General features: G+C 45.9%; 2 protein-coding genes and 1 pseudogene across 2 annotated transcripts; all 3 read right to left on the bottom strand.

The window, feature by feature from the left end:
- Positions 1-105654: 105654 nt before the first annotated feature.
- LOC134971325 (5S ribosomal RNA) lies at positions 105655-105773 on the bottom strand (annotated as a pseudogene).
- An 18751-nt stretch (positions 105774-124524) lies between these two features.
- Positions 124525-255847, bottom strand: PYGM (glycogen phosphorylase, muscle associated). The gene is made up of 20 exons (XM_063945209.1): positions 255436-255847; positions 246025-246126; positions 244537-244615; positions 242649-242752; positions 212973-213104; positions 211542-211653; positions 199214-199296; positions 181686-181829; positions 181505-181597; positions 158368-158514; positions 158013-158176; positions 157816-157930; positions 142731-142832; positions 141016-141163; positions 139323-139381; positions 132776-132917; positions 132167-132374; positions 126160-126294; positions 125948-126014; positions 124525-125607 (listed from the first exon to the last, which is right to left on the bottom strand). The coding sequence occupies exons 1-20, from the start codon at positions 255676-255678 to the stop codon at positions 125455-125457; spliced, it is 2532 nt and encodes an 843-aa protein (XP_063801279.1). The 5' UTR covers positions 255679-255847; the 3' UTR covers positions 124525-125454.
- On the bottom strand, positions 166332-171368 carry LOC134969323 (uncharacterized). Its single transcript, XM_063945208.1, has 2 exons — positions 170713-171368; positions 166332-168354 (listed from the first exon to the last, which is right to left on the bottom strand). Exons 1-2 carry the CDS (start codon positions 171005-171007, stop codon positions 167450-167452), a joined length of 1200 nt encoding a protein of 399 aa, XP_063801278.1. The 5' UTR covers positions 171008-171368; the 3' UTR covers positions 166332-167449.
- Positions 255848-288358: the final 32511 nt, after the last annotated feature.

Here is a 288358-nt window from a genome sequence, read left to right as displayed (position 1 = left end):
TATACCCCCACAGTTATGCCCCGTCACCATATTATGCCCCACACTGTAATACCCCTGACACCATGTTATGCCCATCACCATATTACATGCCCTCCAACATTTTACACATAAAAATCGGTACAAAGTAGAAAAGCGGGCGTGGCTGCAGGTAAAGGGTGCCCCTTTTCTGTTGCGGGGTACACTGGGCTCCACAAGTATGGACAATGGGGTGTATAGTAGGATCTTGATCCGAGGCACCAACAGGCTCAAAGCTTTGACTGTTCTCAGAATGCACAGCGCTGCCTCCTCTATAACCCCGCCTCCCTGCACAGGAGCTCAGTTTTGTAGTTGGTGCTGCAATAAGCAGGCACATAACAGAGGGGCTGCTCCAGGCAGCCCTAAGAAGAGCTTTTTTTTGAAGAAAAAAGTGAAGACTTCAAGGGCAGCAGCGGTGGTAAATGTCAGAAGACATTCACTGCTGCAGCTCCAGCTCTCCCCAGCGGCGCTGTACACTCCCGAGCCCTGGCTGCCGGGTAACTACAGCAGGAGGCTCCGGTTTTCTTCACGTCAGGCACACACGACGGGAGCTCTCCGGGATCGCGTGGCCGCGCTTCGGTAGGTGGTGAGTGGGTCCCGCTTGCGGGACCCGGTCTTTATCGCTATCTGGCGCGGTCAGTGGGAGGCGGGCCGCGTGCGCTGTCAGTGGACACTTTGGCAGTACAGGCGATCCCTCTAGATCACCAGGGCATGGGTGCAGGTCAGGTTTTCACTCTAAACCATTTTCAGTAGCTCACAGTACCCAGTTGTTTTGCCAGCAAGGGGATAAGGCTTAGATCTGAAGCCCCAGCCCCAGGGCGCCATTTCCTGCAAATGTTCCCGCCCTGGAGCTGCATATCTGTCTCTCCCTCACTCCCTGTCAGTGTCTGGGCGCCATTATCCCTCAGCTTCACTGTTCCTGGGACTGCTTGGGCAAATCCTCCTGTGTAAAGCCGCCTGGTTGTCACTTAAGTAGTGATGAGCGGGTTCGGTTCCTCGGAAACCGAACCCCCCCGAACTTCACCCATTTTACACGGGTCCGAGGCATACTCTGATTCTTCCGTATGGCTCGGTTAACCCGAGCGCGCCCGAACGTCATCATCCCGCTGTCTGATTCTCGCGAGGTTCGGATTCTATATAAGCAGCCGCGCGTCGCCGCCATTTTCACTCGTGCATTGGAAATGTTAGGGAGAGGACGTGGCTGGCGTCCTCTCCGTTTATTAATCTTGAATTCTTGATGCAAAAATATTTGTGCTCACACTGCTTAATTGTGGGGACTGGGGAGCAGCTGTATTATATAGGAGGAGTAGAGTGCAGAGTTTTGCTGACAGTGACCACCAGTATACGTTGTCTGCCTGAAAAACACTCCATATCTGTGCTCAGTGTGCTGCATATATCTGTGCTCACACTGCTTAATTGTGGGGACTGGGGAGCAGCTGTATTCTATAGGAGGAGTACAGTGCAGAGTTTTGCTGAGAGTGACCACCAGCAGTGCCGTAACTAGGCATTTTAGCGCTGTGTGCAAGGAACGGCATTGGCGCCCCCCATACAGTGGCAGTGCGCGCCGTAGTTGCGCGAAAAATATATAGGGCGTGGCTTCATGGGGAAGGGGCGTGGCCACAAAATAATACCAATTCATACTACGGTGCACAGTAGTCTCCATTATTCAAATTACGCTGCACAGTAGCACCACTACACCAGGTAGAGCCCCTTTTACCCATTACGGCAGACAGCGTCCCCCTTTGTACACATTACGGCAGACAGCATCCCCCTTTTTACACATTACGGCAGAAGACAGCGTCCCCCTTTTTACACATTACGGCAGACAGCGTCCCCTTATTACACATTACGGCAGACAGCGTCCCCTTTTTTTAACACATTACGGCAGACAGCGTCCCCTTTTTACACATTACGGCAGACAGCGTCCCCTTTTTACACATTACGGCAGACAGCATCCCCTTTTTACACATTATGGCAGACAGCGTTCCCCTTTTTACACATTACGGCAGACAGCGACCCCTTTTTTACACATTACGGCAGACAGCGTCCCCTTTTTACACATTACGGCAGACAGCGTCCCCCTTTTATGGGAGATACAGAGAGAGAGAGAGAGAGTTATACTCACCTGCGATCTGGCAAGAACGGCAGAGGAGGCAGAGACCCGGGAGCTGGCGGCTGCGGCATAATCAGAGGCGGCAGCGGGAGTCAGGCATCAGCGAGACTCGGAGACCAGAGATGGCTCCGACGGCTGGCGGGAGACAGGCAGCACAGGACAGAGAGCAGTGGCTGCGGCTTTTTGCCCTGCTCAGAATGCGCCAGTCAGGGGGCGGCTCCGGTGGCTGGAGGGAGGCAGACAGTGCAGGAGCGCTGGTCTGAGAGTAGTGGCTGCGACTTTGGGGGGACGGTTGGTGGGAGGCAGAAGGCAGCACAGAAGTGACTGCGGCCAGGGCCGGATTAAGCCTACAGGGGGCCCAGGGCACTGAAAACACCAACACCCCAATCTTTAAATACAGCCACATTCACATAACTGCACTAAGCACTTGTTACTGCCCGAGCTGTGAGTGTGCCCTCCTGTGCTGCACTGCAGCCTGCACCAGGCACTCTCCCCCTCAGTCCCCTCTAATCTAACCTGCTGTTGCTCCTCACCTAAAATTTTAGCACGAGCTGCTGCTGCGGCGGGACGCGGGAGTTCGGGAATCGGGACAGACTGCACTGAACTGAGGCAGATAGCAGTGCAGAGAGGAGGCGGGTGCACTGACGGCAATCCCCGCCTCCCCCTCCACTCGAATGATTGATGTGGGCTGGGGCAGGGTCGCAGACACTGGCAACGGGCACAGCGGGCAGACTGTATGCCGCCCACCCCTACAAACATCAAGGGTGCAGGCATTGCGGATGATTCTATTTCTCTCCAGGCTCCGTCGTTGGCAGTAGCACTCCCAGCAGCTGCCGCTGCTACTGGGAGTGCTGCTGCTGGCGGTGGAGCCTGGAGACAGGCAGAATTGTCAGTAGACCACAACTTCGGCCGGGGGCCCCTTGAGATTGGGGGGCCGGGGGGGTACTGACTGCGGCCGTGCGGAGTGGGGGGGGAGGTGTGCTGCCGATGGTGCGCCTTCAGTGCATGTGCGCTGTGGGCAAGGCACCATCGGCACACACCTAGTTACGGCACTGACCACCAGTATACGTTGTCTGCCTGAAAAACACTCCATATCTGTGCTCAGTGTGCTGCATATATCTGTGCTCACACTGCTTTATTGTGGGGACTGGGGACCACCAGTATATTATATAGAAGGAGTACAGTGCAGAGTTTTGCTGACAGTGACCACCAGTATACGTTGTCTGCCTGAAAAACACTCCATATCTGTGCTCAGTGTGCTGCATATATCTGTGCTCACACTGCTTTATTGTGGGGACTGGGGACCACCAGTATATTATATAGGAGGAGTACAGTGCAGAGTTTTGCTGACCAGTGACCACCAGTATACGTTCTCTGCCTGAAAAACACTCCATATCTGTGCTCAGTGTGCTGCATATATCTGTGCTCACACTGCTTTATTGTGGGGACTGGGGACCAGCAGTATTATATAGGAGGAGTACAGTGCAGAGTTTTGCTGACAGTGACCAACAGTATATATAGCAGTACGGTACGGAAGGCCACTGCTCTACCTACCTCTGTGTCGTCAAGTATACTATCCATCTAGATTCTATACCTGTGGTGCATTTTAGTTTGCTGACAGTGACCACCAGTATATATAGCAGTACGGTACGGAAGGCCACTGCTCTACCTACCTCTGTGTCGTCAAGTGTACTATCCATCCATACCTGTGGTGCATTTCAGTTGTGCGCAGTATATATAGTAGTAGGCCATTGCTATTGATACTGGCATATAATTCCACACATTAAAAAATGGAGAACAAAAATGTGGATGTTAAAATAGGGAAAGATCAAGATCCACTTCCACCTCGTGCTGAAGCTGCTGCCACTAGTCATGGCCGAGACGATGAAATGCCATCAACGTCGTCTGCCAAGGCCGATGCCCAATGTCATAGTAGAGAGCATGTAAAATCCAAAAAACAAAAGTTCAGTAAAATGACCCAAAAATCAAAATTGAAAGCGTCTGATGAGAAGCGTAAACTTGCCAATATGCCATTTATGACACGGAGTGGCAAGGAACAGCTGAGGCCCTGGCCTATGTTCATGGCTAGTGGTTCAGATTCACATGAGGATGGAAGCACTCATCCTCACGCTAAAAAAATGAAGACTTAAGCTGGCAAAAGCACAGCAAAGAACTGTGCGTTCTTCTAAATCACAAATCCCCAAGGAGAGTCCAATTGTGTCGGTTGCGATGCCTTACCTTCCCAACACTGGACGGGAAGAGCTTGCGCCTTCCACCATTTGCATGCCCCCTGCAAGTGCTGGAAGGAGCACCCGCAGTCCAGTTCCTGATAGTCAAATTGAAGATGTCACTGTTGAAGTACACCTGGATGAGGATATGGGTGTTGCTGGCGCTGGGGAGGAAATTGACAAGGAGGATTCTGATGGTGAGGTGGTTTGTTTAAATCAGGCACCCGGGGAGACACCTGTTGTCCGTGGGACGAATATGGCCATTGACATGCCTGGTCAAAATACAAAAAAAAATCACCTCTTCGGTGTGGAATTATTTCAACACAAATGCGGACAACAAGTGTCAAGCCGTGTGTTGCCTTTGTCAAGCTGTAATAAGTAGGGGTAAGGACGTTAACCACCTAGGAACATCCTCCCTTATACGTCACCTGGTCCGCATTCATCAGTAGTCAGTGACAAGTTCAAAAACTTTGGATGACAGCGGAAGCAGTCCACTGACCACTAAATCCCTTCCTCTTGTAACCAAGCTCCTGCAAACCACACCACCAACTTCCTCAGTGTCAATTTCCACCTTACACAGGAAAGCCAATAGTCCTGCAGGCCATGTCACTGGCAAGTCTGACGAGTCCTCTCCTGCCTGGGATTCCTAAGATGCATCCTTGAGTGTAACGCCTACTGCTGCTGTCGCTGCTGTTGTTGCTGCTGGGAGTCGATCGTCATCCCAGAGGGGAAGTTGGAAGACCACTTGTAGAAAAACAGAACAAAAAACTGCTAAAAAAGCGCCTAATCATCAAGTTATATGAAATATACTAATGATGTTACACGTCTGAAAATAACAATTCCTGAGATACTGCGCTTGCCGGAATACTATGTGTAGTATTGTGATAGCAACAGAGGAAAAAAGAGAAACGGCTGCGCTGTATGTCAGGAAGATAATGAATATACTGAACAGAGAGCCAACGTATACAATAACAATATTTATTAATAAAAAATAAAGTTTAAAATATTATGCAGATGATATAATTAAAAAGAGTCACTAATATAGTGAACCTATGGTGACTTAAATAGCTCAGGGTCAATAGGTAAACGTAACCTTGATGGAGAAGTTCCGTTTTCCACTTGGTGCAGTTGGTTACTGTTGAGAAACAAGGTGCACAGGGAATGTCCCAGTAGAATGTGAGTACCTCAATTTAGGGTGAATCTCTATAGCTCTCCGGTGGGCTGGTAAACCCAAAGGTAGAGGTACCTTTGAAAAAGTCACGTGGAGTATGACGAAACGCGTCAGGACCCGCCCCCATTCACACCTAGCTCAGGTGTAACCATCAGGTGCACACCGATCCCCACTGCACCCTCCGTTCACAGCTTCCGTTATCAGCGGCTTCAGAACACACGCCGCAACAGCCAGTGTGTGAGAAAGATGGTAATCTCCCCTCCTGCTGCATAGCGTATGTGGGCACCGCAGGACACTTAAGCCGAGGACGCTCGGCTTTTACCAGCCCACCGGAGAGCTATAGAGATTCACCCTAAATTGAGGTACTCACATTCTACTGGGACATTCCCTGTGCACCTTGTTTCTCAACAGTAACCAACTGCACCAAGTGGAATACGGAACTTCTCCATCAAGGTTACGTTTACCTATTGACCCTGAGCTATTTAAGTCACCATAGGTTCACTATATTAGTGACTCTTTTTAATTATATCATCGGCATAATATTTTAAACTTTATTTTTTATTAATAAATATTGTTATTGTATACGTTGGCTCTCTGTTCAGTATATTCATTATCTTCCTGACATACAGCGCAGCCGTTTGTCTTTTTTCCTCGGAAGACCACTTGTACTACTTCCAGTAAGCAATTGACTGTCCAACAGTCCTTTGCGAGGAAGATGAAATATCACAGCAGTCATCCTGCTGCAAAGCGGATAACTCAGGTCTTGTCAGCCTGGGTGGTGAGAAACGTGGTTCCGGTATCCACCGTTAATTCAGAGGCAACTAGAGACTTGTTTGAGGTACTGTGTCCCCGGTACCAAATACCATCTAGGTTCCATTTCTCTAGGCAGGCGATACCGAAAATGTGCACAGACCTCAGAAAAAGAGTCACCAGTGTCCTAAAAAATGCAGTTGTTCCCAATGTCCACTTAACCACGGACATGTGGACAAGTTGAGCAGGGCAGACTCAGGACTATATGACTGTGACAGCCCACTGGGTAGATGTATTTCCTCCCGCAGCAAGAACAGGAGCGGCGGCACCAGTAGCAGCATCTCGCAAACGCCAACTCGTTCCTAGGCAGGCTACGCTTTGTATCACCGCTTTCCATAAGAGGCACACAGCTGACAACCTCTTACGGAAACTGAGGAACATCATCGCAGAATGGCTTACCCCAATTGGACTCTCCTGGGGATTTGTGACATCGGACAACGCCACCAATATTGTGCGTGCATTACATCTGGGCAAATTCCAGCACGTCCCATGTTTTGCACATACATTGAATTTGGTGGTGCAGAATTATTTAAAAAACGACAGGGGCGTGCAAGAGATGCTGTCGGTGGCCCGAAGAATTGCGGGCCACTTTCGGCATTCAGCCACCGCGTGCCGAAGACTGGAGCACCAGCAAACACTCCTGAACCTGCCCTGCCATCATCTGAAGCAAGAGGTGGTAACGAGGTGGAATTCAACCCTCTATATGCTTCAGAGGATGGAGGAGCAGCAAAAGGCCATTCAAGCCTATACATCTGCCCACGATATAGGCAAAGGAGGGGGAATGCACCTGACTCAAGCACAGTGGAGAATGATTTCAACGTTGTGTAAGGTTCTGCAACCCTTTGAACATGCCACACGTGAAGTCAGTTCAGACACTGCCAGCCTGAGTCAGGTCATTCCCCTCATCAGGCTTTTGCAGAAGAAGCTGGAGACATTGAAGGAGGAGCTAAAACAGAGCGATTCCGCTAGGCATGTGGGACTTGTGGATGGAGCCCTTAATTCGCTTAACCAGGATTCACGGGTGGTCAATCTGTTGAAATCAGAGCACTACATTTTGGCCACCGTGCTCGATCCTAGATTTAAAACCTACGTTGTATCTCTCTCTCTCCGGCAGACACAAGTCTGCAGAGGTTCAAGGACCTGCTGGTGAGAAAATTGTCAAATCAAGCGGAACATGACCCGTCAACAGCTCCTCCTTCACATTCTCCCGCAACTGGGGGTGCGAGGAAAAGGCTAAGAATTCCGAGCCCACCCGCTGGCGGTGATGCAGGACAGTCTGGAGCGAGTGCTGACATCTGGTCCGGACTGAAGGACCTGGCAACGATTACTGACATGTCGTCTACTGTCACTGCATATGATTCTGTCACCATTGAAAGAATGGTGGAGGATTATATGAGTGACCGCATCCAAGTAGGCACGTCAGACAGTCCGTACGTATACTGGCAGGAAAAAGAGGCAATTTGGAGGCCCTTGCACAAACTGGCTTCATTCTACCTAAATTGCCCTCCCTCCAGTGTGTACTCTGAAAGAGTGTTTAGTGCAGCCACTCACCTTGTCAGCAATCGGTGTACGAGGTTACTTCCAGAAAATGTGGAGAAGATGATGTTCATCAAAATGAATTATAATCAATTCCTCCGTGGAGACATTCTCCAGCAATTGCCTCCAGAAAGTACACAGGGATCTGAGATGGTGGATTCCAGTGGGGACGAATTAATAATCTGAGAGGAGGGGGATGTACACAGTGAAAGGGGTGAGGAATCGGAGGATGATGATGAGGTGGACATCTTGCCTCTGTAGAGCCAGTTTGTGCAAGGAGAGATTGATTGCTACTTTTTTGGTGGGGGCCCAAACCAACCAGTCATTTCAGTCACAGTCGTGTGGCAGACCCTGTCGCTGAAATGATGGGTTCGTTAAAGTATGCATGTCCTGTTTATACAACATAAGGGTGGGTGGGAGGGCCCAAGGACAATTCCATCTTGCACCTTTTTTTTCTTTCATTTTTCTTTGCATCATGTGCTGTTTGGGGACAATTTTTTTGAAGTGCCATCCTGCCTGACACTGCAGTGCCACTCCTAGATGGGCCAGGTGTTTGTGTCGGCCACTTGTGTCACTTAGCTTAGTCACACAGCGACCTTGGTGCGCCTCTTTTTTTCTTTGCATCATGTGCTGTTTGAGGACAATTTTTTTGAAGTGCCATCCTGCCTGACACTGCAGTGCCACTCCTAGATGGGCCAGGTGTTTGTGTCGGCCACTTGTGTCGCTTAGCTTAGTCACACAGCGACCTTGGTGCGCCTCTTTTTTTCTTTGCATCATGTGCTGTTTGAGGACAATTTTTTTGAAGTGCCATCCTGCCTGACACTGCAGTGCCACTCCTAGATGGGCCAGGTGTTTGTGTCGGCCACTTGTGTCGCTTAGCTTAGTCACACAGCGACCTTGGTGCGCCTCTTTTTTTCTTTGCATCATGTGCTGTTTGGGGACAATTTTTTTGAAGTGCCATCCTGACTGACACTGCAGTGCCACTCCTAGATGGGCAAGGTGTTTGTGTCGGCCACTTGTGTCGCTTAGCTTAGTCACACAGCGACCTTGGTGCGCCTCTTTTTTTCTTTGCATCATGTGCTGTTTGGGGACAATTTTTTGAAGTGCCATCCTGCCTGACACTGCAGTGCCACTCCTAGATGGGCCAGGTGTTTGTGTCAGCCACTTGTGTCGCTTAGCTTAGCCATCCAGCGACCTCGGTGCAAATTTTAGGACTAAAAATAATATTGTGAGTTGTTCAGAATAGACTGAAAATGAGTGTAAATTATGGTTATTGAGGTTAATAATACTATGGGATCAAAATGACCCCCAAATTCTATGATTTAAGCTGTTTTTTAGGGTTTTTTGAAAAAAAAACACCCGAATCCGACAAAAAATTTTCAGGGAGGTTTTGCCAAAACGCGTCCGAATCCAAAACACGGCCGCGGAACTGAATCCAAAACCAAAACCTGAAAAATTTCCGGTGCACATCACTACACTTAAGTATTCTACCTGCCTTTAAAGACAGTGCTAGTTAAGAAAGAGTGCATTTAGTCAGGGTTTTCTAGTACAATTACCCTGTGATATACATCCAGTTCTTACTGTGCAGTGTTATATCTATTGACTATATAGCCATATATATAAGCTAGTCCAGTGCAGTATTATTGTTAGTAATAACCTCTGCATTGTACAAACTGTGACTATCTGTGTGTGCATTAGATAGCTGAGTGGTGTCCATTTCGTGTCTTTCACTCAACTTGCTATCCCTATATTCTATAACCTTAGGGGGCTTGGTGCGTCAGGTTTTATATTGATAATAAGATTTTAAACCTACCGGTAAATCTATTTCTCCTAGTCCGTAGAGGATGCTGGGGACTCCGTAAGGACCGTGGGGTATAGACGGGCTCCGCAGGAGATAGGGCACCTAAAAAGAACTTTGACTATGGGTGTGCACTGGCTCCTCCCTCTATGCCCCTCCTCCAGACCTCAGTTAGAGAACTGTGCCCAGAGGAGATGGACAATACAAGGCAGGATTTAGCAATCCAAGGGCAAGATTCATACCAGCCCACACCAATCATACCATGTAACCTGGAACATACATAACCAGTTAACAGTATGAACAAACGACAGTAACGGTCCAAGACCGATGTCAACTGTAACATAATCCTTATGTAAGCAACAACTATATACAAGTCTTGCAGAGTTTCCGCACTGGGACGGGCGCCCAGCATCCTCTACGGACTAGGAGAAATAGATTTACTGGTAGGTTTAAAATCTTATTTTCTCTTACGTCCTAGAGGATGCTGGGGACTCCGTAAGGACCATGGGGTTTATACCAAAGCATCGAATCGGGCGGGAGAGTGCGTATGACTCTGCAGCACCGACTGAGCAAACGCTAGGTCCTCATCAGCCAGGGTATCAAACTTGTACAATTTAGCAAAAGTGTTTGACCCCAACCAAGTCGCCGCTCGGCAAAGTTGTAATGCCGAGACACCTCAGGCAGCCGCCCAAGAAGAGCCCACCTTCCTAGTGGAATGGGCCTTAACCGAATTTGGTACCGGCAATCCAGCCGTAGAGTGAGCCTGCTGAATCGTATTACAGATCCAGCGAGCAATAGTCTGCTTCGAAGCAGGAGCGCCAATCTTATTGGCCGCATACAAGACAAACAGAGCCTCTGTTTTCCTAATTCTAGCCATCCTGGCTACATACATTTTTAAGGCCCTGACTACGTCCAGGGATCTGGAATCCTTCAGGTTACCTGTAGCCACAGGCACCACAATAGGTTGATTCATATGGAACGAAGAAACCACTTTAGGCAAAAATTGCGGACGTGTCCTCAATTCAACTCGATCCACATGAAAAATCAAGTAGGGGCTCTTGTGTGACAAAGCCGCCAATTCTGACACTCGCCTTGCTGATGCTAAGGCCAACAACATGACCAACTTCCAGGTAAGAAATTTCAACTCAACCTTGTTAAGTGGTTCAAACCAGTGTGATTTTAGAAACTGCAACACCACATTCAGGTCCCATGGTGCCACTGGAGGCACAAAAGGGGGCTGGATGTGCAGCACTCCCTTCACAAACGTCTGGACTTCTGGAAAAGAAGCCAATTCCTTCTGAAAGAAAATCGAGAGGGCCGAAATCTGTACCTTAACCGAGCCTAATTTCAGGCCCATATCCACTCCTGTCTGTAGGAAGTGGAGAAGACGACCCAGATGAAAATCTTCCGAAGGTGCATTCTTGGTCTCACACCAAGACACATACTTTCGCCAGATACGGTGATAATGTTTTACCGTCACCTCCTTCCTAGCCTTTATTAAAGTAGGGATGACCTCTTCCGGAAACCCCTTCTTCGCTAGGATTCGGCGTTCAACCGCCATGCCGTCAAACGTAACCGCGGTAAGTCTTGAAATACACAGGGCCCCTACTGCAACATGTCTTCCCTCAGAGGAAGAGGCCAGGGATCTTCTGTGAGCATCTCTTGTAGATCCGAGTACCAGGCCCTTCGAGGCCAGTCTGGGACAACGAGTATCGTCTGTACTCTTCTTCGTCTTATGATCCTCAACACTTTCGTGATGAGAGGAAGAGGAGGAAACACGTAGACCGATTCGAACACCCACAGTGTTACCAGTGCGTCTACTGCTACTGCCTGAGGGTCCCGAGACCTGGCGCAATACCTCCGAAGTTTTTTGTTGAGGCGTGACGCCATCATGTCTATTTGAGGAGTTCCCCAAAGATGTGTTACGTCTGCAAAGACTTCTTGATGAAGTCCCCACTCTCCTGGATGGAGATCGTGTCTGCTGAGGAAGTCTGCTTCCCAGTTGTCCACTCCCGGAATGAAGACAGCCGACAGAGCGCTTACATGATTTTCCGCCCAGCGAAGGATCCTTGTGGCTTCCGCCATCGCGACTCTGCTTCTTGTCCCGCCTTGGCGGTTCACATGAGCCACTGCTGTGACATTGTCTGATTGAATCAGAACCGGTAGGTTTCGAAGAAGACTCTCCGCTTGTCGAAGGCCGTTGTAAATGGCCCTGAGTTCCAACACATTGATGTGTAGACAGGACTCCTGGTCTGACCAAAGCCCCTGAAAAGTCTTTCCCTGTGTGACCGCTCCCCATCCTCGGAGGCTCGCGTCCGTGGTAACCAGGATCCAATCCTGAATTCCGAACCTGCGACCCTCCAGGAGGTGAGCACTTTGCAACCACCACAGGAGGGACACTCTGGTCCCTGGGGACAGAGTTATTTTCCGATGTAAGTGCAGATGGGACCCGGACCACTTGTCCAGAAGGTCCCATTGAAAAGTCCTTGCATGGAACCTTCCGATGGGAATGGCCTCGTAGGCCGCCACCATTTTCCCCAGAACTCGAGTGCATTGGTGAACTGACACCCTTTTCGTTTTAGCAGGTCTCTGACCATGTTCTGGATGTATTGGGCTTTCTCTATTGGGAGGAAGACCTTCATTTGTTCCGTATCCAGTATCATACCTAGGAACGGTAGTCGAGTTGTCGGAATCAACTGTGACTTCGGTAGATTTAGAATCCAACCGTGTTGCTGGAGCACTCTCAGAGAGAGCGCCACAATGCTCAGCAATTTGTCCCTTGATCTCACTTTTATCAGGAGATCGTCCAAGTATGGGATAATTGTGACTCCATGCTTGCGCAGGACCACCATCATTTCCGCTATTATCTTGGTGAAAATCCTCGGGACCGTGGAAAGTCCAAACGGCAACGTCTGAAATTGGTAAAGACAATCCTGTACAGCGAATCTCAGGTATTCCTGATGGGGGGCATATATGGGGACATGAAGGTACGCATCCTTTATGTCCAGAGACACCATAAACTCCCCCTCCTCCATGTTGGCTATTATCGCTCTGAGAGATTCCATTTTGAATTTGAATCTTTTTATGTACAGGTTTAGGGATTTCAGATTCAAAATAGGTCTGACCGAACCGTCCGGTTTCGGGACCACAAATAGGGTTGAATAGTAACCTCTTCCCTGCTGGTGCAGGGGAACCTTGATTATCACTTGCTGTATACATAGCGTTTGAATTGCAGCTAACACTACATCCCTTTCCGATGTGGAAGCTGGTAGGGCCGATTTGAAAAATTGGCTCGGGGGCACCTCCTCGAATTCCAATTTGTAACCCTGGGAAACTATTTCCAACACCCAGGGATTCAGGTCCGAACTGACCCAGGCCTGACTGAAAAGTCGAAGACGTGCCCCCACCGGTGCGGACTCCCTCAGGGGAGCCCCAGCGTCATGCTGTGGGTTTTGGAGCAGCCGGGGAGGACTTTTGTTCCTGGGCACCTGCCAAAGCAGGTGCTCTCTTGCCTCTGCCCTTACCTCTGGCGAGGAAAGAGGATCCCCAACCTCTTTTGGACTTGTGTGACCGAAAGGACTGCATCTGATAGGGTGTTACTTTCTTTTGCTGTTGGGGAATATATGGTAAAAAATTTGATTTACCTGCTGTAGCTGTGGAAACCAGGTCCGTCAGCCCATCCCCAAACAATACATCCCCCTTATAGGGTAGTACTTCCATATTTTTCTTGGAATCCGCATCACCCGTCCATTGGCGAGTCCATAAGGATCTTCTCGCTGAGATAGACATGGCATTGGCCCTAGAAGCTAGCAATCCAATGTCCCTTTGAGCATCCCTCATAAATAAGACTGCGTCTTTAATATGGGCTAGAGTTAGGAATATAGTATCCTTATCCATATTATCAAATTGATCTGTCAGCTCATCTGTCCATGCTGCAATTGCGCTACACACCCATGCCGACGCAAGTGTCGGTCTTAACACAGCACCCGTATGAGAATAAATACACTTTAAGGTAGTTTCTTGCCTGCGATCTGCAGGGTCCTTAAGGGCCGCTGTGTCAGGAAACGGTAGCGCCACTTTCTTGGACAAGCGCGTCAGGGCCTTGTCCACAGTGGGGGGTGATTCCCAAATCTCCCTGTCCTGCTTAGGGAAAGAGTATGCCATATAAATTCTTTTGAGGATCTGCGGTCTCTTATCCGGAGTCTCCCAAGCTTTTCCAAAGAATTCATTTAATTCATGAGATGTGGGAAAATTAATAATCTGTTTCTTTTCCTTAAACATGTGTACCCTTGTGTCGGGGACCGAGGGTTTATCCACAATATGCAACACATCCCTTATTGCTACAATCATACACTGAATGGTTTTAGTCACCCTAGGGTGCAATTTTACTTCATCATAGTCGACACTGGAATCAGAATCCGTATCGGTAGTAGTGTCTTGTGTTAAGGGACGCTTTTGAGACCCCGACGGGCCCTGTGAGTCGGTCCAATCTGAGGATTGACCCCCTGATGTCCCCCCTAAACCAGCCTTATCAAGCCTTTTATATAAAGATGCCACACTTGCATTCAACATATGCCACATGTCCATCCAATCTGGAGTCGGCACAACCGACGGGGACACACCACTCATTTGCTCCACCTCCTCCTTGGAGAAGCCTTCCGCCTCAGACATGTCGACACACCCGTACCGACACCCCACACACACAGGGATTAACCTATAAGGGGACAAAACCCCAACCAGGTCCTAAGGAGAGACAGAGAAAGAGTATGCCAGCACACACCAGCGCTTAAAACACTGGAAAAAAATATGTCCAGATAGCGCTTTTTTATATATATATTATGCCAATTCCCACTCACTGCGTCGCTAATGTGCCCCCCTCCTCTTTTTTCCAGCCTGTGTTCAGCAGGGGAGAGACCAGGGAGCCAGCGTTTTCTCTCATGCAGCTTCTGTGGAGAAAATGGCGCTGGTTAGTGCTGAGGATCAAGCCCCGCCCACCCGACGGCGGGCTTCGGTCCCAGTGATTTTTCAATAAAATGGCGGGGGATCATAGATTTACTGCCTCAGCAGTCTAATCCAACTGTATTTGTGCCAAAATGTGAGGTTTATTGCTGCCCAGGGCGCCCCCTCCTGCGCCCTTCAGTGCTGCTGTGTGTGTGTGTGACTGGGAGCAATGGCGCGCAGCTTACCGCTGCGCGCCTTACCTCATGAAGATCTGATGTCTTCTACCGCCTAAGATGTCTTCTGCCTTCTCTATCCGGCTTCTATCTTCGGCATCTGTGAGGAGGACGGCGGCGCGGCTCCGGGACGAACCCCAGGTGAGACCTGTGTTCCGACTCCCTCTGGAGCTAATGGTGTCCAGTAGCCTCTGTCCCACGATGCAGGGAGCCTGTTGCCAACAGGACTCCCTGAAAATAAAAAACCTAACAAAATTATTTTTCCACAGAAAACTCTGGAGAGCTCTCTGCAGTGCACCCATTCTCCTCTGGGCACAAGATCTAACTGAGGTCTGGAGGAGGGGCATAGAGGGAGGAGCCAGTGCACACCCATAGTCAAAGTTCTTTTTAGGTGCCCTATCTCCTGCGGAGCCCGTCTATACCCCATGGTCCTTACGGAGTCCCCAGCATCCTCTAGGACGTAAGAGAAATACGATTTTCACAAAGATATACTTTAATACGTATTTTTCTCTGTGATTTAGTCACCATATCTCTTCTTTATCTCTGCTAGTGCTGACTACACTGCGCAGGGGTTTGGGTAAGAGGTATTGTGCTGCTGCCAATTGTACTGTGTTACCTGATACTGCAAGTTATATCATGTCTGCTTCTGAGGGTAACGGTTCTGGGGCTGAACACACTGTCGGTGTTACTGAAGCCGCAGATCCCTATGAGGGGAATATAGCAGCTGTGGGCTCAGGTTCTGGGGGCTCCTTGCCCCCCAGTGGGACTGTGGCAACGGAGGTACATAATGACCCGCCGTGGGCCGCTTTTTCCACGCTTCTGCATACGCTAGTTCATAAACTAACACCCCCTATGGGACCTCCAATGCCGGTACAACCGTATGTGGTCCCTGCAGCTAACCCGCCGTGGGCGGACGATTTATCTGCTCAATTGAAGAAGTTGAACCAGTCCCTGCTTACAAAAAAGTCTGACCATCGCTCGCCTAAGTCCAAGGGGTCCTCTAAGCGAGCGCTTGTCTCCTCACAATCCACTGCTGTCACTGACACCTCGTCTGATGAAGACAGCACTTACACTGACCCCACAGGTTCTGACTCAGATACTGCTGATGGGGAGGGTAGTTCACATGTGGATGTTCCTGATCTTTTGGAGGCTATTAAGTTAATTCTACAGATTACGGATGATCCCGAGCCATCCGTCCCTCCTAAGAAACCAGATAGGTTCAAGCGTCAGAAGGTGGTTAAACAAGTTTTACCTCACTCTGATCACCTAGTGGATATACGTCAGGAACCCTGGGAAAACCCGGGTACGAAGTTTGTGCCTCAAAAGAAGATGCTGGCTCACTATTCCCTCGCGCCAGAGCTGTCTAAGAATTGGGAAACGCCTCCTCCAGTAGACTCACATGTGGCTAGGATGGTGGTTTCCTCAGCTCTGCCTGTCACTACCGTCACGTCTCTAAAAGAGCCTACGGATAAACGTGTGGAGGGTTGTGTATAAGCGATTTACACCCTCATGGGTGCTGCACAAAGGCCCACTTTTGCAGCAACATGGGCTGCAGAGGCTATTGAAGCATGGGCCTTGGAGTTAGAAGCTGAAATCTCTTCTGACCATGCTAGACAATGCTTGTCATATATGGTCACAGCTTCTCACTATATTAAAGAGGCGGCTTCTGATGCTGGTATCCTAGCAGCCAAGGCCTCTACTACGTCAGTCCTGGCTCGCCGGATATTGTGGCTGAGATCCTGGTCTGTAGATCTGGACTCTAGAAAAACCCTGGAGGTACTCCCTTTCAAGGAAGATATTCTGTTTGGGGAGAACTTAAATAAGATAGTGGCTGACTTGGCTACTGCCAAAACTGCCTGTCTGCCAAGTACCGCACCTTCTGTGTCGAAGGCTAAAGGTACTTCCTTTCGCCCCTTTCGTCCTTCAGGTAAAGCAAAAGGTCAGGCGTACAACGAGCAGGCCGCACTTCCAAACCTGGTAAGCCAAAGCCAAAAAGAGCCTGGGTGGCCCGTCAGCCAGCTTCCAAGGCCGATAAGCCTACCGCATGACGGGGCAGGCCTCCCCCTGTGGGATCACAGGGTGGGGGCCCGGCTTCTAGGGTATACCCAGGAATGGTTGAAAACAACTTCAGATGCCTGGGTACGGGAAGTCGTCAATCGAGGTTACGCCATAGCCTTCAAAAACCGAACCCTCATCGATTTTGCCAGACAGACGTCCCGTCAGACCAGACAAAGGCAAACACTCTGCATTTGGTGGTACAGACCCTCCTGGATACAGGAGTCGTAGTACAGGTGCCTCTTGCGCAGAGGGGCTGGGGGTATTATTCTCTGCTGTTTCTAGTCCCGAAACCGAATGGGTCCTCCCGGCCCATTCTCAACCTCAAGGCATTGAACAAGTTTGTGAAAGTTTCCAAGTTCCATATGGAAACTCTTCACTATAGTTCTGGCTTTGGAACCTGGGGACTACATGGTCTCCCTGGACATACAGGATGCTTACCTGCATATTACTATAGCAGCGTCACATCAGCAATACCTGAGGTTTGCTATTGGCAACCTCCATTACCAGTTTCGGGCGTTACCTTTTGGTTTAACAACGGCTCCGCGAGTCTTCACCAAAGTAATGGCGGTAATGACGGTGGTACTTCGTCGTCAAGGGGTCAGGATACTGCCGTATCTGGACGACTTGTTAATCCTGGCAAATTCCCCAGAACTTCTCCTACGTCATCTAGATATGACGGTCTGGTTTCTACAAGCCCACAGGTGGCTCATCAACTGGAAGAAATCCTCCCTGATCCCTGCTCAGAGCATGGTGCATCTGGGAGCGCTATTGGACACTCACAACCAAAGGTTGTTCTTGTGTCAGGAGAAAGTCCTGAAGCTTCAGGACAGGATTCGTTGCTTCCTTTCTCGTCCGCAAGTGTCGATACATTCGGCGATGCAGGTGCTGGGCCTCATGGTAGCAGCATTCGACATGGTGGAGTATGCTCAATTCCATTCTCGCCCCCTCCAGAGGCTGATTCTAGCCAAGTGGGACGGCCTGCCTCACCGGATCAGGTCTCAAATGATCTCATTGACTCCGGAGGTCCGTCTGTCGCTGCTCTGGTGGCTCCAGGACCAACAATTGTGCAGGGGCCATCCCTTCTGGATATCCAACTGGGTCCTGTTGACGACAGATGCCAGTCTAAGAGGTTGGGGTGCGGTGCTGGAGCAACACTCCCTTCAGGGTCGGTGGACCAAGGAGGAGTCCCTCCTCTCAATCAACATTCTGGAATTGCGGGCGGTCTTCAATGCATTGAACCTAGCCCAGCATTTGATTCACAACCGTCCTGTTCAAGTGCAGTCGGACAACGCCACCACAGTGGCTTACATAAATCATCAAGGCAGAACTCTAAGCCGTCTGGCAATGAAGGAAGTTTCACGGATTCTACATTGGGCGGAACGCCATCTACCGGCCATATCGGCAATCTTCATTCCTGGAGTCCTGAATTGGGAAGCGGACTTTCTCAGTCGTCAGGACGTGCATGCCGGCGAGTGGGGCCTCCATCCAGAAGTGCTTCAACTCCTAGTGGAAAAGTGGGGTCTTCCAGATGTAGATCTGATGGCGTCTCGACACAATCACAAGGTTCCGGTCTTCAGAGCAAGGACAAGGGATCCTCAAGCAGCATTCGTGGATGCGCTGGCGGTGCCGTGGAGATTTCGGCTGCCGTACGTGTTCCCTCCGATGACGCTCCTGCCCAGGGTAATTCGGAAGTTCAAGCAAGAAAAAGGAATTCTGTTTCTCATAGCTCCAGCATGGCCCAGACGGCACTTGTTCTCAGACCTGCAGGGCCTATCATCAGAGCGTCCAATTCTACTTCCACAACGCCCAGACCTCCTCGTTCAGGGCCCGTGTGTCTACCAGAACCTAGCCCGGCTGTCTTTGACGGCATAGTTCTTGAAGCTTCCATCTTGAGGGCTAAGGGTTTTTCTGAGGAGGTCATTAAAACTATGTTGCGGGCCCGGAAACCGGCTTCTGCCCGAATTTACCATAGGGTCTGGCATTCCTACTTTGTTTGGTGCGCATCTAACAATTATGACGCTTCCAAGTTTAGTACAGCCAAACTTTTGGCTTTTCTGCAGCAGGGCCTGGATTTAGACCTGCGTCTGGCCTCCCGTCAAGGTTCATATTTCTGCCTTGTCGGTGTGGTTTCAGAGAAAAATTGCGACTTTGCCTGATGTTCATACTTTCACTCAGGGTGTGTTGCGTATCTAACCTCTCTATGTCCCGCCTGTGGCTCCTTGGGACTTGTCGGTGGTTTTGGAGGCATTGCAGGAGCCTCTGTTTGAACCCCTTGGTTCAGCTGATCTTAAGTGGCTTTCCCTTAAGGTGGTGTTCTTGCTGGCTATTGCCTCTGCTAGAAGAGTGCCGGATTTGGGCGCCCTTTCCTGTAGTTCCCCATATCTGATTTTTCACCGTGACCGGGCGGTACTTCGGACTCGTCCCGGTTATTTACCGAAGGTGGTTTCCTCGTTCCACCTTAATCAGGAGATTGTGGTTCCGGCCTTTGTCTCTCCTGACTTGTCTTCCAAAGAGCGGTCTTTGGATGTGGTACGGGCTCTCCGTATCTATGTGAAGAGAACTGCTTCTATTCGAAAATCTGATTCTCTGTTTGTTTTGTTTGGATTTCACAAACGTGGCTGGCCTGCTCACAAGCAGACCCTGGCCAGGTGGATTAGAATGGTGATTGCACATGCTTATGTGAAGGCTGGTCTGTCAGATCCTGCTCACATTACGGCCCATTCTACTCGGTCTGTTGGACCTTCTTGGGCGGCCCAACGTGGTGCGACCCTTGAACAATTGTGCAAGGCGGCTACGTGGTCCTCCGTGAACACGTTCATAAGGTTTTATGCCTTCGATACTGCCGTTTCCCAGGATGCTTCCTTTGGACGCCGGGTTCTTGTGCAAGCTGCAGTGCATCTCCTCCCATAAGGAACTGCTTTAGGACATCCCCATTGTCCATCCTTGTTGTGCCCAGTGTACCCCGCAGCAGAAAACGAGTTTTATGGTAAGAACTTACAGTTGTTAAAACTCTTTCTGCGAGGTACACTGGGCTCCGCAAGGCGCCCACCCTGACGCACTTAGCTTCTTTGGGTTGGTATGGCATTAGCCGCTGACACTTCTCCTGTCGTGAGTGTGTGGTGTATGTGGCTACTAACCGTTGTCGTCTCTTTTCCTGCTACTGCATTGGGCTGGTTAACTAAAAACTGAGCTCCTGTGCAGGGAGGCGGGGTTATGGAGGAGGCGGCGCTGTGCATTCTGGGAACAGTCAAAGTTTTGAGCCTGTTGGTGCCTCGGATCAAGATCCTACTCTACAACCCATTGTCCATCCTTGTGGAGCCCAGTGAACCTCGCAGAAAGAGTTTTAACAACGGTAAGTTCTTACCATAAAACTCGTTTTCCTATACTTTCAATGGAAGTTTGAAGAGCCAAAATCAGTACAGGCCATAAAAATTAGAGATGAGCGGGTTCGGTTTCTCTGAATCCGAACCCGCCAGAACTTCATGTTTTTTTTCACGGGTCCGAGCGACTCGGATCTTCCCGCCTTGCTCGGTTAACCCGAGCGCGCCCGAACGTCATCATGACGCTGTCGGATTCTCGCGAGGCTCGGATTCTATCGCGAGACTCGGATTCTATATAAGGAGCCGCGCGTCGCCGCCATTTTCACACGTGCATTGAGATTGATAGGGAGAGGACGTGGCTGGCGTCCTCTCCGTTTAGAATTAGAATAGATTAGAGAGACACTTGATTTACTAATTTTGGGGAGCATTAGGAGTACTCAGTAGTGTACAGTGCAGAGTTTTGCTGATAGTGACCAGTGACCACCACTTTTATTTATAATCCGTTCTCTGCCTGAAAAAAGCGATACACAGCACACAGTGACTCAGTCACATACCATATCTGTGTGCACTGCTCAGGCTCAGGCCAGTGTGCTGCATCATCTATTATCTATATATAATATTATATATATCTGTCTGACTGCTCAGCTCACACAGCTTATAATTGTGGGGGAGACTGGGGAGCACTACTGCAGTGCCAGTTATAGGTTATAGCAGGAGCCAGGAGTACATAATATAATCCGTTCTCTGCCTGAAAAAAGCGATACACAGCACACAGTGACTCAGTCACATACCATATCTGTGTGCACTGCTCAGGCTCAGGCCAGTGTGCTGCATCATCTATTATCTATATATATAATATTATATATATCTGTCTGACTGCTCAGCTCACACAGCTTATAATTGTGGGGGAGACTGGGGAGCACTACTGCAGTGCCAGTTATAGGTTATAGCAGGAGCCAGGAGTACATAATATATTATATAGTGAGTGACCACCAGACACACAGTGCAGTTTATTTAATATATCCGTTCTCTGCCTGAAAAAAGCGATACACACAGTGACTCAGTCAGTCACATACCATATCTGTGTGCACTGCTCAGGCTCAGGCCAGTGTGCTGCATCATCTATATATATTATATATCTGTCTGACTGCTCAGCTCACACAGCTTATAATTGTGGGGGAGACTGGGGAGCACTACTGCAGTGCCAGTTATAGGTTATAGCAGGAGCCAGGAGTACATAATATTATATTAAAATTAAACAGTGCACACTTTTGCTGCAGGAGTGCCACTGCCAGTGTGACTAGTGACCAGTGACCTGACCACCAGTATATAATATTAGTAGTATACTATCTCTTTATCAACCAGTCTATATTAGCAGCAGACACAGTACAGTGCGGTAGTTCACGGCTGTGGCTACCTCTGTGTCGGCACTCGGCAGCCCGTCCATAATTGTATATACCAGTGACCTAACCGTGGTTTTTTTTTCTTTCTTTATACATACATACTAGTTACGAGTATACTATCTCTTTATCAACCAGTCTATATATTAGCAGCAGACACAGTACAGTGCGGTAGTTCACGGCTGTGGCTACCTCTGTGTCGGCACTCGGCAGCCCGTCCATAATTGTATATACCACCTAACCGTGGTTTTTTTTTCTTTCTTTATACATACATACTAGTTACGAGTATACTATCTCTTTATCAACCAGTCTATATATTAGCAGCAGACACAGTACAGTGCGGTAGTTCACGGCTGTGGCTACCTCTGTGTCGGCACTCGGCAGCCCGTCCATAATTGTATATACCACCTAACCGTGGTTTTTTTTTCTTTCTTTATACATACATACTAGTTACGAGTATACTATCTCTTTATCAACCAGTCTATATATTAGCAGCAGACACAGTACAGTGCGGTAGTTCACGGCTGTGGCTACCTCTGTGTCGGCACTCGGCAGCCCGTCCATAATTGTATATACCACCTAACCGTGGTTTTTTTTTCTTTCTTTATACATACATACTAGTTACGAGTATACTATCTCTTTATCAACCAGTCTATATATTAGCAGCAGACACAGTACAGTGCGGTAGTTCACGGCTGTGGCTACCTCTGTGTCGGCACTCGGCAGCCCGTCCATAATTGTATATACCACCTAACCGTGGTTTTTTTTTCTTTCTTTATACATACATACTAGTTACGAGTATACTATCTCTTTATCAACCAGTCTATATATTAGCAGCAGACACAGTACAGTAGTTCACGGCTGTGGCTACCTCTGTGTCGGCACTCGGCAGCCCGTCCATAATTGTATATACCACCTAACCGTGGTTTTTTTTTCTTTCTTTATACATACATACTAGTTACGAGTATACTATCTCTTTATCAACCAGTCTATATATTAGCAGCAGACACAGTACAGTGCGGTAGTTCACGGCTGTGGCTACCTCTGTGTCGGCACTCGGCAGCCCGTCCATAATTGTATATACCACCTAACCGTGGTTTTTTTTCTTTCTTTATACATACATACTAGTTACGAGTATACTATCTCTTTATCAACCAGTCTATATATTAGCAGCAGACACAGTACAGTGCGGTAGTTCACGGCTGTGGCTACCTCTGTGTCGGCACTCGGCAGCCCGTCCATAATTGTATATACCACCTAACCGTGGTTTTTTTTTCTTTCTTTATACATACATACTAGTTACGAGTATACTATCTCTTTATCAACCAGTCTATATATTAGCAGCAGACACAGTACAGTGCGGTAGTTCACGGCTGTGGCTACCTCTGTGTCGGCACTCGGCAGCCCGTCCATAATTGTATATACCACCTAACCGTGGTTTTTTTTTCTTTCTTTATACATACATACTAGTTACGAGTATACTATCTCTTTATCAACCAGTCTATATATTAGCAGCAGACACAGTACAGTGCGGTAGTTCACGGCTGTGGCTACCTCTGTGTCGGCACTCGGCAGCCCGTCCATAATTGTATATACCACCTAACCGTGGTTTTTTTTTCTTTCTTTATACATACATACTAGTTACGAGTATACTATCTCTTTATCAACCAGTCTATATATTAGCAGCAGACACAGTACAGTGCGGTAGTTCACGGCTGTGGCTACCTCTGTGTCGGCACTCGGCAGCCCGTCCATAATTGTATATACCACCTAACCGTGGTTTTTTTTTCTTTCTTTATACATACATACTAGTTACGAGTATACTATCTCTTTATCAACCAGTCTATATATTAGCAGCAGACACAGTACAGTAGTTCACGGCTGTGGCTACCTCTGTGTCGGCACTCGGCAGCCCGTCCATAATTGTATATACCACCTAACCGTGGTTTTTTTTTCTTTCTTTATACATACATACTAGTTACGAGTATACTATCTCTTTATCAACCAGTCTATATATTAGCAGCAGACACAGTACAGTAGTTCACGGCTGTGGCTACCTCTGTGTCGGCACTCGGCAGCCCGTCCATAATTGTATATACCACCTAACCGTGGTTTTTTTTTCTTTCTTTATACATACATACTAGTTACGAGTATACTATCTCTTTATCAACCAGTCTATATATTAGCAGCAGACACAGTACAGTGCGGTAGTTCACGGCTGTGGCTACCTCTGTGTCGGCACTCGGCAGCCCGTCCATAATTGTATATACCACCTAACCGTGGTTTTTTTTCTTTCTTTATACATACATACTAGTTACGAGTATACTATCTCTTTATCAACCAGTCTATATATTAGCAGCAGACACAGTACAGTGCGGTAGTTCACGGCTGTGGCTACCTCTGTGTCGGCACTCGGCAGCCCGTCCATAATTGTATACTAGTATCCAATCCATCCATCTCCATTGTTTACCTGAGGTGCCTTTTAGTTGTGCCTATTAAAATATGGAGAACAAAAATGTTGAGGTTCCAAAATTAGGGAAAGATCAAGATCCACTTCCACCCCGTGCTGAAGCTGCTGCCACTAGTCATGGCCGAGACGATGAAATGCCAGCAACGTCGTCTGCCAAGGCCGATGCCCAATGGCATAGTACAGAGCATGTCAAAACCAAAACACCAAATATCAGTAAAAAAAGGACTCCAAAACCTAAAATAAAATTGTCGGAGGAGAAGCGTAAACTTGCCAATATGCCATTTACCACACGGAGTGGCAAGGAACGGCTGAGGCCCTGGCCTATGTTCATGGCTAGTGGTTCAGCTTCACATGAGGATGGAAGCACTCAGCCTCTCGCTAGAAAACTGAAAAGACTCAAGCTGGCAAAAGCACCGCAAAGAACTGTGCGTTCTTTGAAATCCCAAATCCACAAGGAGAGTCCAATTGTGTCGGTTGCGATGCCTGACCTTCCCAACACTGGACGTGAAGAGCATGCGCCTTCCACCATTTGCACGCCCCCTGCAAGTGCTGGAAGGAGCACCCGCAGTCCAGTTCCTGATAGTCAGATTGAAGATGTCAGTGTTGAAGTACACCAGGATGAGGAGGATATGGGTGTTGCTGGCGCTGGGGAGGAAATTGACCAGGAGGATTCTGATGGTGAGGTGGTTTGTTTAAGTCAGGCACCCGGGGAGACACCTGTTGTCCGTGGGAGGAATATGGCCGTTGACATGCCAGGTGAAAATACCAAAAAAATCAGCTCTTCGGTGTGGAGGTATTTCACCAGAAATGCGGACAACAGGTGTCAAGCCGTGTGTTCCCTTTGTCAAGCTGTAATAAGTAGGGGTAAGGACGTTAACCACCTCGGAACATCCTCCCTTATACGTCACCTGCAGCGCATTCATAATAAGTCAGTGACAAGTTCAAAAACTTTGGGTGACAGCGGAAGCAGTCCACTGACCAGTAAATCCCTTCCTCTTGTAACCAAGCTCACGCAAACCACCCCACCAACTCCCTCAGTGTCAATTTCCTCCTTCCCCAGGAATGCCAATAGTCCTGCAGGCCATGTCACTGGCAATTCTGACGAGTCCTCTCCTGCCTGGGATTCCTCCGATGCATCCTTGCGTGTAACGCCTACTGCTGCTGGCGCTGCTGTTGTTGCCGCTGGGAGTCGATGGTCATCCCAGAGGGGAAGTCGTAAGCCCACTTGTACTACTTCCAGTAAGCAATTGACTGTTCAACAGTCCTTTGCGAGGAAGATGAAATATCACAGCAGTCATCCTACTGCAAAGCGGATAACTGAGTCCTTGACAACTATGTTGGTGTTAGACGTGCGTCCGGTATCCGCCGTTAGTTCACAGGGAACTAGACAATTTATTGAGGCAGTGTGCCCCCGTTACCAAATACCATCTAGGTTCCACTTCTCTAGGCAGGCGATACCGAGAATGTACACGGACGTCAGAAAAAGACTCACCAGTGTCCTAAAAAATGCAGTTGTACCCAATGTCCACTTAACCACGGACATGTGGACAAGTGGAGCAGGGCAGGGTCAGGACTATATGACTGTGACAGCCCACTGGGTAGATGTATGGACTCCCGCCGCAAGAACAGCAGCGGCGGCACCAGTAGCAGCATCTCGCAAACGCCAACTCTTTCCTAGGCAGGCTACGCTTTGTATCACCGCTTTCCAGAATACGCACACAGCTGAAAACCTCTTACGGCAACTGAGGAAGATCATCGCGGAATGGCTTACCCCAATTGGACTCTCCTGTGGATTTGTGGCATCGGACAACGCCAGCAATATTGTGTGTGCATTAAATATGGGCAAATTCCAGCACGTCCCATGTTTTGCACATACCTTGAATTTGGTGGTGCAGAATTTTTTAAAAAACGACAGGGGCGTGCAAGAGATGCTGTCGGTGGCCAGAAAAATTGCGGGACACTTTCGGCGTACAGGCACCACGTACAGAAGACTGGAGCACCACCAAAAACTACTGAACCTGCCCTGCCATCATCTGAAGCAAGAAGTGGTAACGAGGTGGAATTCAACCCTCTATATGCTTCAGAGGTTGGAGGAGCAGCAAAAGGCCATTCAAGCCTATACAATTGAGCACGATATAGTAGGTGGAATGCACCTGTCTCAAGTGCAGTGGAGAATGATTTCAACGTTGTGCAAGGTTCTGATGCCCTTTGAACTTGCCACACGTGAAGTCAGTTCAGACACTGCCAGCCTGAGTCAGGTCATTCCCCTCATCAGGCTTTTGCAGAAGAAGCTGGAGGCATTGAAGAAGGAGCTAAAAGGGAGCGATTCCGCTAGGCATGTGGGACTTGTGGATGCAGCCCTTAATTCGCTTAACAAGGATTCACGGGTGGTCAATCTGTTGAAATCAGAGCACTACATTTTGGCCACCGTGCTCGATCCTAGATTTAAAGCCTACCTTGGATCTCTCTTTCCGGCAGACACAGGTCTGCTGGGGTTGAAAGACCTGCTGGTGACAAAATTGTCAAGTCAAGCGGAACGCGACCTGTCAACATCTCCTCCTTCACATTCTCCCGCAACTGGGGGTGCGAGGAAAAGGCTCAGAATTCCGAGCCCACCCGCTGGCGGTGATGCAGGGCAGTCTGGAGCGACTGCTGATGCTGACATCTGGTCCGGACTGAAGGACCTGACAACGATTACGGACATGTCGTCTACTGTCACTGCATATGATTCTCTCAACATTGATAGAATGGTGGAGGATTATATGAGTGACCGCATCCAAGTAGGCACGTCACACAGTCCGTACTTATACTGGCAGGAAAAAGAGGCAATTTGGAGGCCCTTGCACAAACTGGCTTTATTCTACCTAAGTTGCCCTCCCACAAGTGTGTACTCCGAAAGAGTGTTTAGTGCCGCCGCTCACCTTGTCAGCAATCGGCGTACGAGGTTACATCCAGAAAATGTGGAGAAGATGATGTTCATTAAAATGAATTATAATCAATTCCTCCGCGGAGACATTGACCAGCAGCAATTGCCTCCACAAAGTACACAGGGAGCTGAGATGGTGGATTCCAGTGGGGACGAATTGATAATCTGTGAGGAGGGGGATGTACACGGTGATATATCGGAGGGTGAAGATGAGGTGGACATCTTGCCTCTGTAGAGCCAGTTTGTGCAAGGAGAGATTAATTGCTTCTTTTTGGGGGGGGGTCCAAACCAACCCGTCATATCAGTCACAGTCGTGTGGCAGACCCTGTCACTGAAATGATGGGTTGGTTAAAGTGTGCATGTCCTGTTTTGTTTATACAACATAAGGGTGGGTGGGAGGGCCCAAGGACAATTCCATCTTGCACCTCTTTTTTCTTTTCTTTTTCTTTGCATCATGTGCTGATTGGGGAGGGTTTTTTGGAAGGGACATCCTGCGTGACACTGCAGTGCCACTCCTAGATGGGCCCGGTGTTTGTGTCGGCCACTAGGGTCGCTAATCTTACTCACACAGTCAGCTACCTCATTGCGCCTCTTTTTTTCTTTGCGTCATGTGCTGTTTGGGGAGGGTTTTTTGGAAGGGACATCCTGCGTGACACTGCAGTGCCACTCCTAGATGGGCCCGGTGTTTGTGTCGGCCACTAGGGTCGCTAATCTTACTCACACAGTCAGCTACCTCATTGCGCCTCTTTTTTTCTTTGCGTCATGTGCTGTTTGGGGAGGGTTTTTTGGAAGGGACATCCTGCGTGACACTGCAGTGCCACTCCTAGATGTGCCCGGTGTTTGTGTCGGCCACTAGGGTCGCTAATCTTACTCACACAGCTACCTCATTGCGCCTCTTTTTTTCTTTGCGTCATGTGCTGTTTGGGGAGGGTTTTTTGGAAGGGCCATCCTGCGTGACACTGCAGTGCCACTCCTAGATGGGCCCGGTGTTTGTGTCGGCCACTAGGGTCGCTAATCTTACTCACACAGCTACCTCATTGCGCCTCTTTTTTTCTTTGCGTCATGTGCTGTTTGGGGAGGGTTTTTTGGAAGGGACATCCTGCGTGACACTGCAGTGCCACTCCTAGATGGGCCCGGTGTTTGTGTCGGCCACTAGGGTCGCTAATCTTACTCACACAGTCAGCTACCTCATTGCACCTCTTTTTTTCTTTGCGTCATGTGCTGTTTGGGGAGGGTTTTTTGGAAGGGCCATCCTGCGTGACACTGCAGTGCCACTCCTAGATGGGCCCGGTGTTTGTGTCGGCCACTAGGGTCGCTAATCTTACTCACACAGCTACCTCATTGCGCCTCTTTTTTTCTTTGCGTCATGTGCTGTTTGGGGAGGGTTTTTTGGAAGGGCCATCCTGCGTGACACTGCAGTGCCACTCCTAGATGGGCCCGGTGTTTGTGTCGGCCACTAGGGTCGCTAATCTTACTCACACAGCTACCTCATTGCGCCTCTTTTTTTCTTTGCGTCATGTGCTGTTTGGGGAGGGTTTTTTGGAAGGGACATCCTGCGTGACACTGCAGTGCCACTCCTAGATGGGCCCGGTGTTTGTGTCGGCCACTAGGGTCGCTTATCTTACTCACACAGCGACCTCGGTGCAAATTTTAGGACTAAAAATAATATTGTGAGGTGTGAGGTATTCAGAATAGACTGAAAATGAGTGTAAATTATGGTTTTTGAGGTTAATAATACTTTGGGATCAAAATGACCCCCAAATTCTATGATTTAAGCTGTTTTTTAGTGTTTTTGGAAAAAAACACCCGAATCCAAAACACACCCGAATCCGACAAAAAAAATTCGGTGAGGTTTTGCCAAAACGCGTTCGAACCCAAAACACGGCCGCGGAACCGAACCCAAAACCAAAACACAAAACCCGAAAAATTTCAGGCGCTCATCTCTAATAAAAATAAGGTACTGTACCTGCTAAAAAGGTAGAGGTGGAGGGTATGATATTATGCCCCACACAGTAATGCCTCTGACACAATATTATGCCCCCACATGAATACCCTTTGTCATCATATTATGTTCCACACAGTAATTATAACAGTACCTGCTCATTGCCAGGGGCTCTGCTCGTTGTCAGGGGACTCCCCACCCTCCACTCCCGCTGTTCACGTCTACCTGCCTGCTTCAAATTAAAGCTATTGAAAATGTCCATCCCAAAGTGGCTGCCGCCTCAGAGGAGACAGTTATTAAATATATTAGAGGTGCCTCCTCTGGTATCTTTCATAACTGTCTTCTGTGAGGCGGCAGCAATTTTGGAAGGGACATTTTCAATACAGCGCTGCGGACGGTGGTGGTTGGACGGGGAAAGCTGTGGCGGGTAGACGACGGCATGAGCAGCCCCGGGCCCTCCCTTCTCTGTCAGAGAGGCTGGGCCCAGGACGGCAGTTATCCCAGTAACCCCTGATGGCGGCCCTGGTTGTTAGTGTTATTATAGGTGGGCTAGGGATTGGCTACATTCTCTTGTAGAAAAGATAATTTTTCATGCCCGATGCACGATTTATGGACTAATTCTGTAAAAATAGGGGTTGATTCTAAGATGGACGCAGTTACACCTGTGTCTGTGTCTTTTGAAGCAGCTGTGTATTTAATACCACAACAGTTGTCTTTCCCTGAATGGCCTGGTGTACAGTCGTGAGTCTGAATGTGCCGGGACTGAGACTCCCACTGTGGGTGCCTTTAAGCTGGGTACACAATAGACGATGTGCAAATTACGCGATGGTCGTCCTGATTTTCCTTGAACTAACGGACAAACGATGTAGGGGCTAATTCAGACCTGATCGGTGCTGTGCGTGTTCGACAGCTGACAGCAGTCTTAGCCCTGCGATCGCCTCTGCCTGACTGACAGGAAGAGGCAGTCGCTGGGCAGGAGGGGACGGGCCCGCGGCATTTGGGCGCCGTTTAGGGGGCGTAGTCCAGGCAACACAGGCATGCCCGGACCATTGGGGGGAGGGCCGCGGTGGCTGCGTGACGTCACTTGCAGCCGCTGCGACCCGGGCAGCAACGAGTAGCTCCCTGCCAGCACGCAGGAGCTGCGCTGGCTGGGAGCTACTCTTACAGTACAAAGGCATCTCCACTGTGCAATGCTTTTGTACTTGTACGATGGGGTAGGGCCAAACATGCGGGGCAGACTAGCCCTGTGCTGGGCGTCCTCCCGCATGTCAGGGAAGCTGATCGTAGATGTGCTAAATTTAGCACACCTACGATCAGGTTTGAATCACCCCTACAGTGAATACACACTGTGCAATTTTACAAACGGCCGAACGATATCTTGTGTCGTTTGGTCATCTGGTCATTAACGATATATCAGGTATATATGTAGGTAGGATGTACACACTAGACCACAGGTTCTCAAACTCGGTCCTCAGGACCCCACACAGTGCATGTTTGCAGGTAACCCAGCAGGTGCAAAGGTGTATTAATTACTCACTGACACATTTTAAAAGGTCCACAGGTGGAGCTAATTCTTTCACTCGTGATTCTGTGAGGAGACCTGCAAAACATGCACTGTGTGGGGTCCTGAGGACCGAGTTTGAGAACATGTGCACTAGACCACAGGTTCTCAAACTTGGTCCTCAGGACCCCACACAGTGCATGTTTTGCAGGTCTCCTCACAGAATCGCAAGTGAAATAATTAGCGCCACCTGTAGGCCTTTTAAAATGTGTCAATGAGTAATTAATACACCTGTGCACCTGCTGGGTTACCTGCAAAACATGCACTGTGTGGGGTCCTGAGGACCGAGTTTGAGAACCTCTGCACTAGACTATTTGCTGCTAATTGTTGACAATGGCCCTCATTCCGAGTTGTTCGCTCGCTAGCTGCTTTTAGCAGCATTGCACACGCTAAGCCGCCGCCCTCTGAGAGTGTATCTTAGCTTAGCAGAATTGCGAACGAAAGATTCGCAAAATAGCGAATAGAAATTTCTTAGCAGTTTCTGAGTAGCTCGACACTTACTCTGCCACTGCGATCAGTTCAGTCAGTTTCGTTCCTGGTTTGACGTCACAAACACACCCAGCGTTCGCCCAGACACTCCCCCGTTTCTCCAGCCACTCCCGCGTTTTTCCCAGAAACGGCAGCGTTTTTTTCACACACACCCAGAAAACGTCCAGTTTCCGCCCAGAAATACCCACTTCCTGTCAATTACACTCCGATCACCAGAACGAAGAAAAATCCTCGTAATGCCGCGAGTAAAATACCTAACTTTTGAGTAAAATAACTAAGCGCATGCGCTCTGCGAGCATTGCGCATGCGCAGTAAGCGACTAATCGCAATATAGCGAAATTCGGCAACGAGCGAACAACTCGGAATGAGGGCCAATATCATCAGATCTTTAGATACCACCATCAGTCGCACCATGGAAACTTGCGCCAGCCCTGTGCTTGGTGCAGATTTTCCATCTGAGTATGGCTCCCAATGTGAGCAATGAAGGATCATTGGGGGTCATTCAGACCTGATTGCAAGCTAGGATTTTTCTCTGCGCTGTGATCAGGTCAGAACTGTACATGCGTATGCACCGTAATGCGCAGGCACATCGTACGGGTACAAAGCGGATCGTTGCTGGGCGATGGATTGTACGAAGAATCCATTGGCACAGCCGATCGTAAGGAGATTGACAGGAATAAGGCGTTTGTGGGTGTCAACTGACCGTTTTCTGGGAGTGTTTGGAAAAATGCAGGCATGTCCAAGCGTTTGCAGGGCGGGTGTCTGACATCAATTCCGGTCCTGAACAGGCTGAAGTGATCGCAGCGGCTGAGTAAGTCCTGAGCTACTCAGAAACTGCACAAACTCTTTTTGTACCACTCGGCTGCACATGCGATCGCACATTTGCAAAGCTAAAATACACTCACCTGTAGGCGGCGACTATCTGATCGCTGCGCTGCAAAAAATAGCTAGCGAGCGATCAGGTCTGAATTACCTCCTTTGTTCGCAACCACTTTCAGCAACACAGCAGCGACACACCCATAATACTCCCATAAGACTCAGCGCCTCCATGCGTATGATTAGTCGTTCTCCTCTTACTGCCCAGGAACCCCGAGTACATTTTTAATACAGTTCAGACTGAGTTTGAACTAGTACTGCAACTGAGAGCTAACAGTCAGGAAGTAGGTGCAGTGCAGCCTAGATGTACACGTAGTAGTAAAGTATCGCTCCACTGCATCCGAAATCAGGCCATGATGTATGTTAATCAGTACAAAAGTCACAATGCTGCAGCAGCGAATTACATACCCGGTTCCCTTCCAACACTGTTGTCTCTTGCGTTGGATTTTCAGTTTTTTGGCTTTTTTTTAACTCCATATGCGCAATCACTGTCTGACCCTTAACGGTGCATGTGTCAATATAATATTTATTTCAGAAAATATCAATATATTTTGCAGCAAGGTACACTGTGTTCCACAGGGAAAACATCGGGTGTAGAGTGGATCTTAATCCAGAGGCACCAACAGGCTAAAGCTTTAGGCTGTCCCAGGATGCATTGGGGCCTCCTCTGTAACCCCGCCTCCAGGCACTATGACCTCAGTTTTTCAGGTGGTCCTGCAGTAGCAGGTCACCATAACAGGAGGGCTGCACTTGGCAGCCCTGAAAAAGCTTTTTCTGACAGAAAATCTCTTCAAAACTGGGCTGACAGCGCTGTATGTCATGGTGACACTTCAGCGCTGCAGCTCCATCACCTCCCAAGCGGCGTCGCATACTCCCGCGGCCTGTTCCCAGGTACTTGCAGCGGAGACTCTCTGGCTTTAGGCACACGGTCGCAGATGCTCTCCTGGTTCGCGTGGCTGCTACGGGGAGGAGGTAAGAGGGTCCCCCATGCGGGACTGGCCATTAAATCGCGTTCCCATCGCATGTCTAGGGAGACGGACTGTGACGCTGGCGTGGACACTGTCACTGAGCAGGACTGGCGGTGAGGCCCAGCAGAGGGGAGTCGGCGCTTGACCTGTAGCCCCTCCCTGGCCCATGGCGACATCTACTGCACATTTTCCCGCCCTGGAGCTTCCTCACACTCTTACTCACTCCCTTACTGAGACGCTGGGCGCCATCTTAGGTATAGCTGCAGCTGGTCTCCGGGACTGCAGGGCAAGGTCTCCCTTGTAAAGCCACCTGTATACAGCGCTGTGACTTTTCAAACACTTAAGTATTCTACATGTCTTTATACAGACAGGGTTAGTTAAGAAAAAGTGTACTGATTACAGAATATATTGTACGAGTATTCTGATATATACCTCCGGCCTAGGACCGCGCTGTGTTTTATATATATATATATATCTATATATCTATATATATATATATATATATATATACACACTGCTCAAAAAAGTAAAGGGAACACTTAAACAACACATCCTAGATCTGAATGAATGAAATATTCTTATTAAATACTTTGTCCTTTACATAGTTGAATATGCTGACAACAAAATCACACAAAAATTATCAATGGAAATCAAATTTATTAACCTATGGAGGTCTGGATTTGAAGTCACACTCAAAAATAAAGTGGAAAAACACACTACAGGCTGATCCAACTTTGATGTAATGTCCTTAAAACAAGTCAAAATGAGGCTCAGTAGTGTGTGTGGCCTCCACGTGCCTGTATGACCTCCCTACAACGCCTGGGCATGCTCCTGATGAGGTGGTGGATGGTCTCCTGAGGGATCTCCCAGACCTGGACTAAAGCATCCGCCAACTCCTGGACAGTCTGTGGTGCAACGTGGCATTGGTGGATGGAGCGAGACATGATGTCCCAGATGTGCTCAATTGGATTCAGGTCTGGGGAACGGGCGGGCCAGTCCATAGCATCTACCAACAAATGAGGTTAAGCTCACAGCGCTGAACCCAGCAATGGAAATGTATAAAAATCACAAACACCGTGTTCAGGAGTTGTTTCAGGGGTTTCCCATAAGTGTATTTTTCCTCTCTTATAGACTGACACTTACTTTTTAACCCCTTGGAGCGTTCATCAAAAGGTTTCTTTTTAGGTGTCCCTGATTCCTTCAATCCCGTTCCCACTGTTCAGACCCGACTCAGCGCATCAGCAGTGATACAGACACCATAGGGATATAAGATGGGAAAATTCCCAGCAGGGATATTTAATGTATGAACAATATAAAATGTGTCAAGATAATACGTCCTATTAAAACAATGTGACAGATGGAGAGGATCGTACCCGCTGACGGTTGAGGCTGTGCGCTACCGCTGAGAGGATCCGGAGTATCTCAGCGTGCTGTTCTGGCAACAGCCTCAGACATGCAAACGGGCTGTATTCTCCTCACGTCCTTACGTCACAGTCCAAGTCCTGCAGAATCAACGCGTTTCGGGGTACCGCCCCTTCCTCAAGATCTGTTGCAGGTGACTCGGTCCTCCATAGAAATACCCAGTCCTACATCCTGATTGGTTGGGTAATATATCACAGGTGCTTTCATCAATCACACCGTCCTTTCATGCACATTTAAAGCTCCTTTTAATTTATATCAGAACATTTGCCTATCTGTTTGTAATATATTAAATCTCTACAAAGTATTCCATAATTTACACATATAACAAGTTGATTAAAATAATTTACAATAATATTCACATATATTTTACATTGCATTACAACACAGTCCTAACCTACATGGTATTCACAATCATTCATTATTATACAATTTTTGCAAATGTATGCATTTAACCATCACACAATCGTCATAATGTGGGGATGGAGAGAAGAGGTGAAAAAAAGGAAAATATTAGTAATGACATAAAGACTCCTTATAAAAACCATTTTGTCTCAAAGTCTTTGTTTAACCCGTCGGGTACTAGTGTCTTTGCTTCAAAAATAGTTCTCATTTCCAGTTTGGCTAATCTTTCAGTTCTATCATTGGTTCTCCAATTGGGGTCAACCTTCTTAATACCAGCAAAGAATTTAATGCATTTTGGGTCACAATTATGTCTGTTTTTGAAATGCATGGATACATTGTGGTTTTCATAACCCCTCTTTATGTTACGCACATGTTCTGCTAACCTTTCTTTCAATGTGCGTATAGTCCGTCCTATGTATTGCATACCACATTGACATTCCAAAATGTATATTATATACTTGCTATGGCACGTGATACATTCTCTTATAGGGACCTTCTTTCCTGTATTGTTGAAAGTGATTTCTGTAATTTTCCGATCTGTTTTACATACTTTGCACATTGGACAATCCCCACATCTTTGAAATCCCTGTGTTAGAATACGGGTTTCTTTCTTAGATTGAGATGTGGCGCTACTCACTAATAAATCTTTTAGATTGTCAGCTCTCCTATATACAAAGGAGGGGGTTCTGGAAATATACTCCTTTAAGTATGGATCAGCATATAGGACTCCCCAATGTTTTTTAATAATCTGTTCCAATTCTTTATGTTGATTGGTGTATCGGGTAATAAAGGGGATATCATGTCTATTTCTCTTAGTTGTTACTTTACCCTTGAGTATACTAGACCTGTCCATTTTCCTACATTTGTCAATTGTATAATCCACATGCTGTTCATTATAACCTTTATTAATAAATTGTTCTCGCATTCCCACTGCTTGGACCTCAAATGTTTCTATACTTGTACAATTCCGGCGTAACCTCTGAAATTGACTGTTGGGTATGCTTGTAATCCAATTAATATGATGATTACTTTCAGAATTTATATAAGAGTTGCAATCCGTGGGTTTTCTATAATTTTTGGTATATAATTGACCCTCCTGTACATATACTGTAAGGTCTAGAAAGTGTATACTTTCATTGCTGATCTGGAAGGTGAGTCGTATGTTCCTATCGTTATCATTCAGATGTTTACAAAATAAGTCCAGGGAAGACCTGTCCCCTTTCCAGACGAAGATAATATCGTCTATAAACCGGCTGTATAGCACCAGGCTGGCACCAGTCGGTTGATGATTCCAAACCGCTGTCTCTTCCCAATGCGCCATGAAGAGATTGGCGTAACTTGGTGCCAGCCTGGTGCCCATCGCTGTGCCGTTACATTGGAGGTAAAAGTCGTCACTGTACCAAAAAAAATTATTTTTAAGTATCATGGAAATACCTTCAAGTATGAACTGTTTATGGGTGACGGAATGATCACTCTTATTAAGAAAAAATTCAGTCCCTTCTAAACCTTGTTCGTGCTGGATGCTAGTGTATAGTGACGCTACATCGGCTGTTACTATCCAATAATCTGATTCCCATTTAATTTCGGATATTTTTTTGATGATGGATAAAGTGTCCTTTAAGTAGGATTTCGTATTCGTTACTAAAGGTTGTAGCTGGTAGTCGAGATAACATGACAAATTGGAGGTGATGGAATTAATTCCTGCCACTATTGGGCGCCCTGGAGGTTTATTCAGGCTTTTATGAACTTTCGGTAGTATATATAGAACCGGTATGGAGGGGTTATCGATTGTGATGTATGCTGCTATATCTTCTGTGATGGTATTGTTGGAAGTATATATATTAAGGAAGACTTCCATTTTTTTGGATACACTTTCACTAGGGTTCCCCCGTAGTTTCTTATATGTCTTACAATCTGCAAGTTGATTCATTATTTCCATGTGATAGTCATCCCTATTTAAAATGACTACCCCTCCCCCCTTATCTGCCGGTTTGATGATTATTTGATTATTGCCTTTTAGTGTTTTTATTGCTTCTCTTTGTTTTCTACTTAGGTTTAAATTCTTACAAGGTTTGAAAGTCGTTCTTTCAAGATCTTCCTTCACTAGTTTTTCGAAAGAGTCTATAAAACACCCCTTCTTATGTTGGGGAAAAAAGGTTGATTTCTTTTTAAATATTTTAACTGAGGGGTCGTAAATTTCAGTATTTTCAGTTTGTTGATCAGAAAAAAACTTTTTTAAAGTAAGTCTCCTAATAAATTTTTGGAGGTCTACGAAAGTTTCAAAATTGTCTACTTTATTTGAGGGAGCGAATTTTAAACCCCTCTCCAAAACATCTTTCTCATCTTCATTTAATGTATAGTCACTAAGATTGTATATCGTAGTGCCACCCTCTTTCTTTTTCTGATCTGTTGTTTCTATATCAGTTACTGGAGTGTTATTCCCCTGATTGTTTTTCACCCTATTACGTCTTTTTCTAGAGAATTTTAAGTGAACGCCTCCCCTTTTTCCCCTTTTTCTATGTTTCTTGGGGTGATTGGTTTGGTCGTCCACTACTTTCCTAAAAAACGCCCCCTGTCATCACGATTCCTAGTTAAGGTTCTCCTATGGTTTGGTCTGGGAGTGTCTGGTCTGTTGGTTTGACTTATATTCTCCCTATTTTTGGATGAGGGGGGATTTCTATTTTCCATCTCTCGATCAGTGACGTCCTCATATGGTCGTGACTGATGAAAAGAGTTCTGTTTTTCATGCCTCCTTCCTTCTTCATATTGTTTTCTCCGACTTTTATAAATGGTTCTATCATCTTGGAAAGTCCTTGCCCATCTACGTGTATTCCTAAAATTGGGGGTGTGGTTTATTTCATAATTTCTATTTTCTCCTCTCCAATTTGTATGTGTATATATTTCCCCAAATCTATCCTCCTTTCTTTTATTATAAATGATGGGATTTTTATTTATCTCCCCTAGTGGTTCTTTATTTACCCCACTGGTAGTTTGTTCAGTGTGATGTCTATTATTGTACCTTTGTTCCCTCTGAGTAATATTATGTTCAATACCTTCCCTGTAATCCTGCTTATCTCGCTGATATTTTCTCCGCTTTTTTTGAGTGAGATCCTTTTCATTTTTCTCTACTTTCATAACTAATATCTCCTCTAGTTCTTTATATTCTTTTGAATTGGAATAAGGTTTTACCAATGTTTGTAACACCTCTATCTCTTGTTCTAAATTCTTCCTTATTTTATTTCTTTCTTCTATAATATGTGACATAAGTTTTAACGAGCAATCATCTAAAATCTGAAACCAGCCCTGTCTAAATGTTTCAGACTCATTATCAAAAGTGGGAAGTTTATCAATGCGTAGACCTCTTGGTATAATGCTCTCCTTAATGTATTGTTCTAAGGTCGCTGTCTCCCACCAGATCTTTCCTTCCCTAATGAGAAGTTTTTCCAATTTCTCTGACGTCCTAGTGGATGCTGGGGACTCCGTAAGGACCATGGGGATATAGCGGCTCCGCAGGAGACAGGGCACAATAATAAAAGCTTTAGGATCAGGTGGTGTGCACTGGCTCCTCCCCCTATGACCCTCCTCCAAGCCTCAGTTAAGATTTTTGTGCCCGGCCGAGAAGGGTGCAATCTAGGTGGCTCTCCTGAGCTGCTTAGAATAAAAGTTTAAGTTAGGTTTTTTTCTTTCAGTGAGACCTGCTGGCAACAGGCTCACTGCTACGAGGGACTTAGGGGAGAGAAATAAACTCACCTGCGTGCAGGATGGATTTGCTTCTTAGGCTACTGGACACCATTAGCTCCAGAGGGAGTCGGAACACAGGTCTCACCCTGGGGTTCGTCCCGGAGCCGTGCCGCCGACCCCCCTTGCAGATGCCGAAGTTGAAGAGGTCCAGAGGTCCAGAAACAGGCGGCAGAAGACTTTCAGTCTTCATAAGGTAGCGCACAGCACTGCAGCTGTGCGCCATTGTTGTCAGCACACTTCACCAACAGTCACCAACTGTCACTGAGGGTGCAGGGCACTGGGGGGGGCGCCCTGGGCAGCAATGTATAATACCTTTTTATGGCTAAAATACATCACATATAGCCCTTGAGGCTATATGGATGTATTTAACCCCTGCCAGATCTCACAAACTCCGGGAGAAGAGCCCGCCGAAAAGGGGGCGGGGCCTATTCTCCTCAGCACACGGCGCCATTTTCCTGCTCAGCTCTGCTGTGAGGAAGGCTCCCAGGCTCTCCCCTGCACTGCACTACAGAAACAGGGTTAAAACAGAGAGGGGGGGCACTGATTTGGCGATATAAATATATATTAAATGCTATAAGGGAGGAACACTTTTATAAAGGTTGTCCCTGTATAATTATAGCATTTTGGTGTGTGCTGGCAAACTCTCCCTCTGTCTCCCCAAAGGGCTAGTGGGTCCTGTCCTCTATCAGAGCATTCCCTGTGTGGGTGCTGTATGTCGGTACGTGTGTGTCGACATGTATGAGAAAAATGTTGGTGAGGAGGCGGAGCAAATTGCCTGTAATGGTGATGTCACTCTCTAGGGAGTCGACACCGGAATGGATGGCTTACTTGTGGAAGTACGTGATCATGTCAACACGCTGCGAGCCGGTTGACGACATGAGACGACCGGCAAACAAATTAGTACCTGTCCAGGCGTCTCAGACACCGTCAGGGGCTTGTAAAAACGCCCATTTACCTCACGGACACTGACTCCAGTGTCGACGGTGAAGAAACAAACGTATTTTCCTTTAGGGCCACACGTTACATGTTAAGGGCAATGAAGGAGGTGTTACATATTGTAGGGTGTGAATAAACTACTTGTAGTTTTGCCTGAATCAGATAAATTAAATGAAGTGTGTGATGATACGTGGGGTTCCTCCGATAGAAAGTTATGGGCGGTATACCCTTTCCCGCCAGAAGTAAGGGCGAGTTGGGAAACACACCTTAGGGTGGATAAGGCGCTCACACGCTTATAAAACAAGTGGCGTTACCGTCTCCAGATACGGCCGCCCTCAAGGAGCCAGCTGATAGGAAGCTGAAAAATAGCCTAAGAAGTATATACACACATACTGGTGTTATACTGCGACCAGCAATCGCCTCAGACTGGATGTGCAGCGCTGAGGGGGCTTGGTCGGATTTCCTGACTGAAAATTTTGATACCCTTGACAGGGACAAGATTTTATTGTCTATAGAGCATTTTAAGGATGCATTTCTATATATGCGTGATGCGCAGAGGGATATTTGCATTCTGGCATCAAGAGTAAATGTGATGTCCATATCTGCCAGACGAAGACACGACAGTGGTCAGGTGAGGCAGATTCCAGACGGCACATGGAAGTATTGCCGTATAAAGGGGCGGTCCATCGGACCTGGTGGCCATGGCAACAGCTGAAAAATCCACCTTTTGTTCCCCGAGTCACATCTCAGCAGAAAAGGACACAGTCTTTTCAGTCTCAGTCCTTTCGTCCCCATACGGGCAGGCGGGCAAAGGCCAGTCATATCTGCCCAGGGGTAGAGGAACGGGAAGAAGACTGCAGCAAGCAGCCCATTCCCAGGAACAGAAGCCCTTCACAGCTTCTGCCAAGTCCGCAGCATGACGCTGGGGCAGTACAAGCGGACTCAGGTGCGGTAGGGGGTCATCTCAAGAGTTTCAGCACGCAGTGGGCTCACTCGCAAGGGGACTCCTGGATCCTACATGTAGTATCCCAGGTGTACATTGGAAATTCGAGACGTCTCCCCCTCACAAGTTCCTGAAGTCTGCTTTACCAACGTCTCCCTCCGACAGGGAGGCAGTATTGGGAACAATTCACAGGCTGTATTCCCAGCAGGTGATAATCAAAGTACCCCTTCTACAACAAGGGAAGGGGTATTATTCCACACTATATTGTGGTACTGAAGCCAGACGGCTCGGTGAGATCTGAAATATTTGAACACTTACATACAAGCGTTCAAATCAAGATGGAGTCACTCAGAGTAGTGATAGCGAACCAGGAAGAAGGGGACGATATGGTGTCACTGGATATCAGGGACGCTTACCTACATGTCCAAATTTGCCTTCTCACCAAGGGTACCTCAGGTTCGTGGTACAGAACTGTCACTATCAGTTCAGACGCTGCCGTTTGGATTGTCCACGGCACCCCGGGTCTTTACCAAGGTAATGGCCGAAATGATGATTCTTCTTAAAAGAAATATGGACGCTTTCCTGATAAAGGCAAGGTCCAGAGAACAGTTGGAGGTCGGAGTAGCACTATCTTAAGTAGTTCTACGACAGCACGAGTGGATTCTAAATATTCCAAAATCGCAGTTTTTTCCGACGACACGTCTACTGTTCCTAGGGATGATTCTGGACACAGTCCAGAAAAGGATGTTTTCTCCCGGAGAAGAAAGCCAGGGAGTTATCCGAGCTAGTCAGGAACCTCCTAAAACCAGGAAAAGTATCAGTGCATCATTGCACAAGGATCCTGTGAAAAATGGTGGTTTCTTACAAAGCGATCCCATTCGGTAGATTTCACGCAAGAACCTTTCCGTGGGATCTGCTGGAAAAATGGTCCGGATCGCATCTTCAGATGCATCAGCGGATAACCCTGTCTCCAAGGACAAGGGTGTTTCTTCTGCGGTGGCTGCAGAGTGCTCATCTATGAAAGGGCCGCAGATTCGGCATTCAGGACTGGGTCCTGGTGACCACGGATGCCAGCCTGAGTGGCTGGGGAGCAGTCACACAAGGAAAAAATTTCCAGAGAGTGTGATCAAGTCTGGAGACTTCTCTCCACATAAATATACTGGAGCTAAGGGCAATTTACAATGCTCTAAGCTTAGCAAGACCTCTGCTTCAAGGTCAGCCGGTATTGATCCAGTGGGACAACATCACGGCAGTCGCCCACGTAAACAGGGCGGCACAAGAAGCAGGAGGGAAATGGCAGAAACTACAAGGATTCTTTGCTGGGCGAAAAATCATGTGATAACACTCTCAGCAGTGTTCATTCCGGGAGTGGAAAACTGGGAAGCAGACTTCCTCAGCAGGCATGACCTCTACCCGGGAGAGTGGGGACTTCATCGGGAAGTCTTCCACATGATTGTAAACCGTTGGGAAAAACCAAAGGTGGACATGATGGCGTCCCGCCTGAACAAAAAACTAGACAGATATTGCGCCAGGTCAAGGGACCCTCAGGCAATAGCGGTGGACGCTCTGGTAACACTGTGGGTGTACCAGTCAGAGTATGTGTTCCCTCCTATGCCTCTCATACCAAAAGTACTGAGAATCATAAGAGGGAGATGAGTAAGAACGATACTCGTGGTTCCGGATTGGCCAAGAAGGACTTGGTACACTGGCTGCCTGTAAGATGGCGAATCATCTTCAAGATTGGCTTACTGAGTTTCAAAGCATTACATGACCAAGGCCCAAGGTACCTGAAACAGCTTCTGACCCCATACTGCCCCACTCGATTACTGCGATCTGTAGATGAAGGACTTTTAGCAGTACCTAGAATCTACCGTAATTCATCTGGGGGGCGAGCTTTTAGTCATGCGGCTCCGACTCTATGGAACTCACTTCCCCGCACAGTGCGAGAGGCCCCAACTATAGAATCCTTCAAAAGTAGACTCAAGACTTTTCTGTTTACTAAAGCATTTCCATAGTGTCCCTTTTAGTATCTTCATGCTTCTGTATTTTATGAAAATGTACTTCATTATTTTCTGTACTATATTATGCAATGTATCTGTTAAGCGCCTTGAGTCCTATTGGAGAAAGAGCGCTATATAAATAAAATTATTATTATTATTATTATTATTACCCGAAATTTCAAGAGATGTTCACGGAAGACCCGTGGCCTCTACCTTTAAGAAAGGACCTGCTCCAGCAGGGGCCTTGTCTGTTCCAAGACTTACCGCGGCCGCGTTTGACGGCATGGCGGTTGAACGCCGGATCCTGAAAGGGCATTCCAGATGAAGTCATCCCTACCCTGGTCAAAGACAGGAAGGATGTAACCGCAAAACATTTTCACCGCATTTGGTGAAGATATGTTGCGTGGTGTGAGGCCAAGAAGGCCCCTACAGAGGAATTCCAACTGGGTCGTTTCCTACATTTCCTGAAAACAGGACTGTCTATGGGCCTAAAATTAGGGTCCATTAAGGTTCAAATTTCGGCCCTGTCGAATTTCTTCCAGAAAGAACTGGCTTTAGTGCCTGACGTTCAGATGTTTGTAAAAGGGGTACTGCATATACAGCCTCATTTTGTGCCCCAGTGGCACCTTGGGATCTCAATGTTGTTTTGAGTTTCCTAAAGTCACATTGGTTTGAACCACTCACCACTGTGGACTTAAAATATCTCACATGGAAGGTGACGATGCTATTAGCCCTGGCTTCAGCCAGGCGTGTGTCAGAATTGGCGGCTTTATCATATATAAAGCCCTTACTTAATTTTTCATTCTGACAGGGCAGAATTGAGGACTCGTCCTCAATTTCTCCTTAAGGTGTTTTCTGTTTTTCACATGAACCAACCTATTGTGGTACCTGCGGGTACTAGGGACTTGGAGGACTCCAAGTTACTTGACGTTGTCAGGGCCCTGAAAAATATGTTTCCAGGACGGCTGGAGTCAGAAAATCTGACTCGCTGTTTAGCCTGTATGCACCCAACAAGATGGGTGCTCCTGCTTCTAAGCAGACGATTGCTCGCTGGATTTGTAATACAATTCAGTTTACACATTCTGTGGCAGGCCTGCCACAGCCAAAATCTGTAAAAGCCCATTCCAAAAGGAAGGGGGCTCATCTTGGGCGACTGCCCGAGGGGTCTCGGCTTTACAACTTTGCCGAGCAGTTACTTGGTCAGGGGCAAACAAGTTTGCTAAATTCTACAAATTTGATACCCTGGCTGAGGAGGACATGGAGTCTCTCATTCGGTGCTGCAGGGTCATCCGCGCTCTCCCGCCCGTTTGGGAGCTTTGGTATAATCCCCATGGTCCTTACGGAGTCCCCAGCATCCACTAGGACGTCAGAGAAAATAAGATTTTACTTACCGATAAATCTATTTCTCGTAGTCCATAGTGGATGCTGGGCGCCCATCCCAAGTGCGGATTGTCTGCAATACTTGTACATAGTTATTGTTACAAAAATCGGGTTATTCTTGTTGTGAGCCATCTTGTCAGAGGCTCCTTCGTTGTTATCATACTGTTAACTGGGTTCAGATCACGGGTTGTACGGTGTGATTGGTGTGGCTGGTATGAGTCTTACCCGGGATTCAATATCCTTCCTTATTATGCACGCTCGTCCGGGCACAGTATCCTAACTGAGGCTTGGAGGAGGGTCATAGGGGGAGGAGCCAGTGCACACCACCTGATCCTAAAGCTTTTATTATTGTGCCCTGTCTCCTGCGGAGCCGCTATATCCCCATGGTCCTTACGGAGTCCCCAGCATCCACTACGGACTACGAGAAATAGATTTATCGGTAAGTAAAATCTTATTTTAAACATAATGCTATCCACATTTTCATCCCCTAAATTAACATTCTGGGTTTCTGATTGATTGTTAAATACATCATTAAAAACATCTTTGCGTAAATTTCTATGACGTAACATGATAGGCAGCAGTTAGAGAACTTTGGTGTAGAAACAATAATACAAAAAGGTTTTGTTCTCTTATGCAGCGCCTATTGGATTAGCAGCTGGTCTTTCCCTCGTGGTGTACACCTGCACCAATAATCAACATATACCAACAAATGAGGTTAAGCTCACAGCGCTGAACCCAGCAATGGAAATGTATAAAAATCACAAACACCGTGTTCAGGAGTTGTTTCAGGGGTTTCCCATAAGTGTCTTTTTCCTCTCTTATAGACTGATACTTACTTTTTAACCCCTTGGAGCGTTCATCAAAAGGTTTCTTTTTAGGTGTCCCTGATTCCTTCAATCCCGTTCCCACTGTTCAGACCCGACTCAGCGCATCAGCAGTGATACAGACACCATAGGGATATAAGATGGGAAAATTCCCAGCAGGGATATTTAATGTATGAACAATATAAAATGTGTCAAGATAATACGTCCTATTAAAACAATGTGACAGATGGAGAGGATCGTACCCGCTGACGGTTGAGGCTGTGCGCTACCGCTGAGAGGATCCGGAGTATCTCAGCGTGCTGTTCTGGCAACAGCCTCAGACATGCAAACGGGCTGTATTCTCCTCACGTCCTTACGTCACAGTCCAAGTCCTGCAGAATCAACGCGTTTCGGGGTACCGCCCCTTCCTCAAGATCTGTTGCAGGTGACTCGGTCCTCCATAGAAATACCCAGTCCTACATCCTGATTGGTTGGGTAATATATCACAGGTGCTTTCATCAATCACACCGTCCTTTCATGCACATTTAAAGCTCCTTTTAATTTATATCAGAACATTTGCCTATCTGTTTGTAATATATTTAGGGGATGAAAATGTGGATAGCATTATGTTTAAATTGGAAAAACTTCTCATTAGGGAAGGAAAGATCTGGTGGGAGACAGCGACCTTAGAACAATACATTAAGGAGAGCATTATACCAAGAGGTCTACGCATTGATAAACTTCCCACTTTTGATAATGAGTCTGAAACATTTAGACAGGGCTGGTTTCAGATTTTAGATGGTTGCTCGTTAAAACTTATGTCACATATTATAGAAGAAAGAAAGAAAATAAGGAAGAATTTAGAACAAGAGATAGAGGTGTTACAAACATTGGTAAAACCTTATTCCAATTCAAAAGAATATAAAGAACTAGAGGAGATATTAGTTATGAAAGTAGAGAAAAATGAAAAGGATCTCACTCAAAAAAAGCGGAGAAAATATCAGCGAGATAAGCAGGATTACAGGGAAGGTATTGAACATAATATTACTCAGAGGGAACAAAGGTACAATAATAGACATCACACTGAACAAACTACCAGTGGGGTAAATAAAGAACCACTAGGGGAGATAAATAAAAATCCCATCATTTATAATAAAAGAAAGGAGGATAGATTTGGGGAAATATATACACATACAAATTGGAGAGGAGAAAATAGAAATTATGAAATAAACCACACCCCCAATTTTAGGAATACACGTAGATGGGCAAGGACTTTCCAAGATGATAGAACCATTTATAAAAGTCGGAGAAAACAATATGAAGAAGGAAGGAGGCATGAAAAACAGAACTCTTTTCATCAGTCACGACCATATGAGGACGTCACTGATCGAGAGATGGAAAATAGAAATCCCCCCTCATCCAAAAATAGGGAGAATATAAGTCAAACCAACAGACCAGACACTCCCAGACCAAACCATAGGAGAACCTTAACTAGGAATCGTGATGACAGGGGGCGTTTTTTAGGAAAGTAGTGGACGACCAAACCAATCACCCCAAGAAACATAGAAAAAGGGGAGGCGTTCACTTAAAATTCTCTAGAAAAAGACGTAATAGGGTGAAAAACAATCAGGGGAATAACACTCCAGTAACTGATATAGAAACAACAGATCAGAAAAAGAAAGAGGGTGGCACTACGATATACAATCTTAGTGACTATACATTAAATGAAGATGAGAAAGATGTTTTGGAGAGGGGTTTAAAATTCGCTCCCTCAAATAAAGTAGACAATTTTGAAACTTTCGTAGACCTCCAAAAATTTATTAGGAGACTTACTTTAAAAAAGTTTTTTTCTGATCAACAAACTGAAAATACTGAAATTTACGACCCCTCAGTTAAAATATTTAAAAAGAAATCAACCTTTTTTCCCCAACATAAGAAGGGGTGTTTTATAGACTCTTTCGAAAAACTAGTGAAGGAAGATCTTGAAAGAACGACTTTCAAACCTTGTAAGAATTTAAACCTAAGTAGAAAACAAAGAGAAGCAATAAAAACACTAAAAGGCAATAATCAAATAATCATCAAACCGGCAGATAAGGGGGGAGGGGTAGTCATTTTAAATAGGGATGACTATCACATGGAAATAATGAATCAACTTGCAGATTGTAAGACATATAAGAAACTACGGGGGAACCCTAGTGAAAGTGTATCCAAAAAAATGGAAGTCTTCCTTAATATATATACTTCCAACAATACCATCCCAGAAGATATAGCAGCATACATCACAATCGATAACCCCTCCATACCGGTTCTATATATACTACCGAAAGTTCATAAAAGCCTGAATAAACCTCCAGGGCGCCCAATAGTGGCAGGAATTAATTCCATCACCTCCAATTTGTCATGTTATCTCGACTACCAGCTACAACCTTTAGTAACGAATACGAAATCCTACTTAAAGGACACTTTATCCATCATCAACAAAATATCCGAAATTAAATGGGAATCAGATTATTGGATAGTAACAGCCGATGTAGCGTCACTATACACTAGCATCCAGCACGAACAAGGTTTAGAAGGGACTGAATTTTTTCTTAATAAGAGTGATCATTCCGTCACCCATAAACAGTTCATACTTGAAGGTATTTCCATGATTCTTAAAAATTATTTTTTTTTGTTACAGTGACGACTTTTACCTCCAATGTAACGGCACAGCAATGGGCACCAGGCTGGCACCAAGTTACGCCAATCTCTTCATGGCGCATTGGGAAGAGACAGCGGTTTGGAATCATCAACCGACTGGTGCCAGCCTGGTGCTATACAGCCGGTTTATAGACGATATTATCTTCGTCTGGAAAGGGGACAGGTCTTCCCTGGACTTATTTTGTAAACATCTGAATGATAACGATAGGAACATACGACTCACCTTCCAGATCAGCAATGAAAGTATACACTTTCTAGACCTTACAGTATATGTACAGGAGGGTCAATTATATACCAAAAATTATAGCAAACCCACGGATTGCAACTCTTATATAAATTCTGAAAGTAATCATCATATTAATTGGATTACAAGCATACCCAACAGTCAATTTCAGAGGTTACGCCGGAATTGTACAAGTATAGAAACATTTGAGGTCCAAGCAGTGGGAATGCGAGAACAATTTATAAATAAAGGTTATAATGAACAGCATGTGGATTATACAATTGACAAATGTAGGAAAATGGACAGGTCTAGTATACTCAAGGGTAAAGTAACAACTAAGAGAAATAGACATGATATCCCCTTTATTACCCGATACACCAATCAACATAAAGAATTGGAACAGATTATTAAAAAACATTGGGGAGTCCTATATGCTGATCCATACTTAAAGGAGTATATTTCCAGAACCCCCTCCTTTGTATATAGGAGAGCTGACAATCTAAAAGATTTATTAGTGAGTAGCGCCACATCTCAATCTAAGAAAGAAACCCGTATTCTAACACAGGGATTTCAAAGATGTGGGGATTGTCCAATGTGCAAAGTATGTAAAACAGATCGGAAAATTACAGAAATCACTTTCAACAATACAGGAAAGAAGGTCCCTATAAGAGAATGTATCACGTGCCATAGCAAGTATATAATATACATTTTGGAATGTCAATGTGGTATGCAATACATAGGACGGACTATACGCACATTGAAAGAAAGGTTAGCAGAACATGTGCGTAACATAAAGAGGGGTTATGAAAACCACAATGTATCCATGCATTTCAAAAACAAACATAATTGTGACCCAAAATGCATTAAATTCTTTGCTGGTATTAAGAAGGTTGACCCCAATTGGAGAACCAATGATAGAACTGAAAGATTAGCCAAACTGGAAATGAGAACTATTTTTGAAGCAAAGACACTAGTACCCGACGGGTTAAACAAAGACTTTGAGACAAAATGGTTTTTATAAGGAGTCTTTATGTCATTACTAATATTTTCCTTTTTTTCACCTCTTCTCTCCATCCCCACATTATGACGATTGTGTGATGGTTAAATGCATACATTTGCAAAAATTGTATAATAATGAATGATTGTGAATACCATGTAGGTTAGGACTGTGTTGTAATGCAATGTAAAATATATGTGAATATTATTGTAAATAATTTTAATCAACTTGTTATATGTGTAAATTATGGAATACTTTGTAGAGATTTAATATATTACAAACAGATAGGCAAATGTTCTGATATAAATTAAAAGGAGCTTTAAATGTGCATGAAAGGACGGTGTGATTGATGAAAGCACCTGTGATATATTACCCAACCAATCAGGATGTAGGACTGGGTATTTCTATGGAGGACCGAGTCACCTGCAACAGATCTTGAGGAAGGGGCGGTACCCCGAAACGCGTTGATTCTGCAGGACTTGGACTGTGACGTAAGGACGTGAGGAGAATACAGCCCGTTTGCATGTCTGAGGCTGTTGCCAGAACAGCACGCTGAGATACTCCGGATCCTCTCAGCGGTAGCGCACAGCCTCAACCGTCAGCGGGTACGATCCTCTCCATCTGTCACATTGTTTTAATAGGACGTATTATCTTGACACATTTTATATTGTTCATACATTAAATATCCCTGCTGGGAATTTTCCCATCTTATATCCCTATGGTGTCTGTATCACTGCTGATGCGCTGAGTCGGGTCTGAACAGTGGGAACGGGATTGAAGGAATCAGGGACACCTAAAAAGAAACCTTTTGATGAACGCTCCAAGGGGTTAAAAAGTAAGTGTCAGTCTATAAGAGAGGAAAAAGACACTTATGGGAAACCCCTGAAACAACTCCTGAACACGGTGTTTGTGATTTTTATACATTTCCATTGCTGGGTTCAGCGCTGTGAGCTTAACCTCATTTGTTGGTATATGTTGATTATTGGTGCAGGTGTACACCACGAGGGAAAGACCAGCTGCTAATCCAATAGGCGCTGCATAAGAGAACAAAACCTTTTTGTATTACAGTCCATAGCATCAATGCCTTCGTCTTGCAGGAACTGCTGACACACTCCAGCCACATGAGGTCTAGCATTGTATTGCATTAGGAGGAACCCAGGGCCAATCGCACCAGCATATGGTCTCACAAGGGGTCTGAGGATCTCATCTCGGTACCTAATGGCAGTCAGGCTACCTCTGGCGAGCACATGGAGGGCTGTGCGGCCCCCCAAAAAAATGCCACCCCACACCATTACTGACCCACTGCCAAACCGGTCATGCTGGAGGATGTTGCAGGCAGCAGAACGTTCTCCTTGGCGTCTCCAGACTCTGTCACATGTGCTCAGTGAGAACCTGCTTTCATCTGTGAAGAGCACAGGGCGCCAGTGGCGAATTTGCCAATTTTGGTGTTCTCTGGCAAATGCCAAACGTCCTGCACAGTGTTGGGCTGTAAGCACAACCCCCTCCTGTGGACATCGGGCCCTCATACCACCCTCATGTTGTCTATTCCATTTGCACAACAGCATGTGAAATTGATTGTCAATCAGTGTTGCTTCCTAAGTGGACAGTTTGATTTTACAGAAGTGTGATTGACTTGGAGTTACACTGTGTTGTTTAAGTGTTCCCTTTATTTTTTTGAGCAGTGTATATATATATATATATATTAGTTCAGTGCAGTTTTTTTGTAATATAATAATTATCTGCATTGCTAATGTGACTGTGTGTGCCTGCATCTGCTGTGAGGTTTCACTTTCAGTGTTTCCCAGAGATCTATCACTATATTCTGTAGCTTTATGCACTAGGTGCATCAGGGTCGTTTATATAGTGCGTCATAGTATTTACCTATTACGTGTATTCTACTATGTACTCAGTCACATAATACAGGATTTATTCGCAGGTGTTGTGTCCTGGGGACTCAGTTACATACTATTGGTTTTATTCACAGGTATTATACTCTGGCTTCATCGTATTAAACCGCTTTGTGTTGCAGGTCTAACAGAAAGGGAAATAACTCTGTGGACGCTCGTGCATCATGCAGAGCATGCACCAAGGATTACCATAGGGGGAAGCTGTGTATGATGGTCTGTGTACTATGTGCCATACACCACCCTAGTCAGTCTGCGGCTCCTGTAACCAATCAAGAGCCACCCTGGGCCACGTTTTCAAACCTACTGGGTACTCTAATGGAATGCCGAACGCCTCCTATGGGACGACCTGTACCATTACAGCCTCAAATAGTCCCTATGGTCAATCCGCCTTGGGCGGACAACCTGTTTAACCAGTTGCAGCAGTTGACTCATTCCTTGGTCAGAAAAAAATCTACCCCAGGTCTATCCCGTGTCTCTGAGTCATCTAAACGGGCTGCTTCCTCCTCACAATCCACAAATCGCTCAGATATTTCATCTGAAGAGGAGGGGGAACATACTGTCCTGTGAGACACTGAATCAGGCGTTTCTGACGAGGATTCTACATTGCAAGTTGACGTCCCTGCTCTAGTGGTTGCTATTAAGCAAATCCTACAAATCAGTGATGATGACGATTCCACTACTGTCGCCAAGAAAACTTACATGTTTAAACAGCAGAAGGTGGCTAAAAATCTATTACCCCATTCTGACCATTTGGTAGACATCAGACAGGCTGTACCTTGGACCCTGGTGTTCCGGTGGGAGATAGACTGTTTTCCAGTAACCAGATGAATGCACCCGATTGTCCACCCGGGAGGACCGCTGTGGTGATCATTCACATAACACGCTTCTGTTGAGGACTGTTTCAAACCAGTTCTCACATCATTCTGGTAATTGTTCTAGCTACAGCATCTCCAACAGAACAGGGGGACATTGTACTTTGTTCTTTTACTCTGTGTTTTTAAATTGTGTATGTCATTAAAACATAAATTGTACTACACATGATGTTGATTTGCTCTTTCCACATGTGCTGAGATCAATACATGCAACAGTGGGAGGAACCTCTGAGGATTCGACCTTATTCTCAGGAACGTATCATGTTTTGATATTTTCATTGAATTGTGACCATATTGTATAAGTGGCGCCTGGTAACAACTACAACCTATTTTTTTCTATTTTTGCATTTGTAATCCACGAGTGTCTTGGGGAGGCACTCACATTGGTTGTTGCAGTGTCCAGGAAACCTTTTGCGCAGTTGAAGGTATAACTCATCATTCTGTTCACAAATTACGTATGTTGAAAGCCCGTAAGCTGACGTCTGCTCGGATCTATTATAGAGTCTGGAATTCTTACTTTACCTGGTGTGCTGATAAGAACTATGATGCGTACAGATTCAAAACATCCAGAATCTTGGCTTTCCTGCAACAAGGCCTGGACTTAGGCCTTAGTCTGGCCTCCCTCAAGGTTCACATATCTGCCTTGTTGGTGTGGTTTCAGAGAAAAATTGCATCTTTACCTGACGTTCATACATTCACTCAGGGTATTTTACGGATTCAGCCTCCCTATGTCCCACCTGTGGCTCCATGGGATCTGTCTGTTGTCCTGAATGCCCTGCAAGAGTCTCCATTTGAACCTCTTGAGTCAGTGGACCTTAAATGGCTCACAGCCAAGGTCCTGTTTCTGCTGGCTATTGCCTCTGCTAAAAGGGTGTCGGACGTAGGCGCTTTGTCCTGTCATCCACCCTTTCTAAAATTCCAATGTGATCGGGCAGTTCTGAGAACTCGCCCAGGTTACTTACCTAAGGTGGTGTCATCTTTTCACCTTAACCAAGAGATTGTGGTTCCGGCCTTTATCTCTTCTGACTTGATCTCTAAAGAACGGCCTTTGGATATGGTAAGGGCTCTCCATATATATGTGGAGAGGACTGCCTCTATCAGGAGGTAAGATACCCTTTTTGTACTGTTTGGTTTCCACAAACGTGGCTGGCCTGCGAATAAGCAAACCTTGGCCAGATGGATTAGAATGGTGATTGCACAAGCTTATGCGCAGGCTGGACTCCCAGCTCCTGCTGCTATTAAAGCCCATTCTACTTGGTCTGTTAGACCTTCTTGGGCGTCCCGCCGTGGCGCGCCCGCAGAACAATTATGCAAGGCGACTACGTGGTTCTCAGTGAACACGTTCATTAGGTTCTATGCCCTTGATACTTCCGCCTCCCAGGATGCTTCCTTTGGACGCCGGGTTCTCATACCCACAAATGCACGTCCCCTCCCTTGAAGAACTGCTTTAGGACATCACCCTATGTTTTTCCTGTGGAACACAGTGTACCCTGCTGCAGAAAGGGAGAGTTATGGTAGACTTACCATGGTTAACTCTCTTTCTGCGAGGTACACTGGGTCCCATAGGGCGCCCACCTAGCTTCTATGGGTTTGTATGGCATTAGCCGCTGGTCCCTTCTCCTGTCATGAGAATGTGGTTCTATGTGACTAACATCTGCCTTCTCTCTTACCTGCTCCTACATTGGACTGGTTAATGAAACTGTGCTCACAGTGCCTGGAGGCAGGGTTACAGAGGAGGCCCCAATGCATCCTGGGACAGACTAAAGCTTTAGCCTGTTGGTGTCTCTGGATCAAGATCCACTCTACACCCAATGTTTTCCCTGTGGAAGCCAGTGTACCTCTCAGAAAGAGAGTTAACCCTGGTAAGTCTACCATAACTCTCCTTATTTTGGCAATTATCTTGTGCATTAAATGCAGACATGTCGTTCACACATTGATCTAGTGTTGATTGGCCATCCCCAGAACAAGGACCATATAAGCTTGGGGCTGAAAATGTTCAAGGGCCTATACAGAGAAGGGGAGGAGCTGAGACCAGTGCTGTGTGGGGGTGACCAGAGCTGTGTGGACGTGTACACCCCCCTACACTATCTGCCCTGCTGTTTCCCTAAATACATAAAAATAGAGAAATTGCTGAATTTTGTGAGAAAACTACAAATACCATTTTAATACTTGATGATGGGCCAATTTTTTGTGGAGGCCTGGAGCTGTAGCTCCATCCGCCCTATTAATAATATGGTCCTGGCCATTCCTACCCTAAGGTGTGCCACTGTGATAGTTACCTGCTGCAATGGGAACAATTGGGAAATTTGGTGTATTGAATAGAAAACATTATCAATTATACTTGTTTCCTGTATCAGAATGTCCAGGAGACTTCCCAATGTCTCCTGAACTCCTGAGTACTGACAGAATAAATCAGCCTCTTGGATCTTCCCCAGCAAAGTTGTCAGTCCAGTGGCTCGACTTGCTTTGTAGTGAAACGAATCATAACAAAGCCACAAATCACTACATTGTACAGTGGGGGCTGGGCACTGACATAAACTATAAATTAGGTTCCCCATCAGTCCGTCATAACTGGAAGTCTGCTGTCATTATTTCTAAATAGTTACAACTATTATGGGGCTTATAGGAGATTTCCCCTCCTATTCCATTAGTGTTGATAGCCCCCCTGTCCTGTGTGCTGCATCACGCTAGAATCCACGATAAGCCGCGGGTATCTTAGATACAGATTTTGGTAATTATGCTAGCTTGTATAAATACATTCTTCTATTTATAACTTATGTCTTGGTAATCTTTTTTTGCTTTTAATTTTTTTTCCACAATTTTTTCACTTTTGAATGAGGGGCAGAGTCTAAGAGAGGTGTAAGGGGTAAGTAAGAAAAGGAGGGAGTAATAGGTGCAGGGGTAAGAGATGGAAGGACAGTGTGAAAGGTGCAAAGGTGAGAGATGGAAGGAGAGAGTGAAAAGTACAGAGGTAGAGAGGCATAGATCTATGAGAGGGGAATGAGGAAGTGGAGTAGGGTGACATGTGAGACATTAACGGGGAAATAAAACATGGGGTAGGGGAGGCTGGACACAGGAGGTAGGGAACACAGGTTGGATAACTTTATGTAATGAAATATGGTTTCTTTTATACTCTATAGCAGGGGTGAGGAACCTTTTTTCTACCAAGGGCCATTTAGATATTTATAAAATCCTTCGGGGGCCATACAAAAATTATCAATTTAAAAATTAGCCTGCCCCCAGTCAGTAGTTATGCCCCCAGTCACTTGTTATGCCGATTAGATTTGCCCCCAGTCAGTTGTTATGCCCCATTAGATTTGCCCCCAGTCAGTTGTTATCCCCCATTAGATATGCCCACTGTCAGTTGTTATCCCCCATTAGATATGCCCACTGTCAGTTGTTTTGGCCCATTAGATATGCCCCATTAAATATACCCCCTGTAGTTATGCCCCTTGTAGTTATGCCCCATTAAATATGCCCCCTGTAGTTATGTCCCATTAGATATGCCCCCTGTAGTTATGCCCCATTAAATATATCGCATAGTAGTGCCACTTACACACACACATTAAAAGAAAGAAAAAAAAACCCACAATGCTCACCAGCCCTGCTCCTGCTTCCGGACGGCTGTCCTCCCTCTCCTCGAAACTATGGGAGAGATGTCATGACGTCTCTCCCATAGCGCCACACAGCCACACATGTACACTGCCTGAGCCAGAAGCTGGAGCTCAGGAGTGAGCTCTGCCTCCAGCTGCTGCTGAGGAGCAGGGCGCCCGCTGGTGGTAAAATCTCAGCGGGCGCTCGGCATCTCCTCTCGTTTAGGTGAGCCTGGGCGGGCCGGATCAAGTGGCTTTGAGGGCCTTATACGGCCCTCTGACTTGAGGTTCCCCACCCCTGCTATATAGCATTAAATAAATAATAATAATAATAATACAGGTTGAGAATCCCTTATCCAAAACGCTTGGGACCAGAGGTATTTTGGATATCAGATTTTTCCGTATTTTGGAATAATTGCATACCATAATGAAATATTATGGCGATGGGACCTAAGTCTAAGCACAGAATGCATTTATGTTACATATACACCTTATACACACAGCCTGAAGATAATTTTAGCCAATATTTTTGTGCATTGAACAAAAGTGTGTGTACATTCACTCAATTCATTTATGCTTCATATATACCTTATACACACAGCCTGAAGGTCATTTAATACAATATTTTTAATAACTTTGTGTATTAAACAAAGTTTGTGTACATTGAGCCGCAGAAAACAAAGGTTTCCCTATCTCACTCTCACTCAAAAAAGTCCGTATTTCGGAATATTTGGATATGGGATACTCAACCTGTAATAAGTATCTAAAATTGATTTTATATCAAAATCCCTAAAGCTTCTAGAGTTCTAGGTTTACACCAGATCCCCGGCCATTCTATTGCATTTTCCATAGCCCCATTTCTAAATTCCCACTTCAACCAAAGTGTATATTTTTTATATATATATTAGAGATGTGTGGTTCGGATTTTAGGAAATTGAGGCAAAACGTCATCATCGTCAGATAATCGCATATATAAGGCCCTCTCATGGTGACTTGAGTGCCGTTTGAATCCAGTCACGCTGCTGTGTGCTCTGCTCTGCTGTGTCCATCCACAAGGGACTGTGCTGTGTCCATCAACAAGTGGCTGCGTTATTTCCATCAAGTAGCTGCGCTGTGTCCATCCAAATGCGAACGATAATTGCGAACGAAAGATTAGCAAAATAGCGAATAGACACTTCTTAGCAGTTTCTGAGTAGCTCCACACTTACTCGGCATCTGCGATCAGTTTAGTGCTTGTCGTTCCTGGTTTGACGTCACAAACACACCCAGCGTTCGCCCAGACACTCCTCCGTTTCTCCAGCCACTCCCGCGTTTTTTCCAGAAACGGTAGCGTTTTTTCACACACTCCCATAAAACGGCCAGTTTCCGCCCAGAAACACCCACTTCCTGTCAATCACATTACGATCACCAGAACGAAGAAAAAACCGTGAGTAAAATTCCTAACTGCATAGCAAATTTACTTGGCGCAGTCACTGTGCGGGCATTGCGCATGCGCACTAAGCGGAAAATCGCTGCGATGCGAAGAAATTTACAGAGCGAACAACTCGGAATGACCCCCATTGTTCTATTGTTTGTACTGTTCTGCACACTGTACTCTAATGCGTTTGTTCACATATATATAAAAGCACTTTGAATCACCGCAGTGTGAGCTGAGCTGCGAACTGAAAAAAAATTTATATATTTTGTTTGTACTATTCTGTGCACTGTACCGCAGTGTTTTTGTTCATGTACATTGTTGCCATATAGGTAATTGTCCGCACTCAATATAATATTAGGGCAATGGATGTTGTCTGAATTAAAATAATTCATTATAAATAAGTGATGTAACCATAGTGTATAGTGGATATATATAGTAAGGAATAGATTTGAAATAAATTTGAATGTATGAGGTAATGTTTAGCTGATTTAAGAGATTAGGTTTGTGTATGTGTTTATATAGATATACTGTATATTTGTGTTTTACTGCAAGATGGTAAAACAGTGTAGGGAACAGGTTTATTCTGCTCTAGCCATAAATAAGGCTAGAGAGGTCACAGTAAGATCAAGAGTCATTGTAGAGAAAAGGTATTAGGCCATAAATGATAATAGGTGTGTGACAGAGCTCTGTTGGTCATTGGAATTCACAGGTGTGCTTACAGTAGATCAGAATCAAGATTGCAATACCTTTAGCAATTATAAAACTGGTTTGTCTATTGTTTAGTAAAGGTTAAAGCTAGGGACCATAAATTAACTACTATGAAAAGAGATCACATCCATTGATAAAACATGGTGTAACCCACCCCAGGAAAACTTGTCAATACAACAGAACTTTGGATGAAAAGACATTCCAGATTTTACAATACTATACTTGCTTAAGGCAGTGTGGACACCACACTTTTATGACACCATGCCTCTGTGAACAGGACACGACAGCCCAGTTCAATGTTTGTTTTATTACACCTTGGAATCTGACAAACCTATAATTATATTTTGCACTGAGAACTATGAGAATGTGTTAGTTTGAATTGGTAAAATATAGGATAAAAAGAGGTAGGTCTGATAGTTAGGGGTTAGAAGGAAGAGGGAGAAGGAAGAAGGAGAAGGAGGAGAAGGAAGGAAGTCAGTCAGGAGGAGAAGAAGTCATGGAGAAGATGCAGGAGCAAAGGATCTGTAACTTGCAAGTATAAATATGATAGTAATTGAAACTGTTTGTGAAACTTATGTCATGTTGTTTTATGTTATGTAACGAAGGAAGCATAGCATAGCTTAATATAATAATTAGTATATATATCACTACTGTGTATATCTTATTCTGTACGATTTGATCTGCCTGTAAATAAATAATCATATAAAAAGAGCGGTAATATTCAAGCTTGAACTCTCTTTAAGGAATCTTAACTTCATAATTTCATAAGTCATATATATAAGGACTGCATATATTTTTCAGCCACTTAGTAAGCCTGACATAATATATTTGCAGATATATATGATAAATGCATATTAATTGAAATAGATCAATATATTAAATATCATATATGATATATTAAATATTAATATTCATAAATATGATTCCATAAATCAATAACATGTAAAAGCCCTGTGACTCCAGTGTGAGCTGAGCTGCGAACTGAAAAAAATATATAGTTCTATTGTTTGCACTGGTCTGTGCACTGTGCCCTAGTATTATTGTTCACGTATGTATAAGAGCCCTACGGATCCCAGCAGTGTGAGCTGAGCTGGCATCTTGGCACTGCAGAGCTGTTAGCTTATCTGTCTTAAACCCATTGGTAGATTGTTTTGTGGGGGCCCAAACAAACCAAGAACTACAGCACAAAAATAGCAGTTTCTTTCGCTGAAATGCTTGGTCTGTTAAGCTGTGCATGTCCTTTTTAATATCCAACATAAGGGTGGTGATTGACAGGCAGAGGTGAACGCATTTTCTGTGGCCCCCCTCAGAAAATGCGGGCGTATGCATAGGACGGCGCTGCGCATGCACCCGCATCTTTTTCTCAGTTTTTGAGGTTGGATCGCGCACTGCGATCCAACCTGAATCAGCCCCATAGTTTGTAGTTGGGTGGCACTCACAAATTTGGTAAAATGCTGGGGTGCAAAATCTCAAGCATCACAGGTTTTCCACATACTGAGGGGTAAATTTACTAAGATGGGAGTTCTATTTAAGATGGGATGTTGCTCATAGCAACCAATCAGATTCCTGGTATTATTTTCTGGAAGGTGCTAGATAAATGAGAAGTAAAATCTGATTGATTGCTATCGGCAACAGCCCATCTTAAATAGAACTCCCATCTTAGTAAATTTACCCCTGAGTGCCTTAATATATAAGATATGTAGATGGAGAGATCTCACCAGGCTTCTTCATAATGCCGTCTATATACAACGACATGGCAACCAGTATTGTCAACGTTTTGAGCCTCACATGGCCCTTTGTCAAGACAGGACAATCAAAGTGGATATATTTGCAGCCTCTTTTGCATGCGAAACATAGAGCCTTAAAAATACCCCATTGTAATGCTACTGCCTAAACCAGAGGTTCTCAAACTCGGTCCTCGGGGGCCCACACAGTGCATGTTTTGCAGGTCTCCTCACAGAATCGCAAGTGAAATAATTAGCTCCACCTGTGGACCTTTTAAAATGTGTCAGTGAGTAATTAATACACCTGTGCACCTGCTGGGTTACCTGCAAAACATGCACTGTGTGGGCCCCCGAGGACCGAGTTTGAGAACCTCTGGCCTAAACTCTTATACCTATTTAGAACCATACCGCAAATAGTACCCAAATCTCTTTTAAATAAATTCCATACCACCTTTATCAAATATATCTGGAAAGGGAAAAAACAACAGACTAGCTAGGGAAATTCTCTCACTCCCTAAGCAAGAAGGTGGAGTTGCATACCCAGATTTGCATAGTTACCAACTTGTGAGCATTCTTTCCCAAGCAGTGGCTTGGTTCGCCTCAGATGATTCTAAAGTTTGGGTGACCCTAGAACAGGATTTGGTCTCTCCCTTTCCTGTGACAGACTGCTTATGGCTTCCTTTATCGGTAGACCTGCAATCATTAATCAAGGTTACATCGGTTTTGAACACAAGAAAGGTATGGCTGGAGTTTGCTAATGCTAGCCCAGGCGTCTCGCTCCCCTATACTCACCTCTCCCTTACGGGAGTGGCTTCTCTGATCCCAAATCTTTCTTACGACTTCTGGATTTCCCGGGGTTTAATTTCACTAGCTGAAGTATCCTCATCAGGAGCTTTACTCTCATATACCCAGATCCAAACACAATGCTCCCTCTCCCATAGTGATTTTTTCAAGTAACTTCAGCTTAGACACTGGTTGTTTATTATTACTCAGACTCCACATATGATATTAGCATTCCCTAAATTTATTTATGATAGATTGAAACGAGTAGATCGTAAAGGTGCTATTACATGGTGGTACACCCTCTTGATAGAGCCCCAGGAATTTATAAAATTTTCTTACTTATTGAAATGGGAGAGTGATTTATCTGTACCCATGACAGATGGTGATTGGCGTATAATCTTTAGGGCATGTTTTCAATTATCCAAATGTATTTCCCATTTGGAACAATTTTTTAAATTACTGCATTGTTTATGCCTCACACCGGTACTACTCCATAAAATTTGGCCATCTCTAGCGAAACTCTGTTGGCGTAACTGTGGCAATGTGGGTTCAATCTTACATATTTTTGGGCATGCCCCACCTTATCCCAATTGTGGTCTTTAGTTTTTGCTCTTATTTCTAAAGTTTTACACATTTCAATCACCCCGAACCCAGTTTTGGCATTGCTCCACCTGTATCGTGGTGACCTACCCAACAATGATAGATATATAATGGCTCATATCCTCATCACAACAAAATCCCTGATTGCGCAAACTTGGTATATACACATATTCCAACGATTGCCCAAACTGCACAAAATGTTCACTCTTACTATGAAAATGAAACAGCAGGTAGTACATACTCCCCCTCAGCCTTCTACCCCTTGATTAGATGGTTTTCATGGAATGACTACTGGACTACCAGACCATAGAATCAATATATATCACCGCCCTTTCATTTGTTGTAACCTTGAGGTAGGTTGGTACTGAACCTTTCTTTTATTGGTATCAGTGACAGCTGAGCTTGTCGCTATCTATCCTTGAGGACCCTTTAATTTCATTTACCTTTTTGACTTCTTTATTATTAGACAAATGCTATTATTCTGCATGTGTATTACAAGTTGTCAGTTGCAGCACTGTGTCTCCTTTGGGTGTAGTATGGTATGCCGGCGGCCGGGCTCCCGGCGACCAGCATACCGGCGCCGGGAGCCCGACCGCCGGCATACCGACAGCGTGGCGAGCGCAAATGAGCCCCTTGCGGGCACGGTGGCGCACGTAGCGCGCCACGCTATTTTATTCTCCCTCTAGGGGGGTCGTGGACCTCCACGAGGGAGAAAAAGTGTCGGTATGCCGGCTGTCGGGATTCCGGCGCCGGTATACTGTGCGCCGGGATCCCGACAGTCGGCATACTGAAGACCACCCGTCTCCTTTGTTCTGCTCTTTTATGTACAATGAATATCTAAATGTGTGCTCCCTTCCCGTTTCCCTCCCTTTTTGGTTTTTGTATCCCATCCCCCTGATTCTTGTCTTGAAAAATGTAATAAAAATGTAATATTGAAGAAAAAAAATACTCCACTGTGATCTTTTGAAACCTAGTAAGAAAAAGAGCTCTGGAGCTACAATGCCTTGGGTCAATCACTTTAATGTGGTCAGTAATACTATTAACAGCATAAGTAAAAAGTTATCTCCCATTGTGAAATTGGATCATGATATGAATTTATCTTATGTTGATGTGATATCTTGTTAAACACATGGTCTCAACATTGGTGACTGAGTTATGAAAACTATGTGACCGATATGGATGTACAAGATACTGAGACATAATTTTTAGGACGTCAGAACGGATGCTTTAAATGCCTTAATTGTACAACTTGCCATTCCCTGAAGGTGGGCGACAGTTTTTGTCACCATTACAGTGGTAAGAGGTTTTACATCTAGCATAGCGTTTCTTGCATAACTCGCTACATCGTATATATGATAACATGCCCTTGCAAGCTTAGTTATATGGGTAAAACTGATTGCACCCTCACAGTATGGTTGCGCATCGAAATGGAATACACAACGCCATTTTAAAGACACATAATTACCAACCGGATGCCCGCTATTTCATGGAGTCAGGACACAGTCTGGCTACATTACGTCACATAATTATTGATCATGTCCCCATTAATAGGAGGAGTGGTGATAAGACCCTTAATTTAATGAAGTGTGAATCTAGGCGGATATATAGATTGAACACTTTGTCACCAAAAGGACTTAATGAACATCTGGGCATACAGGCATACATTTGATCCAGTAGCAGAGAATGTTTTCAGTGGTTTGGAATGTAGGAATCCATAGCATTAACAATTAAGGGGGATATCCAATTATCCCAGGTAAAACATCGGGTCCGAAAAACTGGCATTTTCTGACTTTTTCCGAGATTTCACTGTTTTTTTTTTTTACCGGCTATCCAGATGGATCGCCTGTAAAAAAAAAAACAAAAAAAAAAACCTTCTCCCGAAAACACACAAGTTCAGTGAAATCTATATGTTTTCGTGTGAAACAGCCCAGTTTCGGACGAAAACAGAGCTATTTCCAGGGATACTGCTTCGCCTGCCGGAGGCAGGTGAAACAAAATCCCAAATAAGCCGGCGCGTGCCGCAGCTTATCAGGGTTAATTAGCTAGCCCCCGGCGGTACAATTAGCCCCGGTAAATTACCGGGGCTAATTGGATATCCTCCTATATATTATTTATGTTACATTTTATCTAGTGATTTTTGAATGTTTGCAACAAGGGGCCTAATTCAGACTTGATCGTAGCCGTGCAAAATACGATCAGTTACTCAGACATTCGGGGGGACACCCAGCAATGGGCTAGTCCACCCCGCATGTCTGGCTCTGCCCCGCCGCACAAGTACAAAAGCATCGCACAGCGGCAATTCTTTTGTACTTGACGAGTAACTCCCTACCAGTGCAGCTCCTGCACGCTGGCAGGGAGCTACTCGTTGCTGTCTGGGTCGCAGAGGCTGCGTGTGACGCCATGCAGCCGTCACGGCCTGCCCCCCGTGCGGTCCAGGCACGCCTGCATTGCCCGGACCATGCCCCTGTCAATCAGGCAGAGGCGATCGCGGGGCTGAGATGGCTGTTGGCTGTCTGGCATGTGCCGCCGCATGCGCAGTCCAGGCCTGATCGGCTGCTGTGCGATAACGCACAGCAGCGGTCAGGTCTAAATTAGGCCCAATGTATCTTTAATACTGATACTATACTGTTTATTGTGTGAATAGTGTTACCAAATATTGTGATCATCCAGCGCTCTTATCTCTGCCCATGTTTTAATTTACTTGTTTTAAATCTGACTGGTTGATATGGTCACAGGTGGACTGTGATGATGTAATTCTTGGGCGTCATCATTCCGTGTCCGGACACCACCTCCACCACATGTGGTCTTTTTTGCATGTGTATTGTACCTGACAACGATGCAATAAACATCAAAACATTGCAGAAGTCTGCTGGTGTCGACCAATTTATTCAGCGTGTGCCGCTGTACCATTTGGCTTATATATATATATATATATATATATATATATATAGTAGACAATTTTTTCTGGCACTCTAGTTATACAATTACTGGCTCCGGTGCCATCGTCTGGGGTGCAATCGCCGATAACATGAATATCCAATGCAACAGGCGGCACTCAGAGACTTGTATTGGACTGTAAGTATGCATGAATACCCCGTAGGGTGTGCTTTATTGTCACAATAAAGCACACCCTACGGGGTATTCATGCATATTTACAGTCCAATACAAGGCTCTGAGTGCCCCCATACACTTGTGCGATGCTCCACGATGCAACATCGCAGGGCATCACACGGGCATTTCAGGTGCGATAATATCACACCTGAACTGCCAAAGTGATTACCATGTAATCATGTGATAGATCGCATGGTAATCACGTGATGGGTACGTCACCGCCGAGTGGGAGCGGCCACATCACACATCGCAGCAGGGACATGCAGTCAGGGGAGGTAGTGCCTCCCCTGTCATTAATGATTAAAATAATACAGAGAAGCTATTTATGACACATATTCTGTGTCATAAGTAGAGATGTGCACCGGAAATTTTTCGGGTTTTGTGTTTTGGTTTTGGATTCGGTTCCACGGCTGTGTTTTGGATTCGGACGCATTTTGGCAAAACCTCCCTGAAAATTTTTTGTCGGATTCAGGTGTGTTTTGGATTCAGGTGGTTTTTTTTTTCAAAAACCCCTCAAAAACAGCTTAAATCATAGAATTTGGGGGTAATTTTGATCCCATAGTATTATTAACCTCAATAACCATAATTTCCACTCATTTCCAGTCTATTCTGAACACCTCACAATATTATTTTTAGTCCTAAAATTTGCACCGAGGTCGCTGGATGACTAAGCTAAGCGACCCAAGTGGCCGACACAAACACCTGGCCCATCTAGGAGTGGCACTGCAGTGTCAGACAGGATGGCACTTAAAAAAATTAGCCCCAAACATCACATGATGCAGAGATAAAAAAAAAAAAGAGGTGCAAGATGGAATTGTCCTTGGGCCCTCCCACCCACCCTCCCTTATGTTGTATAAACAGGACATGCACACTTTAACAAACCCATCATTTCAGCCACAGGGTCTGCCACAAGACTGTGGCTGAAATGACTGGTTGGTTTGGGCCCCCACCAAACAATAAGCAGTCAATCTCTCCGTGCACAAACTGGCTCTACAGAGGCAAGATGTCCACCTCCTCCTCATCGTCCGATTCATCACCCCTCCTCACAGAGTATTAATTCGTCCCCACTGGAATCCACCATCTCAGGTCCCTGTGTACTTTCTGGAGACAATTGCTGGTGAATGTCTCCACGGAGAAATTGATTATAATTCATTTTGATGAACATCATCTTCTCCACATTTTCTGGAAGTAACTTCGTACGCCGATTGCTGACAAGGTGACCGGCAGGACTAAACACTCTTTCGGAGTACACACTGGAGGGGGGGTAACTTAGGTAAAATAAAGCCAGTTTGTGCAAGGGCCTCCAAATTGCCTCTTTTTCCTGCCAGTATACGTATGGACTGTCTGACGTGCCTACTTGGATACGGTCACTCATATAATCCTCCACCATTCTTTCAATGGTGACAGAATCATATGCAGTGACAGTAGACGACGTCAGTAATCGTTGGCAGGTCCTTCAGTCCGGAACAGATGTGAGCACTCGCTCCAGACTGCCCTGCATCACCGCCAGCGGGTGGGCTCGGAATTCTTAGCCTTTTCCTCGCAGCCCCAGTTGCGGGAGAATGTGAAGGAGGAGCTGTTGACGGGTACGTTCCGCTTGACCTGACAAGTGTCTCACCAGCAGGTCTTTGAACATGTGCAGACTTGTGTCTGCCAGAAAGAGAGATACAACGTAGGCTTTAAACCTAGGATCGAGCACGGTGGCCAAAATGTAGTGCTCTGATTTCAACAGATTGACCACCCGTGAATCCTGGTTAAGCGAATGCAGGGCTCCATCCACATTCCACAAGTCCCACATGCCTAGCGGAATCGCTCCGTTTTAGCTCCTCCTTCAATCTCTCCAGCTGCTTCTGCAAAAACCTGATGAGGGGAATGACCTGACTCAGGCTGGCAGTGTCTGAACTGACTTCACGTGTGGCAAGTTCAAAGGGTTGCAGAACCTTGCACAACGTTGAAATCATTCTCCACTGCGCTTGAGTCAGGTGCATTCCCCCTCCTTTGCCTATATCGTAGGCAGATGTATATGCTTGAATGGCCTTTTGCTGCTCCTCCATCCTCTGAAGCATATAGAGGGTTGAATTCCACCTCGTTACCACCTCTTGCTTCAGATGATGGCGGGGCAGGTTCAGGAGTGTTTGCTGGTGCTCCAGTCTTCGGTACACGGTGGCTTAATGCCGAAAGTGGCCCGCAATTCTTCGGGCCACCGACAGCATCTCTTGCAAGCCCCTGTCGTTCTATAAAAAATTCTGCACCACCAAATTCAATGTATGTGCAAAACATGGGACATGCTGGAATTTGCCCACATGTAATGCACGTACAATATTGGTGGCGTTGTCCGATATCACAAATCCCCAGGAGAGTCCAATTGGGGTAAGCCATTCTGCGATGATGTTCCTCAGTTTCCGTAAGAGGTTGTCAGCTGTGTGCCTCTTATGGAAAGCGGTGATACAAAGTGTAGCCTGCCTAGGAAGGAGTTGACGTTTGCGAGATGCTGCTACTGGTGCCGCCGCTGCTGTTCTTGCTGCGGGAGGCAATACATCTACCCAGTGGGCTGTCACAGTCAAATAGTCCTGAGTCTGCCCTGCTCCACTTGTCCACATGTCCGTGGTTAAGTGGACATTGGGTAAAACTGCATTTTTTAGGACACTGGTGACTTTTTTTCTGACGTCTGTGTACATTCTCGGTAATGCCTGCCTAGAGAAAAGGAACCTAGATGGTATTTGGTAGCGGGGACACAGTACCTCAAGCAATTCTCTAATTCCTTGTGAATTAACGGTGGATACCAGACACACGTTTAACACCAAAGGACCTGTTGGACAGTCAATTGCTTACTGGAAGTAGTACAAGTGGTCTTCCGACTTTCCCTCTGGGATGACAATCGACTCCAAGCAGCAACAACAGCAGCGCCAGCAGCAGTAGACGTTACACTCAAGGATCCATCTTAGGAATCCCAGTTAGGAGAGGACTTGTCAGACTTGCCAGTGACATGGCCTGCAGGACTATTGGTGTTCCTGTCTAAGGAGGAAATTGACAATGAGGGAGTTGGTGGTGTGGTTTGCAGGAGCTTGGGTACAAGAGGAAGGGATTTAGTTGTCAGTGGACTGCTTCCGCTGTCACCCAAAGTTTTTGAACTTGTCAATGACTTCTGATGAATGCGCTCCAGGTGACGTATAAGGGAGGATGTTCCTAGGTGTTTAACGTCCTTACCCCTACTTATTACAGCTTGACAAAGGCAACACACTGCTTGACACCTGTTGTCCGCATTTCTGTTAAAATAATTCCACACCGAAGAGGTGATATTTTTTTTGTAATTTGCCAAGGCATGTCAATGGCCATATTCATCCCACGGACAACAGGTGTCTCCCCGGGTGCCTGACTTAAACAAGCCACCTCAACATCAGAATCAATTTCCTCCTAAGCGCCAACAACACCCATATCCTCATCCTGGTGTACTTAAACAGTGACATCTTCAATTTGACTATCAGCAACTGGACTGTGGGTGCTCCTTCCAGCACTTGCAGGGGGCGTGCAAATGGTGGAAGGCGCCACCTCTTCCTGTCCAGTGTTGGGAAGGTCAGGCATCGCAACCGACACAATTGGAATCTCCTTGGGGATTTGTGATTTAGAAGAACGCACAGTTCTTTGCTGTGCTTTTGCCAGCTTAAGTCTTCATTTTTCTAGCGGGAGGATGAGTGCTTCCATCCTCATGTGAAGCTGAACCACTAGCCATGAACATAGGCCAGGGCCTCAGCCATTCCATGCCACTCCGTGTCGTAAATGGCATATTGGCAAGTTTATGCTTCTCCTCAGACGCTTTTAATTTAGATTTTTGGGTCATTTTACTGAACTTTTGTATTTTGGATTTCACATGCTCTCTACTATGACATTGGGCATCGGCCTTGGCAGACAACATTGATGGCATTTCATCATCTCGGCCATGACTAGTGGCAGCAGCTTCAGCACGAGGAGGAAGCGGATCTTGATCTTTCCCTATTTTACCCTCCACATTTTTGTTCTCCATTTTTTAATGTGTGGAATTATATGCCAGTAATATATCAATAGCAGTGGCCTACTGTACTGTACTATATGTGTATGTATACTGTTGGTCACCAAAATGCTGCACTGTACTGCTATACAGTATATACTGCTCACAAAAATGCAGCACAGATATGGAATGGATACTTGCAGTGACACAGAGCTGCAAGATACAGCAATGGCCTACTATACAACTATATACTGTTGGTCACCAAAATGCTGCACTGTAATACTATATATACTGCTCACAAAAATGCAGCACAGATATGGAATGGATACTTGCAGTGACACAGAGCTGCAAGATACAGCAATGGCCTACTGTACTGTACTACTATAATTATATACTGGTGGTCCCCAGTCCCCACAATGCAGCACACTGAGCACAGATATGGAGCGTTTTCAGGCAGAGAACGTAGATATTTGCAGCACACTGAGCACAGATTACGGAGCTTTTCAGGGAGAGAACGCAGCCATGTCCTCTCCTATCAATCTCCAATGCACGAGTGAAAATGGCGGCGACGCGCGGCTCTTTATATAGAATACGAATCTCGCGAGAATACGACATCGGGATGACGACGTTCGGGTGCGTTCGGGTTAACTGAGCAAGGTGGGAAGATCCGAGGCTGCCTCAGAACCGTGTAAAATAGGTGAAGTTCGGGGGAGTTCGGATCTCAGAGAACCGAACCCGCTCATCTCTAGTCATAAGTATCTCCTTTATATTAATCTAATCATTAAAAGTAGTTTAAATGTGTTTGGGAGGCACCGATCGTGGTGCCTCCCGTTGTGAATAGGAAAGGGGCTGGAGCGGGGGGCGGGCGGGGCCAAGTCATGGGCAGTAAAAGCCCATTGAAAATGTATTACAAAGCGGAACCTACTAAATTGCCGCTTTGATACAGGGACGTGTTTTCAACCCATGAAAGCACGCCCCTGTCAGTGAGGCCAGAGTAATTGGCCAGCGGATCCGTCACTGGATCCGTGCGCTGTCACCACTGGGTGGGTGCGGCGGGACGCGGCAGAGGTGCAGTCATCAGTGGCGGCGGAGGTGCGGGCGTCATTGGCGGTGGGACGTGGCGGAACGGGATGTGGCGTAGGTGATAGCAATAGTGGCAGTCAGGGATCCGAGATCCATACCTGCCATTCTGCATAATTTGGCAGCGGAGCGGTACCAGTTTAAAAAATGGCACCTCAGCGTAATTTTTTTAATTCAAGATGGCCGCCGCGAGCCAATCACGGCTCGCCTCGTCATCGCCCCCACCCCCTCTGGCTGACTTATATGTCTGCGCGAGGCAACACAGTCAGACCGACGGCAGAGGAGGAGCAATGAAGAGCTCCTGAAGTTAGAAAACGGCGAAAGTCCTGGTGAAGACACCGGAAGCCCTGGGGAGGCGGCGGCCATGCAAAAGAGCTTAAAGGCCGCCGCCCCCAGGAGACGACCCTGAATAATACATTTATTTTTTTTAATACGTGTGGTGTTTTATTTTAATATTTTCTTTATAGGTGGACTACAGGTGCATGCTGACACTTGTGGTTCTCCAAGTGCCAGCATGCTGGGGCAGGCATGCTGGGACCTGTAGGCCAGCTGTAAAGAACAATATTAGCATACATTGAACCCCGCACCCACCGTCACCAGGGGTGCGGGGCATAGCACTGGCTATCAGCCCAGTGCTGGTTAATGCTCGGGAGGGGAGACCCCAATTTTTTTTTTGGGGGGGGGGCACTTTCGGAGGAATTCCAGCCCTGGGCTGACTGGCTTGGGGGGGGGGGGGGGGGGGCTGTTGAATGCTATAGCAGGGGGACCCCACACTGAGTGTCTACCCTGCTATGGCATTCCCCCCCTGGCTGGATCAGCCTAGTGCTGGTTTTAGTGATGTATGAGGGGACTACACTTTTTTTTTCCAATTTGGGGGGGGGGGGTTAGCTGCAGTGAGGTCAGTGCCTCCCCAGCAACTGACCTCACTGCACGTCACTGCATCGCAGTGCGATATATTGCATGTGTTTAAAAAACACATGCGATCGCACTTCAATGTGATAAATATTAAGTGCAGCACATAAGATCCTGAGACGCGAGATTCGACCGGCGTGCCCGCGCATCACGTCGCATGGTGCACAATATGTGCATACATTCATGCGATTGATCGCAAAGATGCGATCGAAATCGCATGATTGTATGCCATATCGTATAAGTATATGGGGGCCATTACAGCTACAGGAAGTGGAACTGTGATATTGTATGATGGAGTTGTCCATATTATTAAACATACTGATTAGCAATAGTAGTTTGTGAACTGGAGCTGTGGCTAGTTTTCTGGCATTTATAGGTATAAACAGGAAACAGTATAATATGTCTGAATTGTATTTATTTATACAGAGCGAAATAGATTGCTATACAGTATGTTTACTGACTAGCTAATGGAGTATATATACCACTATGTCTATCTGTTATTACCCAGTTATATGCAGCGCTATATAAGAAACTGTTAATAATAATAAATAAATAAATAAATAAATAATGATATACTGTGTGATTAATATTATAGCCTATTGATAATGGTGTTGTACTCAATGTCATTATTAGTGTAATGCAAGGAGTGTGTGTATGTGTACACACACACACACACACACATATATATATATATATATATATATATATATATATATACAGGGGTTAAAGTGAGCTGGAACGGGGCGGAACTGCGTTCCGTCAGTTCCACTTGGAGACGGAACGCAGTTCCGCCTCCTCCGGCTCACCTAACTAGGCGATGTGTCCCCTTCGCTGCAGGGAGATGACGGGCACCCGCTGAGATTGTGTTACCAGCGGGTGCCCTTCTCCTTCACTACAGCGGTAGCCGGAGGCAGGAGCTCAGTACTGAGCTCCGGCTTACGGCGCTGTCACTGTGCGCTATGCAGGGACGTGCGGTGAGCTAAATGGCTCAGGAGGCACTGGCTAACCCCAGAGCCAGATTTACATGCAATATGTGAGTATAAACTCCTGGAAATCTGGTGAGTTTTGATTAGAGATGTGTGGAAAGGATACACAGGTGAGGCACTGCCTCACCTGCCATAGACTTTTTACTCCAGAGTTTTGGCTATAAAAATTATTAGAATAATGCAAAGAAGATATTTCACACAAATTATCAGTATTTTTCATATATTCTATTCAGTCAAAACTTTAAACGTAAGCATGACAAGAAAGGCTCTGCCTCACCTCACCGCACGTCACCTGCGCTATGGGAGAGACGTCATGACGTCTCTCCCATAGTTCCGAGAAGCGGGCGCCCAGAGGACTGCAGCGGCCGGACACGGAGCGGGGTTTGGTGAGTATGGTCTGTGTTTTGTCTGTTTTTTTTTTCCTTTGTAGCGGGGCATTACTACTAAGGGGCATCTACTGAGGACATTACTACTGGGGAGGCATCTACTGGGGGGCATTACTAATAAGGGGCATCTACTGGGGGCATTACTACTGGGGGGCATCTACTGGGGGCATTACTACTGGGAGGCATCTACTGGGGGACATTATTACTGGGGGCAAGCTACTGGGGGCAAACTTCTGGGGCAAGCTACAAGGGAGCAAACTACAAGGGGGCAAGCTACTGGGGGCCAACTACAAGGGGGCAAGCTACTGGGGCAAGCTAAAAGGGAGCAAACTACAAGGGGGCAAGCTACTGGGGGCAAACTTCTGGGGCAAGCTACAAGGGAGCAAACTACAAGGTGGCAAGCTACTGGGGCAAACTACAAGGGGGCAAGCTTCTGGGAGCAAACTACAAAGGGGCTAACTACTGGGGGCAAACTACAGGAGGGCATTACTACTGGGGGCGTAACTACAGGGGCATTACTACTGGGGGCGTAACTATTGGGGCATTACTACTGGGGGGGCATCTACTGGGGGTAAACTACTGCGGGGCATTACTACTAAGGGGCAAACTACTGGGGGGCATTACTACTGGAGGGCATCTACTGGGGGGCATTACTACTAAGGGGCATCTACTGGGGGCAAACTACTGTGGGGCATCACTACTGGGGGGCATCTACTGGGGGGCATTACTACTAAGGGGCATCTACTGGGGACAAACTACTGGGGGGCATTACTACTGGGGGGGCATCTACTGGGGGGCATTACTACTAAGGGGCATCTACTGGGGGCAAACTACTGGGGGGCATCTACTGGGGGAAAACTACTGAGTGGCATCTACTGGGGGCAAACTCCTGGGGCGCATATCTACTGGGGGCATTACTACTGGGGGGCATCTACTGGGGGCAAACTATTGGGGGACATTATTACTGGGGGCCAAATACAAGGGGGCAAACTTCTGGGGCAAGCTACAAGGGAGCAAAGTACAAGGGGGCAAGCTACTGGGGGCAAACTACAAGGGGGCAAGCTACTGGGGGCAAACTTCTGGGGCAAGCTACAAGGGAGCAAGCTACTGGGGCAAACTACAAGGGGGCAAGCTTCTGGGGTCAAACTACAAAGGGGCTAACTACTGGGGGCAAACTACAGGGGCATTACTACTGTGGGCGTAACTACAGAAGGGCATTACTACTGGGGCCATTACTACAGGGGCATTACTACTGTGGGCGTAACTACAGGGGCATTACTACTGGGGGCATAACTACAGGGGTATTACTACTGGGGGGGCATCTACTGGGGGCATTACTACTGGGGGGGCATTACTACTAAGGGGCAAACTACTGGGGGACTTTACTACTGGGGGGCATTACTACTAAGGGGCATCTACTGGGGGCAAACTACTGGGGGGCATTACTACTGGGGGGCATCTACAGGGGGAAAACTACTGAGTGGCATCTACTGGGGGAAAACTCCTGGGGCGCATATCTACTGGGTGCATTACTAATAAGGGGCATCTACTGGGGGCATTACTACTGGGGGAGCATCTACTGGGGGCATTACTACTGGGGGGCATCTACTGGGGGACATTATTACTGGGGGCCAACTACAAGGGGGCAAGCTACTGGGGGCAAACTTCTGGGGCAAGCTACAAGGGAGCAAACTACAAGGGGGCAAGCTACTGGGGGCCAACTACAAGGGGGCAAGCTACTGGGGCAAGCTAAAAGGGAGCAAACTACAAGGGGGCAAGCTACTGGGGGCAAACTTCTGGGGCAAGCTACAAGGGAGCAAACTACAAGGTGGCAAGCTACTGGGGCAAACTACAAGGGGGCAAGCTTCTGGGAGCAAACTACAAAGGGGCTAACTACTGGGGGCAAACTACAGGAGGGCATTACTACTGGGGGCGTAACTACAGGGGCATTACTACTGGGGGCGTAACTACAGGGGCATAACTACAGGGGTATTACTACTGGGGGGGCATCTACTGGGGGCAAACTACTGCGGGGCATTACTACTAAGGGGCAAACTACTGGGGGGCATTACTACTGGAGGGCTTCTACTGGGGGGCATTACTACTAAGGGGCATCTACTGGGGGCAAACTACTGGGGGGCATCACTACTGGGGGGCATCACTACTGGGGGACATCTACTGGGGGGCATTACTACTAAGGGGCATCTACTGGGGGCAAACTACTGGGGGGCATTACTACTGGGGGGGCATCTACTGGGGGGCATTACTACTAAGGGGCATCTACTGGGGGCAAACTACTGGGGGGCATCTACTGGGGAAAACTACTGAGTGGCATCTACTGGGGGCAAACTCCTGGGGCGCATATCTACTGGGGGCATTACTACTGGGGGGCATCTACTGGGGGCAAACTACTGGGGGACATTATTACTGGGGGCCAAATACAAGGGGGCAAGCTACTGGGGGCAAACTTCTGGGGCAAGCTACAAGGGAGCAAAGTACAAGGGGGCAAGCTACTGGGGGCAAACTACAAGGGGGTAAGCTACTGGGGGCAAACTTCTGGGGCAAGCTACAAGGGAGCAAACTACAAGGGGGCAAGCTACAAGGGGGCAAGCTTCTGGGGTCAAACTACAAAGGGGCTAACTACTGGGGGCAAACTACAGGGGCATTACTACTGTGGGCGTAACTACATAAGGGCATTACTACTGGGGCCATTACTACAGGGGCATTACTACTGTGGGCGTAACTACAGGGGCATTACTACTGGGGGCATAACTACAGGGGTATTACTACTGGGGGGCATCTACTGGGGGCATTACTACTGGGGGGGGCATTACTACTAAGGGGCAAACTACTGGGTGACTTTACTACTGGAGGGCATCTACTGGGGGGCATTACTACTAAGGGGCATCTACTGGGGGCAAACTACTGGGGGGCATTACTACTGGGGGGCATCTACAGGGGGAAAACTACTGAGTGGCATCTACTGGGGTCAAACTCCTGGGGCGCATATCTACTGGGTGCATTACTACTGGGGGGCATCTACTGGGGGCAAACTACTGGGGGATATTATTACTGGGGGCCAACTACAAGGGGGCAAGCTTCTGGGGGCAAACTACAAGGGGGCAAACTACATAGGGGCTAACTACTGGGGGCGTAGATATATATATATATATTAGAGATGAGCGGGTTCGGTTTCTTTGAATCCGAACCCGCACGAACTTCACTTTTTTTTTCACGGGTCCGAGCGACTCGGATCTTCCCGCCTTGCTCGGTTAACCCGAGCGCGCCCGAACGTCATCATGACGCTGTCGGATTCTCGCGAGACTCGGATTCTATATAAGGAGCCGCGCGTCGCCGCCATTTTCACACGTGCATTGAGATTGATAGGGAGAGGACGTGGCTGGCGTCCTCTCCATTTAGATTAGATTTAGAAGAGAGAGAGAGAGAGAGATTGCTGTGATACTGTAGATTAGAAGAGAGTGCAGAGTGCAGACAGAGTTTAGTGACTGACGACCACAGTGACCAGTGACCACCAGAGACAGTGCAGTTGTTTGTTTTATTTAATATATCCGTTCTCTGCCTGAAAAAAACGATACACAGTCACACAGTGACTCAGTCTGTGTGCACTGCTCAGCCCAGTGTGCTGCACATCAATGTATTGTATATAAAGCTTATAATTGTGGGGGAGACTGGGGAGCACTGCAGGTTGTTATAGCAGGAGCCAGGAGTACATGATAAATAATATTATATTAAAATTAAACAGTGCACACTTTTGCTGCAGGAGTGCCACTGCCAGTGTGACTAGTGGTGACCAGTGCCTGACCACCAGTATATTAGTAGTATTGTATACTATCTCTTTATCAACCAGTCTATATTAGCAGCAGACACAGTACAGTGCGGTAGTTCACGGCTGTGGCTACCTCTGTGTCGGCACTCGGCAGGCAGTCCGTCCATCCATAATTGTATTATAATATATACCACCTAACCGTGGTTTTTTTTTCGTTCTTTATACCGTCGTCATACTAGTTGTTACGAGTATACTACTATCTCTTTATCAACCAGTGTACAGTGCGGTAGTTCACGGCTGTGGCTACCTCTGTGTCGGAACTCGGCAGGCAGTCCGTCCATCCATAATTGTATTATAATATATACCACCTAACCGTGTTTTTTTCTTCGTTCTTTATACCGTCGTCATACTAGTTGTTACGAGTATACTACTATCTCTTTATCAACCAGTGTACAGTGCGGTAGTTCACGGCTGTGGCTACCTCTGTGTCGGCACTCGGCAGGCAGTCCGTCCAACCATAATTGTATTATATACCACCTAACCGTGGTTTTTTTTTCATTCTTTATACCGTCGTCATACTAGTTGTTACGAGTATACTACTATCTCTTTATCAACCAGTGTACAGTGCGGTAGTTCACGGCTGTGGCTACCTCTGTGTCGGCACTCGGCAGGCAGTCCGTCCAACCATAATTGTATTATATACCACCTAACCGTGGTTTTTTTTTCATTCTTTATACCGTCGTCATACTAGTTGTTACGAGTATACTACTATCTCTTTATCAACCAGTGTACAGTGCGGTAGTTCACGGCTGTGGCTACCTCTGTGTCGGCACTCGGCAGCCCGTCCATAATTGTATATACCAGTGACCTAACCGTGGTTTTTTTTTCTTTCTTTATACATACATACTAGTTACGAGTATACTATCTCTTTATCAACCAGTCTATATATTAGCAGCAGACACAGTACAGTGCGGTAGTTCACGGCTGTGGCTACCTCTGTGTCGGCACTCGGCAGCCCGTCCATAATTGTATATACCACCTAACCGTGGTTTTTTTTTCTTTCTTTATACATACATACTAGTTACGAGTATACTATCTCTTTATCAACCAGTCTATATATTAGCAGCAGACACAGTACAGTGCGGTAGTTCACGGCTGTGGCTACCTCTGTGTCGGCACTCGGCAGCCCGTCCATAATTGTATATACCAGTGACCTAACCGTGGTTTTTTTTTCTTTCTTTATACATACATACTAGTTACGAGTATACTATCTCTTTATCAACCAGTCTATATATTAGCAGCAGACACAGTACAGTGCGGTAGTTCACGGCTGTGGCTACCTCTGTGTCGGCACTCGGCAGCCCGTCCATAATTGTATATACCAGTGACCTAACCGTGGTTTTTTTTTCTTTCTTTATACATACATACTAGTTACGAGTATACTATCTCTTTATCAACCAGTCTATATATTAGCAGCAGACACAGTACAGTGCGGTAGTTCACGGCTGTGGCTACCTCTGTGTCGGCACTCGGCAGCCCGTCCATAATTGTATATACCACCTAACCGTGGTTTTTTTTTCTTTCTTTATACATACATACTAGTTACGAGTATACTATCTCTTTATCAACCAGTCTATATATTAGCAGCAGACACAGTACAGTGCGGTAGTTCACGGCTGTGGCTACCTCTGTGTCGGCACTCGGCAGCCCGTCCATAATTGTATATACCAGTGACCTAACCGTGGTTTTTTTTTCTTTCTTTATACATACATACTAGTTACGAGTATACTATCTCTTTATCAACCAGTCTATATATTAGCAGCAGACACAGTACAGTGCGGTAGTTCACGGCTGTGGCTACCTCTGTGTCGGCACTCGGCAGCCCGTCCATAATTGTATACTAGTATCCAATCCATCCATCTGCATTGTTTACCTGAGGTGCCTTTTAGTTGTGCCTATTAAAATATGGAGAACAAAAATGTTGAGGTTCCAAAATTAGGGAAAGATCAAGATCCACTTCCACCTCGTGCTGAAGCTGCTGCCACTAGTCATGGCCGAGACGATGAAATGCCAGCAACGTCGTCTGCCAAGGCCGATGCCCAATGGCATAGTACAGAGCATGTCAAAACCAAAACACCAAATATCAGTAAAAAAAGGACTCCAAAACCTAAAATAAAATTGTCGGAGGAGAAGCGTAAACTTGCCAATATGCCATTTACCACACGGAGTGGCAAGGAACGGCTGAGGCCCTGGCCTATGTTCATGGCTAGTGGTTCAGCTTCACATGAGGATGGAAGCACTCAGCCTCTCGCTAGAAAACTGAAAAGACTCAAGCTGGCAAAAGCACCGCAAAGAACTGTGCGTTCTTTGAAATCCCAAATCCACAAGGAGAGTCCAATTGTGTCGGTTGCGATGCCTGACCTTCCCAACACTGGACGTGAAGAGCATGCGCCTTCCACCATTTGCACGCCCCCTGCAAGTGCTGGAAGGAGCACCCGCAGTCCAGTTCCTGATAGTCAGATTGAAGATGTCAGTGTTGAAGTACACCAGGATGAGGAGGATATGGGTGTTGCTGGCGCTGGGGAGGAAATTGACCAGGAGGATTCTGATGGTGAGGTGGTTTGTTTAAGTCAGGCACCCGGGGAGACACCTGTTGTCCGTGGGAGGAATATGGCCGTTGACATGCCAGGTGAAAATACCAAAAAAATCAGCTCTTCGGTGTGGAGGTATTTCACCAGAAATGCGGACAACAGGTGTCAAGCCGTGTGTTCCCTTTGTCAAGCTGTAATAAGTAGGGGTAAGGACGTTAACCACCTCGGAACATCCTCCCTTATACGTCACCTGCAGCGCATTCATAATAAGTCAGTGACAAGTTCAAAAACTTTGGGTGACAGCGGAAGCAGTCCACTGACCAGTAAATCCCTTCCTCTTGTAACCAAGCTCACGCAAACCACCCCACCAACTCCCTCAGTGTCAATTTCCTCCTTCCCCAGGAATGCCAATAGTCCTGCAGGCCATGTCACTGGCAAGTCTGACGAGTCCTCTCCTGCCTGGGATTCCTCCGATGCATCCTTGCGTGTAACGCCTACTGCTGCTGGCGCTGCTGTTGTTGCCGCTGGGAGTCGATGGTCATCCCAGAGGGGAAGTCGTAAGCCCACTTGTACTACTTCCAGTAAGCAATTGACTGTTCAACAGTCCTTTGCGAGGAAGATGAAATATCACAGCAGTCATCCTACTGCAAAGCGGATAACTGAGTCCTTGACAACTATGTTGGTGTTAGACGTGCGTCCGGTATCCGCCGTTAGTTCACAGGGAACTAGACAATTTATTGAGGCAGTGTGCCCCCGTTACCAAATACCATCTAGGTTCCACTTCTCTAGGCAGGCGATACCGAGAATGTACACGGACGTCAGAAAAAGACTCACCAGTGTCCTAAAAAATGCAGTTGTACCCAATGTCCACTTAACCACGGACATGTGGACAAGTGGAGCAGGGCAGGGTCAGGACTATATGACTGTGACAGCCCACTGGGTAGATGTATGGACTCCCGCCGCAAGAACAGCAGCGGCGGCACCAGTAGCAGCATCTCGCAAACGCCAACTCTTTCCTAGGCAGGCTACGCTTTGTATCACCGCTTTCCAGAATACGCACACAGCTGAAAACCTCTTACGGCAACTGATGAAGATCATCGCGGAATGGCTTACCCCAATTGGACTCTCCTGTGGATTTGTGGCATCGGACAACGCCAGCAATATTGTGTGTGCATTAAATATGGGCAAATTCCAGCACGTCCCATGTTTTGCACATACCTTGAATTTGGTGGTGCAGAATTTTTTTAAAAACAACAGGGGCGTGCAAGAGATGCTGTCGGTGGCCAGAAAAATTGCGGGACACTTTCGGCGTACAGGCACCACGTACAGAAGACTGGAGCACCACCAAAAACTACTGAACCTGCCCTGCCATCATCTGAAGCAAGAAGTGGTAACGAGGTGGAATTCAACCCTCTATATGCTTCAGAGGTTGGAGGAGCAGCAAAAGGCCATTCAAGCCTATACAATTGAGCACGATATAGGAGATGGAATGCACCTGTCTCAAGTGCAGTGGAGAATGATTTCAACGTTGTGCAAGGTTCTGATGCCCTTTGAACTTGCCACACGTGAAGTCAGTTCAGACACTGCCAGCCTGAGTCAGGTCATTCCCCTCATCAGGCTTTTGCAGAAGAAGCTGGAGGCATTGAAGAAGGAGCTAAAAGGGAGCGATTCCGCTAGGCATGTGGGACTTGTGGATGCAGCCCTTAATTCGCTTAACAAGGATTCACGGGTGGTCAATCTGTTGAAATCAGAGCACTACATTTTGGCCACCGTGCTCGATCCTAGATTTAAAGCCTACCTTGGATCTCTCTTTCCGGCAGACACAGGTCTGCTGGGGTTGAAAGACCTGCTGGTGACAAAATTGTCAAGTCAAGCGGAACGCGACCTGTCAACATCTCCTCCTTCACATTCTCCCGCAACTGGGGGTGCGAGGAAAAGGCTCAGAATTCCGAGCCCACCCGCTGGCGGTGATGCAGGGCAGTCTGGAGCGACTGCTGATGCTGACATCTGGTCCGGACTGAAGGACCTGACAACGATTACGGACATGTCGTCTACTGTCACTGCATATGATTCTCTCAACATTGATAGAATGGTGGAGGATTATATGAGTGACCGCATCCAAGTAGGCACGTCACACAGTCCGTACTTATACTGGCAGGAAAAAGAGGCAATTTGGAGGCCCTTGCACAAACTGGCTTTATTCTACCTAAGTTGCCCTCCCACAAGTGTGTACTCCGAAAGAGTGTTTAGTGCCGCCGCTCACCTTGTCAGCAATCGGCGTACGAGGTTACATCCAGAAAATGTGGAGAAGATGATGTTCATTAAAATGAATTATAATCAATTCCTCCGCGGAGACATTGACCAGCAGCAATTGCCTCCACAAAGTACACAGGGAGCTGAGATGGTGGATTCCAGTGGGGACGAATTGATAATCTGTGAGGAGGGGGATGTACACGGTGATATATCGGAGGGTGAAGATGAGGTGGACATCTTGCCTCTGTAGAGCCAGTTTGTGCAAGGAGAGATTAATTGCTTCTTTTTTGGGGGGGGTCCAAACCAACCCGTCATATCAGTCACAGTCGTGTGGCAGACCCTGTCACTGAAATGATGGGTTGGTTAAAGTGTGCATGTCCTGTTTTGTTTATACAACATAAGGGTGGGTGGGAGGGCCCAAGGATAATTCCATCTTGCACCTCTTTTTTCTTTTCTTTTTCTTTGCATCATGTGCTGATTGGGGAGGGTTTTTTGGAAGGGACATCCTGCGTGACACTGCAGTGCCACTCCTAAATGGGCCCGGTGTTTGTGTCGGCCACTAGGGTCGCTAATCTTACTCACACAGTCAGCTACCTCATTGCGCCTCTTTTTTTCTTTGCGTCATGTGCTGTTTGGGGAGGGTTTTTTGGAAGGGACATCCTGCGTGACACTGCAGTGCCACTCCTAGATGGGCCCGGTGTTTGTGTCGGCCACTAGGGTCGCTAATCTTACTCACACAGCTACCTCATTGCGCCTCTTTTTTTCTTTGCGTCATGTGCTGTTTGGGGAGGGTTTTTTGGAAGGGACATCCTGCGTGACACTGCAGTGCCACTCCTAGATGGGCCCGGTGTTTGTGTCGGCCACTAGGGTCGCTAATCTTACTCACACAGCTACCTCATTGCGCCTCTTTTTTTCTTTGCGTCATGTGCTGTTTGGGGAGGGTTTTTTGGAAGGGACATCCTGCGTGACACTGCAGTGCCACTCCTAGATGGGCCCGGTGTTTGTGTCGGCCACTAGGGTCGCTTATCTTACTCACACAGTCAGCTACCTCATTGCGCCTCTTTTTTTCTTTGCGTCATGTGCTGTTTGGGGAGGGTTTTTTGGAAGGGCCATCCTGCGTGACACTGCAGTGCCACTCCTAGATGGGCCCGGTGTTTGTGTCGGCCACTAGGGTCGCTAATCTTACTCACACAGTCAGCTACCTCATTGCGCCTCTTTTTTTCTTTGCGTCATGTGCTGTTTGGGGAGGGTTTTTTGGAAGGGCCATCCTGCGTGACACTGCAGTGCCACTCCTAGATGGGCCCGGTGTTTGTGTCGGCCACTAGGGTCGCTAATCTTACTCACACAGCTACCTCATTGCGCCTCTTTTTTTCTTTGCGTCATGTGCTGTTTGGGGAGGGTTTTTTGGAAGGGACATCCTGCGTGACACTGCAGTGCCACTCCTAGATGGGCCCGGTGTTTGTGTCGGCCACTAGGGTCGCTTATCTTACTCACACAGCGACCTCGGTGCAAATTTTAGGACTAAAAATAATATTGTGAGGTGTGAGGTATTCAGAATAGACTGAAAATGAGTGTAAATTATGGTTTTTGAGGTTAATAATACTTTGGGATCAAAATGACCCCCAAATTCTATGATTTAAGCTGTTTTTTAGTGTTTTTGGAAAAAAACACCCGAATCCAAAACACACCCGAATCCGACAAAAATAATTCGGTGAGGTTTTGCCAAAACGCGTTCGAACCCAAAACACGGCCGCGGAACCGAACCCAAAACCAAAACACAAAACCCGAAAAATTTCAGGCGCTCATCTCTAATATATATATATATATATACATACATACATACATACATACATACATACATACATACATATACAGGTTGAGTATCCCTTATCCAAAATGCTTGGGACCAGAGGTATTTTGGATATGGGATTTTTCCGTATTTTGGAATAATTGCATATCATAATGAGATATCATGGTGATGGGACCTAAATCTAAGCACAGAATGCATCTATGTTTCATACACACCTTATACACACAGCCTGAAGGTAATTTTAGCCAATATTTTTTATAACTGTGCATTAAACAAAGTGTGTTTACATTCACACAATTCATTTATGTTTCATATACACCTTATACACACAGCCTGAAGGTCATTTAATACAATATTTTTAATAACTTTGTGTATTAAACAAAGTTTGTGTACATTGAGCCATCAAAAAACAAAGGTTTCACTATCTCACTCTCACTCAAAAAAGTCCGTATTTTGGAATATTTGGATATGGGATACTCAACCTGTATATATATATATATATATATATATATATATATATATATATACACACGCACACGCACACGCACACGCACACGCACACACACACTGCTCAAAAAAAAGGGAACACTAAAAGAACACATCCTAGATCTGAATGAATGATATATTCTTATTAAATACTTTGTTCTTTACATAGTTGAATGTGCTGACAACAAAATCACACAAAAATTATCAATGGAAATCAAATTTATTAACCCATGGAGGTCTGGAATTGGAGTCACACTCAAAATTAAAGTGGAAAAACACACTACAGGCTGATCCAACTTTGATGTAATGTCCTTAAAACAAGTCAAAATGAGGCTCAGTAGTGTGTGTGGCCTCCACGTGCCTGTATGACCTCCCTACGACGCCTGGGCATGCTCCTGATGAGGTGGCGGATGGTCTCCTGAGGGATCTCCTCCCAGACCTGGACTAAAGCATCCGCCAACTCCTGGACAGTCTGTGGTGCAACGTGGCGTTGGTGGATGGAGCGAGACATGATGTCCCAGATGGGCTCAATTGGATTCGGGTCTGGGGAATGGGCGGGCCAGTCCATAGCATCAATGCCTTCGTCTTGCAGGAACTGCTAACACACTCCAGCCACATGAGGTCTAGCATTGTCTTGCATTAGGAGGAACCCAGGGCCAACCGCCTCAGCATATAGTCTCACAAGGGGTCTGAGGATCTCATCTCAGTACCTAATGGCAGTCAGGCTACCTCTGGCAAGCACATGGAGGGCTGTGCGGCCCCCCAAAGAAATGCCACCCCACACCATTACTGACCCACTGCCAAACCGGTCATGCTGGAGGATGTTGCAGGCAGCAGAACGTTCTCCTTGGCGTCTCCAGACTCTGTCACGTCTGTCACATGTGCTCAGTGAGAACTTGCTTTCATCTGTGAAGAGCACAGTGCGCCAGTGGCGAATTTGCTAATCTTGGTGTGCTCTGGCAAATGCCAAACGTCCTGCACGGTGTTGGGCTGTAAGCACAACCCCCACCTGTGGACGTCGGGCCCTCATACCACCCTCATGGAGTCTGTTTCTGATCGTTTGAGTAGACACATGCACATTTGTGGCTTGCTGGAGGTCATTTTGCAGGGCTCTGGCAGTGCTCCTCCTGTTCCTCCTTGCACAAAGGCGGAGGTAGCGGTTCTGCTGCTGGGTTGTTGGCCTCCTCCACGTCTCCTGATGTACTGGCCTGTCTCCTGGTAGCGCCTCCATGCTCTGGACACTACGCTGACAGACACAGCAAACCTTCTTGCCACAGCTCGCATTGATGTGCCATCCTGGATGAGCTGCACTACCTGAGCCACTTGTGTGGGTTGTAGACTCCATCTCATGCTACCACTAGAGTGAAAGCACCGCCAGCTTTCAAAAGTGACCAAAACATCAGCCAGAAAGCATAGGAGCTGAGAAGTGGTCTGTGGTCACCACCTGCAGAACTCCTTCTTTATTGGGGGTGTCTTGTTAATTGCCTATAATTTCCACCTGTTGTCTATTCCATTTGCACAACAGCATGTGAAATTGATTGTCAATCAGTGTTGCTTCCTAAGTGGACAGTTTGATTTCACAGAAGTGTGATTGACTTGGAGTTACATTATGTTGTTTAAGTGTTCCCTTTATTTTTTTTGAGCAGTGTGTATGTATATATATATATATATATATATATATATATATAAATAAAAAAGAAAATTATAGCACTCTCCAGTCTTTAAGATGCAAAAGAAAAAAAGGCTTTTTATTTAAAAAAATAAAAAATAAAAAAATAGCAACTGGGGATCACAAGGTGGTCATACCTTGATTTGGCACCCCAGCCGGTGTACAGAGCCGGCCCTAACCAATATGATGCCCTAGGCAAGATTTTGGCTGGTGCCCCCTAGCACCACCACTGGTTCTGCCTCTGACCTTGCACCTCTTTGCCAGCACCATCACCCCTCACCCATAGCAGTCCTTATTTTGGTGTTTGTACCCCCTATATTTTAAATAGGAACAGTTCGCACATTTGGCATTCAGCCCAAAAATGGGTGTGTTTTTGCTGGCAAGGGGCATGGCCACACAATAGGCACCCCAATTAAAATTACGCCACACAGTACTGCAACTTTATTCACATTTGATCATGCGATAGTGTCCATAATTCATATTATATCCCACAGTAGTATTACTTTACCTTATAAACGTTACTCCTCACAGTAGTGCCCCCCTATTCACATTACATCACACTGATTTGCTCCTTATTCACATTACACCATACCCTATTGCTCTTTATTCACATTAGACGACACAGTAGTGCCCTTCCTATACGCAACGCCACATAGTAGAGCACCTTATACACATAATGCCACAGAGTAATGCCCCTTACACATATGAGAGACATTATTAATGTCCTTATAAACATAATGCACCTTACACATTATGACAACCTTTATTAATGCCCTTTTACACATAATGTCCCTTACACATATGCCGCACATTATTAATGCCCTTATACACATGACACACATAGTGACCCTTACACATATGTTGCACATTATTAATGCATTTTTACATGACACACACAATGCTCCACAGCACTCACACTGCCACTAACACTGTGACCTCTGCCTCTGCTTGGATACAGAGGTGTCCTCATAAATCTTGCCTCAATGCTAACGTTGGGCACCTTTTTATGAAAATGCATCTTATTTGCATTGCTATGTGGCTAGGATGCAGAAGCAGCTTCTGCTGATTAAAATGATATGCAGCATGCCTATATGCTGTGTGACACTGTGGCTGTATCTACATATGAAATGCTACACACAGAATATGGGGATGCCGCATATCGTTTTAATCAGCAGAAGCTGCTTGTGCATCCTAGCCACATAGCAATGCAAATAAGATGCATTTTCATAAAAAGGTGCCCAACGTTAGCATTGAGGCAAGATTTATGAGGACACCTCTGTATCCAAGCTGCTGATGCCCCTAGGCATATCAAATGCCCTAAGCAATTGCCTAGTTTGCCTATGCCTATGGCCGGCTCTGCCGGTGTATGTCAATGGGTAAGAGTGCAGGACACCTCCTCTGTATGTGTCTGTACACACACTCACATAAACAACCACTTCTAAGGCATTGCAGTAACCAATAACTTACATTTCCCTGTTCTCCTTTTCATTCGGAAGATGTTCAGTTTGTTGACTTGTTCTTTTAAAGTTGCCTTTTTTATTCACATTGTCAGCAACTGGGACCCAACAAAAGTCTTTCTGGCTTCAGTAAAACCTTCTAGACTTTACTATGTCCATCGCTGGGTTATTTAAGTTTAATGAGCATGAACAGACAGCCATTGTGCCTGCCCTTTAGTGAGCAACCCATCTCTCGCAGAGGTTGGCTGCCAGGAGATGGACCGAGGACGCCACTTTTAATGTTAAATACCAGCAGAATATTCAGAAATATTACTCTAATACTAAACAATATTTCTCTTATGTCCTAGAGGATACTGTTGTTCTATTTAGGACCATGGGGTATAGACAGGTCAACTAGGAGCCATGGGCACTTTAAGAATTTGATAGTGTGGGCTGGCTCCTACCTCTATGCCCCTCCTACCAGAGTGTGTCTCTTGTACAGTGGAGTGTTCCTCTTCACCAGGGGGCTCACTACTGGGTTCTCAGGGCAATGCACCTTCACAGAATAGCGGGGCTGAACCGGAGTGGGTTAATTCCATTAAGAGAATGATTTCAAATATTTCTACAAAACTATCCCACAACGAGAAAGAGGCGCAATACTTATGACATACTGTGGATGAGTTTATGAAGAGAGACTCAGTCTCCAAACCAGCGTCTCAATCCCCTCCCATTTGTCCGCAAAAACGATCTCTGGCCCATATCCTGCAGTCTGACTCTGACGCTGATGGGTCAGACATGGAGGAGGGTGAGCTGGATTTGGAGGGGGGGGGGGGATGCTACTCTGTCACAGGGAAAAGAGGCTCTTATAGAAGCTATCAGAGATGTTCTGCAGATTCCTGATAAGGTGTCAGAGGAGTGTGAGGAATCTTATTTTAATGTAAAAAAAAGTCCTCAGTCACTTTTCCTGCGTCAAAGGAATTGAATACCCTGTTTGAAGAACGGTGGGTTAATCCTGATAAAAAAAAAATTCAAATCCCTAAAAGGTTGCTCTCATCTTTTCCTTTTCCTCTGGAGGTTAGGAAAAAAATGGGAAAATCCGATAGTGGACGCATCAGTCTCTAGGCTGTCACGAAAAATTGTTTTGCCTGTTCCTGGTGCAGCCTCCCTAAAAGATACGGCTGATCGTAAAATTGAGACTACACTCAAATCATTGTACACAGCTGCTGGGGTGGCCCAGAGACCCACTATTGCATGTGCGTGGATCACAAAAGCCATTGCTAAATGGTCAGGTGACCTAATTGAGGGGTTAGAATCCTTGTCTAGGGGGGATGTTGTTTTACTCCTGCAGCATATACAGGACTCTGCAAACTTTATGGTGGAAGCCATAAAAAAGATAGGCTTGCTTAATGCACACACCACCGCTATGGCAGTGTCAGCACACAGGGGCTTGTGGCTACACCAGTGGACTGCTGATACGGTCTCCAGGAAAGGCGTGGAAGGCCCACCATTCACAGGAGAAAACTTGTTTGAAGACGAATTAGACAAATGGATCTCCAAAGCTACTGTGGGTAAGTCTACGTATCTTTCTTCCGCAGCATCTCCAGCCAGGAAGGATTATTCAGCTTCAAATTTAGGCCTTTCGGACAGCCAAGTTTAAGGGAAAATACAGTGGTGCTTCTACAGCCTCCAGAGGCGCAAGAGGTAAACCACGCAAACCAGCAACTGCAGGTGCTCAGGAACAGAGCTCAGGCTCTACTTCCTCAAAGCCTTCAGCATGACGGTGGACCGTGATGCCTGGAGGACTATCACGTGGGAGCCTGACTAAAATTCTTCAGTCACATCTGGTCAAGTTCGTGCCAGGATCCCTGGGTCATAGGTCTTATTTCCCATCGCTACAGACTGGAGTTCCAAGAGCTCCCACCTCACAGATTCTTCAAATCAGGCTTTCCAGCTTCAAAAGAGGCAAGTATAACTTTACAGCAGGCCATCCAAAAACTAGTACAGACTCAAGTCATTGTTCCAGTTCCACCTCATCTGCACAACAAGGCGTACTATTCCAACTTGTTTGTAGTACCGAAACCGGACGGTTCAGTACGACCTATTCTGAACCTCAAATCCTTCAACGCGTTCAAGTTCAAGATGGAGTCTCAGAGAGGTGAACTCAGGTCTGGAGGAAGGGGAATTCCTAGTGTCTTTGGATATCAAGGATGCATACCTTCACATGCCGATCTGGCTGCCTCATCAGGCTTATCTACGGTTTGCACTGCAGGATTGTCACTACCAGTTCCAGGCCCTGCCATTTGGTCTCTCCACGGCACTGAGGGTGTTCACCAAAGTGATGGCAGAGATGATGTTTATTCTCCGCAAGCACAGAGTGAACATAATTCTGTACCTGGACGATCTTCTAATAAAGGCGCCATCCAGGGAGAGGTTGCTGGACAGCATTGGTCTCTTAACCAAACTTCTCCAGGATTATGGGTGGATTCTGAACCTTCTGAAATCTGTCCTTAAGCCAACACGGAGGCTTCCATTCCTGGGAATGATACTGGACACGGAGACGCAGAAAGTGTTCCTTCCATTGGAAAAGGCATTGGTAATCCAGTCAATGGTTCAGGATGTCCTGAAGTCAACCCGGATATCGGTGCATCTATGCATTTGCCTTCTGGGGAAAATGAGGCGCTTCAATACAGGAGGTTTCACGCAAGACCCCTCCAGCTCGATCTATTGAACAAATGGTCCGGATCGCATCTTCACATGCACCAGAGGATCCAACTGTCGCCAAAAGCCAGGATCTACCTTCTGTGGTGGCTACAGATTCCTCACCTCATCGAGGGCCGGAGGTTCGGAATTCATGACTGGATCCTGTTAACCACAGACGCAAGCCTCAGAGGATGGGGATGTAAATTTTCCATTAATTCAAATAACAATTTAAAGACCAGCTTTAATATATATTGCAAACACAAGGTGCATCTTATTACCATATACGAAAATAGTGCACTAAATGTTGCAGCACTATGTCCCTTAAGAGAAAGCAAGTAGCCGCACACATGGTATACTGAGGTCCAACGCTCAGAGATATACAGTGGGGTTTGAAAGTTTGGGCACCCCAGGCAAAAATTCATTTTAATGTGCAAAAAGAAGCCAAGGAAAGATGGAAAAATATCCAAAAGGCATCAAATTACAGATTAGACATTCTTATAACATGTCAAAAAAAGTTTGAATTTATTTCCATAATTTACACTTTCAAAAGAACAGAAAACAAAAAATGGCATCTGCAAAAGTTTGGGCACCCTGCAGAGTTAATACCTTGTACTGCCCCCTTTGGACAGCTGAGACCTGGCAGTGTCATGGATTGTTCTCAATCATCGTCTGGAAAGACCAGGTGATGTCAATCTCAAAGGTTTTAAAAGCCCAAACTCATCTGACCTTGCTCCAACAATCAGCACCATGGGTTCCTCTAGGCAGTTGTGTAGAACACTGAAACTGAGAATAGTTGACGCTCACAAAGCAGGAGAAGGCTATAAGAAGATAGCAAAGCGTTATCAGATGCCCATATCCTCTGTTCGGAATGTAATTAAGAAATGGCAGTCATCAGGAACAGTGGAAGTTAAAGCAAGATCTGGAAGACCAAGAAAAATATCAGACAGAACAGCTCGCAGGATTGTGAGAAAAGCAAGTCAAAATCCACGTTTGACTGCACGATCCCTCCAGGAAGATCTGGCAGACACTGGAGTTGTGGTACATTATTCCACTATAAAGAGATACTTGTACAAATATGGTCTTCATGGAAGAGTCATCAGAAGAAAACCTCTTCTACATCCTCACCACAAAAATCAGCGTTTGAAGTTTGCAAATGAACATATAGACAAGCCTGATGCATTTTGGAATAAAGTTCTGTGGACCGATGAGGTTAAAATAGAACTTTTTGGCCGGAATGAGCAAAGGTACGTTTGGAGAAGGAAGGGCACAGAATTTAATGAAAAGAACCTCTGTCCAACTGTTAAGCATGGGGGTGGATCAATCATGCTTTGGGGTTGTATTGCAGCCAGTGGCACAGGGAACATTTCACGAGTAGAAGGAAAAATGGATTCAATAAGATTCCAGCAAATTTTGGATGCTATCTTGATGCCATCTGTGAAAAAGCGGAAGTTAAAGAGAGGCTGGCTTTTACAAATGGATAATGATCCTAAACACACCTCAAAATCCACGGTGGACTACATCAAAAGGCGTAAACTGAAGGTTTTGCCATGGCCTTCACAATCTCCTGACCTCAACATAATTGAAAATCTATGGATAGACCTTAAAAGAGCAGTGCGTCACAGACAGCCCAGGAATCTCAAAGAACTGGAAGACTTTTGTAAGGAAGAATGGTATAAGATACCTCAAATAAGAATTGAAAGACTCTTGGCTTGATACAAAAAGCGTTTACAAGCTGTGATACTTGCCAAAGGGGGCAGTACAAGGTATTAACTCTGCAGGGTGCCCAAACTTTTGCAGATGCCATTTTTTGTTTTCTGTTCTTTTGAAAGTGTAAATGATGGAAATAAAATCAAACTTTTTTTGACATGTTATAAGAATGTCTAATCTGTAATTTGATGTCTTTTGGAGATTTTTCCTTGGCTTCTTTTTGCACATTAAAATGAATTTTTGCCTGGGGTGCCCAAACTTTCAATCCCCACTGTATATGTATTTGATATTAAAAGTTATAAATACAAAATAACATATGTACAGTATATCATTCAGTATAATATATATAAGCCTAAGTGAGTGGTACAGAGTTACAGTTACATAAGAAATAGTTACAGCCAGTATACATCACCCTATCCCATAGGACCTTCCTCCATGTCTTCCTCTCTGCAAGCAACTAACTCTCTAAGGCCTAGAAACTACATATATCAAACTGTGGGCATTCACAGGTTGTTGGTTTCGGTCTCCTTCCATTGGTCCAGGAGAGTGAGGTTTCTCATTCATTGTGTGTTATTGGTCAGTTCATAAGTAAGCAATGTCTAGTTTCAAGACACAGGTGCAGGGGTTAACCACTGGGATTCTGCCCACATGCTCTCTCAGGAAGTCCTTTGTTCTCGTAGAATGCGACTTTATATTCATAATTTTGATCATAACTAATCATCGCAATGTGCTACAATTTACCCATAGCTATCAAGTTAATCCACACATTCTCCTGACCATTTTGACACTAAGCATGATATAATTAACTTGTTCCGTCCTCATAATACATATATATCTGATTTTACACTCTATTATACAAATACAATATAATACAAGTCTGGTGCTGGACATTTTGTCTATGTGTAATTTATGTGTTGTATGAATATGTGTCTGTGTGCGTCATTATGGCGTTTCTCAGTAATTGCGCCTTTTACCGTATATACACCCACCATGCTGCAACATGCACGCCATGCGACTCTATGCATGATGTACGGTAAAGAAGCATGGTGCATCCACATATGTCAGTTGCGTCCTTACACCACCATCGAGAAGCGCCACTCTGTGTGTAGTTTGTATTGTCTTCTTTTTCCGACTTCGACAGGGAGCAGTCACCCAGGCGGTGCAGTTTCAAGGAAGATGGTCAAGTCAGGCAGTCATCCTTCCAATCAACATTCTGGAACTCAGGGCCATATGCAACGCCCTTCTTGCAGGCCTCTTATCTTCTTCACGATCGGGCCATTCAGATCCAGTCGGACAATGCGACGGCAGTGACATACATAAACCGACAGGGTGGAACGAAAAGCAGAGCAGCAATGTCAGAGTTGTCAACAATCCTCCTCTGGGCAGAAAAAAATGCTGTGGTGTTGTCAGCGGCCTTCATTCGGAGAGTAGACAACTGGGAAGCAGACTTCCTCAGCAGACACGACCTGTACCCCGGGGTGTGGGGCCTTCACCTGGAAGTATTCAGTTGCTTGACACGTTGGTGGGGATATCCACAGATCGATATGATGGCCTCTCGTCTCAACAAGAAGCTCAAGCGGTATTGCTCCAGGTTGAGAGACCCACAGGCAGTGGCAGAATATGCCCTGACGACTCCATGGGTCTTTCAGATGGTGTGCGTATTTTCTCCACTTCCTCTGATCCCAAGAATTCTCAAAAGAATAAAAAGGGAAAAGGTTTAAGCAATACTCATTGCTCCGGACTGGCCAAGAAGGGTCTGGTACGTGGACCTTCTTGGAGATGCTCCTCGAAGATCCGTGGCCTCTACCTCTTCGCGAGGATCTTCTGCAACACGGCCCTTTCGTCTATCAGGACTTACCATGGCTACGTTTGACGGCATGGAAGTTGAACAGCTGATTCTAGCCAGAAGAGGGATCCCTAACAAAGTTATCCAAGCCAGGAAGGGGGTTACGTCTAAACATTACCACCATATTTGGAAGAAATATGTTTCCTGGTGTGAGAGCAGAACTTGTCCCAGGTGAAATTCCTCCGCAGAATGTTTCCTGCTTTTTCTGCAGGCAGGTGTGGATGTGGGCCTATGTCTGGGCTCCATAAAAGTCCAGATTTCGTCCTTATCCATTTTCTTACAGAAACAATTGGCTTCTCTACCTGAGGTCCAGACGTTTTTGAAAAGGGTTCTGCGCATCCACCCTCCCTTTGTGCCTCCCACGGCACCTTGGGATCTCAATTTGGTGCTGCAGTTTCTCCAATCGGACTGGTTTGAACCATTACAGGAGGTGGACGTAAAATATCTTACGTGGAAGACCGTCACACTGTTGGCCTTGGCTTCAGCAAGACGTGTGTCGGAGCTGGGGGCTTTGTCTCACAAGAGCTCCTATTTAATTTTTCATGAGGACAGAGCTGAACTCATCATCAGTTTCTTCCGAAAGTGGTGTCTGTGTTTCACATCAACCAACCTATTGTGGTTCCGGTTATCACTGACACTTCCGCTACTTCAAAGTCTTTGGATGTTGTGAGGGCTTTGAAGGTATATGTGAAGAGGACAGCACGTCACAGGAAATCTGACTCGCTGTTCGTTCTATATGATCCCAATAAAATTGGGTGTCCTGCTTCAAAGCAGACAATTGCATGCTGGATCAGGATCACTATCCAGCATGCTTATTCCACGGCAGGTTTGCCGGTTCCAAGATCTGTACAGGCCCACTCTACTAGGTCGGTGGGTTCTTCATGGGCGGCTGCCCGGGGTGTCCCGGCTTTACAGCTCTGTTGAGCGGCTTCTTGGTCTGGTTCGAACACGTTTGCTAAGTTCTACAAGTTCGATACTTTGACCAAACTGAAGGTCCTCAGAGGCCAATCAGTTCTGCAGGAACCTCAGCACTCTCCCACCCAGTTTGGAAGCTTTGGTACATCCCCATGGTACTAAATGGAACCCCAGAATCCTCTAGGACATAAGAGAAAATAGGATTTTAATTACCTACTGGTAAATCCTTTTCTCGTAGTCCTTAGAGGATACTGAGCGCCCGCCCGGTGCTTCGTTCTTTCTGCCCTGTTACTTGGTTAAGTATTGTTGGTTCAGCTGTTGCTGTTCCTGTTTAAAGTTGGGTTAGCATAGCTTTCCTCTGTTTTGTGTGTGCTGAGTTTGGTAGGAGGGGCATAGAGGGAGGAGCCAGGCCACACTATCAAATTCTTAAAGTGCCCATGGCTCCTAGTGGACCCGTCTATACCCTATGGTACTAAATGGGACCCCAGTATCCTCTACGGACTATGAGAAAAGAATTTATCGGTAGGTAATTAAAATCCTATTATCCCTATATTATATGTAAAAAAAAGTCTATGGGCATAATTCAGACCTGATCGTAGATGTGCTAGTCCGCCCCGCATGTCAGGCCCTACCCCCCGCACAAGTGCAAAAGCATTGCACAGCGGTGTACTTGTACTTTAGGAGGAGCTCCCTACCAGCGCAGCTCCTGCGCGCTGGCAGGGAACTACTTGTCGCTGTGAGGGTCGCAGCGGCTGCGTGTGACATCACGCAGCCACTGTCGCCCGCCCCTCTGCACAATCCGGGCACGCCTGCGTTGCCCAGACCGCGCTCCTAAAACGGAGGCCAAATGCCGCCTGCCCGCCCAATGACTGTCTGCCTGTCAATCAGGCGGTTGCAGGGCTGAGACGGCCGTCGGCTGTCTGGCATGCGACGACGCTGTGGGGCTGGCGCATGCGCAGTTCAGACCTGATTGGATGCTGTGCAATAACGCACATCACTGATCAGCTCTGAATTAGGCTCTTTGTTCATATACAAAAAGGTCAAGGCAGTGTCACCGAAGTTGACAAGGGTAAGTGCATTGCGCAAGAGCGGGACGCCGCTAAACACTACCACATAGACTGAATAACAGCATTGGCATTAGTCATCCACATTAGGGTCAGGTGCAATCACCATCAGGGGATATATGCCCCGGTATAAGGGGCTTGTGTGGGTCAACTAAAAGAATCCCTTTTAGAGGGGCTCCTGTCAATGAGTGACACTGCCTTGACCTTTTTGTTTATGAACAAATAAGAATTTACTCACCGGTAATTCTATTTCTCATAGTCCGTAGTGGATGCTGGGTACTCCGTAAGAACCATGGGGTATAGACGGGCTCCGCAGGAGACTGGGCACTCTTAAAAGAAAGATTAGGTACTATATCTGGTGTGCACTGGCTCCTCCCTCTATGGCCCTCCTCCAGACCTCAGTTAGGGAAACTGTGCCCGGAAGAGCTGACATTACTAGGAAAGGATTTGGAATCCAGGGTAAGACTCATACCAGCCACACCAATCACACTGTACAACTCGTGATAACTATATCCAGTTAACAGTATGAACAATAACTGAGCCTCTCTCAACAGATGGCTCATACAATAACCCTTTAGTTAAGCAATAACTATATACATGTATTGCAGAGAGTCCGCACTTGGGACGGGCTCCCAGCATCCACTACGGACTACGAGAAATAGAATTACCGGTGAGTAAATTCTTATTTTCTCTGACGTCCTAGTGGATGCTGGGTACTCCGTAAGGACCATGGGGATTATACCAAAGCTCCCAAACGGGCGGGAGAGTGCGGATGACTCTGCAGCACCGAATGAGCAAACTCAAGGTCCTCCTCAGCCAGGGTATCAAACTTGTAGAATTTTGCAAAAGTGATTGAACCCGACCAAGCAGCAGCTCGGCAAGTTGTAAAGCCGAGACCCCTCGGGCAGCCGCCCAAGAAGAGCCCACCTTCCTCGTGGAATGGGCTTTTACTGATTTGCAGTCCAGCCGCAGAATGTGCAAGCTGAATGATGCTACAGATCCAGCGAGCAATAGTCTGCTTTGAAGCAGGAGCACCCAGCTTGTTGGGTGCATGCAGGATAAATAGCGAGTCAGTTTTTCTGACTCTAGCCGTCCTGGAAACAAAGTTTCAGGGCCCGGACTACGTCCAGCAACTTGGAATCCTCCAAGTCCCTAGTAGCCGCAGGCACCACAATAGGTTGGTTGAAATGAAACGATACCACCTTAGGGAGAAATTGGGGACGAGTCCTCCATTCTGCCCTTTCCAAATGGAAGATCAGATATGGGCTTTTACATGACAAAGCCGCCAATTCTGACACACGCCTAGTCCAAGCTAAGGCCAAAAGCATGACCACTTTCCACGTGAGATATTTTAGCTCCACGGTCTTAAGTGGCTCAAACCAGTGGGATTTTAGGAATCCAACACACGTTAAGATCCCAAGGTGCCACTGGAGGCACAAAAGGGGCTGAATATGCAGCACCCCTGTAACAACGTCCGAACTTCAGGCAGTGAAGCCAGTTCTTTTTGAGGGAAAAAGGGATAGGGCCGAAATCTTGGCCTTTATGGATCCTAATTTTAGGCCCATAGTCACTCCTGACTGTAGGAAGTGCAGGAATCGACCCCCCTGGAATTCCTCTGTAGGGCCTTCCCGGCCACATACCAAGCAACCTATTTTCGCCATATACAGTGAAAAAGTCTTGCTGTCACGTCTTTCCCAGCCTTTATCAGCGTAGGAATAACTGCATCCGGAATGCCCTTTTCCGCTAGGATCCGGCGTTCAACCGCCATGCCGTCCAACGCAGCCGCGGTAAGTCTTGGATCAGACAGGGTCCCTGTTGCAACATGTCCTGACTGAGAGGCAGAGGCCATGGGTTCTCTGAGAGCATTTCTTGCAGTTCCGGGTACCGAGTCCTTTTTGGCCAATCCGGAGCAAAGAATATTGTTCACAGTCCTCCGTTTATTACAATTCTCAGCCCTTGGGTCTGAGAGGAAGAGGAGGGAATATATAGACCGACTGGAACACCCACGGTGTTACTAGTGCGACCACAGCTATCGCCTGACCCAGCGTAAAACCTTTTTTATCTTTTTATTGAGGTGGGACGCCATGTAGTCCACCTGAGGCAGTTTCCATCCATTTGCAAAACTGCGTGAAGACTTCCTGATGAAGTCACCACTTTCCTGGGTGGAGGTCGTGTCCACTCCCGGAATGAACACTGCTGACAGTGCGCTTACTTGATTCTCCGCCCAGCGAAGAATTCTGGTGGCTTCTACCCTCGCCACCCTGCTCCTTGTGCCGCCCTGGCGGTTTACATGAGCCCCTGCGGTCTGACTGGATCAGAACCGGTTGGTCGCGAAGCAGGAACTCCGCTTGACTTAGGGCGTTGTATATGGCCCTTAGTTCCAGGATATTGATGTGAAGGCAAGTCTGTTGGCTTGACCACAAACCTTGGAATTTTCTTCCCTGTGTAACTGCCCCCCACCCTCGGAGGCTTGCATCCGTGGTCACCAGGACCCAGTCCTGAATGCCGAATCTGCGGCCCTCGAGAAGGTGAGCACTCCGCAGCCACCACAGGAGAGACACCCTGGCCCTGGGGGATAGGGTGATTAACCGATGCATCTGAAGATGTGATCCGGACCACTTGTCCAGTAAGTTCCATTGTCCTTGCATGGAACCAGCCGAAGGGGATGGCCTCGTATGATGCCATCATCCTTCCCAGGACTCGAGTGCAGTGATGCACTGACACCTGTTTTGGTTTTCAATGGATTCCTGACCAGTGTCATGAGCTCCTGAGCTCTCTCTATCGGGAGATAAACCCTCTTCTGGTCTGTGTCTAGGATCATGCCTAGGCGAGGCAGATGAGCTGTAGGAACCAACTGCGACTCTGGAATATATAGAATCCAGTCGTGTTGCCGTTTCACTTCCAGAGAAGGTGATACGCTGTCCAGCAACTGCTCTCTTGATCTCGCTTTTATGAGGAGATCATCCAAGTATGTGATAATAGTGACACCTTGCTTCCGCAGGAGCACCATCTTATCCGCCATTATCTTGGTGAAATTGGTAATGACAATCCCGTAAGGCAATTCTGAGGTACGCCTGATGAGGTGGATAAATGGGGACACGAAGGTATGCATCCCTTATGTCCCGATTCATTTCAGGCATGCAATGACCGCTCTTAGCGATTCCATCTTGAACCTGAACCTTTTCAGGTATATGTTCAGGGATTTTAATTCAATATGGGTCTAACCGAACCGTCTGGTTTCGGGATTATAACATGGTCGAATAATAACACCCTCTTGTTGAAGGAGGGGACCCTTGACCACCACCTGTTGAAGATACAATTTACGAATTGCAGTTAACACTGGCTCCCTCTCTTGGGGGGGAAGCCCGCTGGGTCCTCGGTGAGGGGGCATCTTCTCACAGTCCAGCCTGTATCCCTGCGATACAATTTCTATTGCCCAGGGATCTAACAGGGAGTGAACCCACTTGTGGCTGAACTTACGAAGGCGTGTCCCCACCGGGCCTAGCTCCGCCTGTGGAGCCCCAGCGACATGCGGTGGATTTTTGTAGAGGCCGGGGAGGACTTCTGTTCCTGGGGACTAGCTGTGTTGTACAGCTTCTTTCCTCTGCCCCCGGCTCTGACAAGAAAGGACGCACCTCAGACTTTCTTGTTTCTTTATTCGAAAAGCTGCATTTAATAATGTCGTGCTTTCCTAGGCTGTGCAGGAATATAAGGCAAAATATCAGAATTACCAGCTATAACTGTGGAGACCAGGCCCGAGAACCTTTCTCCACACAATCCTCAGCCTTCCATATGCCTCTTAAGTCGGCATCATCTGTCCAATGTATATTCTACAGGACACGTCAAGCAGAAATCGACATAGCTTTTGTCTCTAGGATCCAGTATACTCATGTCCCTTTGGGCATGCTTTATAATTATATATCTATCACTTAAGACAGCATCTTAAAATATTTATATGCATACTAGGGTCTCAATCTCTGCTGATAAGGTACCTGTCCACGCTGCCACAGCGCTATAAACCCATGCCGACACAATCGCCGGTCTGGGTAGTATACTAGAATGTGCACGCTATCTGCAGGATCCCTGAGAATAGCTAGTGCAAACAGGACACCCAAGGGGAAGATTCTCAACACATCCTGGCCCTAGTGGGGAAAGGATACAGCCTGAGAATTCTCTTGTGGGAAGCTGCCGTCTCTTGTCTGTAGATTCCCGCTCTTTTTCCTCATGAGAGGAGGGAAATTTACCTCAGCATTCTTCCCCTTAACATGTGTACTCTCGTGTCAGGGACAGATGAGTCATCAGTGATATGCAAATCATCTTTTATTCCAATAATCATATATTGAATATCTTTTAGCCCTCTTGGCTGTAACTTTGCATTATCGTAGTCGACAGTGGAGTTAAACTCCGTGTCGATACTTTGTTATTTTGGATAGTAAACATAGAGAGACTCTGAAGGACTCTGTGACATAGGGACAGACCAGGGTAGATTTCCTTTCTGTTCCCTAACCTTTTGTGCAATAATTTTACCTCCGCACTTACACATATCCAAACAGGTGTCGGCGTTGTTGACGGAGACACCCTCCCACACACTTATCCGCTCTATCACCTCCTTAGAGGAGCCTTTTACCTCAGACATGTCGACACACGTGTACCGACACACCACACACACAGGGGATGCTCTATTTGAAGACAGTTCCCCCACCAGGCCCTTTGGAGAGACAGAGAGAGAGTATGCCAGCACACACCACAGCGCTATATAATACAGGGATGTACACTATACTGAGTGATTTTTCCCCTATAGCAGCTTATATACACAGTTTTTCGCCTAAATTTATGTGCCCCCCCTCTCTTTTTTACCCTTTGTGTACCAGGATACGGCAAGGGAGAGCCTGGGGAGCTTCCTTCCAGCTGAGCTGTGAAGAGAAAATGGCGCCGGTGTGCTGAGGAAGAAGGCCCGGCCCCCTCAGCGGTGGGCTTCTGTCCTTTTATGTACTTTAATGGCGGGGGTTAATGCACATATACAGTTTATCAGACTGTATTATGTGCTTTCTGCCAAGTAAGGTAATCTAATTGCTGCCCAGGGCGCCCCCCCCCCCCCAGCGCCCTGCACCCATCAGTGACTGGAGTGTGTGGTGTGCTAAGGGAGCAATGGCGCACAGCTGCAGTGCTGTGTGCTACCTTAATGAAGATCGGAGTCTTCAGCCGCTGATTTTCAACTTCTCTTCGTTCTTCTGGCTCTGCAAGGGGGACGGCGGCGCGGCTCCGGGACCGGACGACCGAGGACTGGGCCTGTGTTCGATCCCTCTGGAGCTAATGGTGTCCAGTAACCTTAGAAGCCCAAGCTAGCTGCAAGCAGGTAGGTTCGCTTCTCTCCCCTCAGTCAGGGCCGGATTAAGCCTTGGGGGTGCCCGGGGCACTTAAGACAGGGGGGCCCTGGTTGCAGATGGGGGGTGTATATTAGATTGTGCATACCTCCTAACATGACCCATTCCAGGAGGGACAAAATGCTCTTTATCTGGACTTCCCTCTTAATATATGATTGGCGTCACCTGTGTTGAACAATTTAATTGATAACAAAAGGCATTTCAACACAGGTGATTGCAATCATAAATCAGGACGGAAGTCTAGGTAGAGAGCATGTTGTCCCTCCTGTAATGGGTCATGGTGGGAGGTATGGATTGTGTATAATACATTTAAACCAATGGTGTATATAAGTTTGAAACTAATAGTTTCATAATGCCTGGGTACTGTTTATAGCTCCACCTAATTGAAAGACAACTATTTTATAAACTTTTATTGTAGTGGAGCAAAGACAACTTAACCTAAAAATACACATAGAAAAATAAAATAATTTATCTTGTCACATGCAAGAATAGCAGCAGCCTCTGTACTACTTACACACTGGGACAGGACTCAGGAGGACTGTGTGTCTCTATCTCTAGACCCAAATGGTTTAGTTGCATAACAGTTTACTCAAGACTCAGACACCCAGGTGGGGAGGAGGAGAAGCTGGGACCCCTGCGTCACTTACAGCTTTCTCCACCCTTCTATCTCTCCTCTGGTCGGAAAGCTCTGTTGGTAACTCATGAAACATGATATCCCTGTGTCTCTGCCTTCACTGCATACTGTCCTGCTAGCATTCTGGCTGCTGGTTCGGCTGCTGGTTCTGCTGCTGCTTAAGAGGGAAAGCTAGTGATGTCAGTGTGTTCTGGTCGGGGGGGCCCCTGACAAAGGGGGGCCTGGGGTACAGTATGCCCTGCATCCCCCCTTTAATCTGGCTATGCCCTCAGTCCCACGTAGCAGTGAGTCTGTTGCCAGCAGATCTCACTGAAAATAAAAAACCTAACAAATACTTTCTTTTCTAGGAAGCTCAGGAGAGCCCCTAGGGTGCATCCAGCTCTGGCCGGGCACAGATACTAACTGAGTTCTGGAGGAGGGGCATAGAGGGAGGAGCCAGTGCACACCAGATATAGTACCTAATTTTTCTTTTAAGAGTGCCCAGTCTCCTGCGGAGCCCGTCTATACCCCATGGTCCTTACGGAGTACCCAGCATCCACTAGGACGTCAGAGAAAATACTTTTTTTACACCATTGTTTTTAATTGACTCTTTTCACAATTTTTGTAGCAGCAGGGAGCATTATGACTTCCCTACCTACAGTGTACAGCTAAATAAAACCTCCCCTTTTTTCACTACATTCCTCATTGTATTGATTGCTTCATACAGGTATATACAAGTATCACATTGCCCATACCCTCATTCTATTCTCTATACATATAATATACAAATTCCATTCAATACAGGTATTAATATATTGTACTATTTTTCATGTCATTCTATTCTTATACACATTTGGGTGAGCGCTTCTACACCATCCCCTGCTGTAATATTACCTATAGAGTTCCTCTATACTGAGAATTGGACTACTCAGGGTGTTCGAGCTGCCCCCATACTGATAATTTACTTTGCGCTAGTGCCTAAATAATTTCTTGTTACCATCTCCTATATAATTGCCCAGATCTGTCACTCTGTGACTGTATGGATAACGCTGGGCTTGGCTAGGAGCTCTCATTGGTTTAGCAGCAGGTCTATCACTCCCAGTCCACAGCTGATTGGGCGAGAAATGCCCTCCCACACAGGTTACATCCAATGGGAGGCTCTGCCCTTTGGCTGCTGTGTCTTCCCAGAGCAGAATTAACAATGGGGCAGATGGAGCTGCAGCTCCAGGTCCACACCCCAAAATAGGTCCACTGCATACTTGCCTACCTGACCCTCTCCATGAGGGAGAAAATGCTCTGTTCCTGGACTTTCCTGGTAATGTATGATTGCCATCACCTGTGGTGAAACACCTTTCTTATCAATTAACTAGCTCACCACAGGTGATGGCAATCATACATTACCAGGAAAGTCCAGGGACAGAGCATTTTCTCCCTCATGGAGAGGGTCAGGTAGGAAAGTATGGTCCACTGCATCTGCAGCAACATGCCCTCCAACAATTTACACATAAAGAATCGGTACAAATTTGAAAAGGGGGCGTGGTCACGGCACAGTGGTCACGCCCCTTTTCCTGTACTTCAATAGAAGTTTGGAGAGCCAAAAATCAGTAGAGACCATAAAAAAAAGGTACTGTACCTGCCAAAAAGGTACAGTTGGAGGGTATGCCATTGCATCTGCAGCAAGTCTCTGTGCTGTAGATGGGGGTGAAAAAAATCCTTTTACTGCAGCGTCCTGTGTCCTGCTGCCAGTCCGCCTGCCCCCTCCGGCATCAACAATCCCCGCTCCCTAGCCGCAGCACAGGTGGAACAAAAGCTGCTGCGGCCACCAACATAGGTGTGTATGAAAGCGGTGCAGCGGAGGGCTTTCATAGCCTTCCCTGCACCGCATACTCTCTGAGCCCCGGATCCTCCTCTGCGCGTGATGTCACAGAAGTGCCTCCCCACCACAGCCGCGCCCAGATCCCCAGAGGCTCTGACTCCGCAACACAGCACCTGGGCTGCCGACCTGGAACCTCCGAGATGGCTAATGTAATGGATAGAGTGGGTGATATCGCAGAGGGTAATGTCTGGATGCTGAATCAATGTAAAAGATGACAGTGCTGTGCAGTGCAGTGGGTGTGCACAGCACTCTCATCTTTTACATTGATTCAGCGAGTCAGTCAGTTCTGCCTGCCAGTCTCTATTATTAGCGCCGATGTCTCAATCTTGCGCATTACAGGGAAGTAGACGCACAAAATAAACTACACCTCCCAGCAGCCCTTAGTGCTAAAGCATTCAAGCGCTAAGGCCTGCTGGGAGCTGTAGTTTATTGAGTATCTTCTTCCCTGTAATGTGGCACGTTGGGACATTGGCGCTAACAATAGTTACTGGCTGCTTGGCTGCTGTGTGAGTCTCCAGGAGAGCCACTGCCAAAGGGAGGACACCAGTTTAGCTGCTTCCAGTAGGTGAAGCAGGAGAAGCATTATCCGCCCCTCCCCCACTCACAGTACCTCCGGGCCCCATCTGCGGCACCCCCCTCACCCTCTCCACCACCCGCGGTGGCTCCGGACACCCTCCCCCACCCGCAGCACCCTTGCAACCACCCCTCCCCCACCCGCAGCACCCCCGGACACCCTCCCCTATTCGCGTCTCCCCAGCACCCGCTACTCCCCTCAACCACAGCACCTACTAGGTGATTCATCAGGCCCTGCGTACGCTGTTCACTCCGTTGCAAAGGGCTACGACCCCTTAACAATTGCAGGCCCTTTGTCCGTTCAATATTTAACCACTCACACAATTATGATTGGAGGTAATACTCCATATAATACAAATATTGCACGCCACAAGGGCGTGCAAGGGTTAAGTGGGCATAGCCCCTTACGACGGTGTGAAGAGCACCCGTAGGGCACAATGAATCACCTAGTAAACAATATATTCGTTATGGTAAGAACTTACCGTTGATAACGGTATTTCTCCTAAGTCCACAGGATTTACAGGATAACATTGGGATATGATGAAGCGACAGCAGATTTGTACCAGTCGGTCAAAGCTTTCGGCCTCCCAGCATGCAACGGGCCTGTCCATATATCCCCACCTCCTAAAATCAGTTGTTTTTCCAAAGGTCAAGGCAGGAGCATCAAACAGAGCCCTAATCAGGCGGGAAGAACACACATACACACCCTTCCGTACAAGAAGGAAGAGGTTAGTGAGTAAAAGGATCCTCAAATCAGGGTGCGATCCCTGTGGATCCTGTGGACTTAGGAGAAATACTGTTATCAACGATAAGTTCTTACCATAATAAATATTTCTCCGTCAGGGTTCACAGGTTATCCACAGGATAACATTGGGATGTCCCAAAGCAATTTAGTGGTGGGGATACTTCTGATTGGACAGGAGAACATTTTGCCCAAATTCAGCGTCCTGAGAGGCAAAGGTATCAAAGGCAAAATGTCTAATGAATGTGTTAATGGAGACCATGTAGCTATCTAATATATCTACTCTGCTGAAGCACCACGTTGTGCAGCTCATACAGGACCTACCTTACAAGTAGAATGAGCAGAGACATTAGCCGGAACAGGGAGATCAGCTTGAGAGTATGCTTCTGAAATTTTCATCCGAAGCCACTTAACCAGTGTCTGCTTATCAGCAGGCCATCCTCTCTTGTGAAATCCGTAGAGAACGAAGCGAGTGTGTCTTTCTGATGGCACTGGTACGATCCATGTAGATCGTTAAAGCACAGATTATGTCCAACGATGCATCTCCCGCAGAAAGGACCGGCCCCTGGAAGACCGAGACTACAATTTCTTCGTTAAGGTGGAATTTAGACACCACCTTAGGAAGACAACCAGATTTGGTTCTGAGAACCACTCTATCTGGATAAAAAATCAGAAATGGAGGGCGACATAACAATGCCCTTAAATCTGAAACCCTTCTAACTGAAGCAATAGCTAGTAGAAAGAGAACTGTAGCTGTCAACCATTTAAGAGCCACTCTTTTTAGTGGTTCAAAATGGGGCAACTTGGAGGGCCTTTAGGTTTAAACTTAAGTCCCAAGGCACTGTAGGAGAAACAGAGGGGGTTGAATGTGCAACATTCCCTGGAAAAGTTTGCACATTCTGCAGGTTAGCAATTTTCTTTTGGAACCATACAGTCAATGCTGACAATTGTACTCTCAAGGAAGACACCCCTAAACCTTTATGCATTCCTGCTTGAAGGAATGCTAAGACTCTGGAGATTCTGGAAACTCTGAAAAACCAAGGGTCAAATTTTTGAAATTATTGAATATAGGCTTGCCATATTCGTTGATAAATGCGAGCTGAGGAAAGTTTCTCTGTTTTGAGCATAGTTTGAATTACCTGTTGTGAGAATCCTCTTGACTTCAGGATGGAAGTCTCAAGAGCCACGCCATCAAAGACAGTCCATCCAGGTGTTTGTGATAACCAGGACCCTAGATCTGTACGTTGAAGTAGATCTGTATGTTGAAGGAGTAGGAATGGAGCATCCATCGACATCCTCTGCAGATCTGTGTACCAATGTCTTCTGAACCAAGCTGAAGCTATTAGTAACACAGCACCCTTACCTTGTCTTACCTTTTGCATCACCCTTGATCAAAAGGTGATTGGTGGAAACACATGAGCCAGACGAAAGTTGACAAGTCATCCACAAAGGTCACTCTGGGATCCTTTGTTCTTGACCCATATGCGGAAACTTTGTTGTTCTGACGGGATGCCATGAGATCTATCTCCAGTAGCCCCCATTATCTACCAGAGTTGTGTAAGACCTTGGGGTGTAAAGACCATTCATTTGCATGAATGGCGTGTCGACTGAGAAAATCCGCTTCCCAGTTTAGTACTCCCGCAATGAATACTGCGGACAAGGCTGGATAATAAAGTTCTGCCCACATTAAGGTGTGACTTACCTTCTTCATTGTGTTTTGGCTGCAAGTTCCTCCCTGATGGTTGAGGTACGCTACTGCCATTGCAATGTCCGAGCGGATTCGAACTGGTTTCATCAAAAGGATATTCTTTGCCTGAATAAATGCCATATATATGGCCCGAAGTTCCGATATATTTATTGGCAGGCAACTTTCTTCCTTGGCCCTTGGAAACAACTTCTTCCTGACACTTCTCCCCAACCCCGCAGGCTGGCATCCATTGTCAGAGTTTCCCAATCTGATATCCAAAGGAGCCTCCCTTTGTCCAAATAGGATGTCTGTAACTACCAAGCTATTGACCTCCTAACATCCAGAGAAAGACCATAATCTGGGCTATTATTGTCTGATGAAAAAACCTTTCCTCTTGAAAAGGATCAGAGGTTGCAGATGTATCGAGTGGAACCGAGTATATTCAATCAAGTCGAATGTCTACACCAGGGGTCCGGTCCTTTGGCCGTATAAGGCCCGCAAAGCCGTTTGTTCCGGCCCACCCACTTGTGTCAGTGTGACACGCTGCCGCTCAGTCCAGCGGCGGTGTGTCTCAGCTGTCAGGGCAGGGAGGAGAGAGCAGCTACATGTCTGGCGGCGGGTAGGATCTCAAACCAGCCACCGGTTCAAGAGCCAATCAGAGCTTGCGGACCGGCAGCCAACCAGGAGCCACCGCTGCTGGTCTGCGAGCTCTGATTGGCTCATGAACCGGCGGCTGGTTTGAGATCCTACACGCCGCCACCGCCCGACATCGCTGCGCTCTCCTCCCTGACCTGACTGGACGGAGCAGCAGTAGCAGCGGTGAGCAGAACAGTGGGGTGGGGGGGGGGGGGCACTGTAGAGACATTTGTATACCTGGCACTGTGGGGGCATTTGTGGATCTGGCACTGTGGGGGCATTTGTGGATCTGGCACTGTGGGGGCATTTGTGGATCTGGCACTGCGGGGGCATTTGTGTATCTGGCACTGCGGGGGCATTTGTGTATCTGGCACTGCGGGGGCATTTGTGTATCTGGCACTGCACTGGCATGTGTATCTGGCACTGCACTATTGGGGGCATATGTGTATCATGTCCCATTTGAATTGGCCACACCCATTTTTTGGCGCACGCGCCTTCAGCACACGCACTCAGTACCTCTAAGGGGCAGAACTACTGGGGAGCAGGGTAATTTTTAAGTTGATAATTTTTGTATGGCCCCCAAAGGATTTTATAAATATCCAAATGGCACTTGGTAGAAGAAAGGTTCCCCACCCCTGGTCTACACCATCAAACCCATCACACACATTATTGCGTAAATGGATAATAGTCGACTGTGTAGCAACTTCTGAATCCTTAAGTGAATTATGGATATTTTGTTCAGAGGTAAAATTACTCTCTGAAAACCCAATTCCAACACAGCCCCCAAGGGAGTCATACGTTGTGACGGAACCAGAGACGACTTTGCCCAATTTATGAGCCAACTGCATCTCTGTAAGAAGCTGTTGTTTGTTGCAGATGACACTAAACAATTCCTGAGACTGTGCCAGGATTAATAAGTCGTCGAGGTATGGATTTTTAAAAATCCTTATCCACTGCTAACGGAGATAAGATGACATCACCGCCATTTTGGTGAATACTCTGGGAGCTGTGGTCAATCCAAACGGTAGGGCCTGAAACTGAAAATGATGCTGGAGGACAGCAAACCCAACATAGTGCTGATGGGACAGTGCTACAGGAACATGTAGATAAGCATCATGGATATCCTCCTGCTCCATGGCCAAAATAATGGAACGTAAAGTCTCCATATGAAACCCGAGGCACCCAAATGTACTTGTTCACCGCTTTCGAGATTGAGTATGGGCCGGAACGACCCATTTAGCTTCTGGACTAAAAACAGGTTTGGAATAAAAACCTTGTCTTCATTGTGCAGGAGGACCTGGAATTATCACTCCTGACTGAAGCAACTCCTGAACTGCTTCTTGCAAAACTCTGGTCTTTGTTTCCACTGAAGACGGGCTGGTACAAACTTTTAATGAGGGTGTTTCTTGAAAACACCTACAACACCTGGTATTCAAAGGTGGTTTACCATCCAAGTACTAACCAGGACCAACACTGCTTAGCTTCCAAAATCAGATAAGACTGGGCATGTCCAGTGTGGTGTGGCTGTAGATCATAACCGTGATATACCACTTCTTGCAGCCAGGCATCTGTAGTAGACTGCAGCCAGATCTGTGCAAACTGAAAAAGTCAGCCTCCCACCCTGGGTTCCCCCAGGTGGAGGCCCGCACCATCAGGCTGATGGCTTATCGTCAGATTTGAAAACCGGTCCTCTGGTAGCCCAATACCTTTTAGTCTTACCAGACTTGTTGGATTGGGACTGTTTGCCATTACCCTTCCTTTTGCTTTTCCTTGATTCCAAAAGGACCGAAAAGCTGGAAGCTAGGCTTGAATTTATGTGTGAATGAAAACTTCACTATCTTGGAGTCTGCTTCTGACTCCAAAATACTGATTCATTCTTTACCAAAAAGAATATGTCCAGTAAACAAGAATTAGACTCCAGAACCTTCCTGGATTCTGAGGCAGCTTATCATGTACATAGCCAACCCGCTCTGCGAGCTGCTACTGCTGAAGCTGATGCCTGAGAGGCAAATGTACCCATACCCAGGGCCGCTTATCAATGCCTGCTTGGTATGTGCAATATGGGATTTTTGCACTCTATATGCCATTGGAATATCCTCCTTCAGTGCATTAGCACAGGCTGTCACTGCTTACGCCATCCAGGCAGAAGCCATGGCTGGTCTAATAATTGCCCAAGACAAGGAAAAAATGGTTTTAGAAAACCATCAACTCCATGACATTTACTTATGTTGAAAGCATAAGTAATGTAGATTTTCGCACCAATCTATGACATGTGAATCTACTTTGGGAGCCACCTCCCTTTTTTAAACAGTCCCCAGCTGGTGGAGGATAATTGGAATTCCATTGCTTACTGGGAATAACCCAAACCTCTTGCATAATGCCATCAGCTGTTTTGGGATGTTTAAACACAGGTGCCTCAGTTTTTAACTAAAGCACTGCTGCGTCTTCTAAGAATATAATGGCCTACATAGAGCTAATTAGCTCAGGTATGTCCACTGAGCCGAGACCTTCCTCCGAAGTGCAATGAGTCCTCATCCTCTGACAAATCCTCATCTAAAACAAGTGTAGACTGTGAAGATGTTGTATCATATCTATGTGATTTACTTACCACTGGCCTTTCACCCTGCTTTTGTTGAGAGGCTGCCACTACCCGAGGTGGATAAACCTCAGAATGAAAGTTGCATGTAAGGGTTAATAGGGTAACCTATCCCTGGTATAGGAGCTAGCATTATCTGCTCAGCTATATTGGATAATGTCTGTGCAAAGTAGCCCATGAAGGTTCAACTAGAACCTGTGCTTGCCTCGGTTATTTAAGAGGCTGTGGTGACAGCTAAAAACATTTTGCACATAATCCCTTTTGAACCAGATCTTGATAGGTTAACCCAGATTCGCAAGACAAACATGAAGTGAGTGTTGGTGCTGCTGTGGAAAGTGTATTTTCCTCACCCTTGCCGCTCTTAGACATGATAAATAAATCACACCCCTACATGATAAATAAATCGCACACCTGTACAGTGTTACTACACAATTTGTGACTGTAATCACTTTCAAATTTGTTAAAGTGACACACAGTTCGACCTTACCCTGCTTTGCACCAGCACTGAGGATCGGAATACACAGTAAAAACTGACAGAATTATAGTAAGGTCAGCAATCTCACTAGCAATCAGTCACAGGTTATACATTAGTATAATAAGCAATATGAGCACATAATCAACTACAAATACATTTCAAGTATGTAGGAGAAACACATTACTGCATTACCTTATATAGGATTTAACCGTATTCAGTCGTACAGGCGAAAACAACAGCAATAGTTATCAGACTCATATGCATCAGGCACTTAACCAACTATTCGTACTCAAAGGTAGATAGAGACTTAGTGCTGTATTACCCGACTCAGTAGAGTGGGATACAAGGAGACTTACCCTGCTTCCAGATTCAATCAATACGTTAGCGAATGCTGAGTGATCCAGACGCTAATAGTGTACATACTCACCCCGTGAACCTACAGTGAACACAGATGCCCAAGTGAACATTGATGCACCAGTCACACAGCCGCCTATGCTGCAACTGGGTCCCCTTAGATACACAGTGTCTCAGACGGAAGTGGGAAATCAGTTCATGGCAGGAGACTCGGAGGAAACTGGTCATGAACCGGGGGGAGGGACGACCAAGGGAGCATCTGACTCCCCACTGCTGACATCATCCCTAAGGATTGCGGCCTCATACTACCCCTGGAGCCTATGATCCCTCGGGGCCTAGCGCTGGTGCACCCTAGAGAGCAGCCGCATCAGCAACTGTTTGGTAGTCTCCTCCCAAAACAGCGTGACTGTGTCCATGTTCCGTCTCAAAAGAGAACCGATGCCTTACCTTCTCCCTGTGCTCCGGCCACAGCCTGGTAATGTCTGCTGGACTTGCTAGTACATCCGACAACGACACCCGCCGAAACAGCACTGTACTCATGGGTAAGCACAGTCGCAACCCAGTGGAGAGTTGTTGGAGTGACTCTTTCTAAGGTATGTATAAAACGCTTTTTAGAAAGATCGCTCAAAAAAATAGTAAGACTATAAAAATAAAATAAAAAAGCTTATAACTGCTAAAAACCACCGGCCCTCTGACCATGGTCCGGCTCCTGCCTCACCAAATAATAATAAACTGATTTGCCTGGGCCAGGAGGTGGATACATAGACAGCTTTATTGCAAGCTGGGAGGCCGAAAGGTTTGACCAACTGGTGCAAATCCACTGTCGCGTCATCATATCCCAATGTTATCCTGTGGATAACCTGTGGACCCTGCCGGAGAAATATGCCACTAATATTTAGTATTAGTAATAAATGAAGTGTGTGGTCCTGAGCAAGTTCTTCAGGAATAGGAATGTAAGCACAACTACATTTACAGGCGTCGCATTCCAGTGAGGCACCGATGTTCTGCATGAGCTATTGTGGCGAATATTAAACCTGTGCTTGCTGCAGAGAGTATATTTCATTGAGGCACGGTTTAACTCAGTTTGCATAAGTGGAAGTGGAAGTAAACAATAAGAAAATTGTGGTAATAGCAACCCTAAGTATGGAGACTTTAAGGAGACTTACTCCGATAGCAGCAGAGAGGAAATATTGTCTGACAGAGAAACCTGTGTACAACATACATCGTTAATTATCATCAGTGTGAGAATTCATGGTAAATATCAGTGATCACAGTGCAAATAAGGTTTACAGCAGCTATAGGTTGTGAACAGAAATTGTCCAATATTCTTGTAACAAATCATACCGAAGTCTAATGCTGGGTACACAATAGATGATAAAGTGGCCAATACCGATACATCGTTCACAGAATCGCCCAGTGTGTATGCACTATGTCACTGGCAGTGCACGCTCCAGCGTGTCGTCAGTGACATCGGCCGTGCATGCATGCCCGATGGGTGATATCGCCAGTGAGGGCCAAGCTGTCACTCATCGTTGGTGGCATTGGCAAGTATGTATGCACATGTCGATGCCTGGCCCACAGCCGTGTCCCACCGCTAATGACATCGCTGGGTACACACGTCGTCTAGTGTGTACCCAGCTTAACATTACACATCATGTACAATAACAAACTTTTGGACAAGTTATACTACAGTAAGTGACTGCTAAACAATTATTGTTTATATTGCATTATTGAAGCAGTTATTTACTGGAGTACGAGTAGGGTGAGTGAGGGGTAAATGATGTTTGGGATTTCGCATGATGGGTTGTAATAATTTAGCATAATTAATAACAAACATTAACATAAATTAGGGATTTGGGGAAGTGTTACTTATGGGGGTATTCTAACTGAAAGGTTGAGAGGCTATATACCAAAATTACTACTAATAATAGGGACTTTCTATTTAATATTTCTTATTGTAAGATTCATGTATAAGTGTATTTACAATTAATATTCTGGACGGTATGCAGTTATATTCCCGACTGTCAGGATCCCGGTGGTCAAAATCCTGCTGCCAAAATACCGACAGCCATTGAAATGCCGACGGTCGTAATCCCGACCGCTGGCCAGAAACCCCCTTGGGTGGTGGTCCACACCACCACCCAAAGGAGAATCGAGCCGAAGGTCACCACCGGGCTCAATGCATGGCGAATGCAGTGTGCCCGCAAGGGGACACGCTGCACTCGATGTCAGGATCCCATCAGTCGGGAAATCATACTGATCCCTTTTGGACATAACCTTAGTAATTTGCTTGTAAAGTTGTTTATACTAGCACTTTAAGACTTATTTGGAAATTATTTATTCATTAAGTCTGTTTTAATAGTTATTTGTGATTTTATCAGAGTTATCTCTTTCTATGCTTTGATAAAATACAACTACCCTATTGAGTAAAACATTTTCATGTAGTATTGGTTTATTAGTATTAGTATTGTTATTGGTTTATTGTGAGTAGAGGGAACATTGCCGACCGTATCTACACAAAAGGACACAGGGTTTGCTTGAGCCGACCCCTGGTGGAAAGAAAGATGAAGGCATGGGTGTAGGCTGTGCCAAGCTACAAGACATGCACCAAAAGCCAGTTTCTATTATGCATGGGTAGGTAGGCAACAGTGTCAAGACATATTGGCTACTGGTGTTTGTCTTGACCCTGTTGCCTAACTAGCTATAATAGAAGTGAGCCAATGTTACACTATACATGTCAGTATTGTCGTATTACCAGCAGTGGAGTTGGTGCGGTCTATTCACACACATTTTTTAAAATTGTACAATAAAATGGCCCCACCCTTAGGTGGAATCACAAACTGATCACCTAGCCAGCGTGCAACCCCTGATGCTGCTGCACATTATGAGGAAGAGCATGCAGCTGGGACTATTTTCCCCTCACACATCATCAAAGGAGAGGAACTCCCTGCCTTCCGAATGACACTGAGATTTAGCTACTAAGATAACCCTGCTGATGTGAGCAGTGTCTTGGATCTTGTATGGAGGAACTATGGTGAGTGTGGCCATCTACCTGAAATAAAGACCCAGCTAAGGGCTGCAGACTGTGGTAAGCTGAGCTTAGATCAAACTGCTTTCACAGCAAAAATGTAAGTAAGAATGTTATGTCCATCAGAAAGTTTTTGTTTTTCATATTGGGCTGTATCTTTAGTTAGCAGTACTGTGGCCATGGGTTCAACTTCTCACAAGGTGCTATCAGTGTGAAGAACATAAGGACATGCACTGAAACTGGAGTGATATAGGTTCAGGGCAAATCTGAGAAAGGGTAGTGGACAACTGGAATAGCCTCCCATCAAAGGTGGTAGAGGCCAATACAGTAGAGCAAGTTAAACATGCTTGGAATAGACAAAGATATCCTTACAAAGAACTAAGGATTAAATAGGGTTTGAGGTTACTATAAGGGGCAGACTAGATTGGCCAGGTGGTTCTTATCTGCAGTCACATTCTATATTTCTCTGACGTCCTAGTGGATGCTGGGTACTCCGTAAGGACCATGGGGTATAGACGGGCTCCGCAGGAGACTGGGCACTCTTAAAAGAAAGATTAGGTACTATATCTGGTGTGCACTGGCTCCTCCCTCTATGCCCCTCCTCCAGACCTCAGTTAGTATCTGTGCCCGGCCAGAGCTGGATGCACCCTAGGGGCTCTCCTGAGCTCCTGACTCACTGCTACGTGGGACTGAGGGGAGAGAAGCGAACCTACCTGCTTGCAGCTAGCTTGGGCTTCTAAGGCTACTGGACACCATTAGCCGCCGTCCCCCTTGCAGAGCCAGAAGAACGAAGAGAAGTTGAAAATCGGCGGCTGAAGACTCCGGTCTTCATTAAGGTAGCGCACAGCACTGCAGCTGTGCGCCATTGCTCCCTTAGCACACCACACACTCCGGTCACTGATGGGTGCAGGGCGCTGGGGGGGGGGGGCGCCCTGGGCAGCAATTAGATTACCTTACTTGGCAAAAAGCACATAATACAGTCTGATAAACTGTATATGTGCATTAACCCCCGCCATTAAAGTACATAAAAGGACAGAAGCCCGCCGCTGAGGGGGCCGGGCCTTCTTCCTCAGCACACCGGCGCCATTTTCTCTTCACAGCTCAGCTGGAAGGAAGCTCCCCAGGCTCTCCCCTGCAGTATCCTGGTACACAAAGGGTAAAAAAGAGAGGTGGGGCACATAAATTTAGGCACAAAACTGTGTATATAAGCTGCTATAGGGGAAAAATCACTCAGTATAGTGTACATCCCTGTATTATATAGCGCTGTGGTGTGTGCTGGCATACTCTCTCTCTGTCTCTCCAAAGGGCCTGGTGGGGGAACTGTCTTCAAATAGAGCATCCCCTGTGTGTGTGGTGTGTCGGTACACGTGTGTCGACATGTCTGAGGTAAAAGGCTCCTCTAAGGAGGTGATAGAGCGGATAAGTGTGTGGGAGGGTGTCTCCGTCAACAACGCCGACACCTGTTTGGATATGTGTAAGTGCGGAGGTAAAATTATTGCACAAAAGGTTAGGGAACAGAAAGGAAATCTACCCTGGTCTGTCCCTATGTCACAGAGTCCTTCAGAGTCTCTCTATGTTCACTATCCAAAATAACAAAGTATTGACACGGAGTTTAACTCCACTGTCGACTACGATAATGCAAAGTTACAGCCAAGAGGGCTAAAAGATATTCAATATATGATTATTGGAATAAAAGATGATTTGCATATCACTGATGACTCATCTGTCCCTGACACGAGAGTACACATGTTAAGGGGAAGAATGCTGAGGTAAATTTCCCTCCTCTCATGAGGAAAAAGAGCGGGAATCTACAGACAAGAGACGGCAGCTTCCCACAAGAGAATTCTCAGGCTGTATCCTTTCCCCACTAGGGCCAGGATGTGTTGAGAATCTTCCCCTTGGGTGTCCTGTTTGCAAAAGCTATTCTCAGGGATCCTGCAGATAGTGTGCACATTCTAGTATACTACCCAGACCGGCGATTGTGTCGGCATGGGTTTATAGTAGTGATGAGCACCGGAAATTTTTCGGGTTTTGTGTTTTGGTTTTGGGTTCGGTTCCGCGGCCGTGTTTTGGGTTCGAACGCGTTTTGGCAAAACCTCACCGAATTTTTTTTGTCGGATTCGGGTGTGTTTTGGATTCGGGTGTTTTTTTCAAAAAACCCTAAAAAACAGCTTAAATCATAGAATTTGGGGGTCATTTTGATCCCAAAGTATTATTAACCTCAATAACCATAATTTCCACTCATTTTCAGTCTATTCTGAACACCTCACACCTCACAATATTATTTTTAGTCCTAAAATTTGCACCGAGGTCGCTGGATGACTAAGCTCAGCGACCCAAGTGGCCGACACAAACACCTGGCCCATCTCGGAGTGGCACTGCAGTGTCACGCAGGATGGCCCTTCAAAAAACTACTCCCCAAACAGCACATGACGCAAAGAAGAAAAAAAAGAGGCGCAATGAGGTAGCTGTGTGAGTAAGCTAAGCGACCCTAGTGGCCGACACAAACACCTGGCCCATCTAGGAGTGGCACTGCAGTGTCACGCAGGATGGCCCTTCAAAAAACTACTCCCCAAACAGCACATGACGCAAAGAAGAAAAAAAAAGATGCGCAATGAGGTAGCTGTGTGACTAAGATAAGCGACCCTAGTGGCCGACACAAACACCTGGCCCATCTAGGAGTGGCACTGCAGTGTCACGCAGGATGGCCCTTCCAAAAAACACCCCCCAAACAGCACATGACGCAAAGAAAAAAAGAGGCGCAATGAGGTAGCTGTGTGACTAAGATAAGCGACCCAGGTGGCCGACACAAACACCTGGCCCATCTAGGAGTGGCACTGCAGTGTCACGCAGGATGGCCCTTCCAAAAACTACTCCCCAAACAGCACATGACGCAAAGAAAAATGAAAGAAAAAAGAGGTGCAAGATGGAATTGTCCTTGGGCCCTCCCACCCACCCTTATGTTGTATAAACAGGACATGCACACTTTAACCAACCCATCATTTCAGTGACAGGGTCTGCCACACGACTGTGACTGAAATGACGGGTTGGTTTGGACCCCCACCAAAAAAGAAGCAATTAATCTCTCCTTGCACAAACTGGCTCTACAGAGGCAAGATGTCCACCTCATCATCATCCTCCGATATATCACCGTGTACATCCCCCTCCTCACAGATTATCAATTCGTCCCCACTGGAATCCACCATCTCAGCTCCCTGTGTACTTTGTGGAGGCAATTGCTGCTGGCGAATGTCTCCACGGAGGAATTGATTATAATTCATTTTAATGAACATCATCTTCTCCACATTTTCTGGATGTAACCTCGTACGCCGATTGCTGACAAGGTGAGCGGCGGCACTAAACACTCTTTCAGAGTACACACTTGTGGGAGGGCAACTTAGGTAGAATAAAGCCAGTTTGTGCAAGGGCCTCCAAATTGCCTCTTGTTCCTGCCAGTATAAGTACGGACTGTCTGACGTGCCTACTTGGATGCAGTCACTCATATAATCCTCCACCATTCTTTCAATGGGGAGAGAATCATATGCAGTGACAGTAGACGACATGTCCGTAATCGTTGTCAGGTCCTTCAGTCCGGACCAGATGTCAGCATCAGCAGTCGCTCCAGACTGCCCTGCATCACCGCCAGCGGGTGGGCTCGGAATTCTTAGCCTTTTCCTCGCACCCCCAGTTGCGGGAGAATGTGAAGGAGGAGATGTTGACAGGTCGCGTTCCGCTTGACTTGACAATTTTGTCACCAGCAGTGTCTGCCGGAAAGAGAGATCCAAGGTAGGTTTTAAATCTAGGATCGAGCACGGTGGCCAAAATGTAGTGCTCTGATTTCAACAGATTGACCACCCGTGAATCCTTGTTAAGCGAATTAAGGGCTCCATCCACAAGTCCCACATGCCTAGCGGAATCGCTCTGTGTTAGCTCCTCCTTCAATGTCTCCAGCTTCTTCTGCAAAAGCCTGATGAGGGGAATGACCTGACTCAGGCTGGCAGTGTCTGAACTGACTTCACGTGTGGCAAGTTCAAAAGGTTGCAGAACCTTGCACAACGTTGAAATCATTCTCCACTGCGCTTGAGACAGGTGCATTCCACCTCCTATATCGTGCTCAGTTGTATAGGCTTGAATGGCCTTTTGCTGCTCCTCCAACCTCTGAAGCATATAGAGGGTTGAATTCCACCTCGTTACCACTTCTTGCTTCAGATGATGGCAGGGCAGGTTCAGGCGTTTTTGGTGGTGCTCCAGTCTTCTGTACGTGGTGCCTGTACGCCGAAAGTGTCCCGCAATTCTTCTGGCCACCGACAGCATCTCTTGCACGCCCCTCTCGTTTTTTAAATAATTCTGCACCACCAAATTCAAGGTATGTGCAAAACATGGGACGTGCTGGAATTTGCCCATATTTAATGCACACACAATATTGCTGGCGTTGTCCGATGCCACAAATCCACAGGAGAGTCCAATTGGGGTAAGCCATTCCGCGATGATCTTCCTCAGTTGCCGTAAGAGGTTTTCAGCTGTGTGCGTATTCTGGAAAGCGGTGATACAAAGCGTAGCCTGCCTAGGAAAGAGTTGGCGTTTGCGAGATGCTGCTACTGGTGCCACCGCTGCTGTTCTTGCGGCGGGAGTCCATACATCTACCCAGTGGGCTGTCACAGTCATATAGTCCTGAGCCTGCCCTGCTCCACTTGTCCACATGTCCGTGGTTAAGTGGACATTGAGTACAACTGCATTTTTTAGGACACTGGTGAGTCTTTTTCTGAGGTCTGTGTACATTTTCGGTATCGCCTGCCTAGAGAAATGGAACCTAGATGGTATTTGGTACCAGGGACACAGTACCTCCAACAAGTCTCTAGTTGGCTCTGCAGTAATGATGGATACCGGTACCACGTTTCTCACCGCCCAGGATGCCAAGGCCTCAGTTATCCGCTTTGCAGCAGGATGACTGCTGTGATATTTCATCTTCCTCGCAAAGGACTGTTGGACAGTCAATTGCTTGGTGGAAGTAGTAAAAGTGGTCTTACGACTTCCCCTCTGGGATGACCATCGACTCCCAGCAGCAACAACAGCAGCGCCAGCAGCAGTAGGCGTTACACGCAAGGATGCATCGGAGGAATCCCAGGCAGGAGAGGACTCATCAGAATTGCCAGTGACATGGCCTGCAGGACTATTGGCATTCCTGGGGAAGGAGGAAATTGACACTGAGGGAGTTGGTGGGGTGGTTTGCGTGAGCTTGGTTACAAGAGGAAGGGATTTACTGGTCAGTGGACTGCTTCCGCTGTCGCCCAAAGTTTTTGAACTTGTCACTGACTTATGATGAATGCGCTGCAGGTGACGTATAAGGGAGGATGTTCCGAGGTGGTTAACGTCCTTACCCCTACTTATTACAGCTTGACAAAGGCAACACACGGCTTGACAAATGTTGTCCGCATTTCTGTTGAAATACTTCCACACCGAAGAGCTGATTTTTTTGGTATTTTCACCAGGCATGTCAATGGCCCTATTCCTCCCACGGACAACAGGTGTCTCCCCGGGTGCCTGACTTAAACAAACCACCTCACCATCAGAATCCTCCTGGTCAATTTCCTCCCCAGCGCCAGCAACACCCATATCCTCCTCATCCTGGTGTACTTCAACACTGACATCTTCAATCTATCAGGAACTGGACTGCGGGTGCTCCTTCCAGCACTTGCAGGGGGCGTGCAAATGGTGGAAGGCGCATGCTCTTCACGTCCAGTGTTGGGAAGGTCAGGCATCGCAAACGACACAATTGGACTCTCCTTGTGGATTTGTGATTTCGAAGAACGCACAGTTCTTTGCTGTGCTTTTGCCAGCTTGAGTCTTTTCATTTTTCTAGCGAGAGGCTGAGTGCTTCCATCCTCATGTGAAGCTGAACCACTAGCCATGAACATAGGCCAGGGCCTCAGCCGTTCCTTGCCACTCCGTGTGGTAAATGGCATATTGGCAAGTTTACGCTTCTCCGACGACAATTTTATTTTAGATTTTTGAGTCCTTTTTTTACTGATATTTGGTGTTTTGGATTTTACATGCTCTGTACTATGACATTGGGCATCAGCCTTGGCAGACGACGTTGATGGCATTTCATCGTCTCGGCCATGACTAGTGGCAGCAGCTTCAGCACGAGGTGGAAGTGGATCTTGATCTTTCCCTATTTTTGGAACCTCAACATTTTTGTTCTCCATATTTTAATAGGCACAACTAAAAGGCACCTCAGGTAAACAATGGAGATGGATGGATACTAGTATACTTATGGATGGACGAGCGACTGCCGACACAGAGGTAGCTACAGCCGTGGACTACCGTACTGCGTCTGCTGCTAATATAGACTGGATGATAATGATATAAAAAATATATATATATCACTACTGCAGCCGGACAGGTATATATTATATAATGACGGACCTGCTGGACACTGTCAGCACTGCAGACTCCTAAAGTAAGCTACTAGTATCAAGAAGATAGAAAAAAAAAACACAACAGGTAGGTGGTATACAATTATGGATGGACGAGCGACTGCCGACACAGAGGTAGCTACAGCCGTGGACTACCGTACTGCGTCTGCTGCTAATATAGACTGGATGATAATGATATAAAAAATATATATATATCACTACTGCAGCCGGACAGGTATATATTATATAATGACGGACCTGCTGGACACTGTCAGCACTGCAGACTCCTAAAGTAAGCTACTAGTATCAAGAAGATAGAAAAAAAAAAAACACCACAGGTAGGTGGTATACAATTATGGATGGACGAGCGACTGCCGACACAGAGGTAGCTACAGCCGTGGACTACCGTACTGCGTCCGCTGCTAATATAGACTGGATGATAATGATATAAAAAATATATATATATCACTACTGCAGCCGGACAGGTATATATTATATAATGACGGACCTGCTGGACACTGTCAGCACTGCAGACTCCTAAAGTAAGCTACTGGTATTCAAGAAGATAGAAAAAAAAAAAAACACAACAGGTAGGTGGTATACAATTATGGATGGACGAGCGACTGCCGACACAGAGGTCGCTACAGCCGTGGACAACCGTACTGCGTCTGCTGCTAATATAGACTGGATGATAATGATATAAAAAAAAATATATATATCACTACTGCAGGACAGGTATATATTATATAATGACGGACCTGCTGGACACTGTCAGCAGAATGCGTTTATAGAATAAAAACACCACACGACGAGTGTTTAACTTTTTCAGGCAGACAATCACAATATACTGGTGGTCAGTGGTCACTGGTCAGTCACACTGGCAGTGGCACTCTGGCAGCAAAAGTGTGCACTGTTAATGTACTCCTGCTATAACTGCTCCCCAGTCTCCCCCACAATTAAGCTGTGTGAGCAGTGAGCACTCAGCACAGTCAGATATACATAGATGATGCAGCACACTGAGGCTGAGCACAGATATGGTATACTGTGTCACTGTGTATCGTTTTTTTTCAGGCAGAGAACGGATTATATTTAATAATAATAAAACTGCACTGGTGGTCACTGGTCAGTCACTAGTAAACTCTGCACTCTCTGAGTACTAATCTCCAGTAAATCAAGTGTCTCACTCTCTATCTATTTCTATTCTAAACGGAGAGGACGCCAGCCACGTCCTCTCCCTATCAATCTCAATGCACGTGTGAAAATGGCGGCGACGCGCGGCTCCTTATATAGAATCAGAGTCTCGCGATAGAATCCGAGCCTCGCGAGAATCCGACAGCGGGATGATGACGTTCGGGCGCGCTCGGGTTAACCGAGCAAGGCGGGAAGATCCGAGTCTGCCTCGGACCCGTGTAAAAAGGCTGAAGTTCGGGGGGGTTCGGATTCCGAGGAACCGAACCCGCTCATCACTAGTTTATAGCGCTGTGGCAGCGTGGACAGGTACCTTATCAGCAGAGATTGAGACCCTAGTATGCATATAAATATTTTAAGATGCTGTCTTAAGTGATAGATATATAATTATAAAGCATGCCCAAAGGGACATGAGTATACTGGGTCCTAGAGACAAAAGCTATGTCGATTTCTGCTTGACGTGTCCTGTAGAATATACATTGGACAGATGATGCCGACTTAAGAGGCATATGGAAAGGGCTGAGGATTGTGTGGAGAAAGGTTCTCGGGCCTGGTCTCCACAGCTATAGCTGGTAATTCTGATATTTTGCCTTATATTCCTGCACAGCCTAGGAAAGCACGACATTATTAAATGCAGCTTTTCGAATAAAGAAACAAGAAGGTGCGTCCTTTCTTGTCATAGCCGGGGGCAGAGGAAAGAAGCTGTACAACACAGCTAGTCCCCAGGAACAGAAGTCCTCCCCGGCCTCTACAAAAATCCACCGCATGTCGCTGGCACTCCACAGGCGGAGCTAGGCCCGGTGGGGACACGCCTTCGTAAGTTCAGCCACAAGTAGGTTCACTCCCGGTTAGATCCCTGGGCAATAGAAATTGTATCGCAGGGATACAGGCTGGACTGTGAGAAGATGCCCCCTCACCGAGGACCCGGGGGGCTTCCCCCCAAGAGAGGGAGCCAGTGTTAACTGCAATTCATAAATTGTATCTTCAACAGGTGGTGGTCAAGGGTCCCCTCCTTCAACAAGAGGGTGTTATTATTCGACCATGTTATAATCCCGAAACCAGACGGTTCGGTTAGACCCATATTGAATTAAAATCCCTGAACATATACCTGAAAAGGTTCAGGTTCAAGATGGAATCGCCAAGAGCGGTCATTGCAAGCCTGAAATGAATCGGGACATAAGGGATGCATACCTTCGTGTCCCCATTTATCCACCTCATCAGGCGTACCTCAGAATTGCGGTACGGGATTGTCATTACCAATTTCACCAAGGTAATGGCGGATATGATGGTGCTCCTGCGGAAGCAAGGTGTCACTATTATCACATACTTGGATGATCTCCTCATAAAAGCGAGATCAAGAGAGCAGTTGCTGGACAGCGTATCACCTTCTCTGGAAGAGAAACGGCAACACGACTGGATTCTATATATTCCGAAATCGCAGTTGGTTCCTACAGCTCATCTGCCTCGCCTAGGCATGATCCTAGACGCAGACCAGAAGAGGGTTTATCTCCCGATAGAGAGAGCTCAGAAGCTCATGACACTGGTCAGGAATCTATTGAAAACCAAAACAGGTGTCAGTGTCCTCTCGAGTCCTGTGAAGGATGGTGGCATCATACGAGGCCATCCCCTTCGGCTGGTTCCATGCAAGGACAATGGAACTTACTGGACAAGTGGTCCGGATCACATCTTCAGATGCATCGGTTAATCACCCTATCCCCCAGGGCCAGGGTGTCTCTCCTGTGGTGGCTGCGGAGTGCTCACCTTCTCGAGGGCCGCAGATTCGGCATTCAGGACTGGGTCCTGGTGACCACGGATGCAAGCCTCCGAGGGTGGGGGGCAGTTACACAGGGAAGAAAATTCCAAGGTTTGTGGTCAAGCCAACAGACTTGCCTTCACATCAATATCCTGGAACTAAGGGCCATATACAACGCCCTAAGTCAAGCGGAGTTCCTGCTTCGCGACCAACCGGTTCTGATCCAGTCAGACCGCAGGGGCTCATGTAAACCGCCAGGGCGGCACAAGGAGCAAGGTGGCGAGGGTAGAAGCCACCAGAATTCTTCGCTGGGCGGAGAATCAAGTAAGCGCACTGTCAGCAGTGTTCATTCCGGGAGTGGACACGACCTCCACCCAGGAAAGTGGTGACTTCATCAGGAAGTCTTCACGCAGTTTTGCAAATTGATGGAAACTGCCTCAGGTGGACTACATGGCGTCCCACCTCAATAAAAAGATAAAAAAGGTTTTACGCTGGGTCAAGGGACTCTCAGGCGATAGCTGTGGTCGCACTAGTAACACCGTGGGTGTTCCAGTCGGTCTATATATTCCCTCCTCTTCCTCTCAGACCCAAGGGCTGAGAATTGTAATAAACGGAGGAGTGTGAACAATATTCTTTGCTCCGGATTGGCCAAGAAGGACTCGGTACCCGGAACTGCAAGAAATGCTCTCAGAGGACCCATGGCCTCTGCCTCTCAGTCAGGACATGTTGCAACAGGGACCCTGTCTGATCCAAGACTTACCGCGGCTGCGTTGGACGGCATGGCGGTTGAACGCCGGATCCTAGCGGAAAAGGGCATTCCGGATGCAGTTATTCCTACGCTGATAAAGGCTAGGAAAGACGTGACAGCAAGACTTTTTCACTGTATATGGTGAAAATAGGTTGCTTGGTGTGTGGCAGGGAAGGCCCTACAGAGGAATTCCAGGGGGGGTCGATTCCTGCACTTCCTACAGTCAGGAGTGACTATGGGCCTAAAATTAGGATCCATAAAAGGCCAAGATTTCGGCCCTATCCCTTTTTCTCTCAAAAAGAACTGGCTTAACTGCCTGAAGTTCGGACGTTGTTACAGGGGTGCTGCATATTCAGCCCCTTTTGTGCCTCCAGTGGCACCTTGGGATCTTAACGTGTGTTGGATTCCGAAAATCCCACTGGTTTGAGCCACTTAAGACCGTGGAGCTAAAATATCTCACGTGGAAAGTGGTCATGCTTTTGGCCTTAGCTTGGACTAGGCGTGTGTCAGAATTGGCGGCTTTGTCATGTAAAAGCCCATATCTGATCTTCCATATGGAAAGGGGCAGAATGGAGGACTCGTCCCCAATTTCTCCCTAAGGTGGTATCATCGTTTCATTTGAACCAACCTATTGTGGTGCCTGCGGCTACTAGGGACTTGGAGGATTCCAAGTTGCTGGACGTAGTCCGGGCCCTGAAACTTTATGTTTCCAGGATGGCTAGAGTCAGAAAAACTGACTCGCTATTTATCCTGCATGCACCCAACAAGCTGGGTGCTCCTGCTTCAAAGCAGACTATTACTCGCTGGATCTGTAGCACGATTCAGCTTGCACATTCTGCGGCTGGACTGCCGCATCCTAAGTCAGTAAAAGCCCATTCCACGAGGAAGGTGGGCTCTTCTTGGGCGGCGGCCCGAGGGGTCTCGGCTTTACAACTTTGCCGAGCTGCTACTTGGTCGGGTTCAAACACTTTTGCAAAATTCTACAAGTTTGATCCCCTTGCTGAGGAGGACCTTGAGTTTGCTCATTCGGTGCTGCAGAGTCATCCGCACTCTCCCGCCCGTTTGGGAGCTTTGGTATAATCCCCATGGTCCTTACGGAGTACCCAGCATCCACTAGGACGTCAGAGAAAATAAGAATTTACTCACCGGTAATTCTATTTCTCGTAGTCCGTAGTGGATGCTGGGAGCCCGTCCCAAGTGCGGACTCTCTGCAATACATGTATATAGTTATTGCTTAACTAAAGGGTTATTGTATGAGCCATGTGTTGAGAGAGGCTCAGTTATTGTTCATACTGTTAACTGGGTATAGTTATCACGAGTTGTACGGTGTGATTGGTGTGGCTGGTATGAGTCTTACCCTGGATTCCAAATCCTTTCCTAGTAATGTCAGCTCTTCCGGGCACAGTTTCCCTAACTGAGGTCTGGAGGAGGGGCATAGAGGGAGGAGCCAGTGCACACCAGATATAGTACCTAATCTTTCTTTTAAGAGTGCCCAGTCTCCTGCGGAGCCCGTCTATACCCCATGGTCCTTACGGAGTACCCAGCATCCACTACGGACTACGAGAAATAGAATTACCGGTGAGTAAATTCTTATTTTCTGTGAGTTTGTATGTTCTTATGTTGTCATGTTTGTGTGGGTTTCCCTCGGGCGCGCAGGTTTCCTCCCACACTCCATACTTGTATTGACTGTAAGTTCCACTGCTGCTGTGACTGGTGTGCATGACTAAATAGTATATTAACTTTAAAAAAAATTAATAATAAAAATGAATATGGTTTTGCAAAGATCTGTGCAAATTTGAAATAAACTCCTTGAAATAAACAAGGAGTTTATTTCATGGCCACGCCTGGTTGGAGTGAACATGCAATCTTATTTCTATGTTTAGCATTTTTTTTTTGTCTTGGAAAGATAGCAAATTTGCTGTTGACAGTCTGGCTCTGGTTGCTGTGTGTACTGTAGGACAGTCACTGGAATGGTATGTGTGCTGTATGATGGTCAATTGGGTGCTGTGTGTACTGTATGACAGTCACTGGGATTATCTGTGTACTGTATGGTTGTCATTGGGATGCTGTATGCATTGTATGGTGGTCACTGGGGTGCTCTGTGTACTTAATGCCAGTCACCGGGATGCTTTGTGTATTGTATGGTTGTCACTGAGCTCAGGCTGTGTGGCTTTAATCAGTTTCTTCTCTCCTCACAAATTAGTTGCTTTGAGACCCTACAATCCTTAATTTGGCCCTGCATGTCATGTCTCATACACTAGAGAAAGCCATTTTGAGGCAATCCCACGAATATTTGTTCAGCCCACAAAAAAGTTGCATCCATTGTAAGTAACAGGTCTACGTTAAATAAAGATTTTTTAAATTAATTCCTGCTTAGTGTAAGTGATGTGCTGGAGAGTCATGGAAAAGTGATAGAATTTTCCTTAAACATAATTAAGTAAAAGAATAGAAGCTGAGGAGGCCGTGTCCCACTCTGTGCCTATGCATTAAGGTTATATAAGTAGTATAACAGGAGTCATGCATGACAGGCAGACCTTCCAACACAATCCCTTCCACCAGGTTCAAGCTTCTCTGCTCCTGGACTTCCCACTTCATTTATGATATAAATAACCTGTGTTGAAAAACACTTTTCAAATCAATTTATTAGTCCAACAAAGGTGACTGCAATCATAGATGAAGTGGGAGGTCCCGGAGCAGAGAATTTGTACCTGGAGGAAGGGATCATATCAGAGGGAATACTTCAGTGTGAATGTATTTACAGCATAACACTACTTTTATAAAAAACAACAACTTACATTTACTATGTGATGGGATTAAGATCTATTTTGTTAGGACTTGTCATTGCACTGATATCTTTCATATTAAATGTACCATAACGAGTATTATACCTTGTCTCTTATCGTTTTTTTGTTTCCCTTAATCTATCATGTTTAATTCCCTAACACTCTTCTTTTGAATTCGGTTTCTTTCTCTATACATTGTAATTACTTTCTTTTTTTATGTATAGATACAGTATGTGGAACAGAGTGATATGTGCACCATGGGCACATACAGTATGATCACCCAGGAGACAGCTACCTTATTTGAATGGATAATAACAAGGGGAGGAATCGCTGCAACTTCTCTGTCCTTCGCTTTGTGGGAAGTGACAGTATTAATAGCTCATGGGAAAGGTCACAGATGGAATTTGTTTCTCTGATCTTTGTCTCTCTGTGATGCCCTGGGCTCTGAATAAAGATGGATTAAACAAGCTGAAGCTGTGCAAATATCTAGAAGGAAAGAGGAACATGGCAGAAGACAGGTCATGTGCAGACTTCTTGCAGGTTACAGGGCAAGGGCCATGAAAATACAGAGGGAATATGTGACATTCTGCTGACTGGTTACATGATATCATCGCAGTGATGCTAATCAAGTCTACTCTGCCATAGTGAAACAGAACCGTAGATTTCTGTTAGGAGAAATGGAAAGTCACAGTGTGAGAGGCATTAGAAGGAAATGGGTTAAGTGATGTTCTTTAGATTGACAGAAAAAAACAAGACACAACTAGAATCGGATATTCACTTTGGTCCCAAAAGGAAGAGGAGGGGAAGCCTGTGGGAAAGCGATAAGAAGAGAGACAGAATGAGGAAATGAGAGAAAGAGGAATGCATGAGGACAGTGGGCAGGATGTAGGGCGAGTTACAGCAACATTTCTATATACCAAAGTATTTCACAATAGACAGAGATAGATTATACTATAACTTTATTAAATAACAGGAGACATTGCTAATTGACAATCCCATGCCAAGGATCTATTAGTGCTATCCAATATGTTTTCTTTTTCCAGTTGGGCCAAATGTATAAATACATACAAGCCGTTTAGATGATGATATACAACAGAGGTTACTGATGTTCTTAAAGACTTTGTAAGTCATAGAAAAGCCCTAAAGGGGTTATGTTAGATAATATTGTATAAGGAGTAACTGGAATACAACATAAATATAATATACATGTTTAGCATCATACCCTAGACTTAAAACTCAGGGATTAGCTATCATATATATAAGGACATAAAAGAGGAATTAGAATATCAAGATGTTCTAGTAGCTATAGCTATAAGGAATTCCTAGCATCCAGTACAGAGTGAGTGTGGTGGAAGCAGTATCAGAGCAATGGAGGCAGCAGGCACTGCTGGGCCCAAGGGTCTTGGGGGTCAGCGGCAATTGCAAAATGCACCATGCACTGTCTGTTCTCTCCTTCTTTGAGGATGCAAAAGCCAGCATGGCCTGACTAGCTGTATCAGATAATCTGATGGTGGATACCCAGAAAAGCAGGTAACGTAGGTTACATAGCTATGTATAGTAGGTTTTATTATAGGAAAGAAATGTGCAGGTCTCTAGCTACCTTGTTGGGTATAAGGAGCAATTTCTGCTATGTCGATGGGGGACTGGTATTAATGTAAAATCAAGAAAACAGGGATACCCAATAGGTAAAGAAAGGTGCTTATTTTTGTGCTTCCTACATGGTGGTGGGCTGGGAAGTGTTTCATTATTAGTCACTGTGGTAGATATAAGACTGTTGTCTGCATATATCACATTTTGTGAGCCTGGGGTAATGCCTTGGTGTGGCAGAGGTGTTTGACTTTGGAAGACATCAAGTAACAGAGTTGAAAGAAGTTAATCACGTGGAACATCAGGTGGAGGGATTTTCAAGGTGCTGGGTTCCACACCCCATATTTCCCGGGCATACTGGGCAATGGTCCGGTCGCTGGAGAACTTTCCAGAACCAGCAATGTTGTGGATCACCTTGCGAGTCCATTCTTTTGGGTTCTACATGAGAGGTATGAAAGAGTAAGATGAAAAAGTAAAGAAATGCAGTAAAGCATTAGTCAGTATAGCAAAATAAACAACCTTAAGTCAGCTTCTCTCTCTATAGCTTTAAGTGTCACTTGCTTTCTGTTGTGTCTGTCACATTTGTCATAAGTAAAACTGCTGAAAAACGGCAGGGATCATCGCATTTTGGTGTCAGCTATTGTCATCCTGCAGGAGGAGTGCAGAATTATGGCTTCATTAAGTCTGCTATGTCCATGTGTCAGACTGTTAGCAAGGAGGAAACCGTTATCTCCCTGCTATGTGTGTCACTGTGTCAGTCTGTACTGTGACAGTTCACCTTGTAAAGGGCACTGACAGAATCCTGGCATCTGATATAATCTTCATAATCTGCAAATACTTTGAACCTGCAGAGAATAAAACCGTATTGGTGAGATAGGATGAAGGATGAGCAAGTGGGCAGAAAAGGAAAAGGGATGTGATGAGCTGGAAAGACGATGAGAAAATACGAGGCATGAGAAAAAGTGGACTGAAAGAAGGAGAAATTGTTACCTGTCGTGATTCATCAACATGTTGACAATGTCCTTGAAGAGGTCAGGTTGTTTGGGGGAGAAATATCCTGAATTAAGCTGATCAATCCCTTGTCTGAGCTCAGGAATCCTCTCATAGTACGACCGAGCATTGTAACTGCACAGAAATCACATACATTCTACCATTATATGAAGCATTTGTATAACGATGAATAAACATCTGTATTTCTAAAGTGCTATTATAATAATGCAACTTGTCTAAAGGCACATGAACACTTTGGAGTGTACAGACTTAATGGCTATTTCCATATCAGATGGTATTCAGAGATGTCAAAAGTGATGCACGGAAGATGATCTAATATAAAATGATGGAGGTCACTTATGATGTGCAAAATGACAGATGCAATATGGGCTTCGCTGGGTGCTTCAAATTGCAGAAGATAGCAGGTGAGCCGAAGGAATTGACTTTTCCACCAGTTGACAGACTCAACCTAATCACTTCAGTTACTACCAAAATCTTCTGTCCTGAAGTAATCAAACAGGACAGGAAAAAACACCTGAGTACTTGCACCTTGTGTAGGGATAACCAATATGTAGCACTCCAGCTGCTGTGGAACTACACATCTCAGCATGGCCTGACATAACTTTGCTGTTGGGAAATGCTAGAATTGTGGCAGGGCATGCTGGGATGTATAGTTCCATTGCAGCTAGAGCATGTTTCCTACCCCTGCCGTAGTGGAACCGCAAATGAACGATAGGGGTCCATATAAAAATATGGGGAGATAAGTCAAAGCTATTAAAGAGTGGAGAAATTGGCCATAGTAACCTGCTTCTAACTAGCATTTACCAAGTACATTCTATAAAATGATAGGCAGAAGCTGCCTGAGGTGGAGCGTTATCCAATCTTGGAGAGAGAGTACCTACCAATCAGCTTCTGTCAATTTACAGGCTGTGCTAGATAAATAAAAAAAAGCTGTTTGATTAGTACTTTGGGGTATACAGTATTTACTAATGGTTGATTTTCAGTCGAGTTTGCAAATCAGAGATTGACGAGTCAAAACCGACTGAAAATTTACTGAAAAACCAACTTTAGACTACAATAGACCATCAAACATACTATCGGTACTTGTCCATTGACGCCTACAGAAATCTCTAATTTACTAGCAGTCAGTTTTAAAGCCGACTCAAAGTCAACCAAAAATCTAAAAAAATAATAGACTGATCAGAAAAGCATCTGTTTAACTTCTAGAACATGTTCAATTTGCTGAAAGGTAATTATGGTGGCTATATAAGTGGGAATGACGAATGCTACTGTATGCTGATGTTTTTGGAAGCGAGTGTTTATCGGTAAATTGCGCAAGTATATGCTTTGCACTGCGCATGCGCGAAAGTCTAACACCAATGCCACTCGCATCGCTTATCTTCACACAGAGTGATTGACAGTCAGGTACCATTCATGGGCATTGACGGGGGAGTGGTGGCAAAATGTGCAGGCCTGTCGTGGCTGTGTTTGGGGCGTGCTGCTGGCTCTGCCTGCAGATCCGTCTCCGGCGTCTCTGTTCAGGCTGCCATGCTGTGTGGCCGTTGATTCACTCAAGATGACAATTATCGAAGGATCAGTGTGTTCACTGTGAATACGTATGCAGTTGCTGTGTCGTTGCAATGGCTCCAGTGGGCTTCTTTTTTTTTCTTTTTGCATAATTACGCACATCCTCAGCATGCATCAATGAATCAGGCCAGATGTTAATAATACTGTAAATGCTCTATGTGACAAGTCCAAATTACATTATTTTCGCTGTTTTTATAAATATATTTTAAATATCAAGAAACACTTGAAGATCTGTGCACATCTCGAATAAAAAGGCATAACCATGTGGTTCATGGGGTTCACTGTGGTTGTATGAATTATGGGCTTCAGTCAGAGATGGACACAATGTACATCACTGCTGCATCTTTGGATTCCCTCCCCAAACAGTGACAGGTTGCAGCTTAGGGGGCACTGCATTAGGGGGCACTGCATTAAACGAGGAACCACAGCTGCTTCATGCATTTAGTGATCGATTTTTGGCTGATTTTTATGTCTATTTGTATTTGATTTTTAATGGACTAAACAAAAACTGTCTTACTTTAGACTTTAAAAATTGTCTATCAGTTTCAAAAATAGGATTTTTGGTAAATATGGAATTTTTTGTCCCTGAAACAATGTTGAATGATTTTAATTTGATTTTTAAATTGAAATATAATCGATCTTTAGTACCCTTTATTTTTACAAGATTTGATACATCTCCCTCAAAAATTAGTATTACTATGATCAGAGTGACTTGGCAGCTAATTGGCTGATAGTATATTGACCCACTGAAGTCAGTTAAGTTACTTTTATATGTTTTGCTTACTGGATTACTACAGTACAGATGAGAGAAGTTTCCATGTAGATTAAGAAGAAGAATAGTGACAGACAAGGGATTTAGGTAAGTATTTATACAAATATTACAACAATCTGTAGCTGTGTTTTTTACTATGTAGTTGCGTTTTTGCAACTACAGTATATGCTCCAGTGGGTTCTGGCTGGTAGGACATTGTGGTGAATCAAGTTCCACAAGTTCGGGTGGTGCAGATGCTAGAAGTTCTCTATGGTGTTTTTAATGGGAAACAGTTTGCATACTTGTATTCATGAAGGACTGGAATTGAAAAAAAATGTACTTTTGGACTTTGAGCACTCAGCCTATAATGAAAATGTAACATTTAATATGATATTTTAAAATGAAGTATACATCACACAAAAGCCAAACAGAGTAAATAATAATACATATAAAATGGTTAAGAAGGCCTCATAGCTATAAAGGGGTTGGGTATGCATGACCGGCGGTCAGGAGAATGCCGGTCAGTATACCTGCGCTGGTATCCCGGCAGCAGAATGTCGGTGGGGGTGGGCACAACAAACCCCTTGCGGGCTCGCTGCACTTGCCAAGCAGCGGGCTTGGTGGCTCGCCACAGGTTCTATTCCCACTCTATGGGTGTCTTGGACACCCATGAGTGGGAATAGTCCCTGCTGGTCTGCATGCTGACTATCGGGATTGTGTGCGGGCGGTCACATAACTACAACCCCTGTAAAGGACAAGAGAAATAGAAGGCAATCCCTCTCACCTGGCTAAAGAATGAAAAGATATAAGGCACATTAGGATTAAAATATCCAGAAATCTCAGTCAATTATTGGCGTATGGTGTATGCCAAGGGGGCTCACAATTGATAAAGCTTTAGCACAGAGATGTGAGCATGTTTTGGTTTTGGTTCTAATTCAGCAGTGTTTTGGTTTAGGCAAACCCACCCTAAAGTGTTTGGTTAGGATTGTTTTTTGGTTCGGTTAAAAATCGATTAAAAAAAAGAATAATAAAAAAATCATTTAAACAGCTAAAATCATATCATTTTTGCAATCCAAAACCCGAAATTCATTTTTAAAATCTGAATTCCAAACTGGGGGAAGACCCGAACCAGGACTTGGTTTGGTGCTGATTCACAAAAATTTGGGTGGAATCTGTTTTCTGGATAAGTTAACTGCATACCTCTACTTCAGCGAAACACATATCTTGACTTTTGGGATCCCACTGTGCATAGTTCCATGATAGGGATCCCTTCCAGTGTCTCCTGCAACTCGTACATGTAATGACCGACAGCCGTGCATATGCAGAAGTACTCCCAAGTCATAAACCCAGAAGTCTTATCAGAAGAGCTTTCCTTTGTGATTTTATCGCAGTTGTAAATGGATACAGGCGTTATTTAAACTGCTATGCATGCGGTAAAGGCATGTATGTGGCGAAATGTATTGTATTCAAAATGTGATGCATGATACATCCCGCCAACAGTATCCAAACTAATCTTCTCATATCTGGAAAGTGGGTTGGATTAATCGCTCACCCACTGTTCAGTGCAATTCATTGCACACAGTGGGAAGCAGCATTTAACCTTGCCATGTACACCACATGTAAGACTGCTACTCATCTTTATTGTCTAGGACATTATATCATTTATTGCTGACACACTTAATTTTTTAGATTACTATTATTCTCTACATTTCATGGTACTCTTATTGGCTACCACACTCACTGATCTTGCTCGGATACAAAAGGATAAAGTGAAAAGGGGTCCAAAAGCAGATAGCTACTGCATTTATCTATCCTTCTAGGTCAGGTATATTCAACATGCAACGCAATCTTGCAGCTGCTGTGAAACTACACATTTCACATTAGCTAAAACTATAGCAGGGCATGCTGGAATGTGTAGCTCCACAGCTGCTTGAGGGCTCCAGTTAAATACCCCTGTTCTAGGTGTATTATTGGACATGCTTCATTAACCGTTCACTGCCTTGTGCACACAATTGGAAGCAGCTGTTCTACATAGACATTAGAGGGCTCTATTACTATGACTGTCCACATTTTTATTATTTGTACCTTAATTATGCCATCCATGCTTTGTGGAATGATATGTATTACAGGAGATTTTGTCTCTTATGATTACTAAATATACTACATTTTAATTTCTCTGCAAACTATATTAGTTAAGCTCTTCCTAAGTGATTGTTTATATGTTGCTATCACCTGTGATCACCAGCAGAGATCATAAAACTTACATCAAGTAGGCCGTATTGATATATATGGTACTATAGAGGGATCCTATATGCCCCATATCATATAACGGTTATTGACCAAGGTTTCCAAATGTTTTAATAGATACAGTATATATATATATATATATATATATATATATATATATAAAATCTTTTCATACTTTCGCCAGGTGAGAGGGATTGCCTTCTCTTTCTCTGCATTTCTTGACTGTTTTCTATGTATTGTTTATTACTGTGTTTGGCTTTTGTGTGATACATACTTCATTTTAAAATACCATATTAAAGGTTGAATTTTTTACTATAGGATGAGTGAACCAAGCCCAAGACAACCTCTTCAACCCCAGTCCTTCACTAATTATCACTCTCAGGGAGTACCTCCACACACCCTTACTCCTGTTTTTTTTCCCAGTATGTGGATAGACTTACAAACTTTCATCATTTCTACATGTACTCCTGTGCCTGGAGCCTCCCCCACCTCCTGTTTTTCCTTGGTATAATACCTGTATCCATGCAATATGTGTCTTACACTAAAGAAATATAATTAAAAGATTAGAGATAATATGTCATTTGCTCACTCACTTCCTGAGTTGTTTAAACTGATAACATGTGGGTCAGAAGAGCATATCTCCCAACATGACCCTCTCCAGGAGGGACAGAATGCTCTTCTCCTGGACTTTCCTCTATATGTATGATTGCCATCACCTGTGGTGAAACACCTTTCTTATCCATTCACCTGTTCAGCACAGGTGATGGCAATCATAAATTAAGAGGGAAGTCCAGGAGCAGAGCATTGTGTCCCTCCTGGAGAGGGTCATGTTGGGAGGTATGGAAGAGTAGTAAAATGTCAGTACTAATGTACTTTTGTTTTAATGATGAGGAACAGGTGGACAGAGCTAGACTGATCACACCGATCTTAATTGGACATGCATAGGATCAAACGGTGCACACATTGCACAATGTGGCAGATGTATTAACCTGGAGAAGGCATAAGGAAGTGATAAACCAGTGGTATGTGCAAGGTGATAAAGGCACCAGCCAATCAGATCCTAACTGTTAATTTACATATTGGAGCTGATTGGCTGGTGCCTTTATCACCTTGCACATATCACTGGTTTATCATTTCTCCAGGTTAATACATCTGCCCCAATGTTTGTGTATTTCTCGAGCATCTGTAATTATATTATTAGAGTTTGACTCTGAACTAAGAGAACTAAGATAGAAGCAGAAAAAGGAGCCAGAATGTAAGTAAAGGGGGAATTAAATATGGCTTCCAAGCTCTTTTGTCATCATACTCAAACTTCTGTCCTTTAATAAAATGCATTCCAGATGTCAGAGATGAAGAGCATGCAGGTATAAGTGAAAGAAACCAACTGCAGGTTATGATAGGAAAAGGCCATTCATTTCTTACCCTTCGCGGTCCATACGTTCTACGTCGGGCACTCGCATGCCAAAGATGAATATGTTATCTTCTCCTGCTTCTTCTGCCATTTCCACATTAGCCCCATCCATGGTGCCAATTGTAAGAGCACCATTCAACATGAACTTCATGTTTCCTGTGCCAGACGCTTCTGTCCCAGCAGTGGAGATTTGCTCAGAGAGGTCAGCAGCAGGGACCACTGAGAAAACACAAATCTAAAGATCAATAAGTGTTTACTTTTTTAATCACCATTAATAATTTGTATTTTCTGCCTCAACAACAAGAAAAAAATCTTTACAAACTTGTCTGCTAGTCCTAGATTTTGTTTTACATTTTAGTAATTTAATGTTTACTAGTTATCACATACTAACATATAACAAAAAGTATCACCACATTAATTTATTAATGTTTAACTAGTTTCTAGCACACAGCTTGATAAGATATATATGTTACAGTTTACAGACTATAATTTTGTTATATTGTGTACACATTTTAAATTGTCCAAATGGATGGAAGAATGGATGGATGGATGTTTGTTCTTGATTAGAAATAAATATATTCATCTGACCTACAGACGAGAATATAATTAAACGAATATACCTTTTTCTGCAAGAGAAACACGATAGTTCTCCAAGAATATGAGTTTCAGCCTGTCTCCAACTGCTGGGTCGTTATTGATAACATCTCCCACAGAAGTGATCAGCTTAATGATCATCTTAGCCATATGATACCCAGGAGCAGCCTATCAAGAAGTGATAGAGAGACCAATATTACAAGAGGGAAGAAGGAACACTGAGAATACAGAATACAGGAGAACAGAGAGACAGAGATGGAGAGAGAATAAATGTGACAATGATGGATGGAAAGTGATATATTGCCAGAGAGTGAAAGCGTAAACAAAGAGATGGATAGTAATAATAAATGTGCACATCTAATTGTGTCGCTCTCTGCTTTATCATATGCCAGCATCTTTTTATACCTTGTGTTAGAAAAGCTAGGTATACTAAAGACACGACTGCACTGTCATGTTGTTATCCAACTGATCACTAACTGGCGCATTTGTAGTCAGGTAAAGAGCGACTGAGATCCAAAACAAATGATTAAAAATAGATCATTCTGCTCTTACAATATCCATCAATTACCTTCTCTGTCTGTGTGAGTTATGCCCAAAATGGGAGATACCACAATTCTTGGTGCTGAACGTGCTACATGATGTTGGCATACAGAATATTTTTGAATATAGACTAGCAGTAAGAACGGATAGTCTATGCTACTCATATAAGATAGACAGTTAAATCACCATGTGCATGATTCCCTTTGGTATTAATAAATGAAAAGTGAGAAACCCTAAATTGTATTAGCTGAGCACACAAAACACAATAAATTTAATATATGTCCTATGTATTCTATTTCTCAATAATTTGTACTATGCAACAACCACATAGTCATAGGGTCAGTATCATACACAACTGGAATAACCTATAAAAAATGAGAATGTGTCTATTCCAATGCTTCCAGTGCCTCTGGGAGTTACACTACTGATCAAAAGTCACCAAGAAGTTCTATGAACTTTTCAAAGTGCAACAGAAGGTGAGTGCTTTATAGAGGTCCAAAAACGCAATATTTTGCAATCATTTTTTTTTTCACAATAGGGTCACATTATTCCTTGGAAATCGAAGTTTAATCCTTTCGCTTTTAATGCTTTGCTCACTCCTGTGTTAAGACTCTTTTGTACTGGTCACATTCCAAAATCAATATTACCATTGTTTTATGCAGTACCCACAACAATTGTACCTTGCTTTTTTTTTCTTCAGAAGAATTTTTAGAAAATACCTTTTATTTGTTTATAACTTCTCATTCGGCAAAAAAAAAAAACCTACCCCAACTGAATTTTTTTATTATTGTAATCGCGAGACAGCAGTCTAAAAGCAAATGTGTACATTTTTCTTTTGATAAACACCACATAGAAGTACTTTGCGGTCCTCGCTTTGGCATTAATCCACGTTTCCAAAACAGCAAAAAACAGAATTCTATATATAGATTCTCATAATAAAATCTGTACTTGAACATGATAATGCATTTTTGGTTTTTATTTTTCTATTTTGCTGGTTTTCATAATCTTAAAATGAATGCAATGTGCAAGAATAATATGGTAGGCTTAATATTTTGAAAAGACGAAATGCTAGTGCATTTAACGAGGGAACACCGGCTTTTTTTCTTGACCCAAGATGTGGTATATCTGGGTACGAGATTACCCCTCTCCCCCAGGGACCGTGTGCTGTAGAGGGTCTGAAGAGGACCGCAAAGCAGCTCTTTCCCTGCCTGATGTGCCACTGCACTACTATAGTGGCCAGTGGTACGGGGCAGAAGATAACTATTCCCCCCCTTTACACGCGCACACACACACGGATCCATCCAGGGCCGGTGCAAGGTAATTTGGCACCCTAGGCAAAACTGATGACCAGCCGCCCCCCACCCCCCTCCCCCCCCACGCACACCCCCTTAGATGAAAAAGTGTTGACTTGATATATTTATGTCTGTATTCAACTGGCATTGTGCGGTGACCTCTGGTTGGCCGGCTGGTGGGCTTGTTCCTGTGTACAGTGTGGACCTCTCGCAGCTGGTGCCACTGTGATTGGTCAGTGGATATGGGGGCATGTGGGAGAGCAGTAGTGTATCTGCAGGTTACAGTGTGCACAGTGGGCGCTGCTGCTGACTCTGGCGCTGCTGAAGAATTTTTAGAAGGAACAGGGGATAATGCCCATACTTTATCAACTCTCTATTAACAACAAATAGACTAAAGAACACTTTCGTGTTGTATGTAATGTGAAAAATGAGAGCGATGCAGCGATGCACCTTTTGGTCAAAATTCACTTATGGAGAGATCTTCAACTTTCAAGCTTTTAACTCCATAATAGCCACCAATGCAATAATTGATTGTTAAGAAATTTCTGTCAAGCTTGAAAAGCACTTTTAACTCCACATTAATCATATATGTAATAAGTCTTTGTTCAGAAATTGGAATAAAACCATGTCCAGCTCACAAAACAGTCATAAAAATAAAACATCTTCCTGCAGAGCTAAGAATACTCACATTAGGTTGGCTTCCAGTGGTCAGATGAGCTCCCCTTTAGAAACTACTGGCCTGTAATCACTTACTTGTAAAGGGAACATAGGGGTTCTGTATAAATTAAAATATGCATTCCGTCTGACCTTTTACGTGTGAATAAAATTGGAAGTTTTTAAGACTACTAGGCAACTTTAAACTTTTGTGGAATTAACTATTGCATTTGGGATGGTACTTTATTGAGGAGGAGAAATAACAAATATTACACATACTGTATAAACTTTGTGTTTGTTGGATACTTTTTGCAACAATATTTGATAAAGTGTGTTTGCATGGGACAAAGAATTTTATTTATTAATAGGATGGTATTTTTGAGCAGGGCATAGAATTTTGTATATTACTAAGTGTATTTCCCATTAGTTTTGACCTGGGTGCAATGAGGGGTCAGCTGGCACTCCCTAATGCCACTGAGGTATACAGTGGCAGACCCAGAGCAAAATGACTTGGGGGGCACCATGACAGGGGAAGGGTGTTATTTGCGTGCGCCAAAGGCATAAGCACCCCTGGAAAAGTGGGTGTGGTCTCGCCCCAAGGTGCATGGCCTCAAAGAGAATGTCATATCCACATGACTGGGAAAGAGTGATGCCTTGAAGAGGCAGAGTGACAGGAGAGAGGGCAATGGAAAGCTTGTGATGAGGCAGATGATGAGGCATTTCGTGACAGGGAGATAGTGGGTGACAGGAGAGGGTGACAGTGAGAGGCAGTAGGTGACACCAGAGAATGGGTAACAGAGGGATGCAGTGGTTGACGTCAGGGAATGGGTGACAGGGGGAGCCAGTGGGTGACACAGAGAGAGGTGACGGGGAGAGAGGTAGTGGGTGACAGGGAGAAGGTGATAGGGAGAGGCAGTGACAGGGTGAGGCAGTGGGGGATGGAGAGAAGCACAAGATGATGGTGAAAGGTGCTTATCTCAACATCACATGGAACAAACAGGTGGGCATAGTTTAAAAAAATAGGGAGTCGCTTAGTCTACTTATGTAAAATGCATTCAAAGAAAAATGTTAATACTGCAATTAGAAAGTGTGGTGTGAAAAAGCTTGATAATGGTAACAATGTCAATTAGCAAATATAAACTAAACTAGACACATGTGCAAAAAAAAGATTTAAAAAAATGAAAAGTAGAAATGTATGGCCACAAATGGTGGAAGCCACAATAGCCAACATTTTACCCAGTAAGTACATAGAAAATAGACAAATATGTAAAACTTAATAAAAAAGAAAAAAAGAAATCAGGATATGTGTATGGTAGAGGACAAAATAGGTTGATATGCCACCTCAAATAAGAACAACCATACCAATGTGTACATATAAATTGAACACGTGCCAGAAAATAACTCGTCATGCCTCTCTAGCTGTGATGGCACTACAGTCCCAACACATTCAGTTGGTACAGATGTGCTGGGACTAGTAGCCTCATCACAGCTGGACAAGCAGTAATTACTGATAGGACACCAGTAATTATTTATGGTTGATGCTAAATCCTAGTGGGCTAAAGGACCTCTGGCTTCTCGGTCACGTGACACACACCGGCAGGGGAAGCAGCAAGGTCGGGATAGCACTTTCACTATCCACTTCACCATCTATTGCCTTTAGTAACCATGCCCGAAGCGTGGAGAGCGTACATTTGGGCACCCATGTTCGGACTTTGCTCCTCCCCCTGTTGCCACATGTGTGTGACATCATGGGACCTTTAGCGTAGTAGGGTTTAGACCTAAGTAATTGTTTACCTCTTTCTTTCCATGCTGACATGTAAGACCATGCTGACAATATAGGTGAGGCACCAGCCTGCTCTGTCAATGAGTGCAGATGCCGCAGGGATCACCACTGCAGTTGTGACAACCTCCCTTTCTGCAGGCAGGCTGTCACTTTTCATGTGTAGGAGTCAGATTGTCCCACTCCCTGCAGGCTGTTAAACTGCACAGGACTGCTGGGAAAGGGAGCGGAACGGAGGAGGAAAAGGAGGTTCCTTGATCCCTCCCCCAATCAGCCTAATGTGATTGCTGAGTCTGCTTTGACACAAAGCACTAAGGGGTCTATTCATGAAGCAGTGATAAGAGTAGAGAAGTGAGCCAGTGGAGAAGTTGCCCTTGGCAACCAATCAGCAGCTCTGTATAATGTTATAGTATGCAAATTATAAATGTTACTTTAATGCTGATTGGTTGCCATGAGCAGCTTCTCCACTTGCTCACTTCTCCACTCTTATCACTGCTTAGTACATCACCCCCCTAAGCAACTTCAACCACGACCACGGCAAACAGCTTTGAGCACAAGCCGCATCACGGTCAAGTGACCAGAAGACAGAAAACATCAGCGGTGGAGGACTGTGCACTAAGAGAACGAGTATCCAGGTAAGCTCTGTAAGATGGAGGAACATGGCAAATCAGCTCCGGCAGGGGTAACCTGTCCCCCAGACCATTACCCGCTCGAGACAGTTAGTGACGCAAGCGAGTGACCCTGATGGATAACACTAAAGGCAGCCACACTATGGAAGGCAGGGCCGGTCCGGATCCACTGGACTTATGGGGCCTACACATCACGCGACCCTCCACCGAGATGCCTGCCGGTCGATACGGCAGACAGGCGACCTGGCAGCGGGGGGGAGGTGAAGGGGGAAGTGAAGTTTCTTCACTTGCCACGTCATCCGGTTCCAAAGCACTGCATGCTAATATAGACAAGATTGTCCATATTGGCCTGCATGTATAAGCGACCCGGCACCAATAATGAATGAGCGCGGGGCCGCGCGTCATTCATCATTGGTGCCATCCATCCTTGTTCCCCCATCTGTGGAAAATGTAATGTTGTGTGTTGTGTTGGGTGTTATTATCTGGTGATGACATGTGACGTGTATTGAAAGTTTCAAATAATATCATTTAAAATAATGTCACTGTTAACCAAATATATGGACACGTTTTTTTAACCTTGCAAATAAACACCTGGTATGTGCCTGGGGAAAAGTAATTTTGTCCTGATGCTGAGTTGTAAATTGGTACATACTGTATATGCCATTAACCAGCTCTATTATGCCTAAACTACTTAAGTTAATTGGGAAATCTGCTAATCATATACAAAAGCTAATTAAAAGTGGCTAAACAAAAAAAGAGACTTTCTGTATCCAAGGGTTCATTTAGAAATTTTGGGTATTTTGGGACTAGAATTGTAAAAACAAGCTATATACTGTATGTTTTGAAATATGATGCTACAAGTAGACATAGGCCTACTATATTGGATTTGCATACATGACATCTTGTGTGCATGCACCATTTTCCTGAATATTACTAGGAAGATGGTGCTGCAGAGGTGGGGGACTTGCTTGCTAGCACCAAGTAATATTTTAAGGGACAGTGAGGACCCACTGCTCAGAGGAGAAAGCCCCGCTGCACATCGGCCTGGAGCATTAATACACCCCTGCATCACTACTTTTCAAATATAAGCAATGGTATTACTAAAATGATGTATATATTTTACCAGAGATATTACATATATTCATATTGTAACTTTTGAATTATAAAGATACAGTACAGGTTGAGTATCCCATATCCAAATATTCAGAAATACGGAATATTCCGAAATACAGACTTTTTTGAGTGAGAGTGAGGTAGGGAAACCTTTGTTTTTTGATGGCTCAATGTACACAAACTTTGTTTAATACACAAAGTTATTAAAAATATTATATTAAATGACCTTCAGGCTATGTGTGTATAAGGTGTATATGAAACTAAATGAATTGTGTGAATGTACACACACTTTGTTTAATGCACAAAGTTATAAAAAATATTGGCTAAAATTACCTTCAGGCTGTGTGTATAAGGTGTATATGTGACATAAATGCATTCTGTGCTTAGATTTAGGTCCCATCACCATGATATCTCATTATGGTATCTAATTATTCCAAAATCCGGAAAAATCCGATATGCAAAATACCTCTGGTCCCAAGCATTTTGGATAAGGGATACTCAACCTGTATATGTTTATTATGTTATATGCCTTGTGCAGGAGTATGCTAATCCTTTGTGTACTCACCTTTCCTCCAATCATCACTGTTCTGGGCACATACTGTTTGCTGGGTTCCTTCTTTATACCTGGAGAGAGACAGAGAATGAGACACAATCCTTTTAAATGCATTTTATGCCTGCGATTTGGTTCACAGTTGTGCCCATCTATGCATCAACCCCTGTCTGACTGGAACTATTGTTACAGTGATCATCAGGCTGGGATCCTTACCAAATTCCCCAGCAATCAGTACATTGAATGGTCACTCATTATCAAAGGCATGCATTACTCTGAAATGATGTTTGAAGACTTGGCTGAATTATAAAGTAACTGCTAGACACTTTGTGAACTGAAAATTACACATTAATTGTTACAGAAGCAGTCATACCCTGAATGGGGAGAAAGTCCGACCCCAAATGTCACAATGCTCCATTAGCTAGTAAGGAAAAACTCTAGAGATGGAGGATTTCACAATGATACCATTGTGCCGCACAGTGAGATAATTGTGAAATGCTCCATCTTTAGAATTTTCCAGTCTGTGTCCATTAATATAAATGAAGTTAATATCACACCTGTGGATATCCCCCTGAAATTAACTCACATATTTCAATGTTTAAATCTGCATAAAAGTTTTTTATTACATGGATTGTACAGCCTGAACCAGTGAAAGCTATTTTGGTAATTTCCACAACGATCTTTCATAGATTCACCTGTGATTTCACTGGTTACCAAATTCTGTTCTTTGTTCTTTTTTAGATCTGGTAATGTATAGGTCAATTTACCTTTGATAGATTTTCATAATCAGCTAATTGCACTACAAATCACTAATAAAATAGTCTTTTAACAATATATCCACAAATTATACTCCCTCTTAGTGATGTTTTCATTTACACTAATTCCAATCAGCACCAGTCAGATGATCGTGACTTCAGAGGCTTACACATATGATATCATGGAATTGCGTACAGGCACGCGGTGAAGATAATTGTGGATCTCTATCCAATTGGGGTTGTTATGTAGTACTCAGTACTAATGATTCTGCATCCACCTCCACCTACATTGCTGGTGCTAAATATATTGGAACCAGATAATTACATTGATGCCATATCTTTAATGCAATCCTTTTAATCTCCTCATGATTATCCCCTCCTCTACTTTCTGATAAATAGATGTCAACCACAAATACATCAGAGAAGAGCCAATCATTTATCTTTCTCCAACCCCAAGCCACCAGCCTAAGGAACGTGACTTCATGGCGACTCCTCGATACAGTAATTGCATAACTATGAGAATGCCTAAACCTAAAATGCAAGTTGCTATAAGTAAAAGAGGCACTTACATCACTCACAACTAGCTTTAGAAGGTACTACTTGATATAAAGTGTTCGTCACTGTATATTTATTTGTATAAAGGACATTGCAGCCAGTATATCTAAGACCAACATGGCCATCCACTGAAACACTGGAATCACTTTGTTTATTCCTCTCTGCAATAATTCTGTGAAAGTCAATTAAGTCAGTAATTTCCAATACATACATGCCCCCATTAGTTGCAATGGATGTACAGTATAAGTCATTTGCATTTGGACTTACTGTTGAAAAAGCTTTATAAAGCAAAACCAGTCAAAGAAACTGCTAAAGATGCGTTCTCCCTTTTCACCTGATAAAAAAGAGTCACTTTCCATGCTCTTCCACTTTGTTTTGCTCTTCCACATTACACTTACGGTTGTATAAGGTGATCACGTGTAGACAGTTCAGTAACTGACGCTTATACTCATGTATTCTCTTCACATGGATGTCAAACATGGAGCTTGGATTAATCTTCACTTTGTATTCACTCTCCAAATACCGTGAGAACTTCAGCTTGTTTTCCTAATGAGACAGAGGTAATTGTCAGGGGTAGTGGAATATCCTCCAGATTTTCCTTTCATACATATCAGTTGTTGGCTCCTTATATTATTCTCTGTCACAATTAAAAGATGAGTTGCTGCGTAGAAAACCACAGATTACAAAGACGCTTTACCAGTAGATAGAAATTGTGTTAATTATGTTGTGTCTTCACAATGATTTAGTCAATTTTCTCTGATTTAGTAAAAGTGGCTCATTAAAATACCTGAGCAGATGAAGAACTGAATTAGGCTTATTTAGGAATACTTTCAAACACAGAATAAAACCTTCTTACGACTACATACAATAAAGTCAGAGAACTGAATCATCTGGTGTTTAGGGTGGAAGGAAATGTGATAGGTCAAACTGCAGTGCACAGCTTTTATGAAGCATATTGGATGCACATTGACAGTTCCTCTCAGGAGCATATCAGCACACTAGAAATGCATTTAGCTTTTAAAGAGTTGCAATGTGCAAAAGTTAAATGTCTCATCAAGGTCCAACACTCCAACACCAAAGCCCACTTTAGAATTACTCCCCAGTGGGGTCTCAGGCCTGCTAGAAAGACATACCTACTCCCAAAAGATGGCAGAAAGTAGCTAGTATCGGGGCATGGCAGATCTCATGGAGGCCCTTCCTAAGTGCAATTACAATTATTGAATGAGGCCAGATCGTTTCCAATTCAGGGCACATACAATACAAAATGAGATAAGTGTAAATAACATTCCTCCCTTTCATATGACAAAAGATGTTCCTCTTCCAACTTTTATCTCAGTACAATTATCTTAATCTGCAAAATAAAATCTTGCTCCATACCTAGGGAGCAAGGAACACCCTTGCTCTTGGCCAAAATTTCCTACTGCGGGTGCAACCTTTTTCTTCTTGGCGCATATCTTGTGTGCATACCGACATGTATCACAATGCCGCACCGGAATCCCGTCTGCCAGTATCCCAATCAATCATAAGTATGCCGGGCAGGTTAGGGTAGGGTTAGGCTGCAGTAGGGGTGGGTGTGGTTAGGTTTAGGCTGCAGGAGGAGGGTTAGGGTTAGGCTGTGGGAGTGGTTAGGGTTAGCTGCAGGGAGAGAGGGTTAGGTTTAGGCACTAAGAATGGGGGTTAGGCACCAAGGGGTGAGGGTTAGGCTGAGGAGGAAGGGGGGGTAGGCACCGCCAGGGAGGGTAAGGGTTAGGCTGCAGGAAGGGTGGTTAAAGTTAAACTACCTACCTACCAGGTGTCTGGATCATATGTGTCGAATGTCGCTCAGTATTCTGACCGCCGGAATCCCAAGCGTCAGGATCCCAATCCGGTCAGCATCTCGATACCATCCAGGAGCACATGAATGCAGAATGCCCTACTAATGAGTGTTTTGCTCTTTGCCTTGGCTGTTTTGTTTCTCATAAAGGAGTGTGTGTGTGCATGATACGCAATGGATGTGAGAATATGACATGTAGTTGCTGTCAGAGGAGTAGATTGATGGGTATGCAGCCATGTCTCTATAACAACATTACAGAGAGAGAGAGAAGCTTAGAGCAGTTTAGGCACTGTACATTACCTGTTTGACTTTTGCAACATCTCTGATGAATCCCTCATCATTCACAAAGTTAAGCAGCTTCTTCAGCTGGTCCAGGTCTGTGATATAATCCTCCCCGATGCGCTGTGAGTACAGAGGTGCTTGTATTAAAGGGATGTAGTTATGTGACCGGCAGTAACAGTCCTTAGTAAAAGCTGGTTTATATGGCTAAGCATCCCAATGAGGTTTTTTTTTTCTTCTTTTTACTGAGGACATCATTGAGGTGTAATGTCAGAAAATTCCGATGTAACAATGGATGCAATATGTAAAAAATAATATCTGAACCTTGCATTGCAGCCATTTTGAATGAAACTATTCTGTAAAAACAGAGAAAGGTACATTCAACACAACAAAGACAGCGGCTCTATATGGGCCAGGGCACGCTGCTACAGAGGGTTTCTTTCCCACTAATGCTGATAGGAGTAAATTAATGTAACTGAGGTGATTACTGTGCAGCTAAAGCTCTGGGTTTAATGCCCAAAGCTATTCAATTATTAACCAATTTCCCTGTGTGGTAAATCCACAGCTAATGTGCAGTAACCCATAGATTATGAGTTACTTGCCCAAAATCTATGGGTTTCCCCACACGATGAGCCGCAGAGGGTGCATTTAATGGGTGTTGTTTCTCACAGTTCCTGAGGCTGTGAGGAAAAATTAGCATTAAGTGCACCCTCTGTGGCTTACAGTATGGGGTAGTGGCACTTATTACATAGCTCAGGGCAGAGTTTTACCCTGTGGCTAATTGAATCTGCCCCAAAGAGTCACTTTATACCCCTATTAATAATAACCAGCACAATTTATAGGCATAAGTGATTCTGCACAGAGAACCAAGTTATTCTGCATATCTGTTCTTATAATAGGAAGGACATATGCCTGCATATCTTAGATGAGGTCATACAAACTCCATGGAAGTCAGACCACTTTCATAGAAAAAGTAGCGTCACAGGGACTAGTCAACTTGCTGGGGATGGGCCACTACACAACATGGTCATATTAAAGCAGGTCTCCTCTTTCATGAATACCCTATGGTTTAATGAAGAATAAATATTTATAACAGCAGATACAAGTCCAATGGTTATTTCCCTATTTTGTATCAGAAACCTTTTAAATTGGGACTGCTAATGAGCTGCTTATAACACTTCCACTGCTTATCATAACAGTAGAGATCCTGGTATTGAAGCCAGCTGGTTGATTTATTCTCATACTGTGCTCTGCAATGTGCCACATTGGGCATTTGGTTGCTTTAATTTCAGTAATTTATGGAAATCATTGTTGCTGTTTTTGTGTGTTTTATTATATGTAAAGGAATGCTATCATGCCAATATATATGTTATGGTAAGAACTTACCGTTGATAACGGTATTTCTCCTAAATTCATAGGATCCACAGGATAACAATAGGATATGATGAAGCGACAGTGGATTTGCACCAATCGGTCAAAGCTTTTCTGGCCTCCAAGCATGCAACGGGGCCGTCCATCTATCCTCGCCTCCTGGCTCAGGCAAATCGGTTGTATTCCAAAGCTCAAGGCAGGAGCATCATAGATAGCCCTAATCAGGCGATAAGAACACACATGCACATCCTTCCGTACAAGAAGGAAGAGGTTAGTGAGTAAAAGGATCCTCAAATCAGGTGCATCAGGGCGGGATCCCTGTGGACTTAGGAGAAATACCGTTATCAACGGTAAGTTCTTACTATAACGTATATTTCTCCGGCAGGGTCCACAGGTTATCCACAGGGTAACAATGGGATTTTCCAAAGCAATTTAGTGGTGGGGATGCTCCTGTTTGGACAGGAGAATCCTTCGGCTGAATTCAGCGTCATGAGAGGCAAAGGTATCCAAGGCATAATGTCTAATGAATGTGTTAATAGAAGACAATGTGGCCGCCTTACATATCTGTTCTGCTGAAGCACCACGTTGTGCTGCTCATGATGGACCTACCTTACGTGTAGAGTGAGCATAGCCGGAACAGGAAGATCAGCCTGAGAATATGCTTCTGAAATCCTCATCCGAAGCCATCTTGCCAGCGTCTGCTTATCAGCAGGCCATCCTCTCTTGTGAAATCCATAGAGAATGAAAAGAGAATCTGTCTTTCTGATGGCACTGGTATGATCCACATAGATCGTTAATGCCCGGACCACGTCCCGCGATGCATCTCCCGCAGAAAGGCCCGGTACCTGGAAAGCCGGGACTACAATTTCTTCATTAAGATAAAATTTAGACACCACCTTTGGAAGATACCCAGATCTAGTTCTGAGAACTGCTTTATCTGGATAAAAAAAAATCAGAAATGGGGAATGACATGATAATGCCTCTAAATCTGATAGATACCCTTCTAGCTGACGCCATAGCCAGTAGAAAGAGAACTTTAGCTGTCAACCATTTAAGATCCACTTTATTAATTGGTTCAAACGGGGCAACTTGAAGGGCTTTCAGGACTAGACTTAAGTTCCAAGGCACTGTAGGAGGAACAAAAGGAGGTTGAATGCGCAGCATTCCCTGGAAAAAAGTATGCACATCCTGTAAATTGGCAATTTTCTTTTGGAACCATACAGTCAATGCCGACACTTGCACTCTCAAGGAAGCCACCTTCAAACCTTTATCCATTCCTGCCTGAAGGAATGCTAAGACCCTGGAAACTCTGAAAGACCTAGGGTACATTTTCAGTTCACTGCACCAATGACTATAGGTTTGCCATATTCGGTGATAAATGCGAGCTGAGGAAGGTTTCCTTGCTCTGATAATAGTTTGAATTATCAGTTGTGATAATCCTCTTGACTTCAGGATAGAGGTTTCAAGAGCCACGCCATCAAAGACAGTTGATCCAGATGTCTGTGATAAAAAGGACCCTGCATCAGTAGATCTGGATGTTCAGGGAGCAGAAGTGGATTATCCATCGACATCCTCTGCAGATCTGTGTACCAATGCCTATTAGTATCACAGCACCTTTTCCTTGCTTTATCTTTCTCACCACCCTGGGTAATAGGGTGATTGGAGGAAAGTCCCATCTCTCCGACAGGGCATCCACAAAGATCGCTGGAATCCTTTGTTCTTGACCCGTATGCGAGCACTTTGTTGTTCAGATGGGACGCCATGAGATCCATCTCTGGCAAATCCCACTTGTCTACTAGAGTCTGTAAGACCTCCGGGTGTAGAGCCCATTCGCTTGCCTGAACGGCGTGTCGACTGAGAAAGTCCGCATCCCAGTTTAGGACTCCCAGAACGAACACTGCGGACAAGGCTGGATGATGATGTTCTGCCCACTTTAATATGTGACTTACCTCCTTCATCGCTTTTCGGCTGCAAGTTCCTCCCTGATGGTTGAGGTACGCTACTGCCGTCGCATTGTCTGAGCATATCTGGACTGGTTTTCCCTGAAGAATGTCCTTTGTCTGAATCAGTGCCATGTATATGGCCTGAAGTTCCAATATATTTATTGGCAGGCAACTTTCTTCCTTGGTTCATTGCCCATGAAAACACAACCTTCCTGACACTGCTCCCCAGCCCTGTAGACTGGCATCTGTCGTCAGAAATTCCCAATCTGATATCCAAAAGGGTCTCCCCTTGTCCAGATGGGATGTCTGTAGCCACCAGGCTAATGACCTTCTTACTTCTAACGTAAGAACCATAGTCTGTGTGTTTATCGTCTGATGCAACCCATTTCATTTGGCCAGAATCAGACGCTGCAGAGGCCTCGAATGGAATTGTACATACTCCACCATGTCGAATTTGACACCATCAATCCCATCACACGCAATGCTGCGTGAATGGATACCCTTTGACTGTGTAGCAGCTCCTGAATCCTTGACTGAACCTTGGATATCTTGTTCAGAAGTAAAATTACTCTCTGAAACCTTGAATCCAGTACAGCCTCCAAGTGAGTCATCCGCTGTGACGGAACCAAAGACGATTTTGCCAAATTTATGATCCACATGTGATTCTGCAGACATGTTATTGTCTGTTGCAGATGACATAAGAGCAATTCCTGTGTCTGTGCCAGGATTAAAAGATCATCGAGGTATGGAAATATTCTTATCCACTGCTGGCGGAGGTAAGCTGCCATTACCATCATAATCTTGGTAAATACCCTGGGGGCTGTGGCTAACCCAAAAGGTAGGGCCTGGAACTGAAAATGCTGTTGGAGGATAGCGAATCTGAGATAGCACTGATGGGACAGTGCTATAGGAACATGTAGGTAAGCATCCTGTATATCCAGCGATACCATATTATCCCCTGGCACCATGGCCAAAATGATGGAACGTAACGTCTCCATGTGAGCACTTTGAGTTTGAGAATGCGCCGAAATTACCCATTTGGCTTCTGAACTAAAAACAGGTTGGAGTAAAACCCCTGTACTCATTGTGCAGGTGTGATACCCACGTTTGGGTATCCCTGCTGCATGTCATTGCAGCCCTAATGGCAGCCAGTGCTGCCTGAGAGACTTTCTAGCAAAAAGGCACTGTTAGGGTTAAAACCCCTTACCTGGTGCCTGTTTATAACTGGGGCACTGGGACCCAGGACCGTCGGCCAGATACCAAAAAGCGGGAAGCCTGCGATCCTGTGTGATTGGAGGAGGGCGCGCGGGAAAGAAGGAGGGCCCATAACATAAGGAGTTGAGTTGCTGCGGAGGAGAGGAGACTACCGCTGACCACCGCCGCACGCAGGAAGAGAGCCGCGGCCGAGGCGGACCGGAGCCGTGTGAAGAGAGGAGACGGAGAGCGGAGTGCGGCAAGGGAGAGCCGCGCTGTGAAGGAGAGAGCCGCAGCCGTGACCCTGGGACCCGAGAGGCAGGCTGTCTGGGAGCGCGTCAGGGAGGAGAAGGAGAGCCGCAGCAGAGTGCACAAGCCAGCCGCTGACGCCAGCCGGGACCCGCTGATCACTCTCCCGCCTGTCAGCCGCTAAGAAGAGAGCGCTGAGCTGCCGCAGTGCCAGGAGCCGGGACCAGACCGCAGTATCTCATCTGCGAGCTGCTGGGGAGGCAGAATACTAATTAAGGGTAAGCCTCAGGGGAACCCCCATGCCACAGACATCGGGACACTTTAGCTCTCACCACCTTGCCTACCGTCCCCAATCCAGCCAAATACTTCTGGCCTAACTGACACCTATAGTGCCGCAGTAGGAGGCACAAGAACTGCCTCACAGAGAAACAAAATAGGGGCATAGTGCCCAGAACTCAGCTGCCTCACACTAAATAAGTAAAAGCCTGTCCGAGTTATCTTCAGGGATGAAGTCAGAGTTAATGTCCCAGACTGTCAAGTAGAGATGGCTACTGACTCACTGTCTCAACACAGTGACTCGAATCATCAGGAAGTATGAATGATTCGAGTCACTCACTGTTTAATGAGTCGAGACAGCTGCAGCAGCAGCCTCTCTCAGCCAGAGGGAGGAAACTCAGTGTGTCCTTCAGTCAGTGTGTTCTGCTGTGTGTCTTTAGCTGTGATTGGCCAGAGGCTATACCAGGTGACACCCAGTGGAAGGGGGGAGGGAGCAGTCACGACTCACCAGTCAGTGAGTGCTGTGCTGCTGTGCCTGAGTCATGTCATGAATCATGATTCATCCTGAGTCTGCCAGTGAGTTGAGACAGTTGTACACTGTGTAGACTCAGTGACTCAGTGGATGGATCTGATTCATGCAGCATAAGCCTGCAGGAGGTGGAGCCCCTGTGGTACAGGGCTCTCAGCTCAGTGTTCTCAACTCACTGTTCCTGCTCAATGTGATTGTGGGTGGCAAACACCCTGGAGTCTAGATAGAGGATAATATAATAAATCCAAGTCCACCTAAAATCATCCAATTAGCAAAGTATACAAAGTAAAAAAAAATGTTTTTATTTGGTTTAGTTACAGACTGAATGATGTGTTTCATGGCTGTTAAGCTTTCTCTCCTCAGCCAGAAGTAATGTGCATATTCTGTAACTAGTGTGCAATAAGTGGTTATTAATAATATATCAACATAACAGTGAATCTATGTTAATATATTATTAACAATCAGTGCATAAGCAGCTGCCTCCCCCAGATACACTGCACAATCACTGCAGCTGAATAACTCCCTCCATGGGGTATATTTACTAACATTCGTAATTCTCCCGATTTGGTGGGAGAATAATCACGAATGACATCGAAAGTGTAAAACTGCAACTTTTTGAATTTGTTACGACGGATTTACTAAGCTGTCGTATTCGGGTTTTTCATTTGTTCCGATGTCGATGTCATTCGTGTTTTTTTTTTTAATTTTTACGGCAGTGATTAGCAAAACACTGCCGACTTTTTTACAATGAATCTCGGCCGGATCTGTGTGATCCGTGCTGGGGTTCATTTTTTTTTTTTTTTTTTAAATTAAACACTGTAAAATCCAAAAAAAAAATTGCGTGGGGTCCCCTCTCCTAAGCATAACCAGCCTCGGGCTCTTTGAGCCGATCCTGGTTGCAAAAATATGGGGAAAAAATTGACAGGGGTTCCCCCATATTTAAGCAACCAGCATCGGGCTCTGCGCCTGGTCCTGGTTCCAAAAATACGGGGGACAAAAAGAGTAGGGGTCCCCCGTATTTTTAAAACCAGCACCGGGCTCCACTAGCTGGACAGATAATGCCACAGCCGGGGGTCACTTTTATATAGTGCCCTGCGGCCGTGGCATCAAAAATCCAACTAGTCACCCCTGGCCGGGGTACCCTGGGGGAGTGGGGACCCCTTCAATCAAGGGGTCCCCCCCCCCCAGCCACCCAAGGGCCAGGGGTGAAGCCCGAGGCTGTCCCCCCCCATCCAATGGGCTGCGGATGGGGGGGCTGATAGCCTTTTGTGATAATGAAAAGATATTGTTTTTAGTAGCAGTACTACAAGGCCCAGCAAGCCTCCCCCGCATGCTGGTACTTGGAGAACCACAAGTACCAGCATGCGGCGGAAAAACGGGCCCGCTGGTACCTGTAGTACTACTACTAAAAAAACACCCAAAAAAAGACAAGACACACACACCGTGAAAGTAAAGATTTATTACATACATGCACACAAACATACATACATACTTACCTTATGTTCACACGAGGGTCTGTCCTCTTCTCCAGTAGAATCCAAGGGGTACCTGTTGAATAAATTCTACTCACCAGATCCCGGGTCCCAGGGTCCTCGGGGCAACCATTTGTAATCCAGGTACTTGAATAAAATAACAAAACGGAAAGCCGAGCCACGAACTGAAAGGGGCCCCATGTTTTTCACATGGGACTCCTTTCCCCGAATGCCAGAAACCCACTCTGACTGATGTCTAAGTGGGTTTCTTCAGCCAATCAGGGAGCGCTACATTGTAGCACCCTCCTGATCGGCTGTGTGCTCCTGTACTGTCTGACAGGCGGCACACGGCAGTGTTACAATGTAGCGCCTATGCGCTCCATTGTAACCAATGGTGGGAACTTTCTGCTCAGCGGTGACGTCACTTTAGGTCAACCGCAGGGCAGAAAGTTCCCACCATTGGTTACAATGGAGCGCATAGGCGCTACATTGTAACACTGCCGTGTGCCGCCTGTCAGACAGTACAGGAGCACACAGCCGATCAGGAGGGTGCTACAACGTAGCGCTCCCTGATTGGCTGAAGAAACCCACTTAGACATCAGTCAGAGTGGGTTTCTGGCATTCGGGGAAAGGAGTCCCATGTGAAAAACATGGGGCCCCTTTCAGTTCGTGGCTCGGCTTTCCGTTTTGTTATTTTATTCAAGTACCTGGATTACAAATGGTTGCCCCGAGGACCCTGGGACCCGGGATCTGGTGAGTAGAATTTATTCAACAGGTACCCCTTGGATTCTACTGGAGAAGAGGACAGACCCTCGTGTGAACATAAGGTAAGTATGTATGTATGTTTGTGTGCATGTATGTAATAAATCTTTACTTTCACGGTGTGTGTGTCTTGTCTTTTTTTGGGTATTTTTTTAGTAGTAGTACTACAGGTACCAGCGGGCCCGTTTTTCCGCCGCATGCTGGTACTTGTGGTTCTCCAAGTACCAGCATGCGGGGGAGGCTTGCTGGGCCTTGTAGTACTGCTACTAAAAACAATATCTTTTCATTATCACAAAAGGCTATCAGCCCCCCCATCCGCAGCCCATTGGATGGGGGGGGACAGCCTCGGGCTTCACCCCTGGCCCTTGGGTGGCTGGGGGGGGGACCCCTTGATTGAAGGGGTCCCCACTCCCCCAGGGTACCCCGGCCAGGGGTGACTAGTTGGATTTTTGATGCCACGGCCGCAGGGCACTATATAAAAGTGACCCCCGGCTGTGGCATTATCTGTCCAGCTAGTGGAGCCCGGTGCTGGTTTTAAAAATACGGGGGACCCCTACTCTTTTTGTCCCCCGTATTTTTGGAACCAGGACCAGGCGCAGAGCCCGATGCTGGTTGCTTAAATATGGGGGAACCCCTGTCAATTTTTTCCCCATATTTCTGCAACCAGGATCGGCTCAAAGAGCCCGAGGCTGGTTATGCTTAGGAGGGGGGACCCCACGCAATTTTTTTTAAAGAAAATAACCACTTTCCCACCCCTTCCCACTGATATACATGCACGGATCTCATGGATCCCTGCATGCCTATACAATCACGGATTAAAAAAGCAGGTCTGTTTTTTTTTAGCACTTTTTTACGAGTTGTAATTTTTCACGGCAGTGTTTGTTTTTTTTTTGCTTTGCACTTCTTAGTAAATTACCGAGATTCATACTTAAACAGCCGCGTTTTGACCGATGGTGTATTCATTTGTATTTTTTTTGTTGGACTTCCAAAAAATTACGAATGCCCTCATCACTGCCGTGATTATTGCTTAGTAAATTACCGAGATGACACTTTGATGAAAAAACGGCATCTCGGTCAAAATCGGGACCTTAGTAAATTTACCCCCATGAGTCCAGCACTGATCTGCCAGCACTGGCAATTTACTGATTCATGTGCAGTCTCTGCAATACATTCCACTACAAATGAGTCATGACTCATGTGCCGAGACACTGACTCGAGACACTTCACTGAACTGAGTCATGTGTCTCAACTCAGTTCAGTGAATCACTTTGCCCATGACTACTGTCAAGTGCTACTAGTACACTAGAGGCATTATATTCCTTATGCACACCAGCCTTAACCTCATTTCCTCAGGCGCATGAATCAGCTCTATCTCTGCGCCCTGGTGAATCCTACTGGCTGTATTTCATCCTACACAAGGCAGGTTTACTTGCGAAACTTGTCCTGCCTGTTACAGTGACATTTAGTAAATAATGCCTTACCTTGGAGAGGAGGCTTACAGTAAACTAACATTTGTTTTCCTGGATCTTCATTACATTGACCCATGCCAGTTACCTCTCCGGGTATATGCCATTGACCCCAATATACAAGGTGACTTTCGTGACCCATCTAAACTTATACGTATGGACTTCTCCGGATTGTGTGTAACATTACAGGTTTTCTTTTATTTGAGTTCATACCACCACCTATCGGCTCGTTAGTATACTGTTTGAACATTCTTGAACCAACCTTACTAAATGTTGTTGGGGGTTTTACTGTTCTGAACAGTACTTATGCTGACATAGTGATACATTCATGTCTATTATGCAAATGATATGTGATATTCAACGCTGTGCCTTTTTGAGGCAAACTTGATTTACTAGCTAACACTTGAATTCATAGAAAAGGTGACTATCCTTTTCCCTGATTTAATAAACGTGCTGTCACAATCCATTTGCGTTTCCTTTATCCGTGGGGTCCTCCTTGGTGTGTCCATTCTCCTGCCACAGGCTCCTAGAAGGAGGAGCTACGAGAGGTCCTGAATCCACGTCAGGTCCCGTCATCCGCATCATCTGGAAACACAGGTACGACACTACACCATCACAGGGGCAGACATTACACAGGAGGAACTGGAATGACTACTCCTGACTGAAGCAATTTCTGGACTGCATCTAACAAAGCCTTGGCCTTCATCTCTACCCGAGATGGACTGGTACAAATATACCTTCGAGGAGGGTGCTTCTTGAAGGCAAACGCATAACCTAGAGATACCATGCATCTGTTGTATACTGCTGCCAGATCTGTGCAAACTGAAAAAGCCGGCCCCCCACACTGGGGACCCCCAGGTGGGGGCCTGCACCATCAGGCTGATGGCTTATTATCTGTTTTCCCAACCAGTCCTTTGGTAGCCCAATGCTTTTTAGCAGGGGTGGCCAACCAGTCAGAGGCAAAGAGCCAGAAAGGATCTGTAGTCAAGAGCAAGAGCCACTATCATGCGCGCACGCAAATATGAGGGCGTTGCCTAGTTGTAACAAAGCCACACCCCATTTTTGTGTGCACACCTTTTGGTATGACGTTTGTAGAAGTATGACCTCGTATCATAACCCAGTTTTTCGTCATGTTGTACAGTGCCAGATACATATAATGCCCGAGTACAGTGCCACGCACATATAAAAACGCCAGAAAACGGGTGCCTCCACAGTGCCAGATACATATATGCCCCCACAGTGCCAGATACACATGTCCCCAGAGCCAGATACATATGTCCCCACAGTGCCAGCTATGCCCCACAGTGCCAGCTATATCCCACAGTGCCAGATACACATGTCCCCACAGTGCCAGATACACATGTCCCCACAGTGCCAGATACACATGTCCCCACAGTGCCTGCTATGCCCCCAGTGCCAGATATGCCCCAAGTACAAGATACACATGTCCCCACAGTGCCTACTATGCTCCCAGTGCCAGATATGCTCCCAGTGCCTGCTATGCTCTCAGTGCCAGATATTCCCCCAGTGCCAGATATACGTCCCCCCAGTGCCTGCTATGCACCCAGTGCCAGCTATGCCCTCAGTGCCAGATATGCCCCCAGTGCCAGATATGCCCCCAGTGCCAGATATGGCCCCAGTGCCAGATATGGCCCCAGTGCCAGATATATATGACCCCACAGTGCCAGATACACATGTCCCCACAGTGCCAGATATGCCCCAATGCCTGCTATCCCCAGTGCCAGATATGCCCCCAGTGTCAGATACACATGTCCCCACAGTGCCTGCTATGCTCCCAGTGCCAGATATGCTCCCAGTGCCTGCTATGCTCCCAGTGCCAGAGATTCCCTCAGTGCCAGATACACATGTCCCCACAGTGCCTGCTATGCCCCCAGTGCCAGCTATGCCCCCAGTATACTACAGATACACATGTCCCTACAGTGCTCACCAGCTCCCCCGCTCCCCTCTCCGCGCTGCTGCTTCTTCTCTCCAGCGTCTATCTTGAATTAGGTGCCGGTTCGTGAGCTTATCAAAGCTCGCGGTCCGGCAGCCAATCAGAAGCCTTAGCTGCCGGTCCGCGAGCTCTGATTGGCTCGCAGGCCACCGCTGTATTGAAGCGAGACACCGCTGCCGTCGAGGCGTGCGTGTGTCTGGAGCTGGGGGCAGCGGTGGCCAGGAGCCGGCCGAGCCGCATGCGGCAGATGAAAGAGCCGCATGCGGCTTGAGAGCCGCAGGTTGGCCACCGCTGCTTTTTAGTCTTACCAGACTCTCTGTATTGAGGCTGCTTGCCATCACTTTTTCCTTTAGCTTTTCTTTGAGACAGAAAGGTGCCAAAAAGGCAGAACTTTAGGTTTGAAATTGTATGTGGAAGGAAACTTTACTTTCTTGGAGTATACTTCCGACTCCAGAATAACTGTCAACTTTTTACCAAAAAGAATATCTCCAGAAAAGGGCAAAGATTCCAAAACCTTCTTAGATTCGGAATCAGCTTTCCACGTACGTAGCCAAACTGCTCTGCAAGCAACTATTGTTGAAGCTGATGCCCTGGAGGCAATAGTACCCATATCCAATGTTGCTTCTTCCAAGAACATTGCAGCCTGTTTTATATGTGCTATATGGGTTTTTTGCTCTCTAGAAGCTATTAAAAAATCCCTCTCCAATGCATCAGCCCAGGCAGCCACTGCCTTTTCCATCCAAGCTAAGGCCATGGCTGGCCTTCTGACTGCCCCAGACAGGGAAAAAAAATTTTTAGAAAACCATCCACTCTCCTATCCGTGACATCATTTAATGATGTTGAAGACAAAGGTATTGTAGATTTTCGCACTAATCGAATTACATGCGTATCTACTTTAGGAGCAACCTCTCTTTTTAAACAATCCCCAGCTGGAAGAGGATAATTGGAATTCCATTTCTTAGGAATTCTAAACTTCTTATTGGGCGTAGCCCAAGCCTCTTCCATGATTTCCATCAGCTGATCTGATCCTGGAAACTCAGTCTTAACTATTTTGGGATGTTTAAACACAGGTGCCTTGGTTTTTAACACAGGCTCTGCTGAATCCTCTAAGGACAGAATGGCTTTCATAGCTTTAATTAACACAGCTATATCCACTGAGCTGAGACCTTCCTCCTCCTCTTTGTATGCCGAAGTAGAATTAATTGAGCTTTCATCTTCCGATGAATCCTCATCTGAATCATGTGTAGCCTGTGAGGTTGAAGATTTACTTACCAATGGCTTATCAGCTTGTTTCTTTTGAGAGGCTGCTGCTGGAAGTGATGCACCATAGGTGGGGAGCTGCATGTAAGGGTTAATAGTGTAACCTATTCCTGGTACAGGAGTTGGAGGAATTATCCGTTCAGCTATACTGGATAAAGTCTGTGCAAACATAGCCCACGGTGGATCCATCTGCACCTGAATCTGCCTTGTATTTTTCAATAATTCCTGGTGAAAGCTATAACAATTTGCACACAAACCATCCTGAACTAGACCCTGAGAGGATAACACAGCTTTGCAAGACAAACATGACATGAGTGTTGGTGTTGCTGTGAGTGTACCTTCCTCACCTTTGCCACTCTTAGACATGATAAATAATCAACACTTCCACAGTGTACTACACAATTTGTGACTGTAATCACTTTAAGCTTCTTAAAGTGACATACAATCCGACCCTACCCATGCACCAGCATTGAGGATCGGAATAAACAAAACTGACAGAAATATAGTAAAGTCAGCGATCATACTAGCAGTCAGTCACATGTTATACATTAGTATAATAAGCAATATGAGCACATCATCAACTACAACTACATTTTAAGTATGTAGGAGAACATATTACTGCATCATGTTTAAACAGATCTAACGTATTCAGACGCATTGCGAAAGAAACAACAGTAAATGTATACAGACTCATATGCAATAGGCACTTATCTAACTACTCGTACTCAAAAGGATAGATAGAGACTTAGTGCTGTATTACCCGTACTCAGTAGAGTGGAATACAGGGAGACTCACCTCGTTTCCAGGGCTGATGAATATGTTAGCGAATGCTGAGTGGATCGAGACGCTACTAGTGTACACTGCCACTCCATGAACCTATAGTGAACACAGACGCTCAGTGAATACAGTCACACAGCCGCCTATGCTGCGACTGGGTCCCCTTCATGTACAACGTATGAGATGGAAGCGGGAAACAGTTCATGGCGAGAGACTCGGAGGAAACTGGTCATGAACCGGGGGGAGGGGCGACCAGGAGAGCGTCTGACTCACCACTGCTGACATCAACCCTAGGGATCGCAGCCTCATACTAATCCTGGAGCCTCTAATCCCTAAGGCCTAGCGCTGGTGCACCCGGGGTGGCAGCCGCGTCAGCGACTGTTTGGTAGTCTCCTCCCAAAACAGTGCGGCTGTGTCCGTATTCCCCTACTAAGCGGAACCGATGCCTTACCTTCTCCCCATGCTCTGGCCACAGCCTTGTAACGTCTGCTGGACCTGCTAGTATATCCGACACAGGCGACCGCCGAAACAGCACTGTACTCATGGGTAAGCATTGTCGTGATCCTCGGAGAGTTGTTGGAGCGACTCTTTCTACGGTACATATAAGACGCTGAAAGATCACTCAAGAAAAAATAGACTATAAAAATAAAATAAGAAAGCTTATGGCTGCTAAAAACTAGCAGCCCTCTGACCATGGTCCGGCTCTTGCAGCAGCAAACAAAAAACTGATTTCCCAGGAGGTGGGAATATATGGACGGGCCTGTTGCATGCTGGGAGGGCGGAAAAGCTTTGACCGATTGGTGCAAATCCGCTGTCGCTTCATCATATCCCATTGTTATCCTGTGGATAACCTGTGGACCCTGGGATTTATAATTGTATGTGTTTTATTTTCTTATACCATCTTGACAAGTGAAAATGTAACAAAGCACAGTCCATATTTCCAATGCTGTTTTGCTAGAACCTCTAAAAATTTTTGCAGTACTTAAAGTCATATTCATCATCAATTATTCGATAAATAGCAATCTTTTTTGTTCATTCAAGATTTAGCATTTTTCCTGCCTAAAGTCATCATCTGTGAATTGTTTAAAAATTGTTATTGTTGTTGACTGAGAAGGTCTTCATAGAAATCAAGGGGTTCTTCTAAAGAAGATACAAGGAAATGTTTCCCATTGCAACCAATCAGATTAAGGCTATCATTTATCCAGTACATTCTTTAAATTTATAGCACAAATCTAATTGGTTGCTAAAGAGACCGCCTCCATTGCCTTGCCTTGTCCGTTATATCCACTGGCATGTTTATTAATGCTAGTACATCTCATGTAAAAGGGTCTGAAAATAGGACCCAATGTTTCATGTTACACCAGCTAAACATATTGCAGAAACAAGTAGCGGTATGCCACTGCTAATAGATGCACTACCAAGGACATATGAAGAGTGATGAGGGCCCGTGTGCAGCCTCCATTCGGGACCCCCCAGGCTCTTTTCTGTGAATGCGCCAGTTTCTGGAAAAATGGGGCAGGCCCCATTTTTCAGTGATTTCTATAGTACGCATGCTCAGATCTCTGGAACATGGTGGTTGTGTCATGTTTGCGGTGATATCTGAGCAACAGATCTCCGTAAACATGGCACTTGGGTTGTGTTCCGTGAAATCAGCAGTGCTGTGTGCACCACACACCCTGCACATAGGGGCCCACGTACACCATACAACCTGCGCCCATTATAGATACGCCCATGGACATAAGTTTGTTTTTACAATAATTTTTTAGAAAAGAAAAATGCCAGTGCGGACAAGGCCTTCACATTGTGCTACAAGCAACAAATTGTATTAAACACATACAACACTCTCCTCCTACCTCTGCTATGACTTCTGCCAGGCCTGGGTTACACAACACCAGCCAACGCCGTGGTGTGATGCCATTAGTCTTGTTCTGGAATTTGTGGGGGTCCATTTCATAGAAGTCATGGAAACTACAAATATGGAAAATGTGCCATGAAAATAAAGAAACTGAAGACAGAGGGAAAGTACCTCGTGCAGGGATTACATACTTACACGGTGTCTTTTATGATATCAGAGTGGATCTGAGCAACACCATTCACAGCATGGGAGCCCACAATACACAAATGAGCCATATTAATGCGCTTAACAGAGCCCTCTTCAACAAGGGACATCCTACGTAGACGGTCCATGTCTCCAGGGAACATGGCTGAGACACGCTACAAGGGGCAAAGGAAAAAGTGTGATTCACTGAATGAGAGAGAAGTGAATTAAAGCAATCTGTGAGGTAATAGCAAGGTAATGTGATAGGCAAGTATAGAGAGAAGCAGAACGAGGGTGGGCTAGAAGTCAGGAAGACTACTTGCAAGAGAATGATAGACTTATATGGACATTGGAACAGTGACTGTACATTGAGATGTCTCAGATTAATTTCATAGATGATTTCCAAATGTCTTGGGAGCAAAGTCTGCAGCAGATGAACCGGCCACCGCTCTAAAGCCTCAGGTAACACTGTGTGGTTGGTGTAAGCACACGTACGGGCCGTCAGATCCCAGGCCTGAATAACAGAAACATAGAATTATTATAGTGGCCTTACCATCCAGCTGGGTGTGATATTAAATAACATTTGCAAATGTGGATGTAATCAGTTCAAGACCTGACAAAATGTCCCGTCAGCAGAAATCCACTGTCGACCTATGTTACTGATCATCCTAGTGGCCTGTGAAATTGCTGTTGGTTTTCTAAGTTCATCAAGGACTGGAATTAATATCTTTTAATGTTAGTATTGGTCAAAAAAGGGCAGAGATAAAAATAAAATATGGAATTAGACACTCAGTGTGCTGTGCCAATGTGTTGATGTCATCATGCTATATCTGGAACTTGCTGTAGATCAGCTGAAACCTCTGACAGCACAGTGAAGTACCACGTTTTTAGGAAAAAAAAGACAAATTTGCACAGAAACATTGTATATATGTATATATAGAATGTAGGCACGGGCGGCACCCCGAGAGTGCCGCCCGTGCCTACATTCTACATATTAGGATACAGGTGCACTGTATACCTTAGGGAGGGCACCGGCATTACATCCATTGTTATACTTACTTTGGGGACCAGGGAGTGCCGTCGATTTTGCTTATCTATATATGTATATATGTATATATATATATATATATATATATATATATATATAAAATGGCAATAGTGGTACTTTTGTCTTTCAACATGCTCCTGTCTTATACAGCAGAGATGAAGAGCTTCCTTTAGGTATATATCCTCCTCAGATGAAAATTACTACCATTTTTGGCTGTTAGTATCAAAGATTGGGGCATATGTATCAAAGATTGGAGAATGATAAAGTGGAGAGAGATAAAGTACCAACCAATCAGCTTCTGACTGCCATGTTACAGATTGTGTTTGAAAAATGACAGAAGCTGTTTGGTTGGTACTTTATGGGTGGGATGTACAAAAGTAGAAATGCGGTAAAATCCTAATTTTCGGTGTTTTTACCGCATTTCCAAATGTACTAAAGCTCCGACGCCAGGGCTCAGTTGCGAAGGGTAACATCAGCTATAGCTGGCATTACCCTATAGAAGCCTATGGGCTTCTTACTGCATCATGCTGAGAGGAATCCGATCAGATCTGCTGTCGCCGCGGCCTTCTGTGCACGCGCAGATGGACTCCTGGGTCATAAACCCGGAAGTCCAGAGACCAGAGTGCAGTGCAGGACAGTTCTTATCGGGAGAGCTGTCCTTTGCGATACTAATTGCATATGTTAGTAGTAGTACTTATGCGATTAGTATCGATGTGATGTGTGTCGAGATGTACACTGCAAAGGTATTACATCCCCCCATCTCTCTCTACTTTATCTCTCTGCAAGCTTTGATACATAGGCCCCATAATTTACTACATTAATAGTGTAAAAACAAACACAAAAGAAGAGAGCAGAGTGGATGCTATTAAAGGTCGTTGACTACTTGTGTGAATTGCTGTTAGTATTTCAGCTCCATATGAAATGTCACAAGATGTTGCAGTTCGACATGTCACTGCTTATTATTAGGTGTAGCTGATTTGATTAATGTAACTAGAGGAATTAAGGAGGGCATGCTGCGGAAGAAAGAGCTATTGAAATGGAAAAAAACAGCAGGTAGCTAATGATGACAAAAGACAATCACCATACAAAGCCCGGGGAAAAAAATGTACAGCAAAATTAATAAATTGTATGGCAACACGGTAAGATAATAACCAAGATAAAGCTCTCCGGAAGAAGAGGTGCTGGTATAAAGAATTTATAGAAGAACAAAAAGGAGATTTTGCAGTATTCCACCTGGATGTACGATATTATAATACTTATTACACAATTAATATTTATATGGATGTTTATACGTGCACATATCTAATTCATTTATTGTTACTAAAATTGTATTATCTACTGTCATTCCAAAACAATGAATTAACAGAACTGGGGCCCACGCATGCTCCCCTGATAGATGCTTTGTGCCATCACAAGCCTATTTCTCACTGTACACAGTGGGTGGGGCACTGATTCACACCACAGTCCATTCTCTTATTGGTTTTATTGAATATTTTCCCCCAGCATTGGCTAAAATTCTCTGTTCATGTTTCTTGTGAGGTTGCTCTTTTAGCTCTCTCAATGCTTTCCATAACAACTTGCCTTGCACTGATGACAATGATGAAGCATCGGAACCAACGATAATTTCATTTTTGTCCATCCAATATTTTCTCACCTTTGGTGCTTTCCTTACAATGTATACTAGTCATCCTTCCCCCACCCACTTTAAGACCATACGTTTAAACCAGGGATGGGGAACCTTCGGCTCTCCAGCTGTTGTTGAACTACACATACCAGCATGCCTTGCAACAATTTTGCTATTTGGACATGCAAAAACTGTTGCAGGGCATGCTGGGATGTGTAGTTCAACAACAGCTGGAGGGCCGAAGGTTCCCCATCCCTGGTTTAAACTAATGGCCCTAACCGGCACTTCTGCACAGGCAGCTACTTCTATTGTCTTTATTGTATTTACATTTATTTATTTATTTTTGTAACTACTGCAGTATGCACTATTCTCCCATTTGTGAGCTGTTCAGTTAACAGGGGAGCCTCAGTTGGTTTCACCCCTTCTCCGGTTCCCTCTTTCACCTCTATGAGTGGTAGCAACAATGTGTCTCTTTATATGGGTGCCATCACTGCCTGCTGACATGCTACAGTGTTTCTTTAAGGTACTATTCACGTGTTTGAGGAAACAGTAAGTGGTAGCCTGGTGCTCTGATGTAATATTTTGATGATGATGATTATTATGTTTAACATTTGATGTGACTGGGGCAGGACAGGCTAGGTGGTAATTGCTATTCCAGCAGTTACCACTAGCAGGGCCCATAGCCAGATTAAGGGGGGATGCAGGGCATACTGTACCCCGGGCCCCCCTTTGTCAGGGGGCCCCCGGCTAGAGCATGCTGACATCACTAGTTTTCCCATTTAAGCAGCAGCAGAACCAGCAGCCAGAATGCGAGCAGGACAGTATGCAGTGAAGGCAGAGACACAGGAGTATCGTGTTTCATGAGCTACTGACAGAGATTTTCTACCACAGGAGAGGTAGGAGGGTGGAGAAAGCTGTAAGTGACACAGGGATCCCAGCTTCTCCTCTTCCCTGCTTGGGTGTCTGAGTCTTTGGGTGTCTGAGTCTTGCGTAAACTGTTATGCAACTAAACCATTTAGGTCTAGAGATAGGGACACACACACAGAGTCCTGTCCCAGTGTGTAAGTAGTACAGAGGCTGCTGCTATTCTTGCATGTGACAAGATAATTTATTTTATTTTTTTATGTATATTCTAAGGTAAAGTTGTCTTTGTTACACTACAAAAAAAGTGTATAAAATAGTTGTCTTTCAATTATGTGGAGCTATAAACAGTACCCAGCCATTATAAAACTATACGTTTAATACTAATATACACCATTGGTTTAAATGTATTATATATAATCCATACCTCTCACTATGTCCCATTACAGGAGTGACAAAATGCTCTCTACCTAGACTTCCTTCTTAATTTATAATTGCAATCACCTGTGTTGAAATACCTTATCAATTAAATAGTTCAACACAGGTGACGCCAATCATATATTAAGTTGGAAGTCCAGGTAGAGAGCATTTTGTCCCTCCTGGAATGGAACATGTTGGGAGGTATGCACAATCTAATATACACCCCACACCGTCCACCGAGGCCCCCCCTGTCTTAAGTGCCCCAGGCACCCCAAGTCTTAATCCGGCCCTGGCTGGGCAGGTTCCAGACCTTGTGGCACCCAGGGTGAACGTTTCCTTTGGTGCCCCCCCTTTTCCCATTGAAACCAAGGACAGTGCATGCCTTCGGTGCGCATCAAAAATATAGGGGCGTGGTTTCACAGGATAATGGAGTGGCCACAAAATAGTACCAATACACCACACAGTAGTGTCCATCAGTCACATTACACCACATACTAGAATTCCATATACATGCCAGGAAGAGCTGCTTACACACATTGCGCCAGGTAGAGCCTCTCATGCACATTGCACCAGGTAGCGCCTCTTATGCATATTGCATCAGGTTGAGCCTAGAGCCTGATTGTATATTCAAGTAGTTTATTGGGCCAACATGTTTCGGGGGTTAGGCCTGCCCCTGAGGACGGGGTCTAAACCCCGAAACATGTTGGCCCAATAAACTACTTGAATATACAACAGCCGCATAAGTCTGATTGAGTGCCGCCGACATACCACTGTACTGCATAGTGGAACTGAGTTTTCACCGGGAAGGCACTGCAGCAGCTGTACAACAGAGAGGAGTGCCAGGGCTATTTGTAACATATATATATATATATATATATATATTTTTTTTTTTTTTAATTATTATTTTTAACATATATATTATATATAGGGCGTGGATGACCCTGGAGTGCACCAGAGCAAGTAAAAACATTTAGCATTTGGAGTGCCGGCATTTAAAAAAATAATAATAATATATATAATATAATAAACTTACATAAAAGCGGCACTCTTCAGACTGGTATAAAACAGTGGTGCATTTTAATTCATCAACATCATTTAGGTGTCCTGATGACGTCTACTTGCTATATATATATATATATATATATATATATATATATACATATATACATACACACACACACACACATATATATACATACACACATATACATACACAAACAGTATGAATATATATATATATATATATATATATATCTCTCTCTGCTGGAAATCCTGCACTCTCATCCACATTATAAGTAGTCCATCAAAAGGTGGGTGCTCCAAATGGGCCGTGTAGGTCCACAATTATACCACAAAAGTTCCAAAAATTTGGAGGTGCACTCTCACAAAGAAAACTCTTGTATCGGCTTCTCGTTGAATCACCCTACCCACTTGTACATATATATATATATATATATATATTTATATGTGTGTGTGTGTGTGTGTGTGTGTGTATATATCGATCTATCTATCTATATAAATATCTATCTATATTTCTATATATCTATATATATATATAGATATATACATACCGCAAAAGTTCCAAAAATTTGGAGGTGCACTCTCACAAAGAAAACTCTCGTATCGGCTTCTCGTTGAATCACCAATATTTTATTGTCGACGTTTCGGTCTGGTCACAGGCCTTTATCAAGACAGGTGATGTACTGTGTCACATATTCAATTGGGGGTCATTCCGAGTTGTTCGCTCGCAAGCTGCTTTTAGCAGCTTTGCACACGCTAAGCCGCCGCCTACTGGGAGTGAATCTTAGCTTATCAAAATTGCGAACGAAAGATTAGCAGAATTGCGAATAGACACTTCTTAGCAGTTTCTGAGTAGCTCCAGACTTACTCGGCAACTGCGATCAGTTCAGTCAGTTTCGTTCCTGGTTTGACGTCACAAACACACCCAGCGTTCGCCCAGACACTCCTCCGTTTCTCCAGCCACTCCCGCGTTTTTCCCAGAAACGGTAGCGTTTTTTCACACACACCCATAAAACGGCCAGTTTCCGCCCAGAAACACCCACTTCCTGTCAATCACATTACGATCACCAGAACGAAGAAAAACCTTGTAATGCCGTGAGTAAAATACCTAACTGCATAGCAAATTTACTTGGCGCAGTCGCACTGCGGACATTGCGCATGCGCATTAGCGACTAATCGCTCCGTTGCGAAAAAAAAATAACGAGTGAACAACTCGGAATGACCCCCAATGTTTTTAACAAATGAGATTCATCTGCAAATGGACAGTAATAACAATTACAAACAATAAGCCTCACCGGCCCCTATAGGAGCCAACTAATCACAGTAACAGACCCGCCGCCAAGATCCACCTTATGGGTGACAGAAATATCTCATAGACAAATCGGGATCTCACAGTGTGTGTTCACAATTACCTTGAGGACCTGCTGTAGTCCACACGTTCAAGCAAAAAAGATCTCTTACTATTAAAATAGTGCATGGATCCTAGTCCATACTGCCAAAGAAAAACCAATAAGAATTACCATGGGTCACTAGATGATCCACGAACCAATGCATATATATCAGCGTTTAACATAATTCGAAATACATATAAAATATTATAAATACCTGGCGCTAGTAGCCTAGATGTATGGATGCAGCAGCATAAGTAGTGAGGCTAACGAGTATAGCCATCCAACTACGGGCAAAAAACCTATGCAACAAACAATAGCATGTATGTCATATACCACATTTTATGCTCATGAAAGCCTCACTCAAAAGAAACACTGTGCAAGTACTTACATCAGACAGGAGCCGCTAGCACGTACTGCTGCATGCTGCCTTACTGTCAATGTGCTCTATTTAAACTCCCCGGACCGGAAGTGCCTTCCGTTTCCAGAAATCACTATATTCAGAACTGTAGATGCCAGGTATTTATAATATTTTATATGTATTTCGAATTATGTTAAACGCTGATATATATGCATTGGTTCGTGGATCATCTAGTGACCCATGGTAATTCTTATTGGTTTTTCTTTGGCAGTATGGACTAGGATCCATGCACTATTTTAATAGTAAGAGATCTTTTTTGCTTGAACGTGTGGACTACAGCAGGTCCTCAAGGTAATTGTGAACACACACTGTGAGATCCCGATTTGTCTATGAGATATTTCTGTCACCTATAAGGTGGATCTTGGTGGCGGGTCTGTTACTGTGATTAGTTGGCTCCTATAGGGGTCGGTGAGGCTTATTGTTTGTAATTGTTATTACTGTCCATTTGCAGATGAATCTCATTTGTTAAAAACATTGAATATGTGACACAGTACATCACCTGTCTTGATAAAGGCCTGTGACCAGACCGAAACGTCGACAATAAAATATTGGTGATTCAGCGAGAAGCCGATACAAAAGTTTTCTTAAGCCGTCCATTGATTTTATTAACGGCCTCGCCGTCCACCCCCTACCCCCCCCCCTTTTTCTCCCCAATAACCACTCGGACAACTGAATTGCGATTTAAAAGGTCACAGCCAAATTTATTGATTGGATTAGAATTGGTACTCTATAAGTGGGTGGCGAGAAAGCAGTGCATACCCCCGGCTACAGCCTCCATATTAATTTCTCCTAGATTAAACAACGGGGCGGAACCTAAGTCCCGCCCTTGCGCAAGTTAGCTGAGCGGTACCACTTCCCCTCATTGGCATAGCACCGGTCCACCCTTAAGATGACGACCGTGTCGGCCCTTGAGGCCACGACAAATTCGCCAAGTATCTGGGGAAGTGCCGGCCAACCGACGTTGCGCTACTACAGACCGCCGAGGAGCACTGCTTGCCGCGCCTGCTGGACCTCTTTTGCCAGACCATTCCTAAAGCCAGAATTGGCCTGACGTTGCCTCCACCGGGCGCACTTAATTTCAATTCCAGTTACCTCACCCTCGCCCTGGTGATGCTGAAAACTCTGGACTGGCCTATCGGTGCCACCACCGAAATGACTAATTAAACCATTCACTACCCAACTACGAGGGCCTCTTGCCCTATCATTTGGGCGGGCGGGTGGGTGCCTTCTTGGATCCTTAATCAGCAATGAAAGAGGGAGCCTGCCTGTTCTTCCTGGTCTTTTGTACCTCCCAGGTAACTCTCCTCCCCTTTCTCCTATAGGATCCTACTGTGCTACTTGCTCTATTCCCCCCCCCCCCCCCCCCTCCCCCTTTCCCTTAATCCCTGCCCCAGGCTCCTTCTTTTAAAAAACCCAGGACGCTTATTTATTCTTGGGCCTAATTTGTCCCTCGAATTCTTTAAGCCGTCCATTGATTTTATTAACGGCCTCGCCGTCCACCCCCTACCCCCCCCCCTTTTTCTCCCCAATAACCACTCGGACAACTGAATTGCGATTTAAAAGGTCACAGCCAAATTTATTGATTGGATTAGAATTGGTACTCTATAAGTGGGTGGCGAGAAAGCAGTGCATACCCCCGGCTACAGCCTCCATATTAATTTCTCCTAGATTAAACAACGGGGCGGAACCTAAGTCCCGCCCTTGCGCAAGTTAGCTGAGCGGTACCACTTCCCCTCATTGGCATAGCACCGGTCCACCCTTAAGATGACGACCGTGTCGGCCCTTGAGGCCACGACAAATTCGCCAAGTATCTGGGGAAGTGCCGGCCAACCGACGTTGCGCTACTACAGACCGCCGAGGAGCACTGCTTGCCGCCATAGCCTGGTTCCTAGAACCCAGGCCCGCCACCCCCTGCTACCTCATGCCTTCCACTGACGCTTTCTGCTATGTCGCCCAAGAATATAGCTAAACCTTCCTCTGTCAGGTGTACTCCGTCTTGCCTGAACAGCCCCTCCTCTCCGAACCTCAACAACGGATGCCTGGCGATTGTATCGCCTTCTTCCGTTAATAGGCGGGCTACCGCTTTGTTCACCTTCCTTCTGACCCTTTCTAACCCCGGGCCCCCCTGCGCCCTTGGGACTATATCGGACCAAGTGATCCCTGTATTGGGCCACCTTCCCTTCAGCCATTGAATGTCAGCTTGTATTGCCGCAATCAGCTCGCTCCCCTTGCTTTTTCCCAGATCGTTGCCCCCTAGGTGTATTACGACCCTCCCTGGCATCCCGTGTGCCCTCTCATTCCTTAGCAACGTGTCCCGTAGCCCTTTCCATCTCAAACCCCTGATGCCTATCCATTCCACTTCTGCCCCCCACTTTTGTGCTAAATCCCCGGCTGATTTGTGTCTGCTGGCCCAGTAAATATACGAGTGGCCGACCATCCAGACTCTCCCGTCCTTCTTTTTCCCTCCTGAAAAGCAGAATTACACATGTACGTTACCCCCTGTTGTATGCGGCCTTTGCTTGCGAACTTTCACGCGACCCAAATGAAGGCGAAAACCACAAAACCTCATTTTGTTTGAGGGCAAAATTGGAAAAATTCCTTCAATCCCCCATTTTAATGGCGGGCAGCTTAAGGCCTTGGGTTTCGCGAAAGACGCCGCGCTGCTTTCTAGTCGTGCTTTTCCGTGCGTAAGTATACCTTGTACGCTCCCGACTTCCACCTGCCTAGCTTTTTGATCTCGCTTGCTGGCAACCCCTCCGCCTCCGCGCAGGTAGCCGCCCCTATCCTAAAGGAATGGGTACCGTATTGCCCCACGGGCAGCTGCAATGCCCTCAGGCCCTTCTTGAATACGCTTTGGAACTGGAATCTAGTCAGGGGTGAACCGCTATCGTGCACTAGCCACTGCGGCCAGGGCCCTTGCGGGCGTCTCCGCTCGAAATCGCTTGCCAGTGTTACCGCGCATGTGCTTTGCTCTTCCTGCCTTCCTATCGTTACCCAGCGCCCCCGGCCTAACTGATCTGTTTTTGACTTGTGTATTTTGCAGAGCACCCTATCTTTTTCCACCGCTACGTTGCCTGCCATTAGGCCCGAATCTTTTGAGCTCTTGGAGCTCGCTACCAGCTCCCCTACCCTGAAAGCTCCTAAGAATGCGAGGGAAAAAGCCAGGCGGAAAAGCCCTGTTTCGTACTCATCCGCTGCAATGCGACTCACTACTTCTATTAAGTTCTTAAGCATGGGGCGCCCTATGGGCCTGCGCGCGTCGCCTGGCGTCGCCTGCTCCCTTGCCCACCCTTTTAGCGCTTTTGATAACAGAAATGACTTTGTTGGGTCCTCCTCCCCTCTAAGCTTTGCGACGTACGCTATCCCTGCGAGTGTTGCGGACATTGCTGCCTTAGATCTCCCCTGGCTATACCCCTGCCACACGTACTCCAACAGTTCCTCGCGAGCGTTCTTACCCGCCTCTCCTTTTCCTATCCTGAACGCCTGCCATTCGCTGAAAGCCGCCTCGTACGTCCTCAGCGTCCGCGGTGCCACTGCCTTTCTTGCTAGCCTTGCTAGCCCGGCTTGATAATCTGCCAGATATAATCAGGACAGTGTAAACCTTCCGACCTGGCTTGTGGTGCGAGCGCCCTGAATCTATCCCACTGGAACCTGGAAAGTGCATCCGCAATCTCATTTTCCACCCCCGGGACGTGGCGCGCTATGAAGTCTATGTTCTTTTGCAAGCAGCGCAGCACTAGGTGCCTCAGTAGCCTGAGCGCTTGCGGCGATTCCGCTTTCTGGTTGCTTATCGCCTGTACCACCCCTAAGTTATCGCACCAGAATACTATGCTTTTGTTCGCCAACCTGTCTGCCCATAACTCCACCGCTACTACTATGGGGAAGAGCTCCAGCAGCAACATATTTTTTGTCCACCCGGCCTCACGCCATGCCTCCGGCCAAGGCTGCGCGCACCATTCCCCTGCCAAGTAAGCCCCAAAGCCAACTGCCCCAGAGGCGTCGGTGTACAATTGTAGCCCTGTGCTGTGCACCGGCTCGGGCAGCCATACTCGTACCCCATTGAACTCCTTTAGGAATTCCAACCATACCCGCATGTCCTGCCTCAGCTCGCTTGATATGCGTATCTTATAACGCGCCTTCCTGACCCCGCAGGTCGCCCTCTCTAACCTGCGACAAAACACTTTGCCCATGGGAATGACCCTGCATGCAAAATTCAACAATCCTAACAACGACTGCATCTGTTTTAGCGTGACTTTTTCCGCCCCTGCGCATTCCTGCAGCCTGCCCCTCAGTTTTTCTATCTTCTCAACCGGTAGTCTGCACAGGCCAAGCTCCGTGTCAATCTCTATGCCTAGAAATGTTAGCCTTGGTGTGGGCCCTTCCGTCTTCTCTGCTGCTATCGGGACCCCTAGCTGCCTGAACAGCGCCTGCGTCGAGAATAACAGCTCCTTGCATTCCTTGCTGCCCTTAGGGCCCATTAGCAGGAAGTCGTCTAAGTAATGCGTTACCCCGTTCGCGCCTGTCCCTGCCTTCACGCACCATTCTAGGAATGAGCTGAACCTCTCGAAGAAAGCGCATGAGATAGAGCAACCCATTGGTAGGCATTTGTCTATGTAGTATTGTTCGCCTAGCTTAAAACCCATGTACCTGAAGGAATTTGGGTGGAGTGGTAGCAGGCGAAACGCGGACTCGATATCAACTTTTGCCAGCAACGCCCCTTCGCCGCAACCCTGCACCATGGCTAGCGCCTGCTCGAACGATTGGTATGATACGCTACACGCCTGGGGGTCTAGGGCATCGTTTATTGATTCGCCCTCTGGAAAAGATAGGTGCTGTATCAACCGGAACTTTCCTGCCTCTTTCTTAGGGACGACCCCTAGCGGTGAAACGCACAGCCCTTCTAGGGGCGGCGAGGGGAATGGTCCAGCCATGCGCCCCAACTGTATTTCCCCGTCTATTTTGGCCCTGACCACCTCCGGGAAATCTCTTGCTGACTTTAAATTCCTCTTTGCTACTGCTGACACTGGCCTCTCTAGTGGTAACTTGAAACCCTCTCTGAACCCCTTTTCCAAGAAGGCCGCCTCCCCTCTTAGCGGGTAGCGGCCTAGCCAACGCTGTAGCGGTTCAGTATTTATTGGGGAGGGCGCCTTGCTTATCCCCCCCTTTACCTTGGGCGCGACTGCAGTCTTTGGCTGAATGATTTGCGTTGCAGCGCATGCATGTGTGCTTGTAACGGCAACCCGCTCCCCTGCTGCATGTGTGGGAATTAAACGCGTAGCATTTCCCTTTTGTTGCGGCGCTACCGCCTGCTTTTGGCAGAAAGGGCTGCCTGCGCTCTGCCGGTTGTGTCGCCTGATTTGTGACTTCCAGCCAAACCTCTACGTCTTTTACCCCAAAACTAATGACCTTCAACCCTTCTTGCTTTTCTCTAAATTTTTCGTCATATTGCCTCCAAACCCCCGTTCTGGCCGTCATGTACATGGTATGTATCATGTGCATGTAACGGAGGATGTTCAAGGCCTCGGCCGGCCTTGTTTCAATGTAGCATGCTGCGAAAACATACATACCCTCCGTCCAATGCGCGTAATCTCTTCGCGCCTCCTCTTCCCTTGCGCCCGCTGCCTTAGCCGCCTTTAGACCGCGCTTCGCTTCCTCCGTCATTGCGAAGACGTCCACGAACTTTCCCTTACGTATACCATCCTTTACCTTTGGCCTAACCCCCCTCAATATTGCTGTATTAGCGCAGTGCACCATACTCTCCTGCGAATCTGGCCCTGCGTCCCCCTTCTTCCCCGCCTCCCTGCTGCGCTTCTTGCTACTCCTTTTGCGTTTAAAATATTTTCTGAACTGTCGCCGCCTTTCGGCGGAGCTAGATGAGTCGCTCGAGTCAGTGTATGATTCGCTACTGCTAGAAAAAGACTTTCGCTCACCTGTTCCTGAAGCCTCGGGTGTCCGATTGACCATCTCTGCCGCTCCGTTCTGTCCCTCGTCGCGCAGCGCGCCCGCCGGGACTTGATCTGATGGTGGCCCTGGTGCCGGCTGTCTATCTTCTATGGAGGCTGGAACCTGTAACCTCACAGAGGATATGTGTAACGTATCTGCCGGTTGCGGCCGAGGCTGCTCCACTGGGTGCCGCTGCTGCCCCTCTAGCGGCTGGAGGGCCTGCGCCCTACTGCTCTGTCCGCGGTCTCCTGACCCCAACCTTCCGCTGCTCCCTGTCCCCATTGCCTGACCCGGATGCTGTTGCGGGCCGCTGTCTAAGGTGAGGGGCAGCCCGCATGACTGGAGGGGGGTTGCCCTGTGGAGGGCTCCTCCCGGGTGTGTGTAATGGCTTGCTGCTGCGGGCTGCGACGGGGGTGGGTACCATGGGGTTTGGGCGCTGGTGGGCCAGCCGCTCGCCCATTGCGGGTAATGGGCCGGGGGAGGGTGCAGCCCTGCCTGCCACCAGGGGGGGGGGGAGCGATGTGTGCTGTTGCCCCCACCCCATATGCTGCACCGGTGCGTATTGCGGCTGGCTGCACGCCGCTTGTTCTGGCAGTGCGTGCGGTGTGAGGGAGCTCCGCACCAATATTGGTGGGTACGTGTGGCTCATGTGCAGCGCCGTTGGGGGTGTATGCCATGGCTCCGGCGGTGGGGCCTGTCCCGCCGGAGGCGTGCTATGCGGCTGCTGTGCATGCCCCATCATGTGCGGGTGCATGCTGTTAATGCCTTGGGATGCGGGGGGGTTACATGTGGGCTCCGGCGGTGGTGCCTGCCCCTGGTTTGCACGTCCCAACGTGTATGGGTACGTGCTATACATGTCCAGGGATGCGGGGGGTGTACATGCGGGCTCCGGCGGTGGGGCATGTCCCTCCGGAGCCGCAATCTGCTGCTGCCGCCTATTGTCTGTGCGCCCCCTCATTTGTGGGTACGCGCCGGTGCCTGGGGCTGCGGGGGGGGATTCTGTGTGTGCTCCGGCGGTGGGGCCTGCACCGCCGAAGCCGGGGTTTCAGGCTGCCGCTGCTGCAGAGCGGCGCCGAGCGTGACGCGTTCGCTCGGCGCCGGAAGGGGAGGGGCTTGCGTGCCGAGCGACGGGATGTGCTGTATCACATCCCGCGCCGGGCTGTGCGTTGGCTCGCCGGAGCCTGCCTCGAGGCCGCCGCGCGCCAGCCAGGTATGGAGGGGGGAAGCGGGTGGGGGTCTCGCCGACCCCGGCCGGGTCCCGTGGCCGCGTGCAGTACCGCCCGCTGCCGCGGACTTCGGTGCGTCTGCTTGTATGAGACGCTGGGGGGGGGCTGCATTCCTCTTAGGCCTGGGCATGCTGTTTGTGCAGCGATGGGTCTTAAATGACTTGGGCTAACTGTGTATGGATGCTTGAATGGGGACTGCAGTATGTGTATATACCTGCAGTTTGGGAGAGGGGGAGCGCAGGGGGGTTAGTAATGTAAATTGTACTTATGCCTTCCTTTGATTCCAGGAGCTGTGATGGTGGGTGCCTTCTTGGATCCTTAATCAGCAATGAAAGAGGGAGCCTGCCTGTTCTTCCTGGTCTTTTGTACCTCCCAGGTAACTCTCCTCCCCTTTCTCCTATAGGATCCTACTGTGCTACTTGCTCTATCCCCCCCCCCCCCCCCCCCCCTCCCCCTTTCCCTTAATCCCTGCCCCAGGCTCCTTCTTTTAAAAAACCCAGGACGCTTATTTATTCTTGGGCCTAATTTGTCCCTCGAATTCTTTTGTGAGAGTGCACCTCCAAATTTTTGGAACTTTTGCGGTATGTATATTTCTATATATATATAGATATATAGATATATAGATAGATATATAGATAGATAGATCGATATATACACACATATATATATATATATATATATATATATATATATATATATATATGTACAAGTGGGTAGGGGTTTCGGCAACCAAATGGTGTTTATATATAAGAAAAAAATATTTAGAGGACTAATGTGCCATTTCTAAAAGACATGGTAAATATATTTTTAGTAAAAAATGAACGTTATGGTAAGAACTTACCGTTGATAACGTGATTTCTCTTATGTCCACAGGTATCCACAGGATAACATTGGGATATTGTCGTGCGACAGCGAAAATGGCACCAACACGGTCACGAGCTTTCTGGCCTCCCAGGATGCATTAGGGCCTCCACTATATAGTCCCGCCCACTGACTCAGTCAGATCAGTTCTTTCCACAGCAATTTTAGGCAGGAACATTAGGTAGAGACCTGTACAGGCGATAAGAACACACATGCACACCCTTCCATACAAGAAGGAAGAGGTTTAGTGATTGTCTAGATCCTCAAATCAGATGCGTCAGGGTGGGATCCCTGTGGATACCTGTGGACATGAGAGAAATCACGTTATCAATGGTAAGTTCTTACCATAACATTCATTTCTCTGGCTGGGTCCACAGGATAACATTGGGATTCCCAAAGCTATTTTAGTGGTGGGGACGCTCCTGATTGCACAGGAGGACCTTTCACCCGAAGTCTGCGTCATGAGAGGCAAAAATATCCAAGGCATAATGTCTGATGAATGTGTTTATGGAAGACCATGTGGCTGCCCTACATATCTGTTCTGCTGATGCACCCTGTTGTGCTGCCCAAGAAGGACCTACCCTACGTGTAGAGTGTGCAGAGACATTAGCCGGAATAGGGAGATCTGCATGAGAATAAGCTTCAGATATTACCATTCGGAGCCATCTCGCCAGCGTCTGTTTACTAGCAGGCCATCCTCTTCTATGGAATCCGTAGAGGATGAAGAGGGAATCTGTTTTCCTGATGGCACTAGTACGATCTATGTAGATTTTTAAAGCCCGGACCACGTCCAGCGACGCTTCTACCGCAGAAAGTCCCGATACCTGAAAAGCTGGGTATACAATTTCTTCATTCAGGTGAAACTTTGATACCACCTTTGGAAGATAGCTAGATCTCGTTCTGAGAACTGCTCTGTCTGGAAAAAAAACTTAGGAAAAGAGACTTACATGATAATGCTCCTAAATCTGACACTCTTCTGGCTGACGCCATTGCCAGTAAAAAAAGAACTTTAACCGTTAACCACTTAAGATCTGCTCTCTCAAGTGGTTCAAACAAAGGACCCTGGAGAAATTTAAGAACTAAAATCAAATCCCAGGGAGCTGCAGGAGGAACAAATGGAGGTTGAATATGTACTACTCCTTGGAAAAACGTACGTACATCCTGTAGGTCAGCAATCTTCTGCTGAAACCATACAGTCAATGCTGAGACTTGCACCCTCAAGGAAGCAACCTTCAACCCTTTATACAATCCTGCCTGCAGGAAATTCAAAATTCTAGCTACTTTAAAAGATCTCGGATTATAATTTTTTCCAGAACACCAATGAATATAGGCTTGCCATATTCTATGATATACACAGGCCGAAGAAGGCTTTCTTGCTCTAAGCATGGTTTGGATTACTTGCTTTGAAAATCCTTTAGCCTCTAAGATAGAGGTTTCAACAGCCACGCCGTCAAAGATAGGCGATCCAGATGACTGTGACAACAAGGACCCTGCATTAACAGATCTGGACGTTGAGGGAGCAGTATCGGTGCTTCCACGGACATTCTCAACAGATCTGTGTACCAATGCCTTCTTGGCCAAGCTGGAGCTATTAGAATGATTGCTCCTTTTGCCTGTTTTATCTTTCTCACTACTCTGGGTAACAGAGATATTGGAGGGAACAGATATGCCAGCTGAAACCTCCATTCCACTGACAGTGCATCTACCAGGACCGCTCCTGGGTCCCTTGTTCTTGATCCGTACCTCGGAACTTTGTTGTTTAGACGAGACGCCATAAGGTCTATCTCCGGTAGACCCCATCTGTTCACCAGTGTCTGAAACACTTCTGGGTGTAGTGCCCATTCGGTTTCCTGAATGGTGTGCCGACTGAGAAAATCTGTTTCCCAATTTAGTACACCCGGGACAAATACTGCTGACAATGCCGGGAGATGGAGTTCTGCCCATTTTAGAATGGGAGTTACTTCCTCCATCAGACTCTTGCTGTGAGTTCCTCCTTGATGATTAAGGTATGCTACTGCCGTCGTATTGTCTGAGCGGATCTGGACTGGTCTTCCTTGTAGATTGTCCTTTGCCTGAACCAGAGCCAAGTAAATGGCTCTTATTTCTAACAGATTTATTGGCAGGCGACTTTCCCTTGCGGTCAATTTTCCCTGGAACCATAGGCTTACGAGTACCGCCCCCCAGCCTTGCAGGCTGGCATCTGTTGTCAGGACTTGCCACTCTTATATCCAAAAGGGTCTCCCCTTGTTTAAATGGTCTGTCTGTAGACACCACGCTAGAGACCTTTTTACATTTACTGGAATCTTTATCATCTGCTTCTTTATCGTTTGATGATTTCCGTTCCATTTGGTCAAAATGAGATGCTGCAACGGTCTGGAGTGGAATTGCGCATATTCCACCATGTCGAAGGTTGATACCATCAGACCCAACAGTCGCATTGCTGCATGGACTGACATTGTCTGGGCTTGCAACGCTTCCTGAGCCATGACCTGCACCTTGACTATCTTTTTCTCTGGCAAGAGAACCTTCTGTAGGTCTGAATCCAATATGGCTCCCAAATGAACCATCCGCTGTGACGGATTCAGGGACGACTTCTCCCAATTTATGAGCCACCCGTGTCTCTGTAAACAAACTATCGTCTGTTGGAGATGGCTCAACAGTAAATCTTGCGACTGTGCTAAGATTAATAGGTCGTCTAGATATGGGAATATTCTTATCCCTTGTTTGCGCAGACAAGCTGCCATAACCACCATGATCTTGGTAAACACCCTGGGTGCTGTAGCTAGCCCGAAGGGCAGAGCTTGGAACTCGAAGTGTTCCTTGAGGATGGCAAACCTGAGGTAACACTGATGTGATAGTGCTATAGGCACATGTAGGTAAGCATCCCGTACATCCAGAGATACCATATAGTCTCCCGGTTCCATAGCCAACATTATGGAGCGTAGCTTCTCCATGTGGAACTTCGGGATCCATATATAGTTGTTCAACATCTTCAGATTTAGAATTGGTCGATATGACCCATTTGGTTTCTGGATTAGAAATAGATCGGAGTAATACCCCTTTTGTGATGGAGGTACTGGGACAATCACACCTGACTGCAGTAATTTTTGGACTGCTTCTTGCAGGGCATTGGCCTTCGACTCTATTCAAGACGGGCTGGTGCAAAAAAATCTTTGAGGAGGCTGCCTCCTGAATGGGAACCCATACCCCTGAGATACTACCTTCTGCACCCAGGCATCTGCTGTTGACTGTTGCCATATGTGTGCAAATTGCAGGAGTCGGCCCCCAACCCTGGAATTCTCCAGGCGGAGGCCCGTCTCTTCAGGCTGAGGGTTTCTGTTCAGGTTTGGAAGCTGGCTTTTTGCTAGCTCACTGCTTCCTACCCCTGGATTTAAACTTGGGTTGTTTAGGCTCCTCTTTAGCTTTCGCTTTACTTTGCCAGCGAAATGAGCGAAATTTTAAACCCTTGGATTTAGGGTTATAGGTAGCCGGAAATCTGACCTTTTTCGATTCAGCCTCTGATTCTAGGATATCCGATAAAGGTTTTCCAAATAATATATTACCCACGAAAGGCAATGCTTCCAATTCTCTCTTGGACTCCGCATCCGCCTTCCAGGTCCGTAGCCAAACTGCTCTGCGAGCGACTACTGTCAAGGCTGAAGCTTTAGAAGCAACAGTGCCTACATCAATTGCTGCTTCTTCTAAATACTGGGCAGATTGTCTTAAACGGCAAAGACGATCCTCTTGCTCCCTAGTAGGAGAGGGGATGTCATTCTCTAGTTCCTCTATCCATTCGTCCATTGCTTTTGCTACCCAGGCCGAAGACATAGCAGGTCTTACCACTGCTCCTACAAGAGAAAAAATATTTTTCAATAGGCTCTCTACCGTTTTGTCTGTGACATCATTCAATGAGGTAGATGACAGTGGTAAAGCAGATTTATACACGAGTCGCAGAACATGTGCATCTACTTTTGGAGGAACTTCTCTCTTCGAACAATCCACAGCAGGAAATGGATAATAAGAATCCCATCTCTTAGGAATCTTATACTTTTTACTGGGCGCTGTCAAGACTCATCCATCATTTCCGTCAACTCGTCTGACGCTGGAAATTCAGCTTTCACCGATTTTGTTTGTTTAAATACAGGTGCTTTTGCTTTTAACGCTGTCTTGGCTGGCTCTTCCAGAGAAAGCACAGCCTTCACTGCATTAATAAGTTCAGCTACATCTTCTGAACTTCTGAACTAAAGCTCTGCGACTGATCATCATACGGAGTTGAATCTATTGTTTCCGCATCATCATCCGATGTATCATCTTGTGTAGTCTGCCATACAGACTTATCTGTCTTAGTCTTACCTGCCCCTTGGTTGCTTGTAGAGGCTACTGGAACCAAACCATAGGAAGGGAGCTGCATGTATGGGTTCATAGTGTAACCTAACCCTTGAGGTGGTGCTACCGGAGCTAACCTGTCCGCTATTGAAGACAGAGTCTTTGCGAACATATTCCATGGTGGCTCTACTGGAGGTTGAACTAACTCCTGTTTTTTACTTCGCTGAAAAGCGAAACAGTTGCACACAAACCCTCATAAGTGACCAATTGATTCATATCAATTACCCCTGACTTACAAGATAAGCATGTTAGGGTTATAGGAGTGCTTGGTAAATTCTCCTCATCACTTTTGCCGCTCATAGACATGGTATTAACCTGTTATCGACTACACACTTTGTGACTGAAAAACACCCTATATGTCAGTATATAGAGGTGAGATCAATCTGACCACAGTGCACCTGATTTGAGGGTCAGAACAGGACTGACATTACACAGAAAAGTCAGCACACATACTAGCAGTCAGTCACATGTTAAAGCATTAGACATTGTCATATGAGAATACAACCTCCATAATAACTTCAGTGTAGCTGTGTCCTGACCCCTCTAGTAAGAGGAAGTCCATAGACTCACCGTCTCCCCATGCTCCGGCCACAGCCTGGTTACGTCTGCTGGACCTGCTAGAACATCCGACACAGACGCCCATCGAGACAGCACTGTACCGCGGAGGTAAGCGTTGTTGCGACCCGGTGGGGAGTTGTTGGAGCGACTCTGTCTAATATGCGTTTAAGACGCTGTTAAGAGAAGTCGCTCAAAAACCAAAACAGTAAGTCTATAAAAATAAATTCATGAAAACTTAAGGCTGTTTTCACAGCAGCCCTGTGACCATGCGGCTTCCTGCCGCACCAAGCAAAAAACTGATCTGACTGAGTCAGTGGGCGGGACTATATAGTGGAGGTCCCGATGCATCCTGGGAGGCCAGAAAGCTTGTGACCGTGTTGGTGCCATTTTCGCTGTCGCTCGACAATATCCCAATGTTATCCTGTGGATAATCCTGTGGACCCAGCCAGAGAAATGAACAATTTATTTTCAAAATACATAAGACCACTAATTAAAAAGGAATAATTCTCAATACATAGCTACATATATCCTAAACTGGTGGAATGGTATATGGTATTTCCTGTATGACCCTCCATTTTTAAGTTAAGCTCTTTTACAAAATTACTATTTCCTTTTTTATCCTTTTTATGTTATGAGCAAATACTTATATTTATATATTTTTTAATACATATATAACTCCCTTTTTATAAGATATTCACATATACCATTCCACCAGTTTAGGATATATGTAGCTCTGTATTGAGAATTATTCCTTTTTAATTAGTGGTCTTACGTATTTTGAAAATAAATTGTTCATTTTTTACTATAAATATATTTACCATGTTTTTTTATAAATGGCACATTAGTCCTCTAAATATTTTTTTTTTATATAAACACCATTTGGTCGCCAAAACCCCTACCCCTTTGTACTCATCCTAATTTTGCACAGCATCTTACCAATGCTAAAATTCTAGGGGACGGCTGACGTCCTATTATTTATAAGGGAGTGTTTTTATATATACATTAGTTAAAAAAAAAAAATTCAGGTGTTTTTCCCTCACAAGTGGCGCTACACTTCTATTATACATACACACATACATACATACATATATATATATATATATATATATATATATATATCATACATACATACACAAAAAAAAGGTTCCCAAGGGAGCTATCTGAACATGTAGTTAATAACTTTTTCCGATCACCAAAATATGACTACAATATGTAAAAAGACTTTTATTCACTGTTTGACATAAACCACAGTTTGTACAATCACTGTGTAATCTGCTTAAGAACCATACATCAAATATTAAAAGCTTAAAATTCAAAACATGAGTGATGTAATCGATATAAAATTTCTTAATCCAATGACATCTCCAATAGATCAATGGATGTCTGATGATCTCACAACCGTGAGTAACCCAACGCGTTTCATCAGGGGTCTTAAACATCAAAGAAATTGACAATGATAAGAACACTGAAGTGAAGTCTACTTTAGACAACAATTAGGTTTGAGCTTTTCTGCCAGGACTGTGGCACCTCTGAGCAGAAAAGCCCAAACCTAATTGTTGTCTAAAGTAGACTTCACTTCAGTGTTCTTATCATTGCCGTTTTATACTGATATTATATAGAGTGAGACTATCACCGCCATACCATTGCATACCGTATAAGGTTATTCAAATTTCTTTGATGTTTAAGACCCCTGATGAAGCCCTTCGGATGAAACGCATTGGGTTACTCACGGTTGTGAGATCATCAGACATCCACTGATCTATTTTGGAGATGTCATTGGATTAAGAAATATTATATTGATTACATCACTCATGTTTTGAGTTTTAAGCTTTTAATATTTAATGTATGGTTCTTAAGCAACTGTGGTTTATGTCAAACATGTGAATAAATGTCTTTTTACATATTGTGGTCATAATTTGGTGATCGTTAAAAGTTATTAACTAAATGTTCAGATAGCTCGCTTGGGAACCTTTTTTGTGCACATTCCTATTGTGTTCTCCATCGAACAGGGGGTACCTCCCGAGGTGAAGCTTATCATAGCGCAGAATTAGGTCTATATTCTATCTATCTATCTATCTATCTATCTATCTATCTATCTATCTATCTATATATATATATATATAAAACCCAGAGCCTAAAATTTTCAGTTTTAGCAGCAGGGAAAAAACAATGCAATATGGCCAGCCTTACTTGCTCGGCTGCTGTAACAGAGACAGAGGAGATTGAGAGCTCGTTCCTCTCTGCCTCTAGTCTCCTCTAAGCACCAGCAGGCTCTGCTGGCTCCACATGCTGCCAGGGATCCGTCTCTTCCTTCCTCCTCCCTGCAGCCTGCGCACCCAGCCAATGACTGAGCCGCAGGCTGCTGCTTCAACCGCTATTGGACAGTTGAGCCGTCGCTCAGCTGCCCTCTACTCTCTGCTATGCAGTGCTGCGGCTGATAGTTTGCCTGCGAGATCTGTTGCTGCGGGGAGCCGGGACCGCGCAGCACCGCAGAGCGGATCGGTAACAGCGATCCGATCTGTGGAAGGAGGCCCCTTTTAGAAAGGAGGGCCCGGGGTACTTACCCCCAGGACCCTCCCCTTAATCCGGCTCTGGTTGAGCTTGTTACATACATTGCGCCAGGTAGCCCCTTATACACATTGCGCCAGGTAGAGCCTCTTATACAAATTGCACCAGGTAGCCGCTTAAACAAACTGCACCAGGTAACCCCTTATACAGACTGGAGTGCCACCCAGCATTATGTGGGATACGGCCAACAGGAGCCAGCCAGGGGGAGAGTGCCGCCCAGTGCACCTTCATGCCGCAGCACCCTGGGCACCTGCCCTACTAGCCTGCACCAAAAACCGCCACTGACCACTAGGTACAGAAAGGTGTGGGGAATCTGTTCTTTTGGATACTGTGGTCATCTCTGGACCATCTACATTTTTTGTGGCTGGAACAAACACAGATGACTTGTCCTAAGGGGTTTCAGTTATGTGACCAGCGGTCACAATACCAGCCCCATAACCCCGCCCGCTCACAATTCCGATGGTCGGCATGCTGACCAGCAGGGACTATTCCCACTCGTGGGTGTCCACAACACTCAGAGTGGGAATAGAATCTGTGGTGAGCGCAGCGAGCCCGTAAGGGCCATGTTGCGCTCGCTCCCACCGGCATTCCGCTGCTAGGATACCGACGTCGGTATGCTGACTGCAGGTCACGCATACCACACCCGTCCTAAGTCTCTATTAAGATTAACATAATAAAGAAGATGATCACAGAAGTTTGTAGGTGTTAATGTGTTTCATTAGCTAGTTTACTTCATGTCCCATCGCCGATTAGAAGTAACTGCAGAAGCTGCCATGTGAATGCAGAAGTCCCCTTTCCATATTTATATGTATTTCACAAGAGGATTCCATGAAAGTTTTTTTTCTACCAACAGAGCCAATTTTTCAAAATGAGTGGGGGTACCCCTCGATGTGACTGAGAGATGGCATGCAGAGGCATGAGTGGCAGCACAAATATTAGGGGTGCTCAAGCAGAGCTGGCTCTTATGCTTTTTATTGTTTTGGGGAAATGGGTGAATATATTAGTTTGCGCTTAGACCATTATGTTCTGCTGTACTGCTACCTTTCTTATGTGATGGAGATTGAAATTGCATACCTGCCTGAATAAGCCTTAGTACTGTATATGCTGCTTGCTACTACTGATGAAAAGACATTCAGAGGTGATGCTAGAAGCAGAACAATAAGAAACAATGCTACATTACCGTATCCCAGTCCATTTTTTCAACATCCACAAAAAGTCTCATGAGTTCAGGAATAGCAAGAGATGGGTGAGTGTCATTGAGCTGTATGGCCACCTAAGGAAGAGAACTAAGTGTTAGAAAACACTGGAAAAGAAACATTGGAGGTTATGAAGAAGATCAGTACGGAAGAGGAAAATATTACCTTATCTGGAAATGCTTCAAAGGATGTACGGACTGCATCGCGGGACCCAAACTTAGAGGACTTGAACCGTCTGATTATATCTTGCAGTGTGGCAGCCACCACAAAATACTCCTGTTTCAGACGCAACTCTTTACCTTCAAAAAACTGGAAGTGGCAGAAGTGTGAATTAAAACAAAAAAGGATAAGTTCAACATTTTAGAACATTCTAAACAGATAACAGTTATTAGTAGTGATGAGCGGGTTCGGATCCTCGGAATCCGACCCGCCCGAACTTCACCTTTTTTTTACACGGGTCCGAGCGACTCGGATCCTCCCGCCTTGCTCGGTTAACCCGAGCGCGCCCGAACGTCATCATCCCGCTGTCGGATTCTCGCGAGACTCGGATTCTATAGAAGGAGCCGCGCGTCGCCGCCATTTTCACACGTGCATTGAGATTGATAAGGAGAGGACGTGGCTGGCGTCCTCTCCGTTATAGTAGAACACAGAGTGACTTAGTTAGTTATAATTGTGGGGAGGATTGGGGACGGGGAGCAGCTGTTAGGGAGTACAGTGCAGGGTTTTGATTATACCACCAGTGAGTTTAATCCTTTGTTTCTCTGCCTGAAAAAAACGCTCCGACCACCATATCTGTGCTCACTCAGTGTGCTGCACTGCTGCATGATATATCTGTGCTGAGTGCACTGCTCTGCTCACACTGCCTAATTGTGGGGACTGGGGAGCAGTTATAGCAGGAGTACAGTGCACAGTTTTGCTGACAGTGACCACCAGTCCAGTATACGTTTGTCTGCCTGAAAAACACTCCTGTGTTTTTTTTTCTTTTCTTCATACTAGTTTAGCAGTCTGCTGACAGTGTCCACCAGGTCCGTTATACAGTATATTATATATATAAGCAGCAGTACGGTAGGCCACGGCTGTACCTACCTCTGTGTCGTCACTCGTCGTCCATAAGTAATATAATACTATACTATCCACCCATCTACATTGTATACCTGTGGTGGCTTTTAGTTGTGCGCAAAATATGGAGAACAAAAATGTGGAGGTTAAAAAAATAGGGAAAGATCAAGATCCACTTCCACCTCGTGCTGAAGCTGCTGCCACTAGTCATGGCCGAGACGATGAAATGCCATCAACGTCGTCTGCCAAGGCCGATGCCCAATGTCATAGTACAGAGCATGTAAAATCCAAAACACAAAAGATCAGTAAAAAAATGACCCAAAAATCAAAATTAAAAGCGTCTGAGGAGAAGCGTAAACTTGCCAATATGCCATTTACGACACGGAGTGGCAAGGAACGGCTGAGGCCCTGGCCTATGTTCATGGCTAGTGGTTCAGCTTCATATGAGGATGGAAGCACTCATCCTCTCGCTAGAAAAAAAGAAAAGACTTGCGGCAAAAGCACAGCAAAGAACTGTGCGTTCTTCGAAATCACAAATCCCAAAGGAGAGTCCAATTGTGTCGGTTGCGATGCCTGACCTTCCCAACACTGGACGGGAAGAGCTTGCGCCTCTTTTTTTCTTTGCGTCATGTGCTGTTTGAGGAGTATTTTTTGGAAGGGCCATCCTGCGTGAGATGGGCCAGGTGTTTGTGCCGGCCACTAGGGTCGCTTAGCTTACTCACACAGCTACCTCATTGCGCCTCTTTTTTTCTTCGCGTCATGTGCTGTTTGGGGAGTATTTTTTGGAAGGGCCATCCTGCCTGACACTGCAGTGCCACTCCTAGATGGGCCAGGTGTTTGTGTCGGCCACTAGGGTCGCTTAGCTTACTCACACAGCTACCTCATTGCGCCTCTTTTTTTCTTTGCGTCATGTGCTGTTTGGGGAGTATTTTTTGGAAGGGCCATCCTGCCTGACACTGCAATGCCACTCCTAGATGGGCCAGGTGTTTGTGTCGGCCACTTGTGTCGCTTAGCTTAGCCATCCAGCGACCTCGGTGCAAATTTTAGGACTAAAAATAATATTGTCAGGTGTGAGGTGTTCAGAATAGACTGGAAATGAGTGTAAATTATGGTTATTGGGGTTAATAATACTATGGGATCAAAATGACCCCCAAATTCAATGATTTAAGCTGTTTTTTAGGGTTTTTTGAAAAAAACACCCGAATCCAAAACACACCCGAATCCGACAAAAAAAATTCGGTGAGGTTTTGCCAAAACGCGTTCGAACCCAAAACCAAAACACAAAACCCGAAAAATTTCCGGTGCACATCACTAGTTATTAGTGTCCCTATTAGTTGAATAAAAACTTAAATGTATAAATGTTTCATATTGCTGGAACACTCATGCCCAGCCACCATGGATCTGGAGCCTAGTGGATATTCAGATTTAATATTTGGGTGTGTCATTTACATTGATAAAAAAAAGAGAAAAAACAAAACATCAACATCACACAGAAAGAAAAGCTGTGTATGAGGGAACCTCTATGGACGTTACGCCACGCACTAGGAAACCTGGACTGGAAATTTCTAGGACATAGGCATACTGTAGGGAAATATGAGGTCTATGAATTAAGCACTGAAAGGAGTGGAGAAGAGAATCAGTTGAGTAGTTGCCCATAGCAACCAACCAGCTCCTACCATTTTATAGAATGTACTATAAAATGCTAGCTAGCAGCTGATTGATTGATTGATTGATTGATTGATTGATTTGGGCATCCTCTCCACTCAGACGGGTTTGCTACATCTCCCTAAAAACTCTGAGAGCTCCTGGAGGGCTGCCATATATCAGAATGATTTTCCTACAGGGGAGGCCTAGTTCTGACAGATATTAAGCATTTGGCATTCAGTGAAATCACAGTTTATATACAAGTTCATCTTTAATAAAAAAAATAAGTGTTATGGTAGACTAACCATTGATAACTCTCTTTCTGCAAGGTACATTGGGTTCCACAGGGAAACATCGGGGTGTAGAGTGGATCTTGATCCAGAGGCACCAACAGGCTAAAGCTTTAGGCTGTCCCATGATGCATTGGGGCCTCCTCTATAACCCCGCCTACAGGCACTGAGAGCTCAGTTTCGTTAACCAGTCCAATGCAGGAGCAGGCAAGAGAGAAGGCAGATGTTAATCACATAGAACCACATTCTCAAGACAGGAGAGTGTACCAGTGGCTAATGTCATACAAACCCATAGCAGCAAGGTGCGTCAGGGTGGGCGCCCTGTGGAACCATGTACCTTGCAGAAAGGGTGTTAACAATGGCAAGTCTACCATAACACTCCTTTTCTGCAGCAGGATACACTGGTTTCCACAGGAAAACATCGGGGATGTCCTAAAGCAGTGCCTCAAGGGAGGGGATGCGCCTTAGCGGGCATGAGAACCCGGTGTTCCAAGGAAGCATCCTGGGAGGCAGAAGTATCAAAGGCATAGAACCTCATAAACGTGTTCACTGAGGACCACGTAGCCGCCTTGCACATTGTTTTGCGGACGTGCCACAGCGGGCCACCCAAGAAGGTCCAACAGACCAAGTAAAATGGGCTTTAATAGCAGCAAGAGCTGGGAGGCCAGCCTGCGCATAAGCTTGTGCAATCACCATTCTAATCCAACTGGCCAAGGCTTGCTTGTTCGCAGGCCAGCCATGTTTGTGAAAACCAAACAAGACAAAAATGGTATTTGACCTCCTGATAGAGGCAGTCCTCTCTACATATATATGGAGAGCCCTTACCACATCCAAAGACCGCTCTTTGGAGGACAAATCAGAAGAGATAAAGGCCGGAACCACAATCTCTTGGTTAAGGTGAAATGATGACTCCACCTTAGGTAAATAACCGGGGCGAGTTCGTAGAACTGCCCGGTCACTGTGAAATATCAAAAAGGGTGAACGACAAGACAAAGCGCTTAAGTCCGACACCCTTCTTCCAGAGGCAATAGCCAGCAAGAACAGGACCTTGGCCGTGAGCCATTTCAGGTCCACCGACTCAAGAGGTTCATTGGAGACTCTTGCAGGGAATTCAGTACAACAGACATATCCCATGGAGCCACAGGAGGGACATAGGAAGGCTGAATCCGAAGGACACCTTCAGTGAAAGTATGAACGTCAGGTATAGACGCAATCTTTCTCTGAAACCATACTGACAAGACAGATATGTGAACCTTGAGGGAGGACAGACGAAGACCTAAGTCAAGACCTTGTTGCATAAAAGCCAGGATTCTGGACGTTCTGAATCGATATGTATCATAATACTTATCAGCACACCAGGTGAAGTGAGAATTCCAGACCCTGTAATAAATCCGGGCAGATGCCGGTTCGCAGGCCTTCATATAGTTTGGATAACCACCTCGGAAAATCCTTTTGCCCTCAGGAGTGATGCTTCAAGAGCCACGCCATCAAAGCCAGTCTGGCCAGGTCTGGGTAGAGATAAGGGCCCTGTACGAGGAGGTCAGGGTGCTGAGGAAGTGCCCATTGATGCTCCATCGATAGACCCTGCAGGTCTGAGAACCAATGCCATCGAGGCCACGCTGGAGCGGCTAGAAGTAGTATTCCTCCTTCTTGATTGAACTTCCATAGTACCCAGGGCAGGAGAGACACTGTAGGGAACACAAAGGGCAGCCAAAACTTCCATGTAACTGCCAGAGCACCTACAAACGCTGCTTGAGGATCCCTGGTCCTTGATCCGAAGACCAGAACCTTGTTATGGTGTCGAGACACAATGAAGTCTACGTCCGGTAGACACCGCCTGTCCACGAGGAGTCAAAAGACTTCTGGATGAAGAATCCACTCTCCGGCATGCATGTCCTGGCGACCAGTGAAGTCCACTTCCCAGTTCAGGACACCCGGAATGATCACTGCCGATATGGCGGACAGATGTCGTTCCACCCAACAAAGGATTTTTGACAATTCCTTCATTGCCATGCAGCCTCGAGTGCCACCTTGATGGTTTATGTATGCCACCGTGGTGGCGTTGTCTGATCGTACTTGAACAGGCCAGTCCAAATGGCTGTGCCTGGAGTTGGAATGGCGGTTGCCATTAGCAAACCGCATAAACTGCTGATGCAATAGGTATATGCAGGTATGCATCCTGTATATCCAGGGATACCATACAGTCTCCAGTCTCCATAGCCAGTACAATGGACTGCAGTGTTTCCATACGAAACCTGGACACTCTCACAAACTTGTTTAAAGATTTGAGATTCAGTATAGGCTGGAAGGACCCATTGAGTTTCACGAGAAACAGGGTGGTTAATAACCTCTGCCTCTCTGGGACTGAGGTACTGGCACAATCACTCCTGTACTCAGGAGGGAACTCACCACAGTTTGTAAAGTTTGCGCCTTTAACGGATCCGAAAGGAGGGCCATAGTGCAAAAACTGTCAAGGGGGACATCTCTTTAACGAGACAGCGTACCCGTGAGAGACAACTTCCAGTACCCAAGCATCTGAAGTGGTATTTAACCAGACCTGGGTGAATTGTAGAAGTTGGCCTCCCATCCTGAGATCCCCCAGAGGGAGGCCCGCCCCGTCATGCAGCATGCTTGTCATGTTTTGAAGCAGGCCAACGGGCTGCCCAGGATTGTTTGGACTTGAGCTTTGTGGTTTTGGGAGCACTAAATTGTCTCGGGTATGCCTGACCTTTTGAATTCCCTTCAGGTCAAAATGATCGAAAAGTGGTACCTATTGCCTTCTGCAGAAGGATTAGTAGTGGGGAGAAAAGCTGTCTTAACGGCTGCTATTTCAGATACTATTTTATATAGGTCTTCCCCAAACATAATGTCCCCAGTGAAGGGGAGTACCTCCAAGGTCTTTTGGAGTCCAGTTCCACTTTCCATGACCTTAACCACAATGGAGGTCATTCTGACCCGATCACACGCTGCAGTTTATCGCAGCAGTGCCATCGGGTCAGTACTGCACATGTGCCGGCGCCGCAGTGCGCCGGTGCATGCCAGACGGTCGGTCGAAGGCTGTCGTTGCCTAGCGATCGCCTCTGCCTGACTGACAGGCAGAGGCGGTCGCTGGGCGGGAGGGGGATGGATGGCGGCGCTAAGCCGCCGTTTAGGGGGTGCAGTCTGGCCAATGCAGGAGTGGCCGGACCGTTGGGGGGGCAGGCCGCTGCGTGACATCACACGCAGCTGCTGCGACCCGGGCAGCGAAGAGGTTCTCCCGGCCAGCCGCAGGAGCTGCGCTGGCCGGGAGGTACTCCTCAAATGCAAAAGCGTCGCATTTCTGCTGGGGGGGGGGGGCACTGACATGCGGGGTGGACTAGCCCTGTGCTGGGTGTCCCCCCGCATGTCTGAGTGCCTGATGGTAGCTGTGCTAAATTTAGCACAGCTGCGATCAGATCAGAATGACCCCCTATATGCGGTGAGCCAGGACAGACGTGGTCGACGCCTCGGCTGCCAATACATCCACCTCAGAGGACGCCTCCTGAACATGTTAGGTGGCGGTGGTATTGTGAGACAGGTATTGTCTGGGATTGTCAGATATATCCTCGGGCAGCTCTTCCTCTAATGCCTGAACCCACGCCTCAATACCTTTTGCAGCCCAAGAGGCAGCTATAGTAGGTCTATGAATCCAGTAAGGGAGTATACAGACTTCAGGCATCCCTCCACATGCTTATCTGTCGGTTCCTTCAGTGAGGTGACAGGCAGAGTGGATGACACCACGAGACGGGTGACGTGAGAATCCACCAGGGGTGGTTTCCCATTTGTTACATAACTCTGCAGGGAGGGGATAGCGAGCCAAGGCCCATTTTGGCAGAGGGAATTTACTCCCTGGGTTAGACCAGGGTTCCCGTCTGACATCCACAATATGATCAGAATGTGGTAATATAGTTTGAACAAGTTTTCTTTGCCACAGTAGTGGAATCCTCATTATCAGTCATTTGAAGGATAAGCTATTAGCATCCACTAAGGCAGGGACAGGAGCGGATTGGTACGCTGGGACGCCGGACCAGATTCCATTTGGCCGGTCTGGTCGTCCCCACAGTGCCGCCCGCCATTCCCTAATGGCGGCCGACTGCCGCGCTGCCGCGCAGCATTAACAAAAAAACTGAATGAAGCTCAATCAAGCTCCAAGAAAATGGCCGGCATCAGAGCTGCCCCCTACACCCATAAGTCTTTGCAGAGCCAGTCCATCACCACAGACAGCTCCGCCTCCCCTCCAGCTCCAAAAGGAGCCGGCAGCAACCCAATTCTGAGTTGACTGTAGTGACATTCAGGCAGTAAGTACCAATACTTGATAATTATATTATATAGTGCACCTGCCCTGTTTAAAAAAAAAAAAAATAGCTGCACAATATATATAATATAATTTATAATATATATATATGTATGTATATATATATATATAGAGAGAGAGAGAAAATAGATCAGTGTGCTTGTCCCAGTCAGTATTCCCGTACTCACATATGTGGTCCACCAACCACAACTCAGTCAATGGTATATCTAATTTCCTGTTCCCGAACTCAGCGTATTCAGGATGTATTTACAGTCACAGAAAGGCTCAATAGCCAAATGTCCACACCCCTCCACTTTTTTCAGGCAGCTGCTAGGTTCTTCAAAAAAAGCCACTAGGTACACATAGCCCAAGGAAAATCTACAAACAGGAAGAACAAACAAAGCACCTATGGTGTAGTCATTTTGATGGTCTGTCACAAGCAAATATAAAAATGCGTACCGAATTACGGCTTGAACCAATGCATATCAGTCTACTATTCTCTAGTCCGGGTATCTCAGGATCTATAGATGGCAGGGAGACACAAACATTCACTATATAGCGTAGTAATTTGAAGTCTGTCTGACTTCATCGAGGGGACCCTTTGATGAAGTCAGACAGACGAAACGCGTTGGATGTACCTCACTGATTCCATATACTAAGATAAGCTCAAAAACTTGGAAAATAACAACGGGTGCACTGCATTGATGGGTAGTGCCAATTTTTTCCTTTTTATTCTCACTGAAAAACCTGCTATGTATATGTAATAGATATACCATTCTTGGGTGTGCAGTTGCGCTCTGGTATACGCATGCCTTGGTGCATTAAACCACCAAAGGCGTGCGAATACCAGAGCACGACCACACACCCAACAGTGGTGTATCTATTTTAGTTGTGACAAAATAGGGTGAAATACATGTATAATAACAGGACAAAATAGTTCAGAATAGACTGTTTAATTTGAATGATATTTAATAGATAAACATTTAACTGGCTAACAGTGTAAGTGAATAAAATACATAATTTTTTTCTGAAATGTGTATGTCAGTAAGGCGGGGATGTGCTACTGTGAGTGAGGCGGGGATGTGCCGCTGTCTATGAGGCTGGGATGTGCCGCTGTCTATGAGGCGGGGATGTGCCACTGTCAGTGAGGCGGGGATGTGCCACTGTCAGTGAGGCTGGGATGTGCCGCTGTCAGTGAGGCGGGGATGTGCCACTGTCAGTGGGGTGGGGATGTGCTGCTGTCAGTGAGGCGGGGATGTGCCACTGTCAGTGAGGCGGGGATGTGCCACTGTCAGTGGGGTGGGGATGTGCTGCTGTCAGTGAGGTGGGGATGTGCTGCTGTCAGTGAGGTGGGGATGTGCTGCTGTCAGTGAGGTGGGGATGTGCTGCTGTCAGTGGGATGGGGATGTGCTGCTGTCAGTGGGATGGGGATGTGCTGCTGTCAGTGGGGTGGGGATGTGCTGCTGTCAGTGAGGGAGTGCCGCTGTCAGTGCCACCCTAGTGAGGCGGGGATGTGCCGCTGTCAGCAAGGCGGGGATGTGCCGCTGTCAGCAAGGCGGAGATGTGCCGCTGTCAGTGAGGCGGGGATGTGCCGCTGTCAGTGAGGCGGGGATGTGCCGCTCTCAGTGCCGCCCCAATGAGATGGGTATGTGTCGCTGTCAGTGAAGCGGGGATGTGCTGCTGTCAGTGAGGTGGGGATGTGAAGGAACAGGGTAGGGTATACACTGCTCAACGTGGCTGACCAGACACTAAGAAAATATCGAATCGGAGGGAAATGATGGACGATCCAGCATGCAGATCAATATTTTCGATTGGGTTGGCCGCATACACGCTACAATTAACTGGATGATCTTCCCAATATCGGCGTACCTGCTACATAATTGTAGGGTGCATGCCCAGCAAAACAGTTGGATTTGTTTACAGATGGTGTTGTAAGTAGTACAGGTGTACTGTTATGCTTGGAACTGTGGTTACTGGAGAATACTACACAGTCTTGCTTCCAAGAAGAACAGCACCTCAATGCCGATGCCCTTTCCAAGAGGTTTGTAGGTCCTGTTCCTCCAAGCAACCCAATGGTGAAGCTAGGGGAGGAGGAAGAAGGCGAGGTGGGTGACCTCTGGAAGGTAGTGGAAGGCTGTGTGTGTACCTGGGCGGATGACACAGGTAGGGGTGGGCAAGGCAGAGAGCTAGTCTGAAAATAGTGTAGCTTCACCAGGGTGGTTGAAGCTAAGGGGGGAGGATTGTGGCAGAGACAGCATTTTTACATGTGAAAGTAATGTGGAGGATCCAGACCAGGTTTTGGAAGCAGTAGCAGAATCCCAGGTGTGTGATCAGCAGCACCTGGGATTTCCTGTTATAAGTAGAAATGAGCGGGTCCGGTTCCTCGGAATCCGAACCCCCCCGAACTTCACCCATTTTACACGGTTCCGAGGAAGACTTGAATCTTCCCGCCTTGCTCGGTTAACCTGAGCGCGCCCGAACGTGATCATCCCGCTGTCGTATTCTCGCGAGATTCATATTCTATATAAGGAGCCGCGCGTCGCCGCCATTTTCACTCGTGCATTGGAGATGATAGGGAGAGGACGTGCAGCGTTCTCTCAGTTGTATTCAGTGTGCTGCAAATATCTGTGCTCAGTGTGCTTTATTGTGGGGACTGGGGACCACCAGTATTATATAGTAGGAGGACAGTGCAGAGTTTTGCTGACCAGTGACCACCAGTATTATACGTTCTCTGCCTGAAAAACACTCCATATCTGTGCTGCATTGTAGTATATAGTAGGAGGACAGTGCAGAATTTTGCTGACCAGTGACCACCAGTATTATATCAGTACGGTACAGTAGTCCACTGCTCTAACTACCTCTGTGTCGTCAAGTATACTATCCATCCATACCTGTGGTGCATTTTAGTTGTTGTGCGCAGTATATATAGTAGGAGGACAGTGCATAATTTTGCTGACCACCAGTATATAATATATAGCAGTACGGTACAGTAGTCCACTGCTCTACCTACCTCTGTGTCGTCAAGTATACTATCCATCCATACCTGTGGTGCATTTTAGTTGTGCGCAGTATATATAGTAGGAGTACAGTGCATAATTTTGCTGACCACCAGTATATAATATATAGCAGTACGGTACAGTAGTCCACTGCTCTACCTACCTCTGTGTCGTCAAGTATACTATCCATCCATACCTGTGGTGCATTTTAGATGTTGTGCGCAGTAGTAGTACAGTGCATAATTTTGCTGACCACCAGTATATAATATATAGCAGTACGGTACAGAAGTCCACTGCTCTACCTACCTCAGTGTCGCCAAGTATACTATCCATCCATACCTGTGGTGCATTTTAATTGTGCGCAGTATATATAGTAGGAGTCCAGTGCATAATTTTGCTGACCACCAGTATATAATATATAGCAGTATGGTACAGTAAGGCCACTGCTCTACCTACCTCTGTGTCATCAAGTATACTATCCATCCATACCTGTGGTGCATTTTAGTTGTTGTGCGCAGTAGTAGGAGGACAGTGCATAATTTTGCTGACCACCAGTATATAATATATAGCAGTACGGTACAGTAAGCCATTGATATATTACTGGCATATAATTCCACACATTAAAAAATGAAGAACAAAAGTGTGGAGGGTAAAATAGGGAAAGATCTAGATCCACTTCCACCTCGTGCTGAAGCTGCTGCCACTAGTCATGGCCGAGACGATGAAATGCCATCAACGTCGTCTGCCAAGGCCGATGCCCAATGTCATAGTAGAGAGCATGTAAAATCCAAAAAACCAAAGTTCAGTAAAATGACCCAAAAATCAAAATTAAAAGTGTCTGATGAGAAGCGTAAACTTGCCAATATGCCATTTACGACACGGAGTAGCAAGGAACGGCTGAGTCCCTGTCCTATGTTCATGGCTAGTGGTTCAGCTTCACATGAGGATGGAAGCACTCATCCTCTCGCTAGAAAAATGAAAAGACTTAAGCTGGCAAAAGCACAGCAAAGAACTGTGCGTTCATCTAAATCACAAATCCCCAAGTAGAGTCCAATTGTGTCGGTTGCGATGCCTGACCTTCCCAACACTGGACGGGAAGAGGTGGCGCCTTCCACCATTTGCACGCCCCCTGCAAGTGCTGGTAGGAGCACCCGCAGTCCAGTTCCTGATAGTCAAATTGAAGATGTCACTGTTGAAGTACACCAGGATGAGGATATGGGTGTTGCTGGCGCTGAGGAGGAAATTGACAAGGAGGATTCTGATGGTGAGGTGGTTTGTTTAAGTCAGGCACCCGGGGAGACACCTGTTGTCCGTGGGACGAATATGGCCATTGACATGCCTGGTCAAATTACAAAAAAAAATCACCTCTTCGGTGTGGAATTATTTTAACAGAAATGCGGACAACAGGTGTCAAGCCATGTGTTGCCTTTGTCAAGCTGTAATAAGTAGGGGTAAGGACGTTATCCTCCTAGGAACATCCTCCCTTATACGTCACCTGGAGCACATTCATCAGAAGTCATTGACAAGTTCAAAAACTTTGGGTGACAGCGGAAGCAGTCCACTGACAACTAAATCCCTTCCTCTTGTAACCAAGCTCCTGCAAACCACACCACCAACTCCCTCAGTGTCAATTTCCTCCTTAGACAGTAAAGCCAATAGTCCTGCAGGCCATGTCACTGTCAAGTCTGACGAGTCCTCTCCTGCCTGGGATTCCTCCGATGCATCCTTGAGTGTAACGTCTATTGCTGCTGGCGCTGCTGTTGTTGCTGCTGGGAGTCGATCGTCATATCCCAGAGGGGAAGTCGGAAGACCACTTGTACTACTTCCAGTAAGCAATTGACTGTCCAACAGTCCTTTGCAAGGAAGATGAAATATCACAGCAGTCATCCTGCTGCAAAGCGGATAACTCAAGTCTTGGCAGCTTCGGTGGTGTTAAACGTGTGTCCGGTATCCAGCGTTAATTCACAGGGAACTAGAGAATTGCTTGAGGTAGTGTGTCCCCGGTACCAAATACCATCTAGGTTCCATTTCTCTAGGCAGGCGATACCGAGAATGTACACAGATGTCAGAAAAAGAGTCACCAGTGTCATAAAAAATGCAGTTGTACCCAATGTCCACTTAACCACGGACATGTGGACAAGTGGAGCAGGGCAGACTCAGGACTATATGACTGTGACAGCCCACTGGGTAGATGTATTGCCTCCCACAGCAAGAACAGCAGCGGCGGCACCAGTAGCAGCATCTCGCAAACGCCAATTCGTTCCCAGGCAGGGTACGCTTTGTATCACCGCTTTCCATAAGAGGCACACAGCTGACAACCTCTTACGGAAACTGAGGAACATCATCGCAGAATGGCTTACCCCAATTGGACTCTCCTGGGGATTTGTGACATCGGACAACGCCACAAATATTGTGCGTGCATTACATGTGGGCAAATTCCAGCACGTCCCATGTTTTGCACATACATTGAATTTGGTGGTGCAGAATTATTTAAAAAACGACAGGGGCGTGCAAGAGATGCGGTCGGTGGCCCGAAGAATTGCGGGCCACTTTCGGCATTCAGCCACCGCGTGCCGAAGACTGGAGCACCAGCAAACACTACTGAACCTGCACCGCCATCATCTGAAGCAAGAGGTGGTAACGAGGTGGAATTCAACCCTCTATATGCTTCAGAGGATGGAGTAGCAGCAAAAGGCCATTCAAGCCTATACAGCTACCTACGATATAGGCAAAGGAGGGGGAATGCACCTGACTCAAGCGCAGTGGAGAATGATTTCAACGTTGTGCAAGGTTCTGCAACCCTTTGAACTTGCCACACGTGAAGTCAGTTCAGGTACTGCCAGCCTGAGTCAGGTCATTCCCCTCATCAGGCTTTTGCAGAAGAAGCTGGAGAGATTGAAGGAGGAGCTAAAACGGAGCGATTCCGCTAGGCATGTGGGACTTGTGGATGTAGCCCTCAATTCGCTTAACCAGGATTCACGGGTGGTCAATCTGTTGAAATCAGAGCACTACATTTTGGCCACCGTGCTCGATCCTAGATTTAAAACCTACGTTGTATCTCTCTTTCTGGCAGACACAAGTCTGCAGAGGTTCAAAGACCTGCTGGTGAGAAAATTGTCAAGTCAAGCAGAACGTGACCCATCAACAGCTCCTCCTTCACATTCTCCCGCAATTGGGGCTGCGAGGAAAAGACTAAGAATTCCGAGCCCACCCGCTGGCGGTGATGCAGGGCAGTCTGGAGCGAGTGCTGACATCTGGTCCGGACTGAAGGACCTGCCAACGATTTCTGACATGTCGTCTACTGTCACTGCATATGATTCTGTCACCATTGAAAGAATGGTGGAGGATTATATGAGTGACAGCATCCAAGTAGGCACGTCAGACAGTCCGTACGTATACTGTCAGGAAAAAGAGGCAATTTGGAGGCCCTTGCACAAACTGGCTTTATTTTACCTAAGTTGCCCCCCCTCCAGTGTGTACTCCGAAAGAGTGTTTAGTGCAGCCGGTCACCTTGTCAGCAATCGGCGTACGAGGTTACTTCTACAAAATGTGGAGAAGATGATATTCATCAAAATTAATTATAATCAATTCCTCCGTGGAGACATTCACCAACAGCAATTGCCTCCAGAAAGTACACAGGGACCTGAGATGGTGGATTCCAGTGGGGATGAATTAATAATCTGTGAGGAGGAGGATGTACACAGTGAAAGGGGTGAGGAATCGGACGATGAGGAGGAGGTGGACATCTTGCCTCTGTAGAGCCAGTTTGTGCAAGGAGAGATTGATTGCTTCTTTTTTGGTGGGGGCCCAAACCAATCAGTCATTTCAGTCACAGTCGTGTGGCAGACCATGTTGCTGAAATGATGGGTTTGTTAAAGTTTGCATGTCCTGTTTATACAACATAAGGGTGGGTGGGAGGGCCCAAGGACAATTCCATCTTGCACCTCTTTTTTCTTTAATTTATCTTTGCATCATGTTCTGTTTGGGGACTATTTTTTAAATCTGCCATCCTGTCTGACACTGCAGTGCCACTCCTAGATGGGCCAGGTGTTTGTGTCGGCCACTTGGGTCGCTTAGCTTAGCCACACAGCTACCCAGTGGCGGATTTAGGGGGGGGGGCACCAAGGCACGTGCCCCCCCTGTCATTTTTAGTGCAGACTGACATGCGGACGAGCGTCCGCATGTCAGTCTGCGGTCTCGTTTCGTCCCCTGCTGTTAGGAGGGACACGGAGGGCACAGTGCGCGCCTCTCCTGTGTCCCTCCTGGGTCTCCGGCGGCCGCGGGTCTCATAAAGGAAGTGCCGTTCGTGAGCACTTCCTTTATTACAGTGACCCGCGGCCGCCGGAGACACAGGAGGGACACAGGGAGGCGTGCACTGTGCCCTCCGTGTCCCTCCTAACAGCAGGGGAGCGGGGGGAGCAGCGGCGGCGGCGGAGGAAGGGGGGGGACGGGGGACGCACGCACTGGGGGGGAATATCTGGCACTGGGGGCATATTTGGCAGGGAGGGGGGGAGAATATCTGGCACTGGGGACATATATGGCACTGGGGGGAATATCTGGCACTGGGGGCATATCTGGCACTGGGGGGGTATCTGGCACTGGGGGCATATGTGGCACTGGGGGGGGGGATATCTGGCACTGGGGGGAATATCTGGCACTGGGGGGATATCTGGCACTGGGGCATTGTCTGGCACTGGGGGCATATGTGGCACTGGGGGGGGAATATCTGGCACTGGGGCATATGTGTCACTGGGGGCATATATAGCACTGGGGGGGGGGGCGATATCTGGCACTGGGGGCATATGTGGCACTGTCGGGGAATATCTGGCACTGGGGGTATATGTGTACCTGGCACATGGGGGGGGGCTATATTTGGCACTGGGGGCATGTGAGTACCTGGCACCGTGGGGGAATATCTGGCACTGGGGACATATGTGGCACTGGGAGCACAGCCCTAGCAACAAGGACTACCTCCTAGCAACGAGCATGACACCCAGTGCATGAAACCCCTGGCAACGAGCATGACACCCAGTGCATGAAACCCCTGGCAACGAGCATGACACCCAGTGCATGAAACCCCTGGCAACGAGCATGACACCCTGAGCATGAAAACCCCTGGCACCGTGCATGGAACCAAGAGCATGAAACCCCTGGCAACGAGCATGACACCCAGTGCATGAAACCCCTGACAACGAGCAGGTATTTGAAAAGTAATTAGAAGCCTTACTGTAGGACTTAATGTGTAATGGGCATTACGGTGTGTGGCATAATGTATCACGGACATTGCGGTGTGTGTCAATGTGTCACAGGCATTACGGTGTATGGTATACTATATCGCTGGCATTGTGATATGTGGTATAATGTCTCAGGGTCATTGCAGTGTGTGGCATAATGTATCACGGACATTGCGGTGTGTGTCATAATGTGTCAGGCATTACGGTGTGTGGTATACTATATCACGGGCATTGTGGTATGTGGTATGTCTCAGGGTCATTGCAGTGTGGCATAATATATAACGGGCATTGCGGTGTGTGGCATAGGGTATAACGGGCATTGCGGTATGTGTCACAGGCATTACGGTGTATGGTATACTATATCACGGGCATTGTGGTATAATGTCTCAAGGTCATTGCAGTGTGTGGCATAATGTGTCACAGGCATTGTATGTGCTATAATGTATCGGGCATTGCAGTGTGTGGTATAATGTATCACGGACATTGCAGTGTGTGTCATACTGTGTCACAGACATTGTATGTGCTATAATGTATCAGGGGCATTGCAGTGTGTAGCATAATGTATAACGGGCATTGCGATTCCTGTCATAATGTGTCACAGGCATTACGGTGTGTGGCATAATGTGTCGGGGGCATTACAGTGTGTGCATATTGTGTCATGTGCATTATTGTGTGTGGAATAATGTCTAAGGGCCATTGCAGTATGTGGAATAATGTATACTGGGCATTACTATAAGGAGGAAAAATGACAAATAATGTAAGGGGCATGAATCAGGATTATTTTTCTTTCCTGTGGTGGCCAACGTCTGGGCGTGCAGGTTGCAAATTATGGTTTATTGAGGTTAATAATACTATGGGATAAAAATGACCCCCAAATTCTATGATTTAAGCTGTTTTTGAGGGTTTTTTGTAAGTAAAACACCCGAATCAGACAAAAAAATTTCAGGGAGGTTTTGCCAAAACGCGTCCGAATCCAAAACACGGCCGCGGAACCGAATCCAAAACACAAAACCCGAAAAATTTCCGGTGCACATCTCTAGTTATAAGGGTTTCCAGGGTAGAGTCACCTTGCTCTTGACGGTGGAATAGTTACCCAAGTGATAAACCGGGTTGTGTGAGTTAGACTAGGGACCACTGGAGCCTATCATGAGTCTGCTATGCTGAGAGTGCCTGCATGCTAGTGCCTGTATGCTACTGCCTGTAATACCGACTGCTTATGTATTTAACTTGCTATGTGGTGACCTGCTGTTCACAGTGCGGCACTAGAATGGAGGTACATATCAGAATACCCGTACAATATATTCTGTAATCGGTATACTTTTTCTTAACTAACGCTTTCTGTATAAAGACATGTAGAATACTCAAGTGTTTGTAAAGACACAGCGCTGTATACAGGCGGCTTTACAAGAGAGACCTTGCCCAGCAATCCCGGGGACCAGCAGTAGCTATGCTCAGAAGATGGTGCCCAGCGTCTCTGTCAGGGAATGAGGGAGTGTGTGAGGCAGCTCCAGGGTGGGAAATCTATGTGGAGATGGCGCCCTTGGCCGGGGGAAGGGCTACAGGTCAAGTGCCGGTTCCCCTATGCTGAACTTCCACTGCCGGTACTACAGAGCCTTATTAAATGGGGCGTTAGTACACCTGACCTGTACTCTTACGCCCTGACGGTCTGATTGGGTTTACCTGCTCGGTGACAGTGTCCACACCAGCGCCGCTACCCGTCTCCCTAGGTCGCGGACGGAACGCGATTTAATGGCGGGTCCCGCCTGGGAGACCCTCTTACCTCCTCCCCGTAGCAGCCACGTGATCCCGCAAGTACCCGGGAACTGAGCCGCAGGAGAATGCGGGAGGTGATGGAGCTGTAGCGCTGAAGTGTCACCCTAACATACAGCGCCGACAACCCAGTTGAAGAAATCTCCTTAGAAATTTTTTTCAGGGCGGTCCAGTGCAGCCCTCCTGTTAGGTGACCTGCTGCTGCAGGCACCAGCTCGAAACTGAGCACTCAGTGCCTAGAGACGGGGTTATAGAGGAGGCCCAATGAATCCTGGGAGAGCCTAACGCTTTAGCCAGTTGGTGCCTCTGGATCAAGATCCACTCTATACATCAATGTTTTTCTGTGGAAACCAATGTATCCTACTGCAGAAATAGAAATGTTACTCACGTTGTCATTTGGATAGAGAACGCGTGAGATGTTTTCAGCAAGGTTACGATCTAATACAGCCTGGATGTAGCCACCGACATTGACTGGAAATACAAGAAGACAGTAAGGCATGTGCAATAATAATAAAGAACAAAATATACATAGGGAAAGAATTATAGAAACAATATTAAGCAGAGGCATACAATACTATTAGATCTTCCAGGTAAAAATAAGGTTGTAGATGAAAAACAATGTAGATATAAAATAAATAAAAGTCAATGTTAGTTTACTAAGCTATAATGTAAAACAAAATGCTCTCTGGCACTGTAAAGTACATTTAAGACCCTTGTATTTCCATTATGCCAGATGAAGTTGAAGGAAAGACATAATAAAGTTATGTTCCTGGCTTCAAGCAAGGGGGCAGCAGAGTATCATGCAATGCTTCTGCAAATTCTTTATCCAGCAAAAGAATTTTCAGTAAGGCTGGCCAACACAGTTTAACACAGGTGTAAATGTATCATATCACAATAAGCAGACATCTTTTTGTGGAAAAATGGAAACTAGAAAAAAAAATCCTGTAAATTGTTGTAAAATTGTGGCAGTGGAATTTACCTGATTTAATGTGCTTAAACGCAATTGTCCTACATTTAAAGCAAAATGGCTGAGATTAAACAACAAACAGTATCAATATTTTAAGACTAAAGCTGGGTACACACTACGCAATAATTTAAACAATACCGCTTATTTTCAATCTTTTGAGCGATATAGTTTGTAATATCGCCCAGTGTGTACACACTATGGGGGTAATTCAGACCTGATCGCTGGGCTGCGTTTTTTGCTGCCCTGCGATCATATATTCGCCGCCTACGGGATAGGGTGAATTCACTGTGCAAGTGTGCGTTCGGATGTGTAGCAGAGCTGCACAAACTGAATTACCCCCTATATTTTTACTGAGGCACGCTCCCACAGGTCATTACCACTATTGTTGTCATCTGTGCATGCAGCTCAATTTTGGCTATGTTGACAAAAACTGCATTTGAGTGCTGGCGGCGGGGTGATGTCACTGAACGATATCATTAGCGATATCGTCCAGTGCGTACTCACTATATCGTCTGCCTGGGAGTCAAGGGACACTAGGCGATACTGCTCATGGAGTATGTCGCCTAGTGTTTACCCGGCTATAAGACATGACTTAGATATGTAAGTAAAGCAAAAATATACATTATGGTAAGAACTTACAGTTGATAACGGTATTTCTCATAAGTCCATAGGATCCACAGGATAACATTGGGATATGATGAAGCGACAGCGGATTTGCACCAATCTTTCAAAGCTTTTCGTCCTCCCAGCATGCAACGGGCCCGTCCATATATCCCCGCCTCCTGGCTCAGACAAATCAGTTGTTTTCCCAAAGCTTAAGGCAAGAGCATCATAGATAGCCCTAATCAGGCAAGAAGAACACACATGCACATCCTTCCGTACAAGAAGGAAGAGGTTAGTGAGTAAAAGGAACCTCAAATCAGGTGCGTCAGGGTGGGATCCCTGTGGATCCTGTGGACTTAGTAGAAGTACCGTTATCAACGGTAAGTTCTTACCATACCGTATATGTCTCCGGCAGGTTCCACAGGTTATCCACAGGATAACATTGGGATGTCCCAAAGCAATTTAATGGTGGGGACGCTCCTGATTGGACTGGAGAATCCTTCGCCCGAATTCAGGGCTCTGAGAGGCAAAGGTATCCACGGTATAATGTCTAATGAATGTGTTAATGGAAAACCATGTGGCTGCCTTACATATCTGTTCTGCTGAAGCACCACGTTGTGCTGCCCATGACTGACTTACCTTACGAGTAGAGTGGGCAGAGACATTAGCCGGAACAGGGAGATCAGAGTGAGAATATGCTTATAAAATAGTCATCCGAAGCCACCTCACCAGTGTCTGCTTATCAGCTGGCCATCCTCTCTTGTGAAATCCATAGAGAATGAAGAGAGAATCTGTCTTTCTGATGGCACTGGTACGATCCACGTAGATTCTTAAGACACGGACCACGTCCAGCGATGCATCTCCTGCAGAAAGACCTGGTTCATGAAAAGCTGGGACTACAATCTACTTTAAAGTGAAATTTAGACACCACCTTGGGAAGATACCCAGATTTAGTTCTGAGAACCGCTCTATCTGAATAAAAAATCAGAAATGGAGGACAACATAACAATGCCCCTAAATCTGACTCTTCTAGCTGACGCCATGGCCAGTAGAAAGAGAACTTTAGCTGTCAACCATTTAAGATCCACTTTATTAAGTGGTTCAAATGGGGCAACTTGAAGGGCTTTCAGGACTAAACTTAAATCCCAAGGCACTGTAGAAGGAACAAAAGGAGGTTGAATGCGCAGCATTCCCCGGTAAAAAGTACGCACATCCTGTAAGTTGGCAATTTTCTTTTGGAACCATACAGTCAATGCTGACACTTGCACTCTCAAGGAAACCACCTTCAAACCTTTATCCATTCTGCAGGAGTGCTAAGACCCTGGAAACTCTGAAAGACCTAGGGTCTATTTTCCGTTCACTGCACCAATGAATATAGGTTTGACATATTCAGTGATACATTCGAGCTGAGGAAGGTTTCCTTGCTCTGAGCATTGTTTGAATTACCTGTTGTGAGAATCCTCTTGACTTCAGGATAGAGGTCTCAAGAGCCACGCCATCAAAGACAGTCGATCCAGATGTCTGTGATAACAAGGACCCTGCGTCAGTAGATCTAAATGTTGAGGAACCAGGAATGGCGCACCCACCGACATTCTCCCACCGGCAGATCTGTGTACCAATGCCTTCTGGGCCAAGCCCGAGCTATTAGTATCACGGCACCCTTTCCTTGCTTTATCTTTCTCACCACCCTGGGTAATAGGGTGATTGGAGGAAACACATAGGCCAGATGGAAGTCCCATCTCACCGACAGGGCATCCACAAAGATCGCTCTGAGCTCCTGTGTTCTTAACCCATATGTGAGAACATGTGTGGTTCTGATGGGACGCCATGAGATCTCTCTCTGGCAACCCCCACTTGTCGACTAGAGTCTGGAAGACCTCCGGGTGTAGAGCCCATTCACTTGCCTGAATGGCGTGTTGACTGAGAAAATCCGCTTCCCAGTTTAGGACTCCCGGAACGAACACTGCGGACAAGGCTGGATGATGAAGTTCTGCCCACTTTAATGTGCGACTTACCTCCTTCATAGCTTTTTGGCTGCGAATTCCTCCCTGATGGTTGAGGTACACTACTGCCGTTGCATTGTCCGAGTGGGTCTGAACTGGTTTTCCCCAAAGAATGTCCTTTGCCTGAATCGGTGCCATGTATATGGCCCGAAGTTTCAATATATTTATTGGCAGGCAACCTTCTTCCTTGGTCCATTGCCCCTGGAAACAAAACCTTCCTGACACTGCTCCCCAGCCCTGGAGACTGGCATCTGTTGTCAGAATTTCCCAATCTGATATCCAAAAGGGTCTCCCTTTATCCAGATGGAATGTCTGTAGCCCCAGGCTAATGACCTCCTTACTTCCACCATAAGGACCATAGTCTGCGTTTTTATCATCTGATGAAACCCATTCCATTTGGCAAGGATCAGATACTGCATAGAGTGGAACTGAGCATACTCCACCATGTCGAATGTTGACACCATCAATCCCATCACACGCAATGCTGCGTGAATGGATACCCTTTGACTGTGTAGCAGCTCCTGAATCCTTGACTGAACTTTGGATATCTTGCTCAGAGGTAAAAATACTCTTTGAAGGCTTGAATCCAGTACAGCCACTAGTCAGTCATCCGCTGTGACGGAACCAGAGACGATTTTGCCCAATTTATGAGCGACCCATGCTTCTGCAGACACGTTATTGTCTGTTGCAGATGACACAGAAGCAATTCCTGAGACTGTGCCAGGATTAAAAGATTGTCTAGGTATAGTAAAATTCTTATTCCCTGCTGGTGGTGATAAGCTGCTATTACCACCATAATTTTGGTAAATACCCTGGGGGCTGTGGCTAACCCAAAAGGTAGGGCCTGGAACTGAAAATGCTGGATGAGGATAGCGAACCTGAGATAGCACTAATGGGACAGTGCTATGGGAACGTGTAGGTAAGCATCCTGGATATCCAGGGATACCATATAATCCCCTGGCTCCATGGCCAAAATGATGGAACGCAAGGTCTCCATATGAAACTGAGGTACCCAAATGTACTTTGAGATTGAGTATGGGCCATTTGACTTCTGGACTAGAAACAGGTTGGAGTAAAAACCCTGTCCCCGTTGTGCAGGAGTAACTGGAATGAACACCCCCTGACTGAAGCAAGTTCTGCACTGCCTCTTGCAACGCCCTGGCCTTTGTCTCTACCCGAGACGGGCTGATACAAAGAAAACCTTCGAAAGCAAGGGTGTTTTTTGAAGGCAAATGCATAACTGAGAGATACCGCTTCCTGCACCCAGGCATCTGTTGTAGACTGCTGCCAGATCTGAGCAAACTGAAGAAGTCAGCCTCGCACCCTGGAATCCTCCAGGTTGAGACTTGCACCATCTTGCTGATGGCTTATTTTCTGTTTTACCAACCCGTCCTCAGATAGCCCAATGCTTTTTAGTCTTACCAGACTTTTTGTATTGGGGATGTTTGCTATCACTTTTCTCTTTAGCCTTTCCTTGAGACCGAACGGGATGAAAAGCTGGAACTTTAGGTTTGAATTTGTATGCAGAAGGAAACTTTACTTTCTTGGAGTCTGCTTCTGACTCCAAAATATCTGTCAATTCTTTACCAAAAAGAATATCTCCAGAGAAAGGTAAAGACTCCAAAACCTTTTTAGATTCTGAATCAGCTTTCCATGTACGTAGCCAAACTGCTCTGCGAGCGGCTACTGTTGAAGCCGATGCCCTGGAGTCAACTGTACCCATATCCAAAGCTGCTTCTTCCAAGAACATCGCAGCCTATTTTATATGTGCCATATGGGATTTTTGCTCTCTAGATGCTATCGAAAAATCTCCTTCCAATGCATCAGCCCAGGTAGCCACTGCTTTTGCCATCCAAGCTGAAGCCATGGCTGGTCTTATGACTGCCCCAGACAGGGAAAAAAACCATCCACTCTCCTATCCGTGACATCATTTAATGATGTTGAAGGCAGAGGTAATGTAGATTTTTGCACTAATCGCATAACATGCGTATCTACTTTGGGGGCCATCTCCCTCTTTAAACCCTGGAAGGGGATAATTGGATTTCCATTTCCTAAGAATTCTAAACGTCTTACTGGGCGCAGCCCAAGCCTCATCCATGATTTCATTCAGCTGATCTGAACAAGGAAGCTCAGTCTTAACTGTTTTGGGATGTTTAAACACAGGTGCCTTGGATTTTAACACAGGCTCTGCTGATTCTTCTAAGGATAGAATGGCTTTCATTGCCTTAATTAACTCAACTATGTCCACTGAGCTGAGGTCTACCTCCTCCTCTTCGCATGCAGAACCAGAGCTTAATGAGCCTTCATCCTCTGATCAATCCTCATCTAAAACAATGTGTAGACTGTGAAGATGTAGATTTACTTACCACTGGCTTTTCAGCCTGTTTATTTTGAGAGGCTGCTGCTAGAAGTGATAAACCGCAGATGGGAAGCTGCATGTAAGGGTTAATTGTGTAAACTATCCCTGGTACAGAAGTTGGAATATCCGCTGAGCTATATTGGATAATGTCTGTGCAAACATAGCCCAAGGGGAATCAACTTGCACCTGTATCTGCATTGTACTATTCAAGAGACCTTGGTGAAAGCTAAAACAATTTGCACACAAACCATCCTGAACCAGATCCTGAGAGGTTAACCCAGCTTTGCAAGACAAACATGATATGAGTGTTGGTGTTGCTGTGAGTGCATCTTCCTCACCTTTGCCACTCTTAGACATGATAAATAATCAACCCTTACAGAGTGTACTACACAATTTGTGACTGTAATCACTCTAAGACTTGTTAAAGTGACATACAAACCGACCGTACCCTGCTATACACCAGCATTGTGGATCGGAATAGATAGAAAAAAACAGACTTATAGTAAAGTCAGCAATCCCACTAGCAGTCAATCACATGTTATACATTATGTGCTCATATTGCTTATTATACTAATCAACTACAGATACATTTCAAGTATGTAGGAGAAACATATTACTGTATTACTTATAAAAGTTTTAACCGTATTCAGACGCATAGCGAAAGAAACCACAGTAATATTATCAGACTCATATGCATTATGCACTTATCCAACTATTCATACTCAAAAGGTAGATAGAGACTTAGTGCTGTATAACCCATACTCAGAGTGGGATACAGGGAGACTTACCCCGCTTCCAGGATCGATCAATTCGTCTGTGAATGCTGAGTGGATCCAGACGCTATTAGTGTACACTGCCACTCTGTGAACCTACAGTGAACACAGACGCCCAAGTGAACACTGACGCACCAGTCACACAGCCGCCTATACTGCGACTGGGTCCCTTAATGCACAGCGTCTCAGATGGAAACGGGAAAACAGTTCATGGCGGGAGACTCGAAGGAAACTGGTCATGAACCGGGGGGAGGGGCGACCAGGAGAGCATCTGACTCCCCACTGCTGACATCAACCCTAGGGATCGCGGCCTCATACTACTCCTGGAGCCTATGATCCCTAAGGACTAGCGCTGGTGCACCCGAGGTGGCAGCCGCGTCAGCAACTGTTTGGTAGTCTCCTCCCAAAACAGTGCGGCTGCGTCCATATTCCCCCTCTAAGCGGAACCGATGCCTTACCTTCTCCCTGTGCTCCGGGCCACAGCCTGTTAATGTCTGCTGGACCTGCTAGTATATCCGACACAGACGCCCGCCGAAACAGCACTGAACTCGCGAGTAAGCGTTGTCGCGGCCCAGCTGAGTTTTGTTGGAGCGACTCTTTCTAAGGTACACGTAAGATGCTTTTTAGAAAGATCACTCAAAAATATACTATACTATAAAAATAAAATAAGAAAGCTTATGGCTGCTGAAAACTAGCAGCCCATTGACCATGGTCCAGCTCCTGCCGCACCAAACAAAAAACTAGTTTGTCGAGCCAGAAGGCGGGGATATATGGACGGGCTCATTGTATGCTGGGAGGCTGAAAAGCTTTGACCGACCAGTGAAAATCCACTGTCGCTTCATCATATCCCAATGTTATCCTGCGGATAACCTGTGGTCCCTGCCGGAGAAAAAAAAATTTAACTTTGTATCTGGAACAAACCATGTTGCCATGCAAGGGGAGCAAATACATTTATATTTTTTCTGTGCAGGGTAAATATTGGCTGCTTTTGCATAAAGCCCATAAATGTTAGCTTTATTTTTAAACTACCATTTAAATATCAGGTTGCACACACCCCACCCAAATCTAAATCTCTGCACATTTTACTTCTGCCCCACCTGTAGTGTAACATGGTTTTGCCCTGTTGCTTGCTTTTTTGCTTTACTTACATATCTGATTCAGGCCCAGATATCATGGAGGGTTTACAATTGCAGCATTTAAGCTGCATCACATAACCAGAAAAACTGATATAACGGCTTATTTCCTGCAGATATTGGGCCTAATTCAATAAGGATAGCAAATTCTGCTAATTAGCAGAATTTGCTATCCTTTTCCTAGCATGCTGGGGGCCGCCCATCACTGAGCAAGGCGGCCCAGCATGCTGACCCCCCCTTCAACAAGCAGAAATTGCGATCAAATCGCAATCTCTGCTTGTTAGCAGAAACAGAGGACAGCTCCTGCCAGCGTATCTTAGCTCCACCCACAGAAGTCCCGCCACCAAGTCCTTCTTCCCTGGAAATGGAGCGTTGCCCGCCCCACGACCGCCTCTGCCTCATTGACAGGCAGAGGCGATTGCATTTTCTGTGGCCCCCCCGCAGAAAGTGCGGGCGCCCGCGGGCCGATCGTAAAAATTCCAGTTTGATCGCAATGCGCGATCCAACCTGAATTAGGCCCAGACTTTTCAAGAATTCCTTATAAAATCTTTTTATAATTAAAACAACATAGAATTAAAAAGATACCTTAACGATTATCATTACCTAAGAAATGCTACATTTTTCAAAACCGTAAGTAAGAATGCTGTGGGATAAATAAACCTATATTTAAAAACAATGTTTATTTTTACATGTAGCAGTAAATCTTTAAAAATAATAATACATGTCATCTCACTTATTTAAGAGCCTTGACAAAGACTGCTGGTGTATTGAAATGCGTCGGACTGATGCCGTCTGTCCTGTTTTAATTTTATGTTGATTATCCCTTCTGAGTGTGAGTCTATCTCGGTTGGCACTGGCATTACCGGAATGCCAAGACCTTACCTACAGGCTGACAAATACATTTCACCCTATTTTACCCCAAGAACTGTTATCATACTTTCCACCATGTTTGGTACAATATTTCTACTGTAATGAATAAACCTTTGTACAGGCTAATGCTGTAGTGTGACACTTGTCATTTTTCATATTGTTGAGCCTATGAGGGAGATACAGCATTGGGGAAGTAAGACTGCATTGGGGAAGTAAGAGTGGAGAAAAGTGTGGTCAGATTCCCAGCATATGATTCTATGTACATACTGCATGTTCACAAGTAAGTATATGATTTTTAGTGCCAAGTAATCATTTACATAATAGATTAATTACACACTTAACTCCTCTAGGTTTTTTTTTTTAATATCAAGTAAGCATGAGAATGTGTACATGATGAAAATGTTGATAGACCACATGTTGACATGCAGCATGTCGAGATAGTGACCATGCCAAAAAAATAATTTTTACAGTAACCCTAACGCTACCCCCAACGATAACATTTTGACTATTGTGTATATTCAATTGATGTTGGATCCTTGCCGACGGAAAGGATCTGTCAGATTTGGCCGTTCACGACAATGCCAATCCGACTTTTATTAAAGTCGAATTGACATTGTAGGAAACAGGGCCAAAACCTGTCAGATTTGGCTGCTGCTTCCAACAAAACACGTGGATCCGCGGCTGTTCCGCCAATCCACTTGTTTTTCGACAAATCGGAATTCCCGACTTGTTGGAAAATCTGAGGCAGGATTGAATAGGTCGGAACCCCTTCCGACATAAAAAAGTCGGATACTGCCGTCTTTCAGACAAGACAGCAGTTTCTGACCAGAATTGAATACACTCCTATGTCAACATTGCAATCATGTCGACTGTCAGTATCTTTATTTGTCATGGGCACAGGACTGGGACCACGGGCAGGACTGGTACAAACTGGAGGTAAAGGGAACATAACAGTACTAGGCAAGGAACAGGTGTACTACCCAGCAATGGCAAATATACAGTATATATGGATGGTGCTCTGTGTTGTGGAGTCAGAAACACAATGACATACTAGGTATATGCACCTTCTGCAGGTGGTCATATAGATCTACAAAATCCTGCTGACAGAAGGCCTGATTCCGATTTACACCCTAAAGCCTAAGCAGCTGCCATTTTTCAGCCTATGGACTTGAGAGACAACACAAGTGAAGTAGCAACTCAGAAATGAAGAGATGCCCATCGCAAACTCAACTGCCTACGCACCAAATCTGAGGAACATCGGCTCCATGAGTGAGTGTATGGTTTCGCATAATGGCCCTCATTCCGAGTTGTTCGCTCGGTATTTTTCATCGCATCGCAGTGAAAATCCGCTTAGTACGCATGCGCAATGTTCGCACTGCGACTGCGCCAAGTAACTTTACTATGAAGAAAGTATTTTTACTCACGGCTTTTTCTTCGCTCCGGCGATCGTAATGTGATTGACAGGAAATGGGTGTTACTGGGCGGAAACACGGCGTTTCAGGGGCGTGTGGCTGAAAACGCTACCGTTTCCGGAAAAAACGCAGGAGTGGCCGGAGAAACGGTGGGAGTGCCTGGGCGAACGCTGGGTGTGTTTGTGACGTCAACCAGGAACGACAAGCACTGAAATGATCGCACAGGCAGAGTAAGTCTGGAGCTACTCTGAAACTGCTAAGTAGTTAGTAATCGCATTATTGCGAATACATCGGTCGCAATTTTAAGAAGCTAAGATTCACTCCCAGTAGGCGGCGGCTTAGCGTGTGTAACTCTGCTAAATTCGCCTTGCGACCGATCAACTCGGAATGAGGGCCTATGGCCGCAACAGCTGCGATGCTGGCGACATGTTTTCTGTGTGCGCGATCGCAGATGTACGCGGAGACATGCCCAAAAATACGGTTGTGACACATCATCTGTTTTTGCCAGCATTACCCTTTACCTCTCCAAAACTGTTTCTGACTGTCAATCACTCTAAGGGGTATATCCTATTAGCCCCGGTAAAACATCGGGTGCGGAAAACATTTGTTTTTCGCAATGTTTCACGGATTTTTTTTTTTTTAGAGGCTATCCAGATTGATCGCCTGTAAAAAACATTATTGTTTTTTTATCGGTAAAAACAGCCCCGTTTTCGCATGAAAACGAGGCTGTTTCTGGGGATTTGGTTTTGCCTGCCTGAGGCAGGCGAAACAAAATCCCAGATGACAGGGACAACCTGCGGTGTCCCCGTGCTCCTGCTGATGACGCGGATGCTGTGTTGCTAGCTGGGGGAAGCCGCCGGGTGACTGCTGCTGCTGCTGGGGATCTGTGTGCGGCGCGCGACGTGAGTCAGGCAGCAAATGGGTGAGAGCGGGCGAGTGGGGCTTGTGCTGTGCCTGTGGGTCTCGCGGGCAGTTGGCGGCGGCACGCTGCACCTGGAGCTGTCAGCAGCCGGCACCCAGTGCAGCATCAGGTAACCCCCCATAAGTCACAACTCGTACTGGCTTATCGGGGGTAATAGAATAGGCACCCGCGAGCTAATAGGACATCTCCCGAGAATAAATCCCCACTGCAAGTGGCATCGCAACGATATCTTGGCGCATATGCAATGTAACCATGGTGCATGCACAGTCTTCTGATAATCACTCAGCTGCATAAATATCGACACTGCATTCAAATCTGAATCAGGCCCTGCGGTAGGAACTGCATGATGATAAGCAGATTGTAGTGTAAGCATGCCTCACAACTGTCCTGATTTTAGCGGGACAGTCCTGTTTTTCGGGTACTGTCCCGTTGTCCCTCCCACGGGCTGTAGTAACCCATGGTGGGAGGAAGCATTGGTTAATATATGCTGTGCTTTTTCCACAAAGAGGGTCTGGGAATCGCAGTGTGACATCAACATCCAACACTGTGATGTTGACATTATAAATGTTGACACCCTGACTGCATACCACGCCTCCCTCCCTCCCAGTGTAAATACTTCACACTTGTACTTAAGATAATACACTTAAGCTGGGTTCACAATGTGTGATATAGTGTCCGTTTGAGTGAGTAGACGATATATTGCTAGTGGATCAGCAGGTGTGTACACCTGATCTGTCATTCACAGACATATTGGGTCGGCCCTGCAGCACAGCCAATGCCCGATATATCCGCAGATATATCAGCGCATCTGGCTGTGTGTATGGGTGGAGAAATGCCCACCCAGCTGTGACGTCAGAAAAACATATCGAGAGGTTGACTGGTATTATATATGCTCACCTGCATCATACACTAGGTTGGCTGATATCTCAGGTAAGTGTATACCCATCCTAAGATATCTTTTGTTTCTATGCACAAATGGCCCTTTGGGCGTGCCATCATCCTGAGAGTATAATGTGATCATTAAGAGATTTATTTGTGCACCATAATCCTGACTTTTGGAGAAGGATTACAGATAGGGCAGGGGTCGGCAGCCTGTGCCACTCCAGATACTGTGGAACTACACATCTAAGCATGCCCTGTTTCACTTTTAGAATGCCCTAACAGCTGTGGCAGGCATGCTGGGAGGTGTGGCCCCACAGCACCTTGCGTGCCACAGGTTTCTAACCCTGTTCTAGAGATTTGTTTTAGCAACATGTATAGTTTTGCTGGAGTTTATCTGAGGCAGCATGGTTGGAGCATTTAATCTAGTGGCATGTTTATCTTTCAGGTCAGTAATATGTTTGTAACAATGGGCCCCCAGAACCAAGCTCCGTATTTCACAATTGGCCAACAAGGAATGGACTATGTATTGTACACTTGATTGCCTAGTAATGCTTTTCTCGGTCAACTTAATTACAATTTATAAAGGCTGAACTTGAACAATTTGTTGTATTTTTCAACCTTTCTAAACAATCTTGATAACCTCCAGTGGAAAGGAAACCATTATTTTCATACAACGCCAGGTGACAAATAAGTAACCCTGTCCTTGAGCAGTGTGAACTGGTGGTTAAAATATATCAAAAAGTGCAATAAAAGACAATCAAAGAGTGCAATAACACAGCATCAAACACTCACAGTCCTTCAAGTTGAAATCATTAGGAGCTTTTGCTGACCACAGCCTCATGGTGTTAACAGTGTTATTTTTATATCCAGGAACTGGGGTATCGTATGGAAGAGCAAGAACAACCTGAAGATTAAGGAAAGTAGAGAGGAAATCTAGTGATACATTTAACACCTTAGACAAAAGAAATGTACATAGAACAAGGATACTTCTGATTATCTTTTCTGAAAACATTCATACTAGTTCCAAATTTACAACAAATATAATTTTGCCTAAACCTCTAGCTATTTTACATAAATATATGTCCACTGACCCATTACATCTCTACAGCTGGGCATGGTGCTGCAAAATGACAATTTTCTTCCTGCATTTACCAACATACATGACAATGCGTTGACCAAAATGGCTTGAACACAATCAGTAAATTTGGAAATGCAGTCAGAAAATTACCAGTGTGGCCAGTCATCTTCCAACTACACTAATAGGCCTCGATGTATGCCAGCAGGAATCCAGACACCCAGCCACTGCATACAACTGGATTGTGTCCAATTTTTGCCTCCTGACTGTGTGCCAAATTTGGATTTTGATCCTGTTTCTCAGTATTTGGGTTGGAAAAAAGACAAAACACTGTTGCAAATAAGTGAAGGGGAAAACACCATCAAATAAATAAACATGGTCACTGGGACAGGAACTTATGGTAAATTCTAAATATTATCTGTACGGCACTTTGTAATTTGTGTGGGTCTAAAGAACCCTTATACATAAAACAAATAGCAAGAAAATATTCTAGAAGAACTTTTGATTAACAATTTATTTTAATCACTATTCTATTTATCTAACTAACTAACTAACTAACTAACTAACTAACTAACTGTTGTTGCCTGATTGAATTTAGTGGCCCTTACTAGTGTACTCGGTGCCATCATGTAGCATGTAAGGTACCACTGGGCAACCATCAGTTGTGATTGGTACAGATGGGCCAAAACTAAACTCAGTATCTTGACAGCACCTTCAAATATATATATGATTGCTTCATCATCTGTGTGGCAGTGGACTTATCAGGGTTTCTTTGCCCATCCTGAATGGTGTTTCAACTGTCTATTCTAATACAGTCTGTGGAACTATTGTGAAAATAACTTGTGAACTGTTTGCTCTCAGGACTTCATTTTTTCCTGTTGGTGAGACTTGGGGAGATTGGTGATGTGCTGAATGTTAATAGAACTTTAATACTTATTTTATCTGACATATGGCTTTTCTGTGGGGGCTATAAAAGGGTGCTACATTAGAGTGCCTCATTTCATGTATTTAGGTCATATCATACATAAAGCTTGCGTTTACAGTAATCTTAATTATGTATGTGTGTGTGTGTGTGTGTTTAACTGACCCAGAGTCAGAGTACATACTGTCATAGTGATACAATATACATGTTATGACATTACACTCACCTGGGTATCCACCCACTCAGTTCCATGTGGAGTGTGTTGGACTTTACCAAAATAATGGACAGGGATCATATATTCTGGCCTTGCTTTTTCCCAGGGGTTGCCGTACCTCAGCCAGTCATCTGCCTCCTCCATCTTAGAACAGGGATTGGATAGAGTGAGAACAATTAACAATAGGGCAATGGAAACTTATTATTAATAAGGTGAAAGACAGCACCAAGGAAATAGATGTCCAGGGGTGATTTATGAACCAGAAACTTATGCAGGAAGTGTAGGGCCAACAAGTGCAGCAGTGGTAACAGACAACTGCTCAAGTTAGTTCTGCAGGACGGTGTGAGGGGCAAATATTATATGCTTATATATTTATATACTGGATAATGAAATGAGCTGGCCAGAAATACGCGGAATCCATGAATATTGCATGTTACCCATCATTATGCATTGATTTTGTGGACGGATGCAGAAATTATATTTACTAAGTGGCTGTTTCTCAAAGCTGGCAATTTAAGGTCTAATTTAGTCCTGATCGCAGCAGCAAAACCTTTCTATAATGGGCAAAACAATGTGCACTGCAGGTGTGGCAGATATAACATGTGCAGAGAGTTAGATTTGGGTGGGTTATATTGTTTCTGTGCATGGTAAATACTGGCTGCTTTACTTTTACACTGCAAGTTAGATTTCAGTTTGAACAAACCCCACCCAAATCTAACTCTTTCTGCACGTTATATCTGCCCACCTGCACTGCACATGGTTTTGCCAATTAGAGAAACATTTTGCTGCTGCGATCAGGTCTGAATTAAGCCCTTAATTTGGTTGGTTTTGGGATATCTAGACACTTTTCAAAGCAAAAATTAATTTATTCATACCTACCAAGTGTAATGTAAATACAAAATAAAAATGTAATGTTGCGTCATTCAAATAAAGGTAGCACTGCCGTCGCCTTATTTACTTATGCCAACATGTGTAGTTCACTGACAAAATGTTATACAATGAGAGGCTGACGTAGAATAGAACACATGCCAGTTTTTTGAGCATATCTTGCACTGCTCAGTGCAAGTGATGCAGAATCAAACAAATTTTGGTTGCATCTACACTTTTGTCCAAAGAGACTTGACTGGGTGAAACAGTGGGTTCTAACATAGGCAAAGGAAGTGGTTGAAGTTCGGTCTCAGCACCCAGCAACACGATCTATCAATCCCCTCCATCCATTAACAGACTCACCATCTGTCACTCTAACAGTTACTGTGTCCAAACTTCATCCCCAGACTAAGTGATCCAGGAGCTTAGACAGAGTCCTGGTGAAGTACAGCAGCATGCATATTCACTGGTCAAGGGTGACTTGGCACTACATGCTGTGCCTGTGCCTTAAGACTAAGCAACTGGCCAGGCTCGATCCTTCTCAGCATTCACGCTGGCGCCCCCCTCCACACCTGTCGCTCAGAGGCAAGTGCTTCTGTTACCTCTGGAAGTTACACCACTGGGCAAAGGTTAGTGAGGACCTGTTGATACCACTGAGGGTTATGCACAGCTGAACCTAAGTGTAGATGCACCTCCTTTGAGGTGTACCTTTTGCACCTGGTATACTGCAGGTTATACTAATTATAATGACTTGCAGCAAACCAGGTATACACATCGAAGCGGTCACATCTCAAGATGCATACAACTTTTCATACATGCAAATATACATATTATTACTGTGCATGCACCTTTGGTGCAACATACACCAGATTTACAGGGAGTGTGTGTCCACTTATATGTGCTGCATTGCAGAAGAGAGAGAGAGAGTCGGTGGGTCTATTAGGTTGCTAAACTAGAGTACAGCATATTAGCATATTTTTTATGTACGGTCAAGCCTATGGTAATACATATCATGTTAGTAGGTTCATGGGCTCAGGAGTAATTTACTGGCCACCTGTGCAGGCTCTTTCTGTGACCATTTTGTACCGTGACAACTATGCATGGTTTGCAAACCTAAATACTAAGTTCACAGCAGTCTCCCATCACATGTTCACCTTACCAAGCTGTTATATACCAAACTTTGAAAAGGAACATAGATAGATAGACAGACAGACAGACAAACATGTCGATAAATAGATTTAAAAAAAAATCTATGTGCCAAACTACGTGACTGCTTTGTGTCTCATTTACAGGTGGACAAACTGTTATAGGCCCTACACACTTAAAGATTTTACTGAACGATATGAACTCCCCTTTTTACTTTATATTATATTCTTTCCTTTTGGTTTCTCTGTTTTACTAACTCTGCAGTAGGGCAGAGGCACTACAAACCAGCGGCTACGTAAGGAGTAAGAAGCCATTGTGGCGCACTTACCCGTTGATGGGTGGTTAGTATGGCCTACCTCTGCGGGTGGACATTGGGCATCTGTCTCTGCAGACATGCTCATACAATGATTTAGTTAAGTGTTGAGTCTTTTGGAGCTCAGCTTACATTTGTCATGATAGGGGGGACATATCAGTCACCTCCTAATTTATTTTAAAATCGTATCTGGCTGGAGCTTAACATTTGTAACGTCCATCCTTGCCCCCCAAATTTAGTAAGAGCTCAGGGTCGTTATGACCTTTAAACCAAAGCAGTCTGTGTCTGTGTGGTTATTTTTAGTGGTAAGATAGTTATGTAATTTGTAGATATTGTTGTTTCATTGCAATAAAGTTATGGAATAAGTATTATTTCTTTAAAAGCATCCACTTCTTTTGGGTCTTGTTTAGAGGAAGGTCTTACCTCTCTATACTCCAGAAATGACAATCACTCTTATGGTGTGTATACACGGTCAGATATCCTTTCGATTTTGACTATATAGTCAAAATCCCAAGGAAAGTTAGTGGAAATCGCAAGGTGTTAGGCAGATTCGATCCCAATGCGCGGTCCCGCGGGGTCGGTATCGCAAGGCTAGATAGATTGTGCAGGCAAGTCAATCTCGACTATCTAGTGTACTATCTAGTACAAAGTATAGTCAAAATTAGCACTTAGTCAAAATCGGCACTTTGTCAAAATCGGCACTTAGTCAAAATCGTACATAGTCAAAATCGTACATAGTCAAAATCGAAGGAACAGACATAAGCGTGCGCACAGGGGTGCCTGGTGCGCACACGCACCCCCTAATGTCCAGCACCCCCTCACACATGTGACACACAGTGATACTCAGCATGCCGATTCCTGTCCTCTAGCTTTGACCCGCCCACCACCCCGTGCACTGCAGCTGCTGCTGGAGGCAGGAGCTCACTCCTGATGAGCTCTGCCGTCCGCTTTTCGACTCCCGCAGTGTGTGAAGGGAGAGACGTCACAACATCATGACATCTCTCCCATCGTACCAAGGTGGCCGGCGCTGGAGTTGGGAATAAGTATTGTGCTGTCTACACCCGGGACTGTGGGCATGTGTAAGGGGCACTACTAGAAATGGTCATTGTGTAAGGGGCACTAGAAATGGGCATTGTGTAATTGGCCCTACTACTATTGGGCATTGTGTAAGGGGCACTACTGCTATGGGCATTGTGCAAAGGACACTACTAGAAATGGGCATTGTGTAAGGGGCACTACTAAAATGGGCATTGTGTAAGGGGCACTACTAAAATGGGCATTGTGTAATTGTCACTACTAAAATAGGCATTGTGTAAGGGGCACTACTATAGGCATTGTGTAAGAGGCACTACTACTATGGACATTGTGTAAGAGGCACTACTACTATGGACATTGTGTAAGGGGCACTACTACTATGGACAATGTGTAAGGGATAAAACCACTGTGTGGGTATTGCATAAGGGGCACAACCACTGTGAGCATTGTGTTAGGGGCACTACTACTATAGGCATTGTGTAAGGGGCACTACTACTGTGGGCACTTTCTGTAGGTGGCTCTAGACAGAATGAAGGTAGGTGGAGAATGGAAGACACAGAGTAAAGGGGGCAGGCTTAGAGAGAGAGTGAAGGGGAGAGACTCAGAGACACAAAGTGAGGTGGAGAGATGCGTGGTAGGGAGACACAGGCGGGAGCTGGTGGTGTGGATGAGAGATGATGCAGGAAGGGGATGATGGTGGGGGTGAGAGATGACACAAGGAGGGGAGGAGATGGCGTTACTGAGAGATGTAGGTGGAAGATGATGGTGTGGATGAGAGATAACGCAGAGAGGAGATGATGGTGGGGTGAGAGACGACACAGGGAAAGGAGGAGATGGTGTGGCTGAGAGGTGTAGGCGAGGATGAGGGTGTGGCTGAGAGACACAGGGAGGAGATGATGGTGTGGCTTAGAGACGCAGGAGGTGACACGAGTTGGGTTGAACCTCTGTTGCATGATGATGATCTTGGTTATATTCCTACACAAACAGGATCGTCTGGACCATTGATTTTCCTACATGAATAGTGAATATTAGTGATTACCAACTGAAGACGCTGTCTGTCCAGGGAGGACATTTCTTCAGAGGTTCCCCATTGTGAGAAACCACCATATAGGTAGGGTGCATATGGAATGGAAAGGAATGCTCGAGTGATTAGACACAGTTGGCCGTTTGCAGTGGCCACGTCCCTTGTGGTATGTGTATATTATTGAATTGAGTGCCAATAGGCGGTGCTAGACACGCCCAATATGCGGTGTGGGGCACGCCCAGTAGGTGGTGCTAAACACCCCTCTGACGGTGCACCCCCTAATAAAATGTTCTGAGCATGCCTTTTGGTACAGAGAGTCAAAATTGGTGCTTCTGGCCTCTGGGGGAGTTCAAAGGAAATCAAGTCAAAATCAGGCATAGCAAGGATCTCACTGTGTGTAGGCACCTTAATATTCGGCTATCTTTCTACTACATTTATTTTTATAGCTATAACATCTTATAACACCACTTTTAGTTGAGCAGTAATGGTAAATTCCTACATCATAATTGAATTACATAATACAAAGGCAAGTTTTACAATAGCCAACAGATTGCTGCAAAAAGTGGACCTTTAATCATGTATTCACATTTACGGACTAAAGTTACAAACAACACTTTGATTTTGTAAGTACATGCATATATTCCAATAAAAATATCTGTATAAGCAGCCAAACTAACCCCTCGAGCGCTGTATATGGAGGAATAATAATTTTTTAAAAACCTGTAACATGGAGCCACTTATTTTCTGCAGCTGTTAATAAGGGTTAAGTACAAAAACCCAATTCTAAACAAAAGAAACCTGAAATCATACACCACCAGCGAAGCAGTAGGATCGCTTAAAATATACATTTTGTTGAATTAAATTTATTACAACTATAAAATAGTTTCTAAGTAACAGACATAAAATCAATATACTCTTCAAAGTCACAATGGGAACATCAGTAAAATTATTCCTATAACTTGTAGATTTATATTGGAATTCTGAAGCTTAATAATGCAAATCAGTATCAATAAACAATATATTATACTTTGTTGAACACTTTGGGTTGCAATACATAAACTAATAAACTACATAAAATCCCAATTATGTCAGGATCCCGAAGCTTAACAGTACAAAATTACACTTGAATAGGTTAACGGAGTACTGAAAGACATGACACATAAGCTAGGAACACTCGGCCCCCCATTCCAATCCATGCAGGTTACAAATCATGGACAGTTCATAAAATTACTTCTTTTCACTATAGAGAAATTTCAAATAGTCCAAAGAAAACTGTAAAGTGAAATACGTGATTCAATTGGATCAGCTTATCTCAAAACACTTGACTGTAGAACACTAAACCCAGAGCCGGCCCTAGGCATAGGCAAACTAGACAAATGCCTAGAGCAGTGATTGCTAACCTTGACACTCCAGCTGTTGTTGAACTACACATGCCCTGCTACAGTTTTGCTATTTGGCCATGCTAAAACTGATGCAGGGCATGCTGGATGTGTAGTTCAACAACAGCTGGAGTGTCAAGGTTAGCCATCACTGGTCTAGAGGCACAAGCAGCTTCTGCTGATTAAAAAGATATGTGACATGCCTATATTCTGTTTTTAGGACTTTAGCTGTACCTGCATACGAAATGCTACGTATCATTTTAATCAACAGAAGCTGCTTATGCATCCTAGCTACATAGTAATGCAAATAAGATGCATTTTCAGAGACAGAGGTCACAGTGTTAGCGGCCATGTGATTGCTGTGTACAGGTGGGATGGTTGTGCAATAGTGTTCGGCTTATGTGTAAGGGACATTATGTGTCATGTGTATAAGTGCATTAACAATGTGCGGCAAATATATAAGGGGCACTATGTGTCTTTATGTGTATAAGGTCATTAAGTGTGGCATATGTGTAAGGGACATTGGGGGTCATTCCGAGTTGATCGTAGCTGTGCTAGTCCGCCCCGCATGTCAATCCGGCCCCCCTCGCAGAAGTGCAAAGGCATCGCACAGCGTTCGATCCGGACACGCCTGCATTGACCGGACTGCACCTAGGAAGCGGCGGCCAAACGCCGCCATTTCGCCCCCTCCCGCCCATCGATCGCCTCTGCCTGTCAATCAGGCAGAGGCAATCACAGTACTGCTACAACCTTCGGTCGTCCCGCAGGCACCGGCGCATGCGCAGCAAGGACCCGTTCGCTCTGCTACGTTGAAACGCAGCAAGCAAACGGGTCGGAATGACCCCATTATGTGTGTGTTTATATGTAAAGGGCATTAATAATGTGCAGCATATGTGAAAGGGACATTACTGTGTGTCATTATGTGTTTAAGGGCATTAATAATGTGCAGCATATGTGAAAGGGACTTTATGTGTATAAGGGCATTAATAAAGGTTGGCATATTGTGTAAGGCGCATTATGTTTATAAAAACATTATTAATGTGTGTCATATGTGTAAGGGGCATTACTGTGTGGTATTATATGTATAAATGTATTACTAATGTGTGGCATTATGTGTATAAGGTGCTCTACTGTCTGGCGTAATGTATAGAAAGGGCACTACTGTGTGGTCTAATGTGAATAAAGAGCAATATAGTGTGGTGTTATGTGAATAAGGACACTACTGTGAGGAGTAACGTATATAAAGTAAAGTGTACTGTGTGATGTAATGTGACTAAAGGACACTATCGCATGATAAAATGTGAATAAAGTTGCACTACTGTGTGGCATGATTTGAATTGGGGGTACTATTATGTGGCCACGCCCATTCCCAGCAAGAATATGCCCCTTTTTGGGCTGTGTGCCGAATGTCCGCACTGTTCCTATTTAAAATATAGGGGGTAGGAGCACCAAATGAGGACTGCTATGGGTGAGGGGTGATGGTGCTGAGAAAGGGGTGCAGGGTCAGAGGCAGGACTAGCGGTGGTGCTGGTTGGCACCAGCCAAAATCTTTCCTAGGGCATCATATTGGTTAGGGCCGGCTCTGACTAAACTACAATTCCAGTATAAAACAGTTGCAAATATTTTACAGCTACCATACACAGCAATCCAATAACTTCCATACAGCAACATCCTGATTGTGCAAGGCAATCAGCTCACGGAAACAATCCAACAGAGATGAGTTTTGTCTGTTAGATAACAGCCTAAGGGGTCTATTCGTGAAGCAGTGAAAAGGGTGGATAAGTGAGCTAGTGGAGAAGTTGCCCATGGCAACCAATCAGCATTGAAGTAAAATTTTAATGTGCATACTATACAATTGTACGGAGCAGCTGATTGGTTGCCATGGGCAATTTCTCTACAAGCTCACTTTTTACTATTTCACCACTTCATAAATAGACCCCTGAAGCCGAGTACACACAGTGCTGCAAGTAGAAAAAATGTGTTATAGGCACTGTGTGCGTGCGCCAAAAAATGGGTGTGACCAAATGCCACATGGGGCGTGGCCAATGAAAATGGGGGTGTGGTACACATATGGGGGGAGGGCCAGATACACAGTGCCAGGTATACATGCCTCCACCCCCCACCCCTGCTGCTCACAGCTGCTGGTGTGTGTGTGTGTGTGTGTGTGTGTGTGTGTGTGTGTGTGTGTGTGTGTGTGTGTGTGTGTGTGTGTGTGGAGGAGAGCGCAGCGTGCGCCTCTCCTGCCCCTCAGTTGGTGCGGGTGCCTTCCTTCAATTCAGTGCCAATCCATGAGCCAATCAAAGCTTGCGGTCCATGGCTGCTGGTCCGCGAGCTCTGATTGGTTCACGGGCCAGCGCTGAATTGAAGGAAGACACTGAGGGGCAGGAGAGCGAACGCTGCGCTCTCCTCCCCTCGCAGCAGCAGTGGTGAACAGCGGAGGGAGGGAGGGAGCGAGCGGCGAGTAGCGTCGGCGTGGGTACGGCGTACCCACGACTATATTCTTAAGGGTACACCGTACCCAACCGTACCCGCCCACTTGCACCGCTGCATACACACTACACGATGTGTGTACCCAACGACATTGCGCACCACGGGACCTGATGGGGGAGCCAGCATCGGCAAGTGCATACACACTTGCCAATGTGGGCAGCAACAGAGCCATGGCGAGGGTCATGTTACATTCGGCAGCACGGCCCTCGCTAACGTTATTCCACGTTGGCCCTGCATGTAGGGCCAATGGAGGATGTTGGTGACGACACGCAGGAGCACTCATCGTCAGCGTCGGACAACATATGTAATGTGTACTCAGCTTTAGAGCACAAGAAGGAGTTACAGGATATAGTTGTGTCGCTGATGTGGATAGAGAGAGGAGGAAGGCACACGAGTAGAAGGTACTGCTTATGAGAGCTTATAAAGTACTAGGTGATTCATCGTGCCCTACGGGCCCTCTTCACACTGTCATAAGGGGCTACGCCCCCTTAACCCTTGCACACCCTTGTGGCATGCAATATTTGTATTATTTGGAGTATTACCTCCAATCATAATTCTATCAGTGGTTAAATATTGCACGGACAAAGGGCGTGCAATGGTTAAGGGGTTGTAGGCCCCTTGCAACGGCGCGAACAGCGCATGCAGGGCCTGATGAATCACCTAGTAGGTGCTGTGGTTGGGGGAGTGGCGGGTGCGGGGGAGACACAGGTGGGGGAGGGGATCCGGGGGTGCCACGGGGGGGGGGGGAAAGGGGTGGTTGTGGGGGTGGCAAGGGTGGGGGAGGGGTGGTTGTGGGGAGTGGCGCGGGTGGGGCCCGGAGGTACTGCGAGTCGGGGAGGGGCGGGAAATGCTTCTCCTGCTTCTCCTCCTGGAAGCAGCTAAGCTGCTATCCTCCCTTTGGCAGTGGCTCTCCCGGAGATTCGCACAGCAGCCAAGCAGCTAGTCACTATTGTTAGCGCAGGTGTCCAAACGCACCGCATTACAGGGAAGAAGATGCACTCAAACTACAGCTCCCAAAAGGCCTTAGCGCCAGAATGCTTCGGCGCTAAGAGCTGCTGGGAGCTGTAGTTTATTTAGTGCGTCTTCTTCCCTGTAATGCAGCGCGTTGGGACACAGGCGCTAACAATAGTGACTGGCTGGCAGAACTGACTGACATCGCTGAATCATTGTAAAAGGTGAGTGCTGTGCAGTGTCAGTCACACTGCACAGCACTGTCACCTTTTACATTGATTCAGCATCCAGACATTACCCCCCGCAATATCACCCACTCTATCCGTTACATTAGCCATCTCGGGGCTTCCAGGCCGGCAGCCCAGGTGCTGTGTTGCAGAGTCAGGGCCTCTGGGGATCTAGGCACGGCTGTGGCGGGGAGGCACTTCTCTGACATCACGTGCAGAGGAGGCTCCAGGGCTCAGAGAGTATGCGGCACAGGGAGGGCTATGTGTATGAATGCGCTGTTTTCATACACATCTATGCCGGTGGCCGCAGCAGCACCGCGGCTAGGGAGTGGGGATTGTTGATGCCGGAGGGGGCAGGCAGACTGGCAGCAGGACATAAGACGCTGCAGTAAAAGGATTCTTTCTTCCCTATGTACAGTGCAGAGACTTGCTGCAGATGCAGTGGCATACACTCCAAATGTACCTTTTCTCATACGTCCTAGAGGATGCTGGGGACGACATCAAGACCATGGGGTATAGACGGGATCCGCAGGAGACATGGGCACTCTAAAGACTTTTCATTGGGTGTGAACTGGCTCCTCCCCCTATGCCCCTCCCCCTATGACCTTAGTTTTAGAAATGTGCCCAGGTCGACTGGATGCACTCTGAGGAGCTCTACTGAGTTTCTCTGAAAAGACTTATGTTAGGTTTTTTATTTTCAGGGAGATCTGCTGGCATCAGACTCCCTGCTTCGTGGGACTGAGGGGGCAGAGCAGAACCAACTTCCTCAGAGTTTCATGGCTCTGTTTCTGACTGACAGGACACCATTAGCTCCTGAAGGGAACTGAACACTAGCCATGTCTAGATGCTCACTCCCACAGCACGCCGTTACCCCCCTCACAGAGTCAGAAGTCAGAAGACAGGTGAGTATGAGAAGAATGATCTTCAGTCAAGTAAGTGGTGGCTGGCGGGAGCGCAGCGCGCCATTGCTGCCCACACACACAGGCACTGCAGGGTGCAGGGCGCGGGGGGGGGGGCAGCAAGAAAAATACCTCAAACTGGCTAAAAGGGGGCATTAGATGCCGCTGGCACAGCCCTACCCCCGCCAGTATAAATAGTGTCATGGATTCTGAGGGGCGGAGCTTCTTCCTCAGGCAGCCAGCACACTACTCAGCACCATTTTCTCTCTCCCCTCAGGCTGCAGAGAACACGCTGGTCCTCTCCTCCACTTCTGACAAGTACAGGGTGCAATAAAGGGGAGGGGGGGCACAAAGCGATTGTGGTGCATTTGATAGTGCATATTAGTATTTAAAAGCGCTTTTGGGCTGTGGACATACTGTGTTCACAGGCAATACTGGCGCTGGGTTTGTGAACTGGCTGCTCCTATCCTGTGTCCCTCTGACAGATTTTACTGTGGGTCTGTCCCCAAAATAAGTCCCAGGGTGTCTGTGAGTGTGGTGTACACGTGTGAGGCATGTCTGAGGCAGGAAGCCATTTTTTAGGGACACAGTGTTGTAATGTGGTGGCGCTACCGGCACACCAAGAGCCTGCATGGGTGAAAGAGCTACGTGACAGTATGCATCTGATTAACCGTAGATTAGATAAGTCTGAATCTAAGGCTGCATGCTGGAGAAAATCTGTGGAAGATGTGATTTTTCAGGATGCTGTTATTCCTTATGCGTGCGGCCCCTCTGGGTCACATATGAGACCATTTGCAAATGTTGTAAACACTGATACAGACATGGATTCTGATTCTTGTGTCGACAATAGTGAATCCAGAGAGATAGATCATAAATTGGCAAAAAGTATACAATATATGATTGTGGCTATAAGGAACGTGTTGGAGGTTACAGAAAGCACTCCTGTACCTCAGGAGAAAGCTTATTTATGTAAGGAAAAGAAATCCAAAGTCACGTTCCCTCCTTCACACAAACTAAATGCTTTGTTTGAAGGGATGTGGGTGAATCCTGATAAAAAATTTCGTATTCCCAAAAGGATTCACATAGCTTATCCTTTTCCAGTTGAAAACAGGAAAAAATGGGAGTCACCCCCTGTGTTAGACAGTGCACTTTCCAGGTTGACAAAGAAGGTAATTCTCCCTGCTCCTGGCACGGCTTCTCTTAAAGAGCCGGCAGACCGCAAAATGGAAACAACATTGAAATCCAATTATGTTACCAATGGTACACTGCTCAGGCCCACTATTGCCTGCGCATGGGTGAGTCGCGCTAATGAAAAATGGTCAGAAAGCGTGTCATCTGAAATTGACACGATTGATAAAGATGAAATACTCCTTAAGTTAGGGAATATCAAGGACGCTGCCGCCTACATGCTGGAAGCAATGAAGGATATTGGACTCTTGAGTTCACAAGCCGCTACCATGGCAGTATCGGCTAGGCAGGCATTATGGATTCGCCAGTGGAACGCAGATGCAGATTCCAAAAGAAACATGGAGGCTCACCCATATAAAGGTGAGGCCTTATTTGGCGATGGCCTGGATGCGTTAGTCTCGGCGGCTACCGCAGGTAAGTCAACATTTTTGCCCTCTGCGCCTGCACCGGCAAATGCAGTCCTTTCGGCCCAATAAATACCAAAAAAGCGAGAGGTTCCCCCTTCTTTGCAGGTAGGGGAAGGGGAAAGAAGCCCACACCGGCTCCAGGTTCCCAAGAGCAGAAGTCTACCCCTAATTCTGCCAAATCCCCAGCATGACGCTGGAACTCCCTTGCGGGAGGCCGCTCGGGTGGGAGCACGTCTCAAACTCTTCAGCCAGGATTGGATTCTGTCTGGCCTGGATCCCTGGGTGTTGCAAATAGTATCCCAGGGATACAATTTAGAGTTTCAAGATGTTCCCCCATGCCGATTTTTCAAATCGACCTTGCCAGCTTCTCTGCCAGAGAGAGAAGCAGTAACAGCGGCAACCCAAAAATTATGTCCAGACCAGGTTATAGTCCTGGTACCGTTGTCACAACAAGGGCAGGGTTTTTATTCAAGCCTCTTTGTTGTTCCGAAGCCGGACGGCTCAGTCAGACCGATCATAAATCTAAAAGATCTGAATTTCTTCCTGAAAAGGTTCAAGTTCAAGATGGAATCACTTCGGGCGGTGATTGCCAGTCTGGAGAAGGGGGACTACTTAATGTCGGTGGACATAAAGGATGCTTACCTGCATGTTCCCATTTATCCTCCTCACCAGGCTTATCTGAGATTCGTGATTCAGGATTGCCATTAACAATTCCAGACGTTACCTTTTGGTCTCTCCACGGCGCCGAGGGTATTCACCAAGGTGATGGCGGAGAGGATGGTCCTCCTTCGTCAGAAAGGAGTCAATATAGGAGGTAATTCCAAGTTGATCGCAGCAGGAATTTTGTTAGCAATTGTGCAAACCCAAGTGCACTGCAGGGGAGGCAGATTTAACATGTGTAGAGAGAGTTAGATTTGGGTGGGTCATTTTGTTTCTATGCAGAGTAAATACTGGCTGCTTTATTTTTACACTGCAAATTAGATTGCAGATTGAACACACCACACCCAAATCTAACTCTATCTGCACATGTTAAATCTGCCTCCCCTGCAGTGCACATGGTTTTGCCCAACTGCTAAAAAATTTCGTGCTGCGATCAACTTGGAATTACCCCCATAATCCCTTATCTGGACGACCTCCTGATAAAGGCGAGATCCAGGGAGCAGTTATTACAAAACATATCCCTCTCCCTGTCAATACTCCAACAACACGGGTGGATCATAAATTACCCAAAGTCACAGTTGGAATCGACGACAAGGTTGTCTTTCCTCGGGATTATTGTGGACACAGAAGTTCAGAGAGTATTTCTTCCGCTGGAAAAAGCTCTGGAAATCCAGAAAATGGTAAAACAGATATTGAAACCATCAAGTGTGTCGATCCATCAGTGCATTCGGTTGTTGGGGAAGATGGTGGCGGCCTACGAGGCCATACAGTTTGGCAGGTTCCATGCCAGAGTATTCCAGTGGGACCTGTTGGACAAGTGGTCGGGCTCACACCTACACATGCGCAGAAAGTTAATCCTGTCATCAAAAACCAGGATTTCGCTCCTATGGTGGTTGCACAGCTCTCACCTGCTAGAGGGACGCAGGTTCGGGATTCAGGACTGGGTCCTAGTAACCACGGATGCAAGTCTCCGAGGCTGGGGAGCAGTCTCTCAGGGAGAAAGCTTCCAGGGACGTTGGTCACAACAGGAAGCCTGCCTTCACATAAACGTTCTGGAGCTAAGAGCCATTTACAACGGCCTCCAACAAGCGGTACATCTTCTTCAAGACCGTCCTGTGCAGATCCAGGCGGACAATGTAACAGCAGTCGCATACATAAACAGGCAGGGCGGAACGAAAAGCAGAGCGGCAATGGCAGAGGCGACGAAAATCCTCCGTTGGGCAGAAAAACATCTACAAGCTCTGTCGGCAATATTCATTCCGGGAGTAGACAACTGGGAAGCAGACTTCCTCAGCAGACACGATCTCCATCCAGGAGAGTGGGGCCTCTACCAAGAAGTCTTCGCAGAGGTGACAAGTCTTTGGGGAGTTCCTCAAATAGACATGATGGCGTCTCGTCTCAACAAGAAGCTTCAGAGATACTGTTCCAGGTCGAGAGACCCTCAAGCAGTAGCAGTGGATGCACTGGTGACCCAGTGGGTGTTTCAGTCAGTGTATGTTTTCCCTCCACTTCCGCTTATCCAAAAAGTACTCAAAGGATCATAAGAAAGACAAGGGTTCGAGCAATCTTCATTGCCCCAGACTGGCCAAGAAGGGCTTGGTACTCAGATCTTCAGCAGTTACTCATAGGAGATCCTCGGCCTCTTCCTCCTCGGGAAGACCTGCTGCAGCAGGGGCCGTGTGTGTACCAAGACTTACCGCAGCTACGTTTGGCGGCATGGCTGTTGAGCGCCATATCCTAGCCAGTAAGGGTATTCCTAAGGAGGTCATCCCCGCCCTTATTCAGGCCAGAAAGGGAGTAACGTCAAAACATTACCACCGTATTTGGAGAAAATATGTGTCTTGGTGTGAATCCAAGAAAGCTCCTACAGAAGAGTTTCACTTAGGACGTTTTCTCCATTTTTTGCAGGATGGTGTGGAGACGGGCCTACGATTGGGATCAATCAAGGTCCAGATTTCGGCCTTGTCAGTGTTCTTCCAAAAACAACTGGCCTCTCTTCCAGAGGTTCAGACCTTCGTGAAAGGGGTTCTGCACATCCAGCCTCCATTCTTGCCTCCAGTGGCACCATGGGACCTTAACGTGGTATTGCAGTTCCTTCAATCGGATTGGTTTGAGCCTCTACACTCACTTGGAAAGTGGTGATGCTTTTGGCATTGGCATCCGCAAGGCGGGTGTTGGAATTGGGGGCCTTGTCTCACAAGAGCCCCTACCTGATTTTCCATGAAGATAGGGCAGAGTTGCGAACTCACCAACATTTTCTTCCAAAAGTGGTTTCTGCTTTTCACATAAACCTATGTTGTTAGAACAGCTCGTATACGGAAAACAGAGGCTCTGTTTGTCCTGTATGATCACCACAAGATTGGCTGTCCTGCTTCCAAGCAGACTATTGCACGTTGGATTAGAAATACGATTCAGCAAGCTCATACTACGGCTGGATTGCCGTTACCGACGTCGGTAAAGGCCCACTCCACTAGGAAGGTGGGCTCATCCTGGGCGGCTGCCCGGGGAGTCTCAGCATTACAACTTTGCCGAGCAGCTACTTGGTCAGGGTCAAACACATTTGCTAAGTTCTACAAGTTTGACACCTTGGCCAATGAGGACCTAAAGTTTGGTCAATCGGTGCTGCAGGGTCATCCGCACTCTCCCGCCCGTACTGGAGCTTTGGTATAGACCCCATGGTCTTGATGTCGTCCCCAGCATCCTCTAGGACGTATGAGAAAATAGGATTTTGATAACCTACCGGTAAATCCTTTTCTCCTAGTCCGCAGAGGATGCTGGGCGCCCGTCCCAGTGCGTACTTTACCTGCAGTTTAGTTATTACAGTTACACAAGTTGTGTTATCTTGGTTTCAGCATGTTGCTGCAATTAGTTCATGCCTGTTGGCGTGTGTTATGTTGAATGCCATGTGTGCGGCATGGTTGAGGGTGTGAGTTGGTAGATATCTCACCACTAGTTAAGTAATTCCTTTCCTCGAAATGTCAGTCTCCCTGGGCACAGTTCCTACAACTGAGGTCTGGATTTACCGGTAGGTTATCAAAATCCTATTTTTGGCAGGTACAGTACCCTTTTTTTATGGTCTGTACCGATTTTTGGCTCTCCAAACCTGCATTGAAAGTATAGGAAAAGGGGCATGGCCATGCCACTTTACCCATGGCCACACCCCTTTTTCGAATTTGCAGCGATTTTTATGTGTAAATTGTTGGAGGGTATGTTGCTGCAGATGCAGGGGGCCTGTTTTGGGGAGTGGACCTGGAGCTCCATCAGCTTCATTGTTAATCCTGCTCTAGAAACACACAGCAGCCAAAGGGCAGAGCCTCCCATTGGATGTAACCTGTGTGGGAGGGCGTTTCTCGCCCAATCAGCTGTGGACTGGGTGTGATAGACCTGCTGTTAACCCAATTAGAGAGCGCCTAGCCACGCCCAACGTTATCCACACAGTCACTCCCTAGCCGTGGCGCTGCTGCGGCCACCGGCATAGATGTGTATGAAAGCGGCGCATTCATACACATAGCCCTCCCTGCGCCGCATACTCTGAGCCCTGGAGCCTTCTCTGTGCGTGATGTCACAGAAGTGCCTCCCCGCCACAGCTGTGCCCAGATCCCCAGAGGCCCTGACTCCACAACACAGCACCTGGGCTGCCATCCTGGAAGCCCCGAGATGGCTAATGTAACGGATAGAGTGGGTGATATTGCGGGGGGTAATGTCTGGATGCTGAATCAATGTAAAAGGTGACAGTGCTGTGCAGTGTGACTGACACTGCACAGCACTCTCACCTTTTACAATGATTCAGCGAGCCAGTCAGTTCTGCCAGCCAGTCACTATTGTTAGCGTCGGTGTCCCAACGCGCTGCATTACAGGGAAGAAGATGCACTAAATAAACTACAGCTCCCAGCAGCCCTTAGCGCCGAAGAATTCCCCTTAACCATCACACGCGCCCTTTGTCCGTGCAATATTTAACCACTCACACAATTATGATTGGAGGTAATACTCCATATAATACAAATATTGTGCGCCACAAGGGCATGCAAGGGTTAAGGGGGCATAGCCCCTTACGATGGTGTGAAGAGCGCCCGTAGGGCGCTATGAATCACCTAGTATAATACAAGAATTGGCACACTGTATGTCTACTGGAAAGCAGTGATCAGCAGTTAGCAAACAAACACACTCATCTCTAATCACCTAGCAAGGTCTGCAAGATCTAAACGTCTTCTATACAGGACGAGGATGAGCACCAAGGTAATAATGGATTATAGGACTGTCACATATGTGCAGTTGACTTCCAAGTATACCAGAGAGGCAGAAGTTGTAAGTTACTCTTCTCCACAGCGGCAACCCACTTTTCCTTAAAAGCCTCCCTAGATAAGTGACCGGATAGGATTTCTGCTGTGCAATATGTGGGTTACTATATAATTTTTCCTAAATTTCTTGCAAGTCTTTAAGCAAGTCTTGAACTGCAGAAACATCATGTTGGCTTTCTGTAGAGCCACTAGGGGCAGGGGCATATTAACAGCATTTGTAGGCCCTGGGCAAAGCAATGTACTGGAATACATTAAAAAAAAAAAATCATAACTTACTACTATTGCATTCCTGCAGCTTCTCTCCAAATCCTTCCAAACAGTGAATGGCTGTCAGAACTGTGACAGCTCCAGCCATCCACCAATTAGCATGCTGACTGCCATTCACTATTTAGCTGCAGGCTGGGAGGCAGGTATAGAATGCTGATTGGCCTCTCTGTGTGTAATTAACAATCATAGTGGCAGGACAGCATTCTCTACCTCCTCCCTAGAGAAGCTTCAGAGGCACCAGATTGCTCCTGCTCAAAGACCCCTAAAATTGTGGGGCCTTGTGCAGGTGCCTATATGTTGACATTGCCCTGACTTTGGGGGCTCAAGAGACATTAGGAGGCTGGCTTGAGAGACAAGTGGTTGGCTGTAGATTCACTGGAGTGACTAAAGAGACAGAAGGAAGCTGGCTGGAAAGACATGGGGGGGGGGGGCTGGAGAGACAGAAGGGTGCTGGCTGGAGAGTCAGTAGGTGGCTGGCTGGACAGACATTGGATGGTTGGAGAGAAAGAGAGAAGGGGCTGGCTAGTGATGGAAAGACACTAAGGGGGTGAAGTGGTAGATGGGGCTAGCTGGTGTGATGCTGGGGAGGGGTGGAGTGGCAGAAGGGGGCTGGCTGGTGCTGGAGAAACACTGGGGGGACTGAAGCTGCAAAAACATGGTGGAATGAGGCTGGAGAGACAAAGGGGATGCCCTTTCAGCTGTGCTACTGCATATGTGCCGGGAAAGGGGGGGTGTCAGTTAAAGGGTTAAACTAGAGATGTGCACTGACCCCTGTGTTTTCATTTTGGATCTGTATTAATTTTGTGTTTTGGTTCTAATTCTGCAAAACAATACCTCATGTGTTTTGGATCTGTACTTTTTTTTTTAAAAATGCTAAAACAGCTAATATCATGTAATTTCGGCATGTTTGTGTTCCTACTGTATTATGTATTATTAACTTCAATAACATAAATTTTCAGTCAATTTCGACCACCTCACAGCTGATCATATTCTTCACTAATATTGGCCAAAGGCTGGCTGGTTAAACTAAGCAACACAGCAGCAGCACAAACACACAGCATTTATTTCTGTTTAAGAATGTCTTGAAAATTAGTATTAGAGCAATAACCAATAAAAATGTCTATGCAAAAAAGTCTGTCATCATACAGGCCATTATGAAAAGCAAAGTGGCGCAAGATGGCATTGTCCTTGGGTCATTCCACCCTTATGTTGGATATTAAAAAGGACATGCAGTTTAACAAACCAAGCACTTCAGCAACAGGGACTGCCACTTTTGTGGACGAAGTGCTTAGTTTGTTTGGGCTCCCACAAACCAGTTATTTGGAAGGACTACCTCCGATCATTAATGAGGAAGTTGATGATGAGGCTGTTGATAGTTGAGATTGCACTGGCTTGTCCAAACTGCTGGTATCTGATACTGGACTGTTTGTTCTTATTTTACATAGTATTATAATTTTGTAAAATAAATTTCATAAACTTGCCACAAATGATCTAACATGGAGGAGGTGCCAAGGTGGTTAACATCCTGACCTCTGCTAACTTTGGCCTCACATATAAAGCAGATGCCTTTACAAATGTCAGGATTTGGATAAAATTAATCCCACACCCAAGAGGTGTATTTTTTGGTCTTATGCCCAGTCAACACAATGGCTTTATCTTGATCACAGGCAAGAACTGCTACCACTGGTGGCTGATATATACAAACAACATAAAAATCCTTATCATCAATATCCTCATTAGCATCAGATAGTACACAGATATCCCCATTATCCTGTTGTACTTCCACACTAGCATCCTCAATTTCTTAAATGTCATTGTCAACATCTTTACTTGTACTGCTCATCCTCACATTTGCAGAGTGTGCAGAAATTGTGGAAGGAGGCTTCTCTATGAGTACAGTGTGAGAAATGTCAGATTCACACATAGCTGATACCCCTAGACCAGGCATTCCCAACCACGGTCCTCAAGGCACACTAGCAGTGCAGGTTTTAGTGATATCCAGGCTTCAGCACAGGTGACTTAATTAGTAGCTCAGTTATTTTGATTTAACCATCTGTGCTGCAGCCTGGATATCACTAAAACCTGCACTGTTGGTGTGCCTTGAGGACCGCGGTTGGGAATGCCTGCCCTAGACTCTCCCAATTTATGGTCATGTGTAGCAGGCCATAGTGTTCTTTTTTTTTGGCCATTGATTTGTCAGTTTTAAAGGTAACATCCCTACCTCTTTTTTTAACATTATGGTGCCCTTTCTTACACTTTGTGCTCCCTGGACCACTTTTAGGAGATGTTGTAGTACTATCATGAGTAGCAGCAGCCACCTCACTAGTACTTAGTTGCTGCTCCTGCTCTTCCATTGACTGATCATGATCCATACTGACTCACAGCACTTATTTTATTAACATGGTGGAATGGTACCTACTGAACATTATTGTAACACAATGCCACTGCCTGGCCCTGAAAACACACACAAGTTTTAGAAAAAAAACAACTTTTTTCTGTTTTATCACAAATTAAAACAAATTCACGCTGCGACTCACACAGAACTTATATTATTATTAACACAGTGGCACAGCACCTACTGAGCATTTTTGTAACACAGTGCCACTGCCAGGCCCTGCACACACACACATTTTTTTATTTATACACTGCAGTGACTAACTGCGCTTATAGTGGGCAGTTACAGTACCAGTGTACACCAGTAAAGGGTTAATGCTGCCCTTTATTAGGAGCTCTGGGCTGCACTGCAGGTAGTTACAGCCACAGTGTGACTGTGCAGTGCACCAGAAAAGGGTTAATGCCAACGAATGCTGCCCTGTATATTTGGAGGAGCCCTGGGCTGCACTGTGGACAGTTACAACACCAGTGTGTATCAAGGGTTAATGTTGCACTGTATATTAGAAGGAGCTCTGGGATACATGTTGTCACGTCTAGCAAAGTTTGGGGATCCGGCAGCTGAGATTTGCCCAAGGAGGTAGCAGGCTGTGGAAGAACAAGATCAGTGGGTTGGATATAGTTCCTTTGCATGGGACACGGAGCAATGAAGGATGTAGGTGGGGTTTGAGAGTCAATGGAAAGAATTTATTATGTACAGAGCTGAGGTAGAAAACTGAGGTTGGTGAACGGTGACTTGAGAACGTGGTCGTAGACAAAGAACTGTGGAACTGTGAGTGAGGGTAAAAACGAGGCTGAAGACAAGAACCGTGGACTGTGACTTATAAGATGAAACTGCGGTAGAGGAACTGAGAACTCTGGACGGTAGTTTGGGTCATGACTGGAGACTGAGAACTGTAGACTGTGGCTTGAAAGATGAAGCTGGAGATAACGAGCTGAGCACTGTGAATGGTGGTTAGAGGACTTGGCTGGAAGCAAGAATCTGCGGACTGTGGCTTGGAGGACGAGGCAAGAGACCCGGGGTCGTCCGTGCCAAAGGGTCTTACTGAACCGGGTTTTCCAAGAGCGTCTCCACGGGCAGCAGCAGGCTAGGGACGGCAAGACTGCAGCAGCAACTGAGAACTGGCAAAGCAGGGTTAGAAGTACCAGAATATAGCAGAAATCCTGGGAGCACAGGCTAAAGCACCTACAACAGGGTTGTAACTTGAAGCACTGGTGTCCCTGTCCTAAACCAGCCCCCTTTTATAGGAAGAAGTCTCCCTGGATTGGCTGGAAAACTAGGAACAGGAATTATGTCAGAAACTTGGTCTCCAACATGGCGGCGCCCAGTAATGCAGACCTTTTCTGACAACATGCTGCTCACTGCCCCTGGTCTCCTAGGCAACGGTTTAGCGAGAGGGAGCCGCTGCAGCGGCGTCCCGCCGCCACGAACGGACCCCCTCAGCGCCATTACCACTGCCTGTACCCCTGAACCCAGCGCCGCAGCCCTCCACCGCCGCTGCCCAGCCGCCCGTGAAGCCCGCCCCGCAGCCCCAGCTTTCCGGTAAGACCCCGGACGTTGACAGTACCCCCCCCCCTTTGCGGGTGGACTCCGGACACCTATAAGGTTTAGCTGGAAATTTGGCATGAAATGTCCGAAGAAGTCTTGGGGCATGGACGTCCTCTGCCTCTACCCAGGATCTTTCCTCAGGTCCATATCCCTTCCAATCAACTAGCTACTGGAGGCGACCATATCGTTTGCGGGAGTCGAGGATCTTATGAATCTCAAATTCGTCTCCTTGTGTTGAATGGATCTTGGGTGATTTAGGCAGAGCAGCTCTGAATTGATTGAGTACCAACGGTTTTAAGAGAGAAATATGAAAAGCGTTAGGGATTCTTAAATGTGAAGGTAACTTCACCTTGTAAGCCACAGGATTCAAAACTTATTTGATTGGGTAGGGCCCAATAAACCTGGGAGCAAACTTCTTAGTAGGAACCTTCAATCTTAGGTTACGTGTGGAAACCCAAACCCGATCTCCCACTTTAAGACTTGGTACCGCTTTTCGCTTCAGATCTGCGTAGGTCTTATACTTCTTGGATGTCTTGAGCAAGGCCTTGTGAATTTGTCTCCAGGTTTCTGTAAATTGTCGAAGTGTTGACTCTGCGGCAGGAACCTCGAGAGTAGGCAGAAGTTGGAAGTCAGGAACTTTCGGATGATAACCATAATTAATGAAAAATGGAGAAGATTTTGTGGCAGAGTGATAAAGATCGTTATGGGCAAATTCTGCAAATGGGAGGAAGTCCAGCCAGTCGTCCTGAGAGGAGGACATGAATAAACGCAGAAATGTCTCCAGGTCCTGGTTCACTCTTTCTGTTTGACCATCCGTTTGAGGATGATATCCTGAGGAGAAATTCAATTTCACGCCAAGAGCAGAACATCGGGATCTCCAAAACTTGGCCACAAACTGGGGACCTCTATCAGATACGATTTCCTGCGGTAAACCATGGAGTCAAAAAATCTCTGCTATGAATAATTTTGCCAGCTGGGATGCTGATGGAAGACTGGCCAGGGGAACAAAGTGTGCCATTTTAGAAAATCGATCAACTATGACCCATACGGTGTTCCGTCCGCCAGACGCAGGCAAATCAGTAATAAAGTCCATAGAAATTTGTGTCCATGGTCTTTGTGGCACAGGTAGCGGATGAAGTAACCTGGCTGGAGGACCTTTGGGACTTTTATGCTGAGCACACTTTGGACAGGCAGCCACGAATTCCTGAACATCAGTCCTGAGATGAGGCCACCAGTAGGAGCGCTGAATGAATTTGAGCGTTTTATGACCACCCGCATGGCCCATGAAGGAGGAGGAGTGAGCCCATGTAAGCAGTCTCTTGCGAAGATTTGGAGCAACGAAGATCTTTCCTGGAGGAGGAAGTGGAGAGGTATTGCTTGCTGAAAAAGAGGTGGAGTCTAAGATTTATTGTTCTTTTGAACGGTCAGAGGGTTCTTCAGAACTCAAGGAACGAGATAATGCATCTGCCTTTTTGTTGAGGGACCCTGGACGGTAACTAAGTTTAAAGCTGAAACGGGTAAAGAAGAGTGCCCATCTTGCTTGACGTGAGTTCAGACATCGGGCTGACTGTAGATACAGGAGGTTCTTATGATCCGTGGTTACCGAGATTGGATGCTGAGCTCCCTCCAACAAATACCTCCACTCCTCAAAGGCTAACTTAATTGCCAGTAATTCTTGCTCCCCAATAGCGTAATTCTGCTCAGCGGGGGAGAATCTTCGCGAGAAGAACGCACAAGGATGGACTTTCTTGTCCTCGAAGAGCTGGGATAAAACTGCTCCTACTCCTACCGTGGAGGCATCGACTTCCACTAGGAACGGACGGCTGAGATCAGGTTGTCGAAGAACTGGAGCGGTCATGAAGGCCTTCTTTAATGACGAAAAGGCTTCTAAAGCCTCTGGAGACCATTTGGCTGGATCGGCTCCTTTCCTAGTTAATGCTGTTATGGGGGCTATGACAGAGGAATAATTCTGAATGAATCTTCGGTAGAAGTTAGCGAACCCCAGGAAACGTTGAACTCCCTTAAGGGAAGCTGGAAGCGACCAATCCTGAATCGCTTGGACTTTAGCGGGGTCCATCTGCAACTTCTGCCTTGAAAGGATGTAACCGAGGAATGGAATCGTGGGTACTTCGAAGGTGCACTTCTCGAGCTTACAAAAAAGTTGATTCCTCCGTAAACGAGTTAGAACTTCTATGACTTGTTCTCGATGGGTCTTCAGATCCCTGGAAAAACTGAGGATGTCATCCAAGTAAACCACCAAGCAGTCATAGAGGAGGTCTCTGAAGATTTCATTAACAAATTCTTGAAAGACGGCTGGGGCGTTACATAGGCCAAAAGGCATTACCAGATATTCGTAGTGGCCATCGCGGGTATTAAATGCCGTCTTCCATTCGTCACCTGGGCGAATATGTATAAGATTGTAGGCCACCAGTAAGTCCAACTTAGTGAATACAGTAGCTCCTTTAACACGGTCGAACAGTTCTGGAATTATAGGTAATGGATACCTGTTCTTAATTGTAATGTCATTGAGACCTCTATAGTCAATACAGGGCAGCAGACCCCCATCCTTCTTTTTGACAACGAAAAACCCCGCCCCAGCCGGAGAGGTGGATGACCTAATGAACCCTTTCTACAAGTTCTCCCGGATATACTCCGACATGGCCTGAGTCTCAGGGAGTGAGAGCGGGTAGATTCGACCTCGGGGAGGAGTCTTGCTAGGTACCAGATCAATGGGACAATCCCAAGTGCGATGCGGAGGCAAGGTGTCTGCCCCATGCTTACTAAAAACATCTTGGAAGGCCTGGTATTCTGCAGGAAGGCTGGAAGGACTAGAAGAGCAGAGAGGTCAAACAGTTCTGGAAGCAGTTTCGTCCGCAGGAAAGAACATCCATGGTTTGCCAATCTATGTGGGGATTGTGTCTTATTAACCATGGAAATCCTAGGATCAGTTCGTGAGAGGCTTTAGGAATTACTAGGAAAGAGATGTTTTCCGAATGAAGAGCTCCAACCTTCATCTTAAGAGGAATTGTACGAAGAGTGATAATTCCCTCAGGAATATGGCTTCCATCCACAGCAGTAATTGAGATGGTACGATCCAAACGGACCGTTTGTATCCCAGATCATTTGACCAGAGCTAATGTAATAAAACTTTCGGCGGCTCCGGAGTCGAGTAGTGCAGGGATGAGAAGGGAGGAAGAAGGAAGCTCCAGGTGGGTTAACAAGACTGACTCTTTCTTGGCAAGTAATTCTGAGAATTCTCCTAGCTTGACCTCTCCGGCACAAGCTAGGAGCGGGCGTTTCCCGGACGTTGGCTACAAGATTTAACAAAATGATCAGATGCACCACAGTACAGGCATAGGTTCCCTTGTCGCCGTCTCTGACGTTCTTCATTGGAGAGGTGGGAGCGATAATCTGCATGGGTTCTTCCGCAGTTGGTGATGATGGTGTTGGTGGAAGAACAACTCTAGGTTTAGGGCGATCTGACCGCAACCTCTCCATACAGCATTCTCTGTACCTCAGGTCTAACTTATTGCATAAAGAAATTAGTTTATCCAACTTATCAGGTACGTCCTGAGTCGCAAGGTCATCTTTTCGGAGAGACCGCTCCAGAAAGCTGCGATGAGAGCCTCCTCATTCCAGTTCAGAGGAGAGAGTACGAAACTGGATCACGTACTGACTAACCGTACGCGTGCCCTGACGCAGGATCTCCAATGAGGCAGCAGAAGTCCTGCCAGGTTCGTCGAAGATTCTTCGAAAGGCGGCTACAAACTCCGAGTAGTTAGACAGGATGGGATCCGACCTCTCCCACAATGGTGACGCCCATTCCAACGCTTGCCCAGTAAGTAAAGAAATTATATAGGCTACCTTGGTTCGTGCTGATGGGAAACTGGCCGACTGTAGTTCGAACTGGATTCGCACTGGTTAAGAAACCCGCGGCATTGCTTTGGATTCCCATTGAATTTACTCGGAGATGGTAAATGCAACCGTGGAAGTGAGACTGGCACAGGAGGAAGCGGAACCGGAGGTGCCAATGTGGGAGCAGCTGTAGAAACTTGAGGAACCGTCATGGTAACACAGAGAGAATCGAGACGTTCGGACATACTCTGCATGAACTGCACAATTTGGGATTGTGTGGCCTCCTGCTTACTTAAGCGAGACCAGATATCTGCGGTTGATTTCCCTCCTGAGGCCTGATCACCCGTCGAATCCATTGGGCCAGTGCTTACTGTCACGTCTAGCAAAGTTTGGGGATCCTGCAGCTGAGATTTGCCCAAGGAGGTAGGCTGTGGAAGAACAAGATGAGGGGGTTGGATATAGTTCCTTTGCATGGGACATGGAGCAATGAAGGATGTAGGCGGGGTTTGAGAGTCAATGGAAAGAATTTATTATGTACAGAGCTGAGGTAGAAAACTGAGGTTGGTGAACGGTGACTTGAGAACGTGGTCGTAGACAAAGAACTGTGGAACTGTGAGTGAGGGTAAAAACGAGGCTGAAGACAAGAACCGTGGACTGTGACTTATAAGATGAAACTGCGGTAGAGGAACTGAGAACTCTGGACGGTAGTTTGGGTCATGACTGGAGACTGAGAACTGTAGACTGTGGCTTGAAAGATGAAGCTGGAGATAACGAGCTGAGGACTGTGAATGGTGGTTCGAGGACTTGGCTGGAAGCAAGAATCTGCGGACTGTGGCTTGGAGGACGAGGCAAGAGACCCGGGGTCGTCCGTGCCAAAGGGTCTTACTGAACCGGGTTTTCCAAGAGCGTCTCCACGGGCAGCAGCAGGCTAGAGACGGCAAGAATGCAGCAGCAACTAAGAACTGGCAAAGCAGGGTTAGAAGTACCAGAATATAGCAGGAATCCTGGGAGCACAGGCTAAAGCACCTACAACAGGGTTGTAACGAAGCACTGGCGTCCCTGTCCTAAACCAGCCCCCTTTTATAGGAAGAAGTCTCCCTGGATTGGCTGGAAAACTAGGAACAGGAATTATGTCAGAAACTTGGTCTCCAACATGGCGGCGCCCAGTAATGCAGACCTTTTCTGACAACATGCTGCTCACTGCCCCTGGTCTCCTAGGCAACGGTTTAGCGAGAGGGAGCCGCTGCAGCGGCGTCCCGCCGCCACCAGCGGACCCCCTCAGCGCCAATACCGCTGCCTGTACTCCTGAACCCAGCGCCGCAGCCCTCCACCGCCGCTGCCCAGCCGCCCGTGAAGCCCGCCCCGCAGCCCCAGCATTCCGGTAAGACCCCGGAAGTCCAGTATTGTTCCTTCCATGTCTGAGTGGTGTGCAAGGTTAGATCATTATTTTTATATGGATGACCTTGTTTCCTCTCTAACATCTAAGAACGAAAATTTTACTGCTCTTTGGTATCCTCGGTTGGTTTATAAAGAAACAGACGACTTCAAATCTCTAAAATAATATGCTGTAAGAGTTGTCCTCTAGCCTTCTTACGGAATAACACTACTATATCTTCTTCTGGGACTTTCTCTTCTCTTTTCTTTCTTTTTCTGCCTTGTCCTATCACTTTGCTTTCGTACTTCTCCTTAACTTTCTTATCCCTTTCCTTCTTTCTATTGTATTTTTTAGTTTGTGTCAAATGTTTCTGCTTTTATGCTATGTTCATTATATGACAATTTATTTTTCTCCAGAATTACATATGCTTATGCTTAAACCATCATGATACGATGCCTCGATAGACAAATAGACGTTACAGTAAGAACTTACCGTTGATAACGTGATTTCTCTTATGTACACAGGTATCCACAGGATAACATTGGAATATGGTTGAGCGACAGTGGAAATGGCACCAACATGGTCACGAGCTTTCTGGCCTCCCAGGATGCATCGGGGCTTCCCCATATAATCCCGCCCACTCACTCAGTCAGATCAGTTCTTTCCACAGCGATTTAGGCAGGAGCATCAGGTAGAAACCTATTTAGGCGATAAGAACACACATGCATACCCTTCTATACAAGAAGGAAGAGGTTTAGTGATTGTCAAGATCCTCAAATCAGGTGCGTCAGGATGTTATCCCTGTGGATACCTGTGGACATAAGAGAAATCACGTTATCAACGGTAAATTCTTACCATAACGTCTATTTCTCTGGCTGGGTCCACAGGATTACCCACAGGATAACATTGGGATTCCCAAAGCCAATTTTTAGTGGTGGGGACACTCCTGATTACACAGGAGGACTTTTCTCCCGAAGTCTGCGTCATGAGAGGCAAAAGTATCCAAGGCATAATGTCTGATGAATGTGTTTATGGAAGACCACGTGGCTGCCTTACAAATCTGTTCTGCTGAAGCACCCTGTTGTGCTGCCCATGAAGGACCTACCTTACGTGTAGAGTGTGCAGAGACATTAGCCGGAATAGGGAGATCTGCATGAGAATAAGCTTCTGATATTACCATTCGGAACCATCTCGCCAGCGTCTGTTTACTAGCAGGCCATCCACTTCTATGAAATCCGAAGAGGATGAAGAGAGAATCTGTTTTCCTGATGGCACTAGTACGATCTATGTAGATTCTTAAAGCTCGGACTACGTCCAGCGATGCTTCCCCCGCAGATAGTCCCGATACCTGAAAAGCTGGGACTACAATCTCTTCATTAAGGTGAAACTTTGAAACCACCTTACCATCTTAATACACAGTTTGACGTGACTAGCCGTGACGATAGTGCCCGTTTGCACACCGATGTAGCTATATCAATTATCAATTTAGCTATATTTAAACTTCTAATTCTCTAACTCTCTAACACCAGCCTGGTTTTGCATTTTAAAAATTTGCAGCTTTAAATACAGTTAGTAAATCTCAACTCTCACTACGGTCTGCATTTCATAGGCACTGCCAATAGAAGCCTATGGGCTTCTTTATGCAGAACACACCTGTGTGGATTCTACTCTCACCACCAAATCCCCCCCCCCCCCCCCCGCAGATTGCACATGCGCAGGCTGGCGGAAGCGCATGTACACAAACCCCGGACGTCCTCACAACGCAGAGAACATCTCTTATCGGAAGAGTTGTCCTTTGCATTTACAGTCACAATTATTCATACTGCTAAACATGTGATAAGTGGTGGGATTTATCACATGTAATATGCGATGCATGATACATTCCGCCCTCAATGATATCACAAGAAAGGGGTGTGAAAGTGAAATAAATTGTGCCTAAGAGATAGATTTACAAGAGTTTCAAAAATAGACAAGATTTTCTAGAATGCAATACAGAAATGAGAGGTAGAAACGTATTGGTTGCTAGGGGCAACACCACCACATGTCTATTAGAATCTGTAGTAAATCTAACCCTAAATCTCATGAAACCTGTAAAACAGACTCACTTCTAGTTAATCAGCCATTGGAGAGATGTTCAGATTGTTGCCCTCGCACAGGTATGCAGTAGATTCAAGGTGCTAGTAGCATTTTGGATGCATGAAGGAATCCAGCCTTCTTGGTTCAGAACTAGAGATCATGGGGGGTATTCTTAAGTGCTACACCTTATGTAAGATGTTCAATTATTGTAAAGTAGATTTGTAGCAAATTGAAATTAAATATGTGTAAGGTTAACAGACTATAGTGACAACACAGCTGCATTATCAATGATAATAAATTACAACAAAATGAAAACCACTATGTAAATGAGGATAATTTATTCTACAAATGGAAATTCAAACACAGCCATGCAATTTCCAAACCATGGGGTTAAAACATGCAGATAATACCAGTCTGGATCAGTGCATCAAATGGTGCATACATTGACAAAAAAAACCTCCAAATAGTAATTTGTCACACAGGTGCAGAAAGGATGATGAGATGGAAATGTTACAGAAGGTTTTTTTTTATGTATTTCTGCTCAAGGTAAGACATTGGTTTGCAAATATATACTGTATGTCATTTGTTTTTACTGATAATTTTATTATATATGGTTAGATTTACAATATCTGATTCATTTATGTTGTGATTGTATGGGGAGATACAGTAAAGGCCCATACACACTAGAAGAGCCCCTGCTGACGCCGATATTGGCAGAGGCGGGCATCCGGCGGGGTGCAGGCATCTGCAAGTGCATACAAATTTGCCAATGCCAGCTCGGAAGGGAGCGACGGCGCGGTGGGGGCGATGGTCATGCTGCAGGTGCAGCATGGCTGTCGTTAATAAGGACCTCCCTAGTCTGTACATGTTCAGATGAGGGAGAGGGTTGTTAACGACATTGAGTGTACACACTAGACAAGATTGTAAAAGATCTCGCTCAGAATGGCCCTTCTGAGCGATATCTTTTATTTTCTCGTCTAGTGTGTATGGGCCTTAAGTAACTGAAAACTTCCTCAAAATATCAGGTGTGGAATGAAATGTGGTAACAAAATTTGGAAGATAGTGAGTGTTGTGTGTGAGATAATTTTCCAGGTGTTTATGTTGTTTTTTTCTAGGTTGTTTTGCTTTGATTAACCCTCCCACTCTTTATATAGTCTGTTAATCTTTGATATGTTTATTTTGTATTGTATTTTTATTCTATTAATGAAAAGCGCTTTGAGTCCTAGAAGGATAAAACCAGTAAAATGATGATGATGATGATGATTATTATTATATTATTTTAGTAACAAACCTGCCAGCCATTGCTAATCTTTTGATTGAAGATGCCAAACTCATATCGGATTCCATAACCATATGCAGCCAGCCCAAGAGTGGCCATGGAGTCCAAAAAACAGGCTGCAAGTGAGAGAAGGGAGAAAGAGAGAAAGGTTGTGTTACACAAAATAAGAACACATCTCTGATGGAAAAGAGAAAAAGAAATCAAAGCTAGAGAAGAGCTTTCTATTAGTTGCAGGCCATCCATGTCCAGTGGCATCACTGGAGGTGCTCATCGCACATGGTGACATCACCTGAGGGGGTGACACCAAGCCAGAGGCAGGCGCTGAATGATAACTTCACAGTTAAGTAACCAGCTTCCAGTCACTGAGGAAGAGCCAGCAATGCAGGGAGAGTCTCTGGGGCAAGCCAGAGTTTCTCGGGAGTACTGAGCATGCCCTCAGAGTGATGAAAATGGAGTCGGTTGCAAGGTAACATCCCCTTCCCCATAAGGCCATGCCTCCTTTTTGGAGCACAGTCCATTTACTGCACTAGGTGATGCCAACCCTAGTGATGATTATGTCCACGTCAGCTTTGACAAACCACCCATTACTAGATGTACCCCTAAGAAAATTTGGTAAGCACTGGTATAATGAGATATGGTTCCAGACACCTCAGAACCCTTGTCTTCTCTCCCCAGGGGAGATTTATCAATAAGCTTCGTCATTTTAGCGGCTGTGCTTTAAAAATTAAAAGTTGATTGATCTCTCCAAAATGTGATAACTTTCCCACTCATGTGAAATGTGTTCAGTGCTGCACAAAAGATTGAGAAATTATTGCACTTGAGTTAGTGGCAGATTATAAGGGCCTATTTATCAATATCTTGTCAACCTAATATTCATGTGTAAATGGCTGTTTACGCATATATATCTCACATTTATGTAACGGGTATTTAACAAAAGTTTATATTCAGGGCCTTTCTTTTAATCTATTTTAATTTGTGAACAGGACCAGTGCCTTGGACACACATTGTAGAGAACCCTGTTGAGGCATGTACTGTATCAACAGGCAACACTGTGCAGCTTCCTTCACTGGATGGTGCCCCATGTTCTCCTCCCCTCCCCTTCTCCTGGCACCTGTAGCATTGGGTTGAGAGACGCAGAGTTAGATCACATAGCAAGCAACCAACAGTGCATCATCTACTTCCAGCGCTCTGTTGGGAGCAGAGGATAATACTTGGCAGCTGACTCCATAGTGAGGACCAGGATTGCTTCAAATCCAAACTTTGGGGGAAATGCATTAAACTTCAAAACAGTGGATAAGAAGACAAGTGGAGAAGTTGCCAAAAGGAGGATGATGACTAGATGAATGCTATGATGATAGTATTTCAGATTGCTCTACAGTTAGGTTTGGACTTGTTCATGCTTTTTGTTGAACAGTTATATGAGCTTATTTATCAATATATGCAATATGTTTTTTGTTTTTTTTATTGTCATTTATTGCAGTAATGTAAAATGTGCCTGATTCCCTGGGCCCCGCACTCCTCTAGAGACAGGCCTGGAAATCACTAATTCTTATTAGACAGGCTGCTCACAAAGCTCATTGTAGCAGTCTATGTATTATATCTACCACTATATTTCTATTAATAAAAGCATCTACTGTACATTTTAGTTATTTTTTAGTTATAAGTGTGGAACTGGGAACTGCAACCCAGCGAATGGATGAAAATGGATGCATCCATTTATCTGGTCCCCACGTATACTCAGTAGAGGTGGACAGGCAACATCCAAAGTAGTAATGATTTTTTAATGGCTCTAGGTTTTGCCTCAGCAAATGAAACTTTGTAAGTGACAATAGTTTAATAAATAGGCACCACAGAAACAGATGTTATTAATGGAAACACAGATCTCTATGCTCAGACATACCTGCTAGTCGACCCAGACCACCATTTCCCAGCCCAGCATCTTCTTCAATCTCCTCTAGGTCTTCCATGTCTAGTCCAAGCTAAAGAGACGTAGTGAGAATTCAGACGTCTGTTAGTGCAGCATAAAAGTATCTATGATATGTCTACACAGAAGATCATAATAATCCATGAGAAATATTATTGCAATTACTTTACAATAAGTGTGACATCAAGACAATCTGGGAAGCAGATCTGGGGACCAAAGAGAACTATTTCCCCCATGTGGATAATGAATGGGTTAGATTTACTAAAGCTTCTGAAAATGAAGAGAGTAGGAGTTGCCCGTAGCAACCAATTAGGTTTTAGCTATAATTTCTCTATTGCATTCTAGGAAATGATAGAGGGCAGAATGTACTTAACCTGTAAATGCATCCAAAACTTCAAAAATGCAGTTTTCTAGTTTTGGCCACATTCCCATATGTACAAAGCTATGGATTGCGATACATTCCAGAGATTAGACCCAGTAGACAACGCCATCTTGCCCAATAGAAGTCTATAGGCTTCTTTTTGCATTTCTTCTGAGAAGGATCCAACTGGAGTGCAGAGTCCCCTGCAGCGCATGCCCCATATTGCGCATGCACAGAAGGACCCCCAGGTCATAAACGTGAAAGTCCTTCTATCACAAAGGACAGCGCTTATAGGAAGAGGTGTCCATTGCGATTTTAATCGCATTTCTAGGTACATACCGGCGGTACTAACACCATTATGTACCCGATAAGTGGTGGGATGTATCACATTCACAATGCAATACATAGTACATCGGTCAGAATCGAATTGGTTGCTATGGGAAACACCTCCACTTGTCTAGTTTAGAAGCTCTAGTAAATCTACCACAATGTGCGCTCTAGTCCTCAACAGCATATTTGTCTGGTTTATGCCAGATGCACATCACAGACACTTACAGCCCAATTGTACCTATGTTGTAAACCATTTTCTTCATGTGCAATAATATAATTCACTATTATATATTGAGAAAACTATGAAAACATCTCTACCACAGCAGAAACAACGCCCTGGCTCACAAATGAAAAAATAAATTGCTTGAACATGTTCACAGAAATCAATTACAGTAGTATCAAGGGAGTGTGTCACAGGTGGACCGCTACTTTAGTTACCGCCATCATCATCCGCTAATTGCATCTGCCCTGATCACCCACAAATTATCCGGCTTTCTAAGGGAATATGCATGTTTTTCCCAGTCTCCATGTGCTCGCATTTGCATGAACACACCTGTGCAGATGTCAGGACTTCTCCATACTACATATGTGCAGATCTGCAAGCACGCCTACATGTGTGTTTGCTTCCTCAATATGAACAGTGTAAATTTGCAACACTCACTGGCATAGAACTCGTTCTACATCAGCCACCATATCTAAAAGTGATACTATATTACACTATATTGTTATCATGTATAGTAAGAATGTAGGTTTGATTTAATCACAATAAATACCTGGTATGTAGCCTCATCACAAGCATTTTGAAGACCCAGGTTTACCATGGTGTTCTGGAGTGTCCGGCCCATATAGAACTCCAGGGAGAGGTAATAAATCCTCTGTAAGTGAAAAAGAGTTGTCATGAAGAGACAGACTAATTTACTGTGACAACTACACAAGTAGCAAGCATGGTATTGCATACATGGGGTCTGCTATTTACACAGCGAGTATGGTATTGTATACATGGGGTCTGTTATTACACAGCGAGCATGATATTGTGTTCATGGGGTGTGCTATTACACAGCGAGCATGGTATTGCATACATGGGGTCTGTTATTACACAGCGAGCATGGTATTGCATATATGGGGTTTGCTATCACACAGCAAGCATAGTATTGTATACATGGGGTCTGCTATTACATAGCGAGCATGGTATTGTATGCATGGGGTCAGTTATTACACAGCGAGCATGGTATTGCATACATGGGGTCTGCTATTACACAGCGAGCATGATATTGTATACATGGGGTCTGCTATTACACAGCGAGCATGGTATTGCATACATGGGGTCTGCTATTACACAGCGAGCATGGTATTGCATACATGGGGTCTGCTATTTACACAGCAAGCATGATATTGTATACATAGGGTCTGCTATTACACAGCGAGCATGGCATTGTATACATGGGATTTACTATTACACAGCGAGCATGGTATTGTATACATGGGGTCTGTTATTACACAGCGAGCATGATATTGTGTTCATGGGGTCTGCTATTACACAGCGAGCATGGTATTGCATACATGGGGTCTGCTATTACACAGCGAGCATGGTATTGTACACATGGGGTCTGTTATTACACTGCGAGCATGGTATTGTATACATGGGGTCTGCTATTACACAGCGAGCATGGCATTGTATACATGGGGTCTGCTATTACACAGCGAGCATGATATTGTATACATGGGGTCTGTTATTACACAGCGAGCATGGTATTGTATACATGGGGTCTGTTATTACACAGCGAGCATGGTATTGTACACATGGGGTCTGTTATTACACTGCGAGCATGGTATTGTATACATGGGGTCTGCTATTACACAGCGAGCATGGCATTGTATACATGGGGTCTGCTATTACACAGCGAGCATGATATTGTATACATGGGGTCTGTTATTACACAGCGAGCATGGTATTGTACACATGGGGTCTGTTATTACACTGCGAGCATGGTATTGTATACATGGGGTCTGCTATTACACAGCGAGCATGGCATTGTATACATGGGGTCTGCTATTACACAGCGAGCATGATATTGTATACATGGGGTCTGCTATTACATAGCGAGCATGGTATTGTATGCATGGGGTCAGTTATTACACAGCGAGCATGGTATTGCATACATGGGGTCTGCTATTTACACAGCAAGCATAGTATTGTATACATGGGGTCTGCTATTACATAGCGAGCATGGTATTGTATGCATGGGGTCAGTTATTACACAGCGAGCATGGTATTGCATACATGGGGTCTGCTATTTACACAGCAAGCATAGTATTGTATACATGGGGTCTGCTATTACATAGCGAGCATGGTATTGTATGCATGGGGTCAGTTATTACACAGCGAGCATGGTATTGTATACATGGGGTCTGTTATTACACAGCGAGCATGGTATTGCATACATGGGGTCTGCTATTTACACAGCAAGCATGATATTGTATACATAGGGTCTGCTATTACACAGCGAGCATGGCATTGTATACATGGGATTTACTATTACACAGCGAGCATGGTATTGTATACATGGGGTCTGTTATTACACAGCGAGCATGATATTGTGTTCATGGGGTCTGCTATTACACAGCGAGCATGGTATTGCATACATGGGGTCTGCTATTACACAGCGAGCATGGCATTGTATACATGGGGTCTGCTATTACACAGCGAGCATGGTATTGCATACATGGGGTCTGCTATTTACACAGCAAGCATGATATTGTATACATAGGGTCTGCTATTACACAGCGAGCATGGCATTGTATACATGGGATTTACTATTACACAGCGAGCATGGTATTGTATACATGGGGTCTGTTATTACACAGCGAGCATGGTATTGTACACATGGGGTCTGTTATTAGCGAGCATGATATTGTGTTCATGGGGTCTGCTATTACACAGCGAGCATGGTATTGCATACATGGGGTCTGCTATTACACAGCGAGCATGGTATTGCATACATGGGGTCTGTTATTACGCAGCAAGCATGGTATTACATATATGGGGTTTGCTATCACACAGCAAGCATGGTATTGTATACATGGGGTGTGCTATTACACAGCAAACATGGTATTGTATACATGGGGTCTGTTATTACACAGCGAGCATGGCATTGTATATATGGGGTCTGCTATTACACAGCAAGCATGGTATTGTATATATGGGGTCTGCTATTACACTGCGAGCATGGTATTGTATACATGGGGTCTGCTATTACACAGTGAGCATGGCATTGTATATATGGGGTATGCTATTACACAGTGAGCATGGTATTGTATACAGAGCCGGCCCTAGGCATAGGCAAACTAGGCAATTGCCTAGGGCATCTTGTATGCCTAGGGGCACAAGCAGCTTCTGCTGATTAAAATGATATGCAGCATGCCTATATTCTGTGTGTAGCATTTTGTATGCAGATACAGCCACAGTCGCACACAGTATATAGGCATGCCGCATATCATTTTAATCAGCAGAATCTGCTTGTGCATCCTAGCCACATAGCAATGCACATAAGATGTATTTTCATAAAAAATAGGCACCCAACATTAGCAGAGCTGCCAGCTGACTCACGCCAGGAACTATATGTGTCATTATGTGTATAAGGGCATTAATAATGTGTAACATGTGTAAGGGGCACTGTGTGTGTCATTATGTGTATAAGGGCACTAATAATGTGCGGCATATGTGTAAGGTACATTATGTGTGTCATTATGTGTATAAGGGCATTAATGTGCGGCATATGTGTAAGGGAAATGATGTGTATAAGAGCATTAATAAGGGTTGGCATAATGTGTAAGGCACATTATGTTTATAAGGACATTAATATGTGTCATATGTGTAAGGGGCATTACTATGTGGTATTATGTGTATAAATGCATTACCAATGTGTGGCATTATGTGTATAAGGTGCTCTACTATGTGGCGTAATGTATAGAAAGGGCACTACTGTGTGGTCTAATGTGAATAAAGAGCAATATGGTGTGGTGTAATGTGCATAAGGAGCAATATGGTGTGGTGTAATGAGAATAAAGAACAATATGGTGTGGTGTAATGTGAATAAGGAGCAATTCAGTATGATGTTATGTGAATGAGGGGCACTAGGGTGAGGAGTAACGTATATAAGGAAAAGTGGTACTACTGTGTGATGTAATGTGAATAAGGGACACTATCGCATTATAAATTGTGAATAAAGTTGCACTACTGTGAGGCAAAAGTTGAATTGGGGGTACTATTGTGTGGCCATGCCCCTTGCCAGCAAAAAAACATACCTTTTTGGGCTGTGCGCCGAATGAGCACACTGTGCTTATTTAAATTACAGGGGGTAGGAACACAAAAAAAAGGACTGCTATGGGTGGGAGGTGATGGTGCTGGGAAAAGGGTGCAGGGTCAGAGGCGGAACTAGTGGTGGTGCTGCTAAGTGGCACCAGCCAAAATCTTGCCTAGGGCATCATATTGGTTAGGGCCGGCTCTGATTGTATACATGGGGTCTGCTATTACACAGCGAGCGTGGTATTGTACACATGGGGTCTGTTATTACACAGCGAGCATGGTATTGTACACATGGGGTCTGCTATTACACAGCGAGCGTGGTATTGTACACATGGGGTCTGCTATTACACAGCGAGCGTGGTATTGTACACATGGGGTCTGTTATTACACAGCGAGCGTGGTATTGTATACATGGGGTCTGTTATTACACAGCGAGTGTGGTATTGTACACATGGGGTCTGTTATTACACAGTGAGCGTGGTATTGTACACATGGAGTCTGTTATTACACAGCGAGCGTGGTATTGTACACATTGGGCCTGTTATCAGCGAGCATGGTATTGTACACATGGGGTCTGTTATTACACAGCGAGCATGGTATTGTACAGATGGGGTCTGTTATTACACAGCGAGCATGGTATTGTATACATGGGGTCTGCTATTACACAGCGAGCATGGTATTGTATACATGGGGTCTGTTATTACACAGCGAGCGTGGTATTGTACACATGGGGTCTGTTATCACACAGCGAGCGTGGTATTGTACACATGGGGTCTGTTATTACACAGCGAGTGTGGTATTGTACACATGGGGTCTGTTATTACACAGCGAGCGTGGTATTGTACACATGGGGTCTGCTATTACACAGCGAGCATGGTATTGTATACATGGGGTCTTTTATTACACACTCAATATTCTGAATTATTAGTTGGATGAAAATCTGCATAAAAATGTAGCATCCAATCAGACAATGCCTAATTTGCATTAGACAGATAAAAGTTAATTGCTATGGTTTTAATGCAGGATTGTACTATGAGCAAGTTAGTAACTAACTGTTTCTTACATTGTTTACCAGACAAATGATTGGGAGTTCTACAACACATATATTGAGGGTGCTACAACACCTTCAGAGCTGGTGCCTGTGTTACTAGGCTTCTAGCACAGATAAGTCATTTCATCTGTTCTCAATATAAACACTAGTCTGGGGGTGTGAAGACATAACCAAGAAAAACTATACTAAATAAAGCTTTTCGCCTGATGTAGAAGTCAATAACTAATTTCAATTTCAGAGTTTCATGAGTAAGCGAAACATTTTTTTATGGTTCATGATCATTGTCTGATGCCTGAGAGTAATGCGATGAACATTTTTGGCTCACGGTTTTGTTTTCTATCCCCACACATCGCAGAGATGGAAAATCTTTTCAAAGGCGACTTGTCAAAAAAGTCACCAGGGCACCTTAGTGATGCTGAGCTCCGCAGCGACACAAGTCTTACTGCTTGCCAGGACCGTCAGTTGTTTATCAGAGTATGCGTGTGACACCTTCCTAGCTCATGCACACTGGAAATGTTCCAGTTCTACATTTCACTAAAGTGGTTTTGTTTGTTTTATTATTATAATAATAATAATAACAACAACAACAACAACAACAACAATACTGTAATAATAACAAATTGAAAATTTAGTAAAAAAATGCCGTTTTATACCCTGACTTGGTATTAGCAAACAGCACAGAGAGCTACAGTATCCAGGATTAATAGATGCTTTGCCTGGAGAAGCCTCAGTAAAGACTACTACCTGCTATAGCTGTAGATAGTCATCACCAGGTGGGTCATTGACAAATAGATCCCCCTAATTCCTATGAAACAGTTTTTATAGGAAATGTTATAGCCTCATAGTTACCAAAAGCCTTTGGAATGTGAATTAAAATGTAAGATCTCTATAGGACCCATCAGGCTTGAATGACATACCTCTGCGTATGCATATAATAGACATTACTTTAAAAAAAAATGGTGACTACGTCACCATAAAGTAAAATAAACTCTGGTTACTAAAAACTTAGCAGTGATAGTACAAATGATTTTCTTTGAATGAACCTTTGCCTGTCTTAAGTAGTCATTGCCTAATCCCAGTTCTCTGTTCACCTTCACATACAAAGCTCTGATCAAACTCTAGTGTGAAAAGGATGAATTACCCTGACAAGTGATTCTAGAGATAAGACTTCTGAAAACACTTGTAAGATTTGCTTAATTCAGTTACAGCAAAGTTCAGGATTTGATGTCGTTTTGGTGATACACTATGGGGGTCATTCCGCGTTGATCGCTCGCTAGCAGTTTTAAGCAGCCGTGCAAACACTATGCCGCCGCCCACTGGGAGTGTATTTTAGCTTAGCAGAAGTGCGAATACATGTGCAGCCGAGCTCTACAAAAATAGTTTGTGCAGTTTCAGAGTAGCTCTGAACCTACGCAGCGCTTGCGATCACTTCAGCCTATTCGTGTCCGGGTTTGAAGTCATACACCCGCCCAGCGAACACCCAGCCACGCCTGCGTTTTTTCTGCCACGCCTGCGTTTTTCTAAGCACTCCCTGAAAACGGTCAGTTGATACCCAGAAACGCCCCTTTCCTGTCAATCTTCATGCGCCCGCCAGTGGAAAACTTCGCTAGCCCCTGAGCACAACCACAAATGTCTTTGTACCCATACGTCGCGTGTGCGCATTGCAGGGCATACGCATGTTCATAAATGCCGTTTTTTTGCCTGAACACTGCACTGCAAAAATCGGCAGCGAGCGAACAACTCGGAATGACCCCCTATAATGGAAGCACGCTTGTCAGTTGTGTGTTACACAGATTTCTCTTAAAGTGACCAGCCTTATCACCATGCGTATTATAGTCTAATACTTGTCTTGTTAATTCCTCTTCACTACAAAAGTAAGATTGTTGTGGCATCTACCTTAAACAGCCCAACTAATTCCAATATCATTGTCGGTATAATTGAATTCTACCACGAGGTTATTTCTTCACAGACAGATGCATTTAAAACACCCCCTTTGAGGGGATATTTTGATGCATTATCAAATTATAGACCAATCTCCAGGTTTTTATTTTCTACAAGCATATGGTAAACAAATTTAGAGCCCCATTTAACAATAATTCTTATTAGCAGCTGCATATTTCATTGAGTATCACAGTGATACTAACAAATATGCTGTTGGTATTTAACTTTACTGCGGTAAGGTCCATCGCCATCCCGCTCCTTGGCGGCATCTTCCACGCTGTTGCTGGCATTGGGGACCATATTGCTGTTGCCCTGTATAGATAGGTAAGTGGTACAGTGACATATAGCGGTAAGTCAAGCTTACTGCTGTTTGTTAAATACTGAAAGGAGGACGTAAAATATTTAGCAAGTGTTACATGGGTTATGTTTTGCTGTTAAATGGGGCCTTTAGACATTCACATTAATTTTATGGACATTCAGGAGCAGATGACCTAAGTCTTGGAGAGTCATAAAGTGGAGAGAGATAAAATACCAGCCAATCAGCACCTGTCATTTTAAAACACAGCCTGTAACATGACAGAAGCTGATTGGCTGGTTGTTTATCGCTCTTCACTTTATCAATCGCCAAGGCTTAAGGGGGGTACTCACGGAGCGATCGTTGCTTAAAATCTAAGCAATTTGACTAGATTGCTTAGATTTTAAGCATGATCGCTCCGTGTGTACCCCCCACAGCGAATGCGATGCGCATCGCTATCGCTGGTGCTAGATTGGCCTGCCATGCTGGGTGAAATGAGCCCCCCCCCCCCCCTGCACGCTCAGCACACATCACGCTGTGCTGAGCGGGGGGAGAGATGTGTGCTGAGCGAACCGCTCAGCACACCTCTCCCCACATCTGCCAGTGAGTACTGGCCTTTAGTAAATCTCCCCCTCTGAGTTCAGCAATGCCTGTGTACAGGTAGTTCAAATGATACACATGTAAAGTACTGATTCTGAGTTGGATGTAAATCACAATGTAGGTGGATTCAGCAGATTTTAGTTTACTGCGCAAGTGCCAAAGAAATGTCAGCGACTGCTCATACGCCAATCGAAACGTAAGCACACAGCTAGTGCATACAGTCTGATCCATCTGTTCACTTATCTTTGAAATGGTGTTTCTGGCCAGTAATTGTGCACATACCATGGGTTGGCACGGAACTGATCTATCTAATGTGAGTGTCGGGCATTTCAGTGCTCATTCGCAGTGTACGGACAGAGATTGGACCTCTGTTTCAGACACACACTGGGTGACAACACAGAACGATATCAATGTTAATCTTTTTTGCAAGGTCTTTCATTCATATAGTCCAATGTGTATGGATGAACGATGCGTGAACCCGCGGGTTGTTCTCGTTCATCCTTGATATATCAAACATGCAGCTCAATTTTAACTATATCATTGAGGTGCATGTTTGGAGACTGCGGGGGATGACGCCACTGAAAGATATCGTTAAGTGTATATACACTGGTGATCTTCCCTAATTAGCAATCAGAAATATAAAGCTCATTGTTAACTAACTGAGGTCTCCCAGTGTGTACCTGGCTTAAGTCCTGATGCTAATAATGATAGGCTGTCACATCCATTCGGAATGATTTTTAGTATACACACTGGGATTCTGACATTAGCATAATGTACAGTAATAAACAGACATCCATGGCCAGATGGAAATGAGGTTCGTGAATGCACCCAAATCACAATCAACCCCATCTACCCCACTTACATGTCTAAAACATGACAGCTAAATCAAACACCTGTTTTAGACATGTAACTGATTGTATATCTCATAGACATATATGAAACACAGCAATCTATAAAACATACATTTAAAATTTTATTCTAACTTATTTGAACCTGAAAGAAGAATCTTGACAAAAATTCTATGCACAGTATAATGGCAAGTAAAACAGCATGCTTTATATAAAGTCTATGGAAATTTGTATTCAGAGGCCCAAACTGGTCTCAATTTGTATCTTTATGCAGGAATGTATAAAATTGTTCTCTCACTATCTAGGGTATTCAATTATCCGCAAATTCGCGGCAATTTTTCGCCCGAAAATTTTTCGCGGCTCCGTTTTTCGACCTATTTAATTCCAAACTTGTTTCACGTGAAAATTCTTACAGTGAAAAGTACAGGTGAAAATGGGGAAATCATCCTGTACCCCAAAAAATGCTAAACTAACATAGGAAAACAGAAGAGAAGTGTATTAGAGATCACGTTAGAGAGTTTTTGGGGACTTAAATTGTGTGATATGGCTGTTATATGCATTTTAAAAAAAAAATGCAAAAAAATTATAGAAAGCAAGTTTTTTTGAGCAAAATAAATGCTCTCATTGAATTCGGGGTACATGAAAATGGGTATAAGTATATATTTGGGTCATTTTAGGGTACTTTTAAAAAAAAAGTGGAAAAGACCGATTACTCCCATCTGCAAGCCTAAAAACATCTGTCCCACTCATAAAGCACCCCAATATACCTGTCCCATACCTTGAACCCTAATTTCCATCACTTTGAACTTTTTCACCTCAAAAATGACATGTCATTATTGGGCAATTAAAAATAATTAAAAACTTCAGCGTGCCTAATTAGTCATTAAGGGGGGTGTCCCAGGAGTTCTGGACCATATCCAAACATTTTTACCTTAAAATAGTGACTTTTTCCAACTTTTCACCTGCTTCAGAGTAGGTGAAGTGAAATTAGTGAAAAAATGATCACCGATAAATTTTCACGGAAAATTGAATAGGCTGTAATTGCGTTTCGCGGGAAAAGTCAGTTTTTTCGTGCGAAAACCGGACTTTTCACGTGAAAAGTTCATTATCGCTGCTAATTGAATATACCCCTATAGCTCTTACCTTGGGGTCATGCTCATAGTAATGCTGCTGTGTTCGGATCCATCGCCCCACCAGGTGATCACGCACTGTGTGCGCGAGGGCAAAGTAGTAGTCGCGAGGATTGGCGACATTGCGATCCTTCACAAGGGTGAAGTGTAAGTGACGGTTGAAGTTTTTCTTTAAGTCAGAGACATTTTCTGCTCCAGCCAAACCCCGAACACTGATCTGCTTTCGCTTCTCCTGATCAGTAAGTGGTCGAGACATTGTATAGGTAAATTTTGTAAGATGGAAAAACAGAAGAGAGTGAGGAAAGTAGGAATGGTGTGCTACTGTGGACCAGAGTGGAGAGCAGAGACCTCGGAGTGCCTCACTAACTCAACTCATCTGTTCCAGAAGGCACACATCGGCTCTGCCCCTCTTACATAACAACATAGTCTAAGGGCAGGGCCACAGGTTATGCAGAAGGTGGGAGTTGAGAAGACTGTAAGGTTAGCCAAAATGTATTAGCCTCCTAATGCAACTGAATACTCTGACATGGCTCTGTGAAGGTTATAGTAGTTCTCTGAGGAAGTGTCACAGCAGAAAAGTTGAACAGAATTATTGCTGCGAGATAGAATATACAGATTGCTTAGAGAACCAGACCACTATAGACAAAAATTACCTTTCTAGTTCATGACAAGAGAGAGATCAGAGGTTCTGTGCAATAAGCAACAAAGGGGTTAATGCAGATTCTGCAGATCATATTTAGTCTGTCCCTCTGGGGTTTAAATATAGCGGTGACCTTCAAGCAGTAGGATATATGTATTACAGGGCAGAGAGCAGGGGTGATGGAGTATATATCCCCATTTAACTCCCAGTTGGCAAGGACACATTTGACTTTTCATAGCAGCATCACTTTGAAGGTGAAGCTCTAGCTAAAAAGTACAATAATCCTAACGCTGCCAAATCACAGAAAAGTTCATTTAAGAGGATAATGCAACATTACTAGCGATGTCAGTTTAGCAATGGAAGCTACTGTATTGTGCCTTTGATATCAGGTGGATTCGGGACAACACCCAGGGTCACCCAGCAACACTAAAACTAAAGGGGGGTACTCACGGAGCGATATTCTAAGCAATCTGACTAGATTGCTTAGAATATCGGCATGATCGCTCAGTGTGTAGCCCCCTCGGCGATAGCGATGCGCGTCCCCGCACATCGCTATCGCTGCTGCTAGATTGGCCTGCATGCAGGCCAATCTAGCAGGTCGCTCACTTCACCCGCTGGGTGAAATGAGCGGCCCCCCTGTCTCCCCCCGCACGCTCAGCACAGATCGCGCTGTGCTTAGCGGCAGGAGAGATGTGTGCTGAGCGGTTCGCTCAGCACACATCTCTCCAGCGTCGGCCCGTGGGTACTGGGCTTAAGAATCGCTTTTATTTATTGAGAATCTTGCAGATAATTTCTTAGCTCTGCTTATTTTGATTCCTGTCTGACATCAGTACTCTCTTATTACCTTCTATTCAATAACTTAACCCCTCTTTTTCCTAAATTCTAGCTTCCATTTTTGGTAGAGGTTGTAGTGACCGACTTGGTATGTAGAACACTTGCCTATCCAAAGGTCATTGAGAGCAGAGAAGTGACACATTCTGTGGGAGGGAGGGGGCATGGAATCAGGAGACTACAGCTGTTGTGGGAGACATTTCAGGGAGTAATACTGTATATACAGTAAGAATGGACAGACTGATGAGAGACCGTAGGATGATTTAAAGATGAGGAAAGAACAAAACCAACAGACAGGGAGAAACATTTACAGACAGATATGTATGTTAATAAGAGACTACTGTGAATGTAGCAGACATACATGTCATGACAGCTGCTCTGGACTACGTGGAGGGGACTATAAATACCTCACATGGATGGGAGTGAGATTGAGGAGCCAGTGACTGACAGGTGAAGCTGCTACTCAGGAAAGGTCAGAGGTGACTCCTGGGACAAAGCAACTAGCCCCCACCAGGTTTTTTGACATATCAGTAGAGACACTACCAGATATTAGGGAAAAATGTTGATGATTTATAAATAACAATGCAAATATACATCTTCAAGGTGCATACTAACTTCACCAACAGTTCTCTACTCCTATTATCAGAATGTGCTTCTTCTTACAATTAAATAGGAGCACACAGTTATTTGCTACACAGAATGGTAGTTGTTTAAATCAATGTGGCCCATCACAGCTGAATGTAAAGCAGAGGTTAATCTAGACTAGAAAACACAAACCAAATTCCTCCAGCACACCATTTTTGACCAGGAAAAGAGATATATGTCCTCCCTGATAATAGTAAGGAAGAGATCTTAGTTACATACATGTTTGCAAATGGCAAACGGCACCGCGTCTCTGCTATGATGGTCTACTACACTACATGATCATAGCACCACTTTGGGTCATATATATGTAGTTATAACTAGGGAGGCCAATCCCGGGATCAGGATTGGCGGGATCCCGGGATTCGGGCCCAAAAATGCCGCAATTTGAATCCCGGAATTGGAGCCTCCAATCCCGGGATTCACGGGATTAGGTTGCGCATGCACGGTTTTGCTGGGCAGCGCTGAGCACTATAGCACAGCGCTGCCCGGCTGTGTGGCCCGGCTGTCAGCGAGGTATTATTTACATCTCGGGCAGCCATGAACACACAGTGACCGTGACGGCGGCATTTCAAATGTAGCGCCGGCCGCAAGCCAATTGGAGCTGGTGGACCGGCAGCCAATCAGGCAGCAGTAGTGGCTCCTGATTGGCTGCCAGACTGCCAGTACGGCGCTGGCAGACGGTGCTAAATTTGAAATGCCGCAGCGTGGTCACTGTGTGTCCATGGTTACTGTCCGCCTAATAGTAAGAAGCCAGCGTGAAATGAGACCGGCAACTGCCCAGCCGCCGAACGGAGCAGATTTACGGGACCAGTGGGTGACGTCATCAACTGCTGATCGCGGCTAGATGCACCAGAGGACACCGCACTAATTGACAGCGGAGGAAAAGGTACCTTTTAGGGGTATTCGGACTCCAGGTCGACAACAAAAAGGTTGACACACCTTAGGTCGACGCCAATTGGTCGACACACCTTAGGTTGACATGGACAAAAGGTCGACAGGAACAAGGTCGACGTGGAAAAAGGTCGACATTAGTTTTTCACGATTTTTTTCTTTTTTGGAACCTTTTCATACTTCCACGTGGACTACGATTGGAACGGTAATCTGTGCCGAGCGAAGCGGTAGCGTAGCGAAGGCACCATGCCCGAAGCATGGCAAGCGAAGCGAGCCATGCACTAATTGGGGTTCCCGGTCACTCTACGAAGAAAACGATACCAAAAAAACATAAAAAACTCATGTCGACCTTTTTCCATGTCGACATTGTTCCTGTCGACCTTTTGTCCATGTCGACCTAAGGTGTGTCGACCAATTGGCGTCAACCTAAGGTGTGTCGACCTTTTTGTTGTCGACCCTGAGTCCCAGACCCCCGGTTAGGGTAAGATAGGGACAGGTAACCTGTCCCATTATCAAACTCCAGCACACCAGTTTTCTTTATCACACTAAGGGCTGTAAACATTTATTGAACAAACCCTTTCTTTTCACAGATGCCACTGACATTATTATTATTTTTTATACTATTTCTATAGTTCCTTTTTTACTTTTTCGCTAGCGCCCATAACAATTGTTACACACCTAACAGTAACTTACGTAATACTTTAGTACTGCTACCTACTACACCCACCCTCCCTGCTCCTGACATCCTCCCTGCTCCCTACACCCACCCTCCCTTACTGCTCCATACATCCATTTTTCTGTGCTGCTTCCTACTCCCACCCTCCTTTCCTGCTCCTTATATCCATTCTTCTGTGCTGCTCCCTACTCCCACCCTCCCTTCCTGCTCCTTATATCCATTCTTCTGTGCTGCTCCCTACATCCTCCCTGCTCCCACCCGCCCTTCCTGCTCCTTACATCCATTCTTCTGTGCTGCTCCCTACATCCTCCCTTCCTGCTCCTTATATCCATTCTTCTGTGCTGCTCCCTACATCCTCCCTGCTCCCACCCGCCCTTCCTGCTCCTTACATCCATTCTTCTGTGCTGCTCCCTACATCCTCCCTTCCTGCTCCTTACATCCATTCTTCTGTGCTGCTCCCTACATCCTCCCTGCTCCTTACATCCATTCTTCTGTGTTGCTCCCTACATCCTCCCTGCTCCCCCCGGCCCTCCTGCTCCTTACATCCATTCTTCTGTGCTGCTCCCTACATCCTCCCTTCCTGCTCCTTACATCCATTCTTCTGTGCTGCTCCCTACTCCCACCCTGCTCCCACCCTCCCTTCCTGCTCCTTACATCCATTCTTCTGTGCTGCTCCCTACTCCCATCCTCCCTTCCTGCTCCTTACATCCATTCTTCTGTGCTGCTCCCTACTCCCACCCTGCTCCCACCCTCCCTTCCTGCTCCTTACATCCATTCTTCTGTGCTGCTCCCTACATCCTCCCTGCTCCTTCCTTACATCTCCCTGCTCCCACCCGCCCTTCCTGCTCCTTACATCCATTCTTCTGTGCTGCTCCCTACATCCTCCCTGCTCCCACCCTCCCTTCCTGCTCCTTACATCCATTCTTCTGTGCTGCTCCCTACATCCTCCCTGCTCCTTCCTTACATCTCCCTGCTCCTTACATCCATTCTTCTGTACTGCTCCCTACATCCTCCCTGCTCCTTACATCCATTCTTCTGTGTTGCTCCCTACATCCTCCCTGCTCCCACCCTCCCTTCCTGCTCCTTACATCCATTCTTCTGTGCTGCTCCCTACATCCTCCCTTCCTGCTCCTTACATCCATTCTTCTGTGCTGCTCCCTACATCCTCCCTGCTCCTTACATCCATTCTTCTGTGTTGCTCCCTACATCCTCCCTGCTCCCCCCGGCCCTCCTGCTCCTTACATCCATTCTTCTGTGCTGCTCCCTACATCCTCCCTTCCTGCTCCTTACATCCATTCTTCTGTGCTGCTCCCTACTCCCACCCTGCTCCCACCCTCCCTTCCTGCTCCTTACATCCATTCTTCTGTGCTGCTCCCTACTCCCATCCTCCCTTTTTGCTCCTTACATCCATTCTTCTGTGCTGCTCCCTACTCCCACCCTGCTCCCACCCTCCCTTCCTGCTCCTTACATCCATTCTTCTGTGCTGCTCCCTACATCCTCCCTGCTCCTTCCTTACATCTCCCTGCTCCCACCCGCCCTTCCTGCTCCTTACATCCATTCTTCTGTGCTGCTCCCTACATCCTCCCTGCTCCCACCCTCCCTTCCTGCTCCTTACATCCATTCTTCTGTGCTGCTCCCTACATCCTCCCTGCTCCTTCCTTACATCTCCCTGCTCCTTACATCCATTCTTCTGTACTGCTCCCTACATCCTCCCTGCTCCTTACATCCATTCTTCTGTGTTGCTCCCTACATCCTCCCTGCTCCCACCCTCCCTTCCTGCTCCTTACATCCATTCTTCTGTGTTGCTCCCTACTCCCACCCTCCCTGCTCCTTATATCCATTCTTCTGTGCTGCTCCCTACATCCTCCCTGCTCCAACCCGCCCTTCCTGCTCCTTACATCCATTCTTCTGTGCTGCTCCCTACATCCTCCCTGCTCCCACCCTCCCTTCCTGCTCCTTGCATCCATTCTTCTGTGCTGCTCCCTACATCCTCCCTGCTCCCAGCCGCCCTTCCTGCTCCTTACATCCATTCTTCTGTGCTGCTCCCTACATCCTCCCTGCTCCCAGCCGCCCTTCCTGCTCCTTACATTCATTCTTCTGTGCTGCTCCCTACATCCTCCCTGCTCCCACCCTCCCTTCCTGCTCCTTACATCAATTCTTCTGTGCTGCTCCCTACATCCTCCCTGCTCCCTACATCCATTCTTCTGTGCTGCTCCCTACACCCATTCTCTCTTGCTGCCCTCCAAATGCTCCCTACACTGTTCCCTACTACAATCCCGGGATACAAGGAATCCCGGGATTGAACGTTTTTCAAATCCGAATCCCGGGTTTGAAAAAATGGCCCGGGATTGGCCTCCCTAGTTATAACAGACTTACCGTCAATAACTCTATTTCTCCTAAGTCCACAGTATCCACAGGATATACACTGGGATATGAGGTAGCGCCAGCAATATGGCACCAACGATCAAAGCTTTTGGCCTCACAGAATGCAACGGACCAGTCTCCTATGTCCCTGCCTCCTGGTTCAGCAATTCAGTTATTTTCCAAAGCTCAAGGCAGGAGCATCATAGAGAGCCCTAATCAGGCGAGAAGAACATACATACACACTTTCATACAAGAAGGTAGAGGTTAGTAAGTGTAAGGATCCTCAAATCAGGTGCGTCAAGGTGCATGTGGACTTAGGAGAAATAGAGTTATCGACGGTAAGTCTACCATAACTACATATTTCTCCTGCAGAGTCCACATCCACAGTAGAATCCATAGGATATACATTGGGATGTCCCAAAGCAAATTTAGTGGTGGGGACGCTCCTGATTGGACAGGAAAACCCTTCGCCCGAATGCAGCATCCTGAGAGGCAAAGGTATCAAAGGCATAATGTCTAATGAATGTGTTAATAGAAGACCATGTAGGTGCCTTACATATCTGTTCCACAGAGGCACCATGGCGTGCTGCCCATGAGGGACCTACCTTATGAGTAGAATGAGCAGAGACATTAGCCGGAACAGGGAGATCAGCATGAGAATAGTCATCCGAAGCCACCTCGCCAGTGTTTGCTTGTCAGCCGGCCATCCTCCCTTGTGGAACCCATAGAGAACGAAGAGAGTATCTGTCTTTCTGATGGCACTGGTATGATCCATGTAGATCCTTAAAGTCCAGACTACGTCTAAAGATAAATCTCCCACAGAAAGATCCGGCCCTAGGAAAGCCGGAACTACAATTTCTTTGTTAAGGTGGAATTTAGAGACCACCTTAGGAAGATATCCAGATTTGGTTCTGAGAACTGCTCTATCTGGATGACTCTTGTAGCTGAAGCAATAGAAAGAGAACCTTAGCTGTCAACCATTTAAGATCCACTTGACTCAGTGGTTCAAATGGGGCAACTTGAAGCACATTTGGGACTAAATTTAGGTCCCAAGGGGCTTTAGGAGGAACAAAAGGAGGTTGGATGTGAAGCATTCCTTGAAAAAAAGTGTGAATATCCTGTAGGTTAGCAATTTTCTTTTGGAAACATACAGTCAATGCTGACAACTGAACTCTTAAGGAAGCCACCCGTAGACCTTTGGCCATTCCTGCCTGAAGGAATGCTAGGACTCTGGAAACTCTGAAAGACCTAGGGTCAAGCTTCCTGGCACTGCACCACTGAATATAAGCATGCCATATTTGGTAATAAATGCGAGCAGAGGATGGTTTCCTTGCTCTAAGCATTGTTTGAATTACCTGTTGTGAAAATCCTTTTGCTTTCAGGATGGAAGTCTCAAGAGTCATGCCGTCAAAGACAGCCGATCCAGGTACTCATAATAACAAGGACCCTGAGACAGTAGATCTGGACGTTATGGGATAGAAATGGAGTATCCACCGACAGCCTCTGCAGATCTGTGTACCAATGTCTTCTGGGCCATACCGGAGCTATTAGTATCACGGCACCCTTTCCCTGTTTAACTTTTCTAATCACCCTGTCCAACAGGGCGATTGGTGGAAACACATAGGTCAGATGGACAGAGCATCCACGAAGGTCGCTTTGGGATCCTTTATCCTTAACCCGTATGCAGGAACTTTGTTGTTCTGACGAGAAGCTATGAGGTCTATCTCCAGCAGCCCTCACTTGTTTACCAGAATCTGGAAGACCTCTGGGTGTAAAGCCCATTCGTTTGCATTAATGGCGTGTCGACTGAGAAAATCTGCTTTGCAGTTTAGGAATCCTGGACAAAATGCGGACAAGGCCAGTCTAACAACTGCCCCCAACAAGGAAAAAACAGTTTTTATAAAACCATCTATTTTTCTATCCGTTACATCTTTTAATTATGTTGAAGGCAAAGGTAATGAAGATTTACACACCAACCGAATGACATGGATATCTACATTGGGAGCAACCTCCCTTTTTAAACAATCCCCAGCTGGAAGAGGATTATGAGAATTCCATTTTTTAGGAATTCTGAACTTCTTACTGGGTGTGACCCAAGCCTCTTCCATGATTTCCGTCAGCTGTTTTGACTATGGAAATTCAGTTCTGACCGTCTTGGGACGTTTAAACACAGGTGCCTTGGATTTTAACAAAGGCTCTGCTGCCTCCTCTAAGGATAGAATGGCTTTCATAACATTAATTAGCTCAGGTATATTTACTGAGCTGGGACCTTCATCTTCATCTCTTTATGCAGACCCAGAATGCAATGAACCATCCTCATCCTCCGAAGTGTCCTTTTCTAAAACATGTGTAGACTGTGAAGATGTTGTCTCATGTCTATGTGATTTACCTTCCACAGGCCTATTAGCCTGTTTTTGTTGAAAGGCTACATATTCTGGACTGGATGTGATAAAACCAAGGTGGAATGTTGCATGTAAGGGTTAACTGGGCAACCTATCACTGTTATGGGAGCAGGCATTATCCGCTCAGCTATACTGGATAATGTTTGTGCAAATGAAGCCCATGGAAGTTCTGATTGAACCTGTGCCTGCCTTGGATTATTTAGGAGGCTTTAGTGAAAGCTATGACAATTTACACAATCCTATTTGTACCAGATCTTGAGAGGTTATCCCTGCTTTGCATGACAAATATGAAATCAATGTTGGTGCTGCTGTGGAGAGTGTATCCTCCTCACCCTTGCCTCTTTTAGACATAGTAAACAAATCACACACCTGTATGGTGTTAACTACACAATTTGTGACCGTATTCACTTTAAGCTTGCTAAAGTGATATACACTCTGATCCCTGCCTTGCACCAGCCTTGAGGATCGGATATACAGCAAAACTAACAGAAATATAGTATAGTATAGTCAAGGTCAGCAGCCACACAAGCAATCAGTCACAAGTTATACATTAGTATAAGCAGCAATATGAGCATATATTCAACTACAAATACATTTCAGGTATGTAGGAGAAACAAATTACTGCATTACCTTATATAGGTTCTAAGTTCTAATGTATTCAGTCGCACAGCGAAAGAAAACAGCAGTAACTTTACCAGACTCATATGAATCAGGCACATCCAACTTCTCGTACCCCTGTGGTAGGTAGAGACTTGGGGGGTCATTCCGATTTGATCGCACGTAGAAACTTTTAGCTGCTCATGCGATCAACTAGACGCCGCCTATGGGGAAGTGTATTTTAGCATAGCAGGGCTGCGATCGCTTGTGCAGCACTGCTATGCTAAAAAAGTTTTGTGCAGAACAAGACCAGCTCTGCAGTTACTTACCCTGTGCGATGGATCCAGCGATGAAGGTCCCGGAATTGATGTCAGACAACTGCCCTCCAAACGCTTGGACACGCCTGCGTTCGGATCTCCACACCCGTAAAACTGTGAGTATCGGCCCCGGAATGCCTCCCCGCTGTCAATCTTCTTGTGATTTCACTAGTGATCACTTTCTTCTTTCTTCTGGTCGTTGCCCGGCGACGGCTGTCGCTGGGCAACAACGCGCGTGCGCATTGCAGGCACCTTCGCATGTGCATTTCCGACCCGTTCGCACCGCAGCGATGAACTGCAGCGTGCGAACGGGTCAGAATGAACCCCTTAGTGCTGTATCAGCTGCTTCAGGAGAGCAGTATACAGTAAGAAATGACCCCACTTCCAGGATTGATCAATACGCTAGGAAACGCTGAGTGGATCCAGATGCATATGGTAAACACGGATGCCCAAGTGAGCACATACTTTATCAGTGAACACAGATGCACCAGTGACACAGCCTCCTATGCTGCGACTGGGTCAGTTAGATATCTAGCATCTCAGATGGTCGGAGGAAACTGGTCATGAACCGGGGGGAGGGGCAACCAGGGGAGTGCCTTACTCCCCACTTCTGACATCAATCCCAGGGATCCCGGCCTCTTACTAAACCTTGGAGCCTATAATCCCTGAGGCCTAGTGCTGAGGTGGCAGCTGCGTCAGCGACTGTTTGGTAGTCTACTCCCAAAAATAATGCAGCTGTGTCTTGTGTCTTAACCCGCTAAGCAGAACTGACGCCTTACCTTCTACCCGTTCTCCTGCTACAGCTTGGTAACGTCAGCTGAACTTGCTAGTACATTCTCACTGACGCATGCGGAAATAGCACTGTACACGTGGGTAAGCGTTGTCAAGACCTGGTGGAGAGTTAATGGAGCGACTCTTACTAAGGTGCGTATAAGACGCCTTTTTAGAAAGATCACACAAAAAGAATAAGACTATAAAAATAAATCAAAGCAAAAGCTTATGATTGCAAAAAATCACCAGCCCTAGACCGTGGTCCGGCTCCTGCCGCACCACACAAAATAATAGTTATTAGGGAGGCATATCCCGGGCCATTTTTTCAATCCCAGTAGTCGGGATTGAAAAACGTTCAATCTCAGGATTCCTGGGATCCCGGGATTGTAGTAGGGAACAGTGTAGGGAGCATTTGGAGGGCAGCAAGGGAGGGTGAGTGTAGGGAGCAGCACAGAAGAATGGATGTAAGGAGTAGGAAGGGAGGGTGGGTGTAGGGAGGATCTAGGGAGCAGCACAGAAGAATGGATATAAGGAGCAGGAAGGGAGGGTGGGAGCAGGGAGGATGTAGGGAGCAGCACAGAAGAATGGATGTAAGGAGCAGGAAGGGAGGGTGGGAGCAGGGAGGATGTAGGGAGCAGCACAGAAGAATGGATGTAAGGAGCAGGAAGGGAGGGTGGGAGCAGGGAGGATGTAGGGAGCAGCACAGAAGAATGGATGTAAGGAGCAGGAAGGGAGGGTGGGAGCAGGGAGGATGTAGGGAGCAGCACAGAAGAATGGATATAAGGAGCAGGAAGGGAGGGTGGGAGCAGGGAGGATGTAGGGAGCAGCACAGAAGAATGGATGTAAGGAGCAAGGAGGATGTAGGGAGCAGCACAGAAGAATGGATGTAAGGAGCAGGAAGGGAGGGTGGGAGCAGGGAGGATGTAGGGAGCAGCACAGAAGAATGGATATAAGGAGCAGGAAGGGAGGGTGGGAGCAGGGAGGATGTAGGGAGCAGCACAGAAGAATGGATATAAGGAGCAGGAAGGGAGGGTGGGAGCAGGGAGGATGTAGGGAGCAGCACAGAAGAATGGATATAAGGAGCAGGAAGGAAGGGTGGGAGCAGGGAGGATGTAGGGAGCAGCACAGAAGAATGGATATAAGGAGCAGGAAGGGAGGGTGGGAGTAGGGAGCAGCACAGAAGAATGGATGTAAGGAGCAGGAAGGGAGGGTGGGAGCAGGGAGGATGTAGGGAGCAGCACAGAAGAATGGATATAAGGAGCAGGAAGGGAGGGTGGGAGTAGGGAGCAGCACAGAAGAATGGATGTAAGGAGCAGGAAGGGAGGGTGGGAGCAGGGAGGATGTAGGGAGTAGCACAGAAGAATTGATGTAAGGAGCAGGGAGGGTGGGAGTAGGGAGCAACACAGAAGAATGAATGTAAGGAACAGGAAGGGCGGGTGGGAGCAGGGAGGATGTAGGGAGCAGCACAGAAGAATGGATATAAGGAGCAGGAAGGGAGGGTGGGAGTAGGGAGCAGCACAGAAGAATGGATGTAAGGAGCAGGAAGGGAGGGTGGGAGTAGGGAGCAGCACAGAAGAATGGATGTAAGGAGCAGGAAGGGAGGGTGGGAGCAGGGAGGATGTAGGGAGCAGCACAGAAGAATGGATATAAGGAGCAGGAAGGAAGGGTGGGAGTAGGGAGCAGCACAGAAGAATGGATGTAAGGAGCAGGAAGGGAGGGTGGGAGCAGGGAGGATGTAGGGAGCAGCACAGAAGAATGGATATAAGGAGCAGGGGGGGTGGGAGTAGGGAGCAACACAGAAGAATGAATGTAAGGAGCAGGAAGGGAGGGTGGGAGCAGGGAGGATGTAGGGAGCAGCACAGAAGAATGGATATAAGGAGCAGGGAGGGTGGGAGTAGGGAGCAACACAGAAGAATGAATGTAAGGAACAGGAAGGGCGGGTGGGAGCAGGGAGGATGTAGGGAGCAGCACAGAAGAATGGATATAAGGAGCAGGAAGGGAGGGTGGGAGTAGGGAGCAGCACAGAAAAATGGATGTATGGAGCAGTAAGGGAGGGTGGGTGTAGGGAGCAGGGAGGATGTCAGGAGCAGTGAGGGAGGGTGGGTGTAGTAGGTAGCAGTACTAAAGTATTACGTAAGCAGGGCCGATGCAAGGATTTTCGACACCCTAGGCAAAACTGCAGCCTGCAACCCCCCCCCCCCCCCCATTCCATGCCCATCTGCGACGGGGTTCAGCACAGTTTGCGCTGCTTGTAATTTGTGGCATGACGTCATGACGTCACACTGCACACTTCATGCAAATGAGCCAAACAAGCTGGTGCTGCTGTGTTAGTGACACTGGCTACCTGCTGACTTGTCACAGCCGAGTAGAGTGCTATCTATATGTGGCGCTGTGTGTAGTTAAGGTGGGCAAGCAGAGATGGAACGACCCGCCTCCAATTATAACTGCCGGAACGCAGTCCCACCTCATTCCGGACAACTTTAACCCCTGGTTGCGCACAGACGTACTAATTTCGCATATTACATTAATCAGTGCAAGCTCAAAATGTAGTTTTGTCACACATTTTCAGCGAGAAAAACACTTGTTGGGTTGAGTCTCATAGGACCTAATGCCCTGAGAGATTCTATTTAGAAACATAAAGGTGCATACACACTAGGCAATACGCTCCATGGGCGATATCGCCTAGTGGTTTCCTTACCTTCTCAGGCGGCCAATATTGGGCCTAATTCAGATCTGATCGTTGTTGTGCAAAATCGCACCGCGGCTGATTATCAAATGACTGCGCATGCGTATGAACGAGCTCAAACAGCGACAGAATGGTGCGAAAATTTTGATCGCTAGGCGTACGCAAGGTAATTGACAGTAAGCGGATGTTTGTGGGTGGCAACTGGCTGTTTTCTGGGAGTGTCAGGAAAAACGCACGCGTTCCCAAGCCTTTTCAGGGAGGGTGTGTGGTCGGCCCTGGCCCCGATCAGCCTGATTCTATTGCACTGGAGGAGTAAGTCCTGGGCTGCGCACAGACTGCATAGACTGGAAAAAACGGGTGGCATTTGATATGCCGGCTGTCGGGATCCCGGCGCTCACCATACTGATGCTGGAATCCTGACAGCTGGCATACCGACATCTATACTCCCTCTTGGGGTGTCCACGACATCCCTGGAGGGAGAATAAATAGCATGGCGTGCATAGCGCGCCACCGTGCCCGCAGGGGTCTCTTTTGGGCTCACCCCACTGCCTGCATGCCGGTTGTCGGGATGCTGGCGGTTGGGATGTCGGCGCCGGGATCCCAAGCACTGGCATAACATACTACACCCGAAAAAAACATTGGATGGTGAGTGAGATGCGAATGTATTTGCAGCTGTCCGCTGCCTGGTGAAATTTTGCATATGCAGACTTGCACGGGGTGGGTTTTCACTCTGTCTGGTCTGAATTAGGCCCATTGTGCATACGCACTGTACGATATCGCTAATGATTTAGGCAGTGGGGAGGGAGGGTTAGGGGGCCAGGTGGGGAAGGTAAGTATACTTACCTTCCCGTCGGCATTCTAATCATCGGGATGCAGCGGTTTGTATTCTGACCACCGGCAATTTATACCCAACCTACCAAAAATGTCTTATTTAGATATTATGAATGCTCAAATGAGTCACCAATGTGTGAATGAGCATGTCATTTAAATGAGGTTTTAATTAGGTAAAATGGAGTAACAGTGCTCCAATCTCTACTCAGAGCACATTACAAAGATGTATACAATAATATCAATCAATAGAAAACAAACTTAGCCATTGAAAACCTTATACATAAGTACTATACACTTGCACTCAGTATCAATGTTACTGGTAGTAGTATTGACATTAATTCAAGGGTTAATAAATCTCTCCAGAAATCCCTAATTTGAGTGAAACTCTTCATCCCAAATGCTAACTCAGGTATTCGTATAGTGAGTGATGTGTTCTGGCGGGGAGTTGTCCTGGCCCCCGCCCCCCCTTCCCCAGGTCCACAAAAGTTTTCAGGCCATACCCTTCGTGTGTGCTGGCTGATCACCTTCTTTAAAAGCAGTGACGCGATGGAACAGTGCCGCGGTCTCTTTTTTCTATGTCCCCAACTGATGTACGATCCATCAGCAGACCGGTGTCATCGGGTGCAGTAGTGGGGAGGTGGAGGCGGGTAACTTGCGGGATGCAGTCGCGGGGTGGTAACGTGTCGGAGGCAGCTGCGGGAGGGGGGCTAGGTAACATGCGGTAGGCAGTCGCTAGAGGGGGCGGGTAACATTTGGGAAGGAGGGCGAGTAACATGTGGGAAGCAGTCACAGGAGTGGAGGCAGTCACGGGGGCGGGTAACCTGCGGGAGGCAGTCAAGGGAGGATGACATGCTGCAAGCAGTCGCAGGTCGGGGGGCGGTTGGTAGTCGCGGGTGTGAGGGGGGGCTGCTGTCATGGTGCTGGGCAGGAATATACAGGGTTCTATCGTGGCGGGGGGCGGTTATGGAAAGAGGAGCATGCCACAGACAACAAGAGCCGTCCTGCTTATTGCCTGGAGGGTTATATGCACACTGTCAACACTGGATGATAACAGGTGGGCGGTGCAGCATCTGTGCTCAGCTGAGCTCAAGGAATAAAGGAAGCATTCTTTCAACGGCAGCATGCAGCACCGCCCTCCAGTGGCCGGCGCCCATAGGCAGCTGCCTAAAGCTGCCTAATGGTGGCGCCGGCCCTGTACGTAAGTTACTATTAGGTGTGTAACAATTGTTATGGGCGCTAGAGAAAAAGTAAAAAAGGAACTATAGAAATAGTATTAAAAAAAATAATAATAATGTCAGTGGCATCTGTGAAAAGAAAGGATTTGTTCAATAAATGTTTACAGCCCTTAATGTGATAAAGAAAACTGGTGTGCTGGAGTTTGATAATGGGACAGGTTACCTGTCCCTATCTTACCCTAACCGGGGGTCTGGGACTCAGGGTCGACAACAAAAAGGTCGATACACCTTAGGTTGATGCCAATTGGTCGACACCTTAGGTCGACATGGACAAACGGTCGACATGGGCAACAGGTCGACAGGAACAAGGTCGACATGGAAAAAGGTCGACATGAGTTGTTTATGTTTTTTTGGTGTCGTTTTCTTCGTAGAGTGACCGGGAACCCCAATTAGTGCACCGCGTCCCCTCGCATGGCTCGCTTCGCTCACCATGCTTCGGGCATGGTGCCTTCGCTACGCTACCGCTTCGCTTGGCACAGATTACCGTTCCAATCGTAGTCCACGTGGATCGTTAAGTATGAAAAGGTTCCAAAAAAGAAAAAAAATCACGAAAAACTCATGTCGACCTTTTTCCATGTCGACCTTGTTCCTGTCGACCTTTTGTCCATGTCGACCTAAGGTGTGTCGACCAATTGGCGTCGACCTAAGGTGTGTCGACCTTTTTGTTGTTGACCTGGAGTCTGGATACCCCTAACCGGTACCTTTTCCTCCGCTGTCAATTAGTGCGGTGTCCTCGGGTGCATCTAGCCGCGATCAGCAGTTGTTGACGACGTCACCCATTGGTCCCGTAAATCTGCTCCGTTCGGCGGCTGGGCAGTTGCCGGTCTCATTTCACGCTGGCTTCTTACTATTAGGCGGACAGTAACCATGGACACACAGTGACCACGCTGCGGCATTTCAAATTTAGCGCCGGCTGCCAGCGCCGAACTGGCAGTCTGGCAGCCAATCAGGAGCCACTACTGCGGCCTGATTGGCTGCCGGTCCGCCAGCTCCGATTGGCTGGTGGCCGGCGCTACATTTGAAATGCTGCCATCGCGGTCACTGTGCGTTCATGGCTGCCCGAGATGTAAATAATACCTCGCTGACAGCCGGGCAGCGCTGTGCTATAGTGCTCAGCGCTGCCCGGAAAAACCGCGCATGCGCAACCTAATCCCGTGAATCCTGGGATTGGAGGCTCCAATTCCGGGATTCAAATCGCGGCATTTGTGGGCCCGAATCCCGCCAATCCTGATCCCGGGATTGGCCTCTCTAATCGTTATGGTAAAACTAACCGTTATAACACTATTTCTCCTAAGTCCACAGGATAACATTGGGATATGACGAAGCGACAGCGGATTTGCACCAAATAGTCAAAGCTTTCAGCCTCTCAGCATGCAACGGGCCCATCCATATATCCCCGCCTCTTGGCTCAGGCAAATCAGTTGTTTTCCCAAAGCTCAAGGCAGGAGAATCATAGATAGCCCAAATCAGGCGAGAAGAACACACATGCACACCCTTCCATACAAGAAGGAAGAGATTAGTGAGTAAAATGATCCTCAAATCAGGTGCGTCAGGGTGGGATCCCTGTGAATCATGTGGTTTTACCATAACAATTATTTCTCCGGCAGGGTCCACAGATTATCCACAGGATAACATTGGGATTTCACAATGCAATTTAGAGGTGGGGACACTCCTGATTGGACAGAAGAATCGTTCACCCGAATTCAGCATCCAGAGAGGCAAAGGTATCCACAGCATAATGTCTAATTAATGTGTTAATGGAAGACCATGTGGCTTCCTTACATATCTGTTCTGCTGAAGCACCACGTTGTGCTGCCCATGACGGACCTACCTTACAAGTAGAGCGAGCAGAGACATTAGCCGGAACAGGGAGATCAGCTTGAGAGTATGCTTCTGAAATTGTCATCCGAAGCCATCTCGCCAGTGTCTGCTTATCAGCAGGCCATCCTCTCTTGTGAAATCCGTAAAGAACGAAGAGTGTGTCTGTCTTTCTGATGGCACTGGTATGATCCACATAGATGCTTAAGGCACAGACTACGTCCAACAATACATCTCCCACAGAAAGGTCCGGCCCCTGGAAGGTCGGGACTACAATTTCTTCGTTAAGGTGAAATTTAGACACCACCTTAGGAAGATACCCAGATTTGGTTCTGAGAACCGCTCTATCTGGATAAAAAATCAGAAAAGGAGGGCGGCATAACAATCCCCTAAATCTGAAACTCTTCTAGCTGAAGCAATAGCCAGTAGAAAGAGAACTTTAGCTGTAAACCATTTAAGATCCACTCGTTTAAGTGGTTCAAATGGGGAAACTTGAAGGGCCTTTAGGACTAAATTTAAGTCCTGATAAAGTCAGTTATTTCCTATAAACATTAAGCTATATTCTATTATGGACTACGTACGCTATTAGCGCACTGAGCACCGTAAGGGTACGCACTTAGCGTAGCAGACGCTAGGCCGTGGGCGCGATGCACGAGCGACACGTACGTTCATGGTATGTTACACAGTAATCCTTAGTAACAACACACCGAAAGGGTATGCTTACACTTTAAACCTTGGCAATGAAATACTCTAACGATGTAATGCTTATTAACCTTGATAATATGAAAAGCTGTTTGAGCGATTGAGACGCTCAGAAAACCCTTTACAGTAACTAGTAAAAACACAAGACCTGGTTTGGATTTAAAAACCACTTCGGCTCTAACACCCTCGTGGATAATTCTTTTAGAGTAAAAAGGGGAAAAACAGTACAGCTTATACACTACAAAACTAACATCAAAATCTAAACAGAATAACAAGGAATAATAAGAACAATAGCGAACGATCGCAAACACAAGCAAACAGGAAGAGTACACAATGAGAACAAATGGCAAACACAGAGGATAACAAAATGGCTACAGAGAACTTACACACGTGGGAATGATTCGCAAGCGCGTCCTGGATCCAGCCCTCAGCCTTCAATGTGAAAACCTTGTAGAGAGTGAGTGACTGGACAGGCAATGGTGGTCTTTATATACACAACATACAGTAACATTACAATGGTCCCTATAATCTCATGGTTCATTGGACACAGGAATGTGTCTCCGCATTATAACAAAAGGTCATAGGTGGGTTCAAACAGGTGGGCTGTGCCTTTCTCCAACTGCTCAGGTGGGAGGTATCCTCAGGATTCCCGCCGCATGTGTAATGAACAGCAAATACAGTAAATATCTATAAACTACTTTTGTACATAACTATGCGCAGGAGCGAGCAATCTCTTCCTAACCAACACCGGAATGTTACTATTAAAATACTCTACAGCTGGATACTAGACACCACCGTTCAACCTTTATCTGACCCTTTCCATCATGCAAAGAGGAATTTCTCTGTCCAAGAACCGTTTAAACTAAACATACTTGCTGACATTGTTAAGGGGAATATTCACTACAATATACGCAATATGAGTTAAACATGCTATAATCGAGTCGCACGCTAGACGCTTACAAACTCTACCGTAAATGCGCATACACCGCGCGTGATCGCCGGAGCGATCTTACGCAAATTGCGGATATGTGCACGCACGGCAGAGCGTGTGCACGTGCAGCGGGCATGTGCATGAGGAGTTAGTACAAGGCATATGTATCAGGATATTTTTCGACTTTGACAGTCCACCCTTTGGCAGTCAACAATAACTGCCACTATCTAAACAATTAAGCAGAAAAATATATTACCATGAAATACCTTATTATGATTGGGAGCAGGGAAGAGAGGAGAAGGTGGGAAATGTATAACCTAGTGAGATAGTAAAAAGCATTTATGTATAAAATCCATGTCTGAGGGGTCATGTATCATCGTGCCATACATGTTCTAAAAATAAGCTTTGAGGTATTGCGAAGTATACATTGAATCCTTCTTATCCCGTATTAAGGGTCTGTAAGTGGGCTAACAAACTCTACCGAGCTCTTTTCGGCTTTTAGTTCCAACCAATGGGGTGCACATTAGTTGATGATACATGAAGGGGGGGAAGTATGTGAGTGCTGATATATGTGTCTATATCACCTGTCGACTATGTTTGCCACTACCTGAAGATAGAAGAGATGAAGATAAGAAACATACGTTATAAATGCATTTGTATGAATATATATATGGTTGTCCTTGGGCGTCTGTTGGAGTCTTGTTGATGTCTTGTTGAAGTCTTGTCCGGATTGCTGTATCTTTGCTGTGTGGCAAGCAAAGCTCTTCAAGTGTCCATAAAAATTAAAGTTTCTAACAGTTCATCAAATGGCTGTGACAAAGTTCATTACTGGTCTGTATAATGGGTCATCAAAATCTTCTTCCGACTCGGTGTCTTTTTACCTTGGAGAAAAACAAAGGAGAAACGGGTGAAAGAAACGGACCGTGGAATCACGTCTTATCACAACATTGTCTCGATTGATGGGTCATAAATGAAACTAGTTGTTGTTACAATGCCCTCGCTCCTCAAACTCATCAATTTGGTCCTTCGCTTGCAATTCATTAAAATTCGAACACATCTGAATATCAAACCAATCATTATGACAACTCCTAGGATACATAAGAGGAATTTCCCTACAGTAACGATAACATTTTGAGCCCATTCTCCTAAACCTGAGAACCAATTGCGTGGGTTCAACCATGATACCCAGCCGGTCAGTTCATTACCCACAGAAGCAAGGGTAAGGTTGTGTCTCCTTCGGAACTCCCACTTCAATTGCAAGATATCGTCCATCTTTTGATCTATGACCTCTTGTCACGATCCGGGTATCTGGACGCCATTTCTTACCCATCAGATGCCTCCTAAGGCTGGCTCAGCGCTCCAGGACCGGATCCCATCTGTTATCCTGATGTGTACATTCCTGTATCCTCTCCTGTCACTCTGGGACGCTGTCACAGTAAACGCCATATTACACCTGGCATGGCGTCTCCCGCGGCCTCCGCCGCCGTCCCTGAACTTCTGCATGCAGAGTGTCTGAGTGGCGATTACGTCAGCCGCGGCCTCCGCTGTGTCCGCGTGGTTGGATGTGCATCTGTCAGCCTGGCGCCTCCTGTCTCCGGTGGCCGGCGCCGCCATTACTGTTTTCATTACCACATGGATTACAAACCAAACTTCCCTCCAAGTGTCTGCATGGGCGCAGCCATCTTGGATTCTGTCAGCTGATCATTTCCACCAATCTGTTCTCAGTATTGATAATCTGCATAATTGCCTAGCCAATCCCTTCCTTGCTGCAGGTATAAATACACTGTGCCTGAGCAAGGAAGGCGTCAGTGCTTTGGTTGTCAAACCTAGTTCCTGTTTGTCTCTCTCCTGTGATTGTCTTCCAGGTTCCAGCTCCTGTCTCAAGACTTCCACCATAGAGACCCGCACCAGCATTCCACCTGCGGTGTAGCCTGACTCTCCAATCCATTGTGGATTCATCTGTTTCCAGCTACGACATTACCTGCTTCCAGCTCAGCTTCCAGCAGAGTACAGCTTCCCTTAAAGGGCCGGTGTCCTTTCTACACTTTACCACTCTCCACCGGTATTATTATTTCTCCGCTCTCAAGTTCTACATTTCAGTTCATATTTCATCGCTCCCAAGTTCATTTATTATTTAACTGGTTCCAGCCAGTATCCACTCCGTGCTAACAACAGTCTGGTTCCAGCCAGTATCCACAGCAGCTGTTTTATCTTCAGCAACCCAGCTTTTCCTGGAACACCAGCTGGCACAATCCTGGGTTATCTCCATTGCTACAGTCGGGCCTGGTAAGGACTTTCCATCTAGAAGATCATAAGAACTATCTCACACTACCAGTGCCCTGTGGCTCCTGCCATCCTGTAGTACCCAGGAACTGTATTTATTCTTTGCTGACTTTTACGTTTTCTTTTACTGCTGCTGTGTTGCGGAGTTGTCATAATAAACATCATTGACTTTTATCCAAGTTGTCGTGGTCACGCCTTCGGGCAGTTATTATTTATGTTACTTACATGTCCAGGGGTCTGATACAACCTCCCAGGTTCCGGTACATCTCAGCCCCTACAACTGAGGCTGCCTCCCGTCAGCTCAGGCCCTCAGTTGTGACACCTCTGTTGGGTCCTCAGTGCTGTTTGTGATATACGTACAACACTTTACACCATACTGAGTTGCTAGGGTGACACAATACCCGCCTGTCACTGCTGTGATGTAATTGAGAACCATCCTGTGCTGGATCAGTTCCGTTTTGTAAGCGTGCAATTCTCTCCCAGTATACCTGAAGGTGTCATCATACATCTCGGTGATATTGTCTATCAGGTTCGCTAGCGCGGTAATATACCTAAAATTTATAACTCCTCTGGCGGTACGGGTGATATCTAGCGCGAGCAGGAGTTGAATCCCGGTGGATTCGTGGATCAAATCAGAGGCTGCATGCTCTGTTCTATCTATAAGGTGTCTCTTTACAATGTGTTCGTAATGGGTGTGAGTGTAAGGAGCTTGAGCATTGCGGTGAACGTCTTTCATTCTATCATGGGTAATGGTCATTTACTTCAGGTAACACTTTTCCAATGTAACACAATCCCTGAGTTTGGGTCAAGCCACTTATACGCCTTTCTCCCACATATGAAATATGCATCATCGGGGAGGACATATGGGACAGAATATGACATCACCATATTACAAACCTTCCAGGTAAAAAATCCTATCCCTAACTCTCATCTGACTAGTACACGTATCAGGTTGTATGATATGCGCACAGTATCCTGGTGATACTTCTCCAACTCGCATGGGCCTACTTCCTAGAGTGTACCTATATTGGAAATATCTTCCACTGTTGGCTATTTGGCGTATAAGCTCTGAGTCAATGGGCATTCTATCGGCTCTGTGTGAGAATGTCATGTTTCGGTTGTTCCATGTCACCTCCCAATTTCCCGGCTCTCGGGGATTCGAAATGTTAAAACATATTAAGGACCTATCCACATGATATTGGTGGAGCTTCAAACTAGGAGGCCTAGAAATATTACATTTCTTGTCCACCGGTCTCCCACCCCTTAATTCAAGTACCTCATCTATCGTTAAAGAGTATGGCACTAGTCCTGACTTTCTATGACCTTGAGGTACTTGTGAGCACACCCAGCATTCCGTTTGGTTTAAAGCCTTACCCACTAATGAGTGATAGTCACTCAATGGATGACGGTCCATATTGATATTAATGCTGGACTGACATCTCTGGATGCACCCGTCCTCAACTATGTTGTCACAATTCCTACATATACAATTCTCTTCAGCTAACAATCCTTCACAATGTCTGTTAGTGTCATGGCTACCAGATCATTTTCTGATACTCGCCTTTGCTCGGTGATTGTGTTGCTCTCGGAATTCTACGAATCCATCCTGGTCATCAGAACCCATTCCAGATCCCTTCTCGACCTCACTGGTACTCTCACCGAAACAGAATGCTCTGGTCAACAACAGGGTCAACAGGAAAACACGGACGGCAGTCTCTTGGGGCGAGTCCATCTTACAGGAGGAGAAAGAAAGAGTTGTAATGGGGGAAGGAAAACAACTAGAAAGGAAAGAAAACTTGGCGCGACAACCGCCTCTGATCTTGTAGTTCTCTGTGCTCAGGTGCCGTGACAACAGTCCTGCCTCTCAGCCTTCCCGGAACAGACACTCCAGTGATATGGTTTCCTCCACACTCTGCTCTTCATCACGGGCTCTCTCTGGGTCAGCGACCTTCTTACAGTGGGACGAGTGGACCCAAGTCTCTCTTTCGGCAACCTTCAATGCTGTCGTGCTGGTCAGTAAGACTTGGTACAGTCCTTCCCAACGGTCAATCAGGCAACCTGAGCGTAGAAAATTCTGAATCATTACATAATCCCCAGGTTCAATGTCATGACAATTACTGTCCGGCAGATCAGGAATCACTAGCTTTAGATTGCTATTCTGATTCCTCAACTGCTTGCTCATCTTAACCAAATACTTTACAGTGACTTCATTGTTACATTTCAAATCATCCTGGGGGTCAATCATTACATGGGGTTGTCGACCAAAAAGAATTTCAATGGGGGACAGATTAAGAGGGGACCTGGGAGTGGTTCTGATGCTGTACAATACAAGTGGCAAAGCTTCTGGCCACAACAATCCAGTTTCAGCCATTACTTTGCTCAACTTGTTTTTAATAGTGCTGTTTACTCTTTCCACTTTCGCACTCGCCTGTCGGCGGTACGGAGTATGCAGCTTACTATTAATTCCCATTAATTTGCACATTACCTGAAAGACTTCACCTGTAAAATGGGTACCCCTATCACTTTCAATTATCCTAGGGATACCATACCTGCATACAAATTCCTGCACAATTTTCTTTGCAGTAAACGTAGCGGTATTTGTGGCAGCGGGGAACGCTTCAACCCAATTTGAAAACACATCAATACAAACCAATACATACTTTAAATTTCTACAGGGTGGCAATTGTATGAAATCAATTTGTATTACCTGAAAAGGGCTGTCCGTTGGCGGAATATGGGATGGTTATGTTGGTATCGCCTTTCCAATGTTCTTCCTCAAGCAGGTGAGGCATGTCATTGCCCTCTTACCCGCATGGGAAGAAAATCCTGGTGCACACCAGTAAGCTCTTACCAACTTGCACATACCTTCTTTACCTAGATGAGTCAGCCCATGTGCCGCCTCCGCTAAACTCGGAAGGTATGCTCTGGGTGCCACTGGCTTACCCTGTCCATCTGTCCAGAGTCCTGAGGACTCCTGGCCATATCCTTTTGACCTCCAGACTGCCTTTTCCTGTGGAGAACACAAATCTTGCATTTCACTCAATTTCTGTGTGCTGACGGTATTGAATACCATCAGTTGTGTGATGTCTGTCTGTATGGGGGTACTGGCTGCTAGTTTAACAGCTTCGTCTGCCCGGCTGTTACCAAGCGACACTGGGTCTTGGCTGTATGTGTGGGCTTTACACTTGATAACAGCCACTCTGTCAGGTTCCTGTATCGCTGCTAAAAGTCTTTTGATGTGGGTCGCATGCGCCACGGGTGTGCCAGCTGCCGTCATGAAATTTCTGAGGCGCCATAGGGCCCCGAAATCATGCACTACTCCAAAGGCATACCTAGAATCCGTGTAGATATTGGCTGACTTACCTTTAGCCAATTCACACGCTCTGGTTAGGGCGACCAGCTCAGCAACTTGTGCTGAGTGAGGTGGGCCCAGGGGTTCCGCTTCTATGGTACCTTTGTCATCTACGACTGCGTATCCAGTACACAAGTCTCCCGAGTCCGTTTGTCTGTGGCAACTACCGTCAGTGTAGAAAGTAAAATCTACACCTTCCAGTGGGTTGTCACTGATGTCAGGCCTGGCAGTGAAATTTTGGGTCAAATATTCCATACAATCATGTGTGTCAGTGTCTGTACTAAATCCTCCTTCACCATTACTATCATCCCCCACCCTTTGTGCCTGTCCAGGCACACCTGGGAGATACGTTGCAGGATTTAGTGCGCTGCATCTCCTTATGGTGATGTTTACAGGGGCCATTAGTGCGAATTCCCACCTTGTAAACCGTGCGGATGAGACGTGTCTGGTTTGGGCAGAATTCAGTAAGGCTGACACTGCATGAGGTGTATGGATGGTCAGGTTGTGTCCTAGCACTACATGTTCGCTTTTACTCACTAGCAATGCTATCGCTGCAATACTTCGCAAGCATGTGGGGAGGGATCGTGCTACCGTGTCTAGCTGAGCGCTGTAGTAGGCTACCGGCCTGCTGGCATCACCATGCTTCTGGGTTAAAACACCTGCCGCACACCCAGCACTTTCCGTACCGTACAGTTCAAAGGGTTTCCCATAATCTGGCATACCTAATGCTGGTGCCTGCGTTAGGCACTGTTTGAATCTCTCAAATGCCAGTTCGGACTCATCTGTGTGCGAAATCCGATCTGGTTTGTTTGATGAGACCATCTCTTGTAAAGGTAAGGCTAGTATGGAAAACCCTGGGATCCAGTTACGGCAGTACCCACACATTCCTAGGAAAGTGCGAATCTGTTGCTGGGTTTGTGGCAGAGTCATGTCGCGAATCGCCTGTACTCTATCAGCGGTGAGGTGTCTCAGTCCTTGTGTCAAGCAATATCCCAAATATTTTACCTTGGTCTGGCATAATTGCAACTTATCCTTTGAAACCTTGTGTCCCGTATCAGAAAGATGAAGCAGTAGCTGTTTCGTGTCTCTCAAGGACGATTCGAGTGAATCGGAACACAGCAGTAAATCGTCTACATACTGTATTAATACTGATCCGCTCTCAGGTTGAAAGGATTGTAGACAATCATGCAAAGCCTGTGAGAAAATACTTGGGCTGTCAATGAAACCTTGTGGTAAGCGAGTCCAGGTGTACTGTACTCCTCTGTATGTGAATGCAAACAAATATTGACTGTCAAGGTGCAGAGGTACCGAGAAGAAGGCGGAGCAGAGGTCAATAACAGTGAAAAATTTCGCAGTGGGAGGGATTTGCATAAGGATGACGGCTGGATTTGGCACTACGGGGAATTGGCTCTCAACTATTTTGTTGATCCCCCTTAGATCCTGTAACCCCTCCCCCTGCTCTTTTTCACAGGGAAGATGGGACTATTGGCAGTGCTGGACGTTCTAACCAGAATGCCCTGTTGTAGCAAGCGCTCTATTACTGGGTAAACTCCTAACTCCACCTCTGGCTTCAGAGGATACTGTGGGATTTTTGGAGCTATCCTACCATCTTTTACTTGAACTACTACAGGAGCTACATTTGCCATTAACCCAGTGTCTTGTCCATCCTTGGTCCAAAGTGACTCCGGTATCTGGGAAATCATTTACTCTACCTTGGACGGACACCTATCTATAACAGCAGTGTGTGACATTAGCCTTTGTGGGGAGTCTAGCATATCCTGCACTTCCTGAGCATGATTCTTGAGTATATCTAAGAACACACCTCCAGGAGTACAATATATGACACACCCCATCTTGCACAGTAAATCTCTCCCAAGTAGATTAGTCGGAGCCGATGCAGCTAGCAGAAAGGAGTGCTTGGTCTGCAAAGGCCCTATTGTAATCTCTGCTGGTTTGCTTAAAGGGTAGTGTTGTACTACTCCTGTTACTCCCATGGCTGGAATTGTTTTACCAGTGGTCTTCATACCCACTGTTGAATTTAACACTGACTTGGCCGCCCCCGTGTCTACAAGGAAAGGTAGAGATCTACCAGCTACATCAATTGTGACCTCGGGTTCACTTCCACGGCTCGCAATTAATTTCACTGGCTGCAGACTACAGGTGTGGCCCCACCCCTATTGTATGTGGTGACCTCCCCGCAGCGCGCTGGCAGCTACAATAAGTGAAGGGGGTAACTGGGAATTTTCAGAGACTTGCCAGTCTCTTTTTAGTGGGTACCTTCTTGTTTCCCCTGCATGTGGCTCATAACTCCGTCTCTGCGGTCCCTGATCCCAATTTCGTGTGTCATGTCGTTGTCTAGGGGGTTGATATATCTTATGTGGGTTGCTAAACATACAATTCCGTGCAATATGTCCTTCTCTGCTACAGTTATAACATGTTATCACATTTGACTTACCCACAGGGGTCTTGGGCTTAGGCTGAGGTGGCTTCGTTGTAAGGGCTTGTATACTTACTGCCATCAGCTTATCGCCCTGTGACTCCCTGTGTCTCATGATGTTCCGATGATGTTCAATAGCGGTCTCTCTCAAAGCAGCCACCGACATACCTCTCCAGTTGGGTTGAGTGGTCTGTACCCTTGTCCTCAACACTTCCTTTAAACCATCCATTAATACAGAAACTGCTACTTCCCTATGGTGCACAATTGTCTTAATGTCTTCTATTCCAGTGTACCTAGCCATTTCCTGAAGTGCCCGATGGAAATAATCAGAAGCAGTTTCCCCTTCTTTTTGTCTTATGGAGAAGATTTTGTTCCACTTGTCAACAGTTGGGAAATATACTCCTAGCTGCAGGTTGATACATTTTACATTGTCCTGATTGTACTCATCAGTGAGAGGTACCTCTTCATCTAACCTACAATCAGTGATAAATTTCGCAGAGTCGATATTGGGGGGCAAACATGCCCTCAGCAATGTCCGCCAATCTTTGTTATTGGGTTCTGCGGAATTACCTAATTCTCTAATGAACCTTTGGCTTGCAACTAGATCTTTCCTAGGATCAGGGAATTCAGACATCATTGTTCTTAATTCTGTCCGGGAAAAGGGACAATGCATTGCAATGTTCCTGACGGGAGTGACTCCTGTAGCGTCAGTTTTTCCATTTGGGACTGCAATTACCCTGACAGGATTAAGTTCAATCACATCACTCTGGGTTGATTCTACAATGTGTGGTGTAATTGTTTCTGCATAATGTACAGTACCGTACTTACCTGCGGACACGACCTGTCCCTCCACTAGGGGCCTTTGCTACTCCTCTTACTGGTTGGGCCGTGCCCACTGTAGTCTCTCTTATGGTGGCTGCTAGAGAGAGTGCCGATATTGTAGTAGGCTCATCTTCCTGGTCGCAGTCCTGAGGGAAGTTTAAGACAGGATACAACTTGCACGGGTTAACATTAGCATCAATACACTTATCTACTTTACTCTTATCATTTATACATTTATTAAGTGCACTTTTATCATATACCAGTATGCCATTCTCTGTAGCCACTTTCTCTCCTGTTATGTATGGTGGTGGTGGTGGTGCGGTAGCTATCAGTTTCCTGATAGGATTGGAACCAGCTGCTTGAGCTAATCCTCTTTGTATCTCGCCTTCCTGTTGCCATAACTGTAAATAATCATAATGTCTAATCCGTTGCTTGCCGGGCTTTATTAGACATATCCTTCTCCTTAAATTTTGCAAAACCTCAGGATTAAAACTGCCTACCCTGGGAAACTTCTCCCCATCGTTAACAGTCATACGTTCCCACTCATTGCATAAAACCTCTGCGTGTGATCCATATTTTTCACACATTATGTACCTCGCCGACCCTGCTGGCCGCGGAATAATATCAACCTGAACCTTGGTTGATCGTCCCTTACTTGAGCAACTGCCCCCATTCTTTGCAGGTATTGCCTTCTCAGCGAATTCCTACAAAACCCACGTTCCCAGAGGTAAGGCGACGGTGAAAGTCCAACGAGTGCCTTCACCCACTCTCGCCCACGTCGACCAATATGCCCACACACTGCTTCAGCTCTGGCGTACTCAACCCAGGGCCCCTATGTAACCTCTATTTACTGGGGCGTGTGGGAGTATGCTACCCTCCCCAGTAAATATCAGTTGTTGAAGAATTCCTGAGTGATCAGCGAACCTCCCTTAAAATAAAAAAAACCTACACAAATCACGTTAAAATGTACAAATAGTGTTTATGATCCCGCAAAGCGTACGCAAATTGCGTAATGGGTATCAAGGTAACCAACTAATGCACACAATTACATGCGGTACAGTCGCATTGCGTATAAGTAACTATTACTTATCCGCAGAACGACCAGCGGAATCGGTTGTTTAGGCTGCGAAACCTTCAGCCGGAGCGTATTCTCAAAACGGGCCTATACGGGTATTGCGCCAACCCCCAGGGTTGCGCTCACTACCTCTGACCTTTCTTAAGTCAGGGTCTTCAGAAACTTCGCATAGGTACTTTTAACGGCTTTCTGACTTTCGCGGACCTTCTGGTCTGCTGTAACACTAATTGCTCCTTTTACATTATTCACTTTTAACGTGAGATGGCCTTCTCCCACGCCACCACGTGTTCACTTCACGGGTATCCTTCTACGAGATCTCGATTTTTCTAGGGTTCACACCAAAGAAAACTTTACTTGCATACACACGCTCTTTCACTTCATATATGCTTTGATTTTTCTGTACAGAAAATTTCTTTCATTCAGGTAACACAGGCTAATCCCAGAGGTAATGCAACAAGAGGAGGATCTTTTTAAACTAAATTTTGGCTTCCGTATCGCCTACTAAAACAATGCTATCGTGTGATTTGTATTTAGTGGGCGTATCCGTACGCACGTTGCGTGATATACGCCACGTGTGTAGGCCTTTGCGTTGCGTACACTGTCTCGCACTTGGACAGAGACACGTGTACACACGCCGGATACGTCCGCAGTAACACAAATAACACGCTTCTATAAATGCAAACGATATTTAACTATAATTGAATCACCAAAATACCGTTTTGTATGTATACACAACCACCCCACACCACCGTGTGTGGACTGGTGTGTATACCCTTAAGCGCTGGTAACTACCAGAAAGATGGAGATCAAATAACAGTGCGGACTGCTGCTCCTAATTACAGGATAATTGCAATCCTTATAAGAACCAAAAAACACACTTACTACAGGGATGTAACCCCCTGTAGAAAATCAGGAGCGCTGTCCGCACTAATTAAAGAGACAGTTTAAAAATATACATTTGAGAGTAATGACAATTTGAAAAATGAGTAAAATTTATTAATCTGCACTACTGCAGCATAAATGGCATTCAATCAACATATATTATGCATGTTAAATGTCATGATACAAACAATTCATATACAACTGATGATTGGCTATACTACACTAAAATACTGAGGCTTGGACTTTAATAATGCTATAATTCACAGTGTCCACTCATTAAATGATGAACAGGCTATTTGTAGCGTTTCAAACACTTGGTGTGTTCAGAGGTCCTCAGTTCCTTAATGTTCCAATTGAACATGTGTGCACACATATAATGAATTAAAATGGGTAGTTACCATCCAATGATAGCATTTGGTTCACCTCCAAGATTTTTATTATGCTGAGACAATCCCAATTTCAAAACTCCCTCTGCTGGTACTTATCCGTCTATTGCAGAATATATGGAGAAGATGTCATGGGGACTTGTCCACAGTGCTCAGGCTCCCTCTGCTGATGGTTAGCCACAATCTTGGAGGTGAACCAAATGCTATCATTGGATGGTAACTACCCATTTTAATTCATTATATGTGTGCACACATGTTCAATTGTTTGTATCATGACATTTAACATGCATAATATATGTTGATTGAATGCCATTTATGCTGCAGTAGTGCAGATTAATAAATTTTACTCATTTTTCAAATTGTCATTACTCTCAAATGTATATTTTTAAACTGTCTCTTTAATTAGTGCGGACAGCGCTCCTGATTTTCTACAGGGGGTTACATCCCTGTAGTAAGTGTGTTTTTTTAACTATAATCGTTTACCAAACACCACACAGTATCTCCTGTATAACCTTTATAATTGGGTCAGGCTGCGTGCGTGTTTTACAATTACTCCCTTAAGTATTACTTTTACTTTTAACTAAATAGCAACAAATTTTCTCAGCACGTGATCAATGCTAATGGCAAACAGAAAGGTAGATATGTGAAAATACGCAAATGGAAATACAGGTGTGTGCGTGTGTTGCGTGCGCAATTTTCACTAATACAGAAATTTAAACAGATTTAAAAGACAAATAGCTTAACGTTCTTACCTTTCGGTTCCGGATCCCACCAGCATCCCTACAAACCAAACGGAGCAGACGCTTATCTAATCAGCACTTACCGTATCCCCAACCACCAAACGGCTAACAGGGGATACTACCTTCCCGCCATTTGCTGATGGATAAAGTCTGCCTGGTTCCGCTTGGCTGCGGATATGAGGAGGCCCGGACGATGCCCCCAATTGATAAAGTCCGTTATTTCCTATAAACATTAAGCTATATTCTATTATGGACTACGTACGCTATTAGCGCACTGAGCACCGTAAGGGTACGCACTTAGCGTAGCAGACGCTAGGCCGTTGGCGCGACGCACGAGCGACACGTACGTTCACGGTATGTTACACAGTAATCCTTAGTAACAACACACCGAAAGGGTATGCTTACATTTTAAACCTTGGCAATGAAATACTCTAACGATGTAATGCTTATTGACCTTGATAATATGAAAAGCTGTTTGAGCGATTGAGACGCTCAGAAAACCCTTTACAGTAACTATGAAAACACAAGACCTGGTTTGGATTTAAAAAACCACTTAGGCTCTAACACCCCCGTGGATAATTCTTTTAGAGTAAAAAGGGGGAAAACAGTACAGCTTATACACTACAAAACTAACATCAAAATCTAAACAGAATAACAAGGAATAATAAGAACAATAGCGAACGATCGCAAACACAAGCAAACAGGAAGAGTACACAATGAGAACAAATGGCAAACACAGAGGATAACAAAATGGCTACAGAGAACTTACACACGTGGGAATGATTCGCAAGCGCGTCCTGGATCCAGCCCTCAGCCTTCAATGTGAAAACCTTGTAGAGAGAGTGAGTGACTGGACAGGCAATGGTGGTCTTTATATACACAACATACAGTAACATTACAATGGTCCCTATAATCTCATGGTTCATTGGACACAGGAATGTGTCTCCACATTATAACAAAAGGTCATAGGTGGGTTCGAACAGGTGGGCTGTGCCTTTCTCCAACTGCTCAGGTGGGAGGTATCCTCAGGATTCCCGCCGCATGTGTAATGAACAGCAAATACAGTAAATATCTATAAACTACTTTTGTACATAACTATGCGCAGGAGCGAGCAATCTCTTCCTAACCAACACCGAAATGTTACTATTAAAATACTCTACAGCTGGATACTAGACACCACCGTTCAACCTTTATCTGACCCTTTCCATCATGCAAAGAGGAATTTCTCTGTCCAAGAACCGTTTAAACTAAACATACTTGCTGACATTGTTAAGGGGAATATTCACTACAATATACGCAATATGAGTTAAATATGCTATGATCGAGTCGCACGCTAGACGCTTACAAACTCTACCGTAAATGCGCATACACTGCGCGTGATCGCCGGAGCGATCTTACGCAAATTGCGGATATGTGCACGCACGGCAGAGCGTGCACGCGCAGCAGGCATGTGCATGAGGGGTAAGTACAATGCATATGTATCAGGATATTTTTCGACTTTGACAGTCCCAATGAACTGTAGGAGGAACAAAAGGAGGTTGAATGCGCAGCATTCCCTGTAAAAAAGTGCGCACATCCTGTAGGTTAGCAATTTTCTTTTGGAACCACAGAGTCAATGCTGACACTTGCACCCTCAAGGAATCTACCCGTACACCTTTGTCCATTCCAGCCTGAAGGAATGCCAAAACTCTGAAAACTGAACACCCTAGGGTCAAATTTCCGGTCACTGCACCATTGAATACAGGCTTGCCATATTCTGTGATAAATGCGAGCTGAGGAAGGTTTCCTTGCACTGAGCATTGTTTGAATTACCTGTTGTGAGAATCCTCTTGCTTTCAGGATGGAAGTCTCAAGAGCCACGCCGTCAAAGACGGTCGATCCAGGTGCTTGTGATAGCAAGGACCCAGAGACAGTAGATCTGGACGTTGAGGGAGTAAGACTGGAGCATCCATCGACATCCACTGCAGATCTGTGTACCAGTGTCTTCTGTGTCAGAGCTATTAGTATCACGGCGCCCTTTCCTTGTTTTACCTTTTGCATTACCCTGGGTAACAGGGCGATTGGTGGAAACACATAGGCCAGATGAAAATTCCACCTCACAGACAGGGCACCCACAAAGATCGCTCTGGGATACTATGTTCTTGAACCGTATGCGGGAACTTTGTTGTTCTGACGTGATGCCATGAGATCTATCTCTGGTAAACCCTATTTGTCTACCAGATTTAGGAAGACCTCTGGGTGTAAAGCCCATTCGTTTGCATGAATGGTGTGTCGACTGAGAAAATCCGCTTCCCAGTTTAGGACTCCTGGAATGAACACTGCAGACAAGGCTGGAAGATGAAGTTCTGCCCACTTTAATGTGTGACTTACCTCCTTCATTGCACTCTGGCGAGTTCCTCCCTGATGGTTGAGGTACGCTACTGTTGTTGCATTGTCCGAGCGGATTTGGACTAGTTTCCCCTGAAGGATGTCCTTTGCCTGAATAAGTGCCATATATATGGCCTGAAGTTCCAATATATTTATTGGCAGGCAACTTTCTTCCTTGGTCCACTGCCCCTGGAAGCAACTCCTTCATGACACTGCTCCCCAGCTCTGAAGACTGGCATCTGTTGTCAGAATTTC

Source organism: Pseudophryne corroboree, chromosome 11, assembly GCF_028390025.1.
Source record: "Pseudophryne corroboree isolate aPseCor3 chromosome 11, aPseCor3.hap2, whole genome shotgun sequence".
In the NCBI taxonomy this organism is placed as follows: Eukaryota; Metazoa; Chordata; class Amphibia; order Anura; family Myobatrachidae; genus Pseudophryne; species Pseudophryne corroboree.
Note: the sequence above shows the minus strand (reverse complement) of the source record. Positions and strands in the feature narration are given on the sequence as shown.

Excerpts from the sequence above, each read along its gene's own strand:
- LOC134969323 (XM_063945208.1), bottom strand. The coding sequence starts at position 171,007 with ATGGGGACAGGGAGCAGCGGAAGGTTGGGGTCAGGAGACCGCGGACAG. Across the intron at positions 168,355-170,712 it reads ACCCGAGGCTTCAGGAACAG|ATTATCAAGCCGGGCTAGCA; the intron begins GTGAGCGAAAGT and ends TATATCTGGCAG.
- PYGM (XM_063945209.1), bottom strand. The coding sequence starts at position 255,678 with ATGTCTCGACCACTTACTGATCAGGAGAAGCGAAAGCAGATCAGTGTT. Across the intron at positions 181,830-199,213 it reads TTCTCTATCCAAATGACAAC|TTTTTTGAAGGTAAAGAGTT; the intron begins GTGAGTAACATT and ends TGCCACTTCCAG. Across the intron at positions 132,375-132,775 it reads TGTTTCTCTTGCAGAAAAAG|TGGTCCCTGCTGCTGACCTC; the intron begins GTATATTCGTTT and ends GTGTTTTCTCAG.